The 210,496-nt window shown below is 42.5% G+C and overlaps 1 protein-coding gene across 4 annotated transcripts; it reads right to left on the reverse strand.

Moving 5' to 3' along the window:
• Positions 1 to 43,599: 43,599 nt before the first annotated feature.
• Positions 43,600 to 191,517, reverse strand: LOC140200328 (ETS-related transcription factor Elf-1-like). Of its 4 annotated transcripts, XM_072263509.1 has the most exons (10): positions 191,430 to 191,493; positions 153,221 to 153,328; positions 144,603 to 144,969; positions 115,156 to 115,327; positions 81,450 to 81,557; positions 78,836 to 79,012; positions 63,763 to 63,846; positions 59,897 to 60,089; positions 48,838 to 49,350; positions 43,600 to 45,219 (listed from the first exon to the last, which is right to left on the reverse strand). In XM_072263509.1, the coding sequence occupies exons 3-10, from the start codon at positions 144,672 to 144,674 to the stop codon at positions 44,604 to 44,606; spliced, it is 1,935 nt and encodes a 644-aa protein (XP_072119610.1). In that variant the 5' UTR covers positions 144,675 to 144,969; positions 153,221 to 153,328; positions 191,430 to 191,493; the 3' UTR covers positions 43,600 to 44,603. The 4 variants fall into 4 exon arrangements, with proteins under 4 accessions (XP_072119610.1, XP_072119606.1, XP_072119609.1 ...); XM_072263505.1 differs by lacking the exon at positions 153,221 to 153,328 and having other exon boundaries at positions 191,430 to 191,517; XM_072263508.1 differs by lacking the exons at positions 153,221 to 153,328; positions 191,430 to 191,493 and adding an exon at positions 145,245 to 145,338.
• Between the last annotated feature and the right edge of the window lie 18,979 nt (positions 191,518 to 210,496).

A 210,496-nucleotide genomic window follows, 5' to 3' on the forward strand; every position in this document is an offset into this window, starting at 1 on the left:
TGTCCTGTGCTATCACCAGTGGGATCATCAGTTGATCTGCCACCTGTCTTCAGGAGTTTCGGCCCGCTTATGATCAAGACTCCCTCGAGGTGGTGGGCCAGCAGTGCTAAAGCACCACCTCCCACTGGTGAGCTTAAAAACTTGGCATCTGCCTCTATCAGAGTTGTTGGTCACTTCCACCCAGCAGATAGTCTACTCTTCAGGTGTCTATGCAACTACTGAAGCATTTGCAAGATATGTATACACTGTCTGCCTATCTGCCCCTCTGGACATACTTGGTCTACACCCATGTTGATCCTTTCTCTGCTGCCTCAGCTACAGCCCTGCTGGTTGACTTGATCTCCCTTCTAGTGAAGCCAAGGTCACGCAGCCACTTCTGGAGAGTGAACGCAATAAACCCACGGCAGCCTACTTCGAATGGATAGCATGAGACCTTTCACCCTCTGTCTCTGCACTCTGATCTTAACTCTGCATATTTGGTTAACTTGCGCTCATGGGCTTCATCGATGTTGTCTTCCCAAGGGACTGTGAATTCACCAATAACCGCTTCTCTGTTGCTGTCAGACCATACGATTATATCTGGACACAATGTTGTGAAAGCTATTTGCTCCGGGAAACTGCCCTTCCCGTCCAGGTCAGCCTTGACACACCAATCATTGGCTGAAGAAAGTATGCTTGATCATGGGCCTGCGCCGTACACCCCTGACTTGGAGCCTTCTTTCACAAATGATATGCGATGTTCTGTGCAGCATGGGGCATGAGATAAGTTGTGCTGCAGTACTCTCTGCTCAACCGCTTCTGTTACAACTTTGAGAACGTTGTTATGTCTCCAAGTGTACATGCTGCTGGAAAGATTGACTCTGCATGCACTCAAGATATGTTGAAGTGTTCCCTTCTCGCCACAAGCAGCACACCTGTCTGTCTTATCTTCATACCAGGTGCTGAGGTTGGCAGGTGTTGGGAGCAGATCGTACGCTGCTCTGCATAAAAAAGAAATGCGGAGCGGTTCCATCTGCCACAGAACATTCCAAGATAGATGTCGTTGTTCAACACTTTCCCACCAGGTCCAAGCCGCTTGTTTGGCCAGGCCAGCTGTTTTAGTTAACCTCTTCTCCTCTTCTACCTCTCGTATTTCTTGTGTTACAAGCTCACGGCGCTCCTTACCTGTAGAAGATGACCACCACTTGTGGGTTGTCCATCCAAGTTCCTGTCGGCCCAGCTGGATAGCCCTAACCGTCTCCTTGTGCTTCAATCTAGACTCTGCCTCATCAACCGCTACACGGGCTGACCACTTCCTGCCTGGTCTCACATCTGGCTGGGTGTTCTTGATGACAGGGTCTTTTGAGTCTCGAAGCATCAAGAATGATCTTACCTTGGCTACCTTGACTTCCTCAACAAGGGATTGCACTGGGATGGTAAGCTTTGTCTGGCTACTGTGGATTGCAACATTGGTGAGGCTGCTCGGTACTCCAAGCCACTTCTTCACATACCTGTTGATCCTCCGTTCCATTGCCTCAACATGGGACATTGCCACTTCATAGACAGTTAGTGGCCACATTATCCGTGGCATCAGTCTGTACCGCAAGCACCACAACTTCAACTTGCCAGGCAAGCCACACTTGTCAACAGACATCAGACCTCTGCTGATCTGTTCTGCTGTCTCTTGAACCCTCTTGGTGTCTCTCAGCTCCTCTGTGTACCATCGCCCGAGGCTCTTAACTGGTTGGTCCTGAATGGATGGAACCTCCTTTCCACAAAGGGTGAAATGAAAGTCAACCAGCTTTCCTCTCCTAAGAACAAGGCTCCTTGACTTCTTGGTCTTGAACTTCATACTTCCCCAATCCATTAGCTCCTCGAGTCTGGATAGTACATTTTCCACTGCCTCCGTGCTGGGACTCAAAAGGGTGAGATCATCCATGAACGCTCGTATTGGTGGTAACTCCTCTCTGCCATCAAGTGCGACACCTGGTCCCACTGATTCTACAGCCCTCACAATGACCTCCATGGCTAACACAAAAAGGATGGGTGAAATCGCACATCCCATTGCGATTCCAACATCCAAGCTCTGCCACCTAGTTGTTAACTGCTGAGTGGAAAACCTCATCCGGGAATCGTTGTAGTACTGCATAACAAAGTTCTTCACCTTAGCAGGAATCCATAGGAATTCCATTGCAAACTCAATCAGGACGTGGGGAACAGAACCATACGCATTTGCCAGATCAAGCCAAACTACAGCCAGATTTCTTCTCAACCTTTCTGACTCCTGGATGGTATGCCATATCATACTAGAATGTTCAAGGCATCCTGGGAAGCCTGGTATTCCTGCCTTCTGCACAGATGTATTTACTAATCCATTTTCAATCACAAATGAAGATATTCTTTCTGCCAGAATGCCAAACGTAATCTTCCCCTCTACATTCAGGAGTGAAATTGGTCGGAACTGATTCAAAGTATAAGAATTCTCTTCCTGCGGGATGTATACTCCTTCAGCCTCACTCCATGACAAAGGAACAACAGCTTGTCTCCACACCACCTTATATCATATCACCACCACTCATATCATTTCCTCATGGCCCGTTAGCACATGCTGTATCCAGTGCTCCCAGTGTGTCCTACTGTATGTCGGTGAGATCCAACATAGACTGGGGGACTGTCCGCCAGAAAAAGTGTGATCTCCCGGTGACCAGCCATTTCAGTTTTACTTCCCATTCCCATTCCAACATGTCAGCCCATGCCTCCACTACTGCTGCAATGAGGTTGGAGGAGCAACTCCTTGTATTCCATTTGGATAGCTTCCAACCTGATGGCATGAACATCAATTTCTTGAAATTCCAGTAGTTGCATTCCCCCCACCCCCTCACCATTATCCATTTCCATTTCCCTCTCTCAACTTAGCTACTTACCTGCCCATCACCTCCCTCTGGTACTTCTCCCTGGTCCCTTTCTTCCATAGTCTTCTGCCCTCTCCGATCAGATTTCCCCCTTCTCCCAGCTTTTTGCTTCACCCCTCCCCCGGTTTCTTTCCCCCCACCCTCTTACTTTGACCTCATCTCTTTTTCTCCCCCAGTCCTGGTGAAGGGTCTCCACCCAAAACATCGACTGTTTAGATTAGATTAGATTAGATTCAACTTTATTGTCATTGTGCCGAGTACAGATACAAAGCCAATGAAATGCAGTTAGCATCTGACCAGAAATGCAAAGAATAGTGTTATTTACAAAATAACTGCAATGAAAAGTAAATGCTACTACAAATATGAAAGTACTGAGACAGTACAATATGGCTGCAATACTCTTACTCTTTACTCTTGGCCATAGATGCTGCCTAGCCTGCTGAGTTCCTCCAGCATCTTGTGTGTGTGTGTGTGTGTGTGTGTGTGTGTTACTTTGATTTCCAGCATCTTGTTTCTAGTTTCCCCTCATTTAGTGAATCAGAATTACAAAATCAAAGTGCTAAAAACATGAAATAAAACAGAAATTTCTCCAAATAGTTAGCAAGTTGGGAAACAACTATGGAAATAGCTATAAACACAATATTTCACCAATCTGAAACGTCTTCACTTCTCCACAGCCTTTATCTGGGCCAATCAATATCTCAAGCATTTTTTGTTTTTATTTCAAAAATAAACTTTATTCATTCTACAATTATGCAAAAGAATAAATAGTGTAATAATTTTTATAACCATAGCACCATTTTTACTCATCTAGCCCCTGGGGTTATATGCCATTTCAGTGTTTGAGGGGCTTCCCCACTCAACTCAGCTCCTCCATGTCCAGTTTTCACTTTAGATGAGCATTATTACTCTAATTAGTACAAACACCATTTTAAATCAATGTCCTCCTATGGTTGGTTACTACATTCTCATTGTTAATCCAGTTATCATCAATGTGGGTATGGAAGCTGACCTCATATACATGTAGCCTCCCTGGCCACCCTCAGGGTCGCTCGGCTCGCTGTCGTCTAGGGACCCCGTACATACAGTATGTGCATGACATCACCAAGTTGCAGCTCGTAGATAGCACTATTTTAATAAACATTTTTTAATAAACATAGCATATTTTAATAAACATTTACAGTTTTGTATGTTAAAAGGAAATTATTAATAGTTAATGAAGGTTTTAGCCCAGAACTGTCATTGTTTTCAACTATGTACCTGAGAAAGAAATATAATTATGTTAATGTATCATTTTCTGAGAGATGAAGTAACCAACTGTTTATATACCGTATATTTGAATAATATCAGTTTGTAATTGAAGGACAATTGTATATTTTAATCAAGTGTGTCACCTAGTGGTTATAAAGTTTATTACATCAAACCTTCCATTTATAATCCATCAAATTAGAAATGTGAGATGATATAACCTTGTAAGAATTCTAAGGTACCAATTGCACTGTTTATAAAATCATGCTATTAAAATGTTTTCATTTATAAAAGTTAAAATGGACTCCAATTTTAAATTTAAGATAAAAAGATCCAGGCAAAATCTCATAGGAGAAGACGTAGAGTGAGACAGAGACAGACGTACTAAATTGTATTTCAAAGGCACAGGATTGCCCTAGGGAATCTCAAAAGATTCCCTGTTATTACCTCTTCTCCAGACTAATTGAACCCGAACTGCCGTTCTCAATCCCACTGCAGAATCTTTATTTTTAAATTTTTAAGGCTGTACTTCTGTGCCTTAAATTTAACACTGGTGGGCATAAATATTAATGCTGCCCTGTTCAACTTCTTTCGCTAATTTTCAGTTACCAGAAGCACAACCAGAAAATTACTGCAGGCTTTCTGCAATTTGCCATCTAGTGGAGAACTTGAGTGCATTAGAAGTTTGTTTTGCTTTTATAGAGAACTTCCCAGAATTCCAAGTTGTCTCAAAAATCTTTATAGGCTTGAGGTACTACTTAAGTACAGTCAATGTCATGAATTGTGAACAGAATGAGACCAATTAAAATACAAGAGGCATGCTCCCCTGCTCTCTTCAAACTGTTGCCACTAGACTCTAATAATTATTAGATTATAAATAATCTAGATGATTATGAGTAACACACATAAGAGTTGCTGGTGAACGCAGCAGGCCAGGCAGCGTCTCTAGGAAGAGGTGCAGTCGACGTTTCAGGCCGAGACCCTTCGTCAGGACTAGGCTTGCTATTTGGCAAAGAAGGTTTGGGCTGAGGGTTTCCGTTGATTTTCAGAGAAATTTACAGCACAAAAGAAGTGAATCATCTCATTTGGGCATGTGCCCATTCTTTGGAAAAACATCAGATTAACAACAGCTCCCTGATCTTTATTAATATTCCTACAATTTCTCTTTTCCAAGTTTGCATCCAATTCTCATTTGAGTTTTTGAATATCCTTCTATGACCAATCAGCAACATTCAGTAAGAGTTCGGCACGGACTAGAAGGGCTGAGATGGCCTGTTTCCGTGCTGTAATTGTTATATGGTTATTCCTTCTGCTACCTTAAGAGGAAATCACCTCTCCTCTAATTTTTTTGCTAAATACCTTAAATCTGTCTTCTTTAGTTACCTTCCCTCCTTATATATGGAACAAATTGCTTAGAAATTCATCCTCAGTAGATGGTATTGAACTGATTAAATAGCACAAAGTTAATTCAATGAAAAATGCTGACACAACTATTTTTAGCCAGCGATGAATTTCTGGGCAACTTTCTCCTTTCCTAGGTTGACATACTTTTATAGACAACACCACTCCTTTTAGATCCATTTCTGCAGTGTTTTTCCCACTTTTACTTATCTCTTCACATAACAGAAGCTCCACGGCCTCTGTTCTTCACACTTTTACTCAAGGCTTTGGCATCCTTCCTAACGAGCTATGACCAAAATTAGATACAACATTCAAATGGAAGCCTATTCTTAGGCACTGAGTAATCACATTCCAAACTCCTTCATTACCTTAATACTAAAATGCATTAAAAAGTAATTTTTTTGGCTTGTCCTCCACAGGTTTTAGTTGCTGAAAGTCCTCATTGTAATATTACAACTCTTTCTAGTACAACTTTATCTGATCATACACACTTCCTGCTTTTCAGCAGTCAATGTCACTTAAGTCCTTTTCACCGCACGACCCCTTTTCACCGCATGATCCCCTTTTCACCGCACGACCCCTTTTCACCGCACGACCCCTTATCACCGCACGATCCCTTATCACCGCACGACCCCATTTCACCGCACGACCCTTTATCACCGCACGACCCCTTTTCACCGCACGATCCTTTATCACCGCACGATCCCTTATCACCGCACGACCCTTTATCACCGCACGACCCCTTTATCACCGCACGACCCTTTATCACCGCACGACCCCTTATCACCGCACGATCCTTTATCACCGCACGACCCCTTTTCACCGCACGACCCCTTATCACCGCACGATCCCTTATCACCGCACGATCCCCTTTTCACCGCACGACCCCTTTTCACCGCACGACCCCTTATCACCGCACGATCCCTTATCACCGCACGACCCCATTTCACCGCACGACCCTTTATCACCGCACGACCCCTTTTCACCGCACGATCCTTTATCACCGCACGATCCCTTATCACCGCACGACCCTTTTTCACTGCACGACCCTTTATCACCGCACGATCCTTTATCACCGCACGACCCCTTTTCACCGCACGACCCTTTATCACCGCACGACCCCTTATCACCGCACGATCCCTTTTCGCCACACGATCCCTTATCACCGCACGATCCCTTTTCACCGCACGATCCCTTATCACCGCACGACCCCTTTTCACCGCACGACCCCTTATCACCGCACGATCCCTTATCACCGCACGATCCCTTATCACCGCACGATCCCCTTTTCACCGCACAACCCCTTATCACCGCACGATCCCTTATCACCGCACGACCCCATTTCACCGCACGACCCTTTATCACCGCACGACCCCTTTTCACCGCACGATCCTTTATCACCGCACGATCCCTTATCACCGCACGACCTTTTTTCACTGCACGACCCTTTATCACCGCACGATCCCTTATCACCCCACGACCCTTTTTCACTGCACGACCCTTTATCACCGCACGACCCCTTATCACCGCACGATCCCTTTTCACCGCACGATCCCTTATCACCGCACGATCCCTTTTCACCGCACGATCCCTTATCACCGCACGATCCCTTATCACCGCACGACCCCTTTTCACCGCACGATCCCTTTTCACCGCACGATCCTTTTTCGCCGCACGACCCCATTTCACCGCACGATCCTTTTTCACTGCACGACCCTTTTTCGCCGCACGACCCCTTTTCGCCGCACGAACGCTTTTCGCCGCACGATCCCTTATTGCCGCACGACCCCTTTTCACCGCACGACCCCTTATCACCGCACGATCCCTTTTCACAGCACGATCCCTTTCCGCCACACGACCCCTTTTCGCCGCACGATCCCCTTATCGCCGCACGATCCCCTTATCGCCGCACGACCCCTTTTCACCGCACGACCCCTTTTCACCGCACGATCCCTTTTCACCACACGATCCCTTTTCACCACACGACCCCTTATCACCGCACGATCCCCTTATCACCGCATGACCCCTTTTCACCGCACGATCCCTTTGCACCGCACGATCCCTTTTCACCACACGACCCCTTATCACCGCACGATCCCCTTATCACCGCATGATCCCTTTTCACCGCACGATCCCTTTTCACCGCACGACCCCTTTTCACCACACGATCCCTTATTACCGCACGATCCCTTTTCACCGCACGATCCCCTATCACCGCACGATCCCTTTTCACCGCACGATCCCCTATCACCGCATGATCCCTTTTCACCGCACGATCCCTTTTCACCGCACGATCCCCTATCACCGCACGACCCCTTTTCACCACACAATCCCTTTTCACCACACAATCCCTTATCACCGTACGATCCCTTTTCACCGCACGATCCCTTATCACCGCATGATCCCCTATCACCGCACGACCCCTTTTCACCGCACGATCCCTTTCCACCGCACGATCCCTTATCACCACACGATCCCTTTTCACCACATGATCCCTTTTCACCGCAAGATCCCTTTTCACCACAAGCCTTTTCAAAGCCTCAATTTTTATTTTTTACATTGAGTTTAGTTGTGACAAAAATATATTACCAATCTCCTCATCCAACTGCCTACAGCATCATATTCAAACTTCACCCTATCTCACTGCAAGTGGAAGATTTATTTTTACTTAGTCTATACATAAAAAGAAAAGCAAAGAACTGAAAGGAACTCAGGGTAGGCCACCTAGGCCAGTGTCTCTGCCTGCTCCTTCCCCACCAACCTTATGTCAGTATACCTGGACTCCATTCTATCTCCTGGTACAGTCCTTGCCACCTACATCTGCAACACTTCACTTGCTCTTCATCTACTCAACAACTTTCAGTTGCTTGGCCCTGACTGCCTCATTTTCACCATGGATATCCAGTCCCTATACACTTCTATCCCCATCAAGAAGGCCTTAAAGCTCTCGACTTCTTTCTCAAAAAAAGACCCAACCAGTTCCCCTTCACCACTACCTCCTCTGACTGGCAGAATTAATCCTCACCCTCAACAATTTATCTTTCAGCTCCTCCCAATTTCTCCAAACTCAAGGGGTAGCCATGGACACTCACATAGGTTCCAGCTGTGACTGCCTTTTCATTGGCTACGTAGAACAGTCCATGTTGTAGGCCTTCCCCAGTAATACTCCCTGACTCCTCCTGCATTACATTGATAATTGCATTGGTGCTGTTTCATGCACCCAAGCTGAGCTTGTCAATCTCAGCAACTTCCAACTTCCACCTTCTCCTTAAATTCACTTTGTCCATGTCTGACACCTCCCTCCCCTTTCTCGATCTCTTTGTCTACCAATATCTTTCATAAACCTAACAAATCCCACTGTTATTTTGATTAAAGCTTTTCCCACTCTCTCCTGTAAGTAATACTATTCCCTTTTCTCAGTTCCTTCGTCTAAACCACATCTGTTCCCAGGATGAGGCTTTCTTGTGATGTCCTCCTTCTTCAGAGAATGGGGTTTCCTTTCCTCCTCCATTGATGCTGCCCTCACCTACATCTCCTGGACATCCATGGTCACCCCATCTTCCCACTGTCTTAACAGTGATAAAGTTCCCCTAATTCTTACCCACCATCCTATAAGCCTTTGTATCCATCACAACGTTCTCCACAACTTCTGCCACCTTCAGTGGGATCCCAACATCAAACATATCTTTACCTCTACTCTCCCCAGCTTTCCACTTTCCTCAGGAATCGCTCCTTCTGCACTTCCCTTGTCCATTTGTCCATCTCCATGAATCTCCCTCCTGGCATATGTTCCTGCAAGTGACAGAAATTTTTATTCTGGCATCTTCCCCCTTCCGTTCCAGTGCTAAAGAAGGGTCTCGGCCTGAAATGTCAACTTTATTCACTTCCGTAGATGCTGCCTGACTTGCTGAGTTCCTCCGGCAGCTTGTATATGTCGAACTGAAATGAATTGTAAGATTTCATAAATGAGTGAACTGTGTGCTGACACACTCCTCTTTGTTCATTTGCAGATATGCTTAACACAAGTCTTGAAGCAATTCTAGAGCTAGTTTGTGCCACAATTTGCACAAAATTCAGGGGAACTCAAGAGGAGGAAAAGTAAGAAATCAAACATTTTTAAAACAGTTTTGTGGAGTAGCTTTTTAGGACAGATGTGGGATGTAACAGAACTGCTTGCGTCAAGGATATTTTTATTTGTATGCCTGAATCTTCTACTGATGACAATAAGCCATCTTTGCTTTGAGGAAGGTTAGGAATTTATCTGTATTACCAAGCACAGTATAAGTGAACAAACGTTTGTAGTCCAAGGAGATCGACAAACAGTAGAACTAACAGCTCAGATTTATTAGATGATTTATCCCAAGTTCAAAGTAAAATTCATTATCAGAGTCCATACATATCACATCATACAACCCTGAGATTCTTTTTTCTGCAGGCATAATTAGCAAATCTATAGAACAGTAACTGTACACAGGATCTGTAAACTGTAAACAAACTCTGCAAATGCAGATAATAAATAAATAGCAATCAATAACAGGCATGAAATAATAAGATAAGAGTCCTTAAATGAAGGTAGTTAGGCCATAAGATATAGGAGCAGAATTAGGCATTTGGCCCATTCCGTCTGCTCTGCCATTCAATCATGGCTGATCCTTTTTCCCTCCTCAGCCCCACTCCCCAGCCTTCTCCCCATAACCTTTGATGTTGTGTCCAATCAAGTACCTATCAAGCTCTACCTTAAATACTCCCAATGAGTTGGCCTCCACAGCTGCCTGTGGTAATAAATTCACCACCCTCTGGCTAAAGAAATTTCTCCGCATCTCTGTTTTAAATGGATGCCCCTCTATCTTGAGGCTGTGACCTCTTGTCTTAGACTGCCCCACCATGGAAAATATCCTTTCCACATCTACTCCGTCTAGACCTTTCAACATTCGAAAGGTTTCAATGAGATACCCCATTCATCCTCCTAAATTCCAGCAAGTACAGACTCAAAGACATCAAACACTTCTCATATGATAACTCCTTCATTCCCAGAATCATCTTTGTGAACCTCCTCTGGACAATCTCCAATGCCAGCACATCTTTTCTTAGAAGAGCTCAAAACTGTTCACAATACTCAAGGCGAGGCCTCACCAGTGCCTTATAAAGCCTCAGCATCACATCCTTGCTCTTGTATTCTAGACCTCTTGAAATGAATGCTAACATTGCACTTGTCTTCCTCACCATTGACTCTACCTGCAAGTTAACCTTCAGGGTCTTCTGTACAAGGACTCCCAAGTCCTTTTGCATCTCAGAGTTTTGGATTTTCTCCCTATTTAGAAAATAGTCTTCCAAAGTGCATGACCATACATTTTTCAACATTGTATTTCATTTGCCACTTTCTTGCCCATTCTCCTAGTCTGTCTAAGTCCTTCTGCATCGTACTGGTTTCCTCAACACTACCTGCCTCTCCACCAATCTTCATATCATCTGCAAACCTGGCCACAAAGCCATCACCTAAATCGTTATATACAGCATAAAAAGAAGCGGTCCCAACACCGACCCCTGTGGAACACCACTACTCACTGGCAACCAGCTGGAAAAGGATCCTTTTATTCCCACTCACGACCTCCTACTAATCAGACAATACTCTAACCGTGCCAGTAACTTTCCTGTAATACCATAGGCTCTTAACTTGGTAAGCAGCCTCATGTGTGGCACCCTGGCAAAGGCCTTCTGGAAGTCCAAATATACAACATCCACTGCATCCCCTTTACCTACCCTACTTGTATTCCCCTTAACGAATTCCAACAGGTTTGGCAGGCAAGATTTTCCCTAAAGGAAACCATGCTGGCTTTGTCCTATCTTGTCCTATGTCACCAAGTACTCCATAACCTCGTCCTTAACAATCAGCTCCAGCATCTTCCCAACCACTGAGGTCAGGCTAAGTGGTCTATAATTTCCTTTCTGCTGCCTTCCTCCATTCTTAAAGAGTGGAGTGGCATTTGCAATTTTCCAGTCAGCTGGCACCATGCCAGGGTTCAATCATTTTTGGAATGCCTCCACAATCTTTCCCACTACCTCTTTCAGAACCCTAGGTGCAGTTCATCTGGTCTGGGTATCTTGTGTACCCTTAGGACTTGCAGCTTTTTAAGCACTTTCTCCCTTGTAATAGTAACTGCACTCACTTCTCTTCCCTCACCCCTTCAACATCTGGTGCACTGCCAGTGTCTTCCACAGTGAAGCCTGATGCAAAATACTAAATCATTTCATCTGCCATCTCCTTGTCCCCTGTTATTATTTCTCCAGTCTCATTTTCTAGTGGTTCCATATCCACTCTCAGCTCTCTTGTATTATTTACATACTTGATAAAGCTTTTACTATCCATTTTAATATTGTTTGCTAGCTTGCTTTCATATTTCATCTTTTCCCTCCAAGTTAGTCTTTTAGTTGCTCTCTGTAGGTTTTTAAAAACTTCCCAATCTTCTGTCTTCCAGCTAATTTTTGCTTTGTCATATGCCCTCTCTTTTGCTTTTACATTAGCGTTGACCTTCCTTGTCAGGCACGGTTGTACTATTTTGCCATTTGAGTATTTCTTTGTTTTTGGAATACATCTACCCTGCACCATCCTCATTTTTCCCAGAAACTCGTGCCATTGTTTCTCTGCTGACATTCCAGCTAGCATCTCCTAATTTACTTTGGCCAACTCCTCTCTCATACCACTGTAATTTCCTTTACCCCACTGAAATACTGCTACATCAGACTTCACTTTCTCCCTATCTAATTTCAAGCTGAACTCAATCATATTGTGATCACTGCCTCCTAAGGGTTCTTTTATCTCAAAAACTCTACAGTACTGAGTACCAGGAACATACTACCACAACCCTACACTCTGTCACTTTCAATTCTTCCATCATCCACCCACACTCACAAGTAATTGCCACTCGTCTAGAATGATGGTCATGTGATAAAAACCTTCAGGGATATGCTGAGCCATTGCGGAACTGTACAGTGAAAGAAAGTTCCTCATATGGAAATATAAACAGAATATGTCAATGAAAGTCAATTTATTCATTAATTATCTTTGTCTGTATCACATTAGGCTGGCCCCATATCTCTGTCATCTCAAATACAGGCCTGTGTGGTATATTATGTTCAAGTTATCCCTGCACTGCTTTCTGTACGAACTGACCGGAGCACACACTGATTTGTCTTGGATATTTCAGAAAGGGAATTGGTGAGGGTCGGGGGGGGGGGGGGTGGGGGGAGAAGGGTGATGAGGATCATGGGAAATAGGCCAGTTGTGGTTGCTCAGTAAGACTCCAGTGCTCCCCACGCGCTCACAGGGAAAACGGGTACCCATGTTTTCCAGTCACCTGCACAGTCCCTGTTCCCATGCTCCCTGCCTACTTGTCAGGACATCAGTTTCTGTTCTTCCTTAAATTTACCAGTTTTACTGAAGAGTTCTTCAATAACAACTTAAAAAAAAACCTTAAAAGGGTGAATTAGAACTGTGTTGAAATATTAGAAAAGTAAGATCCAACAGTCAGAAAATCTGCATGTTGGGCACCAATGAAGTCCTAAGGATATTGGATTAATGGAGTTAAAACTGTTGCAGAAGCTAGTAAATCTTAGAAGTGTCCTGAAGAGAACTGCCAGTATTAAACTGGAGGTTAAATTGCAAAGAATTAAAAAATATGTAAGAGAATTGTGACATGGACAACTGTTTGGATATAAAATTTGAATCAGAGCTGAACTCCATCCAACTATAACCAACTTGGTTAACCCAATCCCAGTGCCTTAATACTCTTGCCCTTTATAATGTGAGCCGAGCATGTTATAATGCAGAGAATCCTCTCCCAGACACACATCATGTAGCCACTTCATCTACATTGTAAGGAAGGAGAACTTTGGGAAGTGAATACATATGGTTGAGTCTCAGGCACGTAAAATCGAGTTCGATTGGGCTGGAGTCAGCGAGCCAGGAGCCAAGATCTGGTGCAGATGATACCTCACACTTGTTCAATACCATAATTCCAACACCCAGCCAGTGCTAATTGTGCTATTGCTTGCCTTATCCTCTTTCCAAAAGCCCTTAGATTTAGATTAGATTAGATTATAAAGACACATAGTCCTCTTTTATTGTCATTTATTAATACATGCATTAAGAAATGATACATTATTTCCTCCGGTGTGATATCACAAAACACAGGACAAACCAAGACTGAAAAAACTGACAAAACCACATAATTATGCATATAGTTACAAACAGTGTAACAATACCATAACTTGATGAAGAAAGTCCGTGAGCACAGTACAGTTCAAAGTTTCTCAAATGTCCCACATCTCACGCAGACGGGGGAGGGAAGAAAAACTCCCCCTGCCATGCCGACCACAATCCGACTCTGAGTCATCCGAAAACTTCGAGCTCTGATCAGCTCTCCGAACACCGAGTACTGAGCGGCATCTCTGCTGAACGATTCGACCTCCTTCTCAGTCACCAAAAGCAGACAAGGCCGGGGATTTTGAGGCCTACCCTCCGAAAGATTCCCGACCACACAGTAACGACATCAGCGGACGAGCGTTTCAGAAATGTCTCCAGATGTTCCTTTGTGATTTCACATCCATTCTCCATGGCCCCTATTTAACAGATATGATATCATTTTTCACCGGAGAGCTGCGCATGCGCGGCGCGCTGCCATCTTCTCCTCCCGCCTTAAGTACAATGCCAAAGAGCTTGGAGCAACAAATTTGATTGAGGGTAGGAGCATTGTGTGGAACACATGTTTTCTGGCAGGGAATTCTTTTTAACAGGCAGGTGGCCTCAACCTTCATGCAGTATAAGCCTCTCAACATTCATATGGTACAGTGGAAGCTCAGGCACCTGTCACCATGGCTGTGAATGGTCAGATTCAAGGGAAAACAGTATCTCACAACATTGCAGCAATCTTGTTAGGATTTATGAGGCCTTATTGGGAGTAGCAATAGTTCCCTGGTTCCAAGTCTGCCACCATCTCATCCATAGGTCTACCTACTGCCACTCCATTAGTTTTTGTTGTTCTCTGTTGACCAGGTCAGCTACATGCTCACATTGAACTAGTACATTGAAGGTGGTTTCCTGATCCAGACTTTTTTGAAGGATGTCCTGCAAGACCAGCTGAAGCCTCCATTAATAACCTCCCATCAGTCAAGTTGAAGCTATTCGCAAGCACTGTTAGGAGCACCAGGATAAACAAGGGCAGATGAAAGACAGCAAAGAATGGTATGCACAAAGGTGATTATTTCGGTGAGGAATTTCACTTGGCTTGATTTAGAAGTATGATCTGGAATACTGACTTTGCATTTACTTTCATTTTGCATTGTGGTCAGCGATAAATGGAAAGTAAGGTAGGAACTCCTGTGAGTAGGGGATCAAGGTTGCTTTTACAGATATCATAGTCTGATGATTTGGCTTTGAAATGCACACTAAGGTCAAGTTTCACTGGGTGTCCTCCATTCTTGTTTCATTTGGACTTGTTCCTGGTCCATATGTAGCTCCTGGTGCTTTATGGAAACTCATGATTATAATTTCTGCACTGTACAATGGGTCACAATGTAATTTTGAAACCTCCTCTTTTGAATATTGCAGGACTCCACTGGAATGGTTCAAGATATCAAATCACCGAGCAAACAACAATGGCCTGTTTATCAATTTGCATCTGACAGGCACTTTTAATTCCCATTTTATTGGATGCTTACCCAACCTTAATTGAACTTAGTGACTTACCAAACTACTTCAGAGTCAATCACATTGGTGAATTGATTGAGAGTTACACAAAGATCAGACCAGATAATATAATGAAAATAGATTTCTTCCCCTGAAGGACATTAGTGAACCACATGGACATTTGTACCAAAACAGTAGTTTCCTGACCATCATTAAAAAGATTGGTTTCTTCAAAGTAGATCCCACGAATTTAAATTCACCGGCTACTGCAGTCGGTTTTGAACTTGGATATCTAGATTACTTGTCCAGTAACTCTGTACAGTAACCTCTGTACCTTTACTGGACAGGATAGTTGAATAGAACATCCTGATGACCCAACGGCCAACCAAAAGTTGAAGTAACAGCTGCACGGCAGTGTAGTGCTTACAGCAGCAACAACCTGGGTTCGCTTCCCGCCGCTCTTGGTAAGGAGTTTGTACGTTCTCCCTGTCATTCTGTTTTCTCCAGGCACTCTGGTTTTCTCCCTTATCTTCAGGACGTATAGGTTTGTAGGTTAATTGGTCACACAGGCGTAATTGGGCAGCACAGGCTTGATGGGCTGGGAAGTCTCGTTACTGCAATGTATCTCTAAATAAATAAAAAGTAAATTTACTTAGAACTTTTGGTTTGTGTGGCAGCTCAAATTTCAATACAGTAGCAAACTGGTGAAAGTAGAAAACATTGACACAATCTTTATCATACACTGCGCAAATTCTTATAGTAGCTGGATGTTCCTTCTATTCGTGATGCATCTGTGGTTCTGCATGGCAACCACAACAAGTAGATCTTACGCTATGATAACACAAGAGATACTGCAGTTGTTGGAAAGCCAGAGTAACACAAGCAAAATGCTGGAGGAGCTCAGCTGGTCAGGCAGCAGCTATGGAGAGGGGAATAAGCAGTTAATGTTTTGTGTTGAGACCCTTCAATGGACCCTGATGAAGGGATTTGGCCCAAAATGTCGACTGTTTATTCCTTTCCACAGATGCGGCCTGACCTGCTGAGTTACTCCAGTATTTGGGCCAAATCTTACAGTAGGAAGGAGCTTACAATCCTCAAGAGGCTGTATTCCTGCTTTGTGTGCTGCTTTCTTACAAGGAAGAAAAGGATTACTTAAAATAAAATGAAGGAAAAGAATTACATTGATATCCACCTTTTAGATTAACTGTGAAGTGCTACAAAATCCAACATGAAAGTGGAAAAGTTATCGTTTTTGGTTATGCTCATTAAGAGCTAAATGTTAGCTAAAGCACTTTTTTTTGAAATAGCACCATGGAATCATCCATGCTTGAGTACATGAAGCCCCAGTTTCCTGACTTATTAGAAAGGGGACTCTTAAAGCACTGATGTACCTCAGTACTTCAATGGAACCTTGGCCCAAGTATTTGACCTGAGGTATTGGGAGTAAGACTTCAGTTCTGGGTGTAGTAAAAACATGAAGAGAGACACAGCTTTTTTGTACATCAATGTGTGCACAATCAAAATTAATTAAAAATGCATGTAAATTGTGCTTTTTGTGAAAATTTGTAGACAGGAGGCTATTGCTCAGGTGATATTCTGGGCTGTAAGTGATATGGCTCAGTCATTGAACTTGGCAGACTTACATTTATATAAACTCTGCCCTGCCAAGAAGCTGTCAGACTGGAAGTTGTTGAATTGAAATATTGTGTGTTCAAATGAAATACATAAAAATGAAGGCTGGTAAGAATGTATTTTAATGAACAGTTAAGTACGGAATTAAGTAAGGTTAAATACGGTCTGCTGCAGTTTCCATAGATGGATCTAATTTGGTATATCTGAGATGGCCATGCATTCTACATTTGTGAAGGCAAGCAGGGGAGTGATGCCTGCTTAAAACAGCTGTGTCAAGGTATTAGGTTTCACCAGGCCAAAGTGAGTACTAAATGGATACCTGGAACAAGTTTATCTCAGTACTAATACCTAAATTGGGAGTTCATTAAAAAATATTGCTCTATTGCGTCCCGCAAAGATTTCTTCTAAGAGTACTGCTTATAATATTAATTGAGTTATTATTTTAAATCTACTTGTTTGTACATTTAAAGCTGGTATGTTTTTAAGTCATCCTCTATTTTTTGTGGATCCCAATATTTCTAAATACACATAAAGGGTTTAGCAGAGCCTCTAGTATGAGTGTTACGGAGCCACCAATGATTATTGTAACCTCTTTACAATGGATGGTCAACACAATGCAACTATTACAATCAAATACTTATAATTCTAGATAAACCAGTTCTTCAGTCCTATAGAATAGACCTCAGAAAAATCTGCAAAATGTTCCTAATATGTCAAAGAGAACATTACCTCTTGTGCATATTGACAGAACCTCTAGAAAGGATGAAAAGGTTCTCTAATTCTCTAGAGAAAGATTCTAAGTGAGCAGCACAGAGCGAACATCAGATTTGCAAAACATGTGATCCTCTTGCTCTTGAGAAGGTAGGCTAAGTGATGGGAAATAAATAATGGCTTAGCAATGATCAGAATCAGATTTTTTCATATCATTGACTGAGATTATGTTAAATTTTGTTTGCAGCAGTACAGTGCAACAGTACAGCGGTCCTTTACAGTAACCACCCTTCTACAGCATTGTAATGAATATTGATGAATAAAAACAATTAGCCAACATTTATTCGTCTTGCCTTGCCTTATTACAGAGGTACAGAATGAAAATGTCCCTGCTCAATGACTGGTTTCAATGGACTTGAAGGATCAATGGATATTAAATTGTTTTAAAAGAGTACCATTGCACAGATATCAATAGAAGCAATTTCCTGCTAATTTCCAAAGTAACTCTTCTAAGTGGCCTCCCATAGGTGTCTAAAGGTCTCCTCACTTTATGGAAATTGTACCATATCAACGTATAAATCAAAGACTTCTGTCTCTTTTCTGAAGGGGTTTAGCTGTGAACAATCACTATTTTGAGTAGTTAGTGCTCCCTCCCAACCAAAGAGGAGATGCTTCCAGCTAACAAAGCAGATTAAATAGATATAAAGTGGAACACATTTATTTTGAGGAACAAATCTGACAGAGATTATAATTCTAGAAAGGCTTTCCACCACAATTACAATTCATACAACTAGTAAATCATACCATTGAGTTGCAGAAGAACATGTCTGTCGCAAAAAGGAGACAAAATATCCTTTGCAGGTCAAGACTGAGGAGTGCTCTCAGGGTGAGGCTTTTCATTCTAGAACGAAGGAGATGTCCTCCTTTTTCAAAGAAAGAGGTTTCCCTTCCTCCACCAACAACACTGCCCTCAACTACATCTCTTCCATTTCATGCACATCTGCTCTTACCCCATCCTCCCACCAACCTACCAGGGATAGGATTCCTCTTGTCCTTACCTACCACCCCACCAGCCTACGCATCCAGTACATAATTCTTCAAAACTTCCACCATCTCCCACAGGATCCCATGACCAAGCACATCTTTCCCTCTCCCTCCCCCCCACTTTCTGCTTTCCGCGGGGATCACTCCCTATGTGACTCCCTTGTCCATTCGTCCCTCCCTGCTGATCTCCCTCCTGGCACTTATCTTTGCAAGTGGAACTAGTGCCACACCTGCCCCTATACCTCCTCTCTCGCTACCATTCAGGGCCCTAAACAGTCCTTCCAGATGAGGCGACACTTCATCTGTGAGTCTGTTGGGGTCAAATACTGTGTCCAGTGCTCCTGTTGTGGCCTCCTGTATGTTGGTGAGACCCGACATGAATTGGGAGACTGCTTTGCCTGGCACCTACGTTCCCTCCACCAGAAAAAGCAAGCTCTCCCAGTGGCTACCCATTTTAATTCCACTTCCCATCCCATTCCAACATGTCCATCCATGGCCTCCTCCACTGTCGTGATGAGGCCACACTTAGGTTGGAGGAACAACACCTTATTTTCCGTTTGGTTAGCCTCCAACCTGACGGCATGAACATAGATTCCTCAAACTTCTGGTAATGCCCCTCATCCCCACCCCCCTTTCACCATTTCCCATTCTCTTTTCCCTCTTTCACCTCATTTCCTTGCCCTCCCATCGCCTCCCTCTGGTGATCCTCCCCACCTTTTCTTTCTTCCATGGTCTGTCTCTTTCACCAATCAACTTCCCAGCTCTTTACTTCATCCCTCCCCCTACAAGTTTCTCCTATCACCTTGTGCTTTTCTCACCCCTCCCCCCACCTTTTAAATCTACTCCTCGGCTTTGTTCTCCAGTCCTGCCGAATGGTCTCAGCATGAAGCATCGACTGTACTCTTTTCCATAGCTGCTGCCTGGCCTGCTGCGTTCCTCCAGCATTTTGTGTGTGTTGCTTGGATTTCCAGAATCTGCAGACTTTCTTGTATTTGGGAGTGGATTCCATGTCTTCATCCCTTTAACTCCACACTAACTGTGATAGTTCTTCCTTTTCGCGCATCGGGTGGCAACCCTGCCGTTTCTTCATCATTTGTCTGTTTTGATGAAGCCGAGTTGTGAGCTCGATGCTCAACCCAGCAAGGATGGAAAGCATGCAAGGAGCTGGCCAGATCTGAAGCTGGGACAACTCGCCTTAAGGTCTGATGCGGATGCCACTACACCATTGACCAGCTAACTATGATAGTTATCTACTCTAATCTCATTTGCCAACGTTAGGCCTATATGTCTATGTGCATTTCCAATCCAAGTAATTATCCAAATACTTTTCAAAGGTTGTAATTGTATCATCCCCCACATCTCATCTGCCAGTTCATTCCAGGTATTCACCAACCTGTATGTTATATAAAAATAGATACTCAGATCTCCTTTAAATTTCTCCTCTTTCAGCTTAAAGCTGCACCCTCCGGTTCTAAACACCCCTGCTAATGGAAAAGATTCTGACCATCCATGCCCCTCATGATTTTATAAACCTCAGTTAGGTCTCCCCTTAGCCCCTTGCATTCCAATATGAATAAAGCCAGCCTATCCAATCTATCCTAACTACAACCTTGCATTCCAGGCGTCAAGCTGGGGAATCACTCTTACACTCTCAGATGCTACACTGTAACATGGCAACCAGGACTTCATCCAAGTGCGGTCAAACCAATGTTTGGTCATGCTGCAATATGACATCAGTGCTTCTCCCAAGGCAGCAAACATTCCAAATGCTTTTTTTTGTAAAAATTACCCTATCCCCCTGTCACCACTTTCAGGGAACTACACACTTGAACTCCAAGTTTCTCTGTACGTCAAAACTCCAAAGGTTCTGGTGATTTACTGTGTATGCCTCACTGGAACTTAGTTTGAAGAGATATAGATTGGTGGTAATCTGGATGAATGAATAAACCATATTCAGGGAAGAAAAACGATATAAAACAGTATAAAATGCAAAAAAACAGTGAAGTACAATCTAAGACCATAATACGAATATAAGACATAGGAGCAGAACTCGACCATTCGGCCCATTGAATCTTTGCCATTTCATCAAGGCAGATTTACTTTCCCTTTCAGCTCCATTCTTCCATGTTCTCCCCATCTTTGATACCCTTACTAACCAAGAACCTCTAAACCTCCACTTTAAATATACCCAATGACTTGGCCTTCACAGCCATCTGTGGCAATTAATTCCACAGATTTATCACCCTCTGGCTAAAGAAATTTCTCCTTATCTCTGTTCTAACAGGATGTCCTTCTGTTCTGATTCTGTTCCTTTTCGTCCTATAATGTACAACTATTAAGAAACATCTGCTCTTTGTCCACTCTATCCAGGCCTTTCAATATTTGGGTGGTTCCAATTAAATTCTCCCTTAATCTCTTAAACTCCACTGAGTATAAGCCCAGAGCCATCAAATGCTTCTCATACTGCACATTAACCCTTTCATTCCATGGATCATTCTTGTAAACTTCCTCTGGACCCTCTCCAAGGTCAGCATGTCCTCCTTATATACATGGCTCAAAACTGCTCATAATACTCGAAAGGTGGTCTGACCAACATCTTAATAAGCCTCAGCATTACATCAAAGTTGCTGGTGAACGCAGCAGGCCAGGTAGCATCTCTAGGAAGAGGTACAGTCAACGTTTCAGGCCGAGACCCTTCGTCAGGACTAACTGAAGAAAGAGCTAGTAAGAGATTTAAAAGTGGGAGGGGGCGGGGGAGATTCAAAATGATAGGAGAAGACGGGGGGGGGGGGATGGAGCCAAGAGCTGGACAGGTGATTGTCTCTTGCAAAAATGCCATCCCCTTCTTGCAATTCCTCCGTCTCCGCCGCATCTGCTCTCAGGATGAGGCTTCTCATTCCAGGACGAGGGAGATGTCCTCCTTTTTTAAAGAAAGGGGCTTCCCTTCCTCCACCATGAACTCTGCTCTCAAATGCATCTCCCCCATTTCACGCACATCTGCTATCACTCCATCCTCCCTCCACCCCACCAGGAATAGGGTTCCCCTGGTCCTCACCTACCATCCCACCAGCCTCTGGGTCCAACATATAACTTCTGCCACCTCCAACGGGATCCCACCACTAAGCACATCTTTCCCTCCCCGCCCTCCCGCTTTCCGCAAGGATCGCTCCTTACGCGACTCCCTTGTCCATTCGTCCCCCCCATCCCTCCCCACTGATCTCCCTCCTGGCACTTATCATTGTAAGTGGAACAAGTGCTACACATGCCCTTACACTTCCTCCCTTACCACCATTCAGGCCCCCAGACAGTCCTTCCAGGTGAGGCGATACTTCACCTGTGAGTCGGCTGGGGTGATATACTGTGTCCGGTGCTCCCAATGTGGCCTTCTATATATTGGCGAGACCCGACGCAGACTGGGAGATCATTTTGCTGAACACCTACGCTCTGTCCACCAGAGAAGGCAGGATCTCCCAGTGGCCACACATTTTAATTCCACATCCCATTCCCATTCTGACATGTCTATCCATGGCCTCCTCTACTGTAAAGATGAAGCCACACTCAGGTTGGAGGAACAACACCTTATATTCCGTCTGGGTAGCCTCCAACCTGATGGCATGAACATTGACTTCTCTAACTTCCGATAATGCCCCACCTTCCCCTCGTACCCCATCCGTTATTTATTTATATATAAACATTCTTTCTCTCACTCTCCTTTTTCTCCCTCCGTCCTTCTCACTATACCCCTTGCCCATCCTCTGAGTTTTCCCCCCTGTCCCCCTTTTCCTTCTCCCTGGGCCTCCTGTCCCATGATCCTCTCAGATCCCTTTTGCCAATCACCTGTCCAGCTCTGGGCTCCATCCCTCCCCTTCCTGTCTTCACCTATCATTTTGGATCTCCCCCTCCCCCTCCCACTTTTAAATCTCTTACTAGCTCTTTCTTCAGTTAGTCCTGATGAAGGGTCTCGGCCCAAAACGTCGACTGTACCTCTTCCTAGAGATGCTGCCTGGCCTGCTGCGTTCACCAGCAACGTTGATGTGCGTTGCTTGAATTTCCAGCATCTGCAGAATTCCTCATGTCTCAGCATTATATCCTTGCTTTATATTCTAGTTCCTTCAAAATCAAAGCTAACATTGCATTATCCTTCCTTACTACTGTTACGTACCCCGTAACTGGGTTGCCAAACCAGCAGAAATGGAACGCTCGTTGGAGTCTGGATTACTAGGAACTAATAAAGTTTTATTAAAGACATAACTAATACAGTACTCTAATCGTAAGGATATCAATGTAACAGGTTAGCAATGATAATACACACATATACACAGAAATAGGGTAATAGGAATCAACCAAGCTCTATCGCAGTCTAGGGGTAAAATGATCAGTCTTAAGTGAAGCAGAGTTCAGTTCAGTTTAGTGCAGTTCGCAATAATCGCTGTTGTTGTACCATCGGGGGGAGGGAGGGAGGGAGAGAGAGATGCAATTTGGTTCAGGCAGACCTTTGATGTCTTTGCAGTTGGTTTCGGGCAGACCCTTTTATGTCTTCTAATACCCCCTGTGGTCACCTACTGTGACCCCTCCGTTCCGGATACGGTCGTTCTTCCACGGTGAACCCAGCACCCAGGCAAGGGCGGACACACACCCCAGGTTCCCACTGATCGTACCTTTAGACCCTGTGAGCCTCTGGTCGGTTCCCGCGAACCAGACCTCCAAGCTCCCACCACTTGTGGGGGTACACTGCTCTTCCCAGGGTCTCGTGGTCTCGTGGTGTGTCACGTGCCTTAGCAAACCTGCTCTTTTTATCCCCCTGCTGGGGTACCAACTATCCATCAAACTTCAGACAGTTCAGGTTCAAAGCAACTGGTCTGTCAATATTCTGAATTGTATTTCTTTTCTGTTAATCCCTCTCTTCTCTCTTATTAGCATTTTGAATGTTTCTCTATTGTCTTTCTTATCTCTCTCATTAGCATCAATCGTCCGATAGCTTTGCTTGGCGTCACACCCCAACCCTTAAAAGGAATTTTACCGGGGTAAAAATTATGGGCATGAATGCACATTATTAGATACACACTAATATACAGGTAGTCATCAGCTATTCGGTTAATACAGAGAACTTTAAGTTTTAACACCTTGACAAACAGTCAGCAATCACATTGTCCATTCCTTTTATATGTTTTATTTTAATATCAAATTCCTGTAAGACCAGGCCCCAACTTAGTAACCGTTTGTTTTCATCCTTCATAGTGGCCAAAAACACTAATGGATTGTAATCAGTGTAAATTATCAGTGGTTTCCGTGCAGGACAAATATAAACCTCAAAATGTTGTAATGCTAGTATGATTGCCAGCAATTTCTTCTCCACAGTGGAATAATTTCTCTGATGGACATTAAAATTCTTAGAAAAATAAGCCACTGGGTGTTTAATTTCCTCTTTGTCTGTCTGCAACAGCACCGCCCCGGCCGCTTCGTCGCTAGCATCTGTTGCTAGGGAGAAGGGTTTTGAAAAGTCAGGCGCATTCAATACAGGGTGGTGACACAGAATCGCCTTCAGACTCTCGAGGGCTTGTTGACAAAGGTCACCCCACACAAACTTCGCATTCTTTGGCAAGAGCTTAGTAAGAAGGAGGGTAATATCTGCAAAGTTTTTGCAAAACTTCTGATAGTACCCCACCATCCCCAAGAACCTTCTCAGGGCTCTCTTGTCCGTCGGGATGGGAACTTCAGAGATAGCCTGCACCTTAGCTTGCATCGGAGCCAGCTGCCCCTGTCCTACCACAAATCCCAGATAAGTGACCTTCGCGTGGCCGAATTCACTTTTTGCGAGGTTCACTGTCAGGTTGGCTTCAGACTGCCATTTAATCAGTTCCTTTACTGCCACAATGTGCTCCTCTCATGTGTCACTCCAGACCACTAAATCATCAATGTACGCTTCTGCGTTCTTTAACCCTTTTATCTCTGAATTAATCATGCTTTGGAAGGTCCCTGAGGCGTTCTTCATGCCAAAAGGTAAAACATTATACTTGTATAACCCGGATGGAGTGACAAATGCTGAGATTTCTCTAGTCCGGTCGGTTAAAGGAATGCACCAGTACCCTTTTAGCAAATCGATCTTTGTGATGTACTTAGCTCTCCCACTTTATCGATGCAATCGTCTACCCTTGGGATGGGGTAAGCATCAGTTTTTGTGATGGCGTTCACTTTTCTGTAATCTGTACAGAATCGTATGCTCCCATTGACGTTCGGGACAACCACACAGGGAAACGTCCATTCCGATTTGGATGGCATGTGTTCAGTTTCTTTCTCCACTAGCTTGCCCTTTTCCAAGTTCATCCTATAGGGGTGTTGCTTAATAGGCTGGTCTGTGGTGACAACAACATCATGTACCATCCCTTTGCATCGCCTCGGGACATCCGGACACACATCGGCATACTGGTTAATTAGCTTTATCAGCGGCTCGCTCTGTTCGGGGGTTAAGTGAGAGACCTTATCAGCAAAGTTGGCCAAAACAATAGAGTTCTCCAATCTGGTCGGCACCATATTTATCTTTTCAAGATGGGTTTTCCTTGTATCATTTGGCACCCAACCTCATTAATTTTCGTGATAACACCAACTAGATCTGCTTTCTGATCATGGTAAGCTTTTAACATATTAATGTGTACTAATTGTGTTGGCTTACGCCTGTCCGGCGTTTTGATAACATAATTCAAAGAGTCCATTTTTTTAATCACCTTGTACGGACCGTGGAATCTCGCCTGGAGGGGGTTGGTTACCACTGGAAACAGAACTAAGACCCGATCGCCCATTCGAAACACTTGTTTGCAGGCACGTCTAACATACCACTGTTTCATTTTAGTTTGGAAGTGTCATAGATTTTTTTTTAGCAAGGTCACAGATCCTTTAAGCCTCTCACGAAATTTTAAAACATAGTCAATCACATTGACTTGTCCTGCCGGACTGGACCATTGCTCTTTCCGTAAGGTCAGGGGTCCTCTGGGCCGATGACCGAAGACAAGCTCAAGTGGGCTGAACCCCAGTGACTCCTGAACCATGTCCCTTACAGCAAATAGCAGAAGAGGCAAGGAGTCATCCCAGTCCCTAGCATTCTCTTGACAATAAATTTTAATCATGGTCTTTAATGTTGCGTATAATCTTTCCAACGCCCCTTGGGACTCTAGGTGGTACGCGGAGGTCAAAATCTGCTTTGCTCCCATCTCATCCAACATCCGTCAGAATATGTGAGATGTGAAGACACTCCCCTGATCTTCTGGATTTCCCTGGGCAGCCCCACCGTAGTGAAAAATTTCACAAGCGCCTTTACCACTGCGGGAGCCTTTACGCTGGCCAGGGGCACCGCCTCCGGAAACCTGGTGGCGGCGCACATCATAGTCATCACGTACTCCCGCCCACTCGCAGTTCTGGGCAGGGGACCGACAAAATCCACAATTATTCGGGAACAAGATTCCCCAAAAGCAGGTATCGGTCGAAGGGGCGCCTTAGGCAGGACCTGGTTCGGTTTTCCTACCACCTGACAGGTATGACACCATCTATAATACTCAATAATATCCTTCCTCACGTTCGGCCAGTAAAACTCTTTCATAATTCTATCGACTGTTTTCTTCACTACAAAATGTCCACGGAGAGGTATCTTGTGGGCCAGGTTAAAAATCTCGTCCCTATAAATTTTCAGCACTACCACCTGGTGTACCACCCCCCACTCCTCATCCGCGGGCACGGTACTTGGTCTCCACTTCCTCATCAGTACTCCCTCCTTCACATAATAGCCCATTGGTTCCCTTTTTATTTCTGCTTTGGAGAGAGCTGTCTCCGTCAAAACCATCAGCTCCTCGTCTCGTTCCTGTGCCTGTATAAATTCCTTTCTCGCTAATGATAAGTCTACCTCAGCTCCCTCACTCCTTTCCGCTCTACTATGCTCCTTCTTCTCACTTTCTAACCCCTCCTGGTACAAGGCTGGTAAAAACGTCTCGGCTAAATCTACATTCGCTTCGGCAGCCTTTCTGGACATGCGCCGAGTCACTGTGCAAACGGGATAAACCTGTGAGTCCATAGGCGGGTCCTCAGTCCTGGCAGGCTTGCTTGTCAGCTTTACTGCTGGGTACACCTCTCCGCCGGCGGGGTCATTACCGAGTAAGACCTCCATGTCTTCCATCGGTAATTTGGGCCTCACCCCTATCATGACCGGTCCGGAGACCAAGTCGCTTTCTAGGTGTATCTGGTGCAAAGGTACTGCTTCAGTCCATTTCCCAATGCCTTTTATCACACTGACCTCCCCAGTCTCGGTCTCTGAACTAAAGTTTAACACCCTCCTTAAGAGCAGTGACTGACAAGCCCCAGTGTCTCTCCAGATCTGCAACTGGGGTTGACCCCTCCTTCACCGACACCAATCCAGCCGAAATAAACTTCTCGCGCCCTTTCTGAACTCTATCAGACCTCTTCTCCCCTAGCGGTTTGTTTGCCGGCTCAATACAGCCAGTCGGAGTCGTCGTTTTTCCTTTCCCCATCTCCTTCTTTGGGGCAAAACACCTGGACGCAATGTGACTGGCTTTCCCACAATTATAGCATACGACCCCAGGAGACTTCGTACCAAACTGCTTCCTGTCTTCCTTATCCTTCTCACTAGTCCCCGACTTACTTTCTGGCTTTTCCGGTGGACCTTCTCCGCCCTCTCGACTACCCTTCTGGTAGATTTACTCGAGGTAAACTTTGCTTTGTGTGTTAACACGTACTCATCCGTTAACTTAGCAGTTGTGGCTAAGGTTTCTACCTCTTTCTCATCTAGATAGGGCCTCATACCTTCAGGAACACAACCTTTAAATTGCTCAATCAGTATTAGCTGTAGCAGTCTGTCATAATCCCCATTGACCCCTTTCGAGGTGCACCAACGCTCACAATACATCTGCATCTCACCGGCAAACTCTAAATACGTGCGGCTCCACTGCTTCCTCACATTCCGGAACCTTTGCCGGTATGCCTCCGGGACCAACTCATAAATCCTGAGTATCACCTCTTTCACCACATCATACCTCTGGGCATCCTCTGCTGACAACGCGGAGTAGGCTTGCTGAGCCTCCCCCTTAAGTACGCTCTGAAGCAAAACAGCCCACTTATCCCTCAGCCAGTCCTGACTTGCAGCGACTTTTTCAAAATGTAGAAAGTACTGATCAACATTGGCCTCCTCAAATGGGGGAACCAACCTAACCTCCTGGGTCGCCCTGAACCCTCCACCTTGGTTCGGCATTTGGCCCCTTTCTAGCGTCATCCTTAACTTCTCCAGCTCAAACTCCCTTTCCTTCTGCTTCTCTCTCTCTTCCCGTTCCAACTGCTGTACTCTCTCTTCCCGTTCTAACTGCTTTATTCGGAACTCGTGCTCGAGTCTCAATTTTTCCATCTGCAGCTGCACTGCTTCTCCACCAGGTTTGCTCATAGACACCACCTCCAGCTCCCCTTGGGGAAACACACCTTTAGATACATAATGCTCAATGATAGCTCCGTGCATCTCCGCTCTCCTCATTGTCGGCTTCCCCTTAAAAAGATTCAACCGTTTGGCAACAGTCGCCAATTCTGATTTCCTGGCATCCTCTAATGCCTCCAAGGCTGGTGCCTTTAGAAATTCCTCAGTCTCCATTTCTGTTGTTTGCCCTTTCTTTCCTTCGGGAATTTTAACCCAATCAATTTACCCAGACCCAAATTTGGCGTTCAAAATCCCGGATGAGCCCCCACTTGTGTTACGTACCCCGTAACTGGGTTGCCAAACCAGCAGAAATGGAACATTCATTGGAGTCTGGATTACTAGGAACTAATAAAGTTTTATTAAAGACATAAGTAATACAGTACTCTAATCGTAAGGATATCAATGTAACAGGTTAGCAATGATAATACACACATATACACAGAAATAGGGTAATAGGAATCAACCAAGCTCTATTGCAGTCTAGGGGTAAAATGATCAGTCTTAAGTGAAGCAGAGTTCAGTTCAGTTTAGTGCAGTTTGCAGTAATTGTTGTTGTTGTACCGTTGGGGGGGAGAGAGAGAGAGAGAGAGATGCAATTTGGTTCAGACAGACTTTTGATGTCTTCGCAGTTGGTTTCGGGCAGACCCTTTTATGTCTTCTAATCCCCGCTGTGGTCACCTACTGTGACCCCTCCATTCCGGATACGATCGTTCTTCTGCGATGAACCCGGCACCCAGGCAAGGGTGGACACACACCCCAGGTTCCCACCGATCATACCTTTACACCCTGTGAGCCTCTGGTCGGTTCCCGCGAACCAGACCTCCAAGCTCCCACCAATTGTGGGGGTACACTGCTCTTTCCAGGGTCTCGTGGTCTCGTGGTGTGTCGCGTGCCTTAGCAAACCTGCTCTTTTTATCCCCCTGCTGGGGTATCACCTGTCCATCAAACTTCAAACAGTTCAAGTTCAAAGCAACTGGTCTGTCAATATTCTGAATTGTGTTTCTTTTCTGTTAATTCCTCTCTTCTCTCTTATTAGCATTTTAAATGTTTCTCCATTGTCTTTCTTATCTCTCTCATTAGCATCAATCGTCGGATAGTTTTGCTTGGCGTCACACTACTAACTTAACTTGCAAGTTAATCTTTAGGGAATCCTGCTGTGGGACTCCTAAGTCCCTTTGCACCTCCAATTTCTGAATTTGCTCCTTGTTTAGTAAATAGTCTACACCTTTACTCCTTCTACCAAAGTGCATGACTATACATTTCTATATGCTGTTATTTCATCTGTTTCTTCTTTGTCCATTTCCTAATCTGTCCAAGTCCTTCTGCAGAATACCTGCTTCCTTAACAGTACCTGTCCCTCCACTTATCTTTGTGTCACCTGCAATGTTGGCCTCAAAAGTCATCAACTCCATCATCTAGATCATAAATATATAGAACGTGGAAAGCACAGACCCAACATCGACTCCTGCAGAAGAACACTAGTCATCAGCAGCTAACCAGGCGAGGCTCCCTTTTTTCCGACTCCTTGCCTTCTCTGCCAGCCAGCCAATCTTTCCTGTAATACTACGTGGTCTAGTCTTGTTCAGCTGTCTCATGTGCAGCACCTTATCAAAGGCCTTCTGAAAATCCAAGTAAGCCACATTGACTGACTCAGCTTTATCTATCCTGCCTGTTACTTCCTCAGAGAATTCCAACAGATAAATCAGACAAGATTTCCTCTGAAGGAAATAATGCTGATTTCAGCCTACCTTATTCCAACAGATAAATTCCAACAGATAAATCAGACAGGATTTCCTCTGAAGGAAATAATGCTGATTTCAGCCTACCTCCATGTACACCAAAACCTCATCCTTAATAATGGAGTCCAACATCTTAACAACTATTGAAGTCAGACTGACTGGCCTATAATTCCCAGCCTTCCATAAACTCAAGCCATTGTTGCTCTTCTATCATTCCTGCTAGCGACTTTGTTCAGCTTCTCTCTCATGCCTCTGTAGTTACCTTTATTCAACTGTGATACCGATACATCCAATTGTAGCTTCACTCTCTCACACCTCTGGTGAATTCTATCATATTCTAATCACTGACTGCTAAGAGTTTCTTTCCTTGAGCTCCATATCAAACCAAGTTCATCACACAACTCCCAATCCAGAATTGCCTTATTTCTTGTGGGCTCAACCATAAGCTGTTCTAAAAAGCCATCTTGTAGGTATTCTACAAATGTCTTCTCTTGGGATCCAGTACCAGCCTGACATTACTTGCTATTTTTTTAGAGGCCTGTATATCAGTGCCTTTTTACCCCTGCAGTTTCTAAATTCTACCTACAAGGACTCTACATCTCTAATCCTATATTACTTATTTGTAAAGATGATTTCATTCTTTTACCAAAAAGCCACCACACCCCTCTGCCCACCTGCTTGTTTTCTCAATAGAATGTGTACCCTTGGATGCTTAGCTCCCATCTCGGATCTTTTCAACCAAGGCTCTGATTCCCACAGCATCATACATCAATTTCTATCTGCGTTATAAACTCATCTACATTATTCATATACTGTGTGCATTCAAATAAAACACCTTCAGTCATGTATTCTCATTTCTCAATTTTGTTGCCTTGAGATAAATTATTAAGCTTTTCTAAAAATTCTGGGATGTCAGTAACCTTTTCTGCACTCTCCTTCCCTTTTACTTTACTCACACATCTCCATGCTGTTGAACCCCAACCCCCCCAAAAAACAAACACACACACACACACACACACACACAATTTAGTTTAAGGCCCTGCCCATAACCTGGTTATACGATTTGCCAAGACACTGGCTCAGATGGAGCCCATCTCATCATTACATCTTTCTCCTTCCGCAACACAGGCGCCAACAGAGATATTCAATTTTTCATTTTAAATTAAATATTCAACTTAAAGATTTGACTTGCACCAACTTCAATTAATGTTTTAAGTGTTTAAGACATTATTTTGTAGTTTATAAACTCCCCAGATCTTTCTCTGTCTCTAATTTCCGTCTATTAAACATTATTGGACAGTAAGAATATTGCCAGGGGCAACAGAAGCCATGTTTATTGAGAAATATGGCATCTCTAGTTTTACGCCTGGAAGGCTTGACACATAGACCCACAACAAATGTTATTACACCAGGACAGTCACATTACACAAAGGTAGAAAAATTATTTCTATCCCCCTCCCCTCTCACCCCATCTACAGGGATTTTTTTTTTACAGTAACAAGCTAGAATTTGAATTTTAGATAGATACTTAATTGATCCCAAAGGAAATTACAGTGTCACAGTAGCATTACAAATGCATAGATATACAAATATTAGAAGAGAAGTAGAAAGAATAAAAAATAAGTTGCCTCAAACAGTCCAACAGGAGCGGGTCATCACTTCCCTGGCTATAGGTTAACCCGTTATAGAGCTAATGGGCAAGGGTAAGAATGACTTCATATAGTGCTCTTTGGAACAGCGCAGTTGTCTTCATCTATTACTAAAAGTGCTCCTTTGTTCAGCTAAGATGGTGAGAAACATTGTCCAGAATTACCAGGATTTTCTGTAGGGTCCTTTGTTTGACCACAGCCTCCAGTAGGTCCAGTCTGATTCCTATAACAGAGCCAGTCTTTCTAATCAGGTTATTGAGCATGTTCACATCACCCATATTGATACCAATGCCCCAGCACACCACCGCATAGAAGATTGTACTGGCGACAACAGACTGGTAGAACATGTGAAGGAGAGGCCTGCATACTCCAAAGGACCTCAGTCCTCTCAGGAAGTAGAGGCAACTCTGGCCCTTCTTGTACACAGCTTCTGTGTTGGTGCTCCACTCAAGTCTGTCATCCAGGTGCACCCCCAGGTACTTGTAGATCCTCACCACATCCACATCCTCAACATCAGTAGAATCAGAAGTAGTGCAGGCTTAGTCTTCTTAAAGTCCATCTCCATCTCCTTTGTCTTACCAATGTTGAGCTGCAGATTATTCAACTTCCACCATTTGAATACATTTTTCATTCTGACAGAAAATATTGAGAAACAAAAGAGAAACAGAAAAATTTAATACCGGTTTTCTTTGTAGGAGTAAATTGAAATAAATTGATCCTTGCTGCAAAGCAGTATTGAAAAATGGACAGCTTGATAATTGGGTAACGGTCTGTCATAAACAGCAGCGCACAGTATTTTCTGATATGATTCTTGGGATTTTGCTGTCAATACTTTACCTGCAAGTTGATTGCATACTCAGTCACTTTCTGGAGTTTTTTTGATCTCAGTGTAAAATTCACCTTTGAAATGATGTATATGTTTACAACTTAGAATCAGCATAGATTTACCATTAATGTTTTTGTAGTAATGCTATAATGGTCCTCTTACATATGTTGTATTTTCAAATAGGAGATACAAACTTCCCCATTTGTTCCTCATAACTTGTATCTTTGCCAATGGCCCCCAGATCTTGAACTACCCTTAGTTTCCAGCAAGCGGACGGGATATAATATTCAAAGTGTAACCAATTGGCGCACAGTACCATTCCATTGTAAAGTCCTTATTCCTGTGAATATTCCAAATAGGGAGTAAACTTTAACAATAAAATCATCTCATAAATACTGCCTGTGCCACGTGACAGTGAGTATAGGAAAAGAGTGAGGTGGAGGATGAATGAGTGGCTGAGGGATTGGAGCAGGGGGCAGGGATTCAGATTTCTGCATCATTGGGACCTCTTTTGGGGCAGGAGTGACCTGTACAAAAAGGACGGGTTGTACTTGAATCCCAGGGGGCCAATATCCTGGTGGGAGGTTTGCTAAGGCTATTGGAGAGTGTTTAAACAAGGATTGCTGGGGGGTGGGGAGGGGGGTGGGAACCAAACTGAAGAGACGGAGGAAGAGGCAGTTGGCTCACAAATAGAGAAAGCTTGGGGACAGTGTGAGAGGGAGGATAGGCAGGTGACAGAGAAGGGACATGCTCAGACTGATGGTTTGAGATGTGTCTATTTTAAAGCAAGGAGTATTATGAACAAAGCAGATGAAATTACAGTGTGGATCAGTACTTGGAGCTATGATGTTGTGGCCATTACAGAGACCTGGACGGCTTAGGGCAGGAATGGTTACTTTGAGTGCTAGGCTTTAGATGTTTCAGATAGGACAGGGAGGGAAGCAAAAGAGGTGGGGACGTGGCACTGTTGATCAAAGATAGTGTCACGGTTGTAGAAAAGGAGGAAAACATGGAGGGATTGTCTATGGAGTCTCTGTGGGTGGAAGTTAGGAACAGGAAGGGGTCAATAACTCTATTAGGTGTTTTTTATAGGCCACCCAATAGTAACAGGGACATTGAGGAACAGATAGGGAGACAGATTCTGGAAAGGTGTAATAATAACAGGGTTGTTGTGGTGGGAGATTTTAATTTCCTAAATATCGATTGGCGCGTCCCTGGAGCAAGGGGTTTAGATGGAGTGGAGTTTCAAGAAGGTGTGTTCAAGAAGGTTTCTTGACACAATATGTAGATAAGCCTACAAAAGAAGAGGCTGTACTTGATCTGTATTGGGAAATGAACCTGGACAGGTGTCAAATCTCTCAGTGGGAGAGCATTTTGAAGATAGTGATCACAACTCTATCTCCTTTATCATTGCATTGGAGAGGGATAGGAACAGATAAGTTAGGAAAGCGTTTAATGGAGTAAGGGGAAATATGAGGCTATCAGGAACTTGGAAGCATAAATTGGAAACAGTTGTTCTCAGGGAAATGTATGGAAGAAATGTGGCAAATGTTCAGGGGATATTTGTGTGGAGTTCTGCATAGATACGTTCCAATGAGACAGGGAAAGGATGGTAGGGTACAGGAACCGTGGTGTACAAAGGCTGTTGTAAATCTAGTCAAGAAGAAAAGAAGGGCTTATGAAAGGTCCAAAAAGCTAGGTAATGATTGAGATCTAGAAGATGATAAGGTCAGCAGAATGAACTCAAGAAGGAAATTAGGAGAGTCGGAAGGGGCATGAGGAGGCCTTGGCGGACAGGATTAAGGAAAACCCCATTCTACAAGTATGTGAAGAGCAAGAGGATAAGATGTGAAAGAATAGGACCAATCAAGTGTGACAGTGGAAAAGTGTGTATGGAACTGGAGGAGATAGCAGAGGTACTTAATGAGTACATTGGTTCAGTATTCACTATGGAAAAGGATCTTGGCGATTGTACGGATGGCGTACAGCAGACTGAAAAGCTTGAACATGTAGATATTAAGAAAGATAATGTGCAGGAGCTTTTGGAAAGCATCAAGTTGGATAAGTCACCGGGATTGGACAAGAAGTACCCCCAGCTACTGTGGGAGGTGAGGAAGGAGATTGCTGAGCCTCTGGCGATGATCTATGCATCAACAATGGGGAGGGGAGAGGTTCCGGAGGATTGGAGGGTTTCAAATGTTCAAGAAAGGGAGTAGCAATAGCCCAGGAAGGTATAGACCAGTGAGTTTTACTTCAATGGTTGGTAAATTGATAGAGAAATTCCTGAGAGGCAGGATTTATGAACATTTGGAGAGGCATACTATGATTAGGAATAGTCAGCATGGCTTTCTGAAAGGTAGGTCATGCCTTATGAGCCTGATTGAATTTTTTGAAGATGTGACTAAACACATTGATGATGGTAGAGTAGTAGATGTAGGGTATATGGATTTCAACAAGGCATTTGACAAGGTACTGCATGCAAGGCTTATTGAGGAAGTAAAGAGGCATGGAATCCAAGGGGAAATTGCTTTGTGGATCCAGAACTGGCTTGCCCACAGAAGGCAAAGAGTGGTTGTAGATGGGTCATATTCTGCATTGAGGTCGGACACCAGTTATGTGCCTCAGGGATCTGTTCTAGGACCCCTTCTCTTTGTGATTTTTATAAGTGACCTGGATAAAGAAATGGAGGGATGAGTTAGTTAATTTTCTAATGACACAAAGGTTGGTGGTGTTGTGGATAGTGTGGAGGGTTGTCACAGCGGGACATTGATAGGATGCAAAAATGGGCTGATAAGTGGCAGATGGAGTTCAACCCAGATAAGTGTGAGGTGGTTCATTTTGGTAGGTCAAATATGATGACAGAATATCGTATTAATGGTAAGACTCTTGGCAGTGTGGAGGATCAGAGGGATCTTGGGGTCCGAGTACATAGGACACTCAAAGCTGCTGCACAGGTTGATTCTGTGGTTAAGAAAGCATATGGTGCATTTGCCCTCATCAATCGTGGGATTGAGTTTAGGAGCCGAGAGGTAATGTTGCAGCTATATAGGACCCTGGCCAGACCCCACTTGGAGTGCTGTGCTCAGTTCTGGTTGCCTCATTATAGGAAGGATGTGGAAACCATAGAAAAGGTGCAGAGGAGATTTACAAGGATGCTGCCTGGATTGGGGAGCATGCTTTCTGAGAATAGGTTGAGTGAACTCGGCCTTTTTTCCTTGGAATGACAGAGGATGCAAGGTGACCTGATAGAGTTGTATAAGATGATGAGAGGCATTGATCATGTGGATAGTCAGAAGCTTTTTTCCCAGGATGCAATGGCTAGCACAAGTGGTCACAGTTTTCAGGTGTTTGGAAGTAGGTACAGAGGAGATATCAGCGGTAAGTTTTTTATCGCAGAGAGTGGTGAAAGCGTGGAATGGGCTGCCGGCGATGGTGGTGGAGGCGGATACGATAGGATCTTTTAGGAGACTCCTGGATAGGTATATGGAGCTCAGAAAAATAGAGGTCTATGGGTAACCCTGGGTAAGTTCTCAGGTAAGGACATGTTCGGCACAGCTTTGTGGGCTGAAGGGCCCGTACTGTGCTGTAGGTTTTCCATGTTTCTATGTTCTATGTTTCTAAAATCTGTGACAACATATACTGAATATTTCTGACATTCTGCAGTTCGAAACATTGATCCTATTGAAGTTCACATGGAATCTAAGGATTACTTATGCCAAGGAACCGAAGGAAGTGGGTTTGCATCCTGTTTCAGAGATTTGAGCACAAAAAAACTAACAGAGCACTTTGGTTCAGCTGAGAGGGAGAAAGGGAAAGGATTCCATCTTACACCTCTCAGGTAATTTAAAAGATCTTGAGCATTCTCTCAATTAATATACTTCCCAGTATCCCCAATATTTTGCTCTCTGCTATCATTGAAAATATATAAGCAAAGTCAAGGTCCTACTTGGTTGCAAATTGACTCTTATATAGTCATCACTACAAACCTTCCAAAGATCTTTTTTCACAAAGTGCTTTAGAATAGTCCAAGATTATGAAAGATGCTACACAAGTGTAAATCTGTTTTTATTTTGATTGCCAATCAAGACATTGGGTTTAATTTGATGAAATTGTGGAACTCAATTTCACCGTGGCAGAGTCCATTATTCTATGATCACAGTTGATCAGAAACAGGTTTATTATCAACAGCATGTGTCGTGAAATTTGTTAACATTGCAGCAGCAGTTCAATGCAATATATGGTAATATAGAAAGAAAGAAATAAATAAGTAAATCAATTACAGTGAGTATATAGATGTATAGATTAAAATATTGCAAAAACAGAAGTAATATGTATTTAGAAAATTGAGGTAGTGTTCATGGATTCAATGTCTACTTAAGATATCAGATGGCAGAGGGGAAGAAGCTGTTCCTGAATCGCTGACTGTGTGCCTTCAGGCTTCTGTACCTCCTACCTGATGGTAACAATGAAAAGAGGGCATGCCCTGGGTGATGGGTGTCCTTAATAACAGACATCACCCTTTTGAGGCACCACTCCTTGAAGATGTTTTGGATACTATGGGACTAGTATCCATGATAGAGCTAGTGTTGATCGTCAGTGAGGAGGAGATATTATCACCAATCTGCATAGATTGTGGTCTTCCAGTTAGGAAGCTGAGAATCCAGTTGTAAAGGGAGGTGCAGAGGCCCAGGTTCTGCAGCTTATCAGTCAGGACTGTGGGAATGATGGTGTTAAATGCTGAGATATAGTCAAGGAACAGCATCTTGGCATAGGTATTTGTATTGTCCAGGTGATCTAAGGCTGTGTAAAAAGCCACTGAGATTGTGCCTGTCGTAGACCTATTTTGGCAATAGGCAAATTGCAGTGGGTCTAGATCCTTGCTGAGGCACGAGTTCATTCTAGCCATGACCAACCTCTCAATTCATTTCATCACAGTAGATGTGAGTGCTCCTGCACAACAGTCATTGAGGCAGCTCACACTATCCTTCTTGTGCTCTGGTATAATTGTCGCCCTTTTGAAGCAGGTGGGATCTTCCGACTGTAGCAGTGAGAGGTTGAAAATGTCCTTGAATGCTTCCACCAGTTGGTTGGCACAAGTTTTCAGAGCCTTACCAGGTACTCCATCAGGGCCTGATGCCTTGTGAGGGTTTACTCTCCAGAAAAACAGTCTGACATCTGTGGCTTACTCATGCAGATTTGAAGATGAATTTCTGAATACAGTTCAGTCCACTGATTCAAAATAGTCTTGTAAGCACTTCTGAGCTTCCCTTGTCCATAACTTCTCGGTCCTCGCTACTGGTGCTGCAGTCTTCAGTCTCTGCCTATACTCAGGGAGTAGCCAGCTGATCAGACTTTCCGAATGGTGGGCATGGAATAACATGGTAGGCATTCTTGATACTGGTGTAAGTGTCCATTGTGTTGTTTCCTCTGGAACTACAAGTGATTTGTTGATGGTAATAACTTAGTGACTTTTTCAAGCTGGCCTAGTTAAAATCCCCCAAAATGACGTGAAGGCTTCAGGGTGTGCTGTTGCATGCATGTTGATCACATTGCTCACATCATGTGGAGCCTGTTTGACATTGGCCTGAAGTGGAATGTACCTCCCTGCCAAAATGATGCTGAAATCTCCCGCGTCAGGTAAAATGGACGGCACTTCATTGCGTGGTATTCCAGTTCTGGTGACTAACTATTGGGACGTCACTAACACATCAGTACACCGCGACGAGTTGATCCTGAGGCATGCACTTCCAACTCTGCTTTTGAGAGACTCGACAGTCCTATCCCGATAGTGTATAGTGATCCCGTCAATCTGAATCGCTGCGTCCGTTATGGAAGAGGTTAATCAGGATTCCGTGAAACAAGGACACACGCAGTCCTAATGCCCCTCTGTGTCTGAGCTCTTCGATTTTATTTACTAAAGACTGTACGTCTGCCATCAAGATGGTTGGCATTGGGAGTCGAAAAGCCCTTTTTCTTAAACGCACCTGTATCCCTGACCAGCTGCCACGTTTTCTACGACGTCTGGCGAGAAGTACAGCCACAATCGGCATTGTTTCCGTGAGTTTTAAGCAGCGATAGATTATTCAATCGAATTAAAACTATTGTATTAACTGTACAGACCTTGGAAGCAATTGTGATTCTCAGCTGTATCAGGCTGAAACGGGAATATTTAATCGATTCCATCGAGCTGTGCTGTACGAGATCGTCGTCTTCAAGGCGTCCCGGCTCGATCACAACCACACTTAAAGGAACAAGGTTTTATGAACTACTTCATGGTTTCCTTTAGCACAAAATACAAACATAAGAGTGAAATGGCTTCCACACAATCACAGCTGATTTGAACTGTGCCCTCCTCTCAAAACACCCACTACCACCTCGAAACAGTCACACTCTTCACTTATGATTAATTAAACATTGCAAAACATTCGTAATCTACATTTCCTAAATGTTTAAAGTCCAAAATATTAAGGATTCCTTCAAGGAATTCAATTGTATATGCAATTTTCTGCAATGTCACTTAACATTAATGATTTTCTCCCCCAGCCCAGTTAAACAGAGTATTGACCATTTCCAAGTTATTTTGCTCCATAAATTCATCTCAGCACTACATGGAATGATTTGCATTTGCACTGGTGACATCTTTTGTCTAATGCAAGCCAAATTATGTCAAATCTGACAGTACTGTTTTCTCAGTCACGTTTTTCCCCCAAATGTTGGCCAATTATAAATCAAAACAGGAAAACCTGGCTTCAGCTGTTTGTACCAAAGCTGCATAACTTAAAGCCCACTTGCAAAGTTCATGTTTGATGGAAGCTTCTACACCCAATGGAGAGGGAAACTAAAGGTCAGAGTTGGTGTAGAAAAGCTTGCAGTTCTTGTTTGCGTAGTCTGTCTTTACTCTTGCAATTGCAGTCTATTGTGCTTCCCCATGGAGACACGAACCCCAGTGCCAGCCTTAAATCTGTGACACAACCTTATCATGTATTTTCAGTTCCCAGTTCTTCAATATATAAAAAAAATCTTTTCTAATTCAAATTCTAGGCATGGAATTAGTCACACAATAAGGCAATTGCCACTTCAGACTGAGACGAGGAGGAATTTCTTTCAAAGTATTGCTTGTCTTTACTGCAGAGAACAGGGGCTCTGCCTCACTGTATTTAAGACTAAAAGGTTTTTGAAAATTGTTGGAATCAAAGTTAATGCTAATAAGACTATAATGTGCAGTTGAGACCAAACTAAAATTATACTGAATTAAGGAATAGACTCCAAAAGCATTAAGTGTAGTCACTGTGTCCAGATCCGTAAAATTCCAGCTCTTCTCACACTAGTGATACAACCCTGAATCTCAGAATCAGGTTTCAGATCACCAGCATATGTCATGAAATCTGTTAACTTTGCGGCAGCAGTACAATGCAATACATGATAAATATAGTAAAAACTAAATTACAGCAAGTATATGAAATAGTTAAATACGTAGTGTAAAAACAGAAATAAAAAAAAATAGTGAGGTGGTGTTTAATGCCTATTTAGAAAAATAATGGCAGAGGGGAAGAAACTATTCCTGAATCACTGAGTGTGTGCCTTCAGGCTTCCGTACCTTCTTCCTGATGCCAACAACGAGAAGAGGGCATGTCCTGGGTGGTGTGTTCATCTGTTATTTATGCATGATCTCAGACTACAACAAACTATCAAGTGGCAGACAAAACACAAGACCTATAAATACTGCTAATTGGTCAGATACATAATAGGAACACCTGCTAACTGGGAAAGTAGTAATTCAACTTCAAACTACAGATAATGACACTTAAAAGATTGACGGTGGATATGCAATGGCAAGCATTTAAAGGTTGCATGGATGAACTTCAACAATTGTTCATCCCAGTTTGGCAAAAGAATAAATCAAGGAAGGTAGTGCACCTGTGGCTGACGAGAAATTAGGGATAGTATCAATTCCAAAGAAGAAGCATGCAAATTAGCCAGAGAAAGTGGCTCACCTGAGGACTGGGAGAAATTCAGAGTTCAGCAGAGGAGGACAAAGGGCTTAATTAGGAAGGGGAAAAAAGATTATGAGAGAAAACTGGCAGGGAACATAAAAACTGACTGTAAAAGCTTTTATAGATATGTAAAAAGGAAAAGACTGGTAAAGACAAATGTAGGTCCCCTCAGACAGAAACAGGTGAATTGATTATGGGGAGCAAGGACATGGCAGACCAATTGAATAATTACTTTGGTTCTGTCTTCACTAAGGAGGACATAAATAATCTTCCAGAAATAGTAGGGGACAGAAGGTCCAGTGAGATGGAGGAACTGAGGGAAATACATGTTAGTAGGGAAGTGGTGTTAGGTAAATTGAAGGGATTGAAGGCAGATAAATCCCCAGGGCCAGATGGTCTGCATTCTAGAGTGCTTAAGAAAGTAGCCCAAGAAATAGTGGATGCATTAGTGATAATTTTTCAAAATTCATTAGATTCTGGACTAGTTCCTGAGGATTGGAGGGTGGCTAATGTAACTCCACTTTTTAAAAAAGGAGGGAGAGAGAAACCGGGGAATTATAGACTGGTTAGCCTAACGTCAGTGGTGGGGAAACTGCTGGAGTCAGTTATCAAGGATGTGATAACAGCACATTTGGAAAGCGGTGAAATCATCGGACAAAGTCAGCATGGATTTGTGAAAGGAAAATCATGTCTGACGAATCTCACAGAATTTTTTGAGGATGTAACTAGTAGAGTGGATAGGGGAGAACCAATGGATGTGGTATATTTGGATTTTCAAAAGGCTTTTGACAAGGTCCCACACAGGAGATTAGCGTGCAAACTTAAAGCACACGGTATTAGGGGTAAGGTATTGATGTGGGTGGAGAATTGGTTAGCAGACAGGAAGCAAAGAGTGGGAATAAACGGGACCTTTTCAGAATGGCAGGTGGTGACTAGTGGGGTACCGCAAGGCTCAGTGCTGAGACCCCAGTTGTTTACAATATATATTAATGACTTGGATGAGGGAATTAAATGCAGCATCTCCAAGTTTGCGGATGACACGAAGCTGGGTGGCAGTGTTAGCTGTGAGGAGGATGCTAAGAGGATGCAGCGTGACTTGGATAAGTTGGGTGAGTGGGCAAATTCATGGCAGATGCAATTTAATGTGGATAAATGTGAAGTTATCCACTTTGGTGGCAAAAATAGGAAAACAGATTATTATCTGAATGGTGGCCGATTAGGAAAAGGGGAGGTGCAACGAGACCTGGGTGTCATTATACACCAGTCATTGAAAGTGGGCATGCAGGTACAGCAGGCGGTGAAAAAGGCGAATGGTATGCTGGCATTTATAGCAAGAGGATTCGAGTACAGGAGCAGGGAGGTACTACTGCAGTTGTACAAGGCCTTGGTGAGACCACACCTGGAGTATTGTGTGCAGTTTTGGTCCCCTAATCTGAGGAAAGACATCCTTGCCATAGAGGGAGTACAAAGAAGGTTCACCAGATTGATTCCTGGGATGGCAGGACTTTCATATGAAGAAAGACTGGATGAACTGGGCTTGTACTCGTTGGAATTTAGAAGATTGAGGGGGGATCTGATTGAAACGTATAAAATCCTAAAGGGATTGGACAGGCTAGATGCAGGAAGATTGTTCCCGATGTTGGGGAAGTCCAGAACGAGGGGCCACAGTTTGAGGATAAAGGGGAAGCCTTTTAGGACCGAGATTAGGAAAAACTTCTTCACACAGAGAGTGGTGAATCTGTGAAATTCTCTGCCACAGGAAACAGTTGAGGCCAGTTCATTGGCTATATTTAAGAGGGAGTTAGATATGGCCCTTGTGGCTATGGGGATCAGGGGGTATGGAGGGAAGGCTGGGGCGGGGTTCTGAGTTGGATGATCAGCCATGATAATAAATGGCGGTGCAGGCTCGAAGGGCCGAATGGCCTACTCCTGCACCTATTTTCTATGTTTCTATATCTAAAATTGAAAAATTACATCTGAAATGCTGAAATACAGGACAAGCCAGCGTACATCTAAATATAACTATCTTCAGAGCCATGCACTTTATTTTATTTAGAAAGCAGAGAGTCAATGGATTCACCAATGCAGTTTAAAGACTTGCCAACTGTTCTATGAAAAATCAGGTTGCTAAAGATCCTGAGTGATGTCCTTGGCATATTTTAGAAGGTCAAATTTTATCAGCAGTGAAAAGTGAATAGCTGGACATGGGAGAGGCCCAAAGAAAAAAAAACACATTAAATAACATCTTACAAGGGAATTACACAACCAGATAAGGAACCAGAAGTAGTCCTGGTAGAGTTCTGGAAAAAGACACTAGCAAATATCTCGATATCCGGCACTCTTGGAACTTTGTTGTTTCAGGACTAGCAGATATTTCAGATTTTTGGATGGTCCAACACACTTAGTTCACTATTTTAAAAATATACCACATAGTAGCATAATAAAGTTACCAGTGAAAACAGTGAATTTAAACAGCAGGACATTGTTTGAGTCCATATGAGCTTAAGGAAAATGGGAAATAGAAGCAGGACAAAATAATCCGGATCCCATCCCTGGCCACAATCCACCCAATGCTTCTGGCTCTGGCCTCACACTGAACGGATGATTGAGGCAGCGTCAAACCATTGGGATTCTGAGCAATTGGATGTCCTATAACAATAATTTCTGATGCACCTGGGAGAAAAGGATGAGTGGCCAAGGAAAAGTTTGAGTAGTATTCAGAGACTGAGGTTGACTTATACATAACCAATCAGAACCCAGTTGAAATTAATCTATTTTACACTTTGCCTTATTCCATTTGCATGAGAGAGCCAAGGATAGATCCATCAGTTGCAACTATACACAAGCTGACAAAAGGTCTCTGCGGACAATTCTGTAACAATATCTGGATTGTTAAGTATAGAATGTAATGGGGTAGAGAGACTACAGGCAAACTGTGCATCAAAGACCACCTTCACGTTGTAAAGGAACATGTTCTTTGTGAAAATTCTACTATTTGTGTGTGGATTATATAAAAAAAAAGCATCTCAAATAAAGTATGACACAGCGGTACACAAGGTCATACCTTGGCAGGCCAGAAGAGTCCACATTCTCTTCATAAGTGAGTTGTAGAATGGTGAAATGGAAGAAATACATTTGGAAGACAAAATCTGCTCCACTGTAGGTGAGCAGACAAATACATAGCCATTCAAATGGGTACTTAGTAGGGACTATTTTGTACCTTCAGCAGGAGATTGTAATAAAATGAAGAATCGTCCATCTGCCATACAGCAAATGCTAGCAATACCCATTTTAAAATTTAAAACACACACAAACATTGCAACTAAAATTATTTATTTTTGCCTTGAACATATGCTCACTAATGCCAGTGGAAACATGGTTTTAACATCAAATCTTAAAACTATACAAAATGTACCTCTTTCTTTTTTTAAAAAAAAGAGCTAGTAATTGGAATTTTCAAATATTCTTTCAACCTCAAAAATAGAACACAAAATACATTATTTACAAAATCAAGGAAAAGTTTTTTAAAAAAATATTTACACCGTGGAGCTGAAGGTTCCTGCGAAAATAAAAATCCCTTGGATAATTTCTTTTTAAAGAAAAATCCCATTGACAAAAGCCCATCTAATAAGCAAATACTGTTTCCTTTCTTTACTCATTGGATTCATAGCAAAGTCTGTACAAATTTATAATAGAAAGAAAAGAGTAGGGGTCATGGTGAAATAAACCAGCCAAATATTCTGGATATTCTGCCTTTTTAAATCCAACACAGAGAAAAAAAAATACTTAATCGCAAAGAAACCAAATTTATGCTTGAACATGTGGATCTAGATATTAAAAGAGCTGCCTTTTATATTGGTCTGAACCCTTTAACTGATAGCTTTTATGTAACGCAGGGATAATTATCAGCGCAAACAATCTCGATGCCAGTTTATCAGCACTTCCATTGCAAAGGCCATCGTGTGCCAATCCACAAAAGCTGACTGATCTACAATTCATTTCTGTATGGTAGTGTGCTATAATTGTAAGAAATGCAACTCAGTTTTGAAAAATGTTCTAAATTCTTCTAACAAAGTCATCCAGAAACCAAAAAAAATTAAAAGAGCAAAAGCTTCTTTTAAGATTATATTTTTAACTTCTGTCATTACCTCCAGTTTAGTAGCACCTTTGCCCTGTAACCTCTATTTATAACGTTAAAACTAAGCACAGATCGAGTTGAACATTACTTCAAGTAAACCACCCAGAAAATACTTTGTAGCTCTAACTTTAAAAAGAATTGTGAATGGAGCTGAGGCGGCTTGAAAGGGAAAGTCTGCAGTGTCACTGTGTGTCCACTTCCCTGTGTTCCCCTGCTCCAAAAAGCATGTGATGAGGAAGCATTGCCGAATTTGTGAGCACAATTACTTGGGACTGCTGGGTTCTATGCTCACTTTGCTGGCTGGGTCCCATGGTCCCTTTCTGATCTTCCTGCTTGGCTGCAGTCTGTATAACAGGTTGCTTGGTTTCTGGTGCTTTGATCACCGATGTGAACACTGTGCCTTGTGGTTGACTCATAATCTGCTGACTGGTAGATGCAAAGGTTACCACGGGAGTGGCGGCACCTACTGCACTGTACAAAGACGCACCTTGTGTTGTATTATCTGGTAGCTGTGGGCTAGTTGGAATAACCTGCTGAATGCTGGCACCATGGACAGCAAGAGAGGTGGGTGTAACTATTTTTGCAATGAGTGAGTCCCCTTGCAAGGCGACGTTTTCTTTCAGCACCGTCCCCTGATGGGAAGATGGAACTGTTTGGAAAATGAACTTGGGAGAGGACATTGCTAAATCAGTGCTCGTGATCACAGTCGTGAGCGGGACAGTTTGCAATGTAACAGTGTTGATTCGCTGAGCTCCTGGTGATACAACCACTGGAACCTGTGATGGAGTCTTTATCGTTCTGGGGAAAGAACAAAATCAGAAGATCAAAAATGTTTTCCACAATTTTCAAACTATTGTTGTTTTGAACATTTTCCCAGTTTCACATTTGCAGCAAGTTAATAATCCTAAGAGATTGCTGGGAATAAAATATTCTATTGGATGACTTCACATCATCACAGACTCAGCCACAGACCATGGAACTGGTCCCTTGGCCCACTAAGTCCGTGTTGACTGCCCATTTTTGCACTAATTCTACTTGAACATATTTTATTGACCCAACAGTTATCCCCCTCTCCTAGATTATACCCTTCACACACTGGCAGCAATTATCAGTGCTTAATCAACTGACCATCCTGCATTCTTTTTAATGTGGGATGAAATCCTAGCACCCTGGAGAAATGTATGTGGTCCCATGAAGAATACGCCAACTCCAGTCAGATTTTACCCTATTTGGTACAGTATAGTCAGATCTTAGCTAACCTACTGGGCAAACCAATTAACATTCTATAACTAAGGACTAAGGTTTCTGGTGCAACTCCAATGGAAAGTGTAACTGTACAGACATTGATTAAAGACTAGCCTGTCTACAATTTGCAGCTTGTCAAATAGCATACTCCTCCTTGGTACACATGATTGCTACCCTCCACTCAAACGTTGCCAGTCATTTCTTGACGGGGGAAGGATATAAGCTGTTATCATAAAACACTTCATACGCTAGCAGTGTGAACGTTTTGGTAAAGTAATTCATAGATTCTGCATTTTATGTATTAATGAGTGCCAGCCTGCCACAGCCCTGCATGTCTGTGGCATCCCTTCGCCTCAGTCCAAAGGAGCATCATATGGTAGGGAAGAGAAACTGATCTTTAATATTTCCTCTGTGTAGTTGAACACACTTTCTATTTTCCCTAAGCTCAAGTTTGGCACATTCAACCTGCAGTGCCATTCCCCAGAAGTCTCCAAATCAAACCATGGAGAAAAGCATATGGGTAGAATTTTTGTTTGCCCAACATTGAGAACAGTTACCACCACGTTGACCAGAGAATTTATCACCAAGAATGACAATAACCAAAAGCCTGGAAACCTCTGTGCAGAGGAAGTGCAAAACTTCAGACAACAAAAACAACTTGCTGCTGTACACTACAGAGCACTGGCAAAATTCTTGCATGTTCTTCTGAGACCACACTAATGTTTAAGACATTATCTTATTGGATTATATTGAGCAGCACAGAATCACAATAACAACAGAATCACAATAATAATTACTTTGGTTCTGTCTTCACTAAGGAGGACATAAATAATCTTCCAGAAATAGCAGGGGACAGATGGCCCAGTGAGATGGAGGAACTGAGCGAAATACATGTTAGTAGGGAAGTGGTGTTAGGTAAATTGAAGGGATTGAAGGCATATAAATCCCCAGGGCCAGATGGTCTGCATCCCAGAGTGCTTAAGGAAGTAGCCCAAGAAATAGTGGATGCATTAGTGATAATTTTTCAAAACTCTTTAGATTCTGGACTAGTTCCTGAGGATTGGAGGGTGGCTAATGTAACCCCACTTTTTAAAAAAGGAGGGAGAGAGAAACCGGGGAATTATAGACCGGTTAGCCTAACGTCGGTGGTGGGGAAACTGCTGGAGTCAGTTATCAAAGTTGTGATAACAGCACATTTGGAAAGCGGTGAAATCCTCGGACAAAGTCAGCATGGATTTGTGAAAGGAAAATCATGTCTGACGAATCTCATAGAATTTTTTGAGGATGTAACTAGTAGAGTGGATGGGGAGAACCAGTGGATGTGGTATATTTGGATTTTCAGAAGGCTTTTGACAAGGTCCCACACAGGAGATTAGTGTGCAAACTTAAAGCACATGGTATTGGGGGTAAGGTATTGATGTGGATAGAGAATTGGTTAGCAGACAGGAAGCAAAGAGTGGGAATAAACGGGACCTTTTCAGAATGGCAGGTGGTGACTAGTGGGGTACCGCAAGGCTCAGTGCTGGGACCCCAGTTGTTTACAATATATATTAATGACTTGGATGAGGGAATTAAATGCAGCATCTCCAAGTTTGCGGATGACACGAAGCTGGGCGGCAGTGTTAGCTGTGAGGAGGTTGCTAAGAGGATGCAGAGTGACTTGGATAGGTTGGGTGAGTGGGCAAATTCATGGCAGATGCAATTTAATGTGGATAAATGTGAAGTTATCCACTTTGGTGGCAAAAATAGGAAAACAGATTATTATCTGAATGGTGGCCGATTAGGAAAAGGGGAGGTGCAACGAGACCTGGGTGTCATTATACACCAGTCATTGAAAGTGGGCATGCAGGTACAGCAGGCGGTGAAAAAGGCGAATGGTATGCTGGCATTTATAGCGAGAGGATTCGAGTACAGGAGCAGGGAGGTACTACTGCAGTTGTACAAGGCCTTAGTGAGACCACACCTGGAGTATTGTGTGCAGTTTTGGTCCCCTAATCTGAGGAAAGACATCCTTGCCATAGAGGGAGTACAAAGAAGGTTCACCAGATTGATTCCTGGGATGGCAGGACTTTCACATGAAGAAAGCCTGGATGAACTGGGCTTGTACTCGTTGGAATTTAGAAGATTGAGGGGGGATCTGATTGAAACGTATAAAATCCTAAAGGGATTAGACAGGCTAGCTGCAGGAAGATTGTTCCCGATGTTGGGGAAGTCCAGAACGAGGGGCCACAGTTTGAGGATAAAGGGGAAGCCTTTTAGGACCGAGATTAGGAAAAACTTCTTCACACAGAGAGTGGTGAATCTGTGGAATTCTCTGACACAGGAAACAGTTGAGGCCAGTTCATTGGCTATATTTAAGAGGGAGTTAGATATGGCCCTTGTGGCTACGGGGATCAGGGGGTATGGAGGGAAGGCTGGGGCGGGGTTCTGAGTTGGATGATCAGCCATGATCATAATAAATGGCGGTGCAGGCTCGAAGGGCCGAATGGCCTACTCCTGCACCTATTTTCTATGTTTCTATGTAACACAAACTGGCTGATCAACATCTTGGTATTGCTAGTGAGTTCAGTGACAGTTTACCCAGACTGTCAGATTACTTGGCCTATCACCTCTAACAACAGTCTGCGGTAAAACCTCACACGATCTCACCGACCCCTGCTCCCAGATTAGTCTAAGGTTGAATGGATATGCCAGGCAAATGATTTAACTATTTTCCGACAAAAGCAGCTGAATTACTGAGCTCTACTCTCTTCTGCTAATATTAAGAGAATTGTAGCTCTGCATCAATCTGTTAACTTTCTTTTGTTAATTAACCCTTTCAAGAGGTTGCTATGGATGGATATTCTTTTATGATCTCTGATGATGTGGGGGGCATTTGGCTCACTGAGTATATTCCAGCTCTCAGATCAACTCCATTCCTTGTTGCCCCCTTCTCTTATTTACCCTCGCAAGTGGTCGATTCACTTTCCACATACCTATTAGTGGTCATTTACAGTGGCCAATCAAACTTTCAACCAGTGCATGTTTGGGACGTGGGAGAGCTGTGAAAACTCCACAAGGATAATATTAGAGGCTAGGATTGACCCTGATCTCTGAAGCTGTGAGGATGCCATACTACCAGCTATGCCATTATCTCTATGCTCAGGACTTAAAATAGTACTTGCTCTTTACCTCACTGACTGTGCTGATGGAGTCATCGATGCTGAAAATGGGATGTTTCTGCTGGTGACCTTCTGCTCTTCACGGTGAGGTGGAGCCGGGTGTACCACCTGCGCAGTCTTGAGAACACTGGGTTGCTGCACTTTGGGAAGGGACTGAACATCTTTCAACATTTCTGGTGACAGTATGTGCACTGACCCTTGCTCAGTCTCTCCAACACAACTTGCCTTCATTGACTTGACTACAGTAGAGGGCTGGGGTGAACGTTCCCTCACACTGGACATCACATGTGAGGCAACCCTGGGTTTCTGGGTTTGGATACAACTGGTGACTACCGACGGCAAGACTGTTGCTGAAGTCGTGGGAAGCTTGTATGCTGAGAGTTTTGGAGGATTTTCCTGGGTTTCAGAAATAGAACTGGGCTCATCGTCATCAATGCAAATGAGGTTCTTGGGCATCTCCTTGAACTGATAGACCAAGCGCTGCCCCTCCACCTTGGCAAGGATTCCTCTTTGGTAATAATATCTGTAATTGAAAGGAAAGGACGGGTTTATAGCTGCCTGTAGATTTACAAAGCGACTCACTTACAATTCCTTTATTCTGCAAGAGAATCAAAATTTCTAGCTAATACAAACACAGACATGTACTATGGTACTAGGAATATAGTTTACACATTCTTGCTAGTGGAAATCTTTCAAAATACCGAACTACCATTACTAATCACAATCGGAAAAGGTGAAAATTTGTACACCCTGGAATCTCATTACAAATAAACATGAGTGATGGAAGGAAGTTCTCCACAGATGCCTAACCTGTTGAATATTTCCTGAATTTTGTGTCTTCAGTGCAAAAAGCCAGCCTCTCCAAGTCTAAATACTGACTCATGAAGAATTAAGTCTGACCCGAGCTCATCAGGCCGGTGCTTATGCCTGTTTCCATGGCGTGAAGCAACTGAGAGTATGAGACTTTCCCCCGGATAGGATGCCAGTCTATCGCAAGGTTGACACCCAGCATTTTGCCAGACTGTGGACTGGAGCAGTGTGTGGTTAAGTGCCTTGGCTGGGGCTTGAACTCACGACTTTCAGATCGCTACTCCAACGCCTTAACCACTTGGCCACACACCACACCATGAAGAATTACAGATTCTTACTTTTGTGTTGCAACATACTAGTGCAACTTCACTAATGCATGCTGCCTGAAATCAAGTGTGTGGTTTCCCTTTTGGCCTTCGCCTCTGAAAGAAATTCTTCTCCTCCCAAAGTGCCCCTATGCTAATTTCAACAATATTAGCTGGAGAAAGAGAGATGAAGCTCTCAGTTAACGTCTTAAGTGAAGGCAACACCGCATACTGACAACAATGTTTTCATATGTGGCCTTCACATTATTCAGACTCTTGAGTGAAGCATTGTAATTACATCACTGTCTCCATTCTCTATCTGTCACTGACATGTCTCTGCAGAATCTCCTCAAATGCTGGAAGTCTTAGACCATCAGTTCAGGTGGCTGAGGCCAGAATAAAAACCTAGATCACTTCTGAGGGCTACTTACATGGAACTTACTTTGTTCCAATCATGTCTAGCCAGATATTGATATTGTTAGGTAGCCTTTGTGACTTCATAAAAGTCTTTTTTATTAATTACTATTTGGACTGCTCCCAAACAGTAAAACACCAAGAATTCCTCACTTAAAATGCCAGGAAATATGACTGGTGTTTCTGTGTTTGAAAGTATAACTTGCTTCACATGATCTTATGACCCTCATCAGAGTGAGGGTGTGGCGCGTGGCCCAGTGGTTAGGGCGTTGGACTAGCAATCTGAAGGTCGTGTGTTCGAGCCTTGGCTGAGGCAGCGTGTGTGTCTTTGAGCAAGGCACTTAACCACACAATGCTCCAGTCTACCCAGCTGAGAATGGGTACCAGCAAATGCTGGGGGTTAACCTCGCGATAGACTGGCGTCCTATCTGGGGGGGGGGGGGGGGGAGGCTTCACGCCATGGAAACCGGCATAAGCATGGGCCTGATGGGCCACAAGGGTCGTGACAGAATTTAATCATCAGAGTGAGGGGCTTAAAAAAAATTAGATTTCACATCTAATCATTATCTCATCATTGTTTTTTGATATTTTATTTAGTTTTATACGCAGAGGTGTAGCTGTATTGCAAAAAAAAAGGAGTTAGTTCAGTTAGAGACTTTGGTCGGTGTAGACAAGTTTAGCTGAACGGCATGCTTCTGTTCTAAACAACACTACTCTAAAATACAAGTTGTCATTGGCTTAGAATATGCATTATGCTCACGCAGGGCTTATTTGATGAAAACTGGCACGTCTCCAACCCCAACAGAACTATTCAGTTCTGGGGTCATTTTACAACCAACATTTCAGAACACCACTGCGACCCAGATCTTTGGCTCAGCCAAAATTGCAGAAGTTCCTTCATAGCCTGTGCCATAACCAGAGGATTTAGCCTCATTCTGCCTACTGCCTGGTATCGGTTACTTCAGCACCAGGAGTGGTCCAGCTCAAACACTGTTAACCCACCATGATCTACCATAAGGTGGGCAGCAAAAAGCCTTCATTTAATAACTGAACTATGTCCAGATAATGGACACCAAAACTCTCACTAGCCGACTGCACTGTTAAACAAATAACGGTTTTGGATTCAAAATTTGAATGTCAAGTGTTTTGGCTGCAGCTGCCAGTTTGTGCAAAGTTTGAACAGTCTGTTCGTGCTGAAGTGCACAGCTGGGGAAGTTCAGCAGTTTGTGAAAGATAACATCACAGGATTCTTCCATCATGGCTGATTTATTATCCCCCTCAACCCCTTTCTCCCGCTTCACATACCTTTTTCATGTAGTCACTAATCAAGGACCTATAGAACTCTGCTTCAACTACACCCTATGACTTGGCCTCAACAGCTGTCAGTGGCAATGAATTCCACAGACTCATCACTCTGGCGAAAAGAAATCTTCTTCATCTCTGTTCTGAAGTGATGTTCTTGTATTCTGATGCTGTGAAGAGTTTAATCATCCTGCACAATGTGCTGTGAAAGGGGAGAGGGAGGGAATCATCTTGCACAATGTGTTATCAAAGGGAAGAGAGAGGGAATCAAGCAACACACATCAAAGTTGCTGGTGAACGCAGCAGGCCAGGCAGCATCCCTAGGAAGAGGTGCAGTCGACGTTTCGGGCCGAGACCCTTCGTCAGGACTAACTGAAGGAAGAGTTAGTAAGAGATTTGAAAGTGGGAGGGGGAGGGGGAGATCCAAAATGATAGGAGAAGACAGGAGGGGGAGGGATGGAGCCAAGAGCTGGACAGGTGATTGGTAAAAGGGATATGAGAGGATCATGGGACAGGAGGCCCAGGGAGAAGGAAAAGGGGGAGGGGGGGGAAAACCCAGAGGATGGGCAGGGGGTATAGTCAGAGGGACAGAGGGAGAAAAAGGAGAGAGAGAGAAAGAATGTGTATATATAAATAAATAACAGATAGGGTATGAGGGGGAGGTGGGGCATTATCGGAAGTTTGAGAAGTCAATGTTCATGGGAATCATCCTGCACAATGTGTTACCAAAGAGGAGAGGGAGGGAATAGTCCTGCACAATGTGTTATCAAAGGACAGAGAGAGGGAATCATCCTGTATAATGTGTTACCAAAGGGGAGAGGGAGGGAATAGTCCTGCACAATGTGTTATCAAAGAACAGAGAGAGGGAATCATCCTGCATAATGTGCTATGAAAGGGCAGAGGTAGGGAATTGTCCTGCACAATGTGCTGTCAAAGGAGGGAATGGAGTGATGGTGCTGGTGGGATGAAGAAAAAAGAGTAGACATAGGGAAGCACTTACCAGAAGTGACAGAAATTGATGCTTTCCATCTTCCCTTTCCCTTCCTTTGCCCATCAACCACACACACCCCTCCCTTCAGTTTGCCTATTCACTGCCTTCCTTCTATTTTATGGGTCACTGCCCTCTCCTATCAGATTCCATCTTCTTCAGTCATTTGTAATTTCCACCAATCAGCTCCCAGCTTTTCACATCATTTCCACTCTCCTTCATCTGCCTATCACCTCCCTCATCTGGCTCTACCTACTAGCCAGCCACTCCTTCCATCTTTCTATGCTTACAATCTCTCCACATATGCTGTTGGGCTACTGAATGTTTCAGGTATTTTCTCTACTTTATTTCAGATTTCTAGCATCTGCAGTTTTGTTAAAATTTTCCATTTACTTCAACCCATTAATCTCAAAAGTCTTAGGCATATATACATATATGTAGCCAGGGTGCATTTGTATATAGCACAGTACTGCATTTGTCAACATGTAGCGGAAAACAAGATTGCAAATCTGGTGGGAACAAAGGTTGTTGGGAGTGGCGAGGGTGCAGCACTGTGGGACAGGTGGCAGGGAAGGAGTGACAGGGCGGGTGGGGGCAGAGATGGCGCGTGTGCAGACACACCCAGCCCTGAGACACCAGGCAAGATAAGCTGATACCAAATAATTGGTTTATTGATCATTACAGAATGTCTCCCTGGTGCTTCCCTTCTCCCTAACCATGACTCCCCTCTCCTTGCCGCCTTCCTACTCTCAGTCCTCAGTACAGATCTATATCAGAATCAGGTTTAGCATCACCCATGTCATGAAGTTTGTGTTTTTTTGTGTGGCAGCAGAACAGTGCAATACATAAAATTAACTCGGTACTATGCGCAAGTCTTGGGCACTGCATAAACAATTACGCTCAGAAAATACAAATCAAGTTTATGTTGTACTCCTTGCAATTCTATTTCCTTTCTCCAAATGAAGGCAGTAATCAAGCTGAAATCTGACCAAGCTAATCAACAACTAAAACTAAGTTGAGAACCATGAAAACAAAGACGTTTTGAGTTCAAACATTCTGAGTTGGTTAAGGAAATGCCTTCTTCTAAGACAATACTAGACCTTTGACAACCACAGCACATCGCCAGTAACCATATTATTTGTGATGATTGCAAAATATCTTGTGATTAATCTAAAGTTGGCTAATCTACAGTATATAACTTACTACACTGCCTGCCACAGATTTATTTGGAGATCTATATTGACCAACAAATGTCTAAAAACATAGTCGTATGGTGCATTTGAAAACAAACCACTAAATTTTAGAACAGAACAAGATTGATTGAAATGATATCACTCCATATAATTTTGTGTGTCAGATTGGAGTGAGAAAGCCCCATTCTCCACACAATGCTCCTTTGAGATTTTGCCTGGAAATTAGGTTGCATGGTTTTATTTAGTTCCTGGTCCTCAGTTGTGGCACACAATGACTCTTCAAAATGCCACCAAATGTGGAGGTCAATATCCAGGACTAGATCCCTTGACATCTAAATGGACAATCAATGAAGATGATGCCAATTAGTGAAAGGTAACAAGGATGGAGTCCAAGATCTACAGAAGCCTCCTTGCCAGTAATTCTCAACATGACAATTTAATGCTACTGAAAGATACTTTTTTTAATTAAAAGAAATCTACTGGATGCAGGTCAATACACAGGTTTTCCCGCTATTGGATTATATTCAACCATGCAAACCCCCAATATTTCCCTGGTTCTCATTTTGGGATCTAAACAACTTGCTGTCAATAGAGGATTAAAATCCTGCATCTACTGTTCATGAACAACTTTGTGAGTGGCTCCTGAATCACTGCAGCAAACCATTCAAACACAGGAAATTCCCCACAAGACCTTAGTGTGCAAAACCTCCTTCCAAATGTACAATGGCTTCATTTGAAGAGGTTAACCTCAGCTGAAAGATTACTGTCCAACCACCCAAAGAAACCTGCTGAAGACAGCTTTTCCAATCAGTACTGGAGCAAAATGTCTATAAGCTGTAAATATTGTCAAATGTAGAGTTGCTGATTTACAAGTGCAGTTCAACAGATGAAACTGTTGGAAAGACTCAGCACATCAGGCCTTATTCACCGAGAAAAAAAGACAATTATTAATCCAGCTGATGACCTCTCATCAGCATTTAATGTTTTATTTCCAAGTTCCAGCACCTTCAGTACTAGGCTGACTGACAGCAGGAATGAAAGGGGCCTCTTCTGGTTGGCTACCGGTGACTAGTGCTGCTCCACAGGGGTCTGCGTAGGGACCACTACCTCTCATGTTTATGTTAATGATCTGGATGATGGATTGATGGCTTTATGGCCAAATTTGGGGATGCTACAAGGATAGGTGGAGGGGCAGGTAGTGTTGAGGAAGGAGGGAGTCTGCAGAAGGACTTAGACAGATAGGAAGATTGTCAAAGAAGTGGCAGATGGAATACAAGTGCAGGGAAGTGTATGGTTATGCACTTGGGTCGAAGGAAGAAAGGCACAGACTAGTTTCTAAATGGGGAGAAAATTCAAAAACTGGAGGTGCAAAGGGACTTGGGAGTCCTAGGGCAGGATTCCTTAAAGGTTGAGTCAGTAATATGGAAGACAAATTAAATGTTAGTATTCATTTCAAGAGGATTAGAATAGAAAACCAAGGATGTAATGCCGAGGTTAAATAAGGCATTGGTCAGACTATACTTGGAATATTGTGTGCAATTTGGGCTCCATAACAAAGGAATGATGTGGAATGGAGAGGGTCCAAGGGAGCTTTACGAGAATGATCCTGGGAATAAAAGGATTAATGTATGAGAAGTATTTGATGGCTCTGGGTCTTTACTCACTGAAATTTACAAGAATTGGTGGTGTTAGGGGAGGAGACACATTAAAACCTACCAAATATTGAAAGGCCTAGATAGAGTAGAGAGGATGTTTCCTATTGTGGAAGAGTCTAGCAACAAAGGGCATAGCCTCAGAATAAAAGGACGTCCCTTTAGAATGGAAATCAGAAGGGATTCCTTTTAGCCAGAGGATAGTGAATCTGTGGTATTCATTGCCATAGGTGGCTGTGGAAGCCAACTCATTGAGTATATTGAGAGTAGAGCTAAGATGGCACTTAACAGCAACTCCTTCGAGCTCATCTGCAGAAGCAGCTTAATTTCTACCTTTAGCGTCTCTCTTTTCCATTTTCAGGGTGGGTGGGGCTCTGTTGGAGAACCTGACCTGGAATTACACTCAGACTTTGGTTCTTTGTGGCGGTGGATCTACTGCCGGGGGCTCATGACCAGCCGCTTTTCAAAACCCCAAGGATTCAGCCAAGAAAAGCACTCCTTCGGGGTTTCTGAGGCTTCGCCGCCCTGTAAATGAACTGATTCCAAGCAGGCGCGGCCAACTGAAGCATTGTGGGAGAAAACGGAAAATCAGGAACAGTAGATCAGCTGTCAGGGGCTCAGTAATTGGCGAATCTTGCACTCTCTCTCTCGTTGTTGGGGGAAGAGTTTGTTGCTGATTCTTGAGCTGGAGAACTTGTGGGAGAAAAACAACATGACAGACTTAAACAACGCAAATCAGCAAGTTGTTTTGTTATGTCTCCCCTTTTCACCGTGAAAGAGAGACACCTCTGTTTCCCTTTATTAAGGAAGGAGAGAGTGTGTGTTATGTCAAATTGTTGAGTGAACAATTAGTTTTTGTTCTACTGCAGATCATGGTCTTTCTTGGAGGTTTTGCTATTGCTTGCTTGGTAGGTGGAGGGTGCTGATGCAGTTTTTGCCGAAGTGGGAGCGGTGGGGGTGGGGGAAGGTTGTTGCTTCACTGCTGCCTGTGCCTGGGAAGGGGAGGGGTTTTGGGGTTCTAATATTTTTACTGTCACTCATACTTTGGGGCACTCTTCTGTTTTCATGGATGTCTGTGAAGAACACGATCTTCAGGTTGTATATTGCATACATTTCTCTGACATTAAGTTATTGACTATTGAACTCTAGAACAAAGATTTGTAGGTTCTTATATAGTAAGTTATGGGGAGAAGGCAGGAGAATGGGGTAGAGAAGGAAAGTAAGTAAGTCATGATCAGGTGGCAGTGTAGATTCAATAGTCTGAATGGCTTAATTCTGCTCCTATGTCTTATGGACTAAAATGACATTAACTTTTTGGGACAGCAATTTGCTCAGCTAAAAGAATGCAGAAAAGATTTAAGAGGATGTTGCATGTCCAGACGGCCTGAGTTACAGGGAGAGGTGGCCAGATTAAGTCTTTATTCCTTGTAACACAGGAGAATGAGGGGCAACCATCTAGAAATGCTTAAGGTTATGAGAGGCACATGGTAACCGTGTTTTCCTCAAAGGTTGGAAACGAAAACTAGGTAGCATAGATTTAGGGTGACGTGTGGCATCTTTTTTCCCCATGCAGAGGATGGAAAGCTGCCAGAAGAGTGGCATGTACACGTAAGAAGCACTTGGATAGGCGCATGGCAAGGCAGACCTTGGAGGGATGTGGGCCAAATGCAGAAAAGTAGGACTAGCTGGGCCATGGACACATTAGGCCAAAGAGTGCTGCCTTGTTCTAAATCTCTAAACATGTCTAATATGGCACACAATTAAAGCTGTTGAAAACACTTAACATGTTCAATGGTATTTAGTGTGACTGTTAAATAATTAGCTGCAGTTCCAACAAATCACTAATTGTGTTGATTGGATCTAGGAAAGCTGCACCAGTCTACCCTTCAGACTGCCAACATTATTATTGCAAATATCAGGCCAATGGTTTCAAGCAGCCCGAATGCATCACAGTTGATACAAGCATTCAACCAATCTTCCCAGTTTCTCTGAAACAAAGTTTTATTTGCTACAATTTTAGTTTGGTTTGTCTTAGCTGACTAATTTGGCTACACAAACATTGCTACAAGAGATGCCTCTTCCATAACTCTGATACCCAAGACAAGTGAGCTCTCCTGTAACCAGCAACTAGCCAGAGATGTGAAGAACTTAGCTAATAGATGGGGAACATCAGGGGCATGAGTTATTCATCTGATAAATGCTACCCTTTTCAACTCATCTACAACTCAATTCCCTGCACACTTTTGCTCCACATTACTTTATACTCTTACCCAACTAAATCTTGGAGTTTGCTGCTTCAACTTCTTAGTGTCCATTGCCACGAAGGGAGGAGAATTACACAGTTTCCTAAACTTAAGTGGCAAATGTTTTCTGATTTGTCCAATGGATTTGCTCCAACCTTAATACTGTTGCATGTTTCTGCATTAAAAATGTAAATGCATTAAAAATGTACTGCCTGGTGTTCTTGGAAGGTCAAACTCAGGAGATCATCCACAGGTCTAATTCTGTCAATGACCAGTTTGTGCGGTGCGGTGGGGTGGGGTGGGGAGGGTGTCATATCAGGCTAGGGTTGCAGGCAAGCTAGCAACATCAGGAAATCAAGGCTAGTCTTCAACTGGAGGTGTGTAGTGGAATTGACAGTCAGTGACTGGTAAGTTAGTTTATTACTGTCACATGGCATGTTTTCATACCATCCATCCAGATCACTTCATTACATCAGTACCTAGATGTTGTACATGGAAAAAGTAATAACAAAATGCAGAATAAAGTGTTACAGTAGAAGAACCATTGGCAAGCTAGTAGGGGTCTGCACTGATTCAGAATTATGAAGGTGCACTGATTATGTTCTTATCTGCAGGTCACCCTACGTGGTACTTTGGGATCACTATTGTGTTCCTCAGCCATCATTTACTGTACCATCCTTTGCATCTAAGATTATGCCAAGGTTGCAAAGATGCCTTGCAACATGAAGGGATGCATAAATTTCTCAAATGATATTGTTAGCCCAAGAAATAGTTTTCAAAATCCACTGTTTTAATTTTAAATTTCCAACATCTAAGTTTTGATTTTCAAATTGCAATGTTAATACAATCCCACAAAATTCAGTTGCTACACATTATGAGTTATCCCCACTATCAGAGAAGAGTTTCTCTGTGTCTACTTTATCAAATTATTTTTAATATTTTAGAGGATTTCCAGCAGATTGGCCCTCAATGGCCTCTCAAAATTACTGTATATCCTTCCTGGGGTATACCAGCCCAAACTGAACGCAACAGTAATGTTAATTTCTCCTTTATTAAAGCATTGCCTTTACAGCAGAAGAGACCACAATTACATTATTGTTTAACTGGACTGGGAGCCAGAACACCACTTCTTTGCCATATGTTAGGCAACAAATATTACAAAGACCCCAAAATTTTCCATTGAATCCCTGTTTTATTTTCGGAGAATGTGCTGGATTGATGAAAAGTAATCTATAATTGTATTCTCAGGGTAAAAATTGATACACATTCCACGCTTTCTGAGGTAGACTGACAGAAAAATGGATACAAAAAAAAACTTCTGAAAAAGTACTTATGGAACTCAATATGCAAAGTTTTGACAGATTGGTTTAAAAAGAACAAAGGCTGGCCTTGCTCAGTTTTCACAGGAAGAAAAGCTTTGAGTAATTGAAGAAAAAAAAACTAAGAACAGCAAAAAAGTGTGTAACTTGGCAATGAAAATGGTCACAAACCTTGAAGAAACTGACTGCCCGATTTGCAAGATTAATGAGATTTGACAGCGCTAGGCTTGTACTCGCTAGGAGTTCGGAAGGATAAAGGGGCATCTGGTAGAAACCAACAGAATACTGACAAGGCCTGGATAGAATGGAAGCGGACCAGGTACTTCTATTAGTAGGAAAGTCTAGGATCTGAGAGCACAGGCTCAGAATAAAGAGACATCCCTTTAGAACTAAGATGAAGCGTAATTTCTTCAGCTAAAGCATGAAATTTTTTGCCATGAATGGCTGGAGGCTAAGTAATTTGGTATAGTTAAAGACTGATAGGTTTTTGGTTGGATATAGGGGGGGGCAGGTTTAGGAGTTACAGAGAGAACGTAGAAGAATGGAGTTATGCAAAAACAAACACAACATCAGCCATTATTGAACAGCAGAACAGACTTGCTGGGCTGAACAGCCTAATTCTGCTTCTATATCTTGGGTCTATGATGCTTCAGCTAGGCACAGGACAAGTGTGATTACCAAGTCAACACTAGACAGTATACAGCTTCATAAGGATGATTGACCAGGCCCGTGTGAGGAAATCACAGCAACAAAGCTGTATCTTGGCAATTCCGTAAGCAGACTAACTAAACCCTTCACAGATGAATGGTGTATTTCTATACTCACCACACTAACGTAACGCACCTGAGAGCTCTGCCCATTGTCTCATAATTCATATCCGGCTTGTTTTTGTGTTTACCCCATAGTTTGGACACAGCTTTCGAGTCAACCAGTTTGAAAATGCCTTTCTCCCTCTGAGTCCATTTGATATATCGGGGACATGTATTCTTGTCTTGGAGCAAAGCCAGAAGGAACTCCCAGAGGTAGATTGTGTTTCCTGCAAATATTTAACAGCATGTAAAGCATTGTACATACCAAGCTAAATATTCATATACTAAGCTGCTTTCGATGTTACAATCCATCTGATGATTTTCCTTTGATGACCAGAAATCAAGATTCACATTTGTATAATGCTTTCTCATTAACAGGTTTACCCCAAGGTATTTTATGACCAATAAAGGAGTTTTCAAAGCGCAGAGTTACAAAGGAAACAAGAAAGTCAATTTCTGTCAGAAAGATCTGTGAGGTATCCATCTGTGCCTCAGTGCTGCAAAGTGGTGGAAGGTTGGGGACTCAGTATGAGGAAGGACAGCAGGTACAGCTCCTCTGCTCAATTTGCAATAGTCGCATGACATATCTTCTACCCTCTTTTGGTCGACCTGGATTCCATGGCCAAGTATCTTGACTCCAGTTCAAATCTTTGGCCTTTTGGGCTCACAGGGCAGTGGTTCCCACAGAGCCTTGGTGTTGCATCAACAGCGAATGATATTGGTTAAGAGGCAAACACCTCTCTTCACTGGATCTGCCACAACAAATTTAATGATGAGGCCTCCGTCACTCAGGGACAACCATGGACGCTGTGTTCTGGCTGTCTAGGGACGCCAGCCTGGGCAGTATAATATGGAGAGCAAGCTGTTGCCCATGTCGCAAGCTCCCCTCCTTCACGTATCTGATGAAGCCAAAGGAATGGCCGAGACTGAAACAGTTTGGCACCAGCAGCTTTGTAGGAGATGCCAGTCAATATTGAACTCAACGTAGGACAGCACTATTCTCGAATCCTTCCCCATGGATGGGTATTGCCGCAAAGTGGTGGAAGGTTGAGATCAGAATTCGCCTTCTCCTAGCTGAGCTGCCAACCATGGCTGATGACTTCCATCTGCCTGAAGCGAGTGGTTTTAAGGCGCCAGTAACCCACATTTGCCCCTCCTCCTGCCAGTAGAAATATTTCCGCTGGGCATAGTAGCTAAGCCACACGTGAAGGCCAGGAGCCGGTCTTGGCTGTCAGAGGCTATTTGAGGCGCACGTCATTGGGCGCATTTAATAGGAAATCTATAGGCGGCGATGTTTTTCTTGATGCTCCTGGCTGCAGGCTTGTATGGTGCTGTTGGCCCAGCCCAGTAATGACAGTGAATTGTGTAGGTAGGACACACTGCAGTCAGTGTATTGTGGTGTGGCAGGTGAACATTTAAAGGAGGCTGATAATCAAGTACAGGTCCACAATTCCTTATCCGAAATCCTTAGGGCCAGTTGCATTTCGGAATTCAGAATTTTTCAGATTTCAGACCCCACCCCCCCCCCCACCCCCGATACCAAAAAACACGTATGTTCAAGTCTCTTATTAAACCTGTCTCAGTGCGGTGGAGTTTAGGACCCGGCGGCGCACTAAACCTACACACATCCTTCCGTATACTTTAAATCATCTCTAGATTACTTATAATACCTAATACAATGTAAATGCTATGTAAATAGTTGTTATACTGTATTGTTTAGGAAATAATAACAAGAAAAAAATTTCATTTCCAACAAAAACATTCAATAAAACAAAAAAATACAACTTTAAGTGAACTGAATCAAACACATGGTAAATGACTTATTGGAATAAATGTAGAATGTCACTGTCACTATAAAACTTCAGTAACTTGTCTTTCTGTTTATTTAAATCATGTACAGCGGTAGTTCCGACACTATTTTCTTCAGTAAGACGTTGCACAGACACACCACGATAAAGCTTCTGCAATAACTCCACTTTCTGCGTTATTGATAACGATAGATGCTTCCTTCTCTTTTTCTCATTGTTACCCATAGGGGTATCTGCAGCTCTTTTTGACATTTTCACAGTGAAATTAAACACAAAGTCAACAGTGAACAGAAAATATCAGCAAACAGCAAATGCACGTGTAACCAGTACGAGCGCTGAGCCACAACTGACGTCTGGGGGCCTCTGCTAGTGCCGCCACGTCACACCTGAGTGACGTCAGCTGTTGGCGAAAAAAACTTCGGTTTTCGGAGCCTTTTGGATTTCAGATTTTTGGATAAAGGATTTCTGCTTTGCCCTTAATGGGCTCATGCAGGCAAGAGAGCTGATTCTTTTAAAATGTTATTTAAATTAATTATGATACTTTCAATTAAATTTATATGAGCTCTTAAATAAACTCATTACGTGTCATTTTTTTTTTGTTTTTCAAATTATCTGCATCCTGTTTGAAATTTCTCTAGTCACTGGAAGCACTTCCAAGCAGTTGCAAAGTTCCACTCTCTGCCAGCTCTCCTTGAAGCAATAAAGCCTGGACCACAGAGACACCCACAACATATACACAGTGTGGGTTGCTGGCCCAGATCACTCTCGATCTGGCACATTCATAGCAAACTGGGCTTGTTGTTGCTAACCTCAACACTGGCCTTGTGAAGAAGTACTGAAAAGTAATAATAATGTGCATTGTTCACTGTCCTGCAAGGCTGAGGTCAAATGATCTTGTTGGCACCCCATTATGCACACTAATGGAAAAAGGTTCTTTAAGGTTGTCATAGAAGGGGGTGGTAGTGGGGATAAACTCCCACTACCTATTAAATTATCTTAATGGCGTGCGTCCCAAATAGCCTCTAATAACCAAGTCCAGCTCCCGGCCTTCATGCGTGCTTAGCTACCAAGCCCAGCGGAACTGTTTCCACTGACAGGAGAAGGGGCAAAGGTGGGCTACTGGCACCTTAAAACCTATCTCTTCTGGCAGATGGGGCTTCTCAGCCGTGGTTGGCAGCTCATCTAGGAGAAGGAAACCTCATCTGAAACCTTCACTACCCAATCGAGGGGAAGGCTTTGAAGTAAACCCATAGGAAATGTCCATAGCTGGAGTCTCTAGATTGAGTTCAATGCTGACTAGCAACTCCTGCGATGCTGCTGCTATCAAACTGTATCGGTTTCTGCTGTTCCTTTGGATTCATCAGCTGCATGGAGAAGGGGGATGCCCGCTGAATGGGCAAAAGCTTGCTCTCCATATCATGCAACACACATCAAAGTTGCTGGTGAACGCAGCAGGCCAGGCAGCATCTCTAGGAAGAGGTCCTGACGAAGGGTCTCGGCCTGAAACGTCGACTGTACCTCTTCCTAGAGATGCTGCCTGGCCTGCTACGTTCACCAGCAACTTTGACGTGTGTTGCTTGAATTTCCACCATCTGCAGAATTCCTGTTCTCTCCATATCATGCTGTCCTGGCTTGCTTATCATGTACACAGCTAGGATGCAATATCCTGGTCGACCCTGGCCAATGGAGGGCCTCAATGGAGAAACAATGGGATCCTGAGCATCTTGCAGAATTTAACTTGCTGTTCCGATGCAACCTGACTGGAGGAGGGTGAATTGCATGTCAGACCTTAATTGATGCACACTTAAAGCATTGTCTCATAGCTCACACTCTTCAAATGCCTTCAAATAACCGTTTCCCAAAGGAAAAGCAGTAAGTGTTCATGTTGACATGATAGTTAAAATAGCGATGATGCCTCACTATTACATTTATCCAACAAAGCCTCAACTCATTTCCTTTAAAAACAGAAGAAAGCAGGCTGATGGAGCATCTCTACTCTAGATTTTCTTTGTTTAAGCTTCCCGCTCACTTGATCCTGAGAGCCAAGGCTCAGCCCTGCGTTGTCAAGGTGCCATTGTTCTTATTGGATTACCTTTGCCATCTTTGTTTTTTCTTTTCACAGGGAAGTCTGGATTTGCCACCGGTGAAGCTGGACGAGGTGGTTTCAGTTTTCGCCCTGGAAACAAAACATTTAAATGTTCAAGTAATGTTATCATTATATTTGACATTACATTTTCAGTGTTAATTGAAGCCTGCTGGAAATACTGGGGCAAAGCTGGGACCTTGAAGCAGTCATCGCAACTTCCCAGCCCCTTCCACTTGGCCTGCAAGAGTTACCTTACTAAATATTTATCTAATTTCATTTTGGAAGCTAATGAATTCGCTTCCTTCTCATTATGTTAGTGCACTTCAGATCAAAACAATTCACTATATCAATTATTTTTCCATTTCTTCTTCATTCCTTCAAATATTCTCTTCTACTGTGTGGTTCTGACTGTAGACTTTGCATGTTCTCCCTGGAACCATATGGTTTAACTTCTGGTTCCTCCCTCCTCCTAAAGACACTTCAATTGGTCAGTTAGTTGGTTTCAGTACATTATCTGTAATGTAATAGATGTAGGGGAATTGGGACGAGTGAATGGGAATGAGAGAGAGAGGGACAGAACAAGTTACAGGAAAAAGGGACTGATGGGAATGCTCAACAGCTGGCATTGAGTTAAATGGGCCAAATGGCTGATTTCCATGTAAACAATAAGTAACATTATTTACACGAGGGGGAAATTAAATCTCTCATCTTAACTTGCATGTGCCTAAAAAAAACTTCTGCCTTTCTGCTAACCCAATAGAAGTAAAACATATGACTCCCCACATTCATGACAGCGACTGAAGGGCAGTTGCTTTGTTTAAAAAAAAGTGGCCTAAATTTGACCCAACAGCCCATGTAAAAATAATTTGAGCCTTTTTGTTTAAAATAACTTGTTAATTGCTGGTCATAAAAATTCTGCATATTTCTTTGACATTGACTGAGAAACTCTGTCAATTTAGGTCTGCACAACTGAACAGTTGCTCATTATATGCTTAAAAATGCATGAATAATTTATAATATGATGATGATATCAGATGAATTCTCAACCTCAAGTCAAAGCATTCTGTGGATGAGCCACAAGGAAAAGGCAATTCTGGATTGGGTGTTGCGTAATGAACCGGATTTAATTAGGGAGCTCAAGGTAAAGGAACTCTTAGAAGACAGTGATCATATTATGATAGAATTCACCCTGTAGTCTGAGAGGGGGAAGCCAAAATCAGATGTATCAGTATTACAGTGGAGTAAAGAGAATTACAAAGGGAGGAGAGAGGAGCTAACCAAAGATGGTTGGAAGGAGACACTCTCAGGGAATACAGCAGAACAGTAATAGCTGGAGTTTCTGGAAGCAATTTAGAAGGTACAGTATAGATACATCCCAAAGAAGAAATATTCTAAAGGGAGGGTGAAGGTAGCTGAAGAGATTGTGGAGTAGTTATCTTTCAAGAACCACTAGATTCTGGAATGTTTCCAGAGTACTTGCAAATTGCAAATGTCATTCAACTCTTTAAGAAGGGTCAGAAGCAGGAAAAAAAGGAACTTATAGGCCAGTTGGCCTGACTTCAGTTGATTGGGAAGATGCTGAAGTCAATTATTAAGGATGAGGTTTCAGGATACTTGGAAGCACAGGATAAAGTCGGCCAGAGTCAGATTCATTTCCTTAAGGGGAAGGATTGCATGACAAATATGCTGGAATTCTTTGAGGAAATAACAGACAAGAAAGAACACATGACACAGAAGAGTACAGCACAGAAACAGGACCTTCGGACCATAATGCTGTGCCGAACCAGCTAAAAAGCAAAATCGAAAACACCCAAACACTAATCCCTCCTACCTACACAACATCCATATCTCTCCATCTTCCTCACATCCAGAGACAAAGCAGATCTGGTACATGTTGTTTACTTGGACTTTCCGTAGGCCTTTGATAAGTGTGTAGGTAGAGTGACACCACAAAAACAAATATAAGTTTTCCCCAGTCAGAAACCATGGACGAACAGAGAAGTTCACCTCCTGCTCAAATCCAGAGATTCAGCCTTCAGGCCTGGAGACCGGGAGGCTTACAGCTCAGCCAGGGCCAACGTGAGGAGGGCAATCTCTCAGGCTAAACACATATACAAAGAGGATCCAGGAGCATTTCAACTCCTCGGACCCCTGGTGCATGTGGCATGGCATACAGGTTATTACAGACTTCAAACCACCCGGTACTGTGCCCCCTTCCAGCTCTGCTTCCCTCCCTGATGAGCTCAATTACTTCTACACTCGCTTTGACCGAGAGAACAAGGAGGTCACCCTCAAAGCGGATCTCCCACCTGGTGAACTGCCTCTCTCACTTTCCACCTCTGACGTTTACACCACTCTGAGCAGGGTGAATGTACGGAAGGCAGCTGGTCCGGATGGAATACCTGGCCGTGTGCTCAGAGTCTGTGCAGGGCAGTTGGCCAGGGTTTTCACGGACATTTTTAAATCTGTCCCTGGCATAGGCAGTTGCCCCAGAAGCTTCAAGATTGCCACCATCATGCCAGTGCCGAAGCATTTCACTGCCACGGGCCTGAATGACTTCCGCCCAGTTGCACTCACCCCCATCATTGCAAAGTGCTTTGAGAGACTGGTTCTACCACATCAGAAATCCTGTCTGCCCACTACCCTGGACCCCCATCAATTTGCCTGTCGCACCAACAGGTCTACAGAGGACACCATCTCCACGGCACTTCATTCTGCCCTGACCCACCTGGACAGCCCCAACTCTTACATCAGAATGCTGTTCATTGACTTTAGTTTGGCATTTAATACTGTGATCCCCTCCAAGCTGATCGCCAAACTTCCGCCAGCTTGGTATCAGCTCATCCCTCTGCAATTGGACCTTGGACTTTCTGACTAACAGACCCCAATCTGTTAAGTTAGACAACCTCTCCTCCTCCACTCTCATCCTGAACACTGGCATGCCTCAAGGCTGTGTGCTGAGCCCTCTTCTGTACTCCCTTTTCACTTATGACTGCGTTCCTGTACACGGTTCTAAGTCCATAATCAAGTTTGCAGACGACACAATGGTGGTTGGCCTGATCAGCGGGATGACGAGACGGCCTACAGGGACGAGGTTCAGCACCTGGCCGCGTGGTGTGCCAATAACAAGCTGGCCTTTAACACCCAGAAGACCAACGAGATCATTGTGGACTTCAGGCATGCTAGGAGCCACACTCATGTCCCCATCTACATCAATGGAGCTGTAGTGGAGTGTGTATCAAGCTTCAAATGCCTTGGTGTCCACATTTCCGATGATCTCACCTGGTCCCTGAACTCCTCCATCCCGATCAAAAAGGCGCAATAGCACCTTTATCTCCTGCACAGCATCAAAAAAGATCACCTCTGTCTCAGGATACTGAAGGACCTTTACTGCTGTATCATTGAGAGCATACTCACCAACTGCATCTTGGTGTGGTATGGCAATTGTCTCGTATCAGACCGCAGAGCACTCCAGCATGTGGTGAAAACTGCCCAGCGGATTATCAGCACCCAATTGCCCACCATTAAGAACATCTACCATAAACACTGCCTGGACAGGGTGAAAAGCATTATCAGGGATGCATCTCAGCCTAACCATGGACTTTTACTCTCCTCCCATCCGGTAGGCACTACAGGAGTCTCCGCTCCCCCACCATCATGCTGAGGAAGAGCTTCTTCCCTGAGGCTGTGTCTCTGCTGAACCTCACATCACAGCACTTAGCAGTATTGCACCCATATTGGACTGTCTTAGTACTTTTATATTTGTGTGCTGTAGCACTTACTTTTTATTCGCAGTTATTTTGTAAATAATACTATTGTTTTGCACTTCTGGTCAGATGCTAATTGTATTTCATTGGTTTGTATCTGTACTCGGCACAATAACAATAAAGTTGAATCTAATCTAGTCTAATAAGGTGCTGTACATAAGGCTGCTTTACAAGATAAGAGCCCATGGTATTACAGGAAAGATACAAGCATGGATAGAAGATTGGATGAATGGCAGAAGACAAAGAGTGGAAATAATAGGGTGCCCTTTCTCGTTGGGCTTTGTGATCAAGTTTGCGGATGATATGAAGATAGGTGGATGGGCAGGTAATGTTGAAGAAACAGGGAACTTGCAGAAGAATTTAAAAAGGTTAGGAGAATGGGCAAAAAATAATGGCAGATGGAATATAGTGTAGAGAAGTGTATGGTCATGCACTTTGGTAGAAGGAATAAAGGTGTAGACTATTTTCTAAATGGGGAGGGAGTTCTCATACAGAATTCCCTAAAGGTTAACTTACAGGTTAATTTGGTGATAAGGAAGGCAAATACAATACTAGCATTTATTTTGAGTAGACTAGAATATAAAAGCAAGGATGTAATGCTGAGGCTTTATAACGTATTGGTATAAGAAATGATGTACTGGCATTGGAGAGGGTGCAGAGGAGTTGCATGAGAACGATTCTGGGAATGACATGGTTAAAGTATCAGGAGCGTTTAATGACTCTGGGCCTGTAGTCACTGGAATCAGAAGAATGAGGGGGGAATCACATTGAAACCTATCGAATTTTAAAAGTCCAAGAAAGAGTGGATGTGGAGAGGATGTTTCCTGTTGTGGGGGAGTCGAGCACCATAGGGCACAGGTTCAGAATAAAGGGATGTCTAGTTAGAACAGAGATGAGGAGGAAGTACTCTGACCAGAAGGGTGTAATCTGTGGAATTCATTGAGGCCAAGTCATTTGATATATTTAAAGTGGAGGTTGATAGGTCTTTGATTAGTCAGGGTGTCAAAGATTATGGGGAGAAGATAGGAGAATGGGGTTGAGAGGTAAGAAATCAGCCATTCTGGAATGGTGAGCAGACTCCTTGGGCTGAATTCTGTTCCTATGCTTGATGGTCTTGTGGTCTAATATTCATCTAAAACCCAAGGTTGTTAGAAGGGTTAATGAAAAGTTCAATAATGATGCATATTTGCAAGAGAAATGGATGATTCATGTGTTCTGGTTTTGCCTTGGTATGACTTACTTTTACAGTCTTAAGGATCAACATAACCTGACAGCCTGCATTTTGCTCAAAGTTCTACTTCCACTTTTCACAAAACAGTGAGGCAGCAGGACTTGAATTCTACTGCAGTGTTGGACGGTTAATGGGCACCACAGTCACGTCACTGAAGTCATTTCCTTCATGGGCTAGGGAGCATGCAGGAAGTTATTTTCAAAATCATTTACAAACACTAAGTAGAACTCAGCTGGCATCAACCAAGTATAACATGCCCTAAATCATTAGTTCAATATACACAATTCACTATTCCACACGCTGGCCTCTATACAATGTTTCCAGGCCTTTGGCTCCTTCCTAGCTGGCCTGTCTCAACATATGGAGAGTGTCAGATACTGATGTAAACTGTACCTCCTCCACAGTGATTTATGTCCTCACTTATTCCAAAGACCCAAGGAAAGAATTCTGGCACAACAATGTGTACTTGATCAACAGCAACATAACCAAAAGAAAAGGTCCTGCTTTTAGAAAGGTTACTTCAAATGTTGAGAGACAGAATGAATTGAAAAGAACAAGTCTTATCAGGAGTGAGTCATAATTTAAAGAGAGGCCACTGTAGCAGTGGGCCAGTATTAAAGTGGTTAGACTTTGAAGCCAAAGCCTTCGGTGAGAATGGGCTTGTGCAAGCCCAGATAGAGATTTAAACAAGTTTCTAGTGTTTTTCCCTCTTTCTTTTTCTATTAGAACATAGTTAGTATGCCAAGAATGGGTCCAGAGTTTATGGCATGTTCTTTGCATGAGATGTGGGAGCTCTGGGAGACCTCCGGTCTCCCCGATTTCTCCATCTGCACGAAGTGCATCTAGTTGCAGCTCCTCAGAAATCGAATTAAGGAACTGGAGCTACAGCTCGATGACCTTCGGCTCATATGGGAGAATCGGGAGGTGATAGATGGGAACTACAGCGATTAGGCAGCCAGTGCAAAGTCCCGCTGTGGCTGCTCCCCTCAAAAATAAGCGGACCACTTTGCACACCGTTGGGGGAAGATGACCTACTAGGAGGAAGCCACAGTGACTCAGTCTCTGGCACTAACTCTGGCTCTGTGGCTCAGAAAGGAAGGAGGGAGTAGAGGAGTCCAGTAGTGATGGAATATTTTATAGTTAGAGGAGCAGACATAAGATTCTGTGGATGTGAAATTGACACCTAGGAGGTGTTTTAGACCACAAGACCACAAGACATAGGAGCAGAATTAGGTCATTTAGCCCATCGAGTCTGCACTGTCGTTCAATCATGGCTGATCCTTTTTTCCCCCCTCCTCAGCCCCACACCCTGGCCTTCTCTCCAGAACCTTTGATGCCATGTCCAATCAAGAACCAATCAAGTTCTGCCTTAAATACACCTAATGACTTGCCCTCCATTGCTGCCTGTGGTAATAAATTCCACAAATTGACCCTCTGGCTAAAAAAATTTCTCTGCATCTCTGTTTTAAATGGACACCCTTTATCCTGAGGCTGTGGGCCCTTGTCCTAGACTTCCCCACCATGGGAAACACTCTTTCCACATCCACTCTGTCTAGGCCTTTCAACTTTCGAAAGGTTTCAATGAGATCCCCCAGTCAACCTTCTAAATTCCAGCGAATACAGCCATAGAGCTATCAAATGTTACTGGTATGATAACCTTTTCATTCCTATAATCATCCTCATAAACTCCTCTGAAGCCTTTCCAATGCCAGTACATCTTTTCTTAGATGAGGAGCCCAAAATTGATCACAATACTCAAGGTGAGGCCTCACCAGTGCCTTATAAAGCCTCACCATCAAATCCCTGCTCTAGTATTCTAGACCTCTTGAAATGAACGCTAACATTGCATTTGCCTTCCTCATCACTGACTCTACCTGCAAGTTAACCTTTAGGGTGTTTTGTACGAGGACTCCCAAGCCCCTTTGCATCCCAGACTTTGGGATTTTCTCCCCGTTTAGAAAATAGTCTGCACATTTATTTCTTCACCAAGTGCGTGACCATGCATTTTCCAACATTGTATTTCACTTACCACTTTCTTGCCCATTCTCCTAATCTGTCTAAGTCCTTCTGCAGTCTACCTATTTCCTCAACACTACCTGTCCCTCCACCAATCTTTGTATCATCTGCAAACATGGCCACAAAGCCATCTATTCCATCATCTAAATCGTTGATATACAGCATAAAAAGAAGTGGTCCCAACAACAACCCCTGTGGAACACCACTACTCACCAACTGGAAAAGGATCCTTTTATTTCCACTCGCTACCACCTACCAACCAGACAATGCTCTAACCATGCCAGTAACTTTCTTGTAATACAATGGGCTTTTAACTTGGCAAGCAGCCTCATGTGTGGCACCTTGTCAAAGGCCTTCTGAAAATCCAAATATAAAACATCCACTACATCTCCTTTATCTAACCTACTTGTAATCTCATCAAAGATTTCCAACAGGTTCATCAGGCAAGATTTTCCCTTCAGAAAACCATACTTACTTTATCCTATCTTGTCCTGTATCAGCAAGTACTCCATAACCTCAACCTTAACAATTGACTCCAACATCTTCCCTACCACTGAGGTCAGGCTAACTGGTCTCTAATTTCATTTCTGCTGCTTTCTGCCTTTCTTAAAGAGTGAAGTGATATTTGCAAATTTCCAGTCCATGCTAGAGTCCAATGATTTTTTTGAAAAATCATTACTAATGCCTCCACAATCTCTACCGCTACCTCTTTCAGAACCCTTTAGTGCAGTTCCTCTGGCCTAGGTGATTTATATACCCTTAGGTCTTTCAGCTTTTTGAACACTATCTCCCTTGTAATAGTAACTGTACCCACTTCTGTTCCCTCACGCTCTTCAACACTTGGCACACTGCTAGTCTTCCACTGTGAAGACTGATGCAAAATACTCCTTTAGGTGATCCACCATTTCCTTGTTCCCCATTATTATTTTCACGCCTGATTTTCTAGCAGTACTATATTCACTCTCAGCTCTCTTTTATGCTTTACATACTTGAAAAAGCTTTTACTATCTATTTTGACATTGTTCGCTAGCTTGTTTTCACATTTCATCTTTTCCATCTAAATGAGTCTTATAGTTGCTCTCTGTTGGTTTTTAAAAGCTTCCCAAACTTCTGTCTTCCTGCTAATTTTTGCTTTGTGGTATACTCTCTCTTTGTCTTTTACAATAGCTTTGACTTTCCTTGATAGCCACAGTTGTAATATTTTGTCATTTGAGTATTTCTTTGTCTTTGGAATACATCTATCCTGCATCTTCCTCATTTTTTCCTCAGAACCTCATGCTCTGCTGATATCCCTGCCAATGTCTCCTTCCAATTTACTTTGGCCAACTCCTCTCTCAGACCACTGTAATTTCATTTACTCCACTGAAATACTGCTATGTCAAACTTTATTTCTCCCTATCAAATTTCAAGTTGAACTCAATCATATTGTGATCACTGCCTCCAAAGGGTTCTTTTCCCTTAAGCTCCCTTAGCAGCGCCGGTTCATTCCATAGTATCCAGTCCAGTATAGCTGATCCCCTAATAGGCTCAATGACAAACTGCTCTAAAAAGCCATCTCATTGGCATTCAACAAATTCACTCTTTTTTTTAATATAATTTTTATTGAGTTTTCAAAAAGAATACATGAAAAGATAATATCTACCCTCCCCCCTCCCCTTAACCCTCCCCCCCTTATAAAGTCCTACCTAAAAAGAAAAGAAGAAAAAAAAGAGAGCCGCCTGGGTGTTGGAAGGTTTCCACATGCTCCATGGAATTCACAATAAAATTGGTATACTTATTCGTTACTTTCCCCAAGGGACCAAGATCTTTATCGGAGCACTTAAATATGCCATCCTATCTTTTGTAAATAAGGGTGCCAAATATTCAAAAATGTTACATATTTATCTCTTAAATTATAGGTAATTTTTTCAAGTGGAATAGAACTAGCCATTTCATTGTTCCAACAATTCATACTTAAATACGAATCAGACTTCCAAGTAACTGCTATAGTCTTCTTAGCTACTGCCAATGCAATTTTTATAAACTCTCTCTGGTATTTATTCAATTTAAGTTTCGGCTTTATCCCTTCAATATCACCTAATAGAAATAATATAGGGTTATGAAGAAGTTGAATTCCAGTAATTTGTTCCAGTAAGACTCTTAAATTTATCCAAAAGGGTTGAATTTTAAAACAAGACCAAGTGGAATGTAAGAAAGTACCAATTTCTTGATTATACCGAAAGCATTTATCGGATAGATTTGAATTTAATCTATTTATTTTTTATGGTGTAATATATAATTGGTGTAAAAAATTATATTGTACTAATCTAAGTCGAACATTTATTGTATTTGTCATACTGTCAAGACAGAGTCTTGACCAATTTGTTTCATCAATGTTATTATTCAGATCTGTTTCCCATTTTTGTTTTGACTTATGGATTCCTTGTTTAATTGTCTGTTTTTGAATCAAATTATACATACAAGAAACAAATTCACTCTCTTGAGATGCGTTACCAACCTGATTTTCCCAATCGACCTGCATGTTGAAATCTCCCGTGACTATCATAACATTGCCCCCTTGACACGCCTTTTCTATTTCCTGTTGTAATCTGTGGTCCACATCCCAGCTGCTGTTGGGTGGCCTGTAGATAACTGCCATCAGGGTCCTTTTTACCCTTGCGGTTTCTTAACTGAACCCATTAAGATTCAACATCTTCCGATCCTATGTCACATCTTTCTACTTTGCCCACCTTCCTATCCCTCTGATACAACGTGTAACCTTGGACTGTTAGCTCCCAACTACAACCATCCTTCAGTTAAGATTCAGTGATGGCCACAGCATCACACCTGACAATCTGACTGACAGCTGCCAGGGTCAGGGACGTCTTGGGTCGAGTCCACAACATTCTAAAAGGCAGAGGGTGAGCAGCCAGAAGCTGTGGTAATCATTGGTACCAATGACACAGGTGGAAAAAGGAAAGAGGTTCCGAAGACAGAATATAGGGAGTTAGGTAGAAAGCTGAAAAGCAGGACTTCCAGGGTAGTAATCTCTGGACTGCTGCCTATGCCACTTGTCAGTGAGGGCAAGAATAGTTTGATTTGGCAGATGAATGTGTGGCGGAGAAATTAGTGCAGGGACAGGGTTTCAGATTTTTGGATTATTGGGATCTCTTCTGGAGAAGGTATGGCCTGTACAAAAAAAAAAGACAGGTTACACCTGAACACGGGGGGGACCAATATTGTTGCAGGCAGGTTTGCTAGAGCTGTTGGAGAGTGTTTAAACTAATTTGGCAGGTGAATGGGAACTAGAGTTATAGGGCAGAGCAATTCTTATACAAGCAGCTGCAGTGTGAAGTGAGACAGTGAGGAAGGACAGGCAGATGATGGGGCAAAATTGCAGTCAGTGGGATGAGCTAAAGTGTAACATGGAGCAAAATTGAAAAGGGCAATAAACACATGACTGAAGATGTTATATTTGAATGCAGGCAGTATATGGAATATGATAGATGATCTTGTAATGCAGTTACAGATAGTCAGGTATGACTTTGTCAGGCATCACTGAGTCGTGGTTGAAAGAAGATCATAGTTGAGGATACACAGTGTATCAAAATGACAGGTAGTAGCAGGTCAGGGGGGTGGGGGTGGCTCTGTTGGTAAGATATGAAATCAAATCCTTAGAAAGAGATGACTAGGATCGAAGATCCTTGTGGATAGAGCTAAGAAACTGCAAGGGTAAAAAGACCTTAACGGGAGTTGCATATAGGCCTCCAAATAGTAGCAAAGTTGTGGACTACAAAATACAATAGGAGATAGAAAAGGCATTTCAAAAGGACAATGTTACAACAATCACGGGAATTTTAATATGCAGGTAGATTGGGAAAATCAGGTTGATGTTGGGTCCCAAGTGAGTGAATTTGTAGAATGCCTACGAGATGGGTTTTTAGAGCAGCTTGTGGTTGAGCCCACTAAAGGAAAGGCAATTCTGGATTGCATGTTATGTAATGGACCAGATTTGATTAGGGAGCATAAGGTAAAGGAACTCATAGAAGGTAGTAGTCATAATATGATAGAATTCACTCTGCAGGTTGAGAGGAAGAAGAAAAAGTCAGATGTATCAGTATTACAGTGGAGTAAAGGGAATTACAGAGGCATGAGAGAGGAGCTGGCCGAAGTTTATTGCAAGTGGGCACTAACTGGGACGATGGCAGAACAGCAATGGTTGGAATTTCTGAGGCAACTCAGAAGGCACAGGATAGATACATCCCAAAGTTGTATTAGTATTCTAAAAGGAGGATGCGTCAACTGTGACTGACAAAGGAAGTCAAGACAGCATCAAAGGAAAAGACACGGCATGTATTAGAGCAAAAATCAGCAGGTTAATTAGCAGGCCAAGTTAAGTTACCTCCATTGAATTTTCTGGTCTACACTACCTCCTTCTCTAATGTGGTCTTGATTTTGGAAATGTTCATCCTTTTATTACCCATGCAGAGTACACAAATGGCTGCAGAAGTAAAGCGGAGTCAGAAACTGGAGGACAAGGATTTCAATAAAAGGATTGAAATTGGGATCAGGACAGCAGCCACAAATACAATTAAATGGAGAGCAAGCATTCAGAAGAGGGGTACACCTTGCCTGTGCCAGTATTTGTGTGTGTACCACAAAAGGAAACCGTGGATAATTCTTAGAAACATTGGCACCATGGTATGACCAACCAACCTCATTAGAGGAAAAAGGTGCAATTCTCAGCAAGAGGTGACAACATCACTGCATTACATGTCGGTCAGTGCCTGCAAACAAATTCCTCTGCTTAATTTCTGTGCTTACACACGTTGGTTTACTTGAGCCAAATAGATGGTGGATGCTTCTTAGTTTAAAACCCCCAAGGTGTTACAAGCAGCAGTGAACATTACAGTATATGAGACTTGCACACTGGTCACACTAGAACATCGGTGACAGAGGAGTAAGTGCATCTACCATCCAATAAGGGCTGGTCTTGTGTTTCAGCGTGCCTTACAATGCCCTTAGTTACTGATATATCCTTAAATACTGTGCTGAATATGATCAATAAATGAACAGCTGCAGCCCCCTAGTGTACAGAATTCCAAAGATTCACGATGTATAAAGACTTCTTTTTTTGGTCCTGAATAGTTTCTCCCTTACTTAGAGATTTTAACCTCTAATTCTAGACACCCTGATCTGGGGAAACATTTTCCTATTTCCATTGTCAAGCCGCATAAGAATTTTATGTTTTCAATGTGGTAATTTTACATTCTTATGATGACAGTATACTATATTCTCACTCTGCTGATTCTCTCCATTATGACAAATCCACCACCCCAGGAAAAAATCTGATAAAGCTTTATTGCAGTCCTCCAACCCAAGTAGATTTCCTTACACTGGGACACTAGCCCGGTACATGATATTCCAGGTTTGGTCTCAAGTTGGCCATATAATGGATTAGAATTCAAGAACTTAAATAAATTCTGAATGTTAGCAGTAAGAAATAATGGCCCAGGGTATCCTTGTACTCAGCTGTCTCCTCTCATTTTTAGTGGATGTTCTAGTAGAAACTACCATGACAAGGCTGGCTCCAACAACATGGCAAGGCTACACAGGGTGAATGGGTTTCCATTATGAATAGCATTATATCGGGCCCATCCTCTGAAAGTCTGAAAGACAGTTGACGAAGCCCTACTCCCCATCTGATAATTAAATGGAGAAACTTCTGAAATGCCAGCTTTGCTGCCGCTGCTACTGTGCAATCGAGAATCTCTGGAGGGGAAGGCCCCAAATCCTCAGCTTTGCCTATTGCTTGTTGCCGGGGCTGGGGTCGAAGCGCTCGACAGAGATGGTGCTCGGTGTTGGAGAGTTGGTCGGAGGCTCGGAGTTTTCGGACGGACTCAGAGTTGGACTGTGGTCGGATGCTTCCGGGATGCCGCATTGGCAAGTTTGCAGCACTGAAGGTTTACCGTCTGCGTGAGATGATGGGACTTGAGAGAGCCTTTGAGACTTTTACCATGCCCATGGTCTGTTCTTATCAAATTACGGTATTGCTTTGCACTGTCGTAACTATATGTTATAATTATGTGGTTTTTGTCAGTTTTTAAGTTGGTTTGTCATGTGTTTCTGTGATATCATTCTGGAAAAACATTGTATCATTTCTTAATGCATGCATTACTAAATGACAATAAAAGAGGACTGCACGTCCTCATAATCTAATCGAATCTAAATGTATCCTAATTAACCTACTTTCTACAAACATCCAACAAGCATAGTAAATAGTAATGATCAAAGATGGATCTCAATATCGTATAGTAAGAATCAGTTTCAAAAAGAATATGTCTTCATTTACAAGTTTTATCCATTCCTTTGATGAATCTATTTTATCAGTAAAATGCACTTGTATGACTGTCAATGCAAATTGCTGTCAAAGAAAATGGAACACTTATTGCCTGGTTTGGCTGTTTGCTCTTGAAATCCAATTATAATATAATGTATTTTAACAGCCAGTGATACTGGAATCTTGCATCAAGACATTCCAAAAATAAATATACAAGTTTTACGAATTAAAGGTTGAAGAGTGAAATCAATCAATGTTCGGTAATTGGTTCTGTTTTGACGTTTATGACTGTTCCATTTATAAAATTCAAGTGGTCAGATAATGAAAATATAAAAGTCATACAAACACTGTTTTGGAGGTAGAAAAATGAATCTCTGCCTGAGACAAGAAAACAACATGGGGAAAAAGTAGTCAATTTGAAATTGCTTTGAGTTACCTCACAAGAAAGAAAAAGTGCACTTAAAGTTATTCACAACTCTAGGATGCTTCAAACCACAATGCAACCATTTAAGATGAAGTCACTTATGCACTGTGGGAAACTCAGCAGACAAGATGACAATAGACCTGTTTCACACTAATGCAAATTCAAGAACAGTAGAAGCACGGTGCAAAAAAGAATGAAGAATCATAGAACATAGAATAGTCCAGCACAATACAGGCTACACTACTCCAGAAGTGAGAGACAGAGCTCAGTCTGAAAAAGTGTAAAGTGATAGGTTGAACCTGAAGGCAGAGTACAGGGTTAAGGGTGGGATTCTTAACAGTGTGGAGGAACAGAGGGATCTTGGGGTCCACGTCTACAGATCCCTCAAATTTGTTTTGCAAGTTAATAGAGTGGTTAAGAAGGCGTATGGAGCATTGACCTTCATTAGTCAGGGGACTGAGTTCAAAAGCCACAAGATAACATTGCAGCTCTATAGAAATCTGGTTAGACCACACATGGAACATTGTATTCCATTCTGGTCACCTCATTATAGGAAGAATGTGGAAGCTTTAGAGAGTATAGAGGAGATTTATCAGGATGCAGCCTGGATTCGAGAGCAGGTCTTATGAGGACAGGTTGAGTGATCTTGGACTTCTCCCTTTGGAGCGAAGAAGAATGAGAGCTGAGTTGATAGAGGTGTATAATATGATAAGAGGAATTGATAGAGTGGCCAGCCAACACCTTTTTCCCAGGGCAGAAATGGCTTATATGTGAGGCATAATTTTAAGGTGATTGTAGGAAAGAATGGGGGTGGGGGTGGAAAGCCAGAGGTAAGTAACGTTTTTGGTTCTTTTCCTTTACACAGAGAGTGGTGGGTGCATGGAACATGCTACCAGGGAAGGTAGTAGAAGTAGAGACATCAGAGGCATTTAAGAAACTCTCAGATAAGTACGTGGACAACACAAAAAGGGAAGGCTACGTGGAAGGGAATTGTCAGATTGATCTTGGAGAAGGTTAAAAGATTGGCATAACGTTGTGGGCCAGAGGGTTCTGTAAACCCATGACCTGTCACCAATCACTGTTGACTCAATGGCCACATGAAAGTCCACCAGATTATCACCTCTGAATAACCTGGCTGCCGTCAGGCAGTAGTACAAAATGCATGTGTCAGCAGCGTTAAGGTACAGATTCTATTCACACAGACTAGATTGAAACTCTTGTCAGATAGGTCAAACACCGGCCAACTGGCCAATCACATCTACCCGAGAACTACTTCATGTGGATACTTCAGGAGACTCATACCAATTTTATGAAAGACTTGCCTTTTCTTTTCTTGCTCTGTTCCAATGATTCGCTAGCTACCTCCTGCTGTGCAGTTTCCTCCATCAGTATAATCTCTTCTGCATTCTCCACCACCTCAGGAACTCCATCTGCCCGCACAGAGATGTGTGTGATGGGAGCCGTGATCACCCCAGTTGCTGATGGCATGAACACATGAGCTGGAGTTTGTGGAAACAAGAGTAAAAGAAAATTCAATTAACACATCTATTCTGTACTTTAGTAGTTCATAAACAATTTAATTACACAGAATTTCCTGAATAAATTTGTCACAGCAAATTGAACAATTGCACTGAAAGGTATTGACAACATACCAAAAATATTGTGACATCAACACATTACTCAAAATACACAATTCACTCTGGAGAGGAAGCACCACTTCAAAATAAAACTAACTTGCACCATGTTACCCTTACTTATGCAAAATCTTCCATGTATCTAGGACTTATAAATCATTGCAGACCTTGTAAGAGTGTCTGACAGAGGGTAGCTCGTCTCTTCTGTATCATCATTCAAGCCCCCTTTCTTTCAATAACTTGACTAATAACCTGGCAGAGACGATGGCAGAGGAGCAATGGATGGAATTCCTGGAAGCAATTCAGAAGGGACACGACATATACATCCCAAAGAGGAAGAGGTTTTCTAAAAGCAAGATGACACAACCGTGGCTAACAAGAGAAGTCAAGGCTAACATAAAAGACAAAAAGAAGACATATAATAGAGCCAACGTCAGAGAATTGGGATGCTTTTAAAAAAACAACAGAAAGCAACTAAAAAAATCATTAAGGCAAACATGTAATTTGGAAGCAAGCCAGGCAGTAATATTAAAGAGGACACCAAAAGTTTCTTCAGATACATAAAGCGTAAAAGAGAGTGGAAAACAATGCTGTTGAGGTAGTACTGGGGGACAAAGAAATGGCAGATGAACTGAATAAGTATTTTGCATCAGGATGCATCAGCCTTCACTGTGGAAGACACTAGCAGTATGATGGAAGTTCCAGGTGTGAGGAGTTATGAAGTGTGTGAAATTACCATTACTAAAGAGAAGGTTCTTGGGAAACTGAAAGGTCTGAAGATAGATAAGTCACCTGGACCAGATGGTGTACACTGCAGGGTTCTGAAAGAAGTGGCTGAAGAGATTGCAGAGGCATTACTAATGATCTTCCAAGCATCACTAGATTTTGGACTGGCTCTGGAAGAATGGAAAATAGCAAATATCACTCCACTCTTCAAGAAGGGAAAGAGGAAGAAGAAAGGAAGCCAGTTAGGAAGTCATTAGGAAGATGGTGGAGTTGATTATTAAGGATGTGGTTTTGGGATACTTGAGTGCACATGATAAACTGGGCCGTAGTCAGCCTGGTTTCCTCAAGGGAATTCTTTGAAGAAATAACAAACAGTATAGACAAAGGAGAATCGATTGATGTTCTGTACTTGGGTTTTCAAATGGCCTTTGACAAGGTGCCACACATAGGCTGCTTAACAAGGTGAATGAATGGTATTACAGAAAAGATTAGAGCGTGGATAAAGCAGTGGCTGATTGGCATGAGGCAAAGAGTGGGAATAAAGGGAGCATTTTCTAGTTGGCTGCCAGTGACCAGTGGTGTTCCACAGGGGTCTGGTGTTGGGACTGATCCTTTTTACATTATATGTCAATGATTTGGATGATGGAATTGAAGGTTTGTTGCAAAGTCTGCAGGTAATATGATGATAGGTGGAGGGGCATGTAGTTTTGTGGAAGTAGAGAGGCTATAAAAGGACAAACAGATTAGGAAAGTGGGCAAAGAAATGGCAGATAGAATACAGTGTTGGGAAGTGTATAGCCATGCACTTTGATAGAAGAAATGAAAGGGTTGACTACGTTCTAAATGGAGAGAAAATACAAAAAACTGAGGTGCAAAGGGACTTGGGAGATTCCCTAAAGGTTAATTTGTAGGTTGAGTCTGTGATGAGGAAGGCAAATGTAATGTTAGCATTCATTTCATCAAGAGGATTAGAATATAAAAGCAAGGATCTAATGTTGAGACTTTATAAAGCACTGGTGAGGCCTCACTTGGAGTATTGTGAGCAGTTTTGGGCCCCTCATCTTAGAAAGGATGTGCTAAAACTGGAGAAGGTTCAAAAGAGACTCACAAAAATGATTCCTGGATTGAATGGCTTGTCATATGAAGCGAGTTTGATTGGATTGGTCTCTGTTAAAGTTTTGTCTGTAAGGGGAAATTTCTTCAGCTATGTGTGTACAGTTACATCAAGAACCATGAATAGAGCTATAAGAGTAAATGAGGATGCAAAAGAGATGGGCCAGGTGATAGATTCTCAACTGTTCCTCCTCGAGACTGCCTCAAAAGTTAATGGAATGTATGAAGAATAAAACAATATTTGTACTAATAGATCTACAATGGTCCTTACAGACAGTGGGACAAGGAACTGTCAGAGATGTTTGATTATGAATCTAGGTCTGCTGGTAGGAAGTTAAGATAGACACATCCTTTGTAACAATAAAGATCAGTAATCTAATTGGCTTTGTTATTTCACTGGTAATCCACTACTATTAATAATCATATTTAGCAGATGTAGAGACAGTACTGAAATAGCACTCACTTATTCTCCTTTCTTCTGTGGCAGGACTAGGTGAGTCCATGTTAAGCAGAGCCTCGGCAGCCTCAATTGTTTCCATGGATTCATCTCCATTCTGACAGGAAGCCTCTACTGCAGCCAATCAGAAACACAGAAAACATCGGTCACAAAACTTGACAAAATCCTAGCACAAGATTATACTCACAGTGAAGATGGAATCTCTTTCCGTAATCTGGCAATACAAAGTTGAAAATAAAAGCAATGAACATCCTGACTGTATACCTGAATACATTTCATTGCTAAAGTGAATGGTGGACTGAATAATTTTGATAGCTTATTTACTGTTTTATTCAAGGGTTTGTTCAATAGATTAAAATGCTCCTGATGCAATGACCAAAGTTTCTATTTAAAACATTCATGCAAATCCAGTCAAAGATCTTGATTATTTCAAATCTTCCCACAGAATTGTCTGATTGTAGAGCTAACACTACCTCCATCAATTCCAACTTATCCAAATTCTCTAATAGATTGCAATACAAAAGCCTTACTATTATCCCAGCTGTTGGATCTGTTGGTTTTGACCCAAAATGAAAAAGAAAATCCTACTGCATCTTCTCCATTCTGTCCAAGTGTTTTCCCCATGCTCCTCTCCATTCTACTCTACTCACTCCCTTACAGACAAAACTTTAATAGAGACCAAGTTGGGGTGTTTGCTGCAATCCACTTTATGATCTTTCACTCTTTATTTTTCTTATTGCTGCCAAATATTCTGAACTGTTAATGTCCAACTCCTCTCTGCCAATTTTTCTCAGCCCCAGTCTCCTGCCTTCTCCCCATACCTTCATGCTCTGACCAATCAAGAATCCATCAACCTCTGCCTTAAATGTATGAAAAGACTTGACCCACTCTGAAGACATTGATGTTGTTGTTGAGCCCACTAGGGGATCGGCTGCACTGGATTGGGTATCGTGTAATGAACTCGAGGTGATTAGAGAGATTGAGGTGAAGGAACCCTTAGGAGACAGTGATCATAACATGACTGAGTTCACTGTGAAATTTGAAAAAGAGAAGCCGAAATCTGATGTGTCGGTATTCCAGTGGAGTAAAGGAAATTACAGTGGCATGAGAGAGGAACTGGCCAAAGTTCACTGGAAAGGGACTCTGGTGGGAAAGACAGCAGAGCAGCAGTGGCTGGAGTTTATGCGAGAAGTGAGGAAGGTGCAAGACAGGTATATTCCAAAAAAGAAGAAATTTTCGAATGGAAAAAGGATGTAACCGTGGTTGACAAGAGACGTCAAAGCCAAAGTTAAAGCAAAGGAGAGGGCATACAAGGAAGCAAAATTTAGTGGGAAGACAGAGGATTGGGAAGTTTTTAAAAGCTTACAAAAGGAAACTAAGAAAGTCATTAAGAGGGAAAAGAGAAACTATGAAAGGAAGCTAGCAAATAATATCAAAGAGGATACTAAAAGCTTTTTCAAGTATATAAAGAGTAAAAGGCAGGTGAGAGTAGATATAGGACCGATAGAAAATGATGCTGGAGAAATTGTAATGGGAGATAAGGAGATGGCGAAGGAACCTGAGGAAGACGTCAGCAGTATACAGGACACTCAAGGGTGGCAGGGAAGAGAAGTGTGCGCAGTCACAATTACGACAGAGAAAGTACTCAGGAAGCTGAATAGGCTAAAGGTCGATAAATCTCCTGGACCAGATGGAATGCACCCTCGTGTTCTGAAGGAAGTAGCTGTGGAGATTGCGGAGGCATTTGCAATGATCTTTCAAAAGTTGACAGATTCTGGCCTGGTTCTGGAGGACTGGAAGATTACAAATGTCACTCTGCTATTTAAGAAGGGGGCAAGGAAGCAAAAAGGAAATTATAGGCCTGTTAGCTTGACATCGGTGGTTGGGAAGCTGTTGGAGTCGATTGTCAAGGATGAGGTTACGGAGTACCTGGAGGCATATGACAAGATAGGCAGAACTCAGCATGGATTCCTTAAAGGAAAATCCTGCCGGACAAACCTATTACAATTTTTTGAGGAAATTACAAGTAGGCTAGACAAGGGAGGTGCAGTGGATGTTGTATATTTGGATTTTCAGAAGGCCATTGACAAGGTGCCACACATGAGGCTACTTAAGAAGATAAGAGCCCATGGAATTACGGGGAAGTTACATACGTGGATAGAGCGTTGGCTGATTGGCAGGAAACAGAGAGTGGGAATAAAGGGATCCTATTCTGGTTGGCTGCCTGTTACCAGTGGTGTTCCACAGGGGCCCGTGTTGGGGCTGCTTCTTTTTACAATGTACATCAACGATTTGGATTATGGAATAGATGGCTTTGTGGCTAAGTTTGCTGACGATACGAAGATAGGTGGAGGGGCCGGTAGTGCTGAGGAAACGAAGAGTCTCTAGAGAGACTTGGATAGATTGGAAGAATGAGCAAAGAAGTGGCAAATGAAATACAATATTGGAAAGTGTATGGTTATGCACTTTGGTTGAAGAAATAAACGGGCAGACTATTATTTAAATTGGGAAAGAATTCAAAGTTCTGAGATGCAACGGGACTTGGGAGTCCTCGTACAGGATACCCTTAAGGTTAACCTCCAGGTTGAGTCGGTGGTGAAGAAGGCGAATGCAATGTTGGCATTCATTTCTAGAGGAACAGAGTATAGGAGCAGGGATGTGATGTTGAGGCTCTATAAGGCGCTGGTGAGACCTCACTTGGAGTACTGTGGGCAGTTTCGGTCTCCTTATTTAAGAAAGGATGTGCTAACATTGGAGAGGGTACAGAGAAGATTCACTAGAATGATTCCGGGAATGAGAGGGTTAACATATGAAGAACGTTTGTCCGCTCTTGGACTGCATTCCTTGGAGTTTAGAAGAATGGGGGAGACCTCATAGAAACATTTCGAATGTTGAAAGGCATGGACAGAGTGGATGTGGCAAAGTTGTTTCCCATGATGGGGGAGTCTAGTACGAGAGGGCATGACTTAAGGATTGAAAGGCACCCATTCAGAACAGAGATGCGAAGAAATTCTTTCAGTCAGAGGGTGGTGAATCTATGGAATTTGTTGCCACGGGCAGCAGTGGAGGCCAAGTCATTGGGTGTATTTAAGGCAGAGATTGATAGGTATCTGAGTAGCCAGGGCATCAAAGGTTATGGTAAGAAGGCGGGCGAGTGGGACTAAATGGGAGAATGGATCAGCTCATGATAAAATGGCGATGCTCACTCGATGGGCCGAATGGGTGACTTTGTCTTATGGTCTTATATTCCCCTGGTCTTATGAGTACGAAACATACAAATGAGGAGGAGGAATAGGCCAATTAGCCCATTGAACCTATTTAATAAAAATATTGATCTTACTGTTACCTCAACTCTGCATATCAAACTACAGTGAACTTTAATTCTTTTTTATCATGCATTTATCTGCCAGATTTTAAAATGTTTGCTTCCATCATTTGAAGATATTTTATATAACTCTGACAGATATGACTTCACCGCACTTGTCTCAAATGGCTCCTGATTTCAAAATAATGATCCAGATTTTCAATTCGTCCATGGGGAAAACATCCCCTCATGTCTACTTTATGTAAACCCCTCAGGACCTTGTATGTTAAACCAACTTTCTTCTCATTGTTACTTATTCTAGCACACACTAACTAAGCCTATCCAACTTCTCTGCATAAGATAACATGCTTATGCTAAATAGTAACTAGTAACTGTAGTCCTGATATGGAATCACTTCCATAACGCACCAAGAATATTTAGAGGACACCTTCCAAATCCACGATATTGCTGAGCCAAAAGGACAAGGCAGCAAAAGTATGGAACACCACCAGCTAAAAGTTGCCCTCCAAGCACCTACCACCCTGACTTGGAAATACCACTTCACTAGCACAGGGTTAAAACCCTGTAACTTTCTCCCGAACAGCACAGTGGGTATACCAACACCTCAGGGATAACAGCCGTTCAAGAAGGCAGCTCCCCACCACCTTCCCAAAGGTAATTAGGGGAAGACAACTAAATACTGGCTCAAAATGCAAAGCCCACATCCCTTGCATGGGAAAAATAATCTTTGAATGTAAACATATCAATGGTTATTAGTAGTAAAATAGGGGGGAATGACACAAACTTTTTACAGTTGTAAACAATGAGTTTTCTCAAAACAGATTTCTCTTGTTGCTGCTTTTTGCCTCCTGCTAAGCAGGTGAACATTGGTGCTCAGTAAATATTGACAGTAGAGAATGTAGTATGGTTTATTAATTAACTAATTTCTTGTAGTTTAAGTTTTTGAAAAAAATCATTCAAACTAGACAACTTTAAACTGTTCTGCATTGTTCTGATCTAGCATTAACTAACTTTTATTGGAATATGCAATATTTATGATTTGCTGACTAAAAATCCCATTCCGTTGTGCTGCCTACAATCACCATCTGGGTCAATTTTGTGAGGCATCTTTTGTTGCAGATGTCCTTGCTATTATGCTACCTTATAAGAAGTTGTAGTCAGAAACTATTGCTGCCTGCTTCCAATACCTATAGTGTAATTTTTATCAGATCTCAGACTTTTAATTTCTATGATAGAACAGCAGTATAATTGAATACAGAATAAACTTCAACCTCAATTCCTTCACCTGATGGATGAATGAGTTAAACCCAGAAAGATAATGGAGCTGCATTAGCTAAAGTTTTCGCTGGGAACTGAGTCCCGCAGGACAAGCATACCAATTAGAAAACTGGTCATTCTTATTTTTCAGCAAGTCATTCATACTCCTCAAATGGAAAATCAAAGCAATGGGCATTGGATGTGCTGCCTTCTGCGCTCAATTCTCCAAGATTCATGTTTATGTCAACGCAGGACCCATGCTGACTCAATGTCCATGCTTCACAATGAGCTCAATAGTCCTCTTCCCAAGGCCCTATTTAATTAGCATCAGGGAAATTACAGGAGCAAACAGAGATGCTTGAAGTACATTATAAAATGTAAAAGCATATTCTTCAAATGCACGCTTTTCTCTTTGAGGAACACTGTTGTCACCTTAAACAAATGTGCTGGGGATGACTGTCGCAAAAAGACTTATCTTGAGGGAATGGAAATCACCCTCTTCCCCTTCCTTCCGGAGATGGATGGCTGATATGATCTCAGTCATACAGATGGAGAGACTCAGGTTCTTGAGAACCAATTCAATTATAAAGTTTTCGGCTATCTGGGATCCATTTCTTGCCTACCTAGACGAGGCTGGGGGCGGAGGAGAAATTTCCCCCCACCCCAGCTGATTTCTCACGGCCCTCATTTGAGATTTAATGTTTAGCACTTTTGAGCACTTTGTACAATAGGCATCCCTCTGATGTTATGTTCCTTTTTTTTTCTTATTTTATTTTTACACATTTCTGAGCTGGGATGTTCTTGTTGATTTCATTGTTTCTTGAAAATTTTGAAAATAAAGTAAAAAAAAACAAATGTGCCAAAAAAATCTACTCCCAACTCATTTCCTAAGTGCAATCAAACACTTAGATCAATCACATCCTTGATTAAGGACTATCCTAGCTCCAGAAAATAACATCAATTACCGTGAGAGATACTTAGCAGCAATGCTCCCCAGCTTTGCGGCAAATTAGATTTTGAGAGGGGCCAGGGCCATCTAAAGTCGAGGTGAACTAACGAGTATATTCCCATTATCTGCCAATAACCTTGGCCAAACAAATTCAAAAGGACTGTATTGAACAGATCAGTAATAACACATCCTCCTGACTGTCAATCAACACAGGTGTACTTCAAGGATGCATGCTTAGCTCACTGCCCTACTCTCTCTATACTCAAATGGCATCTATAAATTCACTGCTAACACCACCGTTGTTGGTAGGATCTTGGATGGTGACAGATTGAGTGGTGTTGCAACAATAAACTCGCAATGAACAGCAGCAAGACCAAGGAACAGATTATGGAATTCAGGAAGGGGAAAGTTGGGTGGGCTTAGATCAATCCCACCAGACCTTGTCCAGGGGTCAGCAGGGAAAAGGGTGATCAGCTTCAAGTTCCTGGGTGTCAACATCCCCAGAGAATTTATCCAGGGTTCAGCACATTGATGCAATCAAAGGTTCATTTATTGTCAAAGTACGCATGTATAATACAACTCTGACAGGCGCCTTCTCCAAATAGCCATGAAATACAGAAAGACCATGGGTATTGCTGAAAGAAAAGACATCAACTCCTCCCCTCCCCCCGGCATGAAAAGAAGGAACAAAACTCGCAAACCCCAAGACTCCCCCCCCCACCCCTTCCCTTGCAGAAAAAAACAGCCATAATGGTATCAAATCCTCATCTCCTCACCGCAGCAGAAAGAACATCAACAACTGCATCAAACCCCCAACCCCCTCTCTCACACAAAGGTAACAGATCACCCACCTGCCAACTGGCCCCAAGAAAAGCACTGAGAAACTGAAGGAGACCAAGATAAAGCAAGACCAATAACTACATAAATCTCAGAATATCGAAAGCATCGTTCCGTCAGCACACGAGGAGAGCGGCCACACAAACTCAGACCTTCTATGAAGAGGAACTACCATGCCAGGTCTAAAGGCCACCGACCTGGTTGCTAACCATTGTCACCTCAGTAGCTTCCGCTGGGAGTGCTCGCTGGCCACCTCCGCATTCAACTTGGCGCTTCAGTCACAAAGAGGGGTTGCCAGTGGCTCTACTTTGTAAGGAATTTGAGGGGATTTGGCATGGCACCAAAGACTCCTATGAATTTCTATAGATGTATGGTGGAGAGTGTGGCATGGATCTTTCAATATGCAGGACTGCATGAGGCTGCAGATGGTTTCGAACTCAGTCAGCTCCATCGTGGCAAAATCGTCCTCAACACTGAGGACATCAAGAGGAGGTGCCTCAAGACGTCAGCATCCATCGCCAAGGATCCGCTCCAACCCGGACACGTCTCCTCGTCACTGCCATCGCCAAGGATCCGCTCCAACTCGGACACGTCTCCGCTTGTCACTGCCATCGCCAAGGATCCGCTCCAACCCGGACACATCTCCTCTTGTCACTGCCATCGCCAAGGATCCGCTCCAACCCGGACACGTCTCCTCTTGTCACTGCCATCGCCAAGGATCCGCTCCAACCCGGACACGTCTCCTCGTCACTGCCATCGCCAAGGATCCGCTCCAACCCGGACACGTCTCCTCTTGTCACTGCCATCGCCAAGGATCCGCTCCAACCCGGACACGTCTCCTCTTGTCACTGCCATCGCCAAGGATCCACTCCAACCCGGACACGTCTCCTCTTGTCACTGCCATCGCCAAGGATCCACTCCAACCCGGACACGTCTCCTCTTGTCACTGCCATCGCCAAGGATCCGCTCCAACCCGGTCACGTCTCCTCTTGTCACTGCCATCGAGACGTGTCCGGGTTGGAGCGGATCCTTGGCAATGGCAGTGACGAGGAGACGTGTCCGGGTTGGAGCGGATCCTTGGCCTCGTCACTGCCATCGCCAAGGATCCGCTCCAACCCGGACACGTCTCCTCTTGTCACTGCCATCGCCAAGGATCCGCTCCAACCCGGACACGCCTCCTCTTGTTACTGCCATCGACAGGAGGTTCAGGAGCCTGAAGAAACACGTTCTTCCCTTCTGACATCAAACTTCTCAACAGCCAATGAACACTAAATCGTTATTCCTTTTTATTTTGCACTTTTTCTTTTTGTAATTTATAGCCATTTTTATGTCTTTGCCCTGGACTGCTGCCACACAACAAATTTCACATCATCCAAGTCAATGATAATAAACTTGTTTCGGAAAAGCATTAAGAACGTTCATGACATTTGAAATCAAAGCCTCCCCTTGTAAGACATGATTTTAAAATTTCTGCCAAGATTGCTTTTAACCGTGGATTGAAAGATTGCAGCCATAGTCTAGGTAGCCTGTACCATTCAGACCAAGTGACTGCCGGCCATTGACTTTATTTTTAACCACATCCAGTTTCTTTACCTCTCTCCTCTGTTCCTGCAGTGTTGATAACGAATTCTTCTTTGGAAATGATAGGTGAGCCCTGGCCTGAAAAGCCACAACGGCCATCCTTCCAAGCTTAGCAGAGTTCGATGTGAAGGGTTTATCTTGCTGGTCTGAACCAATCTGGAGTCCGGCAAGGATCAAGACCTTTCAGCCTTGATTCAAGGAGCTACTAAGTGACGGGAGAATGTAACTACACAATGACAACTTACATAGCAACAGAGTACAGCAAACGTGGAGAAAAAAAGCATGATTAAAAGCAACTCCATTTTTGACAGAAAATAGGCACTTTAATATGAGCAAAGTTGTCTTTCAACTCTAACACCCCAACTACAAATTTCTGCTCAAGGATCAGCTAAAATCAGTCCCAAATTTCTAAACTGAGCACAGTAGTTACACTGAAAAGAGACAGTCAAAAAGCAAAAGGACAAAGAGATTGGGTGTCTAGGTACACAAACTAACGTAGTACCACACAACAGTGGATCATGATTAAAAAGGATCACTGAGTTTTATCTCATTAGGTTAAACTCAGGGGAAGGGAGAAACATTATAGTTTCACAGAAGCTTAGATCAATCCCATTTAGTGCATTTGCATTTAATGCCAAGTGTCAGCTCAAAGCGGACCTACTAGAAAGCATATTTGTCATAATGATACGAAGCTTTACAAGGTCGGATTACATAAATCTGTTTTGGATTCCACCAACTGCAGAAAGTTGACCAGTGATCTAAAAGAAGTCAACACCCAAAAGACCTGAGCTCGGGCAATCCGGAGGAAAATTTATTAGCATAGGGAAGTAAAACAATAGCTAAGTGAATGGTAGAAGAAATGAGAAAGTGAAAGGCCTTTTGTTCTGATCACTTCTTTCAAAGGGACAAGCACTGAAAACAAAATGTGGATGATGAAAGAAAAACAAAAAATACTAAAATTATTCGGCAAATTGGGTAACATACAAGGCAAAGACTGCAAGCTTAGTGCTTCAGGCTTGTGGCCTTTCACCAGGCCTGCTTTCTAAATGCTTGTTTATCAGTTCAGGCTATCTAGATCTTGGCAACAGAATCTACTTGCATTTTTTGGCTTGGGCTGAAAGTTTCTTGCTTAATATGTGGATGCCTCTCATTTATAATACAGTGGGCACCAGGGATGAAAATTGCTCACTGGAGTCTGAGAAAATGCAATCAATTCTTAGTAAATTCTTTAAAAAATTGTCTGAAAATACATCCAGAGTGGCTATGTTTACATGGTGCCTACAGATGAATTATTCAAACTGAACTTGTTACAGAACATTATTTCACATTTTGTCTTATAAACATTGGAGCAAAGAGCCAATAACAGAACATTCTACTATGAAATACTATCAAGCCCAGTTTATGAAAATTATAAGCAAAAAAATTCAAATTAAGGTTCACTGCATGCACATTGATTGGGGTAACTGTATTTCCCTAATTATTACCTGCACAACTCTATTAACTTAAGCTACCAATTAAACTCTAAATTCTGAAGGCTGAATTGTATTTATTTATTCTCCTCCTCCATGCCCAAACCCTGCCCTCCAATTGTCACTTAAATGTTACGCTGGCCAACTTAAGGGCAAATCAGCCAGCTGGTGAATGGCAGAATCAAACAATACACAGATCACTGGGCCAAAGCCCTGCTTTGTGACAACTGCAACATCAAAACACAATGCTTCTGTACTGCATCAGCCTTGAGATTCAGCTGGTAATGTCACTGAATAAAACAGGTTTTTAAAATATAGAGATCAACATTAGGATCTTTGCAGCTGTTCTGCTTAGCCTTCAGTTCCTGCTACATGCCCCCCAACACCAGCTTCAATAAACTTCCAACCACTTTGCCAGTCAGTCTCAGCTTTCTATTCAACTCTTAGCCCCAGATGAACTTGTGCTTCAATCCTCTGTGTCACAAAGTCTGGCTGCATCAACTGACACTATGCTTCCTCTCACTACATCGCTCACACAAGCGACTATTTGCCAAACTGCAAGATCCTTGCGTGATCGTCACCTCCAGTGCCCTCCCATCTAGAAAATACCACAAGCTACCCTCATTCAATTTGTGGCACATGATTTTCTTTTGTTACACTTCTGACCATGCTAGTAATCAACTCCACATTTCCCAATCTCCTCTATTTGAAATGTTCAATTCTGTGTTTAAATTCTAAGGCCCCAGCTAATCCTGGAACATTACATATCCCTGCTACCTAATTTTCTCTTCTCCTGATGTCACAAATATTTTACTAGATACCCTCCCCCAGAATTTCTCCATTACCCTGAACATTCAGTCCCTTCACACCAGGTGCCTGCAGTGTGTAGCATCAACAAAAATACATTCCAGTTACCTGCCTAGATTACTCATGTAGCATGTCGTAGAAGGGCAAGTTCGCCAGGAAATGGAAACTCTGAATGTGAACCAGGAACTGGTTCCCTTCCAACTCGTGTACCAACTTGACTTGAAAAAGTACTTCAGGTTTCAGGCATTTAAATTTGGCACCCACTGCCAGCAGCACAGTGGGCACAGCTGCAGCAAAGGAACTGGAGTGGTTCAAGGAGGCAGTTCACCAGGAGCCTCACAAAGAGAGTCAGGGATGGGGAAAAGTGCTGGTACTGTCTCAAGGGAAGATCCTGAAAATAATAATTTAAAATATCCCTCCATTTTCTCCTTCAAGATGCCTTTAAGAAATTCACCTCTTTGAGCAAGTCTTTCTGGATCAATCCCTCAGCTCAATGCTTTTTCCCAGTACAGCCAAGTATGATGATTCTGTGCCTAGACACAGGAGAGGCGAGTACGTAGTTCTCCCATTAACTGAGCTGGTGGTGAGAGTAGAGGTGTAGGGATCAGTATTACCCCCATGACTGCAAGGAAAACAAAGAACTGGAATGGACGTATAACCCAGAGCTCGCAGAGAGTGAGGTCCCCACAAAAAGCAGAAAGAGATGGGAAGAAGGAGGTATGACTGATGTTACGCCTAGATGGGGGGGGGGCAGTTGGAGGTCAGAGGAAGACAGGCTGTAGGATGATAAAGAGGAGGTACAAGAAGCTGTAGATGCTAGAATCTGATTATTAAGAAAGGTGATAAGTGGAACCAAATAAAGGGATGGTGGGCAGATGAAACACTTGGGAGAAAGGGTAAGAAATCAAGAGGGTATAGTGTGTGGATGATAAGCAGATGGAACCAGGTGGGAAGGTGAGTACCTAGGTGGATCAAAAGTAGAGAAAAAAAAGTGCCCACAACCCCTCCTTCATTTGGTTTTACTTATCACCTTCCTTAATAATCAGAATCTGCCCCCCTTATCTATCTCAGGCCATCACCAACCAGCCATTTTCACAATTCCACACTTCTCCACCTGCCCACTATCTCTCAACTCACCAGCATCTGCCTGCTGGCTCCTGCCTCACCTCTGTACACAGACAATGTCCCCTCTACACTCTCAGTCCTGATGCAGGGTCCTAAACCAAAAGCACTGACTATCCCTTTGACTCCACAAATACTGCTCAGTTTAATGAATTCCTTCAGCAGTTTGTGTTTTTGGTTGCAGTAAAATACAAACCTCTGTTAAAAACTTGTATACTTAAAATGTACTCAATGTGCTCCAATGTCTATTTGTTCAAATATTTATGGTTTTGACCTGCAATGGTATTGTTTGCCTTAATCTATTTATTGTGTAACTTATGTCAACTGTATAGGTACCCACACTATGTTCGTTTATTATAAGAAACTGAATTGTAAGTGTTGTTTAATTAATAAGAAACTCAGTAATTCTTCTCAGTTGGTTATCTTCAATATTAACACAACTGACTAATGAAATAAAAAAATCAATAAAGGGATAATTAATTATAATGGCTTGAAGGAATACCAATGACTTTCCTTCTAAAAATAAACTTTAGCAGTAAGCTGAAATGCTGTCAATATCTGACTTAACAACAACTAATGTCTCTTTTTCTGCCTTTCAACTCACTAGTGAGCATAGGCCATCAAAAAACTAATGTACTTACCTAAAATAATCTTTTGTATATATTAAACAGTTTGCCATTAAAATATAATTGGAATTAACAAAATTTCAAGGAAGGAAGGCACTGTTTCATGACTCCAGTTTGCAATGCAACTGAAAACAAGTCCAGGGTATGATTCGCAGCTCTATCAGCTGCCCATTATTTTGGCAGACACCCTCTACTTCACACACTGTGCTAAGTTTGGAAACCTATGTTGACATTAGTTCAGTGTACATAAATGGAGATGGACCACAGTAGTTCAGCAAGAATGCCAACACATCATCATCCCATTCCTCCATTGGTGAGTCAAGAAATTCCTTTACCTTGTGCATTATTTTAGCATTTAGAGAACTGCATTTTATTGATGTGAGAAGACATTTTTAAAATTTTGTCTGCTTTGGAAATAAGACTTGAAATTGAGAAGAATGGAAAAACGATGTGCTGATTAGTTAAAAGTGAATCTTGGAAACTGAAGTAGTATGGATTTCAATAGAAAATCTCTGAAAGATACTGAGGTACTTAACACACCGTAGCTTTACTGTATATTGTACAAAATTGCCATCCCACCCTTAAAAAGAAATCTAATTAAGCTCAAAATTTCTCCATGGCATCAGTTAATGAAGAGTTCATTAATGAACACATAAACAAGGAACAGATAATGAAAGACCAGGTACCATGGCACTGATGATGGTTACACAAATCATTTGAGGCAAGTAATTATTGACCACTGGGTGAAGAAGCCTACAGTTTTGGCCCTATGCTTTGGACAGATGCTGAGCACACATGTTAATGCAGGATAAGTGTGGCAAAAATCTTGTGCACTCACTGCATCTGCTGGAGACAATGGTGAAATTCTCCAGTCAACTTAGCTGGTGCTACTTTAAGTTGTGTTACAACACTTACTTTCTGCTTTAAAATGCCGTCCCCACTACTCCACACACACTCACACTTCCCACCTGTTGCAATTTGTCTTGTGTATAAAACTCGCCCAGAAACATTCAACAACCTACATTTACACAGCAGCTTTACCTTTTTAAAATGCCCCAAAGTGCTCCACAGGTGCTCAGACCAATGAAGAGTAAATTTTAAGGAACAACATCAAGGAAGAAAGAGATATTACGTTTGGAACACAACAACATAAACAACAAATAAAAGTGACCGAGGATGAAGCGCGGAGTCAGCGGCATACAAACCCAACCTTTTGAACGGATCTGCTGAGAGTTGTGGAAGTTGTTAAGTGTCTGGGAGGATTTTATCAGTAAATGGTGTGTATGGGAATTGAAATGGCAGAGTTGTAATCGCGCTGCTATCTGAGTACCTGGCACTGAGAAAGAAGTAATACATTCTACAAATTCGCTGCAGTATAGTATTACTCTCTCCAGCGTTCACTAACAATACATTTGCGCCGCTTTACCCTCACCCACAGCAAAGGAAGCGCCGCACATTCACTCAAACGCGCTACTAATCTTACTTCCTGGTCTCAAGATTCCTGACTGCTCCCTTTCCCTCCCCCTTTTACGTGCATAGCTCCAAACTGGATTGTAGCCTCCACCCCTGACACCTCTTTCCCTTTGAGTTCTTACCTGCTTTTATCAACAGATCCAGCTGATTACGTCCCTCGTAAAGGGCTGTGGCCATTTTAACCCCCACCCCGCCCCCTAAACAATGGCAATAAAAGAGCAGAAACTCTTATTGCAGGACTCGAGCAATGATGCAGTCTTCCTCAGCCAAAGTAAAGGGGGAAACCATCCGGAAATCAGCTGCAGACCAAGCTCGGCAACTCCAGATAGGGGTGGAGAGGGAAGCGCGTTGGGCGCCAATCCCACCGACTGCTCCTGCACCCGGGAAGGGAGTTCAGTTGCCCTTTCTGCTGGATGCCCGCCACGGCCAGAGGTTGGCATTCGCCGCCCCATGCCTCTGGCCGTGGGAGGGCACGGCGGGGCTGCAGCCCAGCCACCTCCGGCGCCCGGTGCAATGGTCGGCGCCAATGTTTTGCTAGACTTCCTGGAGAAAGGTCGATCCATGTGGAGAGTGAATGGGCGGTTTAGTGCAGGCAGTGGCTCTTGGTGGGGCGCCGCTCACTGCCGCTGAGCTCCTGGACATGAACCCAGGACCCCGGCCTTCCTGATCCGACGCAGCAACAATGAGCTGGGGTGGGGGGGAACAAAAGCCACATTTGTGGACACACGTTTCAACACGCCTGCATCGCATCCTCCACCTCTTTATTTCAGATTATTTTAACCAGAATTATATTTGATTTGGAAAGTAGTCACCTGACATAATTTTAGCCCCCCCCCTTTTCAATATGGTTAATAATTCAGTGTTTCAAGGAACATTTTTCACAGACTACTTTTTTTGAAAATCGGTGCTATGTAAATTTACTGTAAATTTTTAAAAATTTCAGCAGGCAAAAAAAAATACTTAAATGTGCGTATTTCAGAGAAGTTCAAAATTCTGTTAAAAGCTAACCAGGAATTTATACTGTGCCTTTCTCAATATCAGGGTGTTCATAACTAATGCAATTCCGAGGTAATGTCATTGCCAGTACGAAAGGAATGCATCAGCCAATTTACACATGTCAAGATTGTATGTGTTTCTTTCAGTACCCTGAGAAAATAACTGGAGCATAGTGGTAGACGGTGAAAACTCCAGACATCCAGACTTGACCTTGAATTTGCCTAGTGGAGCCCAAGGCTCCTCATGGAGAGTCGATCTGTGCATGCATATCAAAAATAGCAGATCTGAATTGATCGCTGTGTATGTAGACCTGATCTCGGCCCAGTGTACGTGAACTGCAGCTTATGCTCCAAGTAATGTGGCAGACTGGGATCTGGGTGCTAGCACGTACTTGTGCTGTGGGGTATAGACCGTAGCTTAGGAACATCTGTGTTGATTATATTCTGGGTTTTGCATATTCAAAGGAAATTTGTTATCAAAGTACATATATGTCACTGTACACAACCCTGAGATTTATTTTCTTGAAGGCATTCACAGTAGGACAAATAAATACAGTAGAATCAATGATAAACTACACAAAAAGACTGACAAGAAAATGCAGGTGGATTGCAGCTGGATTGTGACTTGGAATTATGGACATGGTTTGTGACTTGGAGCAGTACACGTGAATTGTATCTTAGTGCTTTGCATGTGGATTGTAACTCGGTTGTGCATATGAAACATAATTTGGTACTGTACTGTACACGTGGACTGTAACTGTGATCTGTGAATATGAGAAATACCTCGAGATGAATGTGTTGTCATGAACATGAGACTGCGGTGTTGACCAAAACATAGGACTGCATGTTTGAGTCTGAGTACAGGGCCTCACCTATGGACAGTTTCAGAGTTAGTAAGCCGAAGTGAAAGAACATGTAACGTTGATGACATTGAGTTTATATGGGCTGTATCTATCTATAACTGTGGTGGCCAGTGCTATCATGTTTGCTGTTGTGTGCTGGGGTAGCAGGCTGAGGGTAGCAGACACCAACAGAATCAACAAACTCATTCGTAAGATCAGTGATGTTGTGGGGATGGAACTGGACTCTCTGACAGTGGTGTCTGAAAAGAGGATGCTGTCCAAGTTGCATGCCATCTTGGTCAATGTCTCCCATCCACTACATAATGTACTGGGTGGGCACAGGAGTACATTCAGCCAGAGACTCATTCCACTGAGATGCAACGCAGCGCATCATGGGAAGTCATTCCTGCCTGTGGCCATCAAACTTTACAACTCCTCCCTTGGATGGTCAGACACCCTGAGCCAATAGGCTGGTCCTAGACTTATTTCCTGGCATAATTTACATATTACTATTTAATTATTTATGGTTTTATATTGCTATATTTATACTCTATTCTTGGTTGGGGCAACTGTAACGAAAATCAATTTTCCTCGGGATCAATAAAGTATGACTACGACTATGACTAACAACTGAAAGGTAACACAGGCAATATACACTGATTTCATAGAACATAGAATAGTACAGCACAGTACAGGCCCTTCGGCCCACAATGTTGCGCCGACCTTCAAACCCTGCCTCCCATATTAGCCCCCAACTTAAATTCCTCCATATACCAGTCCAGTAGTCTCTTAAACTTCACTAGTGTATCTGCCTCCACCTCTGACTCAGGCAGTGCATTCCACGCACCAACCACTCTCTGAGTAAAAAACCTTCCTCTTATATCCCCCTAGAACTTCCCACCCCTTACGTTAAAGCTATGTCCTCTTGTATTGAGCAGTGGTGCCCTGGGGAGGAGGCGCTGTCTATCCACTCTATCTATTCCTCTTATTATCTTGTACACCTCTATCATGTCTCCTCTCATCCTCCTTCTCTCCAAAGAGTAAAGCCCTAGCTCCCTTAATCTCTGATCATAATGCATACTCTCTAAACCAGGCAGCATCCTGGTAAATCTCCTCTGTACCCTTTCCAATGCTTCCACATCCTTCCTATAGTGAGGCGATCAGAACTGGATACAGTACTCCAAGTGTGGCCTAACCAGAGTTTTATAGAGCTGCATCATTAGTCATAGTCATACTTTATTGATCCGAGGGAAATTGGATTTTCATTACAGTTGCTCCATAAATAATAAATAGTAATAAAACCATAAATAGTTAAATAGTAATATGTAAATTATGCCCAGAAATAAGTCCAGGACCAGCCTATTGGCTCAGGGTTTCTGACCCTCCAAGGGAGGAGTTGTAAAGTTTGATGGCCACAGGCAGGAATGACTTCCTATGATGCTCTGTGTTGCATCTTGGTGGAGTGAGTCTCTGGCTGAATGTACTCCTGTGCCCAACCAGTACATTATGTAGTGGATGGGAGATATTGTCCAAGATGGCATGCAACTTGGATAGCATCCTCTTTTCAGACACCACCATCAGAGAGTCCAGTTCCATCCCCACAACATCACTGGCCTTACGAATGAGCTTGATTCTGTTGGTGTCTGCTACCCTCAGCCTGCTGCCCCAGCACACAACAGCAAACATGATAGCACTGGCCACCACAGACTCGTAGAACATCCTCAGCATCGTCCGGCAGATGTTAAAGGACCTCAGTCTCCTCAGGAAATAGAGACGGCTCTGACCCTTCTTGTAGACAGCCTCAGTGTTTTTTGACCAGTCCAGTTTACTGTCAATTCATATCCCCAGATATTTGTAACCCTCCACCATGTCCACACTGACCCCCTGGATGGAAACAGGGGTCACCGGTACCTTTGCTCTCCTCAGGTCTACCACCAGCTCCTTAGTCTTTTTCACATTAAGCTGCAGATAATTCTGTTCACACCGTGTAACAAAGTTTCCTACCGTAGCCCTGTAGTCAGCCTCATCTCCCTTGCTGATGCATCCATCTATGGCAGAGTCATCAGAAAACTTCTGAAGATGACAAGACTCTATGCAGTAGTTGAAGACTCTTAAACTCTATCCCTCGACTTATGAAAGCTAACACCCCATAAGCTTTCTTAACTACCCTATCCACCTGTGAGGCAACTTTCAGGGATCTGTGGACATGTACACCCAGATCCCTCTGCTCCTCCACACTACCAAGTATCCTGCCATTTACTTTGTACTCTGCTTTGGAGTTTGTCCTTCCAAAGTGTACCACCTCACACGTCTCCGGGTTGAACTCCATCTGCCACTTCTCAGCCCACTTCTGCATCCTATCAATGTCTCTCTGCAATCTTCGACAATCCTCTACACTATCTACAACACCACCAACCTTTGTGTCATCTGCAAACTTGCCAACCCACCCTTCTACCCCCACATCCAGCTTGTTAATAAAAATCACGAAAAGTAGAGGTCCCAGAACAGATCCTTGTGGGACACCACTAGTCACAATCCTCCAATCTGAATGTACTCCCTCCACCATGACCCTCTGCCTTCTGCAGGCAAGCCAATTCTGAATCCACTTGGCCAACCTTTCATGGATCCCATGCCTTCTGACTTTCTGAATAAGCCTACCATGTGGAACCTTGTCAAATGCCTTACTAAAATCCATATAGATCACATCCACTGTACTACCCTCAACTATATGCCTGGTCACCTCCTCAAAGAACTCTATCAGGCCTGTTAGACATGATCTGCCCTTCACAAAGCCATGCTGACTGTCCCTGATCAGACCATGATTCTCTAAATGCCCAGAGATCCTATCTCTAAGAATCTTTTCCAACAGCTTTCCCACCACAGATGTAAGGCTGACTGATCTATAATTACCTGGACTATCCCTACTACCTTTTTTGAACAAGGGGACAACATTTGCCTCCTTCTAATCCTCCGGTACCATTCCTGTGGACAACGAGGACATAAAGATCCTAGCCAGAGGCTCAGTAATCTCCTCCCTTGCCTCATGGAGCAGCCTGGGGAATATTCCGTCAGGCCTCGGGGATTTATCCGTCCTAATGTATTTTAACAACTCCAACACCTCCTCTCCCTTAATATCAACATGCTCCAGAACATCAACCTCACTCATATTGTCCTCACCATCATCAAGTTTCTTCTCATTGGTGAATACCGAAGAGAAGTATTTACTGAGGACCTCGCTCACTTCCACAGCCTCCAGGCACATCTTCCCACCTTTATCTCTAATCGGTCCTAACTTCACTCCTGTCATCCTTTTGTTCTTCACATGATTGAAGAATGCCTTGGGGTTTTCCTTTACCCTACTTGCCAAGGCCTTCTCATGCCCCCTTCTTGCTCATCTCAGCGCCTTTTTAAACTCCTTTCTTGCTACCCTATATTCCTCAATAGACCCATCTGATCCTTGCTTCCTAAACCGCATGTATGCTGCCTTCTTCCACCTGACTAGATTTTCTACCTCACTTGTCACCCATGGTTCCTTCGCCCTACCATTCTTTATCTTCCTCACCGGGACAAATTTATCCCTAACATCCTGCAAGAGATCTCTAAACATCGACCACATGTCCATAGTACATTTCCCTGCAAAAACATCATCCCAGTTCACACCCGCAAGTTCTAGCCTTATAGTCTCATAATTTGCCCTTCCCCAATTAAAAATGTTCCTGTCCTCTCTGATTCTATCCTTTTCCATGATAATGCTAAAGGCCAGGGAGCGGTGGTCACTGTCCCCCAGATGCTCACCCACTGAGAGATCTGTGACCTGATCCAGTTCATTACCTAATACTGGATCTAGTAAAGCATTCCCCCTGGTCGGCCTGTCCACATACTGTGACAGGAATCTGTCCTGGGCACATTTAACAAACTCTGCCCCATCTAAACCCTTGGAACTAATTAGGTGCCAATCAATATTAGGGATGTTAAAGTCACTCATGATAACAACCCTGTTATTTTTGCACCTTTCCAAAATCTGCCTCCCAATTTGCTACTCTGTATCTCTGCTGCTACCAAGGGGCCTATAGAATACCCCCAATAGCGTAACTGCTCCATTCCTGTTCCTGACTTCCACCCATACTGACTCAAAAGAGGATCCTGCTACATTACCCACTCTTTCTGTAGCTATAATAGTATCCCTGACCAGTAATGCTACCCCTCCTCCCCTTTTTCCACCCTCTCTATCCCTTTTAAAGCACTGAAATCCAGGAATATTGAGAATCCATTCCTGCCCTGGTGCCAGCCAAGTCTCTGTAATGGCCACTACATCATAATTCCATGTATGTATCCAAGCTCTCAGTTCATCACCTTTGTTCCTGATGCTTCTTGCACTGAGGTACACACATTTCAGCCCTTCTACCTTACTGTCTTTACACCGTTTATTCTGCTTCTTTTTCCTCAAAGCCTCTCCATGATCTTTGTTTAAACTCATCTGTGAAGTACGAGTCAGCTCAGATATGGGCAGAGGGAAGGAGCTATTAACGTTCTTAGTGGCTCAGGATCAGTAGTGCCCAAATACTCCAGTGCCTGAGCACCTGAGCTTGACAGGCATCAGGGTGCAAAAGAAAAGGTGAGTCATTTAATGAGATTTTTAAACTTATGACCTGTCGTTGGTTAAAACACATGGAAAGAAATTCAATTGCATATAATGTTTACTTCTCAAATGAAACTTGGCATGACACTTAGTGAAGGCCAATTGGTTATTTTGTGATAGTCAGAAAATTCAGTGCATTTCCTACTATTTAGTCACCTTTGCTGCATGGTCTTTCCCCATCCCACCCACTTGGAACTCAAACCGTGCACAATGATGTGGCAGACTTTTCACCCCAATTCCTTCAGCCAACTCCCCCCACTCACAATCCTCCATCAAATGTACAGCTGGCCCTTCTTGACTCCACCATTCCCTCCACTGTATCAATCGCTGAGCGTCCCTCAAACCTCACCAGCAAATACTGAGCTTCAAGACTTCCTAGCCAACCTTTGACCACAGTCATTTCCCTCCCAGGGTGGGGTCTTAGGAAAGGAGAAGAGAGCAGCCACTATGTACGGAATGTTGCACTGAAGGCAGATTTCACCAGAAAGCCAATGACCAAAACCATGGTTGCTCCCTACTGGTGCATCAGGATTTCTTGGGAATGAGATATGGGACTATTGGAAGCATCTGATCAAATAATCTATCTTATTTATCTGCATTTATATATTGGGTACTCTGTTAAAAAAAACGCAAATGACTACGTATGCAATACCTCATGAGGCTTGGGGCTAATTTCAGATGTACATTGTTGGGAAGGATTCTTGGGTCTATTATCACTGCACATTGCTCTAGTACTAGTCAGACACTTTGAGTCATTGATGGAGTCCAACATACTTTAACATTATTGCTGCAGTGTGATTAAATGGTCACTTATAAGCTTGAGTCACAGAGTGCATTTCTGTAAATAATGACTGAATGGAAAGGTTGGATGTACATCGAACTGGGAACATCTTTATAGTCATTTGAGTACTTTACTATATTAAAGACAATACATCAAAGCAGGATATCATTTGAAAAGATTGTACTACAAATATAGGTAAACATTTGAGAAGGACATAAGAGTCTTCACCATACATCTTGGATCACCTGCTGTCAATGCTGCAGGCTGCCAAGCGTTTTCCATATCAACCACGTTACTCGCAACAAAAGACTGTGAACCAATCTAACAGCTGCTACAGCCTGGGACATTCTTCATCCAGAGTGACGGACTGAAGTATTCTGTTGCAGGAATTTTGTATTCAATTCATTAGCAAAACAGTTGGTCAATGAAGAAGATTAAAGCTGGGGTGAGTCAAAAACACACCTGCAGTATTTGTTGGCTTTTGGCATCCAGCTCAGATTTAGGCTCACCTGCTACCGGTAGTGCTCTGGCTTCATAGGATCTTGGAATCATTAAGGCACACTGTTTAACCCGATGTAAGCCAAAACATTCAGTCCTATTCTCCGTAAAACTTTTCCTCAAGTGAAAGTTCTTGTATCAGATAGGTAACACATTTCGGCATGTCAGGTGTTTGGATAAGAGTGTGGAAGGAGAACAAGTTAAATCCAGTCAGTGAAATCAAGAGTGTAGGGTTGATCATAGACTGGTGATCAAAGGCCTTAAAGATAATTCTATAATATAGTATACACGGCAGGTAATGTTAATGGAGGGTTTAATATGCAGCATATGCAGAATGAAATCATATAAATTCCTGGAGATTATGGTATAACAACAAAAAGAAAAATTGCAACTTTTCCTAAAAACACTATAACTCTAATTCATAATGTATGTGGATCAAAAGAAATGATCAATGTAGCATGCTATATCATTACAATGTGGTTCACAATTTCATATTTCCTTATGGCCAAGTAGGCCATTCAGTCCACTCACTCTATGCTAGCTCACAGAGCAATCCCATTATTTCACTGATCTTCTCTGTGATCTATTCTCCACACAAGCTCAACAGCCACTATGTTCCTCCCCACTCCACCCAATTCTATCAGCCTATTCCATTAGGGGCAATTTACAAATGGCCAAGTATCTTACAACCCATATGTGTTTAGTATGTGGGTGGAAACCAGAGAGCGCGGAGGAAACATGTGGATACAAGAAGAACCTGCAGACTCCAGAACCCCAACATGTGCTGGAGATCCAGCGTAGCATGCACGATATGCAAGCGGGATTCAGCAGGTCAGGCAACATCCAATGGAAATGAATGAACAGCCGAAACCCTTCATCAGGACTGGAAAGGAAAGGAGAAGAAGCCAAAATAAAGTGGGGTAGGTGCAGGGAATAATCTAGAACAGGGCTTACCAGTCTGTGGTCCACTGGCCACTTGCTTAATGGTATAGGTCCATGGGATAAAAAAAAGTGGGACCCCCCTGATCTAGAAGGTGATAAGTGGAGCCAGGTGGGTGGGGGAGGGGAATGAAGTTAGAATCTGGGAGGTGACAGGTGGAAAAGGCAAAGGGCTGGAGAAGAAGGAATCTGATAGGAGAGAAGGGTGGATTATTGGAGAAAGAGAAAGAGGAGAGGCACCAGGGAGAGTTATCAGGCAGTTGAGGAAGAGGTAAGAGGCCAGTGGGGAAATGAGGATTGGGACGGTAAAAAAAGATTACCAGAAGTTGGAGAAATCAATGTTTATGCCGTCAGGTTTGAGTCTACCTAGATGGAATGATGTGTTGCTTCTCCAGCCTGAGAGTAGTCTCAACATGGCAGAAGAGGAGGCCATGGATCAACATATTGGAATGTGAATGGGGGATAGGAATTGAACTGGTTAGCCACTGGGATATTCTGCTTTTTGTGGGTGGAGCCGAGATGCTCGGCAAAGCAGTCTCTCAGTCTACATTGAGTCTCGCCAATGTAGAGGGGGTCGCATTGGGCGCATCGGGTTCAGTAGACCACCCCAGCAGATTTGCAGGTGAAGTGTTTGCTCACCTGGAAGGACTGTTTCAGGCTCTGAAAGGAGGTGAGGAGAGGTGAATTAGCAGGTGTAGCACTTTTACTGCTTGCAGGAATAAGTTCCAGGAGGGATGAATGGACAAGGGAATCATGGAGGGAAGCGGAGAGTGGAGGGGAGGTAAAGATGTGTTTGGTGGTAGGGTCCCATAGAGGATGGCAGAGGTTGCGAAGACCATAGGAAACAACACACTGGACCATTGCTACACCACCATCAAGAATGCCTACCGTGCTATTCCGCACCCTCAGTTTGGGAAGTCTGATTGCCTGGCTGTACTTCTATTCCCTGAGTACAGGCAGACACTGAAGACTGTAGCACCAGTAGTGATGACCAAGAAGGTATGGACAAGGGAAGCACAGGAGCACCTACAGGACTGCTTTGAATCTTCGAATCTGGATGAGCATGGTGCAGTTGTTATTGACTTCATTAAAACCTGTGTGGATGAGTGTGTGCCTAGAAAGACTTACTGTACATTCCCAAACCAAAAGCTGTGGATGAACCAGGAGGTACGTCGTCTGCTGAAGGCTAGATCTATGGCATTCAAGTCTGGAGACCCAGACCTGTACCAGAAAAACAGGTATGATTTGTGGAGGGCTATTTCAAGGGCAAAGAGACAGTTTCAAAAGAGGTTGGAAGCGACATCAGACGCACGGCAACTCTGGCAGGGTTTGAAAGACGTTGCTTCCTACAAAGCGAAACCCAATAGCATGAATGGCAGTGATGAGTTCATCTGGTAGTGAAGCAGTGCCTTCTATGCCTGCTTTGAAAGGGAGAACACAACTACAGTTGTGAAGATCCCTGCTGCACCTGATGACCCTCTAATCTCTGTCTCAGAGGCCGATGTTAGGCTGTCTTTAAAGAGAGTGAACCTTCGCAAGGTGGAAAGTCCTGATGGAGTACCTGGCAAGGCTCTGAAAACCTGTGCCAACCAACTAGCAGGAGTATTCAAGGACATTTTCAACCTCTCACTGCTATGGGCGGAAGTTCCCACTTGCTTCAAAAAGGCAACCATTATACCTGTGCCTCAGAAGAATAATGTGAGCTGCCTTAATGACTATTGCCCAGTAGCACTCACATCGACAGTGATGAAATGCTTTGAGAGGTTGTTTATGACTAAACTGAACTCCTGCCTCAACAAGGACCTGGACCCATTGCAGTTTGCCTATCGCCAAAATAGGTCAATGGCAGACGCAACCTCAATGGCTCTCCACACCGCTTTAGACCACCTAGACAACACAAACACCTACGTCAGGATGTTGTTCATGGACTATAGCTCAGCATTTAATATCATCATTCCCACAATCCTGATTGAGAAGTTGCAGAACCTGGGCCTCCGTACCTCGCTCTGCAATTGGATCCTCGACTTCCTAACTGGAAGACCACAGTCATTGCAGATTGGTGATAACATCTCCTCCTCACTGATGATCAACACTGATGCACCTCAGGGTGTGTGCTTAGCCCACTGCTCTACTCTCTATATACACACGACTGTGCGGCTAGGCATAGCTCAAACACCATCTATAAATTTGCTGATGATACAACCATTGTTGGTAGAATCTCAGGTGGTGACGAGAGGGCGTACAGGAGTGAGATATGCCAACTAGTGGAGTGGTGCCGCAGCAACAACCTGGCACTCAAAGTCAGTAAGATGAAAGAGCTGATTGGGGACTTCAGAAAGGGTAAGACGAAGGAACACATACCAATCCTCATAGAGGGATCAGAAGTGGAGAGAGTGAGCAGCTTCAAGTTCCTGGATGTCAAGATCTCTGAGGATCTAACCTGGTCGCAACATATCAATGTAGTTATAAAGAAGGCAAGACAGTGGCTATACTTTATTAGGAGTTTGAAGAGATTTGGCATGTCAACAAATACACTCAAAAAATATAGATGTACCGTGGAGAGCATTCTGACAGGTTGCATCACTCTCTGGTATGGGGAGGGTGCTACTACAGAGGACCGAAAGAAGCTGCAGAAGGGTTGTAAATCTAGTCAGCTTCATCTTGGATACTAGCCTACAAAGTATCAGAATCAGAATCAGGTTTATTATCACTGGCATGTGACGTGAAAGTTGTACCCAGGACATCTTCAGGGAGTGGTGTCTCAGAAAGGCAGCTTTCATTATTAAGGACCCCCCAGCACCCCAGGGCATGCCCTTTTCTCACTGTTACCATCAGGTAGGAGGTACTGAAGCCTGAAGGCACACACTCAGCAATTCAGGAACAGCTTCTTCCCCTCTGCCATCTGATTCCTAAGTGGAAATTGAACCCTTGGACACTACCTCACTTCTTAAAATATACAGTTTTTTGCATGTTTTTTTTCAATCTATTCAATATACATATACTGTAATTGATTTACTTATTTATTATTATTATTTGTATTTTATTTATTATTTTTTTCTCACTTCTATATTATGTATTGCATTGAACTGCTGCTGCTAAGTTAACAAGTTTCACATCACATGCAGGTGCTAATAAACCTGATTCTGATTCTGACTGATGTGTGAAGGCTGATGAGGTGATAGGTAAGAAGAGAGAGAGAAGGACTATCACTGTTAAGGTGGCAGGAGGTTGGGATGAGCGTGGATATTCTGGAAATGGAGGAGATGCGGGTGAATGCGGCATCAATGGTGGAGGAAGGGAAACCCCATTCTTTGAAGGAGGACATCTCTGATGTCCTGGAGAGGAAAACCTCATCCCGGGAACAGATGTGGCAGAGATGAAGGAACTGAAAAGGCAATAGCATTTTTACTGGAGTCAGGGTGGGAAGAGGTATAGTCAAGAGAGCAGTGGGGAGTGGTGGGATTATACAATATAAAAGTAGGCTATTTGTCTCCAGTGATGGAGATAGAGGAGAGAGGTGTCAGAAATGGACCAAGTAAAGTTATGGGCAGGGTGAAAGTTGGAGGCAAAGTTGATGAAATTGATGGGTGCATGAAGAAGCACCAATGCAGTCGTCATTGTGACAGAGGTAGAACTGGGGAGCGTTACCAGGGAAGGCTTGGAACATGATCTGTTCCATGTAGCCAACAAAAAGGCAAGGCATGGCTGGGGCCCACGCGGGTGCTCATAACTTCACCTTGTGTTTGGAGAAAGTGGGAGGAGCTGAAAGTGAAATTGTTGAGGGTGGGGTCCACGTCTGGGAGATGGAGGCAGGTGGTGGAGTTGGGAGTCTGTTCAAATCTGCTGTCAAGAAAGAAGTGGAGAGCTTTAAGACCTTCTTGATGGGGGAATAGAAGTCTTTAGGGACTCGACCACTGTGGTGAAAATGAGGCGATTGGGGCCAGGGAATTGAATGTTGAGGAGATGGAGAACATGTGAAGTGTTGTGAATATAGCTGGGAAGAGTCTGAAACAAGGGGCATAAAGTGGAGTCAAGGTATGCAGACATGAATTCAGTGGACAGAAGCAATCGGCTAACCCAGAGAGTTAAGTTTGTGGATCTTGGGTGAGGATGAAACTCAGATTGCTGGAGCAATGAGGTAGCAGCTCTACCAGCTCTTCACTGTGCTGTTCTAATTTCTGATACTTCCTCATGAGTCAAATACTAACCGTAGATTAATTTGTAAGGACTATATAAATTCTGCTATTGACTCTTAATGTTGAATAATGGGTCTCATTTATAGAAGGTGATCTACCAATAAATATTGTTAAAGCACAGCCTCTACAGTCATTTTCAGCTACTGTTCACTCTAGTGAAGAAAGATAATTACAGGGCAATGCATGGAATACTGTTGTGAATCATGTGGAGTAGGAACTGCAATATTATGGAGAAAAACAGCAAGGAAATGATTGCTTTTTGTGGAGTTATACTTTATAATGTACGTCTAGAGGTGCTATTTCTATTACAGCTCCTGCTGGGACAGTCAATATTGCTGTATCTGATGGCATTGTTGATATCCCAGCAAACAGGGCACCGTTTCTGCAGAGGTATCTGCTGGCAGCACTTATAGTGCTTTCTCTGATGGTGCAGTGTTTACAGGTATTTCAGGCACATCATGTTACAGAGACTGAAACAACTGGATGGTGCTGCATTTCAGAGCGTAATTTATATTCTCGCCTCTAGCAGAACAATTTATACTGCTGTTTCTGGTGACACTGTTGCTTCTAGTTGTACGTATTACACTGTTTAGCAGAATTATAAAACTGTCAGCTCAGAATCAGTTGCCTTTGGCCTGCTTTATCTATGCGGACCACACTGCTTAGCGACAGTAATCCATTAACACAGCTGCCTCTCAGGCACAGTTTGCACTGCTGCCTCTGGTGGAGCAGCTCGTACTGTTCAGCTCGTACTACTCTGGTGACGCAGTTTATACTGCTGTCTCTGGTGGAAGTGTGATGGAGCTGTTTATACTGCTGTCTATGGCGATACAGTAGTACTGCAGCTCCCTGTGACACAGTTTATACTGCAGCCTCCAGTGGAACAGCTGTATTGTGGCCTCTGGCGGCAGTCTTTAAATTACTGTCTCTAGTGGCATTGCTTGCTTTGCTCTGTGTCTGATATCCTGATTGTCATGTCAATGCTACTGTCTGTTGTGCCACAGTTTATATTATGGTGCCTGATGGCACAGATTATATTGTCATCTCTGCGGGGAAGGCTTATCCTGCAGCACAGACTGCTTGGCTGCTTCTGTTGGGACTGTTATGTTGACTTCTCCAATGAAACTCCTTATAATTCTCAGGTAGTAGCGTTTAAATATTGTAACTTCTACAGTGCCTCAGTTGTCACTATTTCCATTGCCTCTGCTGGTACATTTTCAAAGGCTCCCTCTAGGATTTTAATGTTTGTGTCTGACGCAGCACTGTTTATATTCAAGTTGTTGGAGGAAGAACTTGCATTGATGCACCAGGTGACATTGTTTCTATGGTGGTGCAGTGCATGTTGTAATCTCTGGTACCTCTTTCGATATTGGTTCATTTGCTATCGCAGATTATATCAATGTCTCTGCTGGCATACTTTATGTTGCCCTCTTCATTTGTACTTTTTGTACTGCTGCTCCTAATGGGTTTTTTGAAGCTGCTGTCTGAGGAGCACTGATGATTTTGCTGGCATTGGTGATGCCATTTACACTGCTGTCTTTGGTGGCATTGTTTATACTTTATACTTTATTGTCGCCAAACAATTGATACTAGAGCGTATATTGCGACATTGCGATACCTGGTAACCGTCTTACAATGCTCTGTCTGGTGTCACTGATCACATTGCTGTCTTTTGGCATTCTTTACGTTGATGTCTTTGCACTGGTCATATTGTTGCCTCCGGTGGTACAATTTAAATCATTTCTTTGGTGAAAATATTTATGTTGCTGCCTTTCAGCACATGACTTTTATCACCGTCCCTGTTGAAACCACTGGTATCGGAAGTTGCAGGTGCCAATCCACTTGCAGTAAGATCTCATAAACAGTCATAAAATGGCTTGGTCAAAAGGACTCTATTCTGAAATTAACAATAGTGTACAGCGGTAGATATGTGGCTCCATAACACCGTAACCTCTGTGTTGGACTATTCTACTCTGAGAACAGTGGGTACTGGAGGGCCACTCCATCAGTGAGCGGAGTAGCTGGACTCATGTCGGCGGTGGAGCCGGCCAACGTGTCGAAGAGGTTGGCTGAGGCCTCGAAGGGGCCAGCCAGGATGGTCCCGGAGGAGCCTGTCGGGGTATCGGAGGAGCTGACCTGGCTACAGACCAGGTTTCTGCCCACCACTCGGAAGCATCGAATTTGGTGCAGTATAACTGTGGGAGATTGTCTTGGATATTTCACCTGCAATCGCAAGACTCCGTCGTGCAGTGATAATGCAAGTTGCCACAAGCCTGTTACCCTTGTCTGGTGGAGGTACAGGCAGCATGGGAGCTGTGTAGTCTCGGTTGTAGCAAGACTCCGTCGTGCAGTGATAATGCAAGTTGTCACAAGCCTGTTACCCTTGTCTGGTGGTGGTACAGGCAGCATGGGAGCTGTGTGGTCTCGGTTGTCGCAAGGTCTAGGCCTCAAGCCTCAGACTTGCCTGCTGCCGCAGACCAGGTGAGAGACACGGAGGCATTTACAGCATGGCCTCTGAGCTCGGCTGGGGCCTGGCCTTTCCTATCGGTGCTGCCCTATTATGTTCGAGCAGAGGATGACAGGCTGGATTGTGTGCATCTGTACGCTGCCGGGAGACTGTATTATCGATTGCTGGACGTTGTCGCTCAGGGCCTTGGACTATATATATTTCTTTTTCAAGTGAATCTGCTTCTTTGCTTGATATTTTGAATTATGTTACTCACTATTTTTGAATGCTGATCCCAGAATGCTGTTTCATTTAGCTGTACTGTATCTATGTATGGTTTGAATGATAATTGATCTGATTTGTGTTGTTGTCGTTTAGGATTTGTTTTTACCAGAATATTTTCAGGAAAAAAGCAAGATAATGGATGCATACTACACAACAGTCAACAGAAACAGTTCAGAATTCAGACCTAAACCACCGCATGAATATTCTGCAACGTTTATTTTACTGTTCCTGTCTCTGTTTTGTCCCCCAAAGGGGCTCAGTTATCCTCAGAAGGAAATCTATTTCACCATTATTGACTTATTAAGATCTCTCAAGATCTTCAGAATTCTTTGTTATATTTAATTGTTCGTTGTCATTCCCCATAATAATTTGAGATTATATTTTTTCATTCTTTAGTCAATTAATAATAGATATATAGAATTACCAGCAACCAAGGAGAGCTTTTAGGTTAGGTTATTTGGAAAAACTGTTCAATTCATTCCACACACACCCATGTTTATCCAGCTACCAATAACACTACCCATTTCAGATGAGATTTTAAAAGCCTACAATCCAGAAAACATCCTCTGCTACCTATCCAAGACCTTACTTTCTCCCTAAACTGTAGTCCCTAGAATTGACCAATTTGCTCCGAATTGCACAGCATAAATACCAAGCATATGATGAGTTCTCAGGACTGGCCAATCCAGGGAGGGATGATCTGGTCTTCCTGAAAATGCTGAAAGGAGTTCTGAGCTCAGCCCACCAGGAAGTTTTAGATTTGGGGATAGAAATGGAATTGACCTTCTCCAGTGATAGTATCATGGGCTGGTGAGATAGACCAGTGGAGGAGGAAGCGAGATCTTAAAGTGGCTGTAGTGAATGTACAGTGGCTAAAGTGGCTGCTGTGAAGATGCAGAGGACTTGCTTTGTGTGCTAGCAACCAGGACACCTAGCAAGGAAATGCCAGAATAGGCATAGAAAGGTAAAGGAGATGATTTACTACACTGTGGCCTCTCAGAGTTGAAGGCAATGTCCTAAAAAGAGAGAATGGCATGAGAGTCACCCACCACAACAGGTAGAAATGAAAGCAATGCACTCTCTGTCTGATTTGGCTGCTGGCTACATTATAGAGCAAGTGATGACAGCATCTAGGACAGACAAATGGCTGTCAGCAGTCTCCATTGCTAGTACTAGTCACCCACAAATGTACATAAGAGGTTTATTAGGGGGCCAGCAATGCGATATGTTAGTGGCACAGGGTCAGTGTTGATAACTAATCTACCCTTGCCAACACACCAGAGAGGTGATTTACATTCCCAGTTCAGGGAGTGAAATAATGAAGGCAGAGTGAAGTGAACCTCAGGTACTTGAAATAGAAGGAGTGCAGCTTCCTGTAGATTCTTGAGTGTGCTTAAACAGTGTCCAGGGGATAGACACACTGAAGAAGGCAGATGCTATCATAGATTCAGGAACGGGAGAAGTACCAAAAACAGGAAAGGGCCAGCAAATGTGTGTGACCCACAGAATAGACCAGGGGTCCCCAACCTTTTTCGCACTGCGGACCGGTTTCATATTGACAATATTCTTGCGGACCGACGGACCGGGGGGATGGGTGGTGGGGTGGGTGGTGGTGGTAGGGTTGCCAACGGACAAGAGTAGCAGTCAAATACGCTGGGTTTACCCCAAGAAAGACTACAATGACCATGAAGCCTTGCGCGGGCACCAGCGCGCATGTGTGACTTGCACATACGTGTACAATTTTTTCCACAAATCGTTTTTGGCGATTCTGTTTGGGGGGGGGGGGCAGGTGTTAATCACGACTGGAATATCGGTGATAAGTGAAATACACTCAATTTCCTTTCTAAAAGGGTTTATCTAATGAATTTAATATTAAACACACAGTGCATATTTTACTCACATGAATATAGCGATAAGTCAATTATCAGGGGAGCTTGAAGTAAGTGTTGAACGAACTTCCAGTAGAAGTGGCAGAAAGAGGTTCAATATTATCACTTAAAGAAAAATTGGATAGGTATATGGGCAGGAAAGGAATGGAGGGTTATGGGCTGAGTGCAGGTCGGTGGGACTAGGTGAGAGTAGCGTTCGGCACAGACTAGAAGGGTCAAGATGGCCTGTTTCCGTGCTGTAATTGTTACGTGGTTGTATAAGTCAATAGCATCATAACATTTTAAGTAACGTTTGGATATTAAACACGCAGCGCATATTTTCCCCGTATGAATATATAAAATTATTGCAACACACCAATATCGCTGAATCAGTGGGAGCCCTGGGCTTGTTTCCCTGTAACAAAACAGTCCCATCGAGCGGCGATGGGAGACAGCGATACTCGAAGGGGGTTCTTTGTGTGCAGTCTATTCGGCAAGTTAATTTTTATTGCATTCATTGCAGAGATATGTTGGACATGGAAGCAACGTTTTCAGTGATTTCGTGGCTATCTCAGGATTTTTAGCCTTGACTTTGATGCAGAATGCTGGCAGAGGTGTTATGTCAAACATACTTTTCAGCCCGCCGTCATTTGCAAGCTTGAGGAGTTGATCTCCTTCCCCCGCTGACATGGATGACGCGCGGGTAATGACCTTGCATGCATAATGGCTCAACAGTGGCCGTGACAGGGAATGAGGAAAGGTGCAGCTGACTCATATCGCCAAATCATATCGCTTCCTCGCGGCCCGGTAGCACATGCTTTGCGGCCTGGTACCGGTCCGCGGCCCGGTGGTTGGGGACCACTGGAATAGATAACATGTCTCACAGAGAGACAGCAGCCCTAAGCAGGGACAGCGTGTGGGAATCAGTAGAGGGGAATGTATCCAAGTTACAGCAGAGACATTAAGTTTCACAACCTTGATGTCAATGCAGGCTGAGAAAGAGAAAAAATTGCATCATGTCCAAAGGCAACCACCTCAGCCTGGAATGGAAGTGGACTCAAATGAGCTGGGCCCTTTCAGTAGTTAGGCCAGCGATTGAAAGGCCAGTTCAGGAGAGGGTGCCACTGGGATAAGGTCCTTGCAGCCATTGCAATAGAGACTAACCCTAACCCTCCTGTAGAGCGATCAAAGGGGCTGAGAGTCATGTTATCAGATTATCCTGACAATCCACTGACATGGCATGGAAAGTGAACTGTTGCCTGTGAACCTAAAACAAAGTTTCCTCACTGTTCCCCTGCCCAGGGTATCTGCTGGTAGCCATTACTTGAGTTTTAGCTATCAGAGAATAAAGAGGCAAAGGGAAGGATGTGATTAAACCCCAATGGGCCAGCTGGGAAGGAGGCAACAAGGCCACGGGTATAGACAATCAATAGTTGGGATATTTGTGTACTCATAGACAGCCCTGGAAACATTATTTTTGGTGTCTGGGATTTCTGTCTTCAGAAGTTTTTAGAATATTTATGTGAGTTAGTTTGACCAAGCAAAGGTGTTTGAACATTCAGACAACACACACAAAATGCTGGTGGAATGCAGCAGGCCAGGCAGCATCTATACGAAGAGGTACAGTCGACGTTTCGGGCCAAGACCCTTAGTCAGGGCTAACTGAAAGAAGAGATAGTAAGAGATTTGAAAGGGGGAGGGGGAGATCCAAAATGATAGGAGAAGATGGGGCAGGAGGTGGGGGGAGGGACGAAGCTAAGAGCTGGAAAATTGATTGGCAAAAGGGATATGGAGCTGGAGAAGGGGGTGGATCATGGGACAGGAGGCCTAGGGAGAAAGAAAGGGGGAGGGGAGCCCAGAGGAAGTTGGAGAGCAGGCAAGGAGTGACAGAGAGAGAAAAAAAGAGAGAGGGTAAAGGAGGGTAAAGAGAGAGAGAGAATAAATAAATAAATAAATAAGGGATGGGGTAAGGAGGGGAGGAGGGACATTAACGGAAGTTAGAGAAATCAATGTTCATTCCATCAGGTTGGAGGCTACCCAGACGGAATATAAGGTGTTGTTCCTCCAACCTGAGTGTGCCTTCATCTTTACAGTAGAGGAGGCCGTGGATAGACATATCAGAATAGGAATGGGACGTGGAATTAAAATGTGTGGCCACTGGGAGATCCTGGCAGACAGAGCGTAGGTGTTCAGCGAAATGGTCTCCCAGTCTGCGTTGGTCTCACTAATATATAGGAGGCCACACCGGGAGCACCAGATGCAGTATATCACACCAGCCGACTCACAAGTGAAGTGTCGCCTCAGCTGGAAGGACTGTCTGGGGCCTTGAATGATTGTGAGGGAGGAAGTCATTCAGAGGAAGTCTCCCACTGTAGATATGTAATTCAACGGAAGCATTGTCTGCCCAAATTATTCAAGTAAACAATGTCATTGTCACTATTGAAATTGTATTGAATCACCTGCTGTTACTTTTAACCTTAAGGGTATAAAAATGTGATGTACTTTTGAATTTGAGAGACTCTACTGCAAGTGTCTACAGAAGAATGCCTGTTTGTTGGGCAATCAACTGTGATTCCTCTCCTCATTGCTCTAAATTGTTATTTTTCATTCTTTTTAATTTTCTTACATTTTCTTTTCTGCTAATTCATTCATTTTCCTTATACTCTCATGCTTCCTTTTTATTTTCTACTTTCAAATTACTTTTCTTACTTTTAGTGGAAAAAGCTTTTCCTTCGATCTCAATGCAAATGATTTTTATTACAGGAGAATACACCAACCTGAAACTGTGATCTCCTCTCCAATAACTTGTTCTTCAACAACATCCAGGGAACTGTCATTAATTATTCCGTTTGTTTCTTCATCACAAGCAAGACCAGAATAGTCCTGGAGCAGGTCGGCATTGGGGACTTGCTCCACAATGACTGCAGGGAAAATACATGACCCACCGACCTGCAAAAGCAAAACGACAGATGGGTTACTGACAGCTGTATGTTCTGAAGCTTAAATTCATTCTTATCTTAATTGACAAGACTCTGGGAGTGGCTTGGTTGTCCAAGTACTGTTCTGTTCATAGGCAGACGAGCCAAGTAACTGTAGTGTATGCCTCTGATCCCAATGTCACCGTAAGATGAAACTAGAATCCCTGTTACGACAGACCCCAGCCATAAAATTATCCGTGTTTATTTTCTGATCATTCTCTATAAAGTTAAAGTTTGCAACTGTAAATAGATCACTTACTGTATATCAAATGAAGTATGGTGTTTATTGCATTACTGTTGTGTGCTTATATCTGTAAAGCAAGCTGTTGTGATAAGAAATGTTGGCTTCTCGTGACCAATAGTGTTTTAAATGCACATCTTGGTTTTGGTTTAGGGGCCTGATAACATGGGCCGGTTGCAGGGCATAGTTTTTACATTATCCTATCAGCATGAGATCTTAATATAAATTATTTGCTTGCTTTTACAGCTTTAGGTAGGTAGGAGTTAATAATGTGCAGAATCATCACTAATGCTTTTTAAAAATATACTGAAAGAAATGTATTATTGAATTTATGTTTAGTTGATCATTCTGCTGTATGCATCCATTATTTGTCTTTTTTTCTGAAAATATTCTGAATGTATAGTTAGAAATGGGGCTCTATTCTCAGCAGCTCTATGGTTTGATACAAAAGTTTCTGAAGAGTTGTCAGATTCATCTCTTAAATCAGCAGATTATGGCTTGAAAGTATACGCTATGCACTGGTCTAAAATATAGCTGGGTTTCATGCTCAAGTGACTGGAGTGGCTCTGAGGGAGAACTACAGTATATTCCTATGTGTGTCACATTTTGGATGAGATTTAAGCTATGAACCAGTCTATATCCTTAAATGGGTATAAAGTATTCCATGATTTGGTTCCAGGAGCAGTAAAATCTCTGAGCATCTTGGCCAATTGACATCTGTCTTTCAACTAACATCATTAAATGAATTACGTGTTCATTTAGTTTATCAATATTAGAAAACCCAGTATCATGAAAGAACATTAACCTGAGATGATTGCATTAACCTGAACATTAACCAGTTACGATTGAATTCAGTGATGTGGAGTAAAGCTGAGTAAGTTTACACAAGGCAGGGGAGTTACTTAAGATTGAGAAGATTTAAAAAGGGAGAAACTGTTTCCACAAAGGAGAGTCAACATTGGGGGGAAAAATGAGATAATTTTTAAACAGCAAATCAGCAAGTTATAATCAGCACTGCACTTCCTGAAAGAGTGTTAGAACAAATTCAACAGCATATATGCACGAGAGGGAAGCATTTTCAGGATGATAGAAAATGGTGGATGTTAATTAAATAGCATTTTCAAAGGGTTGGCACAGCTATGAAAGAAGGAATGATCTCCTTCTATGTTGCATGGTTACAACCTTACTTTGATCAGGGTTTCTTGTTAGGATACACAGATCTTCAACCTGTGATGATTAGATGAATAGCACGAACTGCTTGATATTTCAAGCAGTGCATCTGTGAATGTGGATTGTGTCCCTGTGTTAGTGAGGATGTGGAGCATGCAGAATAGAGCTCAGCATCTGTTGGATGCAGACTAGAGTGTGCTCCTGGACTGGTGCAGACAGTGTATTCTCATCCTGAGAAAGCTGATAGTATTCTCCACCACTGTCCTGGTAATGCTATAGCTGTGATACTGACACGCAGGTGGAAAGCAAGGTGTACATAATGGATTTGGAAGCCATGCATGCATCAAGAAGCTCTTGTCTTCCAAAATCCATGGTTCAGGGCAAAAACATCTACTAAAGATGCCTAGCAAAGCATATTCCCAAAGAATGGAAGAGTTGTATCAACCACCAGGGAACACAAGACCAATGACAAACAATGTTTTCTTATAGTCTACAACGACTGGCATATTGAAAGAGTAGAAAGCCTTCCTATTCATGACAAGCTCAGGGTTCACCAGGAGAGCCTATACAGTCATAGGAGTAGAGCTGATGGAGCTCTACCCTCGGGGAAGATGTCACTGTTGCTAAATGCCCATGCACACAATTCTGCCGCCTCAATTAAGTCAAAGCGTGAGCAGTTACTTCTCCTTGAGCTTGAATGACTTCGCAAAGCAGTGAGCAGCAGATCTCAAATTGTGGGACTTTGTAATGGTGGCTGATGGTGGAGAAGGACTATGACATTGTCCTTCATAGTGACTGCAGTCTAGTCCCATGAACATGGCTACAGGTCTCCCACAGAACATCACTTATCTAAGTGAGGACTGGTTAGCAAACCTGAGGTTGCAGAGTGAATGCTGTTCAAGGGCGTCAAAAGAGAATTGCATATCTGAGATAGTCCTTTGGATTAGGGACTTTGTATATGTGCACTTCTGAGACTTTTCTTGTTGTCTATGATGCCTAACATAAATCTCCAACTCAGAGTTCTGCTAGAAGTATGACCATATAGGCACTCATTACATTCGCTAACAAGGATCTCTAAATGTTGTTTTTGATGTGGGAGCAACCTCCAGTGATGTCTGAAGTTACCTTCTGAAGTCTCTCAATATCAGTCAAGTGGAATCCAGATAGAAACGCTCATTTTGTAGAGCAGCATTCCTATGGCTGCCAAATATTCATTGATTTGTAGACCAAGACCTCCATCTTGGAAATAAAGGTGCCCAGTGATATTACATACATGATTGATACCTGGAAAATACCAGCCATTCTAACATGGATCCTGTCAAATTTCACTGAGAAGTTTCAATTGACAATCCAATTAACTCAGACTAACATCAATTTTCTGTTTCATATTGAGGAAAAAAAACATTGTTATAAATTACAAAATATTTTGTAATGAGAACGGTGAAACTGAAATATACATTCATTTGGATAGAAAGTGGGTTTTCATACAAAAACAATCAATAATTCAAAAACTTGCCTATTTTCCTTGAACTGGGAAGACTCTATCAATGCAGCTTGTTCTAAACTGTAACTCAGCTAAGTCTATTTAGCTGTGAATCATTGATTTCCACACCTTCCACAAGTCATAAGATCATAATATGCCTCTAAGACTTGAGTGTAAGAACCTACTGTATGTCACTCAAACAAAAAATATTTTTTGCTGGTTTAACCTTGCAAACTGCTCCCGCAGCTCCAGACATCATTTCACCATCAAGATCTTTCAACATATTTCCACCTTTCATATTCTTGCTACAAGTACCTGGGGGTGCACCTGGATGACAGACTTGGGTAGAGCACCAACACAGAGACTGTGTACAAGAAGGTCCAGAGTTGCCTCTACTTCCTGAGGAGACTGAGGTCCTTCGGAGTATGCAGGCCTCTCCTTCACGTGTTCAACCAGTCTGTTGTCACCAATACAGTCTTCTATGCGGTGGTATGCTGGGGCAATGGCATCAACACGAGAGATGCCAACAGGCTCAATAAACTGGTTAGAAAGGCTGGCTCTTTTATAGGAGTCAGACCGGACTCACTGGAGACTGTGTTAGAACAAGGGACCCGATGGAAAATCCTGGCAATTCAGGACAATGTTTCTCACGTTCTGAATGCCACCTTGGCTGAACAGAGGAGCATTTTAGTAATGGACGATGACAACTGGGCTGCTCCAAAGAGCGCTATATGAGGTCATTCTCACCTTTGGTCATCAGGCTTTATAGTGAGCCAACCTATAGCCAGGGAAGTGATGACCACTTCCTGTTAGACTGTTTGTGGTAACTTTTTATTTATTCCTTCTTACTTCTCTTCTAATATTTGTATATTTGTGCACTCGTAATGCTACTGTGACACGATAATTTCCTTGGAATCAATAAAGTGTCTAACCATCTATCTAATTTTCTGGAACTTCTGTTTAGAATCATTTTGATCAGTTTCACATCACAGAAATGAAACAGCTTGCAAAATATCTTATACGATTGTGGGAAAGCTGAACTATCTGTTATTATTACTTTGGATCTGCCTGCACCAGAGTTTCTCAGCCGGGATTCCATGAGAGGTCACTGGGTGTTCCAAGAGAGATCATGATTAAAAAAAAACATAGTTTTTTGAACTTTGCACTCGCAGTGTTGGGCCATGACTGAGCTGCCCGGTTAGCAACCTGGTTAGTGATCTCTCAGCCCAGTGTGGCAGTGTACAGTAGGACTGTGTTTATTTGCTTGAGTCCATTCTCAGTTTTCGACACAAGATAGAGGAGGCCATTGATAATTGGTGAGTGCTGTACTGCACGGAGGGGAGGACGGTAGATTGGTGAGGAGTCCGTATTACTCAGACGGAGGGCAGTAGGCTGATGAGGAGTGCTGTATTGCATGGAGGGGAAGACGGTAGGCTGCTGAGGAGCATGAAGTGCTTTTTCTGGGCACTGAATAGATTTGCCCAACTTGGGCTGTGATGTCAGTCTCTCTCTCCTGAATTCCTTCCCCCAACTTGCCCTTATGCGCCACCGACTGACTTAAAGTGAGCAAACAAGCTACCAGTATAGTAGAAAATTGAGGGAAATTTTCATTCTAAAGAAGGCCTAGAGTGGCAATTTTTAAAGAGGAGGTGTGAGATGGAAGAGGAGGATTCTAGGCCTAGACCTACCAACAGTTCTGATAAGGTTAATGTTGAAGAATTGCAACCTTCTGAGTCATTTCACTGTACTAGTGCAACAACGGACACAAAAAGTCCGTCTTTCCTCCAGCATTCTGTGTGTGTTGCCTGTCTTAACAATGAAAGCTACTTATCAATGGGTTTTACATGGACTGGTGATCCAAGTTGTCCTATTCCATTCTGCCTAGTTTGTGACAAACAACTTACAAATGTAGCAATGTCTCCAGCAAAGTTGAAAAGACAGCTAACTACAAATTACAGCCATATGACATGGAAAAATGCTGATTATTTTAAGTGACTATTGGAATCCCAAAACAAACAGGTTAAAGCTTTCAAAGTAAAGTCACAGTCAGTAAAAGGGTTCATGAAGCAGGTTATTTAGTAGCTTTAAGACCAGTTCACTCGAGAGTGTTTAAAAAGCTGAAAACTTGGAAAAGAGCACATCAATCTCAAGAATCCGGTGGCATAGCAGAGGAAGAGTTCTCAAAAGGGTATCTGAGCTGAAAGGTGAATTGCAGGAGTAGTTTCTAGAAAATAGTAGACCAGATTTTGCAAAGTGCTTTGAAGATGAAGAATGGCTGCAGAAACTTAAGATATTTTTCATCATATGAACCAGTTGAACAAATCTCTGCAAGGCCCTGGAGAAAATGTTTTGACTTCAAGAGACAAGATTCTTGGATTTAAAAGGAAACTGAATCTTCGAAAAAATCATGCTGCAAAAGGAAATTTTGAAATGTTTCCACTGCTGTTTGGGCTTAAGAGTGAGGAAGGGTCTCAGAAAGTCTTGAGTCTTGTTGAAAACTACCTGGAAGAACTGCAGAACATAATTGAATAGTATTTTTCCTCCCTTTCAACACACGTGTATGACTAGGTGAGGGACCCTTTCGCTGAATCATCTGCTCAACTTGAGAACTTGACTTTGAGTAAGGATGAACAAATTTGTGAGCTGCACTCTGATCATGCACTCAAGATGAGATTTATTGACCTACCCTTACACAAGTTCTGGATTTCTGTGAAAGAAGAGTAACCTGCCATTCATAGGAAAGCAATGAACATTTTGCTGCAGTTTTCAACTTCTGACATGTGTGAGCAAGTATTTTCTTATTGAACTAGCATCAAGAGCAAGGATAGAAATAGCCTCATTTCAGTTAAAGATGAAATCCATGTTCGCTTCTCTCAAGTTCAACTCAGAATTGAAAACTTATTATGTTTGCCTTATGAGTTTTTAAAATTTATGAAAGGGAAGTAAAGAGGTAATTTCAAGAAAGGTAAGTTACGCTTAACTATCTGTGTTTTCTTCAAGAAAGGTTGGCTAAAAATTCATTCTCTATTCAAGAAGAGCATTGGCAATTATTTTTGGATTGTTATGTCTACAACTTACTGATCACGCTAACATACTGTGAACTGTAGATATAAAAAATTTTATGCAGGGGTTCCCCCCGAGAGCTGAAATTATTTCATTGGTTCTTCTAGGGCAAAACAGCTGAGAAAGACTGGTCTACACCCTTGACATAGCTGATGACAACATCCTCCTCCAATCCCTCTTCTGTGCTTAGCCCACTGGATGATATTTAGTTAATTCCACTCTTGTTTTGCAAGTCACAGGCAGAGGTGCCTGGAATAGTTAGTTCTGGTGACAGACTTCACAACTCTCCCCAATTAAAAGACCTACTGCACTCTCCTATTTCCCATCCTTATGTATGTCATTAAAGACATGCACACTTATATAATTCATCTGTGCCACACCAAAACCTCATTCTCAGTCTCTTCAGCAGCTCTACTCTGTCACACTGTTAGATTAATATTGAGCAGAAATTACCTCAAGGAAAGTTCAAGCTTCATCACAAGCATACAGTAAACAAGCATAATGAAAACAAAATAATTGCTACCCTGGATCTGAAGCAACACACAAAAAAAATCAGAATAGCATAAAGAACACAATAATAGAATTTGCATTATAAATATAAATACATAGATAGCTTATATACATTGATTGTATATACAGAAAGTGACTGGACGTAAGGTGATTCTGACAGGAGACGATAAAGAAGCGGTGATGGGGTGTGTAATGGAGTGGATGAGTGGGTGGAGGTGTTGATCAGCCTTACTGCTTGGTCTGGTGGTCCTGGCTTGGATATTATGTAGCCTCCTCCCTGATGGGAGTGGAACAAACAGTCCCTGAACAGGGTGGGTGCAATCATTCATGATATTGCTGGCTGTTTTTCAGGACTTTAACACAGATGTAGATCTATATCTATCTACCCATTGTCTGCTGCAGTGCAGTTTCCATACCACGCCGTAATGCAGCATGTTAGGATACTCTCTCCTGCGCATCTGTAGGTCACGAGTATTGATGTGCATATTCCATCTTGCTTCAGCATCCTCAAAAAACAGAGGTGTTGGTGAGATTTCCTGATTGTGTAGGATGTGCTCTGGGACCATGAGAGTTTGTGTGGGATGTGCACTCACACAAGTTTGAAACTGTTCGCAGTTTCCACTGCTGTGCCGCTAATGTAAAGAAGGTGTGTGTGGCGCAAGTTCTCCTAAAGTCGATAACCATCTCCTTTGTCTTGCTGACATTGAGGAAGAATTTATTTGCTTAGCACTGGGCTTGGAGCTCTTCCACCTCCTCTATGTTGTTACATCACTGTTCCAACACCCAATTGCATATTTAAGACCAAGGAACAGAAGTTTGTTTACCAAGATCTGTGGGACAATAGCACTGAATGCCAAAATGAAATTCAGAAACAGAATTCTGACATAAATGTCCTTGTATTCTAGGTGGGTCAGGGCCAGGTACATGACAGAGAGTACTGAGAAATCAGAAGTGGCTATACATTACTTCACTATTTCCTGACTCCACCTACTGCCAGACAACTATCTGAGGGCAATTCTTCATGCCATGTTTTATTTGAGATGAACTTTGGACCACATTCTTGCTCTTTCTGCCTCTGCCTCTTCTCAGCTCAATAACATTATACACATCTGTAAACATGTTCATTTTGTATTTTTTTGTATCATGGAAGGAGTTTAGCCCATTGAGTCAGCACTGGCTCAGAACAATCCCATCTTTTCATCTTCTAACTTATTCTCTTCCACATACCCATCCTGATTCTCTATCATCCAAGTACAGGAAGTAACTCATTAAACTACCAACCAGCCTGTTTTAGGAATGTGGGAGGAAAGTGAGGCACTTAGGGAAAAACTATATAATCACAGGGAAAATATGCAATCTCTACAAGTCTTCTGCTGAACCAGGTCTACGTACTTGTTGTCTCTAGATCTGACTTTTCCAATGTAACCCATGTCCCTCTCACTATCCCCGCTAAATAATCTTGTGGTAATCCAAAATATGTTGCCCTTGTCTTAACTTGCAATAAATTGCATTGACTCATTATTAAAGCATACCTGGATTTCAAGATTCTGATTTCTTGTTTCAATTTCATCCATGTGCTGGCATGCCATTCTGAGCATTCTGCCTCAACCCTAGAGTCACTTGAACCTGTCCTCTCATTTTGAAAACTCCACTGTTTCAACTAAGCCTTCAGCTTCCATGCTAATTAAGCTCTGAAATTCCTCCCAGAAACCACATTCTTTTGTCTTCAAATCTTTTTCCCAATCAAAATTTTAGTTGCTTGTTCTAATATCCTCTCCCAGAGTTTGGTATTTTATGTTTTACGTGAGAATACTCATGAAGAACCTTGGGGTGCTTAACCACACTGAAAACGTTATGTTGGACGTTGAGTTCTGTCTGTTTGGAGGCTGCTTGTTTTCTCTGGGTGCTCAGGTTTTTTTCCACATCCTAAAGATGTCCTATTAGTTAACTGACTACAGCAAACTGCCCCTTGATACAGATTAAGTGTCATAAGAACTGAAGGGGGAAGATGGTGAGCACATGCATTAGAGAGGTTGCATGACTGCAGGGGCATGGGATTAATTGAATGCCTCTGCTGAAGTCAGCACAGACGATATAGGCTGATGGCCTTCTGTGTCAAACTATTACCTTAAGACTCTCCATTAGTGTATAACAAATCTTGTATATCACAGCAAACTTAACTGCTTTGTTAACAAAGGCTGAAAGAACGGAAAAGTCAAGATTCTCACAGAAAGAGCACTGTCTTTACCAGTGACAAGGAATGACTGTATTAAACCTGTGTGATGGGCAAGATCACTGAAATCTTTGCAATAGTCCAAAGCAGGCTGTGACGAGAATGCACATAAAATTAAGATGTTTGCTGGCCTGGGTTAGCATCAGTGGCATCAGCAAGTGGTCTGCCACCTATCCTCAGGGGAAGGAGAGATGAGGAACAATGAAGCAGCGTCTGGAGATGTGTAATGAAGGGACGGGAGAGAAAGCTGTCTGGGGCGGCTCCCCCTTTGAACCCTGAACTGTTTGAAGTGAAGGACAGGCGATCTGGAGATGTGTAATGAAGGGACGGGAGAGAGAGCTGTCTGGAGCGGCTCCCCCTTTGAACCCTGAACTGTTTGAAGTGATGGACAGGCGATACCCCAGCAGGGGGATAAAAAGGGACAGGTTCGCTAAGGCAGGACACACACGACACCCGAGGTAACGAGACCCTGGAAGCGGTGCGCCTCTCACGAGTCAGTGGGAGGTACCGGACCTCAAACGCACAGGGTGGAAAGGTACGATCAGCGGGAACCCGGTGTGTGTCCACCCTCGCTTGGGTGCCGGGTTCACTGCAGAGGATTGACCACATCTGGAGGAGGGGTCACAGTCGGTGACCTCAGGTGACATCACCAAGGACCTGCCCGAAAGCTGCTTGTGAGCAATATCGCCGGTCTGTGAGTGGAAGCCGTGTCTGAATGATCAGTTGTTCCCGTTCTCTCTCTCCCTCCCCCCACGTTGTCCATCGCCATGGCAACGATTACTGCGAACTGAACTAAATTGGACTGAACTTTTGTGTCACTTTGAAATTTGGTCATTTACCCCTAGACAACGATAGAGCTTGATTGATGCTGTTATCTTAATTCTGTGCACGTGTGTGTTTATCATTGCTGAACTGTTGCATTTATTATCCTTTCGATTACTGTGTTGCTTGTTTCTTTAATAAAACTTTCTTAGTTCTAGTAATCCAGACTCCAACTGAGTGATCCATTTCTGCTGGTTTGGCAACCCAGTTATGGGGTACGTAACAAGGCAAACTACAAGTTGGACTGGTTAGGAAGGCAGGCCTAGTGAAAGAATAGCCTTAATTGACTGTGAAATAGTGAGTAGGTACAATTATATCTGCTGAATGATATTTATGTATCTCTTAATGTAAATGGATAATGATTAATGCATTTTGGTCTTGGTGTGTGTGGAGAGGGGAATTACTGGAATGTCCCAGGGAGAAGGGACTTCCATATGTGTGATCGATCTCTTCAGAGCAAAGAAGCTAAATAATAAGAAATTTTGTGGTTATAGGAGAAACTGTTTCCACCAGTGGGAGGACTGGTAATCAAAGAACAAAGGAATCTAATGGGAAATGAGGTGTCTTTTAACCAAGGTGGTTGTTTTGATCTCAATGCATTGTTTGAAACAACGATGGATGAAGATTCAGCAGGATCTTTCAAAAGATAATCAAGGTATTGAGGGTGGTATTAGTACGGCTAATGACTATATACCTCTATTCATGGGCAAGGTTGTACTGTAAACAGTTTCTGATCCACATATGCAAAAACTTACCAGAAGTTTAATCTTCTATGGGGAACTGAGAACTCTGAAAATGTGCAGGTGGTGCATTGAAGTGGAGAGGCATGCATTTTAAAAATTTAACTGCGTCTTTTCTTCTCAGATTTCCTGTGGTTTTTGGCTATCTGTATGTCTGTAATATTCACAGTACAATTAAGAATAGTTTTTATTTGTCTACTTTTATATTTAAAATCTTTAGGAATGACAGTAGTCAAAAATATTAAATAAAATTTCGACCATCTACTGTCGATAAACAAACAGTTATTACTTTATGGCTATGTGTGGTAACGATTTGATTATGTACAAATAGGATTTCATTTCAGTATGCTGTGAAATGCTTTTTCCTCAAAGGAATGTAGCCAAGCAAATCTTGAACTTTGTACTTTCCCACTAGAAATATAATCCTGTTGTGCACTTTCTGGAGAGTGGTGGTGCTGGATCAGCCTGTTCTACGGACTATTGAAAGTAATACTTGAGTATTCTCAACTTCAATACTCAACATTCAGTCCATGACCTCCTCTGTTGCCGTGATGAGGACACACTCAGGCTGGAGGAGCAATACCTTATATTCTGTCTGGGTAGCCTCCAACCTGATTGCATGAAAATCAATTTCTCTAACTTCTGATAATTGCCACCTTCTTCCTTCACCATTCCTCATTCCCATTTCCTTCTCTCTCCTTTCCAGTCCATCACCTCCCTCTGGTGCTCCTCCTCCTTCCCTTTCTTCCATGGTCTTCTACCTTTTCCTATCAGATTCCCCCTTCTCCAGTCTTTCATTTCTTTCACCAATCAACTTTCCAATTCTTTACTTCAACCCTCCTCTTCTCCCGATTTCACCTATCACCTACCACCTTGTACTTCTTCCTCCCCTTCTTCCCCCCACCTTCTTACTCTGACTTCTCATCTTTTTTTATGGTCTCAGCCCGAAATACCGACTGTTTATTCTTTTCCTCCGACTCTGCTTGGCCTGCTGACTTCTTCCAGCATTTTGTGTGTGTTGCTCAGCATTCACTTTGTTTAATGTTAGGCAGTATTGTTGTATTTGTTCCAGTGAATCAGGCAAGTTTAATGACAGTGCAGGAGCAAGTGTCCAGGTAAGTTGAAAGGTAGTAGGGCAAAAATTACCTGCTGAGTTAGCTATGAGAACATTATTACCACCACTTAGGTAGTGGATTATTAGAGCTTTACTGTACTTTCTCTCCATTTGAAATCCTTTTATGATTGCAAAACCATGGTGACGACTGAAATTGTGATTTACCACCTGGAATGTCATTCACAATGTCTTAAAATTCTAATAAACAGTTGACAAATACCAAGAAGGAGAAGAGAAATGAGTGGAAAATGCTCTTTTCTTTGACTAGAAAGGGGAGTGCAAGGTGTAGATCAAAGAGGAAGCTGCCATTGTAGTTGTTAATAATTTTATAGAGCCACTGTGGTCAGTCAACAGAGAAGTCAGTAGGTGAAACTGTGAAACTGAGACTACAATTGGAGAACTGGTGACCTGATCAGTCACCAGAAATTGTGCCTCACTGAGTGATCGCCAGGATAGTCATGAGCAGTAGGCCTCCGATTGGAACATTGAGCAATGCAAAGAAAAGGAACTGTAAAAAGCTATATTACCAGACAATAAGGAATTCTGCTCTTTCGTTTGTTAGAGATACCCCAGACAGGACTTCTATCCTCACAACACGCTGGAGGAACTCAGCAGGTCAGGCAGCATCTGTGGAAAAGATCGGTTGACATTTCGGGCTGGAAGGGTCAGGATGAAGGGTTCCGGCCCGAAACGTCGACCGATCTTTTCCACAGATGCTGTCCGACCTGCTGAGTTCCTCCAGTGTGTTGTGAGTGTTGCTTTGACCCCAGCACCTGCAGATTATTTTGTGTTTTTGACTTCTATCCTGTTGTGTGTTGTAATTGGCCCATTGCTATTTTGCTTCACCTTCACTGCTGGGGGAAGAAACTGATACTTATCTAGAGAAAAACAGTGCACAGCTTTGAGGAAAATGCAGGCATATGACGCTAACTGGATAATGCTTGTAATGGACTTTGGAGGCACACTAAGAAAAATAATTCAATATGTAGCTGTTCATTTTACAGTTGGACATTAAGTAGTGGCTCTTAATCATGTTTAATTAGCTGCATGCAGTGAAACTGAGCTCCACATTGAACATAGTCCCAAATGGTCTACGTTCCATTTTCACCTTCCTGCTCCCTACTTCATCAGGTTTACCCTGAATAATTGAACATTTGCTTACAGAATTATCTGGAATCAGATAAGAACAAAACATGAGTTGCAATTGGAAGAAAAACTGTAGATTCTTAGCAAAAGCAGAAAAATGCTGCAGGCAACATCGATGATGATAAAATAGAAATGATGTTTCACATCAAAGACCCTTTATCAGAATTGGAAAAGTGAGAAATGCTGTATTTTCCACAGGAATGGGATGATAAGAAGAAAGGGAATTCTGAAATAAATCGCAGACCACAGTTGTGAAAGATATAGTTAATTTAAAAGCTGGCAGTTAGTGACAGAAAATATAAATTACTGTAGTTGTACCAGAACAATGGAGCCACACCTGTGGAAAGGGGGAAAAAAAAGAGTGGTTGCTTGGAATTGCTAAAGTAATCAGCTCATTCTGGAGGCTGCAACCTGCTCAGATGGAAGATAAGCTGATGTCCTTGGAGGCTGGATTGTACAACATTAGAGTAAGTTAGGAAATCAAAGGAAAAGTGATCAAAGTAGGGAAATAATGAAGCCCTTGTCTCAAGGATTCTCACCAAATGGTCATGCCCTCTTCTGGCTGCTACCCTCAGGCAAGAGACACAGAATGCTGAAGTCCCACACCACAAGGTTTGGGAACAGCTACTTTCCTACAACCAAAGGGTTTTTAAAGTGACCTGTACAATCCTAATCCTACCTCAACCACAGAATACTACAGGTCACTTCTTGCACTACCATGGACTTGTCCCTGACTATGTTTCTTTTTCACATGAATGTCTTGTTTTTTTTATTTCTCCACTGTCTGGTAAACTTTATGTTTTATGTGTTATTTCTTGAATCTATGTGCTCGTGAACTTTCTGCAAACGAGTTTTTCATTGTACCTGTAACTCACTGTACTTGTGCACATGACAATAAACTTGACAATCTCACTTTTTCGCATCTCATCAACAGATAAGGCAAAATGTACAGCCATATAAATCTCATTAAGTTCCCAACCAGGCCTTAGTCAATTTTCTTCATTCCTATTTCAATTCTAACAGTGCCATTTTTAATAAAATCTTCAGTAATATCTGCAATTAAGTACTTCCAGTCACTCTACACTAATATATATATGGTATCTAGCTGGTGAAACATAACATTCTCCCTGATGGTTATCTCAGCTTTGACTAAAAATGTCTCTCATTACAGAAGATTCCACATGTGACTGATATGTATTGAACTACACGCCAGTGTAGCTCAATCTAAGAAGACATTGGAATTACTTGCATTTATATTCAAATTAAAATATATACACACACACACACACACAACAGAACATGGACGAAATGAATGGGAAACCCTAAGGTTGTGGTAATATGTTAAATTACTTGAAATTCACACTGACGTTTTATGAGATTACCTGAGCTCACTGATGTACAGAAAATTGTTCATAGAGCAATGAAGGAGAATGAGCAAAGAATGCACTGATTATGCAATCCAACCTCTTACCTACATAATCATCTCCCAAAGTGAATTTATCTTTGATACCCAAATAAAAATGCAGAACATGTAACCACTCCACATTGCCTCCGTGTACAGTACTATTGTCTGTGTGTCATCTGCTGATGATGACTCTTCTGTTAGAATAGGGAAAATTAATCATCCTCTGCAAATCATAACAAACAATAGATTTCTAAAAGGTAATTCATGAATACTAGATATTAATATAAAAAGAAATAGGTGTATTTCAGAAACATGTTATAAGAAAATAGGTTAATATAGAAAGCAAATTGATAATGTATTGGATGTACTGAATATTAATACTACTACTAGATTACTATAACAATTCGGAAGGAATTTCTGCAGCAGTGCTGAATGTAGTTAAACTTCAATTAATTAAACCAATGTTAGCTGTTAACTAACACTTCTTTGGACGACTTAGGTAGGCACTATTTTTTAATTCACAAGTATCATTGATTCAACACAAGAGGCTACTTAAGAATAACAGGAATGAACTTTTACATGGTGTTCATGGAATCTATTACTAGTAATTAATGTCCTGTGGCATTTAACATGTCATTAAATTTAACATATTCCTGAACCTTTTTGAAGGTTCAGTTCTTGTTAAAATTTCAAATTATGCCAAGATATCCAGAGTGAACAGTCTTACAGTTATAATAGGGAGGAGTTACATCGGGATCCAGCAGTTTCCCCCATGCAAAGAATTCAAACTATGGGTCAAATGTTGAGACAAAAGCTTAGACACACCCTTCTGATATAATTGGGTTCAAAAGGAATAGATAACATCACATGACATTTTATTTTTTCGAAACAGCAAAACCAGAGCACAGATTGCAGAGGGGAAAATTCAGAACAAGTTTTTGGAAATACTATTTCACTGTGTGAATGGTCACACCTTGGAACTGGAAGTACTACTGATGGAAGCAGTTGGAAAAGATAATTCAAATGTAAATTTGTTAAATTTCTTTCAGATAATGTGGTGGGAGACAGCATAAGTAATTTTACATGCAAGCTTGGGAAAATATACCTTTGTACAATGGTTGACTAGGCTCTCACAGCTCACGTGGTGACCTGCCTCATTGACTATCACCCAGTAGCACTTACATTCACAGTGATGAAGTGTTTCTGGAGGTTGGTGATGAAACATACCAACTCCTGCCTGAGAAATGACTTAGATCTGCTCCAATTTGCCTACCCAAGCAACATGCCTACAGCAGATGTCGTCTCATTGGCTCTTCACAGAACCCTGGACTACCTGGACAACAAAAATGCACACATCACCCCTCAGTCTGGGTGAGACTAGGACTAAAGATCATGGGTTTAGGGTGAAAGATGAAACATATAATGGGAAATTGAAGGGTAGCTCCTTCTCTCAGAGCGTGGAATGAGCTGCCAGCAGATGTGGTTCAGTTGTAGCGTTTAAGAAAAGTTTGGATAGGTACATGACTGAAAAAGGTACAGGTGCAGGTAGATGGGACTAGGCAGAAAACCTAGCTGGCACAGACTAGATAGGCCAAATGGCCTGTTTCTGTGCTGTAGTGCTCCGACTAAGCCTATCTACTTGGGAATGTCAGAGGAGAACTGCCTTTTACAAGCTTTGTTTTGCCTGGGATTCCTACTCTGCACTCTCTCTGTAGCTGTAACACTTTATTCTGCATTCTGCAGTCCTTGATGGACTGTTGTAATGAATTGATCAGTACAAATCTTTATCAGTGTAGTTTATTACTCTACCTTGGTACATGTGATAATAATCAACCAGTTTACCAATTTGGTTGGACCACTTGTATAAAAAGGTGGACTTTTGGCCCTACAATCTTCCTTGTTATGGCCCTACATCTAATTGTCCTCCTGCAAAATGCTTTCTCTATAACTGTATCACTATATTCCACATTCCGTTATTACTTTTTCCTTGTACTATCTCGATGTACTGACATGGTGCACTGAATGCAAAACAAAGTTTTTCACTCTATTTCAGTCCATGTAACAATAATAAACCAATTACAAATTATATCATGACTGGCAAACAACATCCACCATAAGGACATCCAGCATTTCAAAGTGGTTGTGAAGGATGCTGTGGTTGTGACTTCTATACTTCAGCCCCATCTAGCAAAAAAGACCACCTACAGTTACACAACTTGGTGAATGTGGTAAACCGTCCCAAAGTATAATCAGACAAATTGCACCACGCTAAAGGAGGGGCTATTAAAACACAGATCACAAATCTTGATCAAATACATTGATTTTTTAAACCAGCAGCTCCACAGCAGATGGAGAGGTAAAGAGGCAAGATCTTTGGACAGGGAATTCCAGAGGCTAATTCAGATGTTTAGTCACAAGTACTCCTGCAAAGGACGTCAAGGACTTTCCATTTTTGTTTCACTGCCTGTGACCACTTCTGCTTTATTTAGGAGGAAAATGTGGCCTGTTTCAACACCAACTGTTACTCAGATATTTCAGCATCATGGATCACCCTTTCATCAATCTCTTTATCCCTCCATCTACTCTCACAATGTTGCTTCAAACATTAATCCCTCAGTTCCTATGAGCAGGAGTGCACACTTTGCAGCAAAGTACATGTGTGACCGTCTGACCCAACACAAGTTTGACCCTTCCAAAAATCCACAAAGGTCCTCCATGTACATGACACAGTCACAGACAGAGGATGCCAGGCAGGTGCAGTGATAACAAATTGTGAAGTGTATCATGTATTATATTTGATGTCTGCATTCCAGATGGATCCCTACATTGAAGCAGGCCCTAGCAGCAGAAATTAAGTGTGCTTCAGCAATAGTTGAGGGCTTTCTGATTTTACTTTGCCTGCTAGTGTGGAGCCTGAAGTTCCTATCAGCTGAGAGCTGGATTCAGCTTTAAAAGGTTTCCTTGGTATTGCTCTCCATTACCTGTTGAAATCAGAACAATTCTCCAAACTTCTCAATTCCATCTCTAGATCTAGGGGCTTGATTGTGTGTCCACTTGCCTGATCTCGCCACCATCCCTCAAACATTCCTGATCTCTCCCCTTCCCTCTCTCCTACGCAGCCTGCAGGCTATCTGACTCACCATCACAGGTTCTCCCCAGGTGACAACCAAGTTTCATTCCTGAGAATTGTTCATAACCCAGACAATTTGCAAGTTGGAAATTTAGCCACAAACTGAGTCCCCTGCATCCCTGCAGAAGGCAAGTAAGTCCATCTCACTGATCTTCCAAATATATATTCATCTATACAGGCTTCACTTAAGTTAGACACTTACAAGTAAAGGAGGAAATGCACAGAGCTGACAAAAAAACCTTTACTTGCAAGTAGTATGTAAGACCAACTCTAAACTGCACATAATGCACAAGGTCACATTCTCAACTCACTTCGGTAGCCAGAGAGACCTTACAAAAAAAAAACTCATGCAGGCTTCTCTTTGCAGTGCCAGTTTATCACAGACCTTTCAGGATGGAAGTTCACTTGCCCAGTATTAAATAATGTTGGAAATCTCGCTCCACCTCAGAATTTGTATTTATCTAACAAACTATATTTATTTGTCAAACTTTCTGCTGCTGGCATTGACCTGGGAAAGAATTGGAATAAAATTCTAAGAGGCCAAAAACAACGGTGGAGGCTGGCCCAACAGGAGTGGTGATATTGTGGACGGAATTAAATAGGCATTTAGAAGCACGTGCATGGAAAGTTAAGGAACTAAACTGATAACAGGTTATCCTAGGCTAGGTATTGTATAGCAAGACCGGAATAGGTAATAATCTTACTTCATGCAGTTCTTTATAGAAGTGTGCATCTGTAAAATGATGGAATTCTTCATTAGGATGGAGATATTGGAGTCCAAATATGAACAAAGGAAACTACAATGATATGAGGCATGAATTAGCTATGATAGATTAGGGAAGTTTACTTGACCGTGGATAGGCAATGGATCATATTTTAAAATGTATACATACATTATAATAATTATTCATTCCAATCTGCTACAAAAAGTAATCAGGAGAGATGCTCAATCATATATATTGAAGCACATTAAGAAGAGTATCGATCCAAAGAGAAGGCATACAAAATTGCCAGAAAAAGCAGACAGCTTGAAGAATGAGTCCTTTTGGAATTCATCAAAGAAAAACAAAAAAACTGATTTAGGAGGGGAGCCAGGAGAAAGAGAGAAAGTTTGCAAGGAACATGAAACTGAAAAGCTTCTATAAATAACGTGAAGAGGAAAAGGTTAGTGTAAATAAATGCAGATAACCAACAGTGAGAAACAAAAAAAGATTATAATTGCAAATAAAGAAATGACAGCTCTCAATCCTAGATAAAATTCATATTTGTGGTCGCTCCTTACCAGCTCCTAGCAAGATAAAAGTGAGTGCCAGTGTACTAATACATTGTTGCTTGAAACAGGCAGGTTTGTGTTTCACACTAAAGCAGAGTGACTGGGATCTTCAGATGAGAGAACGGTTAAAGTAAGAGGAGAAAACTGCACTATATCTGCCAGAAAAATTTCTCATGTAATTCCCCATTTTCTGATGCTGGAGTACATTCATTCATCAGGACTTGGTTCTAGAACCAGGTAACAAATAAATAACATCAAATAATGAGGGTTCTTTTTATTACAGCTTATGTTAAAATGAGTTTTTAATTACTTTACGTAATTATCTATTTGAGTGCGTTTAAAATTTTGAATGAGTCATTTAAGAAGGTCTATAATGCATACAGGAACTGGGAGATACAAAAAGAAATAATGTTGTTAATCTAACATAAAAACACTAATTACACAAAATGGCTCCAGGAGTAAGTATCCAGGAATAGCAGCAATATTATAGTCAATGCAATGCTCTATTTGCTTCAATGGAGTTCTAATCAATTTATCCATTCATTGTACATGCTGCTTTGTTTTGACTAATTATGCTTCAACAAAATAAGGAAAATAATTATCTGGACATTGGGAGACGCCATATCTATTTTGCAGATCATTATATGTGTGGCAAAGAGCCCAATTTGCTCAGGTTGTTTCACCAAAAACAATCCAGGAAAAGAGATGATGAAGCATTGTATGAAACAAATAAGGAGGTGTTGACTTCAGCAAAATTGGGCCTTATGCCCTTTATACAGAGTTAGTCTGCCTTAAACACAACTGCATAGATACACATCTAGGAGCTCTTTACATTACACTGTGATGTGGAGATGATCATCGGACCCCTACTTGGCCTTTTCTCCCCAAACTATTAGCTCTCACTCACTTTCTCATTGGTGGTCATTTCTCCTAATCAACCTGCCCCTTTCCAGCATCTGTCCAAGGGTGCAGATTCCCAGCTAATCAGCAGCATGCATCCATACATTTAAGTGAGGTTTGACGACCAATATTGGGTCTGTTTCTGCTCTAACACAAGGATTGCTTTCTGAATCAATTCTCTTCCATCAAACCAGCATGAACAAATATTGGAGCAACCTGTTAAAACTAAGGTCACCAGATCAGACCTCCAAGAGTGTACAAAGCAACAAATATTTCCTTTGGCAGAGAAAACCTTCCAGCCCATTCCATCCATGCTCACTCTCAGCAAATATTCATTTCCAATTTTCCACTAATTTCTCTGTAAACTTTCTCTCTCTCACTTGGCCATTACCTCCCCATGATTGTCTGACCACCCACCAAACTGGGGGTCATTTGCAGTGGCCAATTAAACCCGGCCATCTTTGGGATGTGGGTGGGAACTAGAAAAGTTGGAGAAATCCACACAGTCACAGGAAAAACGTACAAATTCTGCACAGACAACACCAGAGGTCAGGATTGAACCTGATTTGCATGGGCTGTGTCACCATGCCAGCCTTACAGTACGAAGCTTTAGAAAATAAAAGATTTACTCTATTCAAATGCATACAGTTATAAAAGCTTTTTAGTAAATATTAACCATAATGTATTTTACTGTTCAAACCACAGCCCAATTTTTTAAATCAGTAAAACATTAATTATGCCCTCTTTTACCCCTCACGCCTACCATTAGATGCAGCTGTTCATGAGTTCTTGCAGGTTCAGACAACAGGTGGGTTGCTTTGACCATATGATTATTTGTAATGGCTGAAAGTGACTGTGAAGCAGAATACTCTTTTCAAAGTGTTTCCACAAAACAGAAAGATTGCTGCTCTGTAAAGTATTGATAGTTAATCCATGTCATGGTAAATATTCAGCTGACCTATCCCATTCAGAACATGTTCACTCACTGGTTCAATGGCAGTAGTTAATCATTAAAAATTAACTTTCACATCTAATATCCTGAGTAGTCAATGAGAGAAGCTATTGTGTGTTCAACAAATGTAAATCATTAATAAAGACTCTCCTTAATTTTTTCCTTTCCTACACAGAACATTTCTCGATAATTCCCTAAGTGTCTGAACATCCATGAGCCTTGTCTGCCTGACCCCATTCATGTTTCCCTTGATCACCCTAGTTTATTTCAAAGTTATTGAAGTTATATCCTATTCTTTAGTTTTAAACTTATTGCTGCAGGAATTTCTTGATATGTTGTTTTTATAGAGGACTGATTGGTACAGCACAGGAACAGGCCCTGTGGCCTACAATATTGTGCTGAACCAGCAAAAAATTCAATCAAAAAATGCAAAAACAAGTCTCTGCTACCTACACAATGCCCATATCCCCCCATCTTCCTCACATCCATGTGTCTATCTCAACGTCTTTGAAAAGCCTCTGGTGTATTTGCCTCCACCACCATATCAGGCAGTGCATTCCAGGTATCTGCCACTCTGAGTAAAAAAACTTACCCCTTACATCCCCTTTAAACCTACCCCCTCTCACCTTCAATGCATGCTCTCTGGTATTAGCTATATTTCTACACTGGGGAAAACATACACCCTGTCTACTCTAAAGGAACTTGTAAAAAATATTTTCAAAACAATGATTTGGATTTTTCAGAAAGAAAAATGGCTAGGCTTTCAGAGCAATGAAAGTGTAAATTGGACTGTAACATAACAGGTTACATATCTGCTCTTCCGAAAGCCAGTGATACCAGGATAAAAGCGTTTACATTGTGAAAAAACTGCTCAGTGGGAACTTGCAAAATTGCAAACATGCCAACTAGTTGAGTGTTGTTGCAGGAGTTGCCAATAAGACCAAAGAGATGATTGTGGACTTCAGGAAAGGTAAGATGAGGGAACATGGACCAATCTTCATAGAGGGATCAGAAGTGGAGAGAGTGAGCAATTTCAAGTTCCTGGGTGTCAAGATCTCTGAGGATCTAACCTGGTCCCAACATATCGATGCAGCTATAAAGAAGGCAAGACAGTGACTATATTTCTTTAGGAGCTTGAAGAGCTCCTTGGTTTGTCACCTAAAACACTTGAAAACTTCTATAGATCTACCATGGAGAGCAGAATCATTGTCTGGTATTGCGGGGTGGGGCTACTTCACAGGACAAAGAAACTACAGAAAGTTGTAAGATTAGTCAGCTTCATCTTGGGTACTAGTCTCTGTATTATCTCAGACATCTTCAAGCAGCAGTGCCTCAGAAAGGCAGCGTCCATTATTAAGGACCTCCATCACCCAGGGTATACCTTCTTCTCATTGTTAGCATCAGGAAGGAGGTACAGAAGCCTGAAGGCACACACTCAGCAATTCAGGAACAGTTTCTTCCCCTCTGCCATCCGATTCCTAAATGGACATTGAACCTGTGAACACGACCTACTTTTTTATATATATTATTTTTATTTTTCACTATTTTTAATCTAACTAGTTAATATACATATATACTTACTGTAATTGATTTTCTTATTTACTTTTCCTGTATTATCATGTGTTGCATTGAATTGCTGCTGTTAAGTTAACAAATCTCATGATAATTCTCATTCTGGTTTTGGTCCAACGGGCGAATTTGGAGGATTTAGCAGAAACAATGTTGGTGGCATTTTCCCGATACCTTGAGAGCTTGGTGTAGATAGTTGGGAAGTACCTAGGAGAGCAGGGATCACCACAGCCTTGTGGACCATGAAGTTTATTTATTTACTGAGATACAGCATGGAATAGGCCCTTCTTGCACTCCAAGCCATGCCGCCCAGCAATCCCTTGATTTAATCCTAGCCTAATCATAGGACAACTTACAATGCCTTATTAACTTACCAATCAGTACATCTTTGGACTGTGAGAGGAAACCAGAGCACCCAGAGAAAACCCACACAGTCACAGGGAGAGTGGACAAACTCGTTACAGGCAGCAATGGGAATGGAACTGGGGTTGCTGGTACTGTAAAGCACTATGCTAAACACTATGCTACCATGCCACCTTAGTTCTGAGGTCTTGATTTTCAAATGCTCTTCGCCCAAACAAGCACAGACTATGCACGCATAGTGAAGGCAACTGTGGCCTTCACCGAGAGAAATGGGAAGTGGGCTATGATTTCCAGAGTCTGACCCATGCTAACATGAATCAAATGTAGGCTGGAAATGAATTCCTGTATGCAGCTCCATCTGGGGAACTCTCTCCTGACTGACAGATTAGGCTAAAGTAAAAAGAGCACGTACAGTGGTTGGTGCTGGTTCTGTGGCACTTGACAGAAAACCAATAAACACAATAAAAAGCATTTAGCTTGTCTTTAAAGAGTTGGAAGTCTTAAATAAAGCCAAGTAATCTATTGACAATTGAAAATAAACTTTTGCAGTTGTAGGATTTCATTCTTTTTGATTTTAATTATTGTTCAAGATTTTTAAAAATTGTGCTTTAATTTTTTAAATGTTTTTCTTTTGCTTTGATTGTTTCCTCACTTAATTTTATTGGTCTCTTTCTATCTTCACATAATTTTATTTTGAATGAGATGTTCTAAAGTGCCTCGCAGTTTAGATTCTGTGAGTTGGGAAAGGGGCTGGGTTTGATTGATTTTTACCCTCATGGTTTTATAACAAACAAGAAATAATAATAAATAAAATATTAAACCCAAACTTAATCCATTTCCAAAGTTGAGTTGTTCAGTTTTCACTGTTTCAGGTTGGTGTGTCCTGGGAACCAAGTTGCTGATTATTTCAACCAATTATTTAAATAATGCAGATTTCATCAGTTTTATTTCTGACAATGATGTCCAAGTTACCTGGGCATCAGGAATCCTGGAAACTGAGGGGAACAAGGAACCACTGTCCAGGAAAGGAAATTAAATTTTCAGAGTTACTTGTAAATCAGTGGAGCTGGGCTACTTTACCTGCTGTCTATTCATAAACTGCTTTCCAACTAACAGTGGCCAGCAATCCGATGGCTTATCAGTATCCCCTATAGAGTTTGAGCTGTTTTGTCAATTCCTCTGCCAATCTTTTCACAACCACCTCCCACTATTTCACCCCAGCTTTTGCTCTCACGCTCCTAATTTTGGATGTCTGGGTTATCCATCAGAAGCTTTTTACCATCCATGTGAATTACTTTGTCCCAGCAAAAGTGTTTGAACAATCTGTCATTTATAGTATGTTCCTATTGTAAGTACGTAACTCAATGGAACCATTTATCAGATTCAAAATATTGAAGTAAACAATGTCACTTGGCTATTGAATTTGTATTAGATCATCTGCTATTATTTTTGTTCTTAAGAGTACAAAGCTTGATTTCAAGAGATTCTAGTAAGAGAATGCCTGTTTGTTGGGACGGATAAAGACCTTTTATGTCTACCAGCTTTCTGTCTCCAGTGATTCAGTTCTCAATCACAACAGTGTAGTGAATGAAGGTTAAGAGTAGTGGAAGGGGTGACAATTACATGGGTTGTTTTATCCTGGATGATGTTGAGGTTCTGGAATGCTGTAGGAAATGGATTATGTTCAACATACACCTGGACAGCTTACTACATTGCCCAGCGCTACTCATATACAGTGTACTTTTCAGCCTATTTTTAATTAATTCTATAAATATTGAAGTCCAGGCAGTCTCCAAGTTATGACAGGGTGCTGTTCTCAAAACTTGAAACCGAAAATGCTCGTTAAGTCAGAAATGAATGAAAACTGTGTGGGAAGGGATTGTGGAAACATTGTAACAAGATAGAGAGTAGGCATGGGGAGATCAGACACCAGCCCACCACACTGAGTCTGCTGGGCACTTGCAGTTTCCAGCTGGACCCAGCTCCCAGTTGCTCTGTCTAGGGATGTGGGTGGAGAGTGAGGAGGCACCTGGAAATATCCTGTTCCCACCTGGAAGAAGATACATGCAGCCCTGCAGCAGCCAGCAAAACCATTTCCATCCAAGCCACCATCCTTCCAAACACTCAGTCATATGCATAGGGTGCCTATGGGTAGTTGTAACCCTGCAAGAACCTGTCAATAATAAATTGTTTATCTTTGCACTCGTAGTTATTCTGCCAACTAACCAAACTTTTACGTTAAAGTTCAACTTAGTCACAGATTTCATTAACTTCACTAAACCAACAACTGCTCACAATTTTAAGGCAACATGACAAAAGTTAACCATCTCCAAGAACTTCTACTTACATAAGACAACCAGCCAATAGTTTAGTTCAAATGGAGGCATCCATAAGAAGGGACAATTGGTTGAAAGCTTTAGAGAGTGCTTTTCAGAGTTAAAGCTCTAGACCACAGCCTAACTGCTCTAGCAAACAAACACAGCGAGTTTACCAATATTTTATTAATATTTTTACAAATCATCTGTGTCAAATATATGAAAACTGTTCCTCTGCACGTCCTCCCTCTGAGATCAATCAGATAGCTGTAGCAGAAAGGCTGCAGCCAGAACAGATGGTTCCAGGCTCTTTCTGAACGTACAGAAAATGATCATTGCAGTCGTGAAGTGTATCATTAAATCACATGACATTAAGCTAAATATTTAATTCTTTTCCCCATTTAACATTAATGTATTCGTATCCCAAAACGTGCAGATTTATTATTCGTTAACAAACTGGAGAGGAAATGAGAGGAGGTTATTTTGTGAAGTCAGTTGTTTTGAAGTACAGTGGAGCGAGTGCCTGTTAGGAATGTAGAAAAAATATTAAATGATAATATTGAATGGGAATTGCATATACAGGATTAGAAAAGAAACAGGTAGTCAACATGATCATCCACATATCCCTTCCAGACAGTAGGATTTTAAGTTTCAAAATAGTATGTTAATTTCAGTGGAACACAACTCGACTTCAGGCATTCAGGTTTAGGGTAATTCCTTTTAGTCCCTCAGTGTGCTGATTATGGCACCTATCCTAGTTTCGTATGTATTGAAGACTAAAAGAACTATGTTATTTAATTAAAACTAAGTAACATGTCAGCAGACTGTGGCAGATTCCTGATAGGCCAATGATTCAGTTTGTTTGTGGTTTTAGTTCATCACAATTCATCACATGCAGCAGTTCTCAAGTTGCAATGTCACCAGAAATTATGCCTTTGCTAAATTAAAAAAAAAATATTAGGTGATTTTCCTGTTTTAGATTGTGAGGCTAATATGTTACAGGCATGTCATGTATGTGTTAATATTTATCAATGAGACATATCTAACAATCAATATTTATGGTTAATATGTTGTCAAATATAATTTAACCCCATAAAACTAAAGATACCTGAGCATTCTTTACATAGTTAATGGATTGTAATCACAGCTGCATCAGAAATACTAAAATTATAAAGAAGCACAATTTATCAGCTAATTTATAAGTCCTACTTTTTAAAACTTTAAGCCATTATACACCAGCAGAACCAATAAGGTATTAATCATGGATTATGATTGATGACTTCCAGCTATTGGACAAATACAGTATATCGAAAGTAGTTGACTATTATTTTAACATTAGAACAATTCTAATAGGATTACTAAAACTAAAGTAGTAATATTTAATTATCTGCTATGCCGTCAGTCTTTGCTGCTCTGTGACCATGCATTCATCAGTAGATCTAGGATTTCTTATTGTGCAAACACCTTTATGTCAATAGCTGAACTTCATGACTGTTCTGCAGGATGCCTTATAGATTAAGGAGACCAAGTCAAAATTGGGATCAAATGCTACTGAAATTGTCTATGGCATTAATGCTAGGCCAGGTTTTAAAACAGAGTTATGAATAGAACATAGAACATAGAATAGTACAGCACAGTACAGGCCCTTCGGCCCACAATGTTGTGCCAACCTTCAAACCCTGCTTCCCATATAAGCCCCAACCTTAAATTCCTCCATATACCTGTCTAGTAGTCTCTTAAAATTCACTAGTGTATTTGCCTCCACCACTGACTGAGGCAGTGCATTCCATGCACCAACCACTCTCTGAGTAAAAAACCTTCCTCTAATATCCCCCTTGAACTTCCCACCCCTTACCTTAAAGCCATGTCCTCTTGTATTGAGCAGTGGTGCCCTGGGGAAGAGGTGCTGGCTATCCACTCTATCTATTCCTCTTATTATCTTGTACACCTCTATCATGTCTCCTCTCATCCTCCTTCTCTCCAAAGAGTAAAGCCCTAGCTCCCTTAATCTCTGATCATAATGCATACTCTCTAAACCAGGCAGCATCCTGGTAAATCTCCTCTGTACTCTTTCCACTGCTTCCACATCAGTGAATGTAGGACTGTGACTCTGCACTAGGATATCAATAATGTAGAAACAGTTTCAGTGTAATAAGATTTCACTTCACTGAATGTTTGGTACATGCAACTATGTATAAGGTCACTGTATGCTGGACTTGATCATGTGTTATCGATGTCTACAAATGCAGTCCAAGAAAACCTCAAATAAATCAGAAACACCTTTTAGACCATAAGACATAAAAGCAAAATTAGGCCATTCAACCCATCAATTCAGTTCCACCGTTTCATCATGGCTGATTTATTATCCCCTCTCAATCCCATTCTCCTGCTTTCTCCCTGTCTCTCTCTCTCTCTCTCTCTCTGGCTATCCGTCCCATAGTATGATGATGGTTCCTTTCAGTCAGTTAGTGGGGTGGTACCCCTCTCCTTAGAAAGGAACAGCGTGTGCGTGAGTGGATTTTAGGTGAGAAGGGGGTTGCACAGGTGCAGACCCACCCTCTCGACATCCCCTCCCAGATCCAGCGGCATGGTGGGGTCCGGGATGGCTGGCGGAAGTTCTGTTGCAGTGAATGGCCAGATCAAGCTTCGATGCAAGGGATGCCCTTTCGCGCTTCACGGCATGTGTTTGCTAGATGGCCGTTGACCCTACGAGAGGGTACATCTGCCCTATGACAGGTCTTGTTTTTCGTCCTGCAGTGTGTCTAGCCACCCTCCTGACCAGGCAAGCCTGGTGGGAGAGCCAGTTTAGTCGCCGACTACCCGACCATGCGACAGGTAGTACTGGGTTACATGGTACCGGTAGCACTCAGACAAGTGACTTCCCTGGAACCTTTGACTCCCTGACTAATCAAGAACCCATCAACCTCCTCTTTAAATAGGCCCAATAAACTGGTCTCTACTGTCATCTGTGGCAACGAATTACAGAGATTCACCACTAGCTGGCTAAAGACGTTCCTCCTCATCTCTGTTCTAAAGGACTTCCCTGTGTTCTGAGGCTGGATCCTCTGCCTAGATCTCCCATTATAGAAAACACACTCTCCACATCCACTCTAACCAGGCCTATCGATATCTGATGCGTTTCCATTCTTCTGAACTCCAATGAGTAAAGGCACAGAGCTACCAAAAGCTCCTCGGGTGTTAGCCCTTTCATTCCTGGGATCGTTCTAGTGAACCTCGTCTGGACCCTCTCCATTGCCAGCACATCCTTTCTTAGGTAAGGGGCCAAAAGCAGCTCATAGTAATCCAAGTGTGACCTGATCAAGTGTCAGCATTATATCTTGCTTTTACATTCTAGTCCTCTGGAAATACATTGCATTACCTTCCCCATCATCAACTCAACCTGCAAATTAGTCTTTATGGAATCCTGCATGAGGACTCCCAAGTCCCTTTGCACCTCTGATTTCTGAATTTTAGAAAATATTCCATGCCTTTATTCCTTCTACCAAAGAGCATGACTATGCACTTCCCTACACTATATTCCATCTGCCACTTCTTTACACATTCTCCTAGTCTGTCTAACTCCCTAGAGACTCATTGCTTCCTCAATATTACTCCACGTATCTTCGTATCATCTGCAAACTTGGCCACATGACTCCAACATCTTCTCGGCCACTGAGGTCAGGCAAACTGGCCTATAATTTCCTGTCTTTTGTCTTCCTCCTTTCTGAAAGAGTGGGGTAACACTTGCAGTTTTCCACTGCTCTGTACCCATTACAGAATCTAAAGATGCCTCCACAATCTCTTCAGCTATCTCTTTCAGAACCATGGGGTTGTAACTTTTATACTTTCAGAACTTTCAGCTTCCCAAGCACCTTCTCCTTATTAATAGTAACTACACTCACTTCTGCCCCCATGGCACTTCAATTTCTGGTCTACTGCTGGTATCTTCTACAGTGAAGACTGATGCAAAATACTAAAAGTTCGCTCATCATTTTTTTGTTCCCCATTACTATCTCTCCAGTGGTCTGATGTCCACTCTCACCTCTCTTACTCTTTACGTGTCTGAAATACTTTTGGTATCCTCTTTTTATTATTGATATATACCTTCATATTTTATTGTTTCTCCTTATTGATTTTTAGTTGCCTTCTGTTGGCTTTTAAAAGCTACCCAATCCTCCAGCTTCACACGAATTTTGTTATATTATATGCTCTCTCTTTTGCTTTTATCCTGCCTGACTTCCCTGGCCAGCCATGGTTGACTCATCCTCCCTTTAGAATACTACATCTTCTTTGGGATGTATCTATCCTGCACCTTCTGAATTGTTCCCAGAAACTCCAGCCATTGCTGTTCTGCCATCATCCCTGCTACTACCCTCTTCCAATTAACTTCAGCTCCTTTCTCGTGCATTTTAGAACTCTCCATGTTTCTTGTGCAGTACTTTGCACATTCTGCATGATAATTCCCTGTGTAGCAGCACAAGCTTTATAGAGCTTCAGTAATATTGTTCCTGAATCCAAGGATGGAATGTTAGCCATTATAAATTGTTCTCATTTCAAAGCTCAGTTCTGTGCATACACAAACTAATTTGTTGAGAGGAGGCTGACCAATTTCGTTCTTACAGCTTACATTACACACACTAATCTTCTGGCTGGAGTAAGGAATTCAGGTTTCCTGCAAATTTCCAACAAGAAGTACAAATTACTGCTATGTGGAAATTAAATTCATTAATCATTCACCAAGGAAAACATTTTCCTACTGTTCTAGGTACAGTATTCTATCAACAATCTTTACTACCTATGTGTGGATAGCATCTTACCTCCTGTGCATTTTCCATGTCATTACTTGCAAACTCAAATACAAGTTCATTTTGTCCGACAGCTGTCGCCATAGCAGTGCATTCCTTGTGCTACAGCAATAGAAGAGTTGGTCCACTTGATATGGGGAAAGTCCTTCTCATCAAAGTATATGAGTTCCCATTAGATTACAAATATTTTAGTTCATAGCTGGCTGTGGGTACTGATGATAAGGTGAAGCTTTCAGGGTTGATATAAGTCCCAAAGAAATTTGAAATTTCAAAAACAGCAAAGAGGGTTATGAGACTTCGGGTGTGAGAGCAACGAGTTCCTGCCCTGGATCCTGTTTCCACAGTCAAATGTTTCCTGTACAGACCAAGTTGTTCTGTTCTGGAAAAGAAATAGATTCTGTCATTTGAAACAAGCATGGAATGAAACAAAAGTTAAGAATATCAATGTATAAAAACATACCAGATGGTTTTCTTCGATTTTAAATTTGTAGTGAATATGAATGGAGCCAAAGACTGGATTCACAAAAGTTTGGTCAAACTTTAATGAACACAGTCAACACAATATTGATAACAGTAAGTTTTCACCATGTGCCAATCAATGGGATCTATTTTCTTCAACAACGAATGACAAGAAAATTTAAAAATGAAGCAGACCCTTTACAGGAATCCTGTTAACTGTCACAGAAAGATCTTCACGGATTTGTGTGTTTATAAAAGAACCTTCAGCTGCTTTCTGCTGTTTCCTTATCTCTGCTGCAACCTTGCAAGAAGCAGGAAGGAAACAGCATTGACTACGTCATGGCAAACCAAAAACTGCAAACAAACATTCTCCATTGGCTTGCACGAAAAATGCAAGGCTCCAGTTCAGTCAGAGGGAAAAATAAGTTTCTGATTAATTTAATGTTCAGTTTTTATTTTAAATAACTTTTCTTTGGTCTGAAGATTTTGGTTGAGATTGACCAAAGTTGTATTCTGTGAAAAAGCTCAAATATTCTTCATGATATTAACATGTATTTTGTTATATCAGAAAAAAAACATAACACAATATATGGAGCTGTTCAATAACCCTTATTAACCCTTGTTCAAAACAATTGAGAGGGACAACTGCGATATAAATGAACTCTGACGGCCTGAGCTGTAGTAGCATTTTGCTGATAGCTGCCCTGCTGGTGTGCGTTTTCTCAGTGAAAGCTAAAATCTCTGAAGAAGAGAATAGATTTTAGGAGAAATATTTTGCACTTAAGCATTTATGTGTTTTCAAATTAAACACTTAAACATGGTTTTAGTAGACAAGCTCACTCTCCCAAGTTTATTTCTGATGACATTTGTAAGGAGTTTGTCTGTTCTCCCTGTGAAGATATAGGTTTCCTCTGGGTGCTCAATTGTGCAGCAATTTTAAGGGATGTGGGTCCCTCGGTTCTTCTGTTCATTTACACTGTGAAGAATCTACTAAACCTGTACACTGCCTTTAGATTTGACCTACCAAAGTGTACCACTTCAGACCTTTCATGATTGAACTTCTCAGCCCAGCTCTGTATCAAATCAATGTCCATTTGTAACCTACCTACAACAACCTTCTACAACACCACCAACCTTTATGTTATTTGCATACTTACTCATCCAATCTTCCACTTCCTCATTCAAGTCATTAATAAAAATCATAAAGGATATGGGACCGGGAACAGATCCCTGCAGAACACCATTTATCATTGAACCCCAAGCAGAATACATTCTGTATAGTACTATCCTTCGCCTTCTGTGGGCAAGCCAATTCTGAATCCACGCAGCCCAGATTACCCGGATCTTGACTAGCCTCTTGACCTTCTCAATGAGCCTACCATGAGAACCTTGCCAAGTGGCTTACTAAATATCTATTTACATCATATCCACTACTCTACCTTCATGAATGTGCTTTGACACTTCCTCGAAGAATTCAGTCAGGCTCATGAGACGTGACCTACCCCTCACAAAGCCATCATGTCTATTCCTAATCAGACTAGGCTTCTCCAAGAAGCATAAGGAGAAGCTTTTCTACCACTGGAGGTGCTCTTAACTAAAGTTAAAAAAATAATTGGATGAAGAATCATGACTGAGAAACTTCTTTGCACTACCGCTTATTTTGATTTCAAATGCTGTGCATGAAAGTGTGGCAGAAGGTGACCCAACAATAACTTTTGACAGGTACTAGGCTATGCCCTTGAAAAGCAAGGACATTTGCAGGTGTAAGGCAAATCAAAGATAGACTAATTAAACAATTATTAGAAAGAATTGCCAGCAGTGCGATGACTAATTGGTTTCCTTCTGAGTTGTTTGAATCTGTAACTTATAAATCTACACCATTAATATCAACCAAGAATGTATTTACTTGAAAAGCTTCCTCTCATTTTGGGTATATTAATACAAAACCATCTCCTTCCTTGTTAACTTCTAAATGTGAATGAATATTCACAGTCATGAATAATCCACTTATGTATTATGGTTTGTGCACTTGTAATTATTCCTCATGAAGCTCACTGAGGTGGTGTTAAAACATTGATGGGTGTAGCTTTCCCCCAGGGAACCATTGTGGACTCACAGCTGGTTTTAATAAAAAATGAGTTTTTAACTCTTGGTGATGAAAGTACAAAATTAAATCTTTCAGTGCTTGATTTAGGAAGCCTGTAAGTGTCAGTTTGCATTTACTCCAAGGGCACTCAAAGGGTATAGATTGATGCAAGCTAATTTTAGTATTGAGAACCTTCCCAATCTCTTGCCTTTTTCTATAATAGCATTCTCATTCTAAGTCAGACTGGGAAATTCTGGAAAGGGGAGCTAAAGATTATGGAAAGTTGATGCTGTTAGGAATAATTGCCACAGAATGTTTCATGAGGCCAACAGCTTGTTTAGAACATCATATATTTAAAAGGATATTTGCTGAGTACCTGTTAATTTCAGGAAATAGGTTATGAGTTGATTAGAACCTTGGATTGAATTGTAAAGGACACATAGTTGAGGTTGTTTGTCTTGATGCTCCTCCCACTAGTATTAAATATTGAGCTGTATCATCATTAGAATTGCTGCTGACCCCATGACCAAGAAAGATGTTTTACGTTATATCCTCAAGTTGGAAATAATGCTAATGTCTGGGCTTTGCCTTCTCTGGGATTACCTCACTTGGATTTCACCCTTGATAGTCTCAGTCCTATTGATCTGGACTCTGTTTCTTTTCCAAAGTCATATTTGTGTACTATTTGAACTTTGTGATGGAAGAATTGATTTTGGAAAATGTAGATATAGATATTGCAAATGAACGAGTAATGACTGTCAAAACAGTGACTATTATTCACTTCAGGAGAAAATTAAAGCAGAAATATTTTAAAATCAGAACAAAAAACAGAGTTCCATAAGAATTTTACATTAGTTAGAAAGAAACTAATATGCATATAATATAGGATAATAAGCTCAGCCCATGTGTGCCATTTGAACACAAGCCTGAACACTACCTCAGAGGGTTACAGCTTGACCATCTCCCATGAGTAAAACAGATGATACTGAGTTGGCAAGCCATTTATTTATTTCATAGGTTATTTTGGCCCTGAAGAAGTGTTTGCTCTCATCACTGTTCAAGATCAAGATTTATAGCTCAGATGTAGACTTTACAATTTAAATCAGGTATTTTTCAAGTATTGTGCCTGTTACAATAAAAATCCAATAGCATAGCATTCTGTGACTGCATGATGTCAAAGGTACAATTGATTTTGCAGATTACTGTTAATTCCTAAATCTGGGCTGTAATTTTCCCATATTACTACATGACAATATTTTTGAGGCAGGAGCAGTTGTACAGGACGCTATATAAAAACACCTCTTTTTTCTCTGTAACTGTAGTCCCAGTGTTTATTTGTTGTTCTAATGCTTTCCCAGGTTTATGTTGGACAACTCATTTTCTGCTGCTGTTTCTCAGTTGTACTCTGAATGAACCCTTTCACTCCACATTCCTTAAATGATGTGTTATCTGAGGACTGGAAACAGGAACCCTCGACTCAAATTTGAGATCACTTTTGTGAGTGCTTTAATTGGGAAATCAGTTGCAGGTTGGTTTATCTGCTATATAGAACCATAGAAACCATAGCACAGAAACAGGCCCTTTGGCCCTTCTTGTCTGTGCCAAACCATTTTCTGCCTAGTCCCACTGACCTGCACATGGACTATATCCCTCCATACACCTCCCATCCCATGTATTTGTCCAATTTATTCTTAAATGTTAAAAAAGAACCCGCATTTACCACCTCGTCTGGCAGCTCATTCCATACTCCCACCACTCTCTGTGTGAAGAAGCCCCCCCTAATGTTCCCTTTAAACTTTTCCCCCCTCACGCTTAACCCATGTCCTCTGGTTTTTTTCTCCCCTTGCCTCAGTGGAAAAAGCCTGCTTGCATTCACTCTATCTATACCCATCATAATTTTATATACCTCTATCAAATCTCCCCTCATTCTTCTACGCTCCAGGGAATAAAGTCCTAACCTATTCAACCTTTCTCTGTAACTGAGTTTCTCAAGTCCCGGCAACATCCTTGTAAACCTTCTCTGCACTCTTTCAACCTTATTTATATCCTTCCTGTAATTTGGTGACCAAAACTGAACACAATACTCCAGATTCGGCCTCACCAATGCCTTATACAACCTCATCATAACATTCCAGCTCTTATACTCAATACTTCGATTAATAAAGGCCAATGTACCAAAAGCAATCTCAAATTGCAGAGCACAGGCACAACTTCTTGCACATTATGATTTTTCCATTTTGGGCACTAGTCTACTTTCCAGTAGTCCACTCATCACTACAACTGATGTGCATTCAAAATGGCTGTTTCAGTTTTACAACATAGAAAAACAACATGCCTTCACTTATAGCTCAATGAAAGAAAGAGCTGAACTTGTCTCACGTTTCACACCACAAAGTTATTAACACCCAGGGTTGTCCTCTGGAGTGTGGGTTATAGTTGCATCAAATTCACACAGGAAGTTCCCCTTAAAGACATTAAGTAATGACTAGGTAATCTGTTTTAATGGTGGCCCCTTAAACCTAACCAACAACTCAAGACAACCATGATTCATCTTCAAACCTCAAACATTACTTTCCTTCTCTATTCCCTCAGTTCTAGATTATATTCACATTCAGAAATATACAAATCTATATTTTGAATGAAGTCTCTGACTGAGCCTCCACAGTCCTCCATGGAAGACAATTTCACAGATTCACCTTTCTCTGAGTGAAGACATACCTCCTTCTTAGATGCCACACATACTTGTTGCTCTGAGACTGACAATTCTTGCTCTAGGTTCCTCAGCTAGAGAATACACTTGCTCCATTTTTCCTGTTGAGGCCTCAATTGTTTTCCCTCACAGAGATCAATTTAAACTTCCTTTTTAAGCTTTTTTTTTGCATATCTTCTAAACTCAATGGCCTAATCTTCTCAATCTCTCCTCAGCTGACAGAATGGCCAACCAAGCAATTAATCTGATGAACATTCACTGAACTATAGCAGATAAATTGCACTTTAGGAAAGGAAAACAAAATTGTTCTGGATACCCCAGGAGTGGTTTCACCAAAACTCTATTATTATAGAAAGTCATCATTAATCTTGTACTCTAGAAAATAAAGGCAAACATCTGGGTTTAGCAATACACAGGTTTTTGAATATTATCATTTCCCAATGTCTCACTATTTCAAAGAGACTCTGCACTTCAGATTTTCCCCCACCCAATGCACATCGTCACGTTTCCATTTTGTTTTCTATCTTGCTGTTATTGCCCAATCCACTCAACCTGTCTGCACCTCCTTGAAGCCATATTGTAGGCTCAGCACTTCTCATAGTCCACTTGCTTTTGTGTCATCAGCAAACTTGGAATTATTATATTTGGTTCCCTCATCCAAATTGCTGATATAAACTGTGAAGAGGGTGGGCCCAAACACTGATCCTGTGGTATCCTGCTATGCAAACAGCCTTCCAATCAGAAAGAACTCACTTATTCCTAAAACTTGTTTTATTACTGCAAAAAACACTTGTAATCCATACTAGTGCATTAACCCTGATTTCATGGGTTTTAATCTGCGTTCACCACCATCCAATGTGGATCTTTGTCAAAAGCCTTCTGAACGTTGATATACTCCACCCACTGGCCCATCCTAACAAATTCTGCTAGATATATCCTCCAAGTAGTCCAATAAACTTGATTTTCTGTTTATGAATTTAAGCTGAATCTGCTTAATGATACTTGTTGATACCTTGCTATCACTACGGCTGCTCATCCTCTTTGAGGTTGCCTCAGTTGTTCATTTTTCTCCCTTGATCAGTCTCAGCAGTCACATTGTCTACAGCCTGCAGCCTGACCCCCACCCTCTCTAAAAATCCTCAGGAGAATGAATCTCCAACTAGCTGGCTGGTAGAGACAGATTGTGCCTCTACACTCCTCGCAACTTGTCTTTTCCTTCTACATATCTAATCATATTTGTTTATTATTGTCATATGCACCAAGATAAAGTGAAAAACTTTTCATTTCCCATGCCATCCAGACAGATCATCCCATACATAATGACATGGAAGATAGAAATAGAAAACAGAATACAGAATGTAGTGTTACTGTTACAGACAAAGTGCAATGAAGGTAGACAAAATGCAAAGGCCATGACGAAATATGTTGGGAGATCAGGAGTTCAAGAGTTCATCTTTTAGCATGGGATAAATGGGAATCACATTTAGCACCCTCCAATCTGTGAGAACAATTTTGTAATCTGTGGAATTTTGATTATATAAGATGATAATTAGAGCACCAACTATCTTTGCTTCATTGAAGAGTGTGATAGAAGCTATCCTGTGTCTGGTGGTTCATGCTGTCAGACTTTTTAGATCTGCTGCTTGATGGGAGAAGGGAGAAGACAGTGACCAAGGTAGAAGGAGTCCTTGATTCTTACATCTTTGATTTTTAAAAATTTCTTGCATGTATTTTTTTGCTTCTTGCTAGTTTTCCCATATTCCACTCTCCCTTTCTCTATCAATGTCTTGTCCAAGCTTTGTATTCTAAAATGTTCCCACTCCTGAGTCTGAATATTCTTCCTGACACCTCTAAAAAAGCCTTTTGCTTGGATTTCATGCTATCTTTAATTTCCCTGTAATCAATGTCTTGCACCACTTTTCCTGTTCTGTCTTAGTGCCTCTTCTATAACTGTTGTGAATCATTATTTCTTTAAGCGTTAGCCATTGGCCTTTCACCATCATACTCCTAAACCTAGTTTCCTAACCTACACAGCCACACTGCCCCCTCACACATTCATTGTTTCCTTTGTTTAGATTGAAAACCCTAGTTGCATACTGAGCTGCATCACTTTCAAACTTAATATATTATTTAATATAGCATCATGGTTGTTTTACAGACACCCCCTCTACAGCAAGATTATTCATTAACTCTTTCTCTTTAGACACTACCAGAGCTAAACTAGCCTGTTACCTGCTGTTTCCTTAAAATGCTGATCTAAAAGTCCACTTTATAAATAATCAAGGAATGTATCCTTGGGATTTTAAGAAGTAATTTGATTTGCTCACTTTGTATGTAGATTAGGACCCCAGAATACATGCTGCCTCTGCGTAACAAACAGGTTTCATGTTTTAAAAAAATCACAAACAAGACAAAATCTGCAGATGCTGGAAATCCAAGCAACGCACACACAATGCTGGAGGAACTCAATAAGCCAGACAGCATCTATGGAAAAAAAGTACAGTCAACGTTTCGGGCCGAGACCCTTTGGTATTTTTTAAAATAATATCCACAAGTTAATTTTGTCCATAAGTCCTTCATTATGGTAATCATACCAGCATGGTATTGTAATAAATGGCATCAAAAGCACATAAGACTGTTAAGAGAGAACAATTATTAATAGTGGAGAGACAGAGAAAATGATTTCTGCTGTTTGTAGGAATTAACGTATCATGTACATTAGACTTCTGTATTTAATATTATGAAAGCTCATTCAGATGTATGGTATTGTATCCCTAGGGATAGCCTATACTCCTGTTACATGATTCTTTGATTTCCTTACTTATGCCAAATCCAACATCAAGAGAGAAGCCACCAATATGAGATCCTTTCTAACTACTATACTGATGTCATCCTAATTTACAACATTGTTCCATTTGTTTAGATACTTTCCTAGTCATTCTTTAGTGTCAAGTAGCCTGGAATATGTCTGACTTTCGTCACTCTGAAGCCATGTTTCTGTAACAGCATCCTACCATTATTCAATGAGAGGCCTGGCTCAAAGGAAGATCATGAGGAAATCTAATGAAGGCAACGTGAAGGTTGGATCAGTGATGGTGAAGTATCAACAAAGCTTTCAAACAAGAAATTTTGGCAGTTTGTAATAAAACAGATCAGCTCAGCTAATCAACAAGAGTGATTTTATCCCCAGTACGACCTCCTAGCGGCCTATTCATTTCTGAAATGTTTATATTTGAACCTGTTTACTAACTTATACCAATTCTAGTTCACACCTTATCACGAACTTTGTGACATTGATTGCAGTCATAATCTGACTGTTTAGAAATCATATCTTCTTTTTCTGAGAAGGGGTGCCTCCCTGAATAAATAACTTACCTGTTCACTTCATGGGCATGATCAGACCTGTTATCTATTGCATTTTTTCTTTTGTTTCATTTCTTTATATGCATTGGAAGAAAGCTTGGAGGCAAAATTGATGTATCCCTGTAATTAGAAGGAGATTCAATATTTTGCTTATATTATGAATGTGAAGTAATTCTGCATCCAGGTTAATTTTAATGCCACATTTTAAATCTAAGATACAGAACAAGTAAGTGCCAGTTGAATTTTCATCAAAATAATCCCACATTTTCCATTGTGAATTCTGTTTTTAGAAAAAATGGAGCAAAATTAATTAATCAGGTCACAGTAAATTACCAGATTACAGAATACGAGCCTAACAGTCTGTCAACTATTTTATGTTGTCAGCCACTACTCTTTGCCTCATAAGTTGCATTGAATGCTTCATCTTTTGCTGGATGTGGGTAACTAATGTGAATAATGTTGATAAATGCCTTGATTAAATGTAATGCACTATTGACCGGCTGACCATTAGACCCAGTACAGATGGACACAAGAGTTGTGCTTCCAGCTCCAATTTTCTGAATGGCAAACACTAGCTGAAGATGGCCAAAAACATGCCAGAGCTTGTCTATAGCTCCTGCAACTGTTGCTGAAAGTCACACAACAGGTTGGGAAATTTGCAAAAAAAAAATCATTACTATTGTTTTCATCCGACTCACGTACTAAAACAATTTATCTCTGTTTTCTGATGGAGCTGGCTGTAAAGCTAATGGGGAAGTCAATCAGTTCTTAAAGTGTATTTTTCATGGCTGTCGCAGTATATCAGCTGTTACATGCTCAAAGAGATCTGTTTTTTTTTGTGAGAACGCTGTAATGGTCTTTTGGAGGTCACCCGATGTGATTTTCCCACCGATGTGAGGTCACGTGATGACATGTGCCCCGGGACTATATAAGGGTCGACTCAGGTGACGCAGTAGGTTTTTGAGTTTGTAGATTTCCAGGTAGAACGTGTTGTACCTCCGTTTCTGTTGCGTGTTTGTTTTTTGTGACGCAGTTTCATTTTTAAAACGGAAGGTGCGTTCTCTTACAAGATATTGTTTTATTGGACTGGAAAATTGTGGCTGGAAGTGCCAATTTACTCAATTCTGACATTTGAAGGGAGAGTGAAGAATTCATCGAAGGATCGAGAGAAGTCGGCATCGTTTGGCAGTTCAATAAAGAATCGACCTTATTGATTCTTCGCTGGAATAGCAACCTGCATCGAGATAATTGTTGCCAGAAAGAGCAATGAGTTCATGCAAAAGGGTGCTCTCTCTCTAAAAGGAATTTAAGGTCAGTTGATTTAAACTGTTTATTTTCGGCATCGTGAATACTGTGGACAGAACCAGCAGTAAAGGTGCATCGGTGAAGAAATCCTTCTCCAGAGAAGTCTCTCCCAATTGAACGTGTACAACTGTTGGACTTTCGAAGTTATTGCTTTAGGAACTATATCTGACTGTATCGCTTTAAGAACTGTTTTCGTATTTAACGCTTTAAGAACCAGAGCCGAGTGGCGAGTCGGTGAACGGCTGCTTACCTGTTTAACCTCCGGTTAAAGTTTTCCTTTGTTTTTTTTTTCCTTATCATTTATACATGTTTAATAAATGTTTTGTTGTTTTTATATAACCTGTCTCGATTAATATTCATTGTTGCTGGTTACGTAACATGGCATAGAAGAAAGATGTGGAGGTGAGAAAAAACTGTCAGGATTGCATGGGGGAGAGGTGAAAAGGTGAAATGCCACTCACCTACGGGAGTTAGTTTGTCCAAGGCAATGTCTAACTTTATTCAACCCCTCATACCATGTGGAGTTCCAGGCCACTGTGTTACAAACTCAACACAAGCCCAGTGATCACTGGAGTGCATGATGTGTGAGATACCACAGTGAGGTCTGTGGACAAAAGTGTGTCTGCAAGAGGCCATGTGCACAATGCATGGACCCTGTCTGGATCTTCTGATTCAGATCTCTTGTTGCTTTTCTGGAGGGTTTGAATCTTGATTAACAGAGAGTGAAAAATGCACCAGAATTTACCTTCAATGGCCAATTTCTGTGTCAAGTGAATAAATGAGGCTGCACATTGTACGACATCAATTGTTGCATGAATAATATCAGACATGTGTAAGGAGATGATCATGAGGCCATTGGCCCAGTGCAATTCACCCACCATAGGGGTAAGGGAATGGTCAGTCGAGAATGCAAAAGATGTAAATATGGTTGTAAGATGAGAAACCAGTGAAGTTGATTCTCTGTTTATGTTGGACAACTAAGAATGGAATCAGGTGAGTCTGTGTCCACCCAGCTAGATGATAAAGGAGAAACATTGATGGAAGAGGAACGTGGTTAACTAAACCAAAAATACATCCACACACCTTCCTCCTCACCTGATTTCACCCATCACTTGCCAACTTTACGCCTTCCCCACCTCCTCCTTCTTATTCTGGCTTCTTTCCCCTTTCTTTCCAGTCCTGATTTAGGGTTTTGGTTTGAACCATTGACTGATTGTTCCCTTTCATAGATGCAGCCTGACTTGCTGAGTTCCTCCGGCACTGTTGTACATGCTGATCGATTTCCAGCACATGCAGAACCTTATGGATTTATGAAACAGATCAGAAATATGTCAACCTCTAAAACTCCCAGGAAAACCCCAACTTCAGAGTTTCCATCCCAAAACTCTACCTTCTTTATATGTCTTGTCCAGTAAATATGCTGTAAATATTACATCGAGATCATTTTTGTACTGTTCATTTTCAGACTCAAGCAGGATATCAGAAATGATGAAAAGCATGCCAAGGAGTTCATGATGATTAATAGAGGTACTGAAATTCAATTCACCCACAGACACACTGATGATCTTAAATCAGGTCACATCTGAAACTAACAAGAATGTCACATCTAATTAGTGATATTTGAAATTCTAGATCTGACTCTACATGTGGATTTAGAGCATATGCCTACCAGCTAAAACAATGTCGCAATAGCAAAGCATCTGGCGCATCTATAGAATTAAGACACTCCCTGCATATTCTGTGAAGCCAGGGAAGAAGAAGACAGGGAGAAGGCTCATACCTGGAGATTGAGGGAGTGAAATCAAACAAGACTAAAGTCAATAGCTGAGGAAAACAATTATAGGAAGAAAGAGAAAAACAACATCAAGTAATGAACCTAAGGAGAAAAAAAAGTAATTTCAAATTCAGTTTGGTGACAAAAGATACACACATTCTCTACTTATGGTGAAAGTGGGAGGGTTTGGCTGTAGGACTTTAGCAGAGTTCCTTCACCAATCCAGTTTAACATCAGAGAAAACTAAGTAATACTCAGGCAGATGCTTGTAACAGATTATACGAAGTAAGATTTGGAATTATTTCTAAAAAACAACCACATTTTAATTGTAATTGCTCTGTTTCTTCAGTCATAATACTATATAATGGAATGTATAACACTACAAATCCCTCTTGCTGATTCACACCCAAAAGTGTCTCTTACATTTGTCTTCCATTACATTTATTGCTTTGCTATGGTTTGTGCTTTATTGCAAACAACTCCTTACAAGAACTCCAACAACTACTCGCAAGAAATGTGATATGGTAGCATTCTGAACAAAATGATCTTAACTCAGCTCTATTTATGATATTGATTTTCCCATTTTCAACATACACAGCACAGCCATTACCTAAAATAAGGGCAGGCCATAAGGCTAACTCACAATCTCTACAGTAAATTTAATGTCTGCTAGCAAGCAGGAGAAATTTATATTGCAAAGTTTGCCTTACCTTCACAGACTAACCTATTTCAGTGTGATTTCAGAAAGGATTCTTTGCAGCTTCTTTGCTGTCAATGTGCATAGTCACAGACACTGGTATTAACCAGAAGGAACAACAAGCAATTGTTTGAAAGGACTTGAAAATCCAGTTCTTTCACATTGCTTACCTCCATTTTGCTTACTATTTCAGCAGGGTTTCCAATTACATCGTGCGAGAAATATGCAACACAATGCTATAGTCTACCAAACAATTTACATACCAGAACCAAGATCTGCCCGTGCTTGCCTGCTTGCCTCCACAATTCATTCAGCTTGAACCACATTACCTTTACCCCTGCACCTTTATGAAGATAGCGATAACCACAAAACACTCAAAATATATACAGTAAATATATTTTGATGATATCTCAAATAGACGTCACAAGGGTCCCCCTCAGTCACCTCTTCCCTGTGGCTGAAGAGCTGCTCCCAAAGTAATGGTGTGGATTAGCGTAGCACAATTCTTTACAGTGCCAGCGCACACCGATCGGAGTTCAATGATTGCCACTGTCTGGAAGGAGTTTGTAGGTTTTCCCTGTGACCTCATGGGTTTCTTCGCAGTGCCCTGGTTTCCTCCCACAGACCAAAGACTTACAAGTTAGGGGTAGTAAGTTGTGGGCATATTCTGTTAGCACGAGAAGCAGAGCAACTTGGACTGGGTTGGTTATTGATCCAAACAATGCATTTAACCGTAAGTTTCATTGTACAAATGGCAACTAAAGCTAATCTTTATCTTTTTCATCACACTCACATGTTCCATTGCATGGCAACTCCAAGATTCAGAGACCAGAATTCCAGGATGAAACATCAAACACTAGAGGCAAACGTCTAAGATGAGAGGGAAAATGTTTCAAGGAGCTTTGCAAGGCACGTTTTCTTTTTACACAGAGAGTGGTAGGTGCTTGGAGTGTACTGCTAGAGGGGGTGGTAGAAATAGATATGACAGTAATGTTTAAGAGGTACTTAGGCAGACAAACAGGCAGGGTATGGAAGGATACAGACAATGTGCAGGCCAGATGGGGTTTATTTTAATTGGCATCATGATTAGCACAGATGTTGCATGGGCTGAAGGATCATCTCCTATATTACGTATTAAATATTAGCGAGGTCTTTTCGACCTCATAAAAGCCTTTGAAGCTTTCATTCAAAGCTGAAATCCTTGTCAAATCTGTATGATGCTCCTGGATTGTATCTGCCCTACATCTGCTATATTGAATCTCTTGTGGACTAGTTAGCTACAATCAGTGCATAGCTGAGTTAAATACCACCTCTTTTCTTAATCCGTTGTGCTGCTACGTTCTCCTTCAACGCAGATTACTTCTAACAAGCTTCTTTTTGGATTGTAAGAAATTCAGACCTGATTCTACCTGCAACGCAGAACCCACTCTCTCCTTGGCATTATGAGGGGAGCAAGGAAAGGAGCCATCAGAACTGTCACAGTGGCTGCTGAGCGAGCCTCCAGATGGCTGTGGATTGAGAGGTGTGACCCATGGGCCAGTGTTGCTGGGTCACAAGCCAGGGCCTGATCAACCCTGGCTGGGTCGCCTAGGAGAGAGTATCTGATGCTGAAATTCCTGATGACCCCAGGTTACATCACTGGTGGTGTCCCAGTGTATCCTAGGGTGTATCTTGACATCAGAAAATTAAGGGTAATTTCCATTGAGGAAATTTTAGAAAATTAAGGACAGCATGGTAGCGTAGTGGTTAGCACAACACTTTACAGTCCAGGTGACAAGGGTGTAACTCCCGCCACTACCTGTAAGGAGTTCGAATGTTCTCCCTGCGAACATATGGGTTTCTTCCGGGTGCTCCGGTTTCCTCCCACAGTCCAAAGAGGTACTGAATTGGTCATTGTAAATTGTCCCGTGATTAGGCTAGGGTTAAACGGGGCAACTCACACAAACTGCTGGAGGAACTGAGCAGGTCAGGCAGCATCTATGGAGAGGAATATCTACGGCTGGTGTTCTGAGCCGCGACACTTCATCATCATTGGAAAGGAAGTGGGAAGAATAAGAAGATGGGGCTGGTGATGGAGCACAAGCTGGCAGGTGATAAGCGAAGCCGGGTAATGGGGGAGGGGAAGCTGGGAGATGATAGGTAGAAAAGGTAACGGGCTGAAGAAGAGGGAATCCAATAGGAGAGTACAAGGGAAGAAGGAGTGCCACCAGAATGAGGTAGGGTGGTGAGAAGGGATGAGAGGGGAGCCAAAATGAGGAATAGAAAAAGGTGGCGGGGTGGGGGGAGGAAATCAAAGTTCATGCCTTCAGGTTGGGGACTGTGCAGGTGGGATTTGAGGTGTTACTCCTCCAACCTGAGAGTGGCCTCATTGTGGAGGAGGCCAGCATCCGTAGAGTCTCTTGTCTTTTGAATACACAGTGCTGTTCTTTTGGTTCACATTTGACATCATCTTTACCACCTCAGGTAATGGGTAGAGTTTTGGTCTTGTTACTGAAGGACTGATACACTTGCAAAAGAGAGAGTGCAGAGAAAATTCACCAAACTGGTTCAAGGATGACAAATTTGCCATATGAGGAAATATTGAGTATATTGAAACAATATTGTTTAGAAAGATGAGTGGTGATCTCATCACAATCAAGGTAGACTACACTTGGAGTATTGTCTTCAGTAATGGATGCCTCATCATAGAACAGATGTGGAAGCTCTAGAGAGAATACACTGGAGATTAGAGAACATGTCTCATGAGGATAGGTGGAACAAGCTATGGTTTTTCTCTTTGAAGTTAAAGAGGATGAGAGGCATAGATAGTGGAGATAACCAGTGATTTTTATCTCCCAGAGCAGCAATGGCTTATACGGGAAGGTATACTTTTAAGGTGATTGTGTAGGGGTAAGTCAGATGTAGATTTTTTTATGGAGAGAGAGGCAAGTGCATGAACACGCTGTTAGGGGTGCTCGTAGAGGTAGATACATTAGGCACACAGAGAAAGATAGCACAGAAACAGGCCCTTTGGCCCATCTAGTCCATGCCAAAACCATTTAACTGTTTACTCCCATCAACCTGCACTGGAACATAGCCCTCCACACCCCTACTGTCCGTGTACCCGTCTGAACTTTGCTTAAACATTGAAATTGAGCTCACATGCACCACTTGTGCTGGCAGCTCATTCCGCACTGTCGTGGCCCTGAGTGAAAAAGTTTCCCCTAATTTTCTCTTTAAACTTCTCAGCTTTCACCCTTAGCCCATGACCTCTGGTTGTAGTCCCACCCAACCTCAGTGGAAAAAATCTGCTTGCACTTATCCAATCTATACCCCTCATAATTTTGTATGCAGTTATCAAATTTCTTCTCAATCTGCTACATTCTAAAAAATACTTCTAACTTATTCAATCTTTGCTTATAACTCAAGTCCTTCAGACCTGGAAGTATTCCTGTAAATTTTCTCTGTATTCTTTCAACCTTGTTTACATCTTTCTTGTAGGTAGATGACCAAAACTGGACACAGTACTCCAAAAAAGACAAAATCTGCAGAAGTTGGAAATCAAAGTAATACACACAAAATGCTGGAGGAACTCAGCAGGCCAGGCAGCACCTATGGAAAAGAGTGCAGTCAACATGGGTGATAGGTAAAACTGGAAGGATTGTTTGGGGTCCTGAATGGTAGTGAGGGAAGTGGAGTAGGGGCAGGTGTGGCACTTGTTCTGCTTGCAAAGGTAAGTGCCAGGAGGAGATCATTGTGGAGTGTAGCGAGTGATTCCTGCGGAAAGCAGAAAGTTGGGGGGATTGGGAGAAGATGTGCTTGGTGGTGGGATCATATTGGAGATGGCAGAAATTATGGAGAATTATGTGCTGGACTAGAAGGCTAGTGGGGTGGTACATGAGGACAAGAGGAAACCTGGTGGGGTGCAAGCCGATGGGGTGAGAACAGATGTGTGCGCTCTGGAAGAGATGTGGGTGAGGGCAGCATTGATAGTGGAGGAAGGGAAGCCCTTTCTTTCAAGAAAGTGGTATCTCATTAGTTCTGGAATGTAAAAGCTTTTATAGATATGTAAAAAGGAAAAGACTGGTAAAGACAAATGTAGGTCCCCTGCAGACAGAAACAGGTGAATTGATTATGGGGAGCAAGGACATGGCAGACCAATTGAACAAATTACTTTGGTTCTGTCTTCACTAAGGAGGACATAAATAATCTTCCAGAAATAGTAGGGGACAGAGGGTCCAGTGAGATGGAGGAACTGAGCGAAATACATGTTAATAGGGAAGTGGTGTTAGGTAAATTGAAGGGATTGAAGGCAGATAAATCCCCAGGGCCAGATGGTCTGCATCCCAGGGTGCTTAAGGAAGTAGCCCAAGAAATAGTGGATGCATTAGTGATAATTTTTCAAAACTCGTTAGATTCTGGACTAGTTCCTGAGGATTGGAGGGTGGCTAATGTAACTCCACTTTTTAAAAAAGGAGGGAGAGAGAAACCGGGGAATTATAGACCGGTTAGCCTAACGTCAGTGGTGGGGAAACTGCTGGAGTCAGTTATCAAGGATGTGATAACAGCACATTTGGAAAGTGGTGAAATGATCGGACAAAGTCAGCATGGATTTGTGAAAGGAAAATCATGTCTGACGAATCTCATAGAATTTTTTGAGGATGTAACTAGTAGAGTGGATAGGGGAGAACCAGTGGATGTGGTATATTTGGATTTTCAGAAGGCTTTTGACAAGGTCCCACACAGGAGATTAGTGTGCAAACTTAAAGCACACGGTATTGGGGGTAAGGTATTGATGTGGATAGAGAATTGGTTAGCAGACAGGAAGCAAAGAGTGGGAATAAACGGGACCTTTTCAGAATGGCAGGCGGTGACTAGTGGGGTACCGCAAGGCTCAGTGCTGGGACCCCAGTTGTTTACAATATATATTAATGACTTGGATGAGGGAATTAAATGCAGCATCTCCAAGTTTGTGGATGACACGAAACTGGGTGGCAGTGTTAGCTGTGAGGAGGATGCTAAGAGGATGCAGGGTGACTTGGATAGTTTGGGTGAGTGGGCAAATTCATGGCAGATGCAATTTAATGTGGATAAATGTGAAGTTATCCACTTTGGTGGCAAAAATAGGAAAACAGATTATTATCTGAATGGTGGCCGATTAGGAAAAGGGGAGGTGCAACGAGACCTGGGTGTCATTATACACCAGTCATTGAAAGTGGGCATGCAGGTACAGCAGGCGGTGAAAAAGGCGAATGGTATGCTGGCATTTATAGCGACAGGATTTGAGTACAGGAGCAGGGAGGTACTACTGCAGTTGTACAAGGCCTTGGTGAGACCGCACCTGGAGTATTGTGTGCAGTTTTGGTCCCCTAATCTGAGGAAAGATGTCCTTGCCATAGAAGGAGTACAGAGAAGGTTCACCAGATTGATTCCTGGGATGGCAGGACTTTCATATGAAGAAAGAATGGATGAACTGGGCTTGTACTCGTTTGGAATTTAGAAGATTGAGGGGGGATCTGATTGAAACGTATAAGATCCTAAAGGGATTGGACAGGCTAGATGCAGGAAGATTGTTCCCGATGTTGGGGAAGTCCAGAATTGGGGTCACAGTTTGAGGATAGAGGGGAAGACTTTTAGGACTGAGATTAGGAAAAACTTCTTCACACAGAGAGTGGTGAATCTGTGGAATTCTCTGCCACAGGAAACAGTTGAGGCCAGTTCATTGGCTATATTTAAGAGGGAGTTAGATATGGCCCTTGTGGCTACGGGGGTCAGGGGGTATGGAGGGAAGGCTGGGGCGGGGTTCTGAGTTGGATGATCAGCCATGATCATAATAAATGGCGGTGCAGGCTCGAAGGGCCGAATGGCCTACTCCTGCACCTATTTTCTATGTTTCTATGTTTCTATGAAAAGCCTCATCCTGAGAGCAGATGCAGCAGAGATGGAGGAATTGAGAGAAGGGGATGTCATTTTTACAAGTAACAGAGTGGGAAGAGGTAGAGTCCAGGTAGCCGTGAGGATCACAATACTCCAAATTAGGCTTCACCAACATCTTATACAACTTCAACATAGTATCCCATCTCCTGAACTCAATACATTGATTTATGAAGGCTAATGTGTTCAAAAGCTTTCTCTAGGATATTTAAGAGACTCTTAGTCACGTGGATGAGAGAAAAATATGTAGGAGGGAGGGTTAAATTGATCTTGAAGTAGATTAAAAGGTTGGCACAACATTCTGGGTTGAAGGGTTATACTGTGCTGTACTGTTTTTATGTTTTGTGTTTTAACATAAATAAGATAGTTAAAGAACTAAATGCAGGAAGGAGGCTACCGCTACTGAGTAATCCCAGATTAGGAGTGCAGTTTCAAAATAAGTGCGAGGTCACTTGTAGTGAGATGAGAGACACTTCTTCACCCAGAGGGCTATTGAATGGCATTTATTGTGTTCAGTTGAAACACGAATTAATAGTTTTCTGGACATTAAGAGAATGGAGGGACATGGGAAACTGAGAATGATTTGTATTATTTATTACAAATTTTATGATTAAACATATTTGTTTGAAATAAAATGGGGCCAGATACATTTCACACTTGTTGGATTTATGGGACCACAGGCATTCTGTATTGTCTAGTAAATTTTAGACTATTGGCGACTTGTTAGATAAGAAGGCAAAGGGAAAGTAGCGGGCCTTTATTGTGAAGGGGGTTGAGTTTAAGAAGGCTTTTGTTACTACCGTGAGGGTGCTAGTGAGGCCATACCTGGAGTACTGTGCAAAGTGTTGGTCCCCGTACATAAAAATTAATATTGTAGCATTGGAGGCAATCCAAAGGCAATTAACAGTGCTAATTTCTAGGATGAGAGACGCTTGAGGGACAATGTGGACTACTTTTGCTCTGATTTTTTTGAGTTTTTGTGTAGGTCTCATTGCTTTCTTTATGCAGTATACTCATTCTTTGGATGAATTGAAGTTTCTAGGTCAGGAAGTGGATATAAATGGGATGTAAAATAACTCCGAAATCAAGTACTTGAACTGAAACATCTGGGAAACTTGTCTCTTTCAATATTGAATACTACAATTATTACTAATGTAAAACACATCAAAACTGCAAACCTGATGCAAAGATGCCATGTGATTTCCTGAGAAATCAGTAGCAATTAATAAATAAGTGTTAGTTCTGCCAGGGAAAGTCTTCTGGTAGACAGTTAGTATTTATTGTATGCCAATAAAAGCCATATTACAACAGTAAAGAATATACAGCTAGACAAATTATCAGAGAAAAACTGTACTGATACAATTAAAACAACATGATCTGTTTTCACATAGCAGTTGATAATGTATTTTGGAGTATAAATGAGATACTGTGGTTATAATGGTAGCTCATTAGCCAGGAAGTAGCTGCAGCAACAGGAATTGATGGCAGAGTGCTAAACCTTTAAATAGGGTGAATGCTGTTATTGAAAATTAAAACCACCATGGCAGCTATCAACAACAACTAAATATAGAAGCCTTTATTGCAGTGTGTAAATGTTATGACAAGACATGCTTATCACCCTCTGCTTCTACTTCCTGTCAGTTAGACCACTAACTGCATTTGTGCTGCATTTGAAGAGCTGTTTTAACAGTTTCTGGATTCTCCACACAAAATAAGTGTAGGTATTTGATCATGCAAGCTTATAGATCATGCTGACTTATATATCAGCAAACATTGTCTAATATAAACCATCTTTACATAAAAGTACTTTACAACTTTATTCGGCCATAGCTTTGGCAATTGGTCCTTTGTATTTGCATATATAGTGTATCTGTTCAGCAGTTGGAGATATACTTGGGTGCTTTTTGTGAAACATTTTTTTTCTTCTGGACTCCATTGTGAACCATAACCAGGCAACTAGAAACAACAATTGGTGAATAGGTCACAGGAGCTGCTCCTTCACTCACTATACATACTTGAATGATCAGCGTGTCCTATTCAATTAGAACTAAGGATCTCAGTGTATGACGTCTGTAGATTCAGTGCTTCTCCACTGAGTTTACTGAAAATACAAGAGCTATTGGGATCTAGGAAACATATGAAAAGTGTTTTCATTTGTGTGAAAACTCTTCCTAGTTACAAAAACACCATTAAAATAAGATTAAAGAATGCAACATTTTTAATCTTTTGTTTTGCAGAAAGGACTTATAAGTAGTAGAAACACACACAACTGTACCACTGAAATAGATTCCAATATTGTGCTAAAAAATACATTGTGCTCCAATGAATATGTCTAATAGCATTAATGGCTCTGTGTCCTGCCCATCAACTGAAAAAGAAAAAAATTATTTGAAAAAGGTATGGCTGTGTGTGCTAATTCATGACTGAGGAGCACAGATAAAATCCATTATTTCTATTAGGAGATAGATTGAATTACCAAAAGGATGGGTATTTGGGTAATATTTCTTTTATGAATGCAAGAATTTGCTAATTTTTCATCATTTCTGGAATGAAATCACAGCATAACTCTTTATTTGGGAGGTATTTGGGAGTGACAATTAAATACATATTTCCATTATTAATATGCCTATCATATTTCAATAGACACAATGCTTGTAGTGCTAACATTTTGCTGATTTCATCTTTTATTTTAGCATTAGAATAAGGTCCCCTCTGCCCTCCCAGGTAGGTGTCAAAGTTCCCATGGCATTGCACTAGATTCAGTTAATCACAACAGCCACTTATTTGGGATAACTCTTAAAGAACAAAAACTAATCAGGAAAATAGCTGGGATTCCCGTTGTTTATCTGGGACACCACGCTAGTTAATTAGGCAGAAGACTGTTGCCGAACAGCTTCTAAATGGCATCTTGTGCACTTGCATAACCGTTAGACACAGAATCGTACTTTGAGCAAACAGTTCTTAAAATAGTGACACACACAAAATGCTGGAGGAACTCAGCAGGTCAGGCAGTATCTATGGAAAAGTGTAAACAGTCGATGTTTTAGGCCAGGACGCTTTTGTGTGTATTACTTTGATTTCCAGCATCTGCAGATTTTCTCTTGTCTGAGTTTTTAAATAGAGTTAGATGCGTGTGTTTGTGTTCAAAAAGCAGTAATTTTTGCCACTGATAGTTGGCAAGAAATAAGCAGTTAAACTATTCAAAACTGTTTTGCTCACTGCGGTTTCAAGCATTCAAGTTTGGAAATATCAGAAATGGCCAGAAGTGAAAATGAAATTATTTCACTACTTCAACAAGTTAGGAACTACTAAGAATTTGAAGGTATCAACAATCATTTTAAATGTTACAATGAAAATGAAGACATGGAAGATGCAATTGTCAATAGCATTGTATGAAGGCAGTCCATCATCTGCACAAGGTGTCTGTGCTGATTTTGGGTATTTACAGTCAAAGTAACATGACGCAGTTCTCCCACTGGCCACACATTTTAATTCCACATACCATTCGTTTATCCACGGCCTCCTCTACTGTAAAGATGAAGCCACACTCAGGTTGGAGGAACAACACCTTATATTCCGTCTGGGTAGCCTCCAACCTGATGGCATGAACATTGACTTCTCTAACTTCTGCTAATGCCCCACCTCCCCTTCGTACCCCATCCGTTACTTATTTATATACACACATTCTTTCTCTCTTTCTCCTTTTTCTCCCTCTGTCCCTCTCTCTATAGCCCTTGCCCATCCTCTGGGTTTTCCCCCCTCCCCCTTTTCCTTCTCCCTGGGCCTCCTGTCCCATGATCCTCTCATATCCCTTTTGCCAATCACCTGTCCAGCTCTTGGCTCCATCCCTCCCCCTCCTGTCTTCTCCTATCATTTCGGATCTCCCCCTTCCCCTCCCACTTTCAAATCTCTTACTAACTCTTCCTTCAGTTAGTCCTGACGAAGGGTCTCGGCCCGAAACGTCGACTGTACCGCTTCCTAGAGATGCTGCCTGGCCTGCTGCATTCACCAGCAACTTTGATGTGTGTTGCATGATGCAGATGAATTCCTCTGTCAATTAGTATTAGGAACTAATACTCAGTTTTATAGTACTGCAACAGTATTGGTATTGTTCTAATTTGTTCTGTATTTCATTTAAATACATTACCTGTTACCCAGTTCATCTTTTTTATACGTTTTTAACTATTTCCATGAAACTTCAGCTAACTGGAGCAGTCACTTAACTGGGCCGAAATGTGCTGATCCCAGTGTGTCCCAATTAACCAGAATGCACTGCACTTAGAAAAGTTGCAGGTGAATTATCGTCGGACTTTACTCTTCAATTAATAATGCTGAAGAGAATATTTTGGTTGTTAACTCACTGATATTAGTGGGAGATTACTGTCCACAAATTTACTGCCGCTCTTCTTACTTTATCAGATGTGACTGCACTGCAACAGGACTGCTTTGACTGCCAACAGAACATTGTAATTATCTCAGATAATTAAAAATACCCTGCGTATCTGGAAGTTATTACTCTTTATTTTCATGCATTTTTCATTGCTGTTATTAATATAATCCATTTTGTATAACTGTTTTTGTAAGCCAGACAATTTATCAATACAGGAGGAGGAAAATGTGCTGATTATAAGCAACTGCTCATCACATAGAAGATTTGAAACTATATTAACGTTTAGGAATGAATAATAGTGCTCAAACCTGAAACCTAATCATTGATTTTTTTTGGTATATCTTAACTTTCTATTAAATGCAGGGAGCCTTAATCCATTTGTCATTTTGTTAAAACCATGACTATAAAATTATTTGATTCTGAGATCATGAGGAATAAAAAGAACAGGACTCCACTTTCTAAGCTCGATTTAATTAAGTAATTTTTCACCTAGTCCTCAATGTACAGTTCCTGTGTTTGATTTATATTTCTTGATTGCATTACCACCAAAATCTCTTTTACACTGTCTTGATAATACCACATTATCCATAGTCTGTTAAGAATGTAATCCCAGATTTATATTGTCTCACTACATAAAACTGCTTTTAGATGTCATTTCTGAATGGCCTACCTGCCGTTAGGGGAAATAGCTTCTCTGGATCTTATCAAAATAATGCCAGCATTTAACATAGGAGGGTTACAAGACATTTATAAATGTAGCTGGATTCAGAGTGTCATGGGCCAAATGCAGACGAGGTCCCTGTGCTTGAATGATCTGTCTCTCTTTAAACGCCGTCGGAGGATGGTGCCATTCTGGGTTTTGGGCAAGGATTAATTGACACGGTTTGTGGATTGGACTCTGTAATTCACGTTATAATGTGTTTCTGATTTCTGGCCGCTCCTTTTTTTGTTGCTATTTTGGGCAATTTTGAATTGGGGTGGCCTGTGGATAATAAATCTGAGCTGAACTGACTATGCCTGGACTCTTTCAATTGTTGTGTTTTTCACTCTTTTTTGCCATTTGTGTGATTTGTTTATTTTATGTGTGTGGAGTGGGGGGTGGGTGGGGTGGATGACGTTTTTCTTTGACTAGATTCCATGGTCTTTCTTTGTTTTGTGGTTGTTTGTGGGGAAGACATATCTCAGAGTTGTATACTGCATACATACTTTGATAATAAATGTACTTTGAATCTTTGTAAATTTGACTTGATTACCCTTCCCTTATGAATTTTAAATCAGCATAATAAATCTGAGGCCATGTACCTTTCTAAAATTCTTTCAAACATTCCAGCTGTGCCTACCTGGTTTGGTGACAGCAGGTTCCATACACAGATCACCCTCACTGTGCAAACAACATTGATTGGTCAAAAAACTATTGTGACAGAAACAGCAATGAAGAATATAGACAAATATAGACAAAGATGGAGGACGTTCATTGCTGTCCTAAATGCCAGTGGTGTGACGGGCAGTAAGTAAGCATAACCAGTGAGTTGATCTTAGTACAGTGTTGCAAAAAGCTGCAGAGGTTTGTGGACTCAGCCAGCTCCATCACGGGCTCAAACTTGTCCACCATCGAGGACATCGTCTAGAGCTGGTGCCTCAAGAAGATGACATCCTCACCATCTAGGTGCTGCCCTTTTCTCATTGCTGCCATCCAGGAGGAGATATAGGACCCTGGAGACCTACACACACTGATCTAGGAACAACTTCTTCCCATCCACCATAAGGTTTCTGAACAGCCCATGTATCCCTGAACACTATTTCATTATTTCTGTTTCCTTGCATTATTTATTTGTTTTGGAACTTATAGTAATTTTACATCTTTGAACTGTATGGATACCACAATACAATGCATTTAATGGCATGCATGTCAGTGATGTTATCCTGATTTTGTATCTGAAATGTGAGAATGCAGGATTGCAATTACAGAGCTTACGGAATAGTTAAATATTCCAGTTTGCATCTTCCAGTACTCCAGCACATCCTACAGAACTTCACAACCAATGACATATTTTTGAAATGTAGTACTGTTGTAATGTAGGGAAAAAATCAGCCAGTTTTGAACCAAGTTTTCACAAGCGACAAGATAACCTACTGTAGTAACACTATATTTGGGATAAATATCGGCCAGGCCACCAAGGCTATTTCCTCGACCATTCTTCTTAACAACACTATTTGTATCAACATGGGAGATAAGGTGGAGCCTCTATTAAATAACTTAAAATATGATGCCCCAATTAATGTACAAAATTAAGAAACTTTACTCTTAGCCTGAGGGAATCACTTCAGGCTAAAGACCAGTCAAATGTGATGGTATTGGGTTCCTTGTCTGCAAAGCCCTAAATTCAAAAGAAGATTTTAAGCCCTATCCGATATAGATAACTACGGCTATCCTCATTATAGGGAGGTTATCCATCCACTCCAAGGACAAGTTTACTTCCTTGTCTAATCTCTGCTATGAGTTCTAGCTGCAAGTACTCACAGTCTGAGTGATGAATCACAGTTTAAATTTAGACAAATAGTTCTTAACATGCATTTAACATTCAGAGGATTTCTGATTTATAAAATATATCTGAATTACAAAAGATTTACAAACTGTAAAGGATTTCAAAACACAGGTACAATTCTTACAAACTAAAGCAACATTTCAATGAGTTGCAGCTGAACAAGTCATCCATTGCAGAAAGCAAAGGTTGAGGAATGAATTCTCGTTCTTCTTCCCATTTCTCCATCTTGCTGTCATTCTCCCTGTCATTCCTAACAGTCCCCAATACTTTCTAATATTTATGATGTTTGGCAACTAAGTGACATTATCTGCATTATACCTTTGCAGGGATAAAGCAATTTACACAGATGGCCCAAGGACAATGGTGCAAGTAATTTAGCTGTAGTTGTCTGATTTAATGTAAGCCAATTAACCGAGCCCCGTTGTCATTGTTTGGCTAATGCAGACAAGGTGGTCATGGTCACTTTACTTCATATACCACATCACTTAGCAGCCAGCCCAGGTGTCCTTCTAACTTCAAACAGATTACTGCTTGCACATTAAATTAAGAACCGAAGAAAAATTGCATCAAGAAGTTGAGCAAAGAATATATGTTGAACATTTAACTTTGTCACAAACAACTCTGACACTATGGGAAGGTGCTGCAGTAGAAAGCCAAGGTTGGCAATAAGCCTCTCGGGTCCAGGAAAGTGAATATCTATCACACAGGAAATTAAGCACATAATTTCAGAAACATCTGTTTGGCATTTTAGTAGAAATATCAATACTAATCTATTAGCAATTAGTAAGTCAATGACAGTTGTCCAAGTAACACTGGGGTAGAATTTACTGCATGTTACAACATTTCTTGCTGCTGTTGTCAGCAAAGGAGCTTAGCAATTTGGCTCTGGGCTGCCTGCTGTCCAAACTGCATGGACATTGTGTCCCTTGATGCCTAATTCAGTTAAAAGGTGCCATGGTGTCAAGGAAAGATGCACTCCCTTTACCTTTGAAATTAAGGCTTTTTGTCCATGCTTGAAAGAAGGCAGGACCAGGGTTGACAAACAAATGATGCAGTTGGAATTCAGGCAATTGAAATTCAGTTAGAAGACTGACACTTCTCATACATTATTAGTCATGCAATTTTAAGTTCGCCACCCTGTTGCATAATGACTCTTCATCGGCTTCCATCTTGGAAAGATATAAAATAATACTTCTCAACCTTCTTCACACAGTGCGACAATACCCTGATAACTGCACTCCCTTGGATTCTGAAGTATTCATTGCTTTGCTATAGCTGTACCCTCTATTTCCCAGAATTCCCTTCCTTAACCTCTCCACGTATGACTTCTCCTTTACAACTCCAAAAGACTAACTTACTTTCGGAGACCTGATCTAACCATGTTTTTACCATATTAAAATAGATGCAAACTTATGTAGATGTATAAAACCTCAATGTTGAGAAAGGAAGGATGTACCTCAGACAGCTATGACGCTTACCCTCATTTGATATCTTTCTCCTCGAGTTCAGTTGTATTTAGGCTCCCTGATGCTGTGATGACAAAGGGATGTTCCTTTCCACTTTCCTCTGAAATTGTTTTGTTGTAACAGGAAAGCAATATGAAAATGCTTTGTACCCAAAATACATAACTGATTGAGTATTTAAAGTGGATTTAAAATACAGCTGTTGAAATGTGGCGAATCATACACATCCTATGCATAATCATATGTTAATAACATATGTTAATATGTTAGTATAAAGTACTTTACACCTAAAAATAAATTGCCTGCTACCTGCAAGTCTACATATTTAGTACAACACTCTTCCTCCTCCTCTTGATATCAAACAGTGAAGGCAAATCAACTACACTCTTTTGACTGTAGTACCTTGCACCACCTATAGGGTATATATGCCGCTCATATAAGTTGCCATTATCCCTCTTTACAGGTTAGAAAACTAAATCATGCAATATTATCTCCTTTTAGAACTTCAGAAGCTTTTCAGTGAAGTGCCAGAGCTGTTTTCAAACACAAACTCCATGATAAATCACTTTTGTTTCCTCATTGTATAGCACATTGGCGACAGACGCTCGGCACAAAGGTCACTTGTGCATTTGAATATCCTGTTTGAAGTGGGGCAGGCCGCCAAAATGCTTGGGATCGCTTTTGTTAAAAGGGCAATGTCTTCAGAAATACTAACACCTGTCTTTTCTGCTGTATGCTTTCAGGTGACCTGAATTTCATTTATCAAACCATTTGTTTTAACATAATTGCAGCTTAAGCAATTAATTGTTCTGAATCGCTTCAGAACCCAGAAAACAGAGATGGGTTGAGACTTTGTGCATACTATGCTTAATTATTCCTTATATCTTGTTGGACAACATCAGTCTAGTGTGTGTAGGTTTTGTCATCGTTATGAAACAGTCAAACACATCTATTACAGTGTGAAGAATATAAGGTTGAAAGAAATTAAATGTAGGCTTCACTCCTATCTTTGGGAATTGATAGCTTTCACTTAAAAACTTGAACTTATGGAAGTGACTTTAATTTAATTTGTTCTATTGTCTTTCATTATTTACAATCAATTGGGCGAATTTGGCGTAATCTAGTTTTCATTTGATAAAGAACAAGTAGGGATTTTAATTCCCAGCTCTCTACACCACACTCTGGTCCAATTGGAGACAGTAACGCACCTTTACGTTGGACTGCCAACCACCATTAAAAGTCAGATGAAGAAGAAGAACACTCAGAGGGTGTTAAAAGTGTGAAATGAGCTGCCAGTGGAAGTGGTGGACATGGGTTCAATTTCAATATTTAAGAGAAATGTAGATGGGTACATGGATGGGAGGGTCATGGAGGGCTGTAGGTCAATGGGAATAAGCAGATTAATAGCTTGGCATAGCCTGATTCTGTGCTGGTGTGTTCTGTGACTCCATAAGAGTCTTTTCGGGTAGGATCAGTGTCTGGGTTGCAAGAAGAACTGATGTCAGGAGCAGTGGGGGGATGTGCAGGAGGGTGACTACAATCAGTTTGGTCAGGCTGTGATCATAGAAGTAGCTGGGATGGGCAATGATGCCGGCCTAACAAGTTGGCCTTTCAAACAGAAGAAGAGTTAGTGGAGGAGGTCATTGTGGCCTTGGTTGAATTGTGTCTGGAGATCCATTGGTACGTTGCAGTAGAGTTTAGGAATTGGGGCCACCTGGGTTTTGGGAAACAGAAAGACGGCTGAGTCAAAGTTGCGAGTCAGTGTCATGTTATGAGAAAGAGTAGGAATAGCCTGATGGATCAAAATGTGAGTTTGGGTCTAACCTTCTAGGAGTCCCAGTCCACCACTAAGAGGTTAAAGCTGCTTAGGCCATAAAACATAGGAGTAGAATTGGGCCATTCAGCCCATTGAGTCTGCTCCACCATTATATCATGGCCGATCCCGGATCCCATTCAACCTCATACACCTTCTAAACATATCCAACCAGTCAGGAATCTATCAACTTCCACTTTAAAAATACCCACAGACTTGGCCTCCACCACAGTCTGAGGCAAAGCATTCCACAGATTCACCGCTCTTTGGCGAAAAGAAATACCTTCTTACTTCTGTTCTAAAAGGTCACCCCTCAATTTTGAGGCTGTGCCCTCCAATTCCAGATACCCCATCAGAGGAGAACGTCCTCTCCACATCCACCTTATCTAGTCCTTTCAACATTCGGTAGGTTTCAATGAGATCTTCTAAATTTCAGTGAGTACAGGCCCAAAGCTGCCAAGCACTCCTCATATGTTAACCCGGAATTATCCTCGTGAACCTCCTCTGGACTCTCTCCAATGATAATACATCCTTTCTGAGATAAGGGGCCCAAAACTGTCAACAATTCTCCAAGTCCAGCCTGACTAGTGTCTTATAGAGGCTCAGCATTATCTCCTTGTTTTTATATTCTATTGCCCTTGAAATAAATGCCAACATTGCATTTTCCTTCTATACCACAGACTCAACCTGTGAATTAACCTTCTGGAAGTCTTGCATGAGGACTCCCAAGTTCTTCTGCACCTCGGATGTTTGAATCTTCTTCCCATTTGGATTATAGTCTGCACATTTGTTCCTTTTACCAAAATGCATTATCATACATTTCCCAACACTGTATTCCATCTGCCACTTTTCTGCCCATTCTTCCAATTTGTCTAAGTCCTGCTGCAATCGCATTGCTTCCTCAACACTTCCTGCCCCTCCACCTATCTTCGTATCATCTGCAAACTTTTCCACAAAGCTATCAATTCCACTATTTAAATCATTGACAAACAATGTGAAACGTAGCGGTCCCAATACTGACCCGAGGAACACCACTAGTCACTGGCAGCCAACCAGAAAAGGCCCCCTTTATTCCCACTCACTGTCTCATGCCTGTCAGCCATTCCTCTATCCATAGCAGAATATTTTCTGTAACACCATAGGATTTTATCTTGCTAAGCAGCCTCATGTGTGGCACTTTATCAAATGCCTGAAAATCTAAGTAAATGCCTCCCCATTGTCCGCCTTGCTTGTTACTTCCTCGAAGAATTCTAACAGATTTGTCAGGCATGACTTCCCTTTACAAAAACCATGATGACTTTGACTTATTTCATCATTGGTCTCCAAGTACCCTGAAATCTTGTCCTTAATAATGGAATCCAACACTTTCCCAGCCACTGGTATTAGGCTAACTGGCCTATAATTTCCATTCTTTTGTCTTCCACAATTCTTAAAGAGTGGAGTGACATTTGTAATCTTCAAGTCCTCAGGTACCATGACAGAATCAAATGATTCTTGAAAGATCATGACCAATGCATCCATTATCTCTTCAGCAACCTCTCTCAGGACTCTGGGATGTAATCCATCTGGTTCAGCTGACTTCTCCAACTTAAGATCTTTCAGTTTGCCTGGTACATTTTTCTTTGTAATAGTAATAGCACTCACTCCTGCTCCCTGACAGTCGTGGACCTCTAGTGCACAGCTATTGCCTTCACAGTGAAGACTGAAGCAAAGTACTTATTAAATTCGTCTGCTATTTCTTTGTCCCCCATTACTACCTCCCCAGCATAATTTTCCAGTGGTCCAATGTCAACTCTCACTTCCCTTTTACTCTATATAACTGAAAAAAAAACTTTTGGTTTCCTGCTTTATACTATTGGCTAGTCTGCCCCCATATTTCATCTTTTCCCTTCTTCTAGCTTTTCTAGTTGCTTTTTGTTTGGATTTTAAAAGCTTCCAAATCACTTTTGCTACATTATATGCCCTTTCCTTGGCTTTTATACAGTCCTTAATCTCTCTTGTCAGCCACAATTGCCTACCTCTGCCATTTGAGAACTTCTTCTTCTATGGGACATATCTACCCTTCACCTTATGAACTATTCCCAGAAACTTCAGCCATCTCTGCTCTGCCGTCATTCCCGCCAGTATCCCTCTCCAATCCACCTGGGCAAGCTCCTCACTCATGCCTCTGTAATTCCCTTTATTCCATTGCAATGCTGATACATGTGATTTATGCTTCTCCCTCTCAAATTACAAAATGAATTCAATCATATTATGATCACTGCCTCCTAAGGGTTCCTTTATATTAAGCTGACTAATAAAGTCTGGGTTATTACACAACACCCAATCTAAGATAGCCTTTCCCCAAGTAGGCTCAAGCACAAGCTGCTCTAAAGAGCCATCTCATAGGCATTCAACAAATTCCCTCTCTTGCGATCCAACACCAACCTGATTTTCCCAATTCCTTTGTATATTGAAGTCTCCCATTACAATTGTGACATTACCTTTATTACATGACCTTTCCAGCTCCCATTGCAAACTCAACCATACATCTTGGCTATTATTTGGAGGCCTATATATGATCCACATAATGTCTTTTTTTACCCTTGCAGTTTCTTAACACCACCCACAAAGATTCAACAACCTCTGACCCTATGTCACCTCTTTACAAAGATGTAATTCCATTTCTTACCAACCGAGCCACACCACTGTCTATACCTTTCTGTCTGTCCTTTTGATACAAAATTTATCCTTTGATGATAAAGTCCCAACTATGACCTTCTTTCAGCCGTGACTCAGTGATGCCCATAACATCATACCGACCTCCTCCCCTTTTGCCCTATGTCATTGGTACCAATATGTACCACAACTTCTGGCTGGTTATCCTCCCTTTTTAGGATATTGTGGATGCGTTCAAGAACATTGTGGACCCTGGCACCTGGGAGGCAAACTACCATCCATATTTCCTTTTTGTGTCCACAGAATCACCTATCTGTCCCCCTAACTACAGAGTCCCCTAATACTGCTGCCTCTTCAGTTCCCTGCCCTTCTGCACCACAGGGTGAGACTCAGTGCCACAGGCATGGCCACTGTTGCATCCCCCAGGTAGGTCATTTCCCTCAACAGTACTCAAAACGGAGTACTAATTGTTGAGGGGAATGGCCACAGGAGTGCTCTCCACTGTCTGATGTTCTTCCTTCCCTCTCCTGGCAGTTACCCATTTATCTGTCTCCTGTATCCTTGAGGTAACTACCTCCTTGTAGATCCTGTCTATCACCTTCTCACTTTCCCTAACAAGCAGAAGGTCAGTGGGCTGCATCTCCAGTTCCCTGACATGGTCTCTAAGGAGCTGCATCTCGATACACCTGGTGCAGATGTGGCAATCGGGGAGGTTGGGAGTCTCCCTGAAATCCCACAGCTTACAGCCAGAACTTCTGCTTGTCCCAGAAGTGCATTATATCAGGCGTTCCTGGGTCAGCATGATCCAATTCACCATAAGGCTCCTGAACAATCATTCTTTGGAAAAATCACATTATTTGTCTATAACTAGACAGGAGTGAAATTATGCTAGTCATACTGGGAAAAATTACTCCAAGGAATGCCTTGTGGAATTTCCAGATTAGTGTTTCCAACTCGAATCACTATGGTGACACTGTAGAGAAACAGTTAGTCTATCAATTCCTGTTGCTGTCTGTAAGGAGTTTGAACATTTTCCCTGTAACTGTATGGGTTCCCTCTGAGTGCTCCAATTTTCTCCCACGTTCCAATGACTAATGAGTTAGTAAGTTGTAGGCATGCTATTTTATTAGTAAGTTGTAGGCTTGCTATTTTGGCACCAGAAGACTGGTGACATTTGCAGGCTACCCCCAGCACATACTTGGACTGTCTTGGCCATTGACGCAAATGACGCACTTCACTGTATGTTTTGATATGCATGTGACAAGCTAATCTTTAAAATCTTTAAAAAGCCTTTAACACTTGACTCTCTACATCACAACAAAGCCTCGGGAGTATTGAAGTCAGTGGAAGGTCCTCTATTAACTCATCGAGCAGAGCATGAAGGAAAATCTTTGCAATTACTCAGCAGCCATTACCTCATCCAGATAATTGCTCCCTAAAGATCTCTGATCTTAGCGTCTCATCCATTGCTGCAGGATTCATCTGGACAGTGTTTTAGGGCCAACCATCTTTAGCTATTTTATAAATGGTTTCCCTTGCATTCTATAGTCAGGTATTGGCAAAAGATTGCACAGCATTTGCCTTTATCTGTAACTTCTTGGATAGCTAAGTACAGCACAGCCTTGTGTTTGCAAAATGTGAATGAGATTCAAGCTTTGGCAGGTTAGCAGTAAGTTATATTTTTGCCAGTGATGTACCAGCCAATGACTATGTTCAGGAAGAGTATAATCTTTAAATGCCATTGCCGTGATCACTCATGCCACCATCATCATTCTGAGGGTTAATATTGAAAGGAACCAATCACATGAATACTTCGACACTAACAGCCAATTAGAGCCTCAGTGTTCTACACTGAGTGATGCACTCCAAAGCCTTTCCATAAGGTATCAACAGGAGTGTGATGGATAGCATGAAACGTAACGAGATTAGTGCATTTCCAGCAGCATTAAAGAGGATTGGGAACATCCAGCCAAATTAACTGTATCAACCATCTGCCATCCTAATTATTTCTGTGCTAGACAGCCAGCCTACAGCCTATCAGACCTGCAGTGTTTACCATCTAGAAACCATATAGCACTAGCATGGCAAGATTTTGTGATCCTTGAGAACTTTGGATGTAAATATGAGGGCCTTGGCACAAAATATCAACGGTTGATTCCTTTCTATAGATGCTGTCTGAGCTGCTGAGTTCCTCTGCATTTTGTATGTATTAATATTCATGATAAGTTAGGTTTGATATTGGGGAGCCTTGCACTTGACTCCTGTATTGCATCTTTTCATGCTGGAATGTGATTTAAAAAATAAAAGGAATTTGCAAATTGAAGACATACTTGTGTATGGAATGATCTGTTTGGATAGGACGCAAACAAAAGTTTTTTTCACAATATCTCAGTACCTGTGACAATAATAAACCAATTCAGAATTACAAATTAAATATTAAGTTAATCTAATGTATGTGCAATGTAGCCGGAGGAGTTTGTAAGTTCAGCGAAACTGGAGGAGTTTGTAAATTCAGTGTAACTGGAGGAGATTGTAAGTTCAGCGTAACTGGAGGCGTTTGTAAATTCAGTGTAACTGGAGGAGTTTGTAAGATCAGTGTAACTGGAGGAGTTTGTAAGTTCAGTGTAACTGGAGGAGTTTGTATGTGCAGTGTAACTGGAGGAGTTTGTATGTGCAGTGTAACTGGAGGAGTTTGTATGTGCAGTGTAACTGGAGGAGTTTGTAAGTTCAGCGTAACTGGAGGAGTTTGTATGTGCAGTGTAACTGGAGGAGATTGTAAGTTCAGTGTAACTGGAGGAGTTTGTATGTGCAGCGTAACTGGAGGAGTTTGTAAGTTCAGTGTAGCTGGAGGAGTTTGTAAGTTCAGCATAACTGGAGGAGTTTGTAAGTTCAGTGTAACTGGAGGAGTTTGTATGTGCAGCGTAACTGGAGGAGTTTGTAAGTTCAGTGTAGCTGGAGGAGTTTGTAAGTTCAGCATAACTGGAGGAGTTTGTAAGTTCAGTGTAACTGGAGGAGTTTGTATGTGCAGCGTAACTGGAGGAGTTTGTAAGTTCAGTGTAACTGGAGGAGTTTGTATGTGCAGTGTAACTCAAGGAGGAGTTTGTAAGTTCAGTGTAACTGGAGGAGTTTGTATGTGCAGTGTAGCTGGAGGAGTTTGTATGTGCAGTGTAACTGGAGGAGTTTGTATGTGCAGTGTAGCTGGAGGAGTTTGTATCTGCAGTGTAGCTGGAGGAGTTTGTAAGTGCAGTGTAACTGGAGGAGTTTGTATGTGCAGTGTAACTGGAGGAGTTTGTAAGTTCAGTGTAACTGGAGGAGTTTGTATCTGCAGTGTAACTGGAGGAGTTTGTAAGTTCAGTGTAACTGGAGGAGTTTGTAAGTTCAGTGTAGCTGGAGGAGTTTGTAAGTTCAGCATAACTGGAGGAGTTTGTAAGTTCAGTGTAACTGGAGGAGTTTGTATGTGCAGCGTAACTGGAGGAGTTTGTAAGTTCAGTGTAACTGGAGGAGTTTGTATGTGCAGTGTAACTGGAGGAGTTTGTAAGTTCAGTGTAACTGGAGGAGTTTGTATGTGCAGTGTAGCTGGAGGAGTTTGTATGTGCAGTGTAACTGGAGGAGTTTGTATCTGCAGTGTAGCTGGAGGAGTTTGTATCTGCAGTGTAGCTGGAGGAGTTTGTAAGTGCAGTGTAACTGGAGGAGTTTGTATGTGCAGTGTAACTGGAGGAGTTTGTAAGTTCACTGTAACTGGAGGAGTTTGTATGTGCAGTGTAACTGGAGGAGTTTGTATGTGCAGTGTAACTGGAGGAGTTTGTATGTGCAGTGTAACTGGAGGAGATTGTAAGTTCAGTGTAACTGGAGGAGTTTGTATGTGCAGCGTAACTGGAGGAGTTTGTAAGTTCAGTGTAGCTGGAGGAGTTTGTAAGTTCAGCATAACTGGAGGAGTTTGTAAGTTCAGTGCAACTGGAGGAGTTTGTATGTGCAGCGTAACTGGAGGAGTTTGTATGTGCAGCGTAACTGGAGGACTTTGTATGTGCAGCGTAACTGGAGGAGTTTGTAAGTGCAGTGTAACTGGAGGAGTTTGTAAGTTCAGCGTAACTGGAGGAGTTTGTAAGTTCAGTGTAACTGGAGGAGTTTGTATGTGCAGCGTAACTGGAGGAGTTTGTAAGTTCAGTATAACTGGAGGAGTTTGTATGTGCAGTGTAACTGGAGGAGTTTGTAAGTTCAGTGTAACTGGAGGAGTTTGTATGTGCAGTGTAACTGGAGGAGTTTGTATCTGCAGTGTAGCTGGAGGAGTTTGTATCTGCAGTGTAGCTGGAGGAGTTTGTAAGTGAAGTGTAACTGGAGGAGTTTGTATGTGCAGTGTAACTGGAGGAGTTTGTAAGTTCACTGTAACTGGAGGAGTTTGTATGTGCAGTGTAACTGGAGGAGTTTGTATGTGCAGTGTAACTGGAGGAGTTTGTATGTGCAGTGTAACTGGAGGAGATTGTAAGTTCAGTGTAACTGGAGGAGTTTGTATGTGCAGCGTAACTGGAGGAGTTTGTAAGTTCAGTGTAGCTGGAGGAGTTTGTAAGTTCAGCATAACTGGAGGAGTTTGTAAGTTCAGTGTAACTGGAGGAGTTTGTATGTGCAGCGTAACTGGAGGAGTTTGTATGTGCAGCGTAACTGGAGGACTTTGTATGTGCAGCGTAACTGGAGGAGTTTGTAAGTGCAGTGTAACTGGAGGAGTTTGTAAGTTCAGCGTAACTGGAGGAGTTTGTAAGTTCAGTGTAACTGGAGGAGTTTGTATGTGCAGTGTAGCTGGAGGAGTTTGTTGTGCAGTGTAACTGGAGGAGTTTGTATCTGCAGTGTAGCTGGAGGAGTTTGTATCTGCAGTGTAGCTGGAGGAGTTTGTAAGTGCAGTGTAACTGGAGGAGTTTGTATGTGCAGTGTAACTGGAGGAGTTTGTAAGTTCAGTGTAACTGGAGGAGTTTGTATGTGCAGTGTAACTGGAGGAGTTTGTATGTGCAGTGTAACTGGAGGAGTTTGTAAGTTCAGCGTAACTGGAGGAGTTTGTATGTGCAGCGTAACTGGAGGAGTTTGTAAGTTCAGTGTAGCTGGAGGAGTTTGTAAGTTCAGTGTAACTGGAAGAGTTTGTAAGTTCAGTGTAACTGGAGGAGTTTGTATGAGCAGTGTAATTGGAGGAGTTTGTAAGTTCAGTGTAACTGGAGGAGTTTGTAAGTTCAGTGTAACTGGAGGAGTTTGTATGTGCAGTGTAAATGGAGGAGTTTGTATGTGCAGTGTAACTGGAGGAGTTTGTAAGTTCAGTGTAACTGGAGGAGTTTGTATGTGCAGCGTAACTGGAGGAGTTTGTAAGTTCAGTGTAGCTGGAGGAGTTTGTAAGTTCAACGTAACTGGAGGAGTTTGTAAGTTCAGTGTAACTGGAGGAGTTTGTATGTGCAGCGTAACTGGAGGAGTTTGTATGTGCAGCGTAACTGGAGGAGTTTGTATCTGCAGTGTAACTGGAGGAGTTTGTAAGTTCAGTGTAACTGGAGGAGTTTGTAAGTTCAGTGTAACTGGAGGAGTTTGTATGAGCAGTGTAACTGGAGGAGTTTGTAAGTTCAGTGTAACTGGAGGAGTTTGTAAGTTCAGTGTAACTGGAAGATTTTGTATGTGCAGTGTAACTGGAGGAGTTTGTAAGTTCAGCGTAACTGGAGGAGTTTGTAAGTTCAGTGTAACTGGAGGAGTTTGTATGTGCAGTGTAGCTGGAGGAGTTTGTATGTGCAGTGTAACTGGAGGAGTTTGTAAGTTCAGTGTAACTGGAGGAGTTTGTAAGTTCAGTGTAACTGGAGGAGTTTGTATGAGCAGTGTAACTGGAGGAGTTTGTAAGTTCAGTGTAACTGGAGGAGTTTGTAAGTTCAGTGTAACTGGAAGAGATTGTATGTGCAGTGTAACTGGAGGAGTTTGTAAGTTCAGCATAACTGGAGGAGTTTGTAAGTTCAGTGTAACTGGAGGAGTTTGTATGTGCAGCGTAACTGGAGGAGTTTGTATGTGCAGCGTAACTGAAGGAGTTTGTATGTGCAGTGTAACTGGAGGAGTTTGTATCTGCAGTGTAACTGGAGGAGTTTGTAAGTTCAGTGTAACTGGAGGAGTTTGTAAGATCAGTGTAACTGGAGGAGTTTGTAAGTTCAGCGTAACTGGAGGAGTTTGTATGTGCAGTGTAACTGGAGGAGTTTGTATGTGCAGTGTAACTGGAGGAGTTTGTAAGTTCAGTGTACCTGGAGGAGTTTGTATGTGCAGTGTAACTGGAGGAGTTTGTAAGTTCAGTGTAACTGGAGGAGTTTGTATGTGCAGTGTAACTGGAGGAGTTTGTATGTGCAGTGTAACTGGAGGAGTTTGTAAGTTCAGTGTAACTGGAGGAGTTTGTAAGTTCAGTGTAACTGGAGGAGTTTGTATGTGCAGTGTAACTGGAGGAGTTTGTAAGTTCAGCGTAACTTGAGGAGTTTGTATGTGCAGTGTAACTGGAGGAGTTTGTATGTGCAGTGTAACTGGAGGAGTTTGTAAGTTCAGCATAACTGGAGGAGTTTGTAAGTTCAGTGTAACTGGAGGAGTTTGTATGTGCAGCGTAACTGGAGGAGTTTGTATGTGCAGCGTAACTGAAGGAGTTTGTATGTGCAGTGTAACTGGAGGAGATTGTATCTGCAGTGTAACTGGAGGAGTTTGTAAGTTCAGTGTAACTGGAGGAGTTTGTAAGATCAGTGTAACTGGAGGAGTTTGTAAGTTCAGCGTAACTGGAGGAGTTTGTATGTGCAGTGTACCTGGAGGAGTTTGTATGTGCAGTGTAACTGGAGGAGTTTGTAAGTTCAGCGTAACTGGAGGAGTTTGTAAGTTCAGTGTAACTGGAGGAGTTTGTATGTGCAGTGTAACTGGAGGAGTTTGTATCTGCAGTGTAGCTGGAGGAGTTTGTATCTGCAGTGTAGCTGGAGGAGTTTGTAAGTGCAGTGTAACTGGAGGAGTTTGTATGTGCAGTGTAACTGGAGGAGTTTGTAAGTTCTGTGTAACTGGAGGAGTTTGTATGTGCAGTGTAGCTGGAGGAGTTTGTATGTGCAGTGTAACTGGAGGAGTTTGTAAGTTCAGTGTAACTGGAGGAGTTTGTAAGTGCAGTGTAACTGGAGGAGTTTGTATGTGCAGTGTAACTGGAGGAGTTTGTAAGTTCAGTGTAACTGGAGGAGTTTGTATGTGCAGTGTAACTGGAGGAGTTTGTATGTGAAGTGTAACTGGAGGAGTTTGTAAGTTCAGTGTAACTGGAGGAGTTTGTATGTGCAGCGTAACTGGAGGAGTTTGTAAGTTCAGTGTAGCTGGAGGAGTTTGTAAGTTCAGCATAACTGGAGGAGTTTGTAAGTTCAGTGTAACTGGAGGAGTTTGTATGTGCAGCGTAACTGGAGGAGTTTGTAAGTGCAGCATAACTGGAGGAGTTTGTATGTGCAGCGTAACTGAAGGAGTTTGTATGTGCAGTGTAACTGGAGGAGTTTGTATCTGCAGTGTAACTGGAGGAGTTTGTAAGTTCAGTGTAACTGGAGGAGTTTGTATGTGCAGTGTAACTGGAGGAGTTTGTAAGTTCAGCATAACTGGAGGAGTTTGTAAGTTCAGTGTAACTGGAGGAGTTTGTATGTGCAGCGTAACTGGAGGAGTTTGTATGTGCAGCGTAACTGAAGGAGTTTGTATGTGCAGTGTAACTGGAGGAGTTTGTATCTGCAGTGTAACTGGAGGAGTTTGTAAGTTCAGTGTAGCTGGAGGAGTTTGTAAGATCAGTGTAACTGGAGGAGTTTGTAAGTTCAGCGTAACTGGAGGAGTTTGTATGTGTAGTGTAACTGGAGGAGTTTGTATGTGCAGTGTAACTGGAGGAGTTTGTATGTGCAGTGTAACTGGAGGAGTTTGTATGTGCAGTGTAACTGGAGGAGTTTGTAAGTTCAGTGTAACTGGAGGAGTTTGTATGTGCAGTGTAACTGGAGGAGTTTGTAAGTTCAGTGTAACTGGAGGAGTTTGTATGTGCAGTGTAGCTGGAGGAGTTTGTATGTGCAGTGTAACTGGAGGAATTTGTAAGTTCAGTGTAACTGGAGGAGTTTGTAAGTTCAGTGTAACTGGAGGAGTTTGTATGTGCAGTGTAACTGGAGGAGTTTGTAAGTTCAGTGTAACTGGAGGAGTTTGTATGTGCAGTGTAGCTGGAGGAGTTTGTATCTGCAGTGTAGCTGGAGGAGTTTGTAAGTGCAGTGTAACTGTAGGAGTTTGTATGTGCAGTGTAACTGGAGGAGTTTGTAAGTTCAGTGTAACTGGAGGAGTCTGTATGTGCAGTGTAACTCGAGGAGTTTGTATGTGCAGTGTAACTGGAGGAGTTTGTATGTTCAGTGTAACTGGAGGAGTTTGTATGTGCAGCGTAACTGGAGGAGTTTGTAAGTTCAGTGTAGCTGGAGGAGTTTGTAAGTTCAGCGTAACTGGAGGAGTTTGTATGTGCAGTGTAACTGGAGGAGTTTGTATGTGCAGTGTAACTGGAGGAGTTTGTAAGTTCAGCATAACTGGAGGAGTTTGTAAGTTCAGTGTAACTGGAGGAGTTTGTATGTGCAGCGTAACTGGAGGAGTTTGTAAGTGCAGCATAACTGGAGGAGTTTGTATGTGCAGCGTAACTGAAGGAGTTTGTATGTGCAGTGTAACTGGAGGAGTTTGTATCTGCAGTGAAACTGGAGGAGTTTGTAAGTTCAGTGTAACTGGAGGAGTTTGTAAGTTCAGTGTAACTGGAGGAGTTTGTATGAGCAGTGTAACTGGAGGAGTTTGTAAGTTCAGTGTAACTGGAGGAGTTTGTATGTGCAGTGTAACTGGAGGAGTTTGTAAGTTCAGCGTAACTGGAGGAGTTTGTATGTGCTGTGTAACTGGAGGAGTTTGTAAGTTCAGCATAACTGGAGGAGTTTGTAAGTTCAGTGTAACTGGAGGAGTTTGTATGTGCAGCGTAACTGGAGGAGTTTGTATGTGCAGTGTAACTGGAGGAGTTTGTAAGTTCAGTGTAACTGGAGGAGTTTGTATGTGCAGTGTAACTGGAGGAGTTTGTATGTGCAGTGTAACTGGAGGAGTTTGTATGTGCAGTGTAACTGGAGGAGTTTGTATGTGCAGTGTAACTGGAGGAGTTTGTAAGTTCAGTGTAACTGGAGGAGTTTGTATGTGCAGTGTAACTGGAGGAGTTTGTAAGTTCAGTGTAACTGGAGGAGTTTGTATGTGCAGTGTAGCTGGAGGAGTTTGTATGTGCAGTGTAACTGGAGGAGTTTGTAAGTTCAGTGTAACTGGAGGAGTTTGTAAGTTCAGTGTAACTGGAGGAGTTTGTATGTGCAGTGTAACTGGAGGAGTTTGTAAGTTCAGTGTAACTGGAGGAGTTTGTATGTGCAGTGTAGCTGGAGGAGTTTGTATCTGCAGTGTAGCTGGAGGAGTTTGTAAGTGCAGTGTAACTGGAGGAGTTTGTATGTGCAGTGTAACTGGAGGAGTTTGTAAGTTCAGTGTAACTGGAGGAGTTTGTATGTGCAGTGTAACTGGAGGAGTTTGTATGTGCAGTGTAACTGGAGGAGTTTGTAAGTTCAGTGTAACTGGAGGAGTTTGTATGTGCAGCGTAACTGGAGGAGTTTGTAAGTTCAGTGTAGCTGGAGGAGTTTGTAAGTTCAGCGTAACTGGAGGAGTTTGTATGTGCAGTGTAACTGGAGGAGTTTGTATGTGCAGTGTAACTGGAGGAGTTTGTAAGTTCAGCATAACTGGAGGAGTTTGTAAGTTCAGTGTAACTGGAGGAGTTTGTATGTGCAGCATAACTGGAGGAGTTTGTAAGTGCAGCATAACTGGAGGAGTTTGTATGTGCAGCGTAACTGAAGGAGTTTGTATGTGCAGTGTAACTGGAGGAGTTTGTATCTGCAGTGAAACTGGAGGAGTTTGTAAGTTCAGTGTAACTGGAGGAGTTTGTAAGTTCAGTGTAACTGGAGGAGTTTGTATGAGCAGTGTAACTGGAGGAGTTTCTAAGTTCAGTGTAACTGGAGGAGTTTGTATGTGCAGTGTAACTGGAGGAGTTTGTAAGTTCAGCGTAACTGGAGGAGTTTGTATGTGCAGTGTAACTGGAGGAGTTTGTAAGTTCAGCATAACTGGAGGAGTTTGTAAGTTCAGTGTAACTGGAGGAGTTTGTATGTGCAGCGTAACTGGAGGAGTTTGTATGTGCAGTGTAACTGAAGGAGTTTGTATGTGCAGTGTAACTGGAGGAGTTTGTATCTGCAGTGTAACTGGAGGAGTTTGTAAGTTCAGTGTAACTGGAGGAGTTTGTATGTGCAGTGTAGCTGGAGGAGTTTGTATCTGCAGTGTAGCTGGAGGAGTTTGTAAGTGCAGTGTAACTGGAGGAGTTTGTATGTGCAGTGTAACTGGAGGAGTTTGTATCTGCTGTGTAACTGGAGGAGTTTGTAAGTTCAGTGTAGCTGGAGGAGTTTGTAAGATCAGTGTAACTGGAGGAGTTTGTAAGTTCAGCGTAACTGGAGGAGTTTGTATGTGTAGTGTAACTGGAGGAGTTTGTATGTGCAGTGTAACTGGAGGAGTTTGTATGTGCAGTGTAACTGGAGGAGTTTGTATGTGCAGTGTAACTGGAGGAGTTTGTAAGTTCAGTGTAACTGGAGGAGTTTGTATGTGCAGTGTAACTGGAGGAGTTTGTAAGTTCAGTGTAACTGGAGGAGTTTGTATGTGCAGTGTAGCTGGAGGAGTTTGTATGTGCAGTGTAACTGGAGGAATTTGTAAGTTCAGTGTAACTGGAGGAGTTTGTAAGTTCAGTGTAACTGGAGGAGTTTGTATGTGCAGTGTAACTGGAGGAGTTTGTAAGTTCAGTGTAACTGGAGGAGTTTGTATGTGCAGTGTAGCTGGAGGAGTTTGTATCTGCAGTGTAGCTGGAGGAGTTTGTAAGTGCAGTGTAACTGTAGGAGTTTGTATGTGCAGTGTAACTGGAGGAGTTTGTAAGTTCAGTGTAACTGGAGGAGTCTGTATGTGCAGTGTAACTCGAGGAGTTTGTATGTGCAGTGTAACTGGAGGAGTTTGTAAGTTCAGTGTAACTGGAGGAGTTTGTATGTGCAGCGTAACTGGAGGAGTTTGTAAGTTCAGTGTAGCTGGAGGAGTTTGTAAGTTCAGCGTAACTGGAGGAGTTTGTATGTGCAGTGTAACTGGAGGAGTTTGTATGTGCAGTGTAACTGGAGGAGTTTGTAAGTTCAGCATAACTGGAGGAGTTTGTAAGTTCAGTGTAACTGGAGGAGTTTGTATGTGCAGCGTAACTGGAGGAGTTTGTAAGTGCAGCATAACTGGAGGAGTTTGTATGTGCAGCGTAACTGAAGGAGTTTGTATGTGCAGTGTAACTGGAGGAGTTTGTATCTGCAGTGAAACTGGAGGAGTTTGTAAGTTCAGTGTAACTGGAGGAGTTTGTAAGTTCAGTGTAACTGGAGGAGTTTGTATGAGCAGTGTAACTGGAGGAGTTTGTAAGTTCAGTGTAACTGGAGGAGTTTGTATGTGCAGTGTAACTGGAGGAGTTTGTAAGTTCAGCGTAACTGGAGGAGTTTGTATGTGCTGTGTAACTGGAGGAGTTTGTAAGTTCAGCATAACTGGAGGAGTTTGTAAGTTCAGTGTAACTGGAGGAGTTTGTATGTGCAGCGTAACTGGAGGAGTTTGTATGTGCAGTGTAACTGGAGGAGTTTGTAAGTTCAGTGTAACTGGAGGAGTTTGTATGTGCAGTGTAACTGGAGGAGTTTGTATGTGCAGTGTAACTGGAGGAGTTTGTATGTGCAGTGTAACTGGAGGAGTTTGTATGTGCAGTGTAACTGGAGGAGTTTGTAAGTTCAGTGTAACTGGAGGAGTTTGTATGTGCAGTGTAACTGGAGGAGTTTGTAAGTTCAGTGTAACTGGAGGAGTTTGTATGTGCAGTGTAGCTGGAGGAGTTTGTATGTGCAGTGTAACTGGAGGAGTTTGTAAGTTCAGTGTAACTGGAGGAGTTTGTAAGTTCAGTGTAACTGGAGGAGTTTGTATGTGCAGTGTAACTGGAGGAGTTTGTAAGTTCAGTGTAACTGGAGGAGTTTGTATGTGCAGTGTAGCTGGAGGAGTTTGTATCTGCAGTGTAGCTGGAGGAGTTTGTAAGTGCAGTGTAACTGGAGGAGTTTGTATGTGCAGTGTAACTGGAGGAGTTTGTAAGTTCAGTGTAACTGGAGGAGTTTGTATGTGCAGTGTAACTGGAGGAGTTTGTATGTGCAGTGTAACTGGAGGAGTTTGTAAGTTCAGTGTAACTGGAGGAGTTTGTATGTGCAGCGTAACTGGAGGAGTTTGTAAGTTCAGTGTAGCTGGAGGAGTTTGTAAGTTCAGCGTAACTGGAGGAGTTTGTATGTGCAGTGTAACTGGAGGAGTTTGTATGTGCAGTGTAACTGGAGGAGTTTGTAAGTTCAGCATAACTGGAGGAGTTTGTAAGTTCAGTGTATCTGGAGGAGTTTGTATGTGCAGCATAACTGGAGGAGTTTGTAAGTGCAGCATAACTGGAGGAGTTTGTATGTGCAGCGTAACTGAAGGAGTTTGTATGTGCAGTGTAACTGGAGGAGTTTGTATCTGCAGTGAAACTGGAGGAGTTTGTAAGTTCAGTGTAACTGGAGGAGTTTGTAAGTTCAGTGTAACTGGAGGAGTTTGTATGAGCAGTGTAACTGGAGGAGTTTGTAAGTTCAGTGTAACTGGAGGAGTTTGTATGTGCAGTGTAACTGGAGGAGTTTGTAAGTTCAGCGTAACTGGAGGAGTTTGTATGTGCAGTGTAACTGGAGGAGTTTGTAAGTTCAGCATAACTGGAGGAGTTTGTAAGTTCAGTGTAACTGGAGGAGTTTGTATGTGCAGCGTAACTGGAGGAGTTTGTATGTGCAGTGTAACTGAAGGAGTTTGTATGTGCAGTGTAACTGGAGGAGTTTGTATCTGCAGTGTAACTGGAGGAGTTTGTAAGTTCAGTGTAACTGGAGGAGTTTGTATGTGCAGTGTAGCTGGAGGAGTTTGTATCTGCAGTGTAGCTGGAGGAGTTTGTAAGTGCAGTGTAACTGGAGGAGTTTGTATGTGCAGTGTAACTGGAGGAGTTTGTAAGTTCAGTGTAACTGGAGGAGTTTGTATGTGCAGTGTAACTGGAGGAGTTTGTATGTGCAGTGTAACTGGAGGAGTTTGTAAGTTCAGTGTAACTGGAGGAGTTTGTATGTGCAGCGTAACTGGAGGAGTTTGTAAGTTCAGTGTAGCTGGAGGAGTTTGTAAGTTCAGCGTAACTGGAGGAGTTTGTATGTGCAGTGTAACTGGAGGAGTTTGTATGTGCAGCATAACTGGAGGAGTTTGTAAGTGCAGCATAACTGGAGGAGTTTGTATGTGCAGCGTAACTGAAGGAGTTTGTATGTGCAGTGTAACTGGAGGAGTTTGTATCTGCAGTGAAACTGGAGGAGTTTGTAAGTTCAGTGTAACTGGAGGAGTTTGTAAGTTCAGTGTAACTGGAGGAGTTTGTATGAGCAGTGTAACTGGAGGAGTTTGTAAGTTCAGTGTAACTGGAGGAGTTTGTATGTGCAGTGTAACTGGAGGAGTTTGTAAGTTCAGCGTAACTGGAGGAGTTTGTATGTGCAGTGTAACTGGAGGAGTTTGTAAGTTCAGCATAACTGGAGGAGTTTGTAAGTTCAGTGTAACTGGAGGAGTTTGTATGTGCAGCGTAACTGGAGGAGTTTGTATGTGCAGTGTAACTGAAGGAGTTTGTATGTGCAGTGTAACTGGAGGAGTTTGTATCTGCAGTGTAACTGGAGGAGTTTGTAAGTTCAGTGTAACTGGAGGAGTTTGTAAGTTCAGTGTAACTGGAGGAGTTTGTAAGTTCAGTGTAACTGGAGGAGTTTGTATGTGCAGTGTAACTGGAGGAGTTTGTATGTGCAGTGTAACTGGAGGAGTTTGTAAGTTCAGTGTAACTGGAGGAGTTTGTATGTGCAGTGTAGCTGGAGGAGTTTGTATGTGCAATGTAACTTGAGGAGTTTGTATGTGCAGTGCAATTGGAGGAGTTTGTAAATTCAGTGTAACTGGAGGAGTTTGTATTTGCAGCGTAACTGGAGGGGTTTGAGATGACACTAGGGCATAGTTACTGACCTTTAGTGTGTTTTTAGCAGGGAAACGAAATTAAAATGTACCTTTTTTAGAAATTCATAGTGTAAGCAATTTCATACTTAATTAGGTGTTGACTCTGAAACATTGAATCAAAATAAATGTCAATTCTAGAAGTTAAGGACTGGTTTATATTCCCTTTTGAGTTTAGGGGATTAATAAAGTAATACAGGTGATTGATGGAGTTAAAATGGAAGATGGGCAAGTGTTTTGTTGTACAATGGCTGATGGAAATCTGTCTCTTGACATACTTACGAACTTAATTCATTAAAAAAACACATACACACTGGTATTATTTTTTGTGTAGAAGAGCACAGAAACAAGTTGTGCAGATTAAGATTAAGTACATAGAACATGGAACCGATTACAGCACAAGAACAGGCCCTGCAGCCCATGTTGCCCTGCCAACCACAGTGCCAATCAAAACTAATCCCATCTGCCTGCACTGCTGGCCTGTACATCTGCTCTTAAAACATTGCTTTCATGTCTGTTTCTACCACTTGCCCTGGCAACATGTTCCTGGCACTGAGTGAAACACTTGCCGCTGACATTTTCCTTCTCACCTTAAAGCAATACTGTCCAGTATTTGCCATTTCTACCTGTGGACCAGCACACAGCTCTGATATAGCTAACCGGTGTTGGGCTTGTGGGAAAGAGTGGCCTGCTCCTGTTGCTTGATGGTGAGATGGAGGACTGTTTGGTCAGGTGACTGCACTTTGCTCCAGGAACAGACTCTAAATAAACAGTTTACACAAAGTGGATCATATTTCTGTGCAAGGGTCCACACACACTGAAGGCTATGGTGTTTTAAAAAGCTGTTTCATAATCTTTGAGAATGCGGCAAAAAAAGAATGCACATGATTGTGTAATGGAACGACCACACAGAGGCATCTATGGGGTCAGATCCATGTAGTACGGATAATTGAACAGAACTAAGAGCACAAATAGCAATTAGGATGAAATATTCTTCCTAAACTAGAGACATTCAAATGTGATTCAAACTGCTGAGATGAACCCGTCTCATTCAGAGTGATTAATGGAAAATAGTTTAGCAAGTCTTTTACCGTCACTCCCTTTACTTTCAAGTCTAATCACTCCTACAATTATTTAAAATGTAAGCGGTTTCTTGACACGCAGCTGAAAGCTTCAATATTTATGCTGTAATACTAATTAATTCTCTATTGATTTTGCTGATTATGTAGTTGAGTGGTCTACTTAAGTTACCCCCAAGGACTGTTTGCTTACATCAGAAAGTGGCTTTACTGTCATTTGTCACTTCACTTCACAGCTTGTACATTGCCAATCAAAACAGATGAAATCCTGTGAGTAACATCTCAGACTCATCTTCAATATCGTACAGAAAAACACGTGACCCTTAAGCGTATATTTAAAAATCAAGATACTGCATTAACCCACCTCCTCTGTCCAGTATCACCAGGTGAAAAGTTACAATCATCAATCACACACTTTTCAATCAGATATTTTGATGCAACATTACTTACTTTACTGTCTAAATTATCTTCTAGACTGTAGTTCAACAAAAATCCATGGGAAAGGTTGAGTTTTCTTGCAGTAAAATATGGCTTCTGAAGAGTGAGGAAGTTCTGCTGATTCTGATTCATAATATATACCAGAGTGTTGCTGGGAGTGTCACACCCATATTGTGTAGACCAATGACTGCATCAGGTTACACGCATGCAAATTATGTAGGTGAACAACTGAATTGGTTGAACAGCGAACAGTGGAACAGAACAGAAAGAGTTGGAGCAATAAAATAAGCAAACATGGCAGATTGCTGCCACTTTCATTTTGCTGATGTATGTATGCTTACGAGATTATGTCACTTCACTAAGAAGAATCAACTGATGAATAAAATAAACCAGCTACTGAAATTCCACAGCCTCCTTGCACTGTGAAGAAACCACTGGCAGAGGCATCTACAACCTCCAGTTTCCTTCGCATAGACTAATGTGGAAACCTTTGTTCAGGATATATACTAAAACACAAAGCAGAAATTGTCATCATTTCCTGCAGTGACCATCAGAAGATAGAAAGAACTTCAGTATAGATTGTGCTTTTCATGACCTACAGAAGTCTGGAATTGATTTTCAGATAATGAGATACTTTTGGAAATGATTTGCTGTTTATTGTAGAGACCTCAATGCACCGCAAGATCCCAAAAGAATGATGGTAAAATGTTCTTCAGTAGTGTTGAATGAGGGGTAAGAATTGGGCAGGACAGAAGTGAAGCTCAGCTGCTCTTCTTCAGTGTAGTGCTCCAAGATATTTCACATTTACCCTGGAGTTGGGTTTCGGGCCTCTTCTGAGAGATGGCACCTCTGTCGGAACAGCACTCCCTGAATATTTCAATGCAGCGCCTGCATGAACTTTCACGTTTACATCTCTGCATGAAGTCACAACTTTTTCTTTGCTGCTGCTGGCAGCTATTGTAAAAAAATGCACATAGCATTGGTTAGTTAAACATAATTTCAGGACTACTGTTGTTCACTTGATTTCACTCATTGACAGATATCATAATGTCCTTGTCATTTCTGTGATCTGGGGCAAAAGTAGATCAGGGAAGATTGCCCTTTTGTGTCCAAGTTCTGTTCCATTTCCATAGGCTGGGTTTTTTTTGGAAAACAGACATGGATTTTAGAGGAAACATTAGCACATGTCTTAGGAGACAAGGGAATTTGAAGTGACCTTGATATTGGGCTCAGCATTCTGTGAGACGGTTTTGTGTTTGCTCCTGAACATCTCAGTTACTGTACCTGCATCTGGGGCAGGTTAAATCGATACATGTACTTTTTAACTGTTAAAACTGAATTCAAAGGTTTCAAAGGTACATTTAATGTCAGAGAAATGTATACAATATACATCCTGAAATACTTTTTCTTTACATGTACTCCTTAACTGTTAAAACTGAATTTGTTTCCACCATCTACTCAAGCGGTAGAGTCCAGATCCAAACAGTTCACTGGTAGCTAAAAGTGTCCCTCTACATGCCATTCATCCAGTTCTTTCACCTAAGCTTGTGTCCTTTGGTTCTGCACAGTTGGACTGTGCAGGAGCTGAAATGCTGCAGTACCAACCTGGCTGTTCACTTTGGAACAAGTTCATTTCCTGACTACAGCAGGACCCCTGCCAAGATTGGAAGATGGATGGTGCTCCTGCAGCAATACACGGTAACTCCAAGGGGAACAGGCCAGGCAAGCCTAGCAGCTTCCAATTCCATAGTTCCCACCACCATCCTCTCAGGCCCTCACATATTTGCCTGTCAGTATTCTATGGCTGAGCACTTCCCTCTTGTTTGGTGGAAATGATCTAAATGATGCCTACTTGGTATCTCACATCCTATTCAAAGTGGGATTCACACGGCGACACATGGCAGAATATCTACTGACTGTGTTGGCCCTTAAAGCAAACGACACATTTTACTGTATGTTTTGATGTCTCGATGTACATGTGACAAAAAAAGCTAAATTATTATCTTGACTTGAGGTACCGTGCGTAAGGCTCCATTTTGTCATATTTGGTTAGTGTATTTTGGATAGAGATCCTTCAGCACTACTTTTCCTTTGCTCTGGTAGAGTACACACTCTGTTTAGAAAAAGTAAGATGTATGTACTAATGTTTCTACACTGTGTTATAAGTTTGTTGTTAAAACTGCCTGCAAAGGAGATTGATCTTATTGAGCCCCCTAGTGGGAAGGAAGTACATGACCTGTTCACAGATAATTGAAACAGAACAGGCAGTATTGGCTCTTCAGCCTACGATGTAGTGTCAGATTTTTAACATACTCTGCAATCAATCTAATCCTTCCCTCATATGAAACCCATAACCCTACATTTTTCTTTCATCCATGTGCCTATCCAAGTTGGACAAACTTGGGAAAAATAGCTGAGGTATTACCAAGAATGAACCACCTTCTGCATTAATTACTTAAATATTGTGAATTATCTTGTCTACATCTGGAAAAATAATCATGTTTTTCACGATACTGGAGCTGAAAAAATTGAACTTGCACCATTCCAGATCCAAAATAGGTGTGACAGAACAAACACCACTCACAAAACCGCTAATAAAATTTCACCCACTCCAAAGCCATGTCTGTAGCTTCGGTGGTGAAGAAATGGGTCAAAGATTATCAATGCTCTGCAAATTCCAGATATCAGGAAAAATGTAAAAAATATGAAGAATAAAATAAATATATTTTAAAATGGTTCAAAATTAAAATAAGTCACCCTAAACATACAACACCTGAGCAATTAAAATATCACATTCAACACAATTATTTCTGAAGTAAATAATTGCTTTCATCTTTCTTCCTCACATCCATAGTATCTCCACTGAAAACAGTGAGGATTGCAAAACCATCTCAGAGAAGGTTGTTTGGCATAAACGCTGGGGAACTCCAGAAAACCCTTGGTCCACCATTGGTGTCCGCATAGAATCCAATATTAACATTAAAGAGATAAAGGGAAGCTTTACATGTTCCATTCTCCCTTCCTCTTGTCCCTCTCCTGGGCTACTAACACATGAATTATCTTTCTCCATGAATTATCAGCCTTCAGCTTGGTGTCAATCAATGATGTCCAAAAATCTCATGAATAGCCTATTTACTAAAGTTATCTAAGCAGGAGAAAAACACAATTTGCCTGCATGTTAACAAGGCATGCAAGGATGTTGACTGTATTCCTTTCCATAGATGTGCCTGGCCTGCTGAGTTCCTCCAGCATTTTGTGCATGTGTGCTGCAGGAACATGAGTGAAGACCTAAAGGAGAAACCATTCTTTCGGTGGACCTGTCTCTGAAGTTCCCTGCCCATAATACATTCATTTTATAATCTGTATTGATCCATCTTTGGTTTTCAATGACTGATATCTTTTTTTAGGCTCTGTTAACCTGAAAGGAGAAGATGATTGACTGCTCGGTGATAGTAAATCAGGTGGCATGTGATGAAGACACTTAATTCATTTAAAGCAATGACCAGGGGGATGTACATTTACTGTGGTATTGTGAAGAGTGTTCATGATTCAACAATACTTGGAGAATTTCTGCAAATTCCATTATTGTGTTCTTACCCTTCAACCATCAGCCTCTTAAACTAATGGGAATAACGTCACTTATATCAACACTGACTGACTCCGCAACTCCTGGACTCACTCTCAAAGACTCTACAACACATAGTGTTGTTTATGTGCTTGTTTGTTTGTTTGCTTATTTATTATTTTGTTTTTGCACAGTTTCTCTTCTTTTTCACATTGCTTGTCAATCTTTGTGTGTAGTTTTTCACTGATTCTATTGTGTTTCTTTGTTCTTCTCTCAATGCCTGCAAGAAAATGAACCTCAGGGTACTTTGATAATAAACTCACTTCGAACTTTGATTCTCTTTTTAATAGTCCCTTCAAGCTGTTCCAGCTGAGCAGATGTGGAACAGCTTGCACCCAATGTTGAGGACTTTTCAATTATCCTTGGCACCACGTTACACTCCATTTACTGTGTTTTTGCAATAACATTATACCCAGTGACACATAGTCTAGCCAAGTTAGAAGAGTAAGTATGCTTCTTAAACTGGAGCATCTTCTGAGAGTTAACTCACTCAATGGAATCCATATCTGTAAGTCTATGGTCTGCTAATTCTTTGTTGACTGTTAAAGGCACTGTCATAAAACTGCACAGAGGTCTAAATATTTTCATTGGTTTGGAAATGGATCTGTATCATTTATTTTTGTAGGAAATGTGCATTAGAGAGATTAATTACAATATATTATCTGGCAACATTGAAGTTCATTTCTCACCATCAGTGTGCTTATTTTGCAAACCTGAAAAGCACAACCTAAACAAATTATAGATTAGCAGCAAGACAAACAGATGAAAACATATAAGATCATAAGAAATTGAATAAAACTAGGTCCTTTGTCCCTTGACCATGCTCCACCTATCAGCCAGATCTTGGTTGATCTGAGAAGGAGCGGTTGATTTAAAAGCCGGTTGTGAGCAGCCAGCAACACAGACCTTCAAGGTCGGCGGAGGTGTGGCAGGTGAAACTAATTACTCAAATTATCAGCTAATACAAGCAAGGTTTGCTCTAACGGAGCGGCCTTGTCGAGGGAAGTGCCTTGTGAGAAAGGTGCGAGTCTTTGGCTCGAGAGTCTTCGGCGAGGAGGCTGAGAGAGGAGATTATGCCACCGTTGGAGAGGGTGAGAAGTGGTGAAGAAATGACCGCTAGGCTGATTCAATGAGCTGCATGCATGATGCATTTAAAGGTTGCATGGATGAACTACAACAATTGTTCATCCCAGTTTGGCAAAAGAATAAATCAAGGAAGGTAGTGCACCCGTGGCTGACAAGAGAAATTAGGGATAGTATCAATTCCAAAGAAGCAGCATACAAATTAGCCAGAGAAAGTGGCTCACCTGAGGACTGGGAGAAATTCAGAGTTCAGCAGAGGAGGACAAAGGGCTTAATTAGGAAGGGGAAAAAAGATGATGAGAGAAAACTGGCAGGGAACATAAAAACTGACTGTAAAAGCTTTTATAGGTATGTAAAAAGGAAAAGACTGGTAAAGACAAATGTAGGTCCCCTACAGACAGAAACAGGTGAATTGATTATGGGGAGCAAGGACATGGCAGACCAATTGAATAATTACTTTGGTTCTGTCTTCACTAAGGAGGACATAAATAATCTTCCAGAAATAGTAGGGAACAGAGGGTCCAGTGAGATGGAGGAACTGAGCGAAATACATGTTAGTAGGGAAGTGGTGTTAGGTAAATTGAAGGGATTGAAGGCAGATAAATCCCCAGGGCCAGATGGTCTGCATCCTAGAGTGCTTAAGGAAGTAGCCCAAGAAATAGTGGATGCATTAGTGATAATTTTTCAAAACTCGTTAGATTCTGGACTAGTTCCTGAGGATTGGAGGGTGGCTAATGTAACCCCACTTTTTAAAAAAGGAGGGAGAGAGAAACCGGGGAATTATAGACCGGTTAGCCTAACGTCGGTGGTGGGGAAACTGCTGGAGTCAGTTATCAAAGATGTGATAACAGCACATTTGGAAAGCGGTGAAATCATCGGACAAAGTCAACATGGATTTGTGAAGGGAAAATCATGTCTGACGAATCTCATTGAATTTTTTGAGGATGTAACTAGTAGAGTGGATAGGGGAGAACCAGTGGATGTGGTATATTTGGATTTTCAAAAGGCTTTTGACAAGGTCCCACACAGGAGATTAGTGTGCAAACTTAAAGCACATGGTATTGGGAGTAAGGTATTGATGTGGATGGAGAATTGGTTGGCAGACAGGAAGCAAAGAGTGGGAATAAACGGGACCTTTTCAGAATGGCAGGCGGTGACTAGTGGGGTACCGCAAGGCTCAGTGCTGGGACCCCAGTTGTTTACAATATATATTAATGACTTGGATGAGGGAATTAAATGCAGCATCTCCAAGTTTGCGGATGACACGATTGCGAGGAGGATGCTAAGAGGATGCAGAGTGACTTGGATAGGTTGGGTGAGTGGGCAAATTTATGGCAGATGCAATTTAATGTAGATAAATGTGAAGTTATCCACTTTGGTAGCAAAAATAGGAAAACCGATTATTATCTGAATGGTGGCCGATTAGGAAAAGGGGAGGTGCAACGAGACCTGGGTGTCATTATACACCAGTCATTGAAAGTGGGCATGCAGGTACAGCAGGCGGTGAAAAAGGCGAATGGTATGCTGGCATTTATAGCGAGAGGATTCGAGTACAGGAGCAGGGAGGTACTACTGCAGTTGTACAAGGCCTTGGTGAGACCACACCTGGAGTATTGTGTGCAGTTTTGGTCCCCTAATCTGAGGAAAGACATCCTTGCCATAGAGGGAGTACAAAGAAGGTTCACCAGATTGATTCCTGGGATGGCAGGACTTTCATATGAAGAAAGACTGGATGAACTGGGCTTGTACTCATTGGAATTTAGAAAATTGAGGGGGGATCTGATTGAAACGTACAAAATCCTAAAGGGATTGGACAGGCTAGATGCAGGAAGATTGTTCCCGATGTTGGGGAAGTCCAGAACAAGGGGTCATAGTTTGAGGATAAAGGGGAAGCTTTTTAGGACCGAGATTAGGAAAAACTTCTTCACTCAGAGAGTGGTGAATCTGTGGAATTCTCTGCCACAGGAAGCAGTTGAGGCCAGTTCATTGGCTATATTTAAGAGGGAGTTAGATATGGCCCTGTGGCTATGGGGATCAGGGAGTATGGAGGGAAGGCTGGGGCGGGGTTCTGAGTTGGATGATCAGCCATGATCATAATAAATGGCGGTGCAGGCTCGAAGGGCCAAATGGCCTACTCCTGCACCTATTTTCTATGTTTCTATGTTTCTATGTGGGAGGTCAGGGACACTGATGGTGCCTCTGGCTGCTACAAATGTGGAAAATGTGTCCAGATTTAGCTTCTGAAGGACCATGTTGCAGCCGCAACTGGATGACCTCAGGTTCATCTGGGAAAATGAGAGATTTCTGGACAGGACCTACAGTGAGGTCGTTACACCGAGGATACTGGAACAGAGAAGCGGAGCGACGATGAGGAAGGAGAAGATGTTTGAAGTACAGGAGACCCTGGGGGATGTGCCTCTCGCAAACAGGTTCACCCTCTTGGAAGCTGTCAGGACAGAAGACACTGCCAGTCTGAGAGGCGGTCAGGTCTGCAAGTAAACAATTGGTGCTGAAGCAAAGCCGAGCAGACAGATGTCAGGCAGAGCCGTGGTAGTAGGGGACTCCATAGTGAGAGGTACAGAAAGAGGTTTCTGCGGCAACAGGCGAGATTTAAGGATGGTGTGTTGCCTCCCTGGTGCCAGGATCCAGGATGTCAAGGACCGATTGCAGGGAATCCTCAAGAGTGAAGGTGAACATCCGGAAGTGATGGTGCATGTTGGCACAAATGACGTGGGGAAGAAGAGGAAAGACATTCTACAGCGTGACTTCAGAGAACTCCGAAGAAGGCTGAAAAGCAGGACCTCCAGGGTAGCTATCTCCGGTTTGCTTCCAGTTCCTCATGCTGGAGAGGGCAGGAACAGAGAGATAATGGATCTGAATGTGTGGCTGAGGAACTGGTGCAGGAAGCAAGGATTTACATTCTTGGACCACTGGGATATGTTTTGGGGTAAGGCTGAATTGTACAAAAGGGACGGGTTGCACCTTAATAAGCGGGGCACCAGCATTCTGGCGGGCAGGTTTGCCTCTGCAACATGGGTGTGTTTAAACTAAGTAGTGGGTGGGAGGGGATGAACTGTAAACATAAGGATGGAGATAAAGGGAAAGTGAGAATAAGAAAAGTTCAGAAAGACAGCAGAATCAGCAGAGCAGAAAGCTCAAGAAGGGATCGTACAGTATGGCCAAGTGAAATAGGAATTGATATGGGAGGTGAGGGGAGTAATGAATTAAAAGTATTGTATATGAATGCACGGAGTATAAGAAATAAAGTGGATAAGCTTGAGACACAGTTGGAAATTGGTAAGTGTGATGTTGTGGGAATAACAGAGACATGGTTTCAAGTGGACAGGGCCTGGGAAATGAATATTCAAGGTTATACGTCCTATCGAAAGGACAGACTGATGGGCAGAGGGGGTGGGGTGGCTCTGGTGGTGAGGAATGATATTCAGTCCCTTGCGAGGGGGGACATAGAATCAGGAGACGTGGAGTCAGTATGGATAGAACTGAGAAATTCTAAGGGTAGAAAGACCCTAATGGGAGTTATCTACAGGCCCCCAAACAGTAGTCTGGATGTAGGGTGTAAGTTGAATCAAGAGTTAAAATTGGCATGTCACAAAGGTAATGCTACAGTTGTTACGGGAGATTTCAACATGCAGGTAGATTGGAAGAATCAGGTTGGTACTGGACCCCAAGAAAGGGAGTTTGTGGAGTCCCTCCAAGATGGATTCTTAGAACAGCTTGTACTAGAGCCTACCAGAGAGAAGGCAATTCTAGATATAGTGTTGTGCAATGAACCAGATTTGATCAGGGACCTCGAGGTAAAGGAGCGATTAGGAGGTAGTGGCCATAATATGATAAGTTTTAATCTACAAATTGAGAGGGAGAAGGGAAAATTGGAAGTGTCAGTATTATAGTTGAACAAAGGGAAAAATGGAGCTATGAGGGAGGAGCTGGCCAAGGTTCAATGGAACAATACCCTAGCAGGGATGACAGTGGAACAGCAATGGCAGGTATTTCTGGGAATAATGCAGAAGGTGCAGGATCAGTTCATTCCAAAGAGGAAACAAGATCCTAAGGGGAGTAAGGGGAGGCCGTGGCTGACAAGGGAAGTAAAGGACGGTATAAAAATGAAAGAGAAGAAGTATAACAAAGCAAAGACGAGTGGGAAGCCGGAGGATTGGGAAACTTTTAAAGAGCAACAGGAGATAACTAAAAAGGCAATACGTGAGGAAAAAAAATGAGGCACGAAGGTAAACTAGCCACGAATATAAAGAAGGATAGTGAGAGCTTCTTTAGGTATGTGAAAAGGAAAAAAATAGTTAAGACCAAAACTGGGCCCTTGAAGACAGAAATGGGTGAATTTATTATGGGAAACAAGGAAATGACAGATGAGTTGAACAGGTACTTTGGATCTGTCTTCACTAGGGAAGACACAAACAATCTCCCAGATATAATAGGGGCTAAAGGACCTAGGGTAATGGATGAACTGAAGGAAATTTATATTAGGCAGGAAATGGTATTGGAAAGACTGTTGGGTCTGAAGGCCGATAAGTCCTTGGGACCTGATGGTCTGCATCCCAGGGTACTTAAGGAGGTGGCTTTAGAAATTGTGGACGCATTGGTAATCATTTTCCAATGTTCTATAGATTCAGGATCAGTTCCTGTGGATTGGAGGGTGGCTAATGCTGTCCCTCTCTTCAAGAAGGGAGAAAGAGAGAAAACGGAATTATAGACCGGTTAGCCTGACGTTGGTTGTGGGAAAGATGCTGGAGTCAATTATAAAAGATGCAATTACGACACATTTGGATAGCAGTAACAGCATAGGTCCGAGTCAGCATGGATTTACGAAGAGGAAATCATGCTTGACTAATCTTCTGGAATTTTTTGAGGATGTAACTATGAAAATGGACAAGGGAGAGCCAGTGGATGTAGTGTACCTGGACTTTCAGAAAGCCTTTGATAAAGTCCCATATAGGAGATTAGTGGGCAAAATTAGGGCACATGGTATTGGGGACAGAGTACTGACATGGATTGACAATTGGTTGGCTGACAGGAAACCAAGAGTAACGATTAACGAGTCCCTTTCGGAATGGCAGGCGGTGATCAATGGGGTACCGCAGGGTTCAGTGCTGGGATCGCAGCTGTTTACAATATGTATTAATGATTTAGATGAGGGAATTAAAAGTAACATTAGCAAATTTGCAGATGACACAAAGCCGGGTGGCAGTGTGAAATGTGAGGAGGATGTTATGAGAATGCAGGGTGACTTGGACAGGTTGGGTGAGTGGGCAGATGCATGGCAGATGCAGTTTAATATGGATAAATGTGAGGTTATCCACTTTGGTAGCAAGAACAGGAAGGCAGATTATTATCTGAATGGTGTCAAGTCAGGAAAAGGGGAAGTACAACGAAATCTGGGTGTCCTTGTTCATCAGTCCCTGAAAGTAAGCATACAGGTACAGCAGGCAGTGAAGAAAGCTAATGGCATGTTGGCCTTCATAACAAGGGAAGTTGAGTATAGGAGCAAAGAGGTCCTTCTGCAAATGTACAGGGTTCTGGTGAGATCACACCTGGAGTATTGTGTGCAGTTTTGGTCTCCAAATTTGAGGACATTCTTGCTATTGAGGGAGTGCAGCGTAGGTTCACAAAGTTAATTCCCAGGATGGCGGGACTGTCATATGTTGAAAGGTTGGAGCGACTGGGCTTGTATACTCTGGAATTTAGAAGGATGAGAGGGGATCTGATTGAAACATATAAGATTATTAATGGGTTGGACACGCTGGAGGCAGGAAGCATGTTCCCGCTGATGGGTGAGTCCAGAATCAGAGGCCACGTAAGGGGTAGGCCATTTAGAACGGAGTTGAGGAAAAACTTTTTCACCCAGAGAGTGGTGGATATGTGGAATGCTCTGCCCCGGAAGGCAGTGGAGGCCAAGTCTCTGGATGCTTTCCAGAAAGAGATGGGTAGAGCTCTTAAAGATAGCGGAATCAAAGGTTATGGGGATAAGGCAGGAACTGGATACTGATTGTGGATAATCAGCCATGATCACGGTGAATGGCGATGCTTGCTCGAAGGGCTGAATGGCCTACTCCTGCACCTATTGTCTATTGTCTATTGATATAACTTTAGTCCACCTTCCTGTCCTTTCCCTATAAATCTTGATACCCTCATTCCGAATATCTTCAAGGATTCAGGCTTTTGGAGCAAGGAATTCCCAGCCCTTTGAGTCTTTACCATCCCAAAAGTAAATGAATACTTCCTCATTCTGAGACTATGTTCTTCATTCCTAAATGATCTCATGAAGTTAAACATATTCCCGGAAGTTACCCTGCTTGCCTTTCATCCTTCCAAGTTCTAGTCATTGCACACCTGACCTGTTTTCTCTTTCCTCATAAGACAATGCCTCCGGACCTACATTGATCCCAATGAGTCTTCACTGAATGGCCTAATATTAAAATATATCTTTCCTGAAATGAGGGTTTAAACCATGCACAGAACATCTGATGTGGTCCTATTCATGCCTTGTATAGTTGGAATAAAATTTCCCTTTTAGTATATTTCCAACTACAATTAAATGAAAGGATGACACAAAGGTACAGTTAGGAAAGCTGCTGCTTCACAGTGCCAGAAGACTAGATTTGGTCCTGATCTTGGGCACTGTCTGTGGGGAGCTTGCATGTTCTTCCTGTGACTATGTGGTTCCAAATGATTCTACATTCCTTCCCATGGTGGGTTAATTGGCTAATATAAATTGCCCCTAGTTTGCAGGTGAGTGGTAGAATCTCTGGTTCCTTAAGGTTATTACAGCCGGGGGTGGTAATGGTGTTAAGCTCCCACTACCTACTAAATGCTCAATGAGGTGCATCTCAGATAGCCTCTGACAACCAAGACAAGCTCCTGGCCTTCACAGTTGGCTTAGTTACTAAGCCCGGTGGAACTGTTTCTACTGACAGGAGAAGGGGCAAAGGCGGGTTACTGGCACCTTAAAACCAGTCGCTTCGGGCAGATGGGGCTTGTCAGCCATGGTTGGCAGCTCACTTAGAAGAAGGAAAACTGATCTCAAACCTCTGCTGCCTTGTGGCTATACCCATTCATGGGGAAGGCTTCGGGACTAAACCTCAAGGGAAAAATCTGGAGCTGGAGTCCCTAAAGCAATCCTACATTGAGTTCAATGCTGACTGGCATCTCCTGTGACACTGCTGGTTCCAAACCGTATTGGTCTCTGCCGTTCCTTTGGGTTCATCAGATGCATGGAGAGGGGGAGCTTGCTACACAGGCAACCGGTTGTTCTCCATATTGTTCAGTCCTGGCTTGTGCATCTAGACAGCTAGGACGCAACGCTGACCGATGGTGGCCTTGGTAGAATCTGGAGGGAATGATAAGAATGTGGGTGGAATAAAATCTGGAATTAATTTAGAAATAGTGTGAATGAGTGGTTGATGGTCATTGCAAACAAGTAATGTAAACAACTCTAGTCCCAGTACTGATTTCTGTAATACTTCATTGATACAGATTGCCAAATGGTACATGATCCCTTTGTCATGACCCATCAACCAATCTTCCATCCATGTTATAACCAATACCATCAGTTCTTATCCTTCCAATATGCTTCACTTTGACACCAATCCAAATGTATTATATCTACTGGTTCCCCTCCATTGGATCTTGATGTTTCTTTCACAAGGAGCTCAATCTGGCAAACATGATTTCTTCTTCATGAAGCTATACTGACTCTTCCACATCAGACTGTTTCTTTCAAAAATAACATTATTTGTTAATAAATGTTTCTAATGTTTTTAAAGTAATAGATGCTGATAACCATAAGAATCTAAGAACTTCTAGAAAGTTATAATCAATACATTCAGAATCTCTGCAGCCACTTCTTTTCTCTGTTTTATGCCACAAGGCCATTCTCCAAGACCATCTGTGGCTTCCTCTTCAGCAGGTCTGCAGCCAGTCATCAGTCACACTGTCGCACCATCGTAAGGAATAACTAGACAGGTTAAGGACAAGCATGCAGGTGTAAGGGGTTTCTTCTTTTATGTTACTGCGTAGGCCGATCATAATGGCATGTTTGTTATGTTATAATTAAAATGGTTTCTCTGTAATGTTAACTGCTGAGACAGTGGTTCTTTTTCCAGCAACTTGTTTGGGTTATATTATTGATAGGAGAGAATGAACCAATGGGTGTCCATGTTATTCTTTTTGTGGCTGATATTCTGTCTCACATGGCTGGGAACCCTGTGGTTTGGTGGGTTTTTCAGGAGGAGACCTGGAGAAGAAGGACGTGCTGGAAGTGCTCTGGTCGACCACTGTGGTTGGTCCCGAGCGGCAAGTCAAAGGGGTTGGAGGAGATCGCAGGGTGAAGAGAAGACTCCGTTATTTGAGCTCCAACTTGTGTGCTTGAAGAAGTTGAACTTTAATAAGTCTGGTGCCTTTTTCTTTCTCTTTTATATTGTATCTCTATTAATCTCATGTCCCAGTAAGATTTATAAAGTGTAATCTGTAAAGTGTACATTGTGTGCTGTCTGATAATTGATGTGTGAGGTTGTACCAGGTGGCAAAACACAGCACTGACGCAACGGTGAGACATGGTCTGGCGGGCAGACGGGGTTTCCCCTAGATAAACATGAGCCGATATAGCTGAGCGTTACATTTGTGGAGGCAGCGTCCGGGATTGAATGTTCGGTAAGCTGTATAAATCGCCACATTAAGTAGTGCGGAGATGAATCGAGATAAGATTGTAAGCAGGTGTGAGTTCGAGGACGTACCGGTGAATCATGCGTGCGTGTTAGGTGGGGTCGATTTCCGCACTGTGGGAGAAGTACTAGTGCGAGGGTTGAGTTTGATCAAAGGTATCGGGCAGGTAGAACTCATAGCTAGAAGGTGCGGTAAAGAAGTGGAATCTAGCTGGGTGTTGGTTCGTACGAGTGCTGACGTCATGACGTTGGAACTGCCATCGACGGCCAGCGTCCCGGGGGAGGCGGGATTGTGGGGCCTCCACACCCTCCTGGAGGACAAACGTGAGGAGGCACCGGAGGAGGAGTTAGATGAGACACCAGGGGAGGTGCCAGTAGCCAGTGGTGGAGAGTTAGAGTGGGAAGGCTTGGTCAGGCCCCGTCCCCCAGCTAGAGATAGGACCTCAGAGTTAGCAGCCGCCATTGCCTCCCTGGTGAGAAGGGCTGAAGGGCCCCGCCTGAAGCTGAGAATTTTCTTAGGAGCCACATCCACCCCGGAAGGGGAGGACGATTATGAGATATGGATCGAAAATACATCCCAGTTGTTAGAGACGTGGCCAGGCTCGGATGAGGAAAAGAGACAGCGATTGGTGGAAAGTTTGCGGGGAGGGGCAGCTGGTGTCGTCCAGGGGCTGAAAGCTGAGCAGCCCTCAGCTTCCCTGGTGGAGTACCTGGAAGCTTTGGAGGGAGCGTTTGGAATGTCGGGAGATTCCTGGGAGTTTTTAGCAGGGTTTCACCACATGCGGCAGGGTAGAGGGGAAAAGCTAGCAGAATACATTTTTCGGCTGGAGAGAATGCTTACTGGGTTGCGGCGCCGAGGGGTAGTGAAGGTGGACGAGGTGGCAAGGTTGAGGATGAGTCAGATATTTAGTGGTTCCCTGGGGGAGGACAAGGTGGCTTGGAGTCTCCGGCAGTCCTATAAAAGGAGTCATCCTCCATCATTCGGGCAGCTGATTAGAGGGGGGCAGGAGGATGAGAGCATGTTGGGCCGGAAAGAGGGCTCTGGTCACTGGGGACAATCCTCAGCAGTACAGGAGGTGGTGGCTGAGTTGAGAACCGAGAAACCCAAGGGGTCCCAGGGGATAGGGACCGCACCCCCCCCCCACTTGAGAGGATGGACAGGGAGAGTACCACCTTCCGGGGATGACCCGCGCAGTGGGCTGGGAGTGGTGGGCATCTCGGGAGGAGAGGGGCGGCGGGTAGTGTGTGCTATAACTGTGGGAAAGAGGGGCATTTCCAGCGGGAATGTGAGTGGCAGGGGGTGTGCTACAGTTGTGGGAAGAGGGACACTTTCAGAGGGATTGAGAGAGACAAGGCGCCCCGCGGAGGGCAAGCCCCCGGGTGACTAAGAAGGGAGAGGTGTCGGGAAACTTAGGAGAGACTCAGTGAGGGAACAGACTAGAGTCTCTGGAGGAACACATTCTCAGAAATCAGCTATAGAACCCCCGAAGGCCCAAGCCCTTATTCCGGATGGACTGGTGGGACCCCGTTCCAGCGTGTCCCTACGGATAGACGGAGTCTTTGCAAGGGACATCCTTGACATGGTCGCAGGTTACCTTATTGTACCGGTCGTTCTACAACAAATATCTAAAGCATTTGCCAGTAACCCCGTTCAATGCACTGGAGATTTGGGGCATAAGTGACGGTGATCACCCGTATGATGGCTACCTGTCACTGAGATTGGAATTCTCGGAGGGCGATGTGGGAGTGTCGGAAGCCCTTGAGACATTGGTGTTGGTTTGTCCGGATCCGGTGGAAACCGGTGGCGCTGCCCTGCTGGTGGAGACTAACTCCCCTCTGGTGGGACGGCTCTTGGGAGCCTGTGGGGAGAAGGTGGGGGAGAACTTTCTGGAGACCCTCTCGGTACACCCAGTGTTTTGACCGGTGTTCGAATAAGCGAGTGACCCCCAGGGGCTGGATCCTGAGTGCAAATGAGGGACAGTGTGGTGTACTTAGGTGAGGCCTAAAGTGATACGGCCAGGGGAGGTGGCACTAGTGATGGGAATCCCCAGGTTCCCCAGAGTACCGACGGGCGAGGTCCTGTTAGTAGATGCCCCGGAAGACCTTGAAGGGGAGTCCCAGTTCCCGGCTGGGGCGCTGGTGAGACCTGAAATGCAGAGGCCCTCAGCTGTACAGGCATGGTGGATGGGGGTGATTGTAAGGAACATAACGGAGAGGGAGACCACCTTTAAGCGCGGAATGCCCCTCGCGCACTTGTTCCCTGTGATGGTGATGTCCAGCACCCCCGTGAGGCCCACTGGAGGAGAACTATTGGAGAACAGGGGCCGGCTGACCGAGGAGGCCTTTAACTTTAAGGACCCCCGTACCGCCGGAGTATAAGAGCAGGCTGGTGGAGAAGATGCTGAAGCTAGGGGATGTCTTTTCCCAGGGCAAGTTTGATCTGCGCTGTTCCAAGAGCACTCGGCACACTATCTGGGTGACAAATGACACCCCGTTTAGAGAAAGGTCACGGCAGTTGGCCCCAGCAGATGTGGAAGATGTGCGGCAGCAATTGCAGCAGTTGAAGGATGCAGGGATTATCACGGGGTCCCGGAGCCCTTCTACGTCCCCCATAGTAGTGGCTAGGAAGAAAAACGGGAAGGTACCCATGTGCATGGACTATAGGACCCTGAACCGGCGCACTGTCCCTGACCAGTATACGGTCCCGAGGGTTGAAGACGCGTTGGTCTGTCTGAGTGATGCCCAGTGGTTTAGTGTATTGGATTTGCGGAGTGGGTATTACCAGATTCCGATCAGTGAGGCCGATAAAGAGAAGACAGCCTTTATCTGCCCCCTGGGATTCTTTCAGTTCGAACGAATGCCCCAAGGTATATCGGGGGCCCCAGCCACCTTCCAGCGGCTCATGGAGAGGACAGTGGGGGATATGAACCTGCTCGAGGTGTTGGTGTATCTGGACGACCTGATAATGTTTGGATCTACATTGGAAGAACATGAGGAGCGGCTGCTGAAGATGCTGAAGGAGGAAGGGTTGAAACTTTCCTTGGATAAATGCCAGTTCTGTAAGCTGTCGGTCAGCTATGTTGGACACATAATTTTGCAAGATAGAGTGGCCACTGATCCGGCTAAGATAGACGCAGTGACCACCTGTCCGAGACTCCAGAAGGTGAGCGCCCTGCACTCGTTTTTGGGGTTCTGTTGGTATTACCGGCGATTTGTGAAAGGATACGCTAAAATGAGTCATCCACTGAACCAGCTGTTGTGTGGCTATCCGTCTCTGGGGAAGAAAAGGAAGGGGGACTGAGGACAGGAGGCAGGAGGATACTTGAACCCGGTGGAGCCTTTTGGATCGAGGTGGGATGCTCAATGCGAGGAGGCGTTCCAATCTCTGAAAAGGGCGCTGACACAGGCCCCGGTGTTGGCTTTTGCTGTTCCCCGGAAGCCGTATGTGCTACACACTGATGCCAGCTGAAAGGGTCTGGGGCCTGTCCTGTATCAGGAGCAGGGCAACGAATTGAGGCTGGTGGCGTTTGTCAGCCGAAGTTTGTTGCCATCTGAGAGAAACTATCCCACTCACAAGTTGGAGTTCCTGGTGCTGAAATGGGCGGTTGAGCGACTATCTATACGGGGCCAAGTTTGATGTGAGAACGGACAGCAATCCTCTCACTTATATCCTGACCTCGGCAAAACTGGATGCTACTGGGCATCGATGGTTGGCGGCCTTGTCTGCCTATGAGTTCAGCCTGAAGTACCGGCCGGGGAGTCGGAACATCGATGCAGATGCTTTGTCTCGTTGGGTGCATGAGGGGTCGGGCACGGACGAGGAGTGGGAGAGTGTTCCTGTCCCGGGAGTGAAGGAAATGTGTCAATTTGTGAGCGACGCTGAAGCAGGAGCCCCGATGGGGCCGGATCGGGCAGTGGATCAATTGGGGGTTGACGATGGCGCGCTACCCACTGTTTACTGTAATTTGACTGCTCTGAGGAACAGGCAGCTGCCCGAGTTGAGCCCCCAGGAAGTGGGGGCGGCTCAGAGGGATGACCTGAGCATTGGCACTATCTGGTACGTGGTTAGAAAGGGGGATATGGCTCAGGCAGAGAAGGCGAAACACGCCTCAGTGCCCTTACTACTGAAGGAGTGGCCTCGGTTGAAGCTGAAGAATTAAATCTTGTCATGTCGACCCCGGAACACCCCCAGCGCTGGAGCTGGTCATGCCTGAGAAGTATCGGAAGACTGTGCTCCAGGCACTGCATGATGATTCCGGGCACATGGAGGTGGAAAAGACCTATGGATTACTCAAGGACCGGTTTTACAGGCCCCGGATGAGGGGGGAGGTGGAAGAATACTGTAAGACCTGTAGTCGTTGCATCAGGAGGAAGACCTTGCCTGCGCAGGTGGCTCCGTTATCCCACTTGCAGAGTGCGGGACCCATGGACCTGGTGTGTATGGATTTCCTGTCTATTGAGCCAAACACCAGCAACACCACGAATGTCTTGGTCCTCACGGATCACTACACTAGATATGCGCAGGCTTTTCCTACTAAGGATCAGAAAGCGATTACAGTGGCGAAGGTGTTATGGGAGAAGTACTTTGTTCATTATGGCCTCCGCCGGTGGATCCATAGTGATCAGGGACAGGACTTCGAGAGCAGCTTATCCATGAATTACTGGGTATGTTTGGGGTCGAGAAATCCAGGACAAAACTCTATCACCCATAGGGTGATCCTCAGCTCGAGAGGTTTAACCGGACCCTGTTGGACATGCTCCGGACCCTGGAGATCGGTCAGAAGTGTACGTAGAGTCAGCACATCAGGCATTTGGTTCACTGTTACAATTGTACCCGCAATGACGCTACGGGGTACTCGCCTTATTATCTGATGTTCGGGCAGGAAGCGAGGTTGCCCATTGATCTGTGTTTTGGGACTGAAGCGGGTGAAATACCTTCGAAGCCATATCTGAAGTATGTGTCTGATATGAGGAGAGAGTTGAAAAGGGTGTACGAGTTGGCTGAGGTGGCAGCCATCAAGCAGAATCAGAGGAATAAGAGGAGGTATGATCAGAAAGTGAAGGTTGCCCAACTTATGTCGGGAGACCAGGTCCTTATATGGAATTTAGGACTACCTGGTAAGCACAAGTTGGCGGATTGTTGGGCAGCCACCCCCTATGTGGTGGAGAGCTAGATGCCAAACCTACCTGTTTACCGGGTGAGACCCGAGGACGGGAAGGGGCCTGTCAAGGTACTCCATCGGAACCACCTATTGCCCCTGGGTCAAGAGGTGCAGGTAGACCAAGAGCCAGAATGGGAGTTTACACCTAGTACACGGACTCTGCAGGGGCGCGGGGCATGGGGCAAGGGTGGAACCTGCTGTGAAAGAAACAGGGCTGGGCCCCACCCCGGAAAGGGATACTGCTTTGGAAGACGATGATTTGGATGTGTGGCACCTACTTCTGTTCGTTAATTCCCCGGTACTGGAAGAAGAGGTTCCTGACCCTTCCCCCACTGAGTTAGGTGAGGGGAGGGATGGTGTTGAGGGACAGCCTGAGATACAGCCGGCATTGGGGGGAGAGTGTGTGGAACCAGAACTCGAGGCAGAGGGCTCCAAGGTGACGAGGGGTCCCAGTGAGGGAGAGGGCGAGGGTCCAACAGGTAGACTCAGGGTGTCTCCCGTGGTGGCTGAGCC

This window comes from Mobula birostris, chromosome 7 (assembly GCF_030028105.1).
Source record: "Mobula birostris isolate sMobBir1 chromosome 7, sMobBir1.hap1, whole genome shotgun sequence".
In the NCBI taxonomy this organism is placed as follows: domain Eukaryota; kingdom Metazoa; phylum Chordata; class Chondrichthyes; order Myliobatiformes; family Myliobatidae; genus Mobula; species Mobula birostris.

What these genes read in the sequence shown, in the direction of transcription:
- LOC140200328 (XM_072263505.1), bottom strand. Translation starts at nt 144,674, where the DNA reads ATGGCGACAGCTGTCGGACAAAATGAACTTGTATTTGAGTTTGCAAGT. An exon ending in ACAGAGCAAGAAAAGAAAAG is followed by an intron (nt 63,847 to 78,835) that starts GCAAGTCTTTCA and finishes TTTTGTTTCCAG; the next exon opens with GGCGAAAACTGAAACCACCT. An exon ending in AAAAAACAAAGATGGCAAAG is followed by an intron (nt 60,090 to 63,762) that starts GTAATCCAATAA and finishes AAATATTTGCAG; the next exon opens with GAAACACAATCTACCTCTGG.